Consider the following 241,492-nt stretch of genomic DNA (forward strand, 5'->3'; position numbering starts at 1 on the left):
TAGGAGGAGAGGAGCTGGGAGCTACGGCTGCTTCATCACTGCTAGCCCCTCTTCTCCACTCCACAGGGTCCATCCTTTTCTTTCTCTGCTTTTCCTTCCACCTTGAGAGTTGTCTTTGGGGAACCCCAGAAGGTGGAGAGGCATGGGGGTGCCTGTCTGACAGGGTCAGGTGTGCGGGCTGCTCTCTGGTCCCAGACCCTCGAGCCATCCGGCACCTGCATAAAGTGGTAACTGATTCTGTGCCGTCGAGAAGGGCCTAGACCGGACCCACCTGCCCCCGTGGGCAGCAGTGTTTGCGGCGGCCTCTGTCTACCTCTGGGGTTTCACAGAAGGCATCTGGGGTATCCAGGACTTATGATGAGACTTTAGTGCCGATCCAGGTTGGGACCTTTCCACTTCTACCGAAGGATGAGCCCTCTGGGGTCTTCCACCAGCAGAGCAGTCCCCCAGAACCACGCGGCAACACGCAGTCGGCTTACATGGATGAGTATGTTTATGTGAAGGAAACACCTACACTCGGAACCCCACAGGCAGTTACTTCCCTCAGGCTTTTCTGTGTTTTCTAAGATGAACATAAATATCCTTTTTAGCAGAAAAGAAATGTCCTTTTAGACCTTAAAAAAAATATGGTAATGCAGATAGGGAGACCTGAAGATGGGCAGCTGAGCGTGTGAGCCAGGGGCTGCATGCTGGAGGAGATGGGGGTGAGGGCAGTGCCCTGGAGGGGAGCAGGCTGAAAAATGGGTGCAGAGAGATGAGGGTGCAAAGCAGGAAGCTGAGGTCATTCACTTAGGAGGCAAGGTTCCTACAGGGACGGACAGCTGGGGGCAGGAGTGCGAGGTGGCTATTGGGGAAAACCAGCCACCGAAGAGAATGGAAGAAGGACCAAGGGGGGTGGGGGGGCAAGCCTGTGGCGTGGGCCGAGGGCCCTGCTGAGGCTGGGAACTGCGCCCTCGGAGGGATGGCCATTCTGCAGTGCCGGGTGATTTCTCCAGCGGCCCTGGGCAGAGGCCTCCCGAGTTGGGGCTTCGCCAGCCGGCACCCGGCCAAGCAGAGGTGCCCAGGGGTTCGGGTTTGAGCGAGATGGGGGTTCAGGTGAGTGACCCTACAGTAAGCTCAGAAAGAAAGGAGAAAGAGATGAACTCAAGTTTGAGTTTTCTGCCAAACTGAAATTCCTACTTACTCAACCTTCAGCTATTTTTTTAGTTTTAGATAAATCCTCCAGCCTGCAGCCGCACAGGGCTGCCTTCCTGCCGTGTCACTTGCCTTGCTCAGAAGCCACCCTCGGGTTTCCAGCCCTGGCATGCTCGGGGCCAGCCTGCAGCCTGACTGCTGCCAGAGAGCCGCATGTGACCTCAGGCTTGTGGGGCCTGGCCCCTGGATGTCAGGAGCAAGGGAAACTTCAGAGAGAGAGTTTGGAGACTCTTAAAAGGCTGCTGCCCTTTTTTTTGTTTTATCTTTTTTAATGGCAAGTAAAGAAAATATAAACTACCATCTTTGTTTCCTAGGGTAAGGGACATTTTAACACCAACAATGTAAGCAGGGTATAATCTCGGAATAAAGGATATTTTTTCCTACACAAGGACAATTGCCAGCCTTTTGCTAACAGGTTTTTTTTGTTGTTGTTGTTGTTTTAAAATAATGTATTCTGTATTTTAAGTGTTTTGAATATAGAAAATGACAACATAAAATTTTATTGTGTGTTTTTACCTTATATGTAAATGCATCTTTGGTATGAATCTGTAATTTTGGAGTATGGGTTCAACAGCCCATTCCAACACTTAGTGTCTTCCACACTTGCTTGTGAAAATCCGGCCTCCCATAGGTCTGATGATGAAAATGGGAGCAACACTGTACGTGCTAGCTGCTCTGCTTGGAACATTCTGGGAGAACACAGGCCTCATGCCTTTCCTCAAACTGCCTTCTGCCCAGGTGCCGGGAAGTCAGTTTGGGGAGCAGACCAGGTTTCAGGCTAGCAAAGGCTGGTGTCCACAGATGCCCAGGGTAGCGCCCAGAGTGTTGGAGGCCTGCCTGGTCACCTCGCGGGGAGCAGGGGCTGCATCTGAAGTTCCTGGGGGCCAGTGAGTCCTCTGTCCTCACACCCAGCTCATGTGCAGGTTATGGGGAACCCTGGTCTCAGACTCCAAGAGGAGAAATGGAGTGTCTTATCAGTGGCACGTTCACCGACCAGTGTCCCCCCACACTGGAATGACATATGAGACGTGCCACGCCACAGAGGGCCTGGAATGCCAGGCTGAGTGGTTGCACCTGACTGTGCGGGGGTGGTAGAGGGGTGGGAGTCAGTTGGTGGGGGGAATCCCGGAGGCCGTGGGAGGGGTAGGCCTGGAAGGAAGCAGGAGCTGGGCAGTACCAGGAGCACCAGGGAACCATCCTGGTGGGTCAGGTAAGGTCAGCGGGCACGCGAGACCCTCTCCAAGGGCAGGGCTGCTGACATTTCGTGCGCTGCACATGATGATTAACGGATTAAATAACGGGGAAAGAGGAGGATCATGAGGTTTCCTGGTATTTGGAGAGGAAACCACTCCTCTTTGGGAGCTTGCTGAATCTTTATATTTATGTATGTGATTGAATTATATTTGTTGCTACTTTGGTGAGACTCAAACTTAAACCTGACGGTAAATATCAATAATTAGAAGAAAGTTTCATCTCACCTAAGGACTAATACCTTCTTTTGCACAACGCACAACTGTGTAACAGTGCCGTAAGGTTTTTTTAAAGCACTGAAAATCCCCCCACTCCAGCACTTAACATCTCCATATTTTTGTCATTTTCACTTTCTTAGCTATGTCTCTATTGTTTGACATTAGAATATTTCCAGTTTTTGTTGTTTTCTTTGTGTTTAGCCACTAGATTTCCCATGAATACCTTTGTGTGTACAAAGTTTTTCTCTCCTTTTACAATTATTTTCTCAGAATAAGTTCCTAAGAGTGGGATTACTGAGTCAAAGGACACCAGTATTTTTCTGGCTTTGAAATTTCTAATGCTTTCCAAAAACGTACCAACTCTCCCTGCCGCCAGCCGCGTGTGAGCCCTCCTGTCTCCGAGCAGCTTTGCTGGCTTTCGGCACTGGTCTCATTTTAAACTTATTGATGTAATTCATTATAATGGTGGCTTTTTAAATGAATTTATGTGTCTCTGTCTGTCCACTCCATTTCTGTGCTCCAAGCCCGTGTACTTTCTGTCTGTGTCCCTGTGCCGACTATGACCTGACTGCTGTCCATCCCCAAACATGAACCCGAATAAATGAATGATTGTTGGGGTTGGGTTCTTCCTTGTTTGTGTGGGAGCTGCCTCAGTAGCTTTTCAGGGAAAGACAGTGTAAAGATGTTTAAACTATAAATAGATGTGGTGACACCTCTTATTTGGTCAAGGTGGTCCCAGTAATGAATGCAGACTCTGTGCTTCTGGGAGTATGTTTATGTCTCATTTGAATTCTAGAAGACATCAGAGTTACAACGTTAGTGCCTGATGTATAATTTAAGTCAGAGATGAAAGAGTCTCCATCAAAAACAACCCCTTCTTTCCAGGCGTCCCATAATTACCAAGGCAGAGAGGTCTCCAAGTAGGGGCAGTTGGAGAATGTCTGAGGGAAGCCTGAAGGCCAGCCCCTTTGTTCTTGCCTTGCCCTCCCTCCTGGTACCCGGAGAGTCGGCCTCAAGGGCGAAGAAGGGCAGGACAGCCTGGGACTAGACCCAGACCCCTCTAGGGGCCTCTATTCTTAAGTCGTTATTGTTGGCGGCCAAAGCCCCGGTCCCTCAACCTCATTCTCTCCATGCCGGCTCTCTCTCCCCTGCCCACGTTCCCATGATGACGTGGGCTGAGAGCTTACCCCGATGACGGACACTGCCTCTCTGACTCTGAGCCTTAACGGGCCCCTCCAACACTGCTTTCAACCCAGCAGCAACCCTAGCATCCAACCTGGCCTCCGCTCCGAGGACCCCGCCCCACAGCGGCCCGGTGCTGGCGGCCTCACAGACAGCCAACGCCGGAGTACACGAACCCTGAGTTTCCTAGAGTGTGGACGTGCACTACTCGTGGTCCTCCTGATTTTCCATGGCACGCAGAGAACCTCTCTTACTATAATAGCTAAGTATTTATCCTAATGTTATTAGCACATTAAATCCATGATTTCATTTAAAAAATTAAGTAAAAAATAATATAGTGAGCCAGGAGTTCTTCTGGGATATGCCCAAAGAATTGAAAATGGTGGACAAGCAAGAGCTTGTCCGTGAATGTTCACAGCAGCACCATCGTCGTAGCCAAAGGATGGAAACGACCCGAAGGTCTACCGGCTGACGGACAGATAAAGTGAAAAGTAGTACATGCATAAAAAGGATTTGGCATACTGACACATGCTACAGCACGGATGACCCTTGGAAACACTGTGCTTACCAGCCACAGAAGGCCACAGGCTATATGAAAAAAATGTCCCAAGTCTGTAAATCCATAGAGACAGAAACCAGATTAGTGGCTGCCTAGGCTGGAGGGAGGGGGAGACGGGGCAGATGGATGCAGGATGCCTTTTGGGTTGGTGAGAAGATAGCAGTGATGGTTGCACACAATCGTGAATGTTCCAAAGGTCACTAATGGTAAACTTTATGTTATATTAAAAAAAGATACAGGTGCTACGTTGGCTAAAATCATGAAGGTGATATGTAAATGAGTGAAGTTAAAATAACATTATTATAAGTAAAGCAAGCTAAGAAATAGAGCTATGGATATGTCAATTATATCTCAATTTTAAAAGGAGGGAAAGGAGAGAGAGAGAGAGAGAGAGAGAGAACAAGCAAGCTTGCTCCAGGGAGGTCCCGTCTCATTCCTGAAATCTGCTTTGCTGGAGGTCAGACCAGCGTGACCTTCAGTGTCTACATAAGGACAGCCACTGTGCCTGCTGGATCTCAAGGCAGCCTTGCAGGGAGTACTGTCACTCTGACCATTTTACCATGGAACTGGTCAGTGGCAGGGCCAGGCTGGCTGGGCTGCGGGTCTTGGTGGTTCATGGAGGGTCATAACCTGCTTTGCTGTCAGGCCTATCTCTGGTCCCGCCTTTGCTTGGAGCGGCTGCTCTTGGACTAGAGGAGGAGCCCTGAGCACTTGGGGCTCTCTGTGCATGATTTGGAACTGTCAGTGCTATTATAGGCAAAATGAGCCCCATTTAATGAGATCTGGGGTCTGGTTCTGCCTCTTACCCTGTTTGCAACCTCAGGCAACTTGCCTGACCTCTCTGACCCTTCGTTCCCTCCTTTAGAACACGTATGTGATGGCATTTACTCAGCCGGAGTGTTATCATTACAATTCCCATTCTCTAATAGTTTGTGCGGTCACTCACTCACGGCCTGACTCTCCCCTAGGCAGTAAGCTGCGCCGAAGCAGAGGCTGCATTGGTCCTGTTCCTTGCAGTATCCCTGGCACCTGGTATCTCGGTAAATGCTTGCTGGCTGGGAGAGTAGATTAGTGCCTGAAAAGCCTTTAGCACAACGCTTGGCACATGGTAGATGCCAGTGGATGTTAGCTGCTGTTGTTAGTGTGGCAGTGATCGTTGTTATCGTTCCAGATAACATGTTAAAGCCTTTCGCGCAATAGCTCTGATTCTCAGAACAGCCTCACAAGGTGGGAATTACGCTCATCTCACAAAAATGGAAACTGAGGCTCAGATAAATGTCAGCCCATAGAATTGCTGACAGCAAAGCTCACAACCTGCCACTGCTCTTAATTCCTCATCAGTAGCTATAAAACCCCGAGTCCCTTCATGCAGTGGGGGACAGGGAACGTGGTATAAAATATTGTATCTTTTTGAGCACCGGTGTCGTAGAAATAAAGCACATTTTGTGAGACGCGGTACAGTACTCACAGGCTGGGTGTATGAGAAGTTATGGTTGCCCCAGAGATAAGCAGCAGCTGGGACTCCCCAGCTGTGACCCGCCAACCTGGGGCTGTCCAGGCCCACCCAAGTAGTAAGGGGGTGGGGGGGGCGCGTGGAAGAGAGGGGGCCCCGGCTTGAGTGTCAGGCCCATGAGGGCAGGCGGGGGGCGCATCTGGTTTTTCTCACAACTCTGCTTTCAGAGCCCAGCACAGACCTTGGCCGAGGCCAGGCTCAGCCGCTCTTCGCTGAATGAACAAGCACACGCGGGCCTGAGCGAGTGAATGAGGCACTGAACGAACAAACCTGTTGTCCTCGAGGCGTGGCGCTGGCTTGCTTGTAATACCTCGTTTAGTGCTCAGGATGGACATGGGAGGTGGGAACAGACACGGAGATGAGGCCCCAGGAGGTGAGGCTGCTTCTCCAGGGTCACCTGGTGGAGTGGGTGTTCACGCCAAGTCCCCCAGCACTGTGTGCTGCTCTGAAGAGTCGAGAGCCTTCTGGTGGCCACTGGAATCCCCTTACCCTTAGCTCCGGCTGTGGCGGAGGCCGGAGAGCAGGACATGAGTTGCTCTAGAGGCGTTCCTATGCATGTTCAACCCTTGCTGTGGGTGGAAGAGGATGTGGGGGGCTGGAAGAGGGAGGGGACCGTGGGGTGGAGTGGAAGGTGCCATCTGGATCGTCATTTCTCACAGGACTGGGCCTGCCAAGACCCAGTTTTCTCTACTAATGTCATTACCATCACCCTGACCTTTCCTGAGTGACCTGATGCGGAGGGCTGTGCGCACCTCCACTCCTTCCATCTCCCCTCTGCATGAGGGAGGCACACCTCTACTCGCCCCTGCTGCAGAGGCTAAGACTGAGAATCAGATGGCAGAGGAACGTTCTGAGGCCACTGGGAGCAGGTTGGTGGCAGAGTTGGCCCTCCCCGGAGACTGGCTGGCTCCAGAGCTCTCCCCCCGCACCACGAGGCACCAATGGGACCCGCTTCCCAGGCTGGCCTCCGGAGGGCTGCTTAATCCCCGCAGCAGCTGCTCCTTCCCTTCCAGGCCCAGCCCGACTGCCGGTTCACGCTGGTGTCTTATTGTCATCTTCAAGCGCCAAAGCTGAGAAATCTCAGGGGCTGTGTCCTGAGGCCCCTGGCAGGGGCGGTACCAACACCAGAGTGGGCGCCTCTTACTCAAGAAGTTGGTTTTGGGGGCCTCAGCCCAGTGCCATGGCTGAGCCGGCACCCAAGAGCCAGTTGGAGTGAGGTGTGGTGGGCCATAAATCAGATCTTCTCTCTGAGCTCTTGGTAATCCACTTGGAACGACGTCCTGTTCTGGCCCAGACATGTTTCCACTCCGCAGAAGGACAGCTGTCCCCTCCGAGGTCAGGGTCTATGACTCAGACTTCCAGGCAAGGACAACAGGACTCAGCTCCTGGCGTGAAACAAAATGGAGCGACTGAAATGCCGTCCCCATGGTCCTCATTTTGAACAGAGCATGGATTGGGGCCAGCCAGACCTGGATTCAAATCTTGGCTTCTCCAGCTACTGGCCAGGAGACCTCTGGAAAGTCACCCTACTATTCTGAGTCTCAGTCTCCCCATCTGGATGACGGGGGAAGCGAAGCTTTCCTTGGGGCCTAGTGGGTAGGTGAGCTGAGGAGAGGGTCTAAGGCCCAGAGCACAAGGCCTGGCTCGGACTCAGCATGAAGTGGTGGTACCCCCTGCCCTGGCACCCCCTGCCCTTCACCCCCTGAAGTGGTGGCACCTCCTTACCCTGCTCTGCAGGCCTCGTGCATTCCTGCGACGTCCTGTGGGGCCAGGGTAAGGAGGGGCAAGGCCAGGCCACGTTGCAGGCCAGAGCCCAGAACTCAGGTGACCTGAGGTGCAATCTCAGCTCTGCCACACACTTGCTGTCTGACTTCGGACGCACAGCTTAGCCTCTCTGAGCCTCACTTCCTCTTCTGTAAAATGAGGACCCCAAGAGACTGTGCAGATGTGGCTCTCAGCCCAGAGCCTGGCGCACAGTAGGAACTCAATGACTGTGGTCGTTGTGCCAGCGCTGGCCTGCCTGAGGCTCCCGCTCCCCCCCCACCGCCCGGCTCTGAGGCAGCTGTCTTGTCCCAGGAGCCTCTCTGAGCCCCACCTCACCTGGGGTCCCGGTATATGGGCTCTGTGCCACCAGACTGGTTACTAGTCTTGCCTAGAGCAAGATCCAGGCCAGGTCACTGTCAGGTTGATAAAATACCTAGGAATAAACTTATCCGTAGAGGTTGTTGCACCGTACAGAGGACCTGTACTCCGGTCGGAGGGGAAGAGCAGGCCTTCGCCCAGAGCGGTGCCCACTACAGCCCAGGAAATCCGACATTTGCAAGTTATTTTCCTTCACCTTTGCCCTGAGGGGACACTCTTCCTCTGTAGCAGAGACAAAGTTTTTCAGCCTCCGAATAGACCTTTTTACTGTGTCCCTGGAGATACCTCACCTTCCCAGCCCACCCATACCATCGTCAGCTCCCCTCAGGGCGGCCCTCAGGGCAGCCCGCCGTGCATGGCCAAGTGCAGGCTCCTGCTTCCTGGGGGTTTGGTGCTCAGCGCTTAGGCAGCTGACAGGAAGCACCCTCCCCACAGCCCACACTGGACTTGACAGCAGTGCCCCTGTCTGTGTGGCTGATGACCTGGGGCTTCTCCACTGGGCCCCCAGAGAGGCACTCCTCCTCAGAGCTCACCTGCAGCATCCCGAACTGACCCGTCCACGGGGGCAGGGTGGGGGGGCGGCGCAACTGCAGGGGACGGTTCTGGGCTTTGCACGCTGCTGACTAGGGAGCGTGGCTAGAGCACGTGGATTCTGCTCGCAGCGCGCCCAGAAGTTGACGTCTGCTGCTGCCCTCAGTCTGCGATGGTGAAATGTGCTCATAAATTTGTGGAAAAAATGTGCATTGACCAACTTTTATGGCATCCAAAATCATATGTCGTCTCTTTGGGTCTTTACACTTAAGTACTATAATTACTAGGGGAAAGTATTTTTCTTCTTAAAAAAAAAAAAAAGCAATTGACAAATCACCAGATGTCCACTAACATTTCGCGAATAAACAGTCCTTCTGCCTTTGAGAAGCTCCCCCTCCCACAGGGAAGCAGCTGGGCAGGGAAGCTGCTGTCATCGGAGTCATTTGGGGGATCGTCAGGTTGCATGAGAGCAGAGCAAAAGGGGTCTCTACAACTCGCGGGGAGGGTCGGGCTTTTCAGGATTGCTGCTTTTGCTTTTTCCCTGGATCTTTGCAAGGCTTTTTTTCTTCTTCTTCTTCTTCTTCTTCTTCTTCTTCTTCTTCTTCTTCTTCTTCTTCTTTCTTTTCTTTTCTTTTCTTTTCTTTTCTTTTCTTTTCTTTTCTTTTCTTTTCTTTTCTAATTCAAACATTCATCCTGGATATGTCTAGGGTTGGGTCTCCTTCCCAGGCCCTGGCACACACTCCTTGGGAAGACCCCTGCCCTGGGTCAGCTGTCTGTTCTCAGGCCCCCACGTGCCCTTATATCCTTTCTTCCCGTATCCTTTCCCTTGGCATTTGACCTTGCCAAATTGGCCCTCCACATCAGTGATGCAAGCTTCCCAAGTGTCCATTTCGTTCCTCGCTGCCTCTGGTGTTAAATTTTTTTTTTTTTTAATTCTTCTGTTGTGTTTCTTAGTTTCCATTTCTACTTTTCTTATCTCAGGCATCTCTCTGTCTAGCTCATTCACATGTAGTTTCACCTCTGACAGTTCTCTCCTGTCACCAAAGCCTTGTCTTCTTATACTATATTGAAAAGAAGAAGTGTCTTGAACCTTCTTTTGGATCCTGGAGTAGACCATTTGAGGACCTATGTTCTCATGGTTCAGCCTGTTCTTTGTGCATTCCAGACTCCATGGTTTGGCAGTATTTTTCCAGGTGTTCTCTTGTTGGATTTTCTTTCCTCTGACCACATCCTGGAATAGAGTGACATCTATTCATCTTCAGCGTTTATCAACAGGCATTTGGGGTTCCCTCTGGATACACTCCAGCTCTTTTCTGGGGGTCACAATCTGTAAGTGGAGGTGAGTAGAGGAAGGGCAGAGAGCCAGCTGGCGTATTGAGGAGCCTCCAAATCAGCTTCTGCTGGGCAGCATACTGGTCATCAACCTGACTTTTCTAGTTTTTAGATCATGGGTCTATGAATCTGGGGTAGGTCCTAAGAGGAATAAATTGACAAGGTCTACACTTGCTCAGTTTCTGTCCTCCTCATCTGCCTATAGTATGTTTAGTTTCTTCCTGGGTCCTAGCAATAAGGCTGTCTGCCAGGCTTGGTGAGGTGGTTTTCATCTTTTTTTTTTCTTTCTTTCTTTTGTTTTATTTTATTTTTTATTTATTTGAGAGAGAGCATGAGCAGGGGGAAGGGCAGAGGGAGAGGGAGAAGCAAACTCCCCACTGAGCAGGGAGCCCGATGCAGGGCTCAGTCCTAGGCACCCGAGATCATGACCTGAGCCAAAGGCAGATGCTTAACCAACTGAGCCACCCAGGTGCCCCTTTTCTCTTTTTCTTTTTTTAAGCTTTCATTTTAAGTAATCTCTACACCCAACATGGGGCTTGAACTCACGACCCCGAGTTCAAGAGTCACACACTCCACTGACTGAGCCAGACAAGTGCCCCCATCTTTTTTTTTTTCCCCCACAAAACTTTTAGTGTTAAGTCAGGGGAGGCTCTGTGAGGAGCTGTCTAGTCTCATCTGGAAGGTTTCCAGAAACAGGTATGGTCCCTCATCACCCTTAAATTTGTTGGGGTTTTTTTACAAGTAACTTGAGCTACTGTGCTGGCCCCTTTCAAGTGCGTGAACTCCTGTAGACTTTACCACAGCCCCATGAGGAGGTTACAGATACCGTCTCCATTTCCCAGATGAAGAAGGAAGTCGAAGAACCCACCCAGGATCTCGCTGGACAAATTAGCGGCAGTGTCAGGATTTGAACGCTGAAGTCTGAGTTGTTTCTTTTTAAGATTCTATTTATTTGAGAGGGAGAGCGTGCACTCGTGGGCTGGGGGGAGGGGCAGAGGGAGGGGGAAGAGTCTCAAGCTGAGACTCTGAGCTGAGCCTGGAACCTGATGTGGGGCTCGATCTCACGACCCTGAGATGACCTGAGCTGAAACCAAGAGTCAGACACTTACCCGTGTCACCCAAGCACCCCAGATGTTTTGAGGGTTTTTTTTTTTTTAAGATTTTATTTGACAGCAAGAGACACACAGAGAGAGGGAGTACAAGCAGGGGGAATGGAAGAGGGGGAAGCAGGCTCCTGAGCAGAGAGCCCGATGCGGGGCTCAGTCCCAGCACCCTGGGATCATGACCTGAGCCGAAGGCAGAGGCTTTAACCCACTGAGCCACCCAGGCGCCCGATGTTTTGAGTTTTTAATTCATTTGTCTAGTGTATGCATTGAGCTACAATGATGTGTAGGTAAGGGTGTGGGTGCTAGAGCCCACTGACCTGGGCCCAGATCCCACTTCTGCCACGTATGTGCTGAGTGACCCCAGACAGTTTACTTAGTATCTCTGGAGTTGAGGAGGATGGCTAAGGCCAGGGAAAGCAGAATGAACTCCTTGAGTATTAAAGACATAATCAACCTATTTCTGTCTCTTATGCCACTGGTTCCTCCCAGGCCTCTCATTGACATCTGAGGCTAATTCCCCGAAGTAAGCCTATGCTAGAGTATTATTTTTTTTAGCTATACCCCACCCTTAATTATGTGTGTAATGAATGCCTCTGTTGAATGCCTCTACTGGCCTGTATACTTCATGGGGTTGGGGACCACACCTGTGTGGCTCTCCCCTATTCACCTGTGTCTAGAATGGGGGAGGCACTGAGCGAATATTTGGAACACAAGGAGGTGGTCCTCACTGCGTGGGCTTATCCCTAAGCATATAGCACCCTGTGCCCGTGGAGCCTCCTGTCCCCAGAGCCACCCACCACCTTCCCTTCTGCCCCCTCCTTCTTCAGCCTCCCTGCTGCTTGGTCTCTCTCTTCCCTGCAAAGGATCCTCTGATGGCTTAGCCAAGAGTGTTCTAATGGGACATTGGCCCAAAGCCTGTAGGAATGGCAGTGAGCTGTGGAGAAGAGGATGGGCCAGGACTGAGTGAGGTGGGTAGAAGCAACCAGAGTAGAAGTCAGAGTCTCAAGGAGGTGACCGAGAGCCCAGAGTCAAGGGGATCAGGTTTCTTGAATCATTTCCTGAGAGAATGGCATCTGGTGGGCAGGAGAAGGCAGCACAAGTAGAGTGAGTGTGGGTGGGCCTTCCAGTCTGCTGCAGGACCTCAGCCTCTCCCCTCCCATCCCACCAGGAGCACACCATTTCAGACCAGTCCGGGGCATGAGTACTACCAGTGCCCTCTGCTGGTGGGGCCCGTCTCGTGCCCTGGTGGCATCCCCAGCTTGGGTTTGGTGGGAGTAGCCCAGACTGCAGACTTAGACCCTGCATTGGGCTGGAGAAATCCAGGCTGTCCCCAGGCTGGAGGAATATGACTGGGCTGGGAGCCTCAGGTACACAGTGTGACATGGAAAAGGGCAAAACCCAGAGAGATGGCCCCCACCGTGGAGCAGAAGCCCCTGCTCCCTGAAAATGGGTTTTCTAGGACAGTCCTATGCGGACCCACAGCCTCTCATCTCTGTCAAGAAAGAGAGCGATCAAAACAGCTGGGCTTGAAAACCACAGATAAATTAGTAGTCAGATGTCTTCCTTCTTCCAAAGAGGCCAAGGAGTCTCTCAGTATCTGATTTCAGCAAAATCAGAAAAGAATTTGCTTTACAAAAGTGAAAACCAGTTTGGATCTAGCTGACCCTCTGCAAATCTGTTGCTTGTTTTCCAGAGAATGCAGAGATTGGTAACTGAGGTTTAGAATGTTGTGTTTTGTTACACAGTTTCCATTGAGTAAAGACTAAATCTGACAGTTTTACCTTTGCCTCAGTTATTTTTTGTTACACTTAAAGACTAGGTGAAGTGTGGTCACAGATCTCTGAGCACATTAGAGGAAATGGAAAGTACTTCAGTGGATGAGGCAGTCATCGTCTGTGAGCTCACTCTCTGGCTGGGATCCTGGTGGCCTTGGATGTCCAGGAAGCCTTTCTGTGCACAGTAGCGAATCTCTGAGCCAGGGCTGGAAAGACAAGCTCGGGAGTGTTTTCCTTGGCACGCGGGCAGCCTCGATTCTACCCAATATGAGGCAGGTTTCGGAGGCTTTCACTGGGGGAATCATCTTGCGTTTCCTTTTGGTGACATCAGCTGCTCTGGAAGCCCACTGTAACACTCAGAGAAACGTGGGTATTTAGCCTGGAGATACTGGAACACAGGGCCGACCCTCTCGGGGTGGCTGTGGAGTGGGGTGCCCGGTGGCCGCGGCCACCTCTACTGAGCAGTGGAATTTCAGTGCCAGACCAGAGAGTCAAGTAGTTTTACATAAAGACCCAATATCCGGTCCAGTTGTCCTCCAGACATCTTCTGAGCCCCTACTCTGTGCTGGGCTCAGTGCTGGCCCTTGAGCTTGCAGAGCTGGATAAGACAAGGAGTGTGTGATAAATGCTGTAACGGGAGGAAGGGCAGCGCGCTCCAGGAAGAGTCCCCTAACCGCTGGAGGAGAAGGCCGAGCGGGCAAGGGGACAACTTGGCTCTGCCAAGCTCAGAGGCTTGAGCAGAGAGCTTGTCCGGGGAACCACAGAGGCCCACACAGCTGGAGCATCACATGAGGAGGGGATGGGAGAAGAGACCAGAGGTGCAGGGCTGAGCAGAACCCACAAGGCCACAAACACTTGACTTCCCCCTGGGGATAGAAAGTCTTTGGGTAATTTTAAAGTTGGGGAAGGGCATGATCTGATTAGGTTTTAGAAAGATGATCAGGTGCAGGATAGATTGGAGGTGGAGGCCAAAAGCAGAGAGAGGAGTTGGGAGATAATGGAGGGTTAACAGTGGCCCAGAGACAACGTGAGAGGCAGCCTGTAAAGGTCAGTGGCCTTTAAATCAAAGCCTAAAGACCAAGTCTTCCCCAGTAGCTAAAAATGCTCAGAAAATCATTGTGTAAAATATTACCTCCTCCTCCCTACCCCCAAAGTGTTTGCTTTTCTGATGATTGAAAGGAAGAACAGAAAGAAGATAGACCTTGCTCTTTCATATTTCCAAAAGTAGTACATATTTATAGCTAAAGACCTAAAAAATATAAAATATATTTATATTATATAAATATAATATATTTATAGCTAAAGTCTTAAAAATATAAAATATAAAGCAGGAAATAACCCTAAAATTCCATCTCTAAAGATGGCTACTAGTAATAGCTGGGGCAATAATTCTCTCTCCCTGTCCCTACCCCCGTTTGCTTGTACCTGCATGTGTGAATCGGTACAGTCTACAAAATCATACCTGATTTTTTTCACTTAAAAACACATTATGGATATCTTTCCCTGTCAGCTCTTATAAATATATTTTATACTTTTAATTAGCTGCAGTGTATTCCACTGCTTGGATAAAAAAAATCTGGAAACCATGCAATTTTTCACAATTATAAATGACAAACAATGGTGTAATGACTATCCCTGCTCATTTTGGTAATTTGGAGGAATATTGCTATAGGATACATGACTAGAAGTGGAGCTGCTGGATCCTGGAAAACACATCTTTGAAAATTTTTTTTTTTAAAGATTTTATTTATTTATTTATTTGACAGACGAAGATCACAAGTAGGCAGAGAAGCAGGCAGAGAGAGAGGAGGAAGCAGGCTCTCCGCAGAGCGGAGATCCCGATGCGGGGCTCAATTCCAGGACCCTGGGATCATGACCTGAGCCGAAGGCAGAGGCCCCAACCCACTGAGCCACCCAGGTGCCCCGCATCTTTGAAATTTTTGATAGGTGCTACCAAATTCCTCTAGAAGTTTCTATCACTTTATACCACAGTCAGCCTTGTACAAGTGACTATTTCCATGCATTCTTGTCAGCACAAAGTATCATCAACCTTTTTGACCTTTGCTGGTATAAATAGCCAGAAAAAGAAAGTCTCGTTTTAATTTGTTGCTTCCTTGATCAGTACTGAACCTCAGCATCTTTGGCACCTTTATTGACCATCTTCTGTAATATTATTTGCCTTTATTGTAGGAGGTCTTTGTGGATCAGAACTAGTGATTGTCTTATAAATGCAAGTATCTTTCCCATTGCACATTTGTCTTTCACCTTCTAGCATGGCACTTTCTCTGATCATGCATCAGTGTTTCTGTTCAGATGGAGTCCAGAAGAGCAGCCTTTCCTGTCGTGGCTCGAGTTTTGGGTCACACTTGAGCCCTCGTATACCCCAAGGTTATAAGAAGATTCTCCTGTATTTTATTCTACTCTTCTTCCTATTTATATCTTGATCCCTAAATCATCTGGAATTTATTCTGTGTTAAGGAATGAATGTCCAGCTTTCTATTTTCTTAAATAGATAATCATTTGTCCCAATACCATTTATTGACGGGCGCTATTGATTTAAACTGTACCTTTATCCTTCACTAGCTTTCTGTGTCTGTGTGCATCCATTGCTGGTCTCCCTACTCCCCACCTTTGGTTTGTCTGATTCTGGAACGGTGCTACACCGCACGGTGACTGTAGGTTCATAGCACGTTTTATAACAAGCTTCTTTTCTCATTCTTCTTTTCAAAAATGTTCTGTTTTCATGTATTTACTCCTCTAGGTAAACTTCGGAATTAATTCTGGGATCACATGAAGTTAATATATTAATTAGGCAATAATCGACATTCTCATGATATTGATTCTTCCCATCTAAGAATATTATATATGTTCTCATGATTTGCATCTTCTTTCGTATCCTTAAGAGATTTTATTTCATTAGTTGTTTTTTTTTTTTTTTTTAGATTTTTATTTATTTATTTGACAGAGAGAGATCACAAGCAGGCAGAGAGAGAGGAGGAAGCAGGCTCCCTGCTGAGCAGAGAGCCCGATGCGGGGCTCGATCCCAGGACCCTGAGACCACGACCCGAGCCGAAGGCAGCGGCTTAACCCACTGAGCCACCCAGGCGCCCCTTCATTAGTTTTTATCTTAGTTACCAAAGTGTTACATTCTTATTGTGACAAGTACAATACAGAGCGTGATAGAGACAAAGTTCATATTGGTATGAATTGTGCTTTTATTTCAGTGAAGTAGATTTTTCAAAGGATTAATAAGCCCGAGAAATGTGCGCATTTATTTTAATTCATGTTATGTAATTTTTCTATCAAATTAGTTTTCTTTGTATAGATCTTACACATTTCTGTTTACATTAACTCCCAGGGGTTTTATACTTTTGTTTTTACTATACAGGATCTCTCTCTCTCTCTCTTTTTTCCGTTTTCTAGTTGATGATTTTTTTTAAAGACTTTATTTGGGAGAGAGGGAGCGAGCCTGCACATGCAAATGAACACGTTGGGGAGGGGCAGAGGGAGAGGAAGAAGCAGACTCTCTAGTGAGCAGGGAGCCCTAGCCCCATGGGACTCCATCACAGAACCCTGAGATCATGACCTGAGTCGAAGGCAGATGCTTGACCCACTGAGCCACCCAGGTGCTCTGAGCTGATGATTTCTAGTATATAAGAATGCTATTGACTTCTGTATAATTTCTTTGAACTTAGTTATATTATTTAGTACTAACAGTTTTTCAGTTGAATATCTTAGATTGTTTAATTATATCACCTGAAAATAATGGCAATATTATTGGTGTCTTTAATGTTTATAACACATTTCTGGTGCTCCTGGGTGTCTTAGTTGGTTGATCATCCGACTCTTGATTTCAGCTCGGGTCGTGGTATGAGGGTCCTGTTAGGCTCCATGCTCCGTGCTTGGCACAGTGTCTGCTTTTCCCTCTCCCTCTCCTCCTCCCCCAACTCACGTGTGCTCTCTCTGTCCCTCTCTCTCTCAAATGAATAAATAAAATCTTTTAAAAATATACTTATAACACATGTCTTTGTGTTGTCATATCTCATTGGCTCATATATCCAGAATAGTGGTAAATGATAGCAGGACAACTCATTCCTATTAACAGCATTTCATTTTAAGAACATTATTTAATATTTAATATTTTCATGTAAGAACATTGTTTTAATTTTTCTAACATGCATTCTTTATCACATTAAAGAAGTCTGTTCCTAGCTCAGTGCTTTACCAGGGATGTATATTAAAGTTATCAATGGCTTTTAGCATCTCTCCAGATCCTCTGTTAAGTATCATTGCACTCTTATAATAAACGTATTTCCTGTATTATTCTTTAATATACTACTAATTGCTAATATTATTGTAAAATACTGGTGAATTTTATTTGCTAGTGCTTTGTTTGGAATCTGTGGATCTTTATTTATTAATGAGATTGGTCTCTCTCTTTTTTAAAATCTTTTTAAAGGTTTATTTATTTAGGTAGAGTATGTGGGGGGAGGGCCAGAAAGAGAGGAAGAGAGAATCTCAAGCAGACTCCACACCCAGCATGGGGCCCAACTCGGGGCTTGATTTCATGACCCTGAGCTCATAACCTGAGCTGAAACCAAGATTCAGACGCTTAACCAACTGTGCCACCCAGGTGCCCCTGGTCTCTTTAATGCCATTTCTGTCAGGCTCTGGTATAATGGTTATGCTAGAGTCATAAGAACTCCAAATATTTCTGATTTTCTGTATGCTCTGGAACAGTTTAAATAACATCAGTTGTTCTTTTAAGGTTTTATAGATGGGCTCCACAAAGTAGTTGGATATTTAATATATTTACTTAGGGTACTTTTTCAATATTATTAATATTTTTTCTTTATTGATAGTTGAAAGTGTTTGCCTCTCCCCAAAACAGTTTTGGGAAGGTAGATTTTCCTGGGAAGCACCCATTTCATCTAGATTTTCAAATATGTTGCCATAAAAGTGACACATATTCCTATTTTAACATCTCCTCCATATTTGGAATCATATTCTCTCTCTCTCTCATCCCTAACATTATGCATCTGTGTTTTCTTTCTGTCTTTTGTTTTTTGTCCTTCATACATACCAAAGAATTGTCAACTTCGACTTTTTCAGAGAACCAACTTTGAGCTTTATTTATCATCCTACAGGCCTTACTTTTCTAAATCATTATTTCTGCTTTTGTATTTTTAATTGTCTTCTCCCACTTCCTTTTGCTTTGTTTTGTTCTTTTCCTAGTTCTATGTAATAAACACTAAATTCACTTCTTTTTTTTTTTAACTTTCTTCATTATTCATATAAGCATTTGTAGCTCTGGATTTTTCTCTGAATAGAATTTTGTATCTTTGTAGCCTGTGTGTAGACAGTTTGTGATTTTAGCTTCAATCTCTTCTTTCATCTCTGAATTATTTGTAGGTTTTTTTTTTCTTACCCAAATGATTCATTTTTAAAATTTGTTTTTACCTCCTGGGGCAGAGGAAGGAATGGAATTGCTCCAAATTTACCAGAACCACATGGATTATGAGTATGGGAGGTGCAGTTCCCCCAAAGGAGAAGTCAGGACTGTTTCCAAAAGACTTGGGATAGATATTAGGCAGCCACAGATGCCAGTTTCTTCTCCACTGCCAGTAGAATTGTTGAAGGATTCCATGAGATAGTACGTGTGATTTACTTTGCACCGTGTCCAGTACAAAACAATAATAATAATAACCAGATTAATACCTTCTCTTCACACCCCTTCTTAACTGCTCAGCAGAACACTGGCATTTGCTTTCCAGTCCCATAGCTCCCTAGAGAGCATGAGCAACCAGTAGGTTACCCCACTGCATCTGTGTGGATTACCAGGTAATCCCCGTGGCATGGGAGGATCTGTGATTGTGTCCTCATTTCACCTCAGGGAGCCAGGAGGAGAATTGGCTCCCCCGGACCCCAGGATTCTGTGCAGGCTGCAGAGCCTTGCCCACGTGCCCCTGTGATTCATTAGCCTCAACACCAAGAAATAAATGAGGCCATGTGCTCATCTCTGAAACATGGTCTCTGACCACCTGCCATGTGACTGCCTGGGTCTGCCCCCTTTCTGCAGACCTGGGAAACAATGCTCTCAGCGTCCGTGAGCTTCTAGCACATCTCACATAAGGACTCTTCTTTAAGGGAGGGTTTGCTACGAAGGCTGTGCTTTGTGTGATTGATACGAATCAGCGGGCGCTAAGTGAAAGTCACAGTCTTCCGCCTCTGACGGGGACCCTGAGCTGCTGCTGACGTCTCCTCCTGCAGAACGTGGAAGTGCTTTGTGCTCCCTTAGAAAAAAAAAAACAAAAACAAACAAACAAACAAAAAACAACAAAATCCTAATGAGCTGCTGCTTTGTTATTTCATTTGGAATTTATCAAGACAGTTTATGTGATCAAACCACACAAATATAGTTCTGGGTGCCAGCACTCCTTATTTCTGAAGTTTGAAAGTGATCGTTTCAAGGCAGAGCAGGAGAACATGGAAAAAAAGCTTTCATCTCAAGTTTTAAAGGCAAGGGAGAGAGAAAAAGGAAAGTGTCAGATGGAACTGTGGCATATTTTTTATGCTGTGGAGGGTTTTTTCCCCTCAACACAGCAGAATTTTCCTTATTAAATAGATAGCTGTGTGAGAAAAACCAAAACCAGCCTTGGGATGGAAGTGAGGCGGGCGGCGATGGGAGGAACAAGAGAGCAGTGAGTTGCTGGGCTGTGGCGGAGCCCAGGTGCCGGCCGCGGCTCTGGCTCCAGGAGGTGGAGGGCGCCCAGCTTCGGGCGGGCTCCACACCACGGACCATGGGTGTCCCTCAGCTTAAGAGAAGGTATCTGTTCAGGAGAGCACCTCCTTCATCAGCCTGGCGCTCCCTCCTGGAGGCGGGGCGCCTTGTGGACACCCCTGGTGGGGGGCCCACATTCACCGGCAGGAAGAAGGTTTGGCCCAATGCCCCTGAGGGCATCCAGAGCCGAGAGCCAGCTGAGGGCTAGCTGCACCCGGCCCCGGGGCTGTCTGCCCCTCTGTGGCAGTCTGGTTGTCCCTTGTGTCACAGCCACAGGGTGTCACCAAGCCCTGTGTGGGGTGCAGAAGGAGGGGGCAGAGCAGAAATATGTTCTGGGGAGCTGTCCATCTCAGAGTAGGTCAGTCTGCAGGTGGGCAAGCCACGGGGGCAGATGGCAGCTGCCAGAAGCATCCTCTGGGAATGGGGGCAGGACACAGTGTGGGCAGCTGGGACCCTCATCCCTGTGCCGGCCAAGGACTCCCAGTCCCCAGCCCTGAGCATGGCTCTCTGCCCCCAGGTTTTGGAGTTAGACGGGCCTGAATTTAAATCCTGATGGCGGGCTTGCAAGCTGTACGATCTTAGACAAGTCACTTTTCCTTTCTGAGCTTTCAACTGGGAAGCTGAGTACCTTCAATGCCGGTCGCCGTGAGGGTGCGGTGGTACGGGCAAGGCCGGCCTTTCCTGCCACAGAGCATGGCTGATATCAGTACAGCTGTTTCCCACCACACATCTGCACCTCTCAGCCTAGCCCTGGACTCTGGCGCGGCTCAGCCCTGTGGCAGCCAGGGCCGGTGGCTGGTCCGATTACTGTCCATCTTAACAAGGCCATTAACACAGCCTCGTCTGCTGCAGGAACTGTGTTAGTAGGATAGGAGCTGAGGCATCCCAGCTGTGCTGTCCCCGTCCAGACAGATTCTCCCAGCACTGGCCTGCTGAGGTGGGTGGCCGCCATGTGGTCGGCATCTGGGCGCCATCCACGGTTATGGCAAATCCAGACGGGTGCATCCCTCCCATGGGCGGCCCGACGTTCTTCCGAGTGGGGCCTGGCCGTGGAGGCAGTTTCAGGCTCCGCTTCTTGGGCACCTCAGTGGTCCAGGCCCCGGGCCAGGAGACTCCTCAGGACCTCCTTCAATACCCCCAGTCCCAGTCAAGAAACTGGGGCCCTGGGAGGTGAAAAGGACTTGCCTGAGGCCACCCAGCTGGTGAGTGGCAAGGCCAGGGTTCCAAGTCTCCCAGCTCCAAGCCCCACACTCTCCCACTGACGCCACTGCTGCTTGTCTTGTGGCAGAGCTGGCAGGGCCTTCAGGCCTGGGTGGGCCCAGTGACGATGGGACCGGGGACAGATAGGCCACGCTGAGTGCCAGAGAGGCAGAGGGGAGGAGATGGAAGATGTGGCCGGGAGGGGCAGTCACAGTGTGGTGGTGAGCCTTCACGGGGAGTGTTGATCCCACAGGGAGAGCCATAGCCTGGGTACCTCCGGGTCTAGCTGTGCCCCCTTCTTGCCTCACTGGCTGCCGGGCACCAGAAGATCTGACTGGGGTAAACGAAGGCCTGACAACACAGCGGGACAGACCTATGTTCAAATCCTGCCTCAGCCATTTCTCCCATTGCGTGGCCTCAGACAGGTTGAAGCAACTCTCTTGGCTTCAGTTTCTTCTTCTGTAAAAATAGAGGTAAAACCTCTCTGGTAGCTGTGTTACTGTTATTACTGTTATGATCCCATAATCTGGGCAGAGCTCTTAGTTTAGGACCTGGTACATAGTAAGTGCTTGGTTTTGTTGTTATTATTTACTTAAATACTAAATTAATTTTACTAAAAATTAAATTTTGGGGGGAAAGGGGTGGGAGATACAAGCATCAGGTTATGGAATGAATAAGTCACGGGAATAAAAGGCCCAGCATGAGGGATATAGTCGATGATACTGTGCTAGCGTCGTGTGGTGACAGATGGCAGCTACACGTGTGGTGAGCAGGGCATGACGTATAAACCTGGGAGTCACTGTGTTGTACACCTGAAACTAATGTAACATTGTGTGTCCGCTACACTTCACATTAAAAAAGTGATTAAAAAAATAAAATAAAAAAGTGATTAAAAAAATAAAATAAATACTAAATTCTATATACCTTTATGGAAATATTAGTTCTTTATTTTACTATTATCATCACTTGACTCTCAGTGTCTGTGTCTTCAGCTACAAAACAAGGGTAGTAATGCACTTGGGAAGTACTTACAAGAAGTTGTGGGGCTCACATAAAATCTGCCTTTTCCATGCATCCTTCATTCAGCTAATGTTTGCCAGACAGCTCCTGCGTGCTCTCTTCCAGCTGCCGGGGACTGAGCTCTGGAGCACGACCCACTTCCTGCTCTGATGAGTCTTAAGTCTGATGAGGGAATCAGACGTTAAATACATGAATGATACAATGAAGTATTGTGTTGCCCTTGTGGTGAGCACTAGCTGTACGAGGGGCTTGAGAACAGCGCTGGCACGGGACAAGTGGGAGGTGACTCTGCTTATGATTTCATTACAGTTTAGGCTTTTAAATACTTCCAGTTATGGGCTAATAACAGTGCTGAAAAGATTTCCCTGGATTTGCACAGTATTAACTGTAAAAGATTTGCTCCCTTTGGGGCGGTTTTTGTTGTGGGGCTGAAAGGATGTTTAGATGGAGTATCTGTCCAGGCATTACCAAGGCCCAGGTTGCTGGGAACAGGCCTTTCTGGGGAGGCCCCCCATCCCCCAGTGCTCAGTGTGTCACAGTGTACTCTCAGGGGAGTAGACAGGTGTTGGAGTCAGTGTATTTTGTGGAGGGGTAATGAACACTCTGACAGTGGAATTAGTTCTGCTGGCGTAGTGAGCTCCCTGTGCTCCCTGGGGTGCAAGTGAGCACCGGGGGATGGAAATGGTGTGCCACCCCTTAGAGGAGAGCCTCTCCTGGCCTCCCGTTGCATAACCAGGGACCTGAGAAGAAGCAAAGGGGCCAGCTTCAGTCCTCCCAGGGCAGCACAGAACAAGCCTTCCAGGCTGAGGGTGTCATTTGAGAAAAGCCAACTCCCCATGTGTTTCTGAGGGCCAGTGAGTGGGTCGGAACACAGGCGCTGGAGCCAGACAGACCTGGGCTCCAATCCCACGCACCCACTGTGAGGCCTAGATAGGTTTCTTAATCTCTCTGAGCTTTCATTTTCTCCTCCACACTCAGGGGTTGATGGCAGAGTCACATGGGTAAAGAGGGAAGTTCCCAGCTTGTGGAGCTTCCAGGAGCCCCCGTTCTCCAGCCCCCTTCCCTTATCCTGCTCCGCACATCTCTGCTTCTGGCTGAGCCTTCATTCTGCCGCTCTGTCGGCTCGGTTCCATTCTGCACGGGGTTTGCAGCTAGAACAGAGGTGCCACGTGTCCCCTGTCCCGGTCACCTCATGCTCAGCCCCAGAGGCTCCTTTTTGTTGTGGTTGAAGCAGTAATGGGATTTTCAGGATTGCCTTTGCTGAATCCTTGGAGAGGTAACTGAATTACATTTTTGAGAAGGGAGAGGAAAAACAAGATCCAAGGAGAGAATCCATTTGTGGATTTCAACCCACCAAACTTGGAGCTTCCACAAGGGAAATTATTTCTAATTATTAAAATTTTGGAAACATGGTGCCACTAGAAAGAAAGGAAGTAGAAATGGCTCCAATTAGAAGTGCTAGCATATGTTTCTGTGATTTAATGGTTTCCCGTAACAATGTGTAGTTATTTTTAAAGCAGACGAATGACTCACGGTATCCAGCACCAGCGGTCCCTGGTGATGGCAGGAAGTTTGTGCTCTGGGGAGGCAGGCTTGAGTTCGACTCCCACCTCCATCATTTACCAGCTGTGTGGCCTGGAACATGTTATGCATCCCCTCTGCATTTCCTCTTTCTCCTTTATAAAATGAGTTGTTGTAAGGATTAATAAGATAATGCATGTATGAGTCAGTGCAGTGATAGTCCATCCATGCAAAAAATCCCACAACTTTTATGTTAAATACCTGCTTAACAGTATTTGTCATAATTCTTAGTAGTTTAATAAACTTTTAAGGCTATCAATTTTCCTCTGAGTACCACTTTGGTCAAATCTCATACATTTGGATACATAGTGTTCTCACCGATGTTATCTTTAAATAGTTTTTTGTTTTACATTTTTTGCTTTTTCTTTGACCTAAGAGATGTTTGTGGGTGTATGTGTGTTTTCTTTTTTTTTAATTTTTTAAATTAACATATAATGTATTATTTGCACCAGGGGTACAAATCATCAGGCTTTGTAAATCGTCAGGCTTATACACTTCATAGCACTCACCATAGCACATACCTTCCCCAATGTCCATAACCCAACCACCGCATCCCTACCCCCTCTCCCCCCAGCAACCCTCAGTTTGTTTTGTGAGATTAAGAGTCTCTTATGGTTTGTCTCCCTCCCGATCCCATCTTGTTTCATTTTTTTCCTTTCCTACCTCCCAAACCCCCCACTTTGCCTCTCAAATTCCTCATATCAGGGAGATCATGTGATAATTGTCTTTCTCTGATTGTGTATGTGTGTTTTCTAATCAGTTAGAATTTTTTCTATATTTATTGCTAAATCCTAGGTGTAATATAGTAAGGTCAAAGAATGTGGGTAATACAGCATTTACTTTTTGGAACTTACTGAGCATTTCTTGATGGTCTAATATATAACCAGTTTTTGTAAGTATTCGATGGATATTTGAAAAGAGATATTTTCATTTATATAACACCAAGCTTGTTAGTTTCATTACTCAGTATTCATATATGCACAGGTATGTACATATATCTGTATATGCGTGTATTTTTTTGTAGGTAGACATGCACGCACACAGCTGCATACATGTGAGCATGCAGAAGTGTGTGCGCATGTGCGCGCGCACACACACACACACACACACACACACACATTCTGGAAGAGACATGCCAAAGGCTCCTTCTATGATTGTGGTTTCGTTGAACTCACTTCATTTCTGGCAGTTTTTTGCTTTGTGTATTTTGATGCAGTGTTGCTTTGCGTATTTTGATGCAGTGTTGCTTTGCGTGTAGCAATTTGATCCTCTTAATCAGCTGTGCTTTTCATTAGTATCAGTCCTCCTCTCTGCCTTGTGCAGTGTTTTCTGCCTTGAGTTCTGCTTTCTATTGTTCCTCCTGCTCAGCTCACCAGTATCATAGATGTAGTGGCAGTCCTCATGGAGGGCTGCTGGGACAGCATCCCATCTGGTGTCCATGCACACCTGTGGAGAGCCAGGGGTGTGGATCATGCTGCACACTCAGTCCTCCTCTCCCATCGCTGGCTGAGTCCCAGTTGGGCTGATGCCAGGAGGCTGTGCTGAGGTTCACCACTGGCAGGTCGTAACCATGTTTTCCTATCACGCGTTTCTTTCTTTTCTAAGCGCCCTCAAGAAAATTCTCTATCTAGCCTTAACTCTTTGTACCAAGGACTGTTGCTTTTAAAAAAAATTTTTTTTTGTCTCTTAGTTAATTTATTATTTTGGTGTGTGTGTGTGTGTGTAGATAGAAAAATAGACACATAGTTAAGTGAATAAGTAGAAAAGTGAATTCAGTCCAAAGGGGTATTGTCCTGAATATGACACCTTAGATCTATCCAATGCCATCGGTTGGTAAAAACCCTTGTAGCTGGAGAGTGTATTAACTAGAAATGCTAAAGTCTTGCCAGCATGCATTTTGGTTGTCACACAGATGCCTGGTTGCAGTGGAGCCGTCTATGTGAGAAATTAGTCGGGATTGGGAGTGAAGTCAGAATAGTATCTCGGTTTTCCATAAGTCACACTTTATACCTTCTAGTACAGTAGTGCTGTTTTGTGCTATCTTGTTCTGATTCAGGACGAATGCCCACCATTACTAAATACCTTCTTTAATTTCAGGGATCTATCTTCTGGATTTAATCTACATTGATTCTGCATATCCTGCCTCAGGCAGCATCATGGAAAACGAACAAAGATCCAATCAGATGAACAATATTCTCCGAATAATCGCTGATTTACAAGTTTCCTGCAGCTACGGTTAGTACCCTGCTTGCTGGAATTGTAAATCTTACATCACTGAAATTTGGATTTAGCATCTGATCAGTGAGAAAGCTCTAGAAAACTCTAGAAAGCTCTAGAAAACTCTAGTATCTTGAGCATCTAACATGCGCTAGACCCTTTTCCCACAGGCTTAATCCTCAAAGACTATGAAAACTAGTTGTTCCCATCTCTCTGTTACAGACAAAGAGACTGAGGCTCAAAATAGTTCAGTTGCTTGTCTGAGATCATCTGGGTAGTGGTAGGGCCCAGATCTTTCTGGCTCCCAGGTCATTCATCCATGAAGAGCTTTGTGGGCAGCCTCTGGGTATCTCTCCTCCGAGAGGATTCAGAGACCTGGGTCCCTCTGTGTTGTGGTTCCACCACGTCCAGTGGCCTCTGGGTCCTCTAGTGGACTCTACATCTGACTGGCAGATGCAAGAGGAGAAGAATCATACAAGAGTAGGGTTTATGGACCAGATTTGTACATGGTGCTCATCAGTTCTGCTGCAGCAGGGCAGGGCTAGGAAATATAATCCAGCTGTGGGCCTAGTGGAAAAAGGGAGATGACTTGGTACATTCTGGCCAGGCTCTGCTATACATGACTGGATCCAAAGTGTGACCAGTTGTCAGAGATGAAGCAGAGGAACAGAGAAGCCAGAACGCTGCGCTAGTTGGGCCGTCCATGCGGATGTCGATTACACCCAGGATGACAGTGGACTCGGGTGTGGGATGCACCTGTGAGCCAGGTGTCCAGGTCCCCCAGGAAGGGGCAAGAATGACCAGAGCGCCAGTCGGGAGGAGTCAGCCGTGAAGAGGGGTATTGGGTGGTAGAGCTGCAGGATTGTGCCTCTGCGGGGCAGGGTTTTCATAAGTGGGTAGAGGGATAAAAGTTTGGAAGCAGCCAAGGGGGACAGGAAGGAAACCAACCCCACCTACAGTACACAGGGCAGGAGAAAACTAAGAGCCTCCATTTGGGAAGGCCACAGGGAAGCCAGGGTGGGGTTCTGCGGGGCGGGCTTGCTGAAGCAAAAGGTCCCGTCCAAACCCCTCCACAGGCACTTCCAGATCAGCTGTCCTGGCTGGAGGAGCAGCGAGGGGTCCAGACTCCCCGTACAGTCCTCCCCCGCGTAGGCTCTCTCCGTTCACAAGTGCATCAGCACCGGCTGTCCCGCCGGCCTGCAGGCCGATTACACACACAGCTTTGGGGTCAGACGGACTCGGGCCCAAATCTCAGCTCTGCCACCTGAAAAGTCACTCCCTTCTCTCTAAGTGCGAGGTTTTCTCATCGGCGGAGTGGAGACATAAGGCGTGCAGAGCCCTCGGCACATTCCCACATTTCACTAGAGCTCAGGAACTCCTAGTACGACTGTCACCCTCATTGACCTACACCTTCTCAGACATCATCAACTTCGGGAAGCAATGTCATCAGCCCCAGGACAAGAGCACTGAGGCTCTAGAGAAGCAGAACGAACCTGTTCCAAACCTTGCAGCCAAGAGGCAGAGCCATCAGGGGCTCCTCACAGCAGCTGGACGCCCATCCCCAAGAGTGGGGGGCCCTCCCCACCCCCTTTCTCCTCCTTCACAGCCTCCTTTACTGCCTCCACCTCTTCCCTCAACCTGTTCTGTTCTGTCCCACCCCTGGAGGAATGGCAGAGAGGACCCTGGAGGATGTTCGAACCCCTTGGAGCGTGGTGACCATGAAGGACTGCAGAGGGCACCTGGGGAAAAGGGGGGTTGTGACGTGGCAGAGGCATCCGGTGACGGGGTCGAAACCTGGCTTGGCCCCATCTCGATGATCTGATCTTTGCCAGTTGCCACAGTTGCCATAGTTTCTTTCTCTGTGCAACAGACATAGTATTTCCCCCAAATGAGGCAGATGTGACAGTTAAAGCAGATGCCTTCTGGAAACCACCTGGTACCTAGCTTGGCACAAAACAGGTGCCCAGGTGTCTAGGCCCCAGGAGGGAGCAGCTCCAGACCACGGGCCAGACTCAAAAGCTGTGCTGGGACCAGGGTCGGACCTCTGCCCTGGGTTGATGGGGTTTGTCAGTTCATCTCGCATTCTTGTCATGCAGGGGGTTGGGAGGCTTCCCAGCTGCCCCAAGGCACACCTGTGTTAGGGGACAGACACCCGGCTCCGGTCTGTGATAGAGGCCTTTCTCTCCCAGCCAAGGACCGGTGGTGACTTCGGGGTATGTGGGGTCGGGGAGGGGGCAGCATGCACCAGCAATTCCTACACTTGCCCTGTGGGGTGGGGAGAGACTGACGCTGTGGGTTCTGTCGTGTCCTGCAGATCACCTCACCACCCTGCCCCACGTGCAGAAATACCTGAAGTCCGTGCGCTACATCGAGGAGCTCCAGAAGTTTGTGGAAGACGACAACTACAAGTGAGTGGCCGTCCTCGCGCAGCCCCTTGGGACCCGTGAGTGGCCGCCTGCAGGGCAGGTGACCCAGCGCGTGGGAGCACTGCGGCCCCAGCCGCCCAGGCCCCATAGATCTGAGGAAATTGTTCTGTCAGCTTCTCGGCCTGGCTTTCCCACGTTGCATGGGTAGCATGAACATGGACTCCACGGCTGTGTGTGACGCAGGCTTTGTGCCCGGGTCCTCACAAGTGACTACCCCTCCACCGCTGCTCATAGCGTTGAGCGGAAGGAAGGGCAGCTCTCTAGCCACGCTGCAGGCTGACAGCTCTCCGGGAGCCTGTTTCGGGGATGAGGCGGCTCCCTGTGGCCCCAGTGTTCTGCAGGACTGTCGCCGTCCGGCCCTGGCTGTGGCCTCATCTGCATCCCATGCAGCCCTTTGGAGTTGACTCTGTTCCCACGAAGACCCCTGTGGGCCCTTTGTCCTCATCTTCCCTTCACCCCGCTCTGGCTTTCAGCTGGTTCTTCATTTGTGACACCCGGGAATTTACCCAGTACTTCCGTGTGTTTAGAGGGAGAAGGAAGATTTTTCAGATCAACTCTGTCTGCCACATTGCTCGGACATCCTCTTGGCTCATTTTGAGCTTGAGGCCGCTAAGAGTCTCAGTACTTTTTGTATGACCTGCTATCGAGGCGGATCTCAGCCGTCTTGTAACTGATCATTTCCCCCTAAATGTCAACTTTATGTGTATTCTTTCAAATCTCGTCTTATTGGCTGCTTCCGGGGACCATGTTCCTTTGAGTCCCATTATCCAATATATATATATTTTTCATCTCTTCCAGCTTTGTATCGAAAATTTGACCAGTTTGATTACTTGGTCTTCGTCAAAACACTGAAAATTGTAGGGAACTGTGGCCACTAGTGACAGCCCCGGTCACTCCGGATGTGCTCCACATCTGGCCATGTCTGCAGTCGTGGTTCTCTGCCCTCGCGGTGAATCAGAGTCACCTGCGAAGCCTTATAACCATCTGTATGTTCATGGTAGAGCCTGGGCATTTGTATTTTTTCAAAGTTCCCTGGGTGGTTCTAATAATTAGCCATCTCTGGGAGCACAGACATAAAGTCTTTAGTTGTTATTATATAATATTTTGTTAGAGCAGAGTATCATATGAAATTGTGATCTATTGCATAACAATAACAACAACAGACGAAGGCCAGAGATTACCACTGAAATTATGTTTGCCACAAATTAAGCTCATTTTACTTACAAAGCATTTGCTGTTCCTGAAAAGAGTACCCCAGAGTGTGAAATTATTCCCTCTTAGGTTCTGGGATCATATTTTCCATTCATGTGCCTGTAGTACAATTAAAGAGACAGCAGTTTTTCATTAACACTAATATCCTTTAAGGAGAAAAATAGTCTATAAATATTTCTGACCGTGAGATAATCCTTGGACAAGCTGCAGGTCATGAGTAATTACTCCTTCCATCCTGAAGGGCATTGAACACCCCCTGTGCTTACTGCTAACCAGCCAGCCTGGATTTCACAAAAGCCCTTTGTTGTGGTCCAAGTGGGCAAACCAAGGGAAGAAGCCTGCACTCTTCCCTGGCAGGGGCTGGACCATGGACGGGGTCCCTCCCCAGGGAGGCCCCAGCTCTGAGTGACACAGGACATGCAGGGCTTGTGATTCTGCTTGAGGAACCCATGCTCCGTGGCCCAACTTATGTCCTGAGCCTTGTTCCCCACCCAGAAGGACGAGGTGGCTTCATTATCTCCTGATGATGGAGCATTTCTGACACCCTGCCCCCATCTGCTTGGGAGACCCTGTGCCACGCGGGGCCCAAACAGTGCTTCTTTTTCTCTACTCTTTGCCCATTTTATCTTAGTCAAGAAAAATTACCCAAATTACTACCACTTAGAAAGCATGACCTTTAGCATTAAGTGAACATAATTTGGGACATTTTTAATGCATAGGAAGTGTATAGAGACACAGAGAAGGATGGACAGATGGTCGGATGGAATGATAGAACTAATTAAAATTGGATCATGCAACACTTGCTATTTTTAATTGAAAGTATTTTAATTTAACCAGAAAAAGAAAGGGAAATAAAATGTAAAGAATTAGCTGCTCCTTAAATAAATATTTCTTCAGCACAATTACAATTACAATTTCCTAAGAGAGTCTCCTAAGATTACTAAGAGCGGTCGGGAAAAACACGAAGAGGTCTGAGCCGGTGAGTCCTGTTTTAACCGGGTCCCCACCGTGTGCAGGGTCGGTTGGCCAGTTGTGAAAGATGAGAACGTCAGCCGTCTTCCTCGCGTTCAACTCCCCTTCACCATCTTCCAGTCTTCTGTTAGTCGTGTTATTATTACTGCACAGTCCAAGTCATAACATACACATTATGTTCGGGAACCATAATTCCTACTGATTTAGTGTTTTTAAACAGATTCAATTCTTACCACCTGTGTTCCTCCACAGCTTTTCCATTCCTGGAGTCTTTATTTTAATGACTCTCTTACTTAGCTGGATTTCCCCGTGAGGCAGGTTTTCACAAGTCCTGCATGCTCTGATGTCCCTCGTGAAAACATCCACATGTGACGGGGCCTCGCCTCACAGGCCCGCACGCCTCTGGCCTCTCCCCCAGCACTTGCACTTGGAGGCCCGGCTCCCGTTGCCTTCGGACACTGGCTGCCGGTGTAGGGAAGTCTGAGCCAGTCTGATCCTTTCCTCTTGTCCGTGACTTGCTTTATCTGCCTGGTGGGTAAAGGATGCCTTGAAGTTCAAAGGCACAAGAGGAATGGTTCAGAGTGGAGTGTTCTGTACCAGATTTCCCTGGAACCTGGCATGCCCTTTCTTCATTTCGGAGGGATTCTTTGGGTGATCTTTGACTTCTTCTGTACCATTTCTTGGCTTTCCTCTTTCAGGGATTCCAGGCAGCCATATGTTGGGGGCTGTCTACCTTCCATGTCCCCTAGCTTTTCCTAGTGGCTATAATCTCTGTCTTTTCCTCACAGACACTGGGACCATCTGTCTTTACTTAGATACTCATCTGATCCTTGATTGGTCCCCTAGGACCCCAGTCTCCCTTTCCATCTTACTCCTTTGTGTCATCATCTCATTTTTCAGGTCTTGCTTTTATTCAACCCATGGGGGGGGGGGGTCACACTTGGGGAGATTTCCTTGTATCCCTTGGGGCTGCCTCCTGGGCTGAGTAATCTAGGCAATGCTTGATTCCTTTCTTTTTCCTTCTTTGTGTGAGAAGATGTTTGCTAGGTTGCCATACCATTTCTTTTTGTCTTGCTCCCATTTGAGAAGCTCCATCTGGATATTCCATGGCTCCAATGCAGGGAGGTGACATCTGACCCTGCTTCCATATGTGTGAGGTGGGCTGGCTTTTCCTCCTGCCATGCTGTGAGGTCAGGGTGCTTTGTCTCTCCCTTCTTCTCTAGCCTGGGGGAACACAGGGCTCGGGCTCCAAGGAGGCAGGGAGCAGTCGGTGTGTTTTAGATATGGGGGCTCTATTAAAAGGCCTGTATCAGGGTCTCCCCCACCTCGTTGGAGGCTGTATCCCATTCCAGAAAGGGGCACCTTTGGGAAAGATGATTTGGGTTTCAAATCACCCCCTCAGTGGAACCTTCATTTCTGCCAGAGTACCACCATGTTGTCCACTCCTTTCATGTGTTTCTTGCCAACATCTGGTGCCACTCTGAAGAGGGAGAGGTAGGGACTCCTGCTCAGATGTACCGAGACACCTCAGAGGGCAGGATACTGGAGCCCAGCTGTCACACCTCTTGGTCAGACTCCACAATCCTCTTTTTCTCTCCTTGGCTACAAGTTTCTGAAGTTCATGGCTTCAGCTCAGCCCCTTTTCTTATTGACTTGCAGCTGGTAAGTTCTATTCCTAAGGCTTTATAATTTGTTGGGAGAAGGGGAGTCTGCCATCTGGCTTCACTCCACCATTTTCATCCAGAGGTTCTTAATCAGTACTTAAAATAATAATAATGATAATACTTAGGTGCCAGTCCTCCTAACGAGTCCATGGTCTTGCCTCTCTGCGGCATCCGAGAAGGGGGTGCACTGTAACGATTGAAAACCCTGATTTCAGGTCAGACAGTCCTGGGTTGGATTGTGTGCCCTGCTACTTGCTAGCCCATGAATTTGGGGAGCTATTTAACGTTGCTACTGTTTCCTCATCTGGTAGGTAGGGACGATAAACGTACCGAGTCCCCAGGCTTGTCTTGAGATCTAGAACAGACCCCAAGGGGCTCCTGGGCTCCGAGGCTCTAGCTCTTAGCAGCAGTCCTGTCTCCCGACTCCAGACACACATGTGATCAGTCCCCTGTGATACACCAGAGCCCCTCTGATTGCATGAATATCTTTGTTTCCAGACTGTCACTCCGAATTGAACCCGGAAGCAGCTCTCCGAGACTGGTCTCTTCCAAGGAAGATCTCGCAGGTACTATAGCCACCTCGAGTGGGGACACACCCACTAATGGCCCGGGCCGGGGCTGGCCCTGACCGTGGCATCAAGGGCACAGTTGAGTGGCAGGCTGCCAGACTCCATGGACCTAGCAGCCCTTGCACACCAACCTTCCAGGCTCCTAATCCACGGGGCCCCTCTGGGCTACCTCTGGGCTGGGGTTCCCTCAAAGAGCCTGGGACCAAACAGCCCCAAGAGAAGCCAGGTCAGAACCGCAGGCTGGGAACATGCACAGGGCAGAGAAAACTTCTCCGAGTCACGTAGGCCCTTAGCATTGGTCCTGCTGCCTGGGCTCGGATTGATGTGACCTGGAGGCGAGCGGCACGGGATGCCTGGGGACGTGGTGCCTCCAGACATGGGCGGCTCACCCACCTGGAACATCAGCTTTACTCACACATTTGGGACACACAGAGTGTCCCTAGTGATTAAGGGGGCTGGGGACAGGGTTCCCATCAGAGGGACATAGGTAATAGCAGCAGGATTCTAAAGCAGCTGCTGTGGGCCAGAGAAGGAACGGTAGCAAACACTAACCATTCAGGACTTTCTTCAGCAGATTGATGCCAAAATTCTGGAGCAGAGTGGGCTCCGATCAAAAGCGTTCTGCCCTTGAGTCTCCTTCAAATTAGTTTGAGTAAGAGGCCTCTGCCGCCTTACCTGGCTAATGTGCCTTAGAGGGATAAGCCAAGTCTCTGGCCTTCCCCACGTGCCAAGAAGTCCCCACAGTCACTCTTTCTACCTTCCGGACGGTGCCAGAGGATGCATCTCCTAGTGCCCCTTCCTGCTGCGGGCTTCCATTACCTCTGCCCCTGCCGCGTCGGGCCGTTCCCACTTCCCTCTCCCCGCACGCAGGAGCCACTGAGCAGGGAGGGATGGGGGGTGCCGCTATGAGCCAGGCACTTACAGTGAGCCAGGGACCCAGGGGGACGAGGCAGAGACCTGTCCACGGGGAGCTTAGGCTTTAGCAGGGAGACAGGCAGCAAGGCCCTGAGGGGGCCAGCACGGCGCAGGAAGAGAGATGGCAGAGGGAAGGGCTTAGCCTTGGCTTTCGGGGCCAGCTCTGCCTCTCTCTAGTGACTCTCTCCATCCACAGGCCAAACTTAAGCCTCATCTCTGCCTGAGAGAAGCAGGGCCTCTGGAAAGTTCCTCAGCCAGGACCCTTGCATATGCCTTGAATGCCTTTCCCTCCTGTTTCCATGGTTGGCTCTTACTCATCATTCTCAACTCAGAGAGACTTTATTTCAGCTCTTTGTTTCGTTATGACACCCCCATTTGTAATTATTCTCTTTTTCTGGTCACTGGGCCTCACTTAGTTGAGGCCCTCATCCCAGCGGATGAGCCTCCAGCATCCGGCATAAGGCTTGTGCTCGATGGACGCTTGGGCCTCCCGGGGTTCATGGGCCAATGGGTGAAAGGAAGGACCGGGCTGAGGCTCCGGGTGGGCCTTTCGCGCACACTGGCCTGGAGCGCAAGCGGGGTGTGACGGCTGGAGCCTCATCGCAGAGCCCCAGAGAGCCTCCTCCTCCCTGCTGCCGTGCACACCGCCTGCAGCCCAGGCCCGCTCCTCTGCCGGCCTTGCCTCCCGAGTCTCAGCCATTCGGCAAGTCTGGGGGCTGCCTGTTACCAGGCCAGATGGCAGCAGAGGCCTCCCCCTCCCTCTAGGCATCTGTCTGACCCCGAAGGTCCCTTCACTTGACCAGCACCTGCCTCACTCCCTCCTTCCTGAGGAAGAGACCAGGGCCCCCCGCTGCCCCCAGGCCAGCTCTGCATTGAGCACCACCAGCTCCTCCTGCTAGGCTGGAGCCTGTGGGCCAGCAGCCAGGCTCGGGATACTAACCTCTGCTCATTGGGGGCCTCAGGAACTGACCCCCTCACTGAGCCCTGGGCAGGAAAGGAGGAGCTGTACTGACTTTTGACCCCTGCCTAGGATGGAAACGGGGCCTGGGAGCCAGGACCCAGCCCCTGGCCCAGCCTCCTCTGGGTCTGCCAGACTTTCCTGTTTTAGCCACTGTCCCCTCCATCGGCTCTGCCGTTTATTAGCCGTGGGAGGTCAGAACCCAGCAAGTTAACTAACTGCCAGCTTCGGTCAGAATCCCGGCAGCAAAGAGAATTCCTCCCCCACACTTGCCCCGGCTCACACGAAGAGACTTTAATGAAGCTGAAATGGGTAAAGCGTAGTGAGGCGCCGGCCCCCTCGGCTGAGGGACCTGGAAAGGAGAAAGTGTCACCAACTCCGTGATTCCTGAGCTGAGGAGGACTCGGCGACCGAGGGAGCAAACAGAACAGTCGATGTACCCGCCAGGCCTCAGTTTCTCCATTGGTAAAGTGCGCCTCATAATGCTTCCCTCCCACGGCTGTTGTGGGAATTTGTTCAGACCCCGTGTGTGAGACAGTCCAGTGCCGGACACACACAGCCTCTCACCGAGTGTGTCTTTGCTAGGATGCTGTCGTTGTCGTCAGTGTTGACTGTGCCTCCGTCACGGATCAGCCTTCAGCTGTTCGTGAAACGTCACCGCCTCAGGTGCTTTTCCTGCCACCAGACCCCCCTGCCCCGTCCCCGCCCAGGTCAGGCCCCCGCTGCACCAGGGTTGGCAGACTCTGGCCCACATCCAGCCCACCCCTGTTTTCGTGTTGGAGCACGCCACACCCATCCGTTGACATATTGTCTGTGTCTGCTTTCCGTGACAGTGGCAGAGTTGAGTGGTTGGGACAAAGACCCTATGGCCTCCAAAGCCTAAAATATTCACCATCTGGCTTTCTGCAGAAACTCTGCCAGCCCAGCGTTGTACACTCTTGTGGAGCTGGTCTTTCTCCGCAGCCCTTCCCCGTGGGGATCAGAGTGTTACCTGTGCACATTTGCCCCCGTCTGCCTTCCCCCCAGCGTAAGGACCCCGTCCGGCGTCCCCAGGGCCTGGCACATAGGGGCCCTGGGGAAATAGCCGCACCGGCCCGGCCTCTGAGCCCCTGGCCCGAGCCTTCAGGCACTGGGCTCTGGGAGGCAGCTCCAGGGCTGCGGACTGCTGACTCCACACTCCCGGGGAAGTGCTGAGGCAGCACTTTTCACACAGTGGTGCGAGCCCAGCTCACAGGAGTGTTTTCCACCAGTTTTCCAAAGCCCTGGCTCCCGCCCGGGAAGCAGGATGTTAAGGTTTTCATTGATCACCAGAGGGCCCGGGAGTGTCTGGAAGGCTTCCGACGTGCTCAGTGGTCCTGGCTTCCCACCCGCAGCCTCGAAGCGTCTCCAAGGACAGAGAGGCGGGCGCTGCTGCAGCGTGGGGCGGCCGAGGGGTCCTGTGGAGGGCGGGACCAGAGGGGCAGCTCCCGGGAGGCCTTCCCCCATCTGGCAATCAGACCGGGCTGCGTGGCAGGAGCCCGGCCGGGCCCAGGGACAGGAATGTGCCTCTTGCAGTCCCAGGAATGGGAAGAACGCAGCCTCCCTCAGCTCCTTGGGATGGGGGTTTAAGCTACAGCTCCAGGGTCTCTTTCCAGCAGTCAGGCACCCGCCCCCACACCTGCCAAGGAGAGGACCCGAGATGCCTTCATGAGTTCATGCACTCAGGACATCCGGGGCCTGCTGTGCCAGGCCCTCGCCCTGAGCCAGCTACCCAGGGAACAAGGCAGAGACCTGCCCACACGGAGCTTAGGCTTCAGCAGGGAGACAGGCAGCAAAAGCCAGGAGGCGTGGCACAGGAAGGAGCCAGAGGAGGCCAGTGTGAGCACGACCAAGATGGTCGGTGGGCTCCTTGACCCTTCCATGCGGCTGTGCCCACTTCTCTCACCAGCTCGCCTGCCTCAGGCGCTGAGACCTGCTGACCCAGCCCTGAGAGCAGCTGGGACTTGGGTCTCTCAGAGGCCTTGGTTAATGTCAATGTGGTCCCGGGCTGAGGCTGTGCCCTTCATGTCTGTGAGAGCCCCTGTGCCCCACAGAGAGCTGCCAACTCTCCACCCTGCGGAGTGACCGCGCCGGCAGCTCCGCACCAACAAATAGCCTGTGAGAACGGAAACGGAGAGACCTTCTCGGTTTCTGGGCTGTGGAGGCGAGAGGGCCAGGAATGCCACGTTTTCAACCCCCCCATATGTAATGTTTCGTTTATATAAATGAACTAATATTTTCCTGGAGAGCAAAAATCATAAAGAACGTTGACCCCCAGAGAGGGCAAGTCATGTTTGTGTGTGCCTTGGAACCGATGAAGACATTTCCAGATTCTGTTAGCCCGCCTCTGTGTGGCTGGACCAGCTGACAGGTTTTCTCTCAGAAGTCCTTGGCAGCAGAGCAAGGCCATGGAAAATCTCAGCTGGGCCTCAGGTTTCTGCGCTCGTACCTTCGGACCTGCTCTCCACATGCTTCTGTGTATTTCTGGTCTTACTACCTTTTGGGGGAAAGCCCTGCTTTGGAGTCAGACCTGAGTTCATGGCATGGCTCAGGCACTTCTTAGGTGTGGGGCCTGGGGCCATCAGCTTACTCCCTCCGAGCCTCGGTTTTCTTGTCGGTGACACGGCCATAGGACTAAATACTTCACGTGGTCTTACTTCCTGGGACTGCTGGCTCATGGCCCACATGGGGCAGTCTCTGGTGCTATCCTCATGGAGGGACAGCATGACACAGCTGACAGAGCAGGGGACAGGGAGCCGGAGGGCCCTGCCCTCAAGTCCGACTCACCATTCACCAGCTGAGCTGTGTACCACCGCTGATGGCCAGACACTTCAGAACTTAGTGGCCCAGAACCACCGTTTTCATTACAGGCACGGGCTCTGTGGCTCAGCAAATAGGACAGGACACAGCCAGGATGGCTTGTCTCTGCTTCACAGTATCTGGGGCCTCCGTCAGAAGGACTTGAAGATTGAGAGGGACTCAGTGACTAGGGGCTGGAATCCTCTGGATGCTTGTGGTGCTGGCTATTGGCAGGGCCACAGCTGGAGTAGAACGCACTTACGTGTGGCTCCCACATGGCCTGGGCGTCCTTACCGTGTGACAGCCTGAGTCCCCAGCTCCTGCGTGGCAGTGTTCCCCCAGAGCAAGTGTCCCAAGAGCAGGGTCGAAGCTGCGTCATGGCATCTGTGTGACGTACCCCACCCCCAGAAGTCACGTGGCCTTGCTTTTGCCACGCTCTGTTGGTCAGCGCGGTCACACAGGCTCACCCAGGTCCAAGGAGAGGGGACGCAGACCCAACTACTCAACACGGGCAGCGTGGAGAATTTGCGGGCGTGTGTTAAACCACCACACCAGCTGGTTCGTGCTGGTTCATGCTCGGGAAACAGAGGCTCAGAGGTGATGGAGATGGTGGTGGCAGCGGCAGCGGCAGTGGCTGTGGCTGGGACCCTTTGAGCTCGTACTCGCTGCCAGGCACTGTTGGAAGCATCCCCTGTGTGTTGACTCGGGACCCTCACACCTACCCTGTGCGGCGAGGGCCGAGAGCCTTGTTCTGTAGGAGGAGGTCGTGGGGCACTCACCCCCTCATCTCTCGGATGGAGGAGGGAGCAGAGCCCGCTGCTGAGCCTGGGGGTCTGGACTGGTCACCTGTATCCCCTGCATGGAACAAGCAGGATGCCCTTGAGGGTCCCAAGCACCTTGGGCTCTGCCCCCATTGCCCTTTGTGTCCGTGCAGTACGGTCAGAGACAGTACAGTGTCTGTGCCGTCATCGCTGCCTTGGGTGACAAAGCTGGCATATCCAGGCCTTTCCTAGAGGGACTTTTGAGTCACATACTGTCCCTGCGTGGCTCTCAGAAGGCCGGTTCTGTGTAAGAATCACAACTCCAAACCTGATTTGGCATTAAACCTTCTTCACTGCCCCTGGCTGGGGCCTGATCTCTTATGGTCAGGGTTGGGGGTGCTTGGCCCTTCTCCCTGCCAGGACTCTCTCTGTTTCCGTTGGCTTGCTAACCTCAGGGCGTGGGGCAAAGGACAAAGTCTTAGCAGTGGGCACTGCTGTCTTGGACCCTTCGGGTGACAAGTGCTATACGGATGTCCTCATATGAGCACTTTCATGGGTTTTTCAGAGATCCCATGGGTCCCTTGGCTGGGGCGTGCGCCCGTCCATTCTGGGACCACAGCAGTCCCTTCACAGTCTGTGCACCTGGCCGGCTCCTTGCGGCTTGGTTTCCTGCAAGCCCTTACCTCCAAGCCAGCACTCCTCACAGGGGCAGTGGGAGGCCACACCTCACCTTGCCCTGACAGACCTACCAGTGCAGCTAACCCTGGTGTGGCCACCGCTGTCCTCTGGCTGGGGCCGTGTGGGCTCCCATGCCTGAGGAAGGCACTAGGAGTCGCCTGGCTCTCCCACCTGCCAGGGACATATGTCGAGCTCCCCAGGTGGTCTGTGGAGTCCTCCCCCTCCACTGGAGAGTAGTGAGCAGAAGAAGAGAGTACCGCATGGGCGGGGGGTGGGGACTCCCCCTTGCATAGCCCCCCCCCCCGCCGTAGCTTTTTTCGATTCTCAGAATGGGTAAAGGGGCTTGGGGGAGGCGCCCGAGAGCCGAGAAGCCCGTGTCTGCCTCTCCACTCTGGGAGTTCACATCTGCTCTGTTCCTCGTCTCTCTTCTTAGTAGCCTGCTACATCAGGGTCAAGCAGAGGAACACAGACACCAGCCCACTTTGGTCCCACTCCTCTGCCCCGCTGTGGCCCAGCTCCACACTTTGCACCAGTGGCTTCCCGGGGCTGCTTGCTCTGACTCCAGGGAAAAAGCCTCTGGGCCTCACCACTGTTGAAGGGGGATCAGATGCCGTTTTTCAGGAAGAAATGAAGCGGGGCATTCTGAATGATGTGTGAGCCAGATCTTGGCTCACGGCGAGGACCCATGAGAGCTGCGTGTGTGAGAAACAAAGAATGTGTGTGAATGTAACAGTGACCGGCTTCCAGGCTCACCCGTGAAGCCTGGCCTGAGAGAACTTTCTGTGCACAGGGCCCCATGTCCCTGAGTGCCGGAGGGCAGCCCCAGGGAGGGCCCTGGTCTGGGCATGGGGCTCGCAGCACACACAGTAAAGAAGCCAGGAAACACACAACTCCCTTCACCTTGTGCGCCGTGTGCTCCCATGATTCCGTCGGGAGCCTCGGATCCGGCCATGGCCACTCCCCTTCTCCAACGCAGAGAGGCACTGGACTCCGAGCTCCCGGCAGCCCAGGCAGAGGCTGGACTGGAACTCGAGTCTTGTGACTCCGAGTCCCCTCTGCCACAGCTGCCTCCTATTAATTTCCAGTGTGTAAGACTTGGAAAGTAGCCCGTGAGCGGCCGCTGTCTGCCAGACTGCTTCAGTCGGGCAGTGCTGACCCAGGGCAGGGACATGGATGCTGCTGGAAACCCGTGGGAACTAGGCTCCCTGTCCTCCTCTGCAGAGCCTGCCCCTCTGTAGCCAGAACCCCACGCCTGGCGCACTCGGGCCTGGACAGCCCCCGCCTCCCTGAGCTGGTGCTGCTGGTAGGAGACTCTGGTCAACAGGAAATTGCATCTCGTTCCTTACTTACAAGTGCATGGGTGTTGTGAAGACAAGTGCAAGGCTGCCAGAGAGTGAGGGACTGGAGGGCCTGGCCCGAGGATGGGGGTCACTGGCTTCTCTGAGAACTCAGGACATGTGCACCAGCAGCACAGGGCCTGCCTCTCAACAGAAGCCCTTCCATCGCTAATCGAACCACTGGCAAAGGGGGCAGGTCAACAGTTCTTGCCTCTGTTTCTCCCTTCTCCCGAGAAAACCATCTGGTTGAGCGGAAAGTTGTTTCTGGAGCGTTTCAGTCTTGCCTGCTGTGGTCCACATGGGTGGGCAGAGGAGGACGCTGGCTCCTGGCGCTGGCCATCCGAGTCAGGTGGTAGGCTAGGCCCCTCCAGCTTGCTCCCTCTAGAGACCCGGACCCAAGGGAAGGAGAGCGTGTTGCAGCCCCAAAGATGGGTGCTACCTAGACAAGGTGCCTCTGAGGGAGAAGTGGTGACAGCCAAGGATGGGGCTGCTGCCCAGGAAATCAGTGCACTGCTTCTAACGCCTTCCATTAGACTTACAAGTGAAGCCCAAAGTCACTCTCTTCATGCATCGAAAATGACACTTGTCTCAGATATTTGTTCTGTTGACCCTGGATCTACACAGGGTCTTTTAGCCTGTCCCTTCTCATTCCACAGACACTGGTTCTGTCCCAGTTCTCACTGAGTTTACAACTCTGGATGATTTTGCCCTCTCCTGGGGCTCCACACACCCCTGTCTGCATGCATCTGTCCCCGGTGCCATCTGTCTCCTGAACGCCACACCCAGCAGCCTCCAGACATCAGTCCCAGTCTGAACTTCCCATCAGCCCCACAGGCCTGCTTCCTAAGTGAACAGCAGCAGCCTCCACCGAGGCTGTCCTGAGCCCCCCTCCCGCCGCACCCCTGCTGGTCCATCTCCTACCCACCTGTCATCCTCATCTCTCCTTCCCAGCCTGTCATTCTGGCCCCATCCATATGCTTTTTTAGCCAGAGTGTGCTTTGTAGGGTACAAATCTGAGCACATCACCCCTCCTCCTAAAAATCTCTCCACCTTTCTCTCAGTAAACTCCAGCCTCCTCCCGTGGCCCTGCCACTCTGGCCACCACCCCCCACCCTCCACCCCCACCCCAAGCATAGTCCCCACCCTCGGCTCTTCTGCCAGGCTGGCTTCCTGCAGTTTCTCTAGTAGCTTCTGTTTTCTGTCATCTTGGGGTCTTTTCTCTTTTGCTGCTGCGTCTGCATACGCCACGGCGTCGGCTTGGGCCAGCCTGGATATCAGACCCGCCAGCTCCTCTCCGACCTTCCAGTGTTCTCGGATGCACAGCTCACGGCTCTGCTGCTCACCAGCTGCTTGCCCAGGCAAGCTCCTTAATCCTTCTAACCTCAGGTCCCACATGGTGGCGTCGAGATTACAACCAGGCCTGGGAGGCCGTGTTATTGCACCCATGTGAAGCTTTTAGCACAGTTTCTGGCCCCCACAGATGTGCAAAGGTCAGCTGCTACCATTACCACCATCGTCATTGACATGGTCGTCATGCCACTGGTGTAGTGACTGCTGTGAACGGACCTGTTACCTTTCTTTTGATCCAGGCATGTGTCCTATTGGTGTAGTCACTGCTATTATCATATCTGTTTTCTTCTGTCCTCCTGTCAAAGCCTGTGTCCCTCCCGGGTATAATGACCTGCATACTTGTCTTTCTCGCCCACTTGACTGTAAACCCCATGAAAGCAGAACACGAGCTCCCTAATCCAATGTGGCTGACCAGCACGTGGCTCAGGGCTGGCTCCGGGTCAGAAAACACTTGCTGCAGAAAGAAGGGAAGGATGCTGTATCATTTCCTCTTCACAGGGAGCCTGCCAGGTTGGGCCACTGTTCCTGTTTTGCAGACGTAGAATGAGGCTCAGAGGTGCCAGGTGACTTGCCCAAGGTCACTCAGCCTGCAAGTGGCCGATAACACCGGAGCCCACGTCCGTCTGCCTCTGGATCCTGGGTTCTTAGGACCATTCATCACCCCGACTCCCGCCCACCGCAAAGCCGTTGTTAGAAGGCCTTGTGCTCTTTTCTCTTCCAATCAATGAGTGGTCTGTTGGGCAGCCTGTTGGTTTCTTGAGAGAAATGTAATGAAAACCAGATTTTTTTTTTCAACACGATATCTAGTTCCCCACAGAGACTGTCAGTTCTCATATGTTCCAATAAAACTGCTAAAGAAACAACCACTTAAAGAGCTTTAAAGATTATTCATGGAAAAATTATGCTGAGGAAAAAGAGAGCAATCCTCTGACATAGTCAAGCCACATGGTCAGTTTTTCCAGCTGTTCGTGCCATATCGGGCCGGGCAGCAGGGACCACACTCTGCAAAGCAAGGCCAGAACCCCAGCTCATTATCACTGCCCTTATCCCTGCCCTTGCCCCAGGGGACATGGAGAAACAAACTTGCCAGCCGCCCAGCTCAGAAACGGCCCCAGAAGACACGTGTCTCTGGTGCTGTCACGTGGTGGCCATCCCAGGCTTAGTGGGGCCGGAACATGAGGCCTTTCGGTAGCCGAGAGCGTCACTTACTGGCAGAGAAGCCACCCCCATCCTGAAGTCCCAACTGAATGGAAATTCTTCTGCTTCAGCGTCAGACCAGGCTATTGGTCAACAATGCAGGGGGTGGGAGTGGCCAAGACCCGGGGCACCCAGAGCAGCATCGGCTTGGACGCTGGACCCAGGCAGATCCAGCCTCTTCTGCCTGGGCCTCCCACCCTTCCCCTCGGCTGGGCTGAGGGCCATCTGAGGCCAGTCAGGCCTCCCAAGGCTGTGCAAAGCAGCGAGAAGAGGGAGGCGGATCTGGGCCTTGTCCTGGTGGGAGAATCAGGAGCCCAGCGGAAGAAACCAAGGGCATATCCGCAGGCCTAGGAGAGCAGCACACGCGAGTCAGAGCCAGGATGCGGGGAGCACCTGGAGGCAGGCGAGAAAGGAGTGAGTGGGACAGCCACCGAGGTTACCAGAAGAGCTTTGGGGGTCCAGCTCTCTAGGCTCAGCCCAGCACGCTCAGCCAGCTGAGGGAGCAAGGCCAGCACCCCTCCAGCGCGTGACCTCATGTGCCTCAGATGTCTCTTTAAAATGGCGACTGTAAAATTGCCAGCTACCTACGAGTTGATGTAATAGGATGTTGGAGTGTTGGGACAAGCCTGGCATGCAGCTGGTGCGCAGTAGATGTTTGTCCTCTCCACCTTAACCTGCAAGTGTAGCAGTTGGACCTTTTGCAACACACGCTTCCTTGAGGAAGTGCCACCTGCTTCTATCGGATCACCTCAAGTGTGACACTATTTTTTTCTGCCTCAGGTTTTCGGTAACGCCTGACCTTCGAACTGCTAGACCTGCCCCCCCACTCCCTGTCCCGCCCCCACTGGGAGAGCCGTGGACCCCTGGGCTCAAGTCCAGCACGTGGCTGCTGAATGGGCCCTGGCTTTCCCATCTATGAACCAGAGCTGCTGGGAGAAGCCCCGACGTGGAGGGCAGCACGCCCTGCACCTCGGTCCCCGGCACAGAACACTCGATCGTGATTATCACCGTCATTATTACTGTGACAGCACAGGGAGTCGAGTTCCAGTTCAAACCACAGGGGCCAGAGCAGTGCAAACTGACCTTTGCAAAACACTTTCTGAACCCATGGTGGGAGCCAGGGTGACTCAGTCAGTGTAATCCCGCGGCCATGCCACTGATAAACAAGGCGAATTCCGCCCTCCGCATGGATTCACTTATTGAGCAATAAGTGCAAAACAAAAACAAACCAGGACGGCCTCCATTCTTCCCTTTCTTCTCTGGGGCAGACACACGAGACATTTCCTCCAGGCCTGAGCTTGCTTTTGTCCCAGCTTTTGCACAGAATGTCTTCACTGGGGTGCGCATGCGGGCCACCTGGAGAGCAATGGCCAGACCCGCTTGAAGCCAATGAAATCAGAACCTCCAGGATGGGCCCAAGAAACCCCATTTCTCTCCAGATGCCTCTGCTCCATCCCCCGGTGAACTGGGCTGGTGATGGCATGGACCACCTTGCAGGGAAAGATGCCCGCAGACGCTCAGCTGAAGTACGTCTCAGTACCTGCACACGCTCCTCGAAGGCCTTCCATGGGCCGTGTCTTGTTGGTAAAGTCCAGGCCCCGCCTCTCAGGCGTCCTTGTCATGGATCCATCTGTCAGAGCCCGCTTCTGAGAGACCCCAGGCAGCCTGGAACTGGAACATGGTTTGCATGTTCTAAAATGTTTACACAAATGGCATCATGCCTCAATGTAAACACACTTTTGCACCTTACACTTTCCGCTTCTAGGTGCTTCTAGGATTTAATCTGTATTGATACCTATAAATCTGGTTTCTTCGCGGTTTTCCTGCTCTGTAGAATTTGCTGGATGCATAGACCACAGCTCATTCATCCATTTCCCTCCTGAGGGCCATGTGGACTGTTTCCCCTCTTCTGCTGTTGGACGCAGTGCTACGTAGCACATCCGTGTGCATGCGTCTCCTTGTGCACATCTGCAGGCGTTTGCTCAGGGCGGATTCCTCGAGTTGGAACCGCCTGCACAGAGCCCTGGCACCTTCACCTTCACTCGCCGTTGCCGCTTTCCAAGTATTGGGCACTCCTGTGAACCCCGAACTAGCATCCCCCTAGCCAGCACTGGACATCGTTAGGCTAATTAATTTTTACAATCTAATAAGGTAAGAGAGTTTTTTTCTCACTTTTACTATATAATTTGCATTCCCGTTATCCCCAGTGAGGTTAAGCACGTCTCTTTGTAGTAGTGATTGGTCACGTGGGGTTCCTCTTTTGTGAATTTCCCATTTGTGTCCTTTACCCATTTTCTCTGTATGGTTTGTCTCTCTTCACCGATATTTGAAGTTCTTCATGTATCTCAACACGAATCCTTTGCTAGTGATGTGGTGATAGATCTCTTCTCCCAGACTACAACTTGCCTTTTAACATCGTTTTTACGGTCTTTTATTTGTTTGTTTTGGAGAAGAAATGTTTCATTTTATTTTATTTTATTTCAAGATTTTATTTATTTATTTGACAGAGAGACAGAGAGCACAGTGGGCAGAGCGGCAGGCAGAGGGAGAGGGAGAAGCAGGCTCTCTGCTCAGCAGGGAGCCCGATGTGGGGCTTGATCCCGGGACCCTGGGATCATGACCTGAATCGAAGGCAGACGCTTAACTGACTGAGCCAGCCAGGTGCCCCTGTATTCAATTTTTTTTGTCCTTTAGGGTTTATGCTTTTCGTTTCTTCCTCCAAGGTCATAAAGATTGCCTTTTATTTTTTTCCCAGTAGTCTCACATTTTTGATTTTCACATTCATGACGTGAATCCGCTTGTGTAATATAAGGTGGGAGGACTCTAATTTCATCTTTCTCCAAATGGAGCCCAGTGCCATATACTAAACACACCCTCCCTTCCCCACTGATGTGTAATTCCACCACCATGAAGAAGCAAATCTGGGCTCTCCCTTCTGATTTACTGAACTGTTTCTCTATCCCTGCCCCAAGACCAAACTATGTGAATCACTGTTGTTTGTGTTTTGTTCTGATATCTGGTAGGGCGAGGCCTTTACTATTTTTAAGAACTGTTTTGGCTACTTTGTCCCTTTATTTTTCCAACAAGATTTTAAGATCAGCTTAAATAGCCCGGTTAGGCGGTGTGTGAACACCACGGCATCAGCAGTCGCAAGCAAGAAGATGGTGTGTCCGGCTTCTCATTTTTTCAGACACTCATGGAGCCGTATGGGGGTTGGATTTCAGAGGCAGAAGATAAAGTGTGGGGACTCAGACCATGCAGTGACATGAGTGATGGGTGCGAGGAGATGTGCAAAATCTGGGGGCCTTGACGATTGTGTATGGCAAGCAAAGAGGAGATAAGAAGAGAAGAGACAAGTCACAGTCTAGGAGAAGCCGAGATGACCCCACCTTCCAGGCCAGGTGGCAGAGTGTCCAGAGTTGGAAATAGAGGAGGAGGCTCCAGGTTCAGCCTTCACTGAGCTGAACTTGGGATACCTTACGGAAGTTCAGATGGAAACGTCCTGGGTCTATTGGTTTCAGGCTCAGAAAAGTGTCCATTTCAGACTCATCAGCATATCTGGTGAGATAAATTAAATCAAAATCAGGAGCCAAAGAGGGAAGCGTGTGTAGAAAACACAAGCGTGAGAGCTGGTTGGAGGATAAGCAGCCCACGGAGGAGCCAGAGCAACAGTGGCGAAGATGCACGGAGAGAGGCAGGAGAGTGAGACACACGGACACCCAGACACCCAGGACATACGGTGTTTCGAGAAGGACTGGTCACTGGCACCAGATGCCACAGGCTCTGGTGAGAAGGACAATGGTGTTCATTAGTTTCACAAAAAGGAGGTCAATGGAAATGTCACTGGGTGTGGAAACCAGATTTCAGTGACTTGAAGGCTGGGTGTGGAGGACAGAAGCAGAGCTGCGAGGACAACAGCCCTCTGACAGGGCGCGACTGGCTGGGAGGAAGACGGGGCCAAGGGACCTTACTTCACAGAGAAGGAGAGACAAGGGTGTGTTTAGAGGGCTGGGGAAGGGGCCTGGGGAGAGAATGGGAGGTGATGGCGTGAGTTCTCAGAGGGAGCAGGTAGAACCGGGAGGAGACAAGTTCCAAGCCCTGGGCCCAGCAGGGAGCCGCGTGTGGGTGCGGCCACCGGTGACAGTCGCAGGCTGGACCTGACAGCCACAGCTTCCTCATGGAAGGAGAGAGCAGCATTGCTTGAAAGGGAGAGGTCCACAAGCTGCACAAGGGGCTCAAGGACAGAGGGGTTGGTGGTGGGGCGCGGGGGTCTGAGGGAGGAGGTGTGTGTGCCCTGTGGGTTGTGGACGGGAGGCAGAGGTGAGCCAACGGCGGGGAGCGGGAAGTCTGCGCCCCGGACAGGGTGTGTTCGCCTGCCTCCCGAACCTTCCAGAGTACCAGGAGGGAGCTAGGCTTTCTTCAGTGACAGGCTGGGAACAGGGCTCAGTATTTAGGACATGAAAATGGGGATGAGTCAGGCGTGCTGGAGGACAGGGAGCCCTTAGGCCCCGTGTGGATCTGCGGCGTCTTGTGGTGGAGGGTCTGAAGCCCTGCGTGGACCTCACAGGCCCTGCAGGGAAGCTCGCCTGCGTGGCTGGGCAGCAGCCTGTCGGCTTGCTGTGTGTTGATGTGCTGTGCAGGGAGCCGCCAACTCCTTTGTGGAAGCGCTGGCTCTTAACTTCCAGCGTCTGTCCTGGGTAGCTAAGGCTAGACTAGCATCTGGGGTCCCCTCCCTTCAAGACTTCCCTTCCCACTACCACAGTAGTGGTCAGGACCTTGCCCCTCCAGCTGTATAGCCCAGGACGTGGCTGCACAAAGGGTTCTGCCTCAGTCTCCACACTCGGCACCCAGTGCAGTTTGTGGCCCCAGCAGCCCCCCCACCCCGCTCTCGTGACCTCCCACTGACCCCATGGCTAAGGCTGAGGAGGACATGGCAATAATTACCAGAATCAAACAAGTAGGAGCACTGTCTGTGAGACTCCACGTACGTGACCTCATGACCTCCCAACCGCCTGCAAGGTCAGCTGAGTTACTCCTGCTTTCCAGAAGAGGAACCTGAGGCTCAGGGATCAAGTGAAATAACCTGTCCGAGGTCATCAGCCAGTAATGGATAGGCCTGGCGTCTCAGCCCCTGCCTCCCTAGCCATGGCCTACCGCGGGAAAGCCACTGCCTCCCCGAGAAGCCCCCCATCCCCTCTGGCTGAATGAGCAGAGAACAGAAAGTGGCCACAGGGGCACAGGGCACGGACGCTGGACTTCGATTCAGAAGATACACTGTGAGCTCTCAGTTCTGCCACCCAGCTGGGTGCCTTGGAGAACTGTTGCCGTGGGGAGACCAAGCTAGGCTGCCAGTCCCCATGCCTGCCTCCCGCCTGCGCCCCACACCTCCATCCGCACATTCGCTGTATTAGCCAGTGGCACTGTCCGGTCCAGGGGCACCGTGTGCAGCAGGACACCAGCCATCTTGACAGTTCAGAGGCTAGTTATGCTGCCCGTGAGGGGTCCGTGTCTCATGAGTAGAAAGCCTCGAGGCTTCTGTGAACCTTGTCCTGCTTATGTCAGCCGGGCCTAGTGCCTTACCCCGCCGGGGCCACCACCTCTGAGCCTCCCCAGCCTGCCCTGACCATTGCTCTCTCTCTCTGTTCTGTTCACAGGCCCCTCCGCCGGCTCCAGCTCTGCGAGGTTCAGCCGACGGCCCACCTGTCCTGATGCGTCTGTTGCTGGCAGCCTCCCCACACCCCCTGTCCCGAGACACAGGAAGAGCCACAGCCTGGGAAACAAGTGGGTGACTGAGCATCTCCCCGCGCCCCCCAACACCTGCCGTGGGCTCCAGACTGGGCTGAGTGTGGGACATGGGCTCCAGGGCTGCTGGGAATGCTTGCCCACTGGGGGGCTCCCTTATCCGTCTGCTGAGTGCTCTCGGTATCCCTGGCAGGTGCCCTCTCCCCAGGATGACACGGGCTCAGAGGAGTTGGGAGGGCGGCTGGGGCAGCACAGCCTGTGTACCGGTGGCGAGCATCACTGGTTCAGGAGCTGATGGAGGAAGCACACGGGGAAGTGCAGGGAAGTGCAGGGAAACGATGGTGGGATTCCAGAAGCTTTACCCAAGCTCAGTTAGTGCCTCCCTTATGGAAACTCCAGAGTCCACTGGACATCATGACTGTCATCCAGGACATCACCAAATGTCTCGAGGCACAGGCACCTGCCAGTGTTGGGGCTCAGGGTCTCTTTTCGCCCGTTGTTTCAGAAAACCCGAAGGGCAGTGAGCCTGCCGCTGGTTTGCCCGGCCATATGGGACTGACACCCGGGGGTGGGGGTACCCAGGTCCCTTCTGGCCTCATCATGGCCGGGCCTGTGTCCCCAGGGTTTTGGGCACAGACTCTTGAACAGCTGGGTCCCTCCTCCCTCTGGTCTTCCCTCCTCTCCTTCCCTCCGTCCCTCTCTCCCTTCCTTTCTTCCTCCACTAAGACACAAGCCTCAGGCAGCTCAAGCTGGCCCTGGGGTCCCTCACAGGCCGGAGGGGGAGGGTCATCTCTGAGTGTTTCGGGCTTTGCCCTGGTTAGATGCTCCGCCATGTGCCTGCCGTGCCTTACATCCTTGAGCCCCTGCAGGCGTGAGAGGTGGGTGCTGTCTTCATACCTTGTGAGAAGCCGTCCTCTGAGACTCAGTTGGGTGGAGTACTTTGCAGCTGTGAGCAAGGTTGACACAAGGATCTGGACCAGACGTGTGGCTCCAGAGCCAGGCATGCTGGCCGCAGGTCACACCGCCCCTTCCCCTGTGTGGCTGCATCGTTCGCAAGCACTGTCCGCTCACTTGAGCCTTGTCGTCCTCCCGAGAGATGCAGGGCAAGTATCATTAGTCCCCATTTGACAGATGGAGAAACTGAGGCTCAGAGAAAGGAGGCGACTTGCCCAAGGTCACGCCATGAGCTAGGGCAGAGCCTGGACTTGCACCATGCTTCTGGGCGGAAGTCCTTTTCCTCCAGCTGCGCCGTCTGCTCAGGACCCCCGCGCACGTGCAGGTGTGCTCGCTGTTATGCCACAGATAAGGAGCTTTGCCTTCTTTCTTCCTTTCCATTTTCCAGTATGATGTGTCAGTTGAGTGTAGTTGAGAGTAAAAGTGCGACATTCCCATCGGAGAAAGCGAGGCACCTGCTGGACGACAGTGTCCTAGAGTCCCGCAGCCCCCGCAGGGCCCTCGCCCTCACCTCCTCCTCTGCCGTCACCAATGGACTCTCCCTAGGTAAGCGTCTCCGGCCTGCACACGACAGTGGGCGGGCCACAGTCCGGTGTGTGCTCCGTGTCTGTCTCTGTCACTGTGCAGCGCCCGGTGGCCCGCCACCCCCTGCAGAAAGGGCTCCCTACCGCAGTCGCCCAAGCCAGGGAGGCCTCTGCTTCCCGGTCTCCGGGGTTCCACTGGGTGCTCCGAGCACAGCAGGCGGGTGGAAGGAGCCGCCGGATGCACACCTGAGACCCGCTGTTACTGGTTGGCAGCTGCCAAAGCCTGGCTGTGCCCCAGGGGGCCTTCTGTCCTGGGGGCACCACAAGCCCCGGTGTGCAAAGCCAAGTAGGGGAAGCAGTAGGTGAAGCTGCCTGGGGACAGCAGCGGGGCGGGCCACCGGGTTCTTCTTGTATACTTGTCTTCACACTGAGAAGCCAGAGTTTCGGAGGATGAAAAATTGATCCTCAGGGATAAAATTGCGTGTTTGAGCTAGAGCCAGAAATGGTACTTGTGTCATGGAAGGAACACAAGCCGAATTGCTGAGGCCAGGATGGAGAGAGGCTGAGTCAGAGCTAGGACACTGTTGTGCTCTGGTCACAGGCCTGTCCCCCTGTAGTGCCCAGGTCACCTGTCATGACAACCATCAGACAAGTACACTGTCCACTGGCCGTGCCTGTGTTTCCATAGTCTGTGTGTCTGTGTGTCTGTCTGCTTCCCTTCAAAGGGAGCCCTCCCAGGGCTGGTGGCGGCTTAGGGAGTCGCCAGGGTAGGGGTTTGATCTCGTGAGGTCTGGTTGGGGGCCCATGAATCCTGGGAGGAAGTTGGGGGGAGGGCGGGGATCCCAGGTCCTGCATACCTGCGAAATGAGGGAGGTCTCTGAGTCACTATCACTGGGGGGGAGGGGACAGCTCTCTCCCACTGCCAGAAAGACTGTGACAAGCAAGGCCTATGTCTCCCTTCTGGCCTGGGAGGAAGTCATCCTCACTGGGCCCAGTCAGGGGTTTATGACAGCTCAGGACAGTGCAGCCCGTGGTTCATAGGTGTCAGTATGCTGGAGAGAATTCCGGGGTCAGTATGGTGGGGAAAGGCTGGGTTGAACCAGGTAAGCAGGTCTGTTCTCAGAGCCTTGAATGTGCCGATGGGCATTATGGATCACCAAAAAGGCGGTAGAGTCTGCAGGTTCTCCCAGTCTGGTCATGGGACCCTTTTCCTTGGAGTGTTCTGGAATGAGGTATGGATGGGGAGGAGGTTCCGAGGAACCAGTCTGGGAAACGCCAGCCCCAAAGCCTTCAGCGGGGCAGCAGGGCAGCTGTTTTACATCCCAGGAAACTTACTGAGCTGTGCCTGAGCCCCCAGCCTTGACTCAGAACACTGAGTCAGACACAATACTCTCCAGTATCCAGACAGGGATCAGCAGGCGGTTTGGTTCTCGGCTCCTCTTCTTGGAAAACTCAGACACTTTTCTGTATGGAGCCGAAAACCATGCGTGCGTGTGCCCTATTTGGAGCCCTCGCCACCCGGTGACTCCCGAGGGACCTGAGACCTCCTCCCTCCCCCTCTCCCCCTGCCCAGAGTCGGTGCCAGCAGGCGGCCCGCAGAGGGCCAAAGCGAGGCAGTGCCAAGGCCTGAGGGAGAGCACAAAGGACTGGGCAGTGTGCCGTGAGAGGTGTCCTTGCGGCCAGAGCCGGGCCTTGGCGAGCAGGTGTCCCAGTCCGCCCCAGAGGGCCAGCTGGGGGAGATGGACCCTCTCTCCTGTGTATGCTGGCCAGGAGGCAAGGGGCCACTTCCGCAAGGCTTCTGTCTTATGCCAGGCAGTTACTGTGACAGTCCTGGCCCTTGGGAAAAGAAGTGCTCATTTGGCCTGTGTCCTCACTTGGTGAGGCTTGTTCTAGCACTGGTTTCACTTGGTCCAGGAGGGAGGCCGTGGTAGGGCCAGGCCAGGCCGACATGGAGGCTGAGGGGCGCAGGGCCTGGCGGGCCAGTGCATAGCCAGGAGCAGCCTTGCGGGGTCAGGGGTGGGCAGGAGGCAGTGGGAAGGGTGGAGGACCTACCGGGAACAGTAGGGGAGACTTCTTTTGACCATCCCAAGAGAGCGAGTGAGAAGTGGCAGCAGCAAAACCCCCAGTCACACGGATCCCCCCGGGGTCAGAAAGCCGTGTCTCCCGCATGTCTGTGGAGCTCAGGGCCCTGGGCCTGCTGACCCAGGAGAACGGACTCCTGTGGGGTTGGCCGCTCTTCTGTGAGGCTGCCACGCTCATTGATCTGTGTTCCTTTTCCAGGCAGTAGTGAGAGCTCAGAGTTTAGTGAAGAGATGTCTTCAGGGCTGGAAAGGTGAGTGTGGCCTCAGCTCAGCCTCTCTCCCAGGGTGGCACTCAGGGCTCTGGGCAGGGACCAGCCCCACCCCCACTGCCCCTCACTGGCCCAGGCTGGGGAGGCCGCTCTGTGGCTCCTCAGGTCAGCTCGGCCCAGGGGCAGGGCCCGCTCAGACTGGAGGGTGGAAGAGCAGGATGGGCGTGGGGTGGGGGTCCCAGCCCCATGCTCTGAGCAGCCCAACTCATTGTCCAGCCCAGAGCTGGCCCAGGAGCCTGAGGCCGGCAGCTCTTCCTCAGGCTGAGCTGCCGAGGAGACCTGCGAGCAGATTTGGTCTGAAATGTGGCTTCTCAAAACCAGAAGCCTGAGATGGGCCTGGTGTGGAGATGGGCACGTGGCTCCGCCTGCTGGGGTCTCAGAGTGTTACACCCGCGTGGCCTCAGGTCTTGGGCACCGTGACCGTGAAGTGGATCCCAGCCCACGGTTTGGCTTCCTGTGGTGAGCACTTTTGCACCCGGAGTGGGGCCTCCTGCTCAGGAATCCACCCACTGCGTGTCCCCCACACACTCATGGGCTCCGAACGGGGAGCGCCCATATAGCTATGGTGCCCCCAAAGGTGAAGGGGCATCGTGGCGACTCAGGGTGTGAGGGACGCGGGGAGAAATCCACTGACTCGGAAAGCTGCAGAGGCGGATTTGCACTGTCCTTCGAAGTAGCCCCCCCAGCGGCGTGCAGGGGCATGTGTGCACACTCCCACAGTTACGTACACTCTACACACGCACACACAGACTTATACACACAGTCTCCCACGTGCGTGTGCACACGTTTCCTAAGAAATGCCCCGTGTGTGTACACATTCATACACACGTGCGCTCATGTACTCACACATATGTGGGTATACAGTCTCGCACGTACATTCACACACAGCTCACACATGTACACACCCACACATGTGCATGTGTGCTCACACTCACACGCACACATACTCTCTCTCTCCACACTCCTCACTTCTCCTCTAGTGCTGAAGCCTCCTGTCTTATCAGTCCCCATAATCATAAAATGTCCAGAGAGGAGATAAACCCACCCAGGACATCCTCACAGGACAGAGGGACGTAAACGATAGATCATAAGTGATCTTTGTCGAGCATCCCCTGTGCGCCAGACCCTGTCTTGGCCTCACCAAATCCTCAAGAACCCTACACAGCGGTGACTCACAGTGTCCGCAGGCTCTGAGAGGTGAGGTGACCTGTCCTGCTTCGCTCTCCTCTGATAGGGCAGGACTGACCCAAATCCACATCCTCCTGACCACTGAGTCCCCCTTTTTGTGCTCCTGGCTCCATCCAGAGGCCATGGTGACAGCTACAGGGACTGGTCCCACGTCCGTTGGTCAGTCTGTCTGTGAGAGCCTAGATGAAGGGCTGGAAAGGGGGAGGACAAACACTGTGAGCTCTTGGAACCTGCTCCCTCTGTCCCTGCTGTAGGACTCCCGGAGGGACGTTTGCTCTGTTCTTGTCTAGCTTGCTCGGGCCAGTGGGCCCCACTGCCTGCGCCCTGGGGCCAGCCCAGCTGTGGCAATGAGGGTGGACTCTAGGGTGGACTCCAGATCTGATGAGTAAAAGTCTGACTTGTGTCAGCATCCGTCAGGGGACTCCTAGGGAGATCGTGACAAACGGGGCTTATAGGCAAGCCAGTGTCCCCTGGCCCCAGGCCAGTGGGGGGACACTGAGTGGGAAACTTCTGCATGCTGCCAGGATCCAGACCAGAACTTACCCACTGGTTCGTTCGTTCCATCATTCATTTCAGTCCGTGGCTATGTAGGAAGCCACTGCGTCCTGCCAGACACCATGCTAGTCGCTGAGGGCAGCAAGTAGCTCCTGACGCGCTCCCGTGACCAGAGCAGAGCCACCAGGAAGGCAGACAGTGAGGGGCTTCCTGCCGCATAGAGGGTGCTCTGCTCAACCAGTAGCGAGCCCTGTGACATATAGCGTTTCTCTTTTCTCTTTCACTTAGAACTTGGCATTCGATTTACTATCCATTGAAATGTTCTAGTAAGTGCTTTTTGGGTGGGACCTCCCACAAGAACTGGTCTCCCAGCTGGCTTGCCCATGCAGATGCCCAGCCCCGTCTCCGGCAGCCGGCAGGGGGAACGTCATGTTTCTCATTCTCTGGGATCCTAGCCCGATGAGGGGAGCAGACCACCTGCTTTGGAAGATGCCCGTGGGGCTAGGATGAGCCCTCCAGTCCAAGACCCAAGCTGCCCACTTTGGCCTCTAACTCCTTTGGCCAGGCCTCCAGTCTGCATTTCCATCTTGCACTAGCCTCTCTCCGTGTCCACCAGAAAGAATCCACTCCCTCAAATGCACATGAGCGTTTGAGACTTTCCTGAAGAGCCCGTGGGAGAGCTGGAGGGGAGGGTGTGCCTCATGGCCATTGGAAACTTTTGCTAAATGCCACTCTTTCCCACACAACTCAGGGACCACAGTTCATAGGGCTTCCCTGCCTCACCTTCACCCACACAGTGCTCAGCCCCCCTAGGCCTCCCTTCACGCCCAGGCCACTTTGCTCTTGCTCTACAAAGGGGAACAGATTTCCTCTTCCAGAGCCTCCAAAACACTCAACAAAGCATAGCTTCCCTTCTCAGAGATGCCATCAACCGGTCCTGACCGAGCCTGTGGGAACACAGCCTTCTCTACCCCTTTACGCGTGCATGGGCAGACAGTGACCTCAGGACCACAGCCAGTGGCGCAGGAGAGCCCCTCCTCCCACCCCACCCCCCAGAGGAATGAGGTGTGATGAAGAGGTCCTGGCTTCTCTAGTCCCCAGAGGCCCGGCTAGGGCAGGGGCAGCCCCACAGCCCCGAAGCTTAGGGGTCACAACCCGCAACTGACTGGTCCACCAGGCCCCCGGCCCTGCTGACACTCTTGACCTAGGCCAGGAAGAGAAATGGAGCCAAATACCAGCATGAGGGACAGGGAGCTCCTAGGCCGGTGACACATGCCACCAGCACATGACCCTCCACTGGTCGGCAGGCCCAGCTCAGTCACCCTTTATGCCACTGTGACTGGGCGGGCAGGAGGGTTCCAGTTGTCTGACCGAGTGCAGGGTCATTTGGTCTCGTCTTGCAAGTTTGCCTTCTCTGAGATCATACCCACAGCCGTGTCACCCTGGGGCCTGAAGGCTTGAGCGACAGCCGGAACTCAGGCTGCACCCAGTACTTCGCTCGAGTGGCGACCTTAATGAGCTCCTGTGATGGAGCTCACAGGGCCTGGGGACAGTTTGTGCTGCTCTTCCTCAGAGTGGGCTTAGGGAGGGATGGCAGCCCCCCAATCCTGTTCTTGCTAGGACTGTGCTCGAGGGCTCATGGGGCGAAGGGGGCCTCCTGCTGCCACTCTCATCCTTCTGTCGCTTCATCTGTCTCAGCCCCAGCAAGGCCACAGGACCTGTGGGAACAGACCAGCCATGAGGTGGCCAGATCAGGGAGGGGTTGGTTTGGCTGCTGTAAAGACCCTCCCCTGTCTTTGGACAGAGTGGTGGTCCCGGGTCAGCGCCCTCAACAACCTGAGGCCAGAGTCACTGGGCCAGGGGTGGGGGGGTGAGGGCGGGCCCCCTCCTCTCTTAAGACTCTACCTCATGTCCCAACCTGCACCTTTCTCGCCTCAGTGTCCTGGGTTGAGGACAAAAGTGGAAGGAGGACCCCATATTGAACTGTGATTTCCCAAGGAGAGAAGGCAGGCGGCCGTGAAGAGGCATTTTCAGCATGTGCTTGATGAGCTGGAAAGTAGGGACTGTGGACACTGCCCTAGGCTAGCCTCGAGCAAACCTCAGGCTTCTCAGAAACTCAAGAGGGAAGAGAATATTTTAGGCCCATCAGCAAGAGCTAACAGGTGCTTCTTTTTATGCCTGATTTGGCACTGACATGAGAACAAAAATCTTAGCCTAAGAGTTCATTTTAAATGAAATATTTAAAAATAGGAACAAAACGGATGATAAGAGGTGAACACATATGTATGTACAAAAGCATGTCATGTCGCTCATCTCGGTTCTCTCTGAGTTCTAGGGCCACCGAATGAATGTTCTTCCTTATTTTTCTATATGCTCCACATCTGCCACAATGGGTACATGTTTCTTTTACACCCAGAAAAAAATTAACATTTCTTTTAAAAAAAAAAAAGAGTTCATCAGAAACATTTACTAATTGGTTTTTAAGAGGTGACATATGAAAGCATGTCACAGAGCTCATCCCGAAGCCCTCGGCCATCCGTCTTGTCTAGCCCGACATCAGTCGTGTGTGAGGAAGCGCCGCTCTCGCACGAGGGAGGGGCAGGCCGGAAACACAGGTGGCGCAAAGGCGAGGAGGAGGCAGAGGGATCCTTGGGGATGGGAGAGGCGCGAGTGACGGCCCCCTCTGAAGCAGAGCTGTTTCCCCTTCCGGCGGGGGGAGCGGGGCACAGGGGAGCTAGTCGCAGCTCCTGGTCGGGTTGGGAGACGGAACAAATCGATGATGCCAGGTCTGCAGAGGGTCCTGAAGCTGTGCCGCTCTCCATGGGAGTGTCCAGCACGGTCCCCGAGTCAGACTGCGGGGTCCGCGGTGGTTTCCGGTAGAGGCGAGGGTTAAGCAGCAGCCCAGGGACATTGGTGAAGAGGACCACCTTAGGCCCTCAAGAGGGGTCTCGGGGTCTGAAGAGGCTGCAAGGCCCTAATCGTGTGCCGGGATGGGAGGTGGCCCAGGGATGCTCAGTCCGGCTCTTCCGAGTCCCTGCAGGAGAGGCAATCACATCACTCGGTGATGTGCCCCGGTCTCCAAAGCTCTTCGTGAGCCTCTCCATCGAAACATTGCGGCCTGGCTTCCCGAAGCCGCCGGCAGCGCTGGGAGAGGCCTGGGGTCAGGACAGCCAGCTCTCTGTGACCTTGGGCCTATGTCTCAGCCTCTGAGCAGCAGGAGCCCCAGCTCTACGCTATGAGGCTCCCTGGATACACATAGCTCATAGGTGGAGCTTTGTGCTTGGGAACTTTGACTTTTTTGAGAGTTTCACTCGGTGGTAACTCCTGGCAGCCGGCAGGGGATGCAGGGGTGTGGGGGGTGGTGAAGAGGAAAGTCCCCAAATGGCAGTTCAGTCATCATGGGACAGAGGAGCCAGGCGTGGATGGCCTCCAGGGTGACAGGGAACTGTGGGAAGGACCCGTCTAAGAGGCTGCTGCAGACAGTCGGCCCCACAAGCGTCCCAGGGTGCCCAGGAGGGTGGGCGATGCAGTGCTTCCATGCGTGGGGTTTCCTTGTTCTTAGCCAGTGGAATCTTCCATCTTTAGGGAGACCCCAGGGAAGTAGAGTCATGGCGGCAGATTCCCCAGCCTGCTACCTCCAAATCAGAGCTTTTAAAGAGACCCTTTTCCTATTTTGAGACAATCAGAGGACTCTAGCAGATAGCCCAGGTTTGCCAGGGTACAGAGCCACCTTCTGAACCCCAAACTATGCAGCATTTCAAGAGATGGGGGGTGGTCTAGAGGCAGTCCTGGTGGTGAGGGGTCCCTTTAACCGAAGTGCAGTGTGAGAGTGGCTGTTTTCAGGGTGATTTTCTCGGAGGGTCTCGCTGCCTTCCTTCCACCCCTGTGGCCAAGGCCCAGGAATCTCCAGGTTCATGTCCCGCCCCCACCCACCCATTGGTCTGGTCTCCCCAGCTCCGGCTTGCTCTGCCTCCTGTGTCAGCCTAGTTGGACGATGTGCCGAGCTTCTGATGTGGGCTTGCCCCAAAGATGCTGTCTCTTGCCTTGCTCTCAGCGGCAGACACTGAAGTCTGGACAAGGAGGCTACCCAAGCTGCTCAGGCTCCTCTGAGAGAAAACAGTGGGCAGCAGTCCCTGGGCCTTTGGCTCAACCTTGTCCTCGGGCTGCTGTGGCTTCACAGGCAGCTGAGAAATCTCAGCCCGCCCTCTCCTCCCGTACCCACATCCCCTCCGAGTCGGGTCCTGGACAGCAGGCGGGATTTCTTTCCATCTCGAGTCAGTCCTTCTCCATATATATCTGCCACACCCCCCTCTCGCTCTCTGCAGACCAGATTTCTAGACTTCTCAGCTCACAGAGGGGAAGAGGAACACCTTGCAGCTCCCACATTTACATGTTACAGCTTCATCCAGCCACAGAGCCTGACTTTCCTTCTCTCTCTCACATCTGGTTCCTAATTGCCATGAGAGAACATCTGATTGACCTGGCTTGGATCAGGTGTTGTTCTGTCCACTCAGCTAAACATGCAGTTCGAATGTGGCTCCTAGAGACCCACTCAGCAGATCAGGGACATTGCCCAGAGAGAAGTGAGTGAGTGACTTAGAACAGTAAAAGTCCGTGGCAAGTACTGCTGGAAGGGACGTCCCAAGGTCCAGCAGAGCCTCAGGGTGGCAGCTTCCTGTCTACAGATGAGGTCAATCTTCCGAAGTGGCTGGGACCAAGCTCTGGCCTAATGGGACAGCTTCCCATTAAGGTTTGCTGGTACAGGTGGACACATGGTTGATGAACAGCATTTCCTGGGCCCTTCCACAGGCCCACTCCTACCTCAAGGGGCTCTGTGTACTTGACATAGAAGAATGGGGTGGAGGACCCTACTGCTAAGACAAGATTACTAAGACCCCAGTGTAATTATTATCCAAGACTTCTCCCTATTCTGCAGCTTCCTAAACCAGAACAGGGACGCGGGGCTTTCTGAAATTTAATCTCCGTGATGCTACCTAGCGTGTACCTAGAAAACTGCTGAGGGGGAGATGCCTTTCAGACCTGCCTTGGCTAGTCTGCGTTCTCCTGATGCTGTTGGCCCAGGCAGGACCCTGGCTGCTTCTGCCTCGACAGCTCTATCCACTCTTCCTCTTCCTAGTGTTGTGACCTTGGGCAAGTTACTCCACCTCTCCAAGCCTCAGATGCCTTATCTATAAGATGGGGTTCGGAGTAGAGCCTGCCTGGGGCGCCTGGGTGTCTCAGCCAGTTAAGCATCCAACTCGTGATCTCAGTTCAGTTCTCGATCTCAGGGTTGTGAGTTCAAGCCTTGCATTGGGTTCCCTGCTGGGCACAGAGCCTACTTAAACAAACAGAAAAATAGTGCCTGCCTAACAGTATTCCTTATTTTCAGGATAGAAAATCCCAGTGTGATTAGACAAGATAATAAACAAGTACTGCTTAGCACATTGTCTAGCACCCATCATCCCCATCACCCCCCCATCATCCCCATCGTTCCATCCTCATATCCCCATCATCACTGTCATTTCATCATTCCCATCAACCCCATAACCCCATCATCTCCGTCATCCCATCCTGATCATCCCCATCATCCCCATCATCTCCATCATCCCCATCATCCCATCCTGATCATCCCCATCCTCTCCACCACCCCATCATCATCACCATACCGTCATTCTCATCAGCCCACCCTTATCATTATCGCCACTTCCACCACAATCATCATTTTGTGCAGCATTTGGGACTGAAGTGTTCTACTTGGTTGCCAGCCTCCACCTTCCCCAAACCAGACTTCCCATGAGTAGGGTTGGCCTCTGCATCCTTCCTCCCCGCCACTGCCCAAGATCATCCTTGAGAGGAAACAGTAGAATGGCCTCCCTGGGGTACATTACGTTCAGCCACATTCTGCCCCAGTGTCATGCTGGGAAAGGTGTCTGTGATTCTGGAGTGGGAACCCCCATGTCAGTCCAAGAGATCCCCTGACTTCTGAGTTTACCAGATATGACTGCCCATTCATTTTTCATTTTTCTGGCCCTGAACATTCAAATAGCAAATCTCAAAGCAGGGCCATGATCAGATTGTTTCCAGTGGCTGAAGATCCTGGCTCCTCTGTGCTGATTCTAGCCTGCTTGGGCCCAGCCAGAGTCACCCCAACTGTCACAGCCTTCCTCCAGCCCTGCAGGGCTCCCCTGGGGGAGAAGGCTGCCACCACAACCCTGACTATTCTGAAAGTGGGCCTTGGGGAAAAGTCACCATTATGCTGACCTTCACAACCAGGGGCACTCACTCCTCCAGGGTCCAGGGAAGCAGGCTCTGACTTCCCTACTGGGAGCAGCTTGACAGACACAGGCCCTCTGCTCACACAGGAGAGCCGGCCTCCCTTTGTGAGTACTTGGTCTCCAACCCTACTGACAGGCCGGTGCGGTAGGCTCAGTGGCTTCACCTCCCTGAGCCTCTGTCTCCTCATCTAGGACAGGGCGGGAGCAGTGCCCCTCGCGGAGGCTGGAGGAATGGCGTGTCTCGTGGTCCCCAGTTGATAAATGGCAGCGGCTCTTAAGCGCCAGTCTCCAAAACCCCCCAAAGATTACTCTAGCACAGGGACAGAGGGCCGAGGGAGCTGTGGTCCCATCCCCAGAGATCCGGGGCCACGGCTGCTGGGGCCATCCAGTCTCACAGACGCGGACAAAGCCCAATCACTGCAAGCTGCTGCAGAGATCCACAAGAGTGGTGCCTCCGGGAGGAAAATGTCCCGACGCCACCCACAGGGTGGACCCAGTCCCCGTAATAGACTCCACCACATGAGACACCTCAGCCTCCCTGCGACCCTGAAAGGCGTGGGAGGAGCTTGGGCTGTAGAGTCCGAACAGGGTTCAGATCCTGGCTTACTGGGCTCGTGCCTTGGTCAAGTGTCTTCCCATCACTGAGCCTCAGTTTCCCTCTTTTGGGGAAGACAATGTGCTTAAATAAAGCTCCAGTGAGATGGTTGAGTGTCATGGCCTTGCACATGCGAGCCCCTACTCACCAGTGAGCTCTGCACCCCTGCATTCCTCCCACCAACCCAGAGCACTGGGGAGCACCCTACGCCTTTTGGAAGAACATGGAGAAAGGCTGCTTAAAAGGCTAGACAGGCTGGAAGATGCTGAGTTAAGGCTCCCCATTGACAAGTGTCAGTCAGGCAAACGTCTGCTGAGCGTGCAGCCGTGGACTATCTCAGGAAGAAGAGGACGGAAGGAAGGTAGCAGCGCCAACCACGTCCCCCCATTCGTGGAACCACTGGACATTGTGGACAGCCCACTGTCGCCGCACCTTATCCTTGGGCACCAGGGCAAGAAGACAAGAAGAAAGGTGGAGAAGAAGGGCCAGAGGACCCAGCTCTGGAAAGGGAGGCTCCATCTCCAACTCCAGACAGGTCGCAGCTCAGAGCAGGAATCCAGATCAAAGGGGGAGATGTCCCCTGGGCACGAGGAATGTCATCACAGAAAGGTTCGCTGTCAGATCCTGCCCCGACTCCTAGGACATCTCTGGTAGTGGCTGGGGAGGAAAGCACCTGGCGGCAGCCCATCTCGAGTCCTCGGAGCACCCTGCTTCAGCATGGGGTTATGCCATGTTGTGAGGGACTCGGCAGTGTTCCGGTAACAGTGAGAATCCTAGAGCTTTCCATAAATGAGAGCAGATTAGTCATGACCTGTGACATCCTGCTCACTCACTGCACTGCAAGCCTCTTTCTGAATTGGTGGGGGCTGGAGGGAGGCGATCTGGCCCGTGGGCTGGGCATTGGGCGAGCTGGGGCCTCATCTGCGCCAAGGCTCGTGGTGGGGCTGGGGTCAGCCTGGAACCATCATCTGTCACCCAGGTGTGCTGGGGAAAGGCTGAGATCTGTAACCTCTGAGGACTTGGGGGGCCAAGCAAATGCTGTGGCTTTTTACCTAAAGAGGAGGGGCTGACGGGCAGCTGGCCTAGACGGCCATAAGACTCCCACCTGCCCTGAACTTGAGCCTCTGTACAACAGGCACAAGGTGGTCATCAAGAACTGTTCCTTCTCAAGTGGAGGACTGAGGGGCAGGGAGCCACACGAGCCTGCCTCGGAGGCACCTGAGCTTACTTACGCTAGGACGGACCTGCTGCCGTGAATGAGTGCATCCCCCCCGCCGCCCCCCTCCAGGTGTCTGGTGCCATGGGGCCGTGTGCAGCGACCTAGGACTGGCAGCAGGGAACAGCAAAGGCGGTCCTAACCTTATCTGACCTTATAAATTGGGTTACATTCCTGTTTGGCCAATGGGCCAGGAAAGTGATGACCCAGAGAGACACCATGCTGCGGGGGTGAGCAGGTGTTTGAGGACCACGTGGACACAGGAAATCATCCTGGTGAAAGAGGAAAGGGTGAAAAGGAGAGACAGAAAGATGGAAGCCTCCCCCGCAAATAGGTTAAACTTCTCACTCTGGGAGCTGTACCTTCCCCTGCAAAGGCTCCCTTTGCAAAGGGACGCCAGGTGGGAGAGAAGGCAGAGGAGCAGCCCACAGGGAGATGGCAGGGGTCCAGTGGGGGCCAGCAGAGGAGGCATCCGGTGGAGAGGACACAGCAAACAGAGGAATTCAGCTGTGCCCTAGTGAATGAGAATGGTGCGCACGTCCCCCGCCCCCCGCAACAAACACCCCCCAGGCCCGACATGCAAGACTGCCCACAGTTCTGTGTGCCCTTGTAATTGGATTCACCATGGACTATTTGGGCTGGATGGCATTTTTTGTTAAACATGTTGGCTTCACATTGGGTAAGTGCGTGTGCCCTGGTTTTAGTCACCCCCTGACACTCACTGATGGAGGCTCTGGGGGCGTCGTGTTCATAGACCTGGCAGCTCCAGATATGCCCCAGATGTGTCTGCAGCTTGATGTAGGAGGTGTGGGAAGAGCTGGGATCGGAGCCTCCTGAGCCAATGCTCACAGAGTCCGAGATGCTCTTGCTTCCTCCGAGTGTCTGGTTGTTCGCAGCTGTTGCTAAATCTCACCCCTTTTCTTCTGAAGCAGGGGACGTCTGTATGCCACGCTGGGGCCCAACTGGCGGGTTCCGGTTCGGAATTCTCCCAGAACCCGGAGCTGCGTCTACAGGTATCCATTTGTTGTGTGCTCGTTTACTTGACAGCTAGCTCTAGGTTGCTCGGTGGACACTGAGCGCTGTGCTCGTGGCTGCTGGATAAGCCACAGTCCAAGAGGCTGCTGCCACGGGAGACAGAGACTGAACCGATAATCCCAGATCCCTGATGGTCCCAGAGAGGAGGTGGGCTGTTCTGCGAGGGGAGAGCAGGGAAGGCCTCTGTGGAGAAGTGACTGGAAGAGTGATAGGAATGATCCAAGTACAGGGAGGGGAGTGTAGGGATGAATGCACCCCAAGCCAAAGGGAGACAGGAAGAGCAGGATGGCTTGGGGAGTGAGAGAGGGGAGGGGTGGAGATGAGGCTGGGGAGATGCGACCCAGCCAGGGGGCAGGGGTGGGGGAGTGACAAACAGTGGCATAACCAGGTCATCATGGCCGTGGCAAGGAGAGCTGGAAAGCATGCAGGAGGAAGGCAAGGCTGGCCTGAGGGAGGCCAGGGAAGAGCACTGGGCAGTGGCTCAAAGGGAGAGCAAGTTCTGGCCTAAGGTGGGGGGAGTGAGATGGCAGAGAGGGGCAGTCAGGCATACGTAGGACTTGGGGTCGGTACATCCTTGGGATCGGGTAGGTTGCAGGGGTGGAGGGGAAAGAGGAGAAGCCCCCCCAGATCTCTGGTTCAGGCAGCCATGTGGATGGTGGTACCGTTTACCCACCTATGGAAGAAGAGCAGCTTGAGGAAGGGCACCCAGTTGAGGGAGGTGCCTGTGGGAGACACCTACCCAGTGACCGGAAGCCATCCAGAGCCTCGGGGCAGGTCCCAGCCGGTGCTGCACTTGGCTGTCTTTGCCTGTAGGTGGCGCCCGAAGCCCTGAGGCAAAGGCACTGGGCTTGGCGGCGCTCCCTGGTCCCGCTTCTCACTCCACCGCCACCTTCCCACACTTGCTCACTGCTCCTCCAGGCTCTGCCAACACAAGGAGGGGCTGCAGGGCCCCAGGCTCCCCAGGTGGAGAGGAAGGTAGAAGCTCGGGAGGGCCAGGAGGAAGCCACCACCGAGGTCAGGAGCAGGAGGCCGTGCTCCTGGGGTCTGGGTTACAAGAAGCTCTGCACCAAGCCTGGGGCCTGAGGCACTTAGAAAGGCAAGGGAGGTGAAAGTTTCCAGCTGTGGCCAGCGCAGGGCCACCTGCCCTGATCATGTTGAGTTCTCTGGCCTGGCACAGCATCATGAACTTGGCAGTGGGGAGCTGGGAGGGAGAGGTGCCTGAGCGCGGCTCCTCCAGGGCAGTGTCTGACTGGTGGTCTCCCCCCAGCCCCACGGGCCCGTGCATCTGTACGCTGGGGAGCTCGGCCACAGTGCCCACCATGGAGGGTCCTCTGAGGAGGAAAACTCTGCTCAAGGAAGGCCGGAGACCCGCGGTAAGTGCAGACCCACCTCTGTCCAGAGGCAGCAGGGCCCTTGGGGAGGGCCCTGGGCTCTGGCCCTGGCTATGCCACTGAGTGGGCAAGGGCCTCACTCCCCACATCTGTGAACTGGGATACAATAGTGCCTATGTCTCCGAGGACTCAGCAAGACTGTCACTTACGGCTGTGCACACAGCGAGCATGTGGTGACCCAGAGCTGTGACGAGGGCGAGTGGAAGCCCGCAGACCCCCGGGCGTTGGGTTGGAACTGCCCCTGAGAGGGCCTGCGCAGCCTGCGCCTGGTCCCCAGCTGCAGGTGCCCTCTCTCCCTGTGGCGGCAGCATCAGGAGGCCTTTGAGGCTCTACCACTTGTTCCTGGGTCACCTGTGCCAGACCCCCAAGTCACTGGCTCCATGACCTCCCCCCATGGCAGGGCCTCAGCCGCATGCAGGGACCCCTGAACTGTTACCACGGAGCATCCGTGCAAGGGTTTCCTACCAACAGACCGTGGGCTGCGTCTCCAGGAAGCATCCGCTACCATCTGCTCTGCCCTCCTGCTCCTGCTCTGGCCCTTGTCCGTGGAACCCCGTGAAACCACCCCCTCCTATCTGTGCCCACTGTGAAGGTGCCAGGGTGCCAGCCCAGCTGTCCCCTCCAGACACTGCTCTGTCTGCAGGTGCCAGGGGCTCATGGGTAAGGGGAGTCTTCAACCCCGGCCCTAGGCTGCCCTTCGTCCTTGGGCCCTGATTCTCACAGAGCATTCTGTGACATGGGGCCCTAGATCTGGCCTGTTGAACAGACCTGCCTGCTTCTCTCCCACACTCAGAGTTCAGGCCTCGGTCATTCTGAGTCAGGGCGAGACAGTGTCCTGCTAGCAGAGTTTTCCCAGATGTTGGTTGGCCCAGTAGTGAGTGATGAAGCCAGTCCAGTGGGTCATGGCCTGTATTTGTGAGCAAAATAGAGTAGAATGGAAAACAGTAGCATCCCATATGTATAATAAAGCTAAGTCCGTTTCAGGAAGCTTCTTTCAGTTGGACACGTACGTGCGTGTGTGTTATGCACATGTGTGGGTGTCGTCACACACGTCTGACAGCCCGTGCTGTCACGGTTGCCATCCCTGGAGCTGCATCCCGCGTGGAGAGGGGCTCTTGTGGGCTGTGATTCGGAACGGTTGGCCTCGCTCCTCTCAACCTTGTTCCTTGCAGGAGCCGGTACTTGCTTCAACTTTGTAAACCAAAAGGCTTGTTGAAGTGATTTTCCCTAAACCCAGGAGGAGAGCCCCCTGAAGAGGGAATCCCAGCCTTCCTGCCTAGAGAAACAGAAAGAATACCTGTAGCTCTGCCCTGTTGGCTTCTCCGCCTTTGAACCCTGCAGACTTCCCACCCGCCGCCATTCAGTCCCAGCCCGAGCACCCCAGTGTAGTTACTATGGTTCGACTAGGCTATGGTTTGGCATGTCCGTGTTTTGAAAATGTTTTTCCCCAGGACCTTCTTGGGCCCAAGTCACCTGAACACACAGAAATTAAGCCTTGGCACTGCCTTAAACAAGGTGAAAAAAATGCAAGGCTCTCGGAGTAAAGGAGCCAGAGAGGGGAGTCAGGGCTCAGAGCTCAGAGGCACTGATGAGGAGGCTCTCCCTCCCCCAGGCCCCGGCCGGAGGTGACACTGATGCCTGCGGGGCCAGGGGAAGAGATGAGGCCTGTGCTGGCACTGGTTGGCAGGAAGGGGACACCCTTCCACCCATGTGGCTGGGAATCAGGCGGGGAGGGGGGACTCCACCCCCCCCCCCCACCACATGCAGCGTTGCCACCCTGCCTCCCCTTCCTCCGTAGCTGTCCTCATGGACCAGGTACTGGGTCATACTCTCGGGATCCACCCTCCTGTACTACGGAGCCAAGTCCTTGAGGGGCACAGACAGAAAACACGTAAGTCCCAGAAGAGGACTCTCCATACTGGGACTTGAGGTGGTATGAGCTGGGGGGAAGGGGCAGGGGCGGGAAGGAACCTTTCCAGGCCCAGCTCGGCTTCCCCGGGGAGTGAGGGGTTATGGGCCTCCCGGTTATGCTGTTGTTCTTCCCCAGTATAAATCCACACCCGGCAAAAAAGTCTCCGTGGTGGGCTGGATGGTGCAGCTGCCTGACGACCCCGAGCACCCCGATATCTTCCAGCTGAATAACCCCGACAAAGGTAAGCAGCAGCCCCGGCGCTGGGTGCACACGACTTCCCTCCACCCTGTTTTCCTGGTCTGCTAAATGTGCATTTTGAAACAATAAGAACTTTGGGGGCTGCTGCTTTCCCTTTGCTTTAGGTTGTGATCAGAGGGCACCACACTAGTCCGTGAAAACTGCTTCGATCATGGTCAGTGTGACCACTGAGCCATGGGCATGGCACGTGGCTGCAGGAACCCTTTTGTGGCCTCACCTGTGGCTACTGGGGCTCATCACCTTTGAAGGTATAGCCTTAGGGTCTTGGAATAAATAATATAATGCTGCATAACGCAGGGACCATGTGGCTAGAAGGGTCTTGGGTCTTGGGAGACTTCAGAGACATCCCTGACATTACCTGTGCCATGAGACCCTCATGGTATCCCGGTCCAAGGCCAAATCAGAGAAGAGCCCTTTTACAAAAGCCCCAACTTTAACTTGTCTGGTCATCTCCCATATCTTCCTGGTTCCATCTCTCCCACGTGACCATGTTGCATGGAAGGAGAGGTTCTGGGCGCCATCTTGTTCAGAAGCCTCTTTGCATTGGCCTTGCTATCAAGGAAATGGCAATCAGAACCACAATGAGATATCACCTCACACCTATCAGAATGGCTAAAATCGGGGCGCCTGGGTGGCTCAGTGGGTTAAGCCGCTGCCTTCTGCTCAGGTCATGATCTCAGGGTCCTGGGATCGAGTCCCGCATCAGGCTCTCTGCTCAGCAGGGAGCCTGCTTCCCTCTGTCTCTCTCTCTGCCTGCCTCTCCGTCTACTTGTGATCTCTCTCTGTCAAATAAATAAATAAAATCTTAAAAAAAAAAAAAGAATGGCTAAAATCAGAAAGACAAGAAATAATGAGTGTTGGTGAGGATGTAGAGAAAAAGGAACCCTTGTGCATTGTTTGTGGGAATCTAAATTGGTGTAGCCACTGTGGAAAAGAATACGGAGGTCCTTCAGAAAATTAAAAATAGGAATACCATCTGATCCCATAATTCCACTACTGGGTAGTTACCTAAAGAAAATGAAAACACTAATCCAAAAAGATATTCACCCTTATGTTTATTGTATTATTGATAATGGAAGCAACCTAAGAGTCCTTTGATAGATGAATGGAGAAGGAAGATGTGATAACACACATACACATCACACACACACACACACACACACACACACACAGAGCCATAAAAAAGAATGAGATCATGCCCTTTGTGATAATGCAGATGGACTTAGAGGGTGTTATGCCAAGTGAATTAAGTCAGACTGAGAAAGACAAATGTGATATGATTTCCTTCATGTGGTGTCTAAAAACAGCAACAACAAAAAACCAAATGAATAAACAAAAAGCAGTATCAGATGTATAAATATAGAAGATAAACTGGTGATTTCTAGAGGGGAGGGGATGGGGAGATGGACAAAATGGGTGAAGGGGGATAGGAGATACAGGCTTCCAGTTATGGAATGAATATGTCATAGGAATATAGTCAATGATATTTTAATAGAATTGTATGGTGATCATAGTAACTGCGCTTGTGGTGAGCATAGCATAATGTATAAACTTGTTGAATCACTGCATCGTACACCAGAAACTAATGTAACATTTTGTGTCAACTATACTAAAAAGAAAGAAAGAAAGAAAGAAAGAAAAGGAATAGCTCATGCTTGTCTTCTTGGAAGCCCATGTCACATGACAAAACTCCAAAATACCGGGGTCTTGGGTTCTAGCCAGGCGAAGTCACTGGGACTGTCAGGCCTCCAAGCATCTTTACATCTTCTCAGGAATGTTCTAGTGCAAGGTTCACGTACATACAAATCACCTGTGGAGTTAGTAAAAATTCGGGTTTGGATTCAGTGGATCTGGGCTAGAGCCCAAGCTCCTGCATTTCTAACAAGCTCCCGGGTAATGCCGGTGATGCAGCCGTAGAGAGACCGCAGGGTTCCAGCGTTGTTAGCTGGGAAGTCAGAAAACAGGAAACCTCCAGTGGCCCAGGGACTGGAGAGGAGGGGAGTCAAGGTCTCTGCTCCACGTCTGAATGGTTGAATGCACGCACAGCTACACACACGTCATAGCGCGTCCCGGTCTGGTCACCCCTGGAATTTCTTCCTCAAGCTTCCAGGCTTGGGTTAGAAGTCCTCTTTCTTGAGGAAGTAAATGTTGGGCCCACAGGAAAGCACTGTCCCCAAGCAGAGGAATATACGATACAGAGGGTGGCCAGAGTCTGTGGATAGAATTCAAGGGGTTTGTGAACTTGAGTGCTGAAAAAAAAAAATCACATCTTTCTTTTCCTATGGACTCTCATGCCTTTATTTATGAGTATAGAACTACTAGAATGTTCACAACACCCATGATTTTATGTCCAAGAAAAACCACAGATATTTTCTTATCACATACAGTTGTAGATTTCTGAGTGGCTCACCTCTCTGGAATTAACAGAACAGTGTCAGACCTGCCCCTAGATCTCGGTACTTGTGCATTAATAGAGGAGCACATCTAGAACTGTATCACTCAAGTGTTTTTTAGTAGTTTGATAACTGCATTTCAGTGGTATTGATCTCTCTCTCTCTCTCTCTTTTTTTAAAATGCATTTGAAAATGTTATTCTGAGGAGGGTCCACAGGCCTCACCAGAGTCCAATGCACCGTGGCCCAGCAGTGGCTAAGAGCCCCGGTCCACAGAGACACCCCAGAGGCACCCAGGGTTCTGCCTCTGCAAGCCCCAAGCTTACACTGGGCAGCTCCTGACCTCCCTTGGTTTGGTTAACCTAAGTTCACGTTTATCTTCAGGCTCCCGTCACAGGCAGACCCTCCCATGAGACCCTCCCTCTTCCTAACCAATGGTTTCCTTTGCCCATCAGGCAATGTTTACAAGTTCCAGACTGGTTCCCGGTTTCACGCAATACTGTGGCACAAGCATTTGGATGATGCATGTAAAAGCAACAGGCCTCAGGTAAAGTCACCGAAACCCTGCTTGTCTCTGGAAACATCCTCTCCCACCCTTAGGACTAAGAGTCCATAGAAAACAGGGCTCCTTCCTTCCCTCAGAGCCTCTCAGCTATGTCCCCGGGCACTGTCTTTTGAGCAGCCTTTTTCCATGAGACAGGGCACCCTCTGCTCAGCTTAGAGCTAAGTCCGGCTCCAGACCAGAACTGTGAATCTGGTCCCATGTCTTTCCCACTAAGGGAAACAGCACCAAAACATCAGTCGGGCACAGTTGGGTGACAGATGCGATATGGCCCCAAGGCTGAGGATACAGCACCCAGTTAGACCATGTCCCCCAAAAGCTGATTTGTGGGCGTACTCCCCACTGACAAAAGGGCCTCCCTGCCACACAACCCTTAGGAATAATACTATCAGCTAATGCTGGGAGCCAGCCACGGCTGCTCCTCGGGGTATCTGCGCCAGCGGGACCGCTGGTCTGCACCTCCTCCAGGCCCGGGCACTGCGGGCAGTGTTTTACCTGCGGGAATCCAGCGCCCCGTGAGGCACGTTTCTCTAATTGTCTCCATTCTGTGCTGAGGACTCTGAGGCTTAGAGAGTGGCAGACACTCATCCAGGGTCCCAAGGTGAATGAGATCTAACCCCAGTCTGCCGGCCACCAAAGTCTGGACTTGCTGCCCCGAGCTCCCTACCCTCGCACTTCCCAGAGGGCCCCCAGCTTGCTCAGCCTCCCGCGGTTGAGCTGAAGGCCCGGGAGCACAGCCTCACTGTCGGGCTTCTGAGAGGCTTGGCTGCTCCAGCCCTCAGCACCCAGCGGGGCAGGCTGGACGTTTCTGCCCCTGGGAGTCAGGGCGGGGGGCAGCGTTTGGCTGCTGGTGCCAGGATGGGTGTTCCTGTCCCTCAGCTTCCCTGTCCGTGTTCCCCAGGGACCAGCCAGAAGAGGGCGCTGTGGAATGGGTCCCTCTCAGTCTGGGGACAAGGCAAGCCCCAGAACTTTGGAATAGGCTCCGCCAGCTTCAGGGGGTGCCATCTGGGAGGCACCAGCTCTGAGATGTGAGGGGGGCCTCAGCAAAGGCTGGTTCACACCAGGCATTGGGGTCTGGGAGGCTGCTGGCGACAGCACAGTCGCGGACTTCTGGGTCCCTCCGAGTGGTTCTCGGAAATCAGAGGGAAGTCTCGGTTTGGTCCTACTCAGGATTTTCATCTGTAACGTCACATGAGAACATACGTGACAAGCTGTTCAGATTACAGATGATGGGAAGCTAGAAAGCAGAAGTAGTAGAAAGTTATCGACAAAATAAAACAGTAGGAAAGACTGAAAGAGGGAAAAGGCAAGGTAGCACAGAGCAGCTTGAGGTAAACTGCATTTGAGTCCCCTTACTCACCTATCTGCCTGCGGGAATTTGTCCCGGTGATAGACTCACACGTGTCCACAAAGGTCTGTGTTCACTGCAGGGACACCTGGCTGGTTCAGTCTTGTAGGCGTCCAACTCTTCTTTCAGCGCAGGTCTTGCTCTCAGGGTCTTGAGTTCAAGCCCCACTTCGGCGTGAAGGCTACTTTAAAAAAAATATGTTCACTGCAGCACTGTCCTTGATAGAAAAAAACTGGAAACCTCTGTGACTGTCAGTAAATCCATATTGTGTGATATCTGGTAGCGATTAGAAAGACAGAAGCAGATCTGTGGGTGGTATCCTGAAAGGGGCCCTAAGATATAAGTAAAAAGCAAAGTCTAGGGGCACCGGGCTGGCTCAGCCAGTAGAGCCATGAGTCTGAGCCCCACGTTGGGCACAGAGATTACTTAAAAAATAAAAAAAATTAAAAAGCAGGGGCGCCTGGGTGACTCAGTGGGTTAAAGCCTCTGCCTTCGGCTCAGGTCATGATCTCGGGCTCTCTGCTCGGCGGGGAGCCTGCTTCCCTTCCTCTCTCTCTGCCTGCCTCTCTGCCTACTTGTGATCTCTGTCTGTCAAATAAATAATAAATAAAATCTTTTAAAAAAAATGTTTTAAAGCAAAAATTTAAAAAGCAAAAAGCAAAAATAAAATCTTAAATTTAAAAAGCAAATCTCATTTGTATTAAAATACATAAGCTTATTTATAATATATATGTTTGTCTCTGTATATGAGATTTCTAAAGCGATGTGCAGGAAGCTATCGTTCGTGGTGTCTAGAGTGCTTATGTATATTTTTTTACATTAAACAAACGTAACTACTCGTCTCCACAACAGGAAGGCCAGGGGTTTCAGCCGACAGTCACCTCAAGGTGATGCAAAGTAAACAAGGCCCCAGGTCACATTAAGAGAAGAGGAGTACCCTGACCTTTCCCAAACTAGTCACATTGGGTGTGTCTGAGGCTGCAGCAGGGAGCAGGAAACTGGGTCAAAAACCACTTGGCAGAGCAGGTGTTTGGTCAGAAGGACAAATGGATTGAACTTCTTTATGGCAAATGTGGTGTGCTGTGGCAAAGTTCTGCAACTTTTAAGTATTTTTGACCTAGCCAAGAGGAACCTTTTATTTTTTTCTACCTTTTTCCCCTTTTTATTTCAAATTTACTTCCCACCACATATTCCTACCCTGTGCTGCATGTGATCATAAAAAGCTAGCAGCAGCTAACGCTCCCACCCTGTGATGGCGTGCGGGGCCTGTGAGGAAAGAAAGCACAGAAACTCGTCTATACCCATGGAAAATCTCAGTGACTGGGACCAGTTTTCTTTTTGGTGGACTTGCATTTCTTAAAATTGTTTGTACTAACACTGAATATGCTTAAACCTTATTTATAACCTGTGTAAGGTGTAAACCACAGCTAGAAAAACACACTGCTCGCTGCCCGCCCAGCCTAAGGGCAGGACCTCCCTCCCCCAGGGACCTCTTCCTAACTCTGTGTGCCCCCCCATCTGCCTGCACCCCCTAACCACACTCCTGATTGATTTACTGTTTTTTTTTACAGTGTTAGCACACATATTTGATTCCTTCATGTATTGTCTGGAGTACATTTTTTAAAACATTTTTAAAAATAGAACCATAACGGGATATTTTCTTCTGTGACTTACTTTTCTCCTACAGTGTGTTCCTGAAATTCATCTGTGTCCATGTGTGTAGCTGTCATTCATTTATTTTTACTGATATTTTGTTTTATTAATTCTTCTGGCAGTGATCCCAGGAACGATTTCCTGCTTTTTGCTATTTTGAACAGTGCTGCTGGGACCATCCGTATAGCTATCTCCTGGTGCAAGGAGATGCATTTTTTTTTTCCCATTCATCACTTTGACCAAATTGACACCAAGATGGATTTGTTTTTGATGAAATTGCTTCTCATCAAATCTCCCGGAACCCTACAGCTGAGCCGGGTGGGGGAGCCTGGGGCAGGGGGCAGCTTGGAAGGGAGAGGGAAGCACACTGACCTTGGGCTGGTGGTCTGCCAGCAAAGGGAGCTGGGATTGTGTCCCGGGGACGAAGCTATGGGAAGATCTTGGGGATCCTAGCGCCCTGATCTCTCCTCCTGGTGCTCCAGCTTTCAGTTCCCACCACCCTCTCACCACCTACCCCTGCCCGCTGGTTTCCCGTCCAGAGGCTTAGGCCCATCCCTGCAGAACAGGCCTCCTCTCCGCTCCAAGGGCAGTTTTGTTCCGCACCAGGCTGGTAAACGAGAGCATGGGCTCTGGGCCATGGCCTGCCATTTGCTTGAGGTGGGCTTCCCCTCTCTAAGCCTCAGGGTCCTCATCTTTGTCATGGGGACACTTCCAGAACCTGCCTCCTGGGGTGTCATGAAGACTGGAGGACATGATGATGTCAAGTGCCTGGCACACAGTGGCTACTTGACAGACAGTGGCCGTGGTTCTGGCCAGGCCCTCTTTCCTACCTGCCCCACTCATTCACAGACTCGCTGGGAAGGCCCGATCCCTTCCCTTAGGGGCACCCCTTGTCCCATTCCCAAAGGTTGGAACTTTGACAAGAGGCTGAGCTTTCTCTTCCAGGTACCTGCAAACCTTATGTCATTTGAATAAGTCTCTGCAGGACTTGGCGTGACTTCAGAGGCTCCTGGGAGCCCAGCCTTGGACTGGTGGCGAAGCGCACGTCCTGGGCACAGGCTCTCGGCCAGCGCGCTGGGTGACTCACGGCCGGACTCGAGGGGCCTTGGCCGGCGGCCTCACGGCCCTGAGGGCTCTGCCAGCGCAGGGCCCACCTGCCAATCCCCAGCGACTCTCACGCTACTCATTCTTCAGCACCACCCCGCGAAGCCGCGGTTGGGCCCCAGACTCTGCACCCCACCCTCCCTCTCTGGGCCCTCGTCCGTCCACCAGCTGCTGCTTCGACTAGAGAGCATCCGGCCCACGTTGGGTCCCCCATGCTTTCTCCTGCACAAGAGTGGACAGTGTTAACCTGCATGAGGGGCCAGAGAGAAGGAACAGGCTATGGAGGAACAGGCTTTTTATACCCCAAGTGCACGGGGTCGCTCGCCCACAGGGCTGCCTCAGATTTTGTACAACCCCCAAAGCATCCTCTGCGTGTGCGTGCCATATACGTGTGCGTGCGAGCGAGTGTGAACTCTTCAAGAAACATGCATTTTGGCACAAGACTTGTGACATCACACCCTCCATTCGCTTTGAGGCCCTGCTTTAACCTGACGTGACAGCCTTGTCCACTGAGGAAGGTCAGAGTGAGAGCCCAGATTCCTCCTGTGTTAAGGGTTCCTTGCATTCTTTTACTGTAAACAAACAATGCCTTAAATTGTGTCTTGTTTTCTGTTCCAATGGGTGCTATTCATCTGGAAGGTCTGCTCTCTGGGCCCCCCGGGTCCCTTCCAGGCCTTGTTGCTGTTGGCTCTTCTGAGACAGGACCCGGCTTCACTGTGGACTGGGCTGGTCTGCTTGCTCCCTCCCGCCCCTCTCCTGCAGGGGCTGAAAGCCCTTGTCCTCTTCCCCCAGACCATGCCAGAGTGGGAAGTTGTGACGGTTTCTCCCGGCTTCCTAGGAAGCCCTCGCAGGCTGCCGCGCTCACACACACAGAAGCGCTGTGCACAGCCTGTCCCGCAGGCCGAGGTTTGCTCCCATCATCTACTGCCAGGGCGGGGCCCACCGGCATTCCTGGTTCCACTGGGGAGCTGAGTGACACTGAGGCCTTAAGCTCCCCCAGTCTTGCCCCCAAACGCAGTCACCAGCAAGTTCTCCACATCCAAGTCCAAGGGCACAATTGTTGATGACCATGGTGACAAGAGAGCAAAGCCCCGGGGAGTGAACGGTCCCAGCTCTGCATTCAGTTAAGCGCTCTTCTCATGGACAATGTCCTTTATCTGTCACTGTCTGTCTTATTTTTAAGTGACTTTTATTTTGCACAAATACATCTTTATTCAAAACAATGAAAACTTAGCTTTATTTATGGTAGCTTTACCACCATAGCTTCTTTCCCTCCCTCCCTCTCTAATCTGGGTGCCCGAATTCTGAGAAGGAGACCCTGAAATGGTTTTCTGAATTCCTGGGTCCTTGTTGCTGTCATGGTTTCCGAGCTCACACCGATCAGACATCCAACCATCCCTAAGAGTTTCTGGGCAAGATGCTTCAAAACAACATCTTCACCAGTAAACTGTGATAGGTGAATTTTAAAACTACCAAAGGACCCACCACTGTATTTTGATCAAACGGTGACAACTTTCCTGAAAATTCCAATGAATTGAATCTTATTTTATGGTTGAGGCTTAGTGTGTCCAGCAACTAACCCTCCTTTGGAGCAAAGTCTAGAATATTTTTGTGCCAGGAGAAGCTCCAGGTGGTAAAGCTGGTGCCATCCCACCTTGGCCGTGAGTGCTCTGCATGCCTGCGAACAGCCGGGGGACGGCTGCGCGCCCCCAGTTCACGCCAGTGACTGCTCAAACGGGCATCCGGAGGCCAAATGACAACACCAAACACTCCAGCAGCTCTCACCAGAACCATGCAGTGTTAACGCCGCTTTAACCTACACTGATCTGATTCTGCCTGCTAATATCTTTTGAAGTCTTAAGTTTGGAGGAAAGCACCAGAATGGAAAATCAGCCACTTATTTTCCCTGGATTTCTCCACTCCTCAACTCTCCTGGCTCCTCTCGTATGAAATACTATAGAGGCCAAACCAAGGACCTCAGAATTTCAGGCTCCCTTCAGTCAGTGCATTTTCTGCCTTTACACACTTTTCTTATCTTTTGCAAAAATTTTCTTCTGAGCTGAATTTGAAATAGCACCATTGCAATTCTTTCCAAAATGTTTAGTCTTCTCACTGATTGAGACTGATCCCACATCCCCTCCTAGAAACATTTGTAGCTTGGACTCTTGAAGAATCTGCATAGACCTTGTTGGCACAGGCCTTTAAAGCTGGTAAGAACCTCAAACGTACGGGAAGAGTCCCAGAGACAGGCCAAAAGATACTGGCTTCTCCCAGGCCGGACGTGGGGCCAAGCATGTAAGTGCTGATTTATCTTCCCAGCATTGGTTTGTCCCTCAGGCAGCGGGTGAGGAGGCCCTGAGGCTGGCACAGAGGAAGCCAGGTACAAATCCCAAAAGGGAAAAGTCCATGGCTGTATTCTCACCCCGTAGGGAAGCATTTCTGGTTTATGTTCTTTGACTGTCCATAATGCATCAATGTTTGTGAAACCATCGAAGGTGATCAGTGTCTTGCATGCGTATGCTGGTTGTTGGTTGTTTTGTTTTGTTTTTTGTTTTTGAGCAAACAGATCATGGTGCCCCAAAATGAAAACTGTAGAATTCTGTCTAGAAATCGTAGAATAGGTAGTTGGTATCATTATGATTCCCCAAGAACCTCATGCACCTCTCCCTGGGAATAATTTCTGGCCCTCTCAGTTGGAACATGTTTTATAACTCAAGGTCAACCAAGTGCATTCTGACAACTGAAATGCTTCATGGAGGATTGATTCAGTGGGGAGCAGTAGAAATAGTGTTCTGAGTGTGCCCAGTGAGAGAGTGCGGCCTCCCTTTCCTTCCTGAAGAAGCCCATTCATCACCCTGTCTTGCCGTGGAATCTAAAGAGGAAGATACTCAAAGGCATTCTGTTTAGGAAAGAACCCACTCTCTCTTGCCAATGAGTTAATAAAGCTTTTGATTTTCCTTACCAAGATTTCCTTTCATCTTCTTCCTCTCCCACCTCCCGAGCCCAAGACGTGTATCTTTTAGGATGCCATTTTACAAGTGGAAAACGATCCATGAAAATGGGAAACCTTTCACAAGTGCGGTCTGATTTCATTCCGCAGGTGGGGTCTACAGCTCAGCACCCCCATCGCTAATGCTTATAACAAGGTGAACATTGCTAAAAACACAACCTAACTTACTTTGCGTGACTTCATAAATGGCTTTACCCAGCCTCACATCATACTGATATGTTGTGTGATGTCATTTTTTACAGAGAAAAAAAAAAGTTACAAGAGTCCCTTGGAAATAACATTCTCTGCACAAAACCACCTATTCGTGCATTCATTCATTCATTCATTCATGACTCTAGTGAGTGCTTCCTGTGTGCCAGGCTGTGGCTGGGATATGCCGTCAGTGGCTGAGAACAAGCAGAGCTGGTCCTTGCCCTCCTGGAGCTGACCACACTCCACAAGCAAACAGTCCTCACCATGGCATCTCCTCCGGCAAGACCCTGCCTCTCTCCTAACACTGGGTAGAGACCCTGTGCACATTCCTCCAGGAAGGGTTCAAAACACTCATCAGACTGAATGGCCTCTCGATCTGTGAGTTCACCTGCAAGGAGAACTAGACGGAGTTGCTGTCCTAGAGGCTGGTTGTCGCAGAACACCCAGTCACAGAGCTATGGCCGGGCGCGCTGCGGAGGACTCTGAGATGGAATGAGAAAGCAGGGTCAGAACGTTCACAGTATTTACTCCAGAGGCTTTTCAGTTTTAATTTCAGTGTTAAATGCAAATACAGCATAAGCGAGAGCTGCAATTCCTTGGGTGTTGGGAACTTGTACTGTGGACCACCTTGGAGTCCTGAGCTGCACAAGGGTGGGTATGCTGGGGGCAGCCCCAAAATCCCCGTTTGCAGCAGCGTGAAGAATCATCTGTCCGTTCTATAATCATTCATCTCTTTACCCATTTCTGAATGACTGTGACCATTCGGTAATGAAATATTAGTCATTAATTTATTAGTATGGTATAATCTTTAATAAATTTCGTGCCAAAATGCATGGTTTTTCACTTAGCATTCAAAATGTTGCGTAGAGAGTAGTTTTCAATTTATTATGTATTCCTCAAAGTAAGTTGAAAAATCAGTTTCTACATTTTAATTTGTTTCTTGTTAAATCTGTTGCACTCTCCCGGGCTTTTTTTTTTTTTTTTTCCCCAGCAGACGCCCCCCTGCATGCAGTTGTGTAAGGACTTTCTCTAATTCTTGTGAATTGTCTCACCCGCAGTAACCACTGAACATCAGCCCTCTGTGGGATTCTTTAGATTTTTGGTGAAGTATTTTGTTACCTCAGTCTTGTATCAAGTTGCTGTATTTTTCAGCTTGTTACACTGATAATTGTTTCACTAATTAAATACTTTAATGTACAAACATCTTTGTTTACTTTGAAATTAAATGTGTTTTCCAATGAACATTGCTCAACTTATTATTCACGTGCATTTGCTTAGTAAACTGTTGCTGTGCCAGATCCAGAGATCAAGGAGGTCTGGGGCGCTCAGAGCCCGGCTCAGATGTTACTAGAACATAAATGACAAATGGGAGCAATGCCCTCGGGAAGGGACAGAGTCAGTGCTTTGGGCACTCAGAGAGGGAGATGGAGGATCTGGGGAGGGGACAGGGGCATTTGGAGATTCATGTCAGAGATTGCTGAACACATGGAGGACGGGGGAGGCAGGAAGACAGAAAGGAGAAGGAGCGGGACGAAGTTAGGAAAAGCAGCCAACCCAGTCTCACTGAATAGAGGATTTGGGGGAGTAATGGGATCCAGGTCTGAAAAGATATGTTGGGGGAGTTCAAGATGTAAGGCAAAAACCAGAAACCCACTCTAGTTTGCTTAAGGGGGGACTTTCTTACAAGGCTGTCTCATGGAAACGTCTGGGAGGACCAAGGTGGAGTCTCACCCGGCTGGAAGGAGAAGTGGGAAGCCTCCTACCTCTTTCTCTCTCCCCTTCATTCTCTATCCAGACTGGCTTCTCTGCTGGAATGTGCAGCAGCCAGGAGCCCAGGCGTTACAGCGAAAGCGTTGGGAAAGTCATCAAGGGGTGTGTGCCAGTGACCGGATCCAAACTGATCACGGGAGCCCTGGCCCTGCCTGCCTCAGTTTCCAAAGCTACAGTGGCTGATTCTCCAGCACAGGCTCCCACACACACTCCTCAGGCTCTCCTCCAGCTCCCCAGCCTAAGCCACTACAAGCCCTGCTTGCTGAGGCGCCCTAACTTACCTCCTCCTCACGATTTGGATGGCACAGTGACCCCTCGGCTTGACCCAGGTAGGGACGCTGCCCTCAGCCCCAGTGCAGTGCTCAAGGGCTCTGAGACGGATGCGTCTGACTTGGGGAGGAGGTGAGGACGGTGGGGTGCAGCGGCCGTCACACCGGTGGAAAGAGTACATCACATCCAGTCGAGTCTCGAACCCACGACTGGTCACCTGCAGAACACCAGCCCCTCATTCTCACTGCGTCAGGCGCCACGAACGGCCACCAGGAGACAGCAGTACTTCCATTTAATGGGTGTAGAGATCCGCGAGCGAACGCAGACTGCCGGAAAACGTCTATTTAGCCTTGAGGGCAGGTATCCTACCCCTGCGCGTCGCCCGCCGGGGCCTGCAGCCCGCGCAGGTGAGACGGTGTGGGCCGGGCCGTGTCGTGGGCGGGGCTTGGGGAAAGCGGGCTGTGGGCGGAGCCCTGTCCAAGCTGGGTTGAAGGCAGCAGGAGTGAGCGAACCCTTGTCCTGGGGGTTTTAGAGAAAAAGGGGCTCCGTGCCCGCGGACGGGACACAGGGAGGGGCGGCCCCCAGAGGGACGCTGCGACGTGAGAAACGGCCAGGAGGCACTGAGGTGTGGAGGGACGACGCTCTCGGGAGCTGACCCTTTGGGTGAGGGCAGGGGCTGCGCGGAAGCTCAGTAGTGGAGGAGTAGATGGGCGGGGCCTGGGCCGGGGCTGAGGGGCTAGGAGCGGGAGGGGCGCGGCTTCAGGTCCGACGCGCTGAGGACAGGGTGGGCGTTTTGGGTGTCTGGGCCCAACCGAGGTGAGGAGAGCCCACCCGGGACCCAGTGGGGCCGGCGTGGGGAGGGCGTGCCTGGACCTAGGGGCTGGGGCGGGACCTAGACCCGGCTGAGGAGCGAGGGGAGGGCTGGGCTGAGGTTCGGGGCGGGGGCGGGGCGGGGCCTAGGCCTGGCCGAGGAGCCCGGGTGGGCGGGGCTGAAGTTCGGGGCGGGGGAGGGGCGGGGTCTGGACCCAGTTGCGGGGCAAAGAGCAGGCTGGGCTGAAGTTCGGGGTGGGGCTGGGGCGGGGCCTGGGGCCGGCGGTGGCGCGCGGGGCGGGGCATGGGCTGCGGCGTGCGAGCCGAGCGGCCGGCCGAGCCCCGCCGAGGCCCGAGCCCACCCGAGTGCGCCCGAGCCAGCGGCCCCCGCCCGGGGCGATGGAGCCGGAGCCCGGCGGGGCGGCCGCTGCGCTTCTGCGGCAGAAGAGGGCGGCGCTGCGGCGCAGGGGGTGCAGCTTCGAGAGCCCCAGGTACCGCGGCCGGGGAGGGGTGCGGCCGGGAGGGGCGGAAGCGGGGAGCCGGCCACGTGGTGGGTGGGGGACGTTCTGGGGGGCACCGAGGGCTGTGAGGCCGCGGCGCGGTAAGGGGTCTCTTCGGGGTCTGAGGGGATCCGGCGAGGAACCTGGGCCGAGCGGCCGGGGGTCGAGGGAGGGCTGGGCCGTCCGCGCGTCAGGTGCGGGAGGGGGTCGCCCCAGAGAAGAACCAGCGAGTGTCGGGAACCCAGACCCGACGAGACGCCCCCAAAGCGTCGGTGCTGAGGCAGGCCCCGAGCAGAGCCGGGCTCCAGGCGGGTTTCGGACTCTAGGGAATGTGCCGTGCCGCCTTGAGCATCTTCTAAATGCTCAAGGACAAGGTCGGGAAATAGCCCCCTGAAGTCCCAGGGAGGTCTCCCTCCTGCGGGAGCCTCTCTGCGCTGCCCCCAGGACCCAGGCCGGCGCCAGCCTCCCCAGCCTGGCTCCGCAGGTAACGCACACCTGCTGCCTCGCAGCCCCGCCCATCCTGACACCTTGTGGCCCCCCAACACGCCGGGTCCCCGGGGCCCCTCCGACCCGTGGACGCCTTTCTTCTGCCGGGGGAGCCCATGCTCACCCCGGTCCCCCTCGTTTGGCCGGGGGGAACTCTCCTGAAACTGTTCTGTTGGGTTCCTTCTCCGTGGAACCTTGCTCCACGGACACGCCTTCCACCCGCCCCGCTCTGCCAGACCCATTCTCTCAGCGGGCATTTTCTTAACTCCGTGTGCCTGCTCGGGCTCCAGCCTCCCGGGAGCCGGCCCTGCCCTTTTCCAGCCCCCGCCCCCCTTCCAGACGACTCCAGGAGCCTCCCCACCAGACTTTCTGTCTTTATTCTTCCACCTCTAAAGACCACAACCTCACTGGCCGCTGGAGGGGTCTTAGCACGACCCCCCTCTCCAGGAGTTCTCCATGTCCCACGGCTGCGATGGGGACGGGTGGGGACAAAGAGAAAGATAGGGGCCCTCACTGAGGCCGCTTAAAGACTCTGGCCCTCACTGAGGCCGCTTAAAGAGAATCAACAGCTAGGCTGACAAACCTGGATGCTTAATATGAGGTGGCAGGCCCTTGCCCTGCTCCCCTCACCCTTAGTGACCTGCTCCCAGCGGTACTGATGAGAGTGTAAGCCTCATCCCCGCCGGGACCATCCGGGCCTGTTCACTACTCTGTCCCCAGAGCCTGCCTCAGGCCTGGCTAGCACGGACGTTTACTACCTATTGAATGAATAAATGCCTGACCAGCTGGTAATTCTTTCCCTGTGCTGTGCTTTTTCTCACCTGTGCCTTTACTCCTGTCATGCTCTTTGCTCTACTTAGGAGAGTGTTTTTGGCTAAGACCTGCTCCCTCTTCCTCTGGGAGGTCTTCCCTGAACCCCGGGCTGAGCTCTGTGCTGTGTCAGGAATCTCTGTATGTATCTGCTATTTCATGTCCCACTGTGTGGAACTACCTGGATAATAGTCTCCCCCACTAGACGGGGAGAACAGGGCAAATAAGTTCTCTGTCCTTCTGTTGCTTATGCTTGCTGCTGGCGCACAGCGGATGGGAAAAAATGTACCGAGGGATGAGGCTGAAGAGATGAGCCAAAAGCTGAATCCAGGCCTGAGGTAGAACATTTAGGTCAGAGCTGTCCAACAGAACTTGCCACAATGACGGAAACATTCTATTATTTGTGCAGTCGGATACCGCAGCCACCGGCCACCTGTGGCTCTCAAGCCCTGTTGAAATATGGCTGGTGCAACTAAGGAACTGAATTTTAGACTTTGTTGGCCTTTAAATTAAATAGCCACGTGTGACCAATGTTTATGATTTTGGATAGCGCCAGTTTAGGAAACTTTGCTCTTCCTCCAGCTTCTCACTTTTACCACCCCACCCTTTGTCTCCATGACCTCATACCTGAAAGACAAAATGACTTTTAGAGGTTTTCTTCTCTATTTAGAAGTCCGTGGACATATCGTATAAACCTTAGAAATAATCTTTGCCAGTTTTCTGATTATAAAAATAACTTCTTTATTTACAATTTATAATTTATTTAACCCATTTTTTAAAAGAGTTTATTTATTTGACAGAGAGTGCACAAGCATGGGGAGCGGCAGGCAGAGGGAGAGGGAGAAGCAGGCTCCTCACTGAGCAAGGAGCCCAACACGGGGTTCGATCCCAGGACCCTGGGATCATGACCTGAGCCGAAGGCAGACGCTTAACTGACTGAGACATCCAGGCGCCCCATTAACCCATTTTTTGTTATTGTACCTGCTGTGTATGACCAGTTTTCACTCTTACTAAGTCACATCAAATCTGTGTGCATTCGTCTGTGTATAAAGAGGTAACTTCCTTAAGATAAGTTTATGGGGGCGCCTGGGTGGCTCAGTGGGTTAAAGCCTCTGCCTTCGGCTCAGGTCATGATCCCGGGGTCCTGGGATCGAGCCCCGCATCGGGCTCTCTGCTCAGCAGGGAGCCTGCTTCCCCCTCTCTCTCTGCCTGCCTCTCTGCCTACTTGTGATCTCTCTCTCTCTGTCAAATAAATAAATAAAATCTTTAAAAAAAAAAAAAGATAAGTTTATGGAAGTGATGGAAATAATTGGATCTAAGAAAAGGGACATTTTAAAGGCTTCCGAAGCATAATGCCAAATTACCCACCAGAAGGTCATACCGGTTAACAGTTCTCCCGAGAGCATATAACTTGTGCCTGTTTTTCCCAGCCACAGTGCAATGCAATATCGTTTATACATATGTGCTACAATGGTCCATTTCTTTGGGAATGAGGTGAAACTTTTTTCGCATATTTATTTATAATTTCTTTTTCTTTGAATTTTTTGCATGCACTTTATCCATTTTCCCTTTGGAATGTTTATCTTTTCCTTATTGAATGGAAGCACTTTTTATTTATTGAGGAAATTAATTTTGGGGGTGCCTGGGTGGCTCAGTGGGTTAAGCCTCTGCCTTCAGTTCAGGTCATGATCCCAGGGTCCTGGGATCAAGCCCCACGTCGGGCTCTCTGCTCAGCAGGGAGCCTGCTTCCCCCTCTCTCTCTCTGCCTGCCTCTCTGCCTACTTGTGATCTCTGTCTGTCAAATAAATAAAATTTTTTTTAAAAAAGGAAACTAGGGACGCCTGGGTGTCTCAGTTGGTGGGCGGCTGCCTTCGGCTCGGGTCGTGATCCCAGTGTTCTGGGATCGAGTCCCACATCGGGCTCCTTGCTCAGCGGGGAGCCTGCTTCTCCCTCTGCCTGCCTCTCTGTCTGCCTGTGCTTGCTCTCTCTCTCTCTCTCTCTCTCTCTGACGGATAGATAAATAAAATCTTTAAAAAAAAAAAAAGAAAAAAGGAAACTAATTTTTTGTGGCCAAATATGTAGTGTATTTCTTACAGTCCACTATTTGCCTTTCAACTTTCTTTACGGTGTTTTTTGATAAAGTTTTTATTGTTATTTCTTAAAAGTTAGTCAAATCTATTTATTCCTGCTATTGATGCTTAATTAGAAAGTAATTTCCTAATGTGAAACAGATCAGTGTTCATCTCCAATTTCTCTTATGTTTGTTGCTTTAAAAACAATTCCTCTTTGGGGCGCCTGGGTGGCTCAGTGGGTAAAAGCCTCTGCCTTCGGCTCAGGTCGTGATCCCGGGGTCCTGGGATCGAGCCCCGCATCGGGCTCTCTGCTTGGCGGGGAGCCTGCTTCCTCCTCCCTCTCTGCCTGCCCCTCTGCCTACTTGTGATCTCTGTCAAGTAAATAAATAGAATCTTAAAAAAAAACAAAACAACAACAACAAATTCCTCTTTAATCTATTAATCCAAATTACCTCACTTAATCCAGTTTACCTCACCTGTTTAAAGGGAACCTATTAACAGCTCTCTTGTATTGGGTCGGCATAATGGACAAGTACAGCCAGGAGAAGAAAAACCATCTGTGAACGATCTCAACCATACAGTGTATGGGTCCCCACAGCTGATCTCTTGTTCCAGAAAGTTCGGGGTGGGAATTGGGCGTGTGTGGATGCTCAGGAAAGCTCTGCAGGTGGTTCTGACAGACAACCAGGGACGAGAGCCTCCGCCTCACCTGGGGGCGCGCTGCCAGCTCAGCCTCCCCTACTCCAAAGTCCTCAGTGACTTTGTGTCAAGTTTATTGACTTGTGTTTGTGTCAAGTTTAAATTTCCTGTTGTGTCTAGTTTAAATGCCACTGCCTCGTGTGTGGGGCCTTTCAGAATCTGGTTTAACCATATTTACTCAATCATGTTGACAGCAGGAAAAAAATGGCATGACTTTCAGAATGGCAACTGTCTTTGCTAAATGTCCTGTGTCCGTTTTATGGTAGCGGGCGGCAGACACAGCCCGTGATGAGTGTAAAGGAACAAGGTGGGGCGCGGCCCAGACTTTAGGCTTCTAGGCAGGCGGCGCTGAGAGTCGAGCTGGGAAATCTGGGGGCCAGAGGGCAAGACACTGATGTTGTGAAATCACTTGCCCTAGGTGTGTTTGTCCTCATTTTGTAGGAAGTCATATCAGATAGTGTTCGGAGGAGGACTTTGGAGGGAGCCCTATCCAGGTTCAGGTTTCTTTTTACTTGTCACGTGTGTGGCCTTGGTCGAGTTGCTTAACCCTCTGACCCTTGATAAACTCGTTTGTAGAATGACATAACACCTAACTCACAGGACTGATGTCAGCTTTAAAGCAACTAATTTATGCAAAGTGCTAAAAAGAGCTTCTGGCACAGAGCTTTACCAAATGGCAACTTTTCCGGACAAAAGTGATTCACGTTTATGCGCAAGTTCTCAACCTTTCCCTTGTCTTGCCTCATTAAAATTCTAGCTTTACCCATTCAATTTTTCCTCCTCTCCTACTACCTTCCCAGCAAGGTCCTGCCTTGCTTTTTTGCATTTTTGAGCTGCAGATTTAGGAAGAGAGACACTGAAGAGAACAGTAGGTACACAGGGCGCTGGTTAGAACCGGCTGATAAAAAATTTTAAGGGACTGCTTACAGAGACACCTACTTTGGATGAGGGAGGCTAATAGGTATCCCTGTTGTTTTTGTTGCTCAGTGATATATTTTAAGAAATATACCTGTTACCTTTTGTGACTCTGTGGTGACCAAGAAATACAGTTAATGAACTTGAGCTATTTTAAATCACCGTTGCTGCGCTAGGTCATTTTGGCTGCAGCCTTTCATAGAGCCGAACCACAGACGAGCTACGGTATTGGCAGGGTTACACAGTTGGACTGAATTTGAAAGGCAAATTCCAAAGATCGAAGATGGTCAACGTTGAAGGGAACCATAGACATCATGTAGGTTTGCCTCCCAGAGCGCGGGGCTTCAAGTGTGGCCCCTGGACCAGCAGCATCCGCTAGCTCAAGATGCAAATTCTCGAGCCCAGCCCCAAGTGTCCTGAATCAGAATCTCTGGGGATGGGGCTCAGGAAACTGTGTTTGGAAACCAGGGCGCTCTCATCTCATACAGTGGTCCTCAGTCCTCACATAGAGAATCACCAGGAGGGCTTCTTGGAAAAGGTCCTCGGACCTCACCCCCACAGATTCTGCCTCACTAGGTGGCGGCGGGTCTATGAATTGTATTTCTAACAAGCTTACAGTACTGCCGGCCCAGGGACAGACTTTGAAAACCACCCCACTAGGGCAACGCAGGCATCTTTCCTATAACAGCCCTCCCAGCTGGTCACCTTCCGCTTTCTTTTTACGTCTAGGGCCAAGGAGCCCATACTGTAAGCCTCTTTGTTATCGGGCAACTCTGTTGCCTTTCCCTAACAGCACGGTCAAAGCCTGCCTGGTCGTGCTGACCACCCATCATTCATGATTCCGCTTTGGCAGCCGCTTGCGGCAACAGTGCCTGAGGTCGTGACGCCAGGTGAAAAGCGGGGGCTCGGACTGTGGGGCACAGACTCGGTGGTCAGGCGGTTCTTATTCCTGGCACCCGGTTGTGATCACCGAGCAGTTCTTGAGCTGTGAGCCGGACGCGTAAGCCTCACGTCTTTTCTGATTGGTGCCTGACCAGTTGTTAATACCCTTTAAGATTATCAAGGTCGGTGAATGACAAGCAGAGAAAAAGGATTGGTTCACGGAATTTGCAAAATCGTGGAGTAGACCAAGCAAGCTCTGGGAGGGGGTAAATCCAGGTGTTCCGATTACGTCATCCGGAGGCTTTCTTCGTCTTCTGGGTGGACTTTGCTTTCAAGGTCTTTCCTCCTGGAGGCAAAGAAAGTTAACTGTTTCAGGCTTACTTTGTTCCAGCGTACAATCCCGGCAGAAAGACCCTGCCTCTCTCTCAATATTTCTAGAGCGTGTTTCCCATGCTTGACATTCATTGGCTCTCTTGGATTGTGTGCTCATCCCTGAACGAGTCTTTTCGGCTAGAAGGGGGTAAAACATACTCCTTTGGCTGAGCTGTAGGGTCAAGTGCCCAACGGGGAACGGGGAGATTGGATCACTTCCATCTGTAGACACCAAGAGGCAGTGACAGCCCAAAGGAAAAACCGCAGTGCTATTACCAGAAGAAGTGGAATGGATACTGGGTTAGGCACCCCCCCACCCCAGAAAAGTGCCATTACATCTGGGAAGCTTTCCAAACTACATACCCAGATGCCACCCCAGAGTTCCAACACTAGGTTTTCTGTATTTTTTTTTTTTTTTTTTTTTTAGTTCTCATTGTAAAAGGCTACCGTAGTTGAGCGTTTAAAGTATGCTTACTGGGGCACCTGGGTGGCTCAGTGGGTTAAGCCTCTGCCTTCAGCTCAGGTCATGATCCCAGGGTCCTGGGATCGAGCCCCGCATCAGGCTCTCTGCTCGGCAGGAGGCCTGCTTCCCCCTCCCTCTCTGCCTGCCTCTCTGCTTACTTGTGATCTCTGTCTGTCAAATGGATAAATAAAAAATCTTAAAAAAAAAAATAATAAAGTATGCTTACTAAGTTTAGCCACAGTGGGTTGCAGAGCCCCACAGAGACGAGATTTTGAATCACAAATAGAAAACATATTTTCTGCTTTCTAAAATACTGCTTCCTACATAGTGGCTTCCTTGTTAGTAATGCATATAACCTACACCTTGTGAGAACAAATTTGGTGCCAAGACAAATGCTTGCTTGTTCCTGAACATGACTTTTGAGGCCAAGATGGGATCCGAAAAGAACAATTATCCATTATGCATTGCGTTGCCTTCTTCTTCCTTATGTTTGTCCTGACTTTCAGATTCTTGGATTTTTTTTTTCCTTTTTCTCCAGGAGACTCTTGTCCCCCCCCAGGTAGTTTTGTAAACAATTATTTTAATGTGGGCTGTTTTCATGTTCTTCATTTCTCTATATTATATAGTTACTCTTCTTGTCTGTGCTGGGCCCTTAAGTATTTAATCACAAATAAATCTGCTGCTGTCAGTTTTCTTTTGGAAAAACAGCAGTCTTCCTGGGAAGGATTATTAAGAGCTGTCTTGTATTAGGCTGACATAATGGGCTCTTAGGGCCAACAGAAGAAAATTAATTTTCATATTATGTCTGTTCTCCTAAGAGAAGGGAAAAAACAACTTTTATTATTCACCAAGAGTTTAAGTTAATACAAATCAGCTTCCCTTCTCGGAGGAAGACAATAGTCAAATTCGTTTTGCTTTAGGAGGTTAATATGAGAAATTATGTTTGGTTGTCTGGTTTCCAGAGCTGAAGATCTGAACAGAGATGGAGGCCAACAAAAAATGCTGTTAGAAAATGATAAGAAATTTGGCCTGGACAGTGAGACTCACTGCTGGTTTTCCTGTGGGGGGAAAAAAATTCTAAAGCAGCATATGCAAGCATAGAGGTGTGGGAAAATAGGAGCCACGCATCTGCTTGTGTCTAGAACTAGGGTCTTAGAGGACAGGAAGCGAATGGGAGCCAGCAACGAGGTGCCGCTGCCCAAGGAGGTTTGGGTTAAAGACTGCTCCTGTAGGATTGCTTGTAAAAGTAAAAAAAAAAAAAAAAAAGTCCATTGGGAGCATATCAATACAATACTAGTAATTTGATGCCAAAAAGGTTAAAAAGATAGATACCGGGGCGCCTGGGTGGCTCAGTGGGTTAAAGCCTCTGCCGTCGGCTCAGGTCATGATCTCAGGGTACTGGGATCGAGCCCCGCATCGGGCTCTCTGCTCCGCAGGGAGCCTGCTTCCCCTCTCTCTCTGCCTGCCTCTCTGCCTACTTGTGATCTCTCTCTCTCTGTTCAAATAAATCAATAAAATCTTAAAAAAAAAAAAAAAGATAGATACCAGTCTCTGTTCTCTGACTTGAAAAGATATTTAGGACGCTCATATGTGTTAAATGAAAAGGACCAGGTGGCTTCTGGTGATAACAAGTGTGTAGAATTACAAATAGAATTTAAAATTTTTCTAGTAGCCATACCTTTTTTTTTTTTTTTTTTAAGTAAGCTCCACTCCCAACGTGGGGCTTGAACCCACGACCCAGAAATCCAGAGTCGCATATTCTACCGACTGAGCCAGCCCGGCACCCCCTCTATGAGCCATAACTTAAAAAGTAAAAAGAAACCGGTGAAATTAGTTTTAATAGTTTATTTTGTTTAACTCAATATATCTAAAATGTGACCATTTTAACAGGTAATCAGTTTTAAAAATAAGGAAGATAATTTACTTCTTCTTTCGGTACTTTCTTTGAATTCTGGCTGGTGCATATTTTACACTCGCAGCACCTCAGTCCAGACTAGCCATATGTTAAGTCCTCAGTAGCCACGTGTGGTCTGTGACTCCCGCAGCAGACCGTGCAGAGACGGAGTTCAGGTAGGAAGTTTTTGAAAGAGCTCATCAGAGTTTTTGTTTGTCCCATAGTGTGACTGTGAATCATAGTGAAATAGGGAAAGGAAAAAAATGTGGGGAAGAAAAAGATACCAGGAGACTTTAGGAAAAAGAAATCACTTAGGTTTATTAGGAAGGACGACTATGATTTGATGGACTTTTATTAACTGTTCACATAAACCCCAAGTAAGATTTAGACTTTGAGGGGTGCCTGGGTGGCTCAGTGGGTTTAAGCCTCTGCCTTTGGCTCAGGTCATGACCCCGGGGTCCTGGGATCGAGCCCACATCGAGCCCCTCATCGGGCTCTCTGCTCAGCAGGGAGCCTGCTTCCCCCTCCCTCTCAGCCTGACTCTCTGCCTACTTGTGATCTCTGTCTGTCAAATAAATAAATAGAATCTTTAAAAAAAAATAAATTAATAATAAAAAATAAAAAAAAGATTTAGACTTTGAGACTTAAATGTGAAAACATTGTGTCATGGATACATGATGTAATTAATTTTTTTTTTTTATTTTGGGGAAATCAAGATAAATTAACAGTTTGAAAAAAAAAACAGTGAGGCCTGGTTTTCTGTGTCAAATTCTACTGATAGGTCAAACAAGAAGAACTTAAACTTGACCACTGGGTTTAGCATCATGGGGTCCTCGGTGGCCTTTTGACAAGAGCTATTTCTTTGGAACAGTGAGGGGGAAAGTCTCACTGGCCAGGCTTCAGGAGATAAAGGAAAGGGAACTGGGAACAGTCTAGTCAGCTCTTCTTAGGAGCGGAGGGGCTGTGAGTCGAAAAATTGTTGGTTTTATTTGGTTTTGATTCGGGGTTTTCCACTTTTGTTTCCTAAAGATGTTTATATCCAATGGGAATGATTGAGTAAAGAGGAAAGATTTCAGCAGGGGAAGGAGAGGTATTACTTGAAAAAGAGAAAAATCACAGAGGATATAATAGCTGTCTGCCCACATTTGAAAGCGTGTCAGGTGAAAAAGGAATCTGGCCCACTCCACTCTGCGTATGGCCCTGGGCTCGACCTGAAATCACGGTGGGTATGAAGGATAATCAGACAGATTGGGCTCAGCACATGAAAGTGCATTCCGGCAGTCAGCTCAGCGCGTGCCAGCATGGCTTCCTTCGAGACTCAGTAACATTTCTATTCCCGGAGATGTGAAAGCATCTCTAGGTTAGACCAGTACTTCTCCACTCTTTTGTGTTTCGCGCACACTTCTGGAGACAAGAGCTTTTGGCGGCACACTTGAAAAGGTGCAAAGCTGCGTTAAGCTGGGCAGTGCCGGCCAGAGCATAATGGTCCCCTGCTCCTGCGGTGACCCGAGAAGCATCCCCAATTAGCGCCCATTCTTTGGGTTGTCCTTTGGCACGTCTTTGCTGTTTGAGCAGAAACGCTTAGTGCCCCAAGCAAGCTCGCTTTTGTATTCAAAAGGCAAGATTTCCACATATTCCAGAAAAGTACGTAGCCTCTGGTTCTTGCCCCTGGAGGATGTGCCCACCATTGCACACCCACCAGAACAAAATCCCGCCCCACTGTGTGCTCCGCACAGGGTCCCATGAGCTGTTAAGCTCAAAATCCAGTCTGGCAAAGATCACTCTAAGACTACCGGTCAGGAATCGGTTGCTCACCACAGAACCACTCTACCTAGTATAAGCAGAATGCAGTTTAGTAGTGACATAGGGAATTAAGTGCTTATAAAGCAGACTCTAGTCTGAGCCTCCCAGGAATGACTCCTAGGCCCCAGAAACCACCATGGTCTGCCATGACCGAGAAGGCTGCCATTTCTACCAGAAGCTGATGGGGCAAGAAGCTCCCAGCCCCTGAGTTGACCGCAGAGCCATGCTACCAACTCTGCCTTGATCCCAAAGCTGCCATTGCGGCTCCGGAAAGCCATGGAATCAAGAAGTCACTGACTCCGGAACCACCACAGCTCCGTCACGACCTACAGGAGCAAGATGGCGCCCTGCATCCTCTTCGTGAATCCGCCAGGCTTCGTTCTGAGTGAGAGGCTCTCGTGGGCGCATCTGATGTGTGGAGTCTTAATTCATCTCCAGAACCCTAAGCTGCAAAGAAGGGTAGAGCCTTGACGTTCTAGCTTTCTAACTTTTGTGCCCTGGAATGGGGCTGAAAAGGCCTTCCGCAGTGTCTGCCGCAGACAGCACCTTTCCCCAATCACAGGAAAAATAAATTAGACACATTGATCAAAAGTCAGTAGCATGCTGGTGAAGGTTCCCGTACGGAGGTAAAAACGAGAAATCAGGCCACAGCTCGGTGCTTGAAGCACACTGTACGTATCAGCGAGTCTATAGTGAGCACAGACGGGACTTAGGACATTCGAATATTTGATGACGGGGAAGAAAAGTGTCTTTAGAAGGCCCGCTAGCCGGTAAGTATTTTCCCGTGTCAGGGCCGTAGCTCAGCCTGGATTGATGTTTTGCAGATGGACTGTCTTTGCTCCGTGCACTTGTCACAGTCCTCACGAAGTAGCTGCCTGTCAGTGACGGGCAAAGAAATAGAGCAGGTCCCGCCGCGGTCTGACTCAAGCCACCAGTGACCTCATTCAAGAGCCACCAAAACAGTCTGACATCGTCTCCCTTTTCCAAATGACTGTTTCCCTCCCGGTTTGGCGCTCACACAGTCACTCATTCGGCAGCCATCAGGCACTCCTGTGTGCCAGGCGCTGGGGATACACCGTGACTAGGACAAGTAGGGTTCCTGCTCTCCTGGAGCGAACATTCTAGTGGAGGGAGGAGACAAGGTACCGGCAAACAAATGCATAACATTTGGGGACAGAGCGAATCTGCCTGCCGGTGCCCCAAGCTCTGCTCCCGTGGCCGCGGAGCTGGTTTGAAGAAAGGCGAGAATGATGATTTGCACTTGGTTTAAGGTCGCTTTCAGCCAACAGTCAGAGCATGGACCAACGCACAAGGTCAAGAATGCAGGGGAGTGGGTGTGGCTCCCAGAAGGTGTCTGGGTTCCTCAGGGCATTTCAGCAGAAGCTCTGCAGCAGAAGGCGCTTGTACCAAGGGGCCTATTGGCCACTTGGAAGGAGCCAGACCTGAGACCTTGTAGCCTTTCCTTTCTAATACGTGTCAAAAATCTTCTGGTCTGTCCTCTTCATCTGCCTTTTGCAAACCTTTTTTCATAGTCCTGTGCTAGTTTATTCCCGCATGTTCCTTCTGGAATTAAAGCAGTTCTTGTCTAGGTCTGGGTTTCTCCATTAACGACAGGGGCAGATTTACCTTGACCCCCCCCCCCCCCATCCCTGGTCATCTGAGCAATGGGGAAGCTTCTCTTTCGGAGCTGGAGCTAGAGGCCGGTCCGGACGCTCCTCGGGAAGCGGGAAGCGTCCAGAGGCAAGTGGGAATGTGCCATCTGTTCTCCCTCTCTCCTCAGGCTTTCCCTCCCATCTGCCAGGCTCCTGTGCCTGTGGGGCTTGCGGGCCCATGGCAGGACTCACATCGAATTTCCAACCCCCGCTCCTACCCTCCACTTCAGAGCAAACAGGCCCCTCCAAAAACAGCCTGGGTCAGAGTGATTTCCGAAGCATCTTCTTCTGGTGGACTCAAATGTCCCTTTGGCTAATATCTTTCAAGAGAGTCAAATGATTCCCAGGGTTCACTTTTTCCTCTCGCCTTCACCTTCTTATTAGCACATGGGGCAGTGGGAATAAAAAAGAGAGAGAGAGAAGAAGAAACAGCTTCTTCCCAGTCTTGCTCCTGCTTCCAGCCCTCATTCCTCCAAATCAGGTATTGTCAGGCCTTTCGAGCATTCTTGCCCGTGTCCCTCGCCGGATGCCAGGGTGCCTGGGACTCGGAGGTCGCTTTCATTTTGTCCTACACGGATTGTACACAGCAGACCCTCAGAGCGTGGAGTTGAGCCATTCTCTTCTTTCAGCAAGTTTCTTCTATATATTGAGCCATTTTTGCTCATCTCCACGGGTTCCAAGGAGTTTTGCCAATGAACACGTGCTCTGCCATCCTTCCAAGAAGTTTCTCAGCTGCTAGATATATCCTGCAGTGAGACCGCAAAGCTAAAATGTCAGGAGATGAAGAGGCACATACGTTTTTGAAAATTGGGAAGGTAAGACTAAGAAAACCTAACAAGTGAATAAAAAGATTAAAACTCACAGTGATGGGACAGAATCAGAAGAGCTAGAAAACGAAGTTCAAGAATTAGCCGAAAGGATGGAAAAGAATGAAACTCCACGAGTAAAGTTATGGCAAAAGGACAGAAGTAAATGGTAGCAAAGTCTGAAAGAACTAGCATTTAGGTATGTTTAAGTAGACTTTTAAAAAATTTTTATTTATTTTTTTAAATTTTATTTATTTTTTTTAAAGATTTTATTTATTTATTTGACAGATAGAGATCACAAGTAGGCAGAGAGGCAGGCAGAGAGGGAGAAGGAAGCAGGCTCCCTGCTGAGCAGAGAACCCAACGCAGGACTCGATCATGACCTGAGCCGAAGGCAGAGGCTTAACCCACTGAGCCACCCAGGCGCCCCAGACTTTTTTTTTTTTTTTAAAGATTTTATTTATTTATTTGACAGAGATCACAAGTAGGCAGAGAGGCAGGCTCCCCACTGAGCAAGGAGCCGGATGCAGGGCTCGATCCCAGGACCCCGGGATCATGACCTGAACCTAAGGCGGTAGCCTAGCCCACTGAGCCACCCAGGCGCCCCTGTTTAAACAGACTTTTAAAGATTCAAGGGTTGGAGAATCACGTGCTAAGACAATGAAATAACCTAAGTATTTAAAACAAGTGAAAAGGTGGAATGTAAGCAATACATAATGTTCTCTCGTTCTAGAGTTGTACCTGTAGGGGCACCCAGCAGGCTCAGTCGGAGGAGCATGCGACTCAATCTCGGGGTCGTGAGTTCCAGTCCCAGGTGGGGTGTAGAGATTACTTAAATAAAACTTAAAAAAAAAAAAAAAAGATGTACCTGTAGTGACTGATGTACAGAGATGTTTTAAGACTATGTTTAGGTAGGAAAGCAGGTCACGGAACATCGCGCCGTCTCCAGACATAGGTCACACAGAGCATCACAGATAGGTAGAGACTGGAGCGCTAGGGAGTGCACCGCTATGTTAACGGGAGGTGGGAAGGGAGTGGAGGTAGGGATGCTCTGGGCACTGTCAGATCCCCCCAGGTGCTCTCACCTTTACTAGCTGCTTCTCCCCTCCACTCTTCGGTGCCTGCGCTTTGGCTCAGGCACCCACACCAGCCCTCACTCCCCTGCAGTTGCCCTGGGTATATGCGTACTTGGGGGTTCGTTCTCCCCGCCCCCGCCCCACTGTGACACTCTGCGCCTTGTCTCAGGCTGTGTGCCTGGAGGGACACTGTCCAAAATGTAAAGCGAGCTACGTAGGTGATTTTACATATCCTAGTAGCCGCATTAAAATTAATTCTAATATTCTTAGAATTTTATCTTCAACATGTAATCGATACAGAAATTCTGAATGAGATGTTCCAAATCTTTTTTCACGTGTATTAAGTCTTGGAAATCAGCGTGTATTTTCATGTATCCACACCTCTCTCTGCCCACGTATCCGTTGCTTATTTTCATAGGTGGCCACTCAGGACAGCCCAGCTCACCCAAACCGGAGCTGTCCCCACAGAGGACTCTGCCTGCAAAGAAACCATACGTCCCCACCCTGCTTCCCCCACTTCCTTATGGCTTTTTTTTTTTTAGGAGCACTTTCTTAATAATTTTTTTGCATGTATTATTATTATTGTTGTTGTTAGGAGTAGTAGTAATTTTTAAAAAATCTAGAAGGTTAAAAGGAAACAAAAAGTTATCCCTAACCCAGAAGCCCTGCTTTGTGGTTGGTTTGTTGATTGCCAGGGCAGCCGCAAACTCTAGGGAGCCTGGATTTCACAACACTTGGGGGGTGGGGCAGACGGGGTGTCCCACGAAGTAGAGAATGACTGATAACACCCCAGGAACCTGGCTTCTTGCCGTCGTCGGTCAGGCATGGAAAGCTTGAACCTTTGTTGTCTGTCCAGTTGCTGCTGAGATCAGTAGCCTCAAGCCATCTTAGGGTGAGATGATCTGGAAGTCTGGCTCAGGTATGCAGCACGGGGGCTTCCCGGGCCCACAGCAGGCCCTGGGGGAAGTTGGGTCAGGCTCAAAGAGGAACGGCAGACGGGCCTGGCAACAGAGAACTTTTTTCATTTGGAACATGCCCGCAGCCTAGCTGGGAGGACGGTAGCAGCTGGGGGGTGGGCGGAGACTCCCTTCCCTTGGCACCCAGCTCCGAGGCGGGATGGTGGTTCCCTCAGCAGGTGCCTCCTCCTCGGGGATCACACCGCTTGAGCTGGTCCTTCTGAAGAAGGCATTCTAACCTTTTGACCAAAGTGCCTTCAAAGATGGCTTTTGATTTCTGTTTTTGCATTTCCAAGGAACTGGATTTAGTTTGTTCATTGTCTGGCACTGGAGGCGGGGTGGGGGGGGGTGGTGAGGGAAGAAGGGGAGGCTGCTTATTGGCTGAGAAAATAATTCCAGTCCAGAGCTGAGATGCCTGCATTTTCCTAACGAAGCAGCCCCTTCATCCCAGAACCACCTCTGCCACCTTCCTCACTGTGTCCTCAGAGAAAGGAGCAGGCAGGTTGCCAGAACACATTTCTCAGTTTATTCTCACAGACAGTTCATTTACTTATCCTCCAGGCCTTTGCTGCTCGCATACTGTATGTGCCATTGGTCTCGAAGGGTCGGTTTGGTCCTTTCTGTCTACAGTGTCGTTGCCAGTGTAGGCCCTCTTGACAGCTTTTCTTGCATATTTTAATTGGAAATAAGGAGAGAAATCCACGCACCCTTGCACTCACATAGTGATGGAGGTCCCCCCTCTAGCTCATCTCCAAAAGCACTCCCGAGAGAACTGTCTCTTACTGAATGAGTGTTGCCATCCTGAATGAGTCTGTGATGGCTTGAGTGCTCACTGGTCCTCCTTTTACCTTGGACCCCACTCACTTGACTTTGTGGATGACGTCGCTCAGTACCGAGGGAGGGGACAGGATGACTTGGGCCCCGGGGACACATGCCTTCCTTCCCCACAGCATGCGCGGGTATCGCTCTGCGCAGTCTCAGGGGCGGTGGGGGGGCATCCAGGTCTTGGAAGGGCCTTGGCTTTGCTCCTCCCGACTTCCTCATAGGGCTGGCCTCGAGGTAGGAGTGCCAGCATCGGCCCGTGACTGGCCGGCCATCCGTCTTCTCTGCTCTCAGTGCCTCTCCCACCTCCTTCTGCTGCAGCTCGGCGCCTCAGCCTCCAGGCCCACCGATGGATCCGCTGAGCAAGGGGTCCTGTCGGAGTCAGATGGCGCAAACCCTTCTGTGGAAAGCCAAGTCGTCTCTGTCCTTCGGCATCCAGCCTCTGCAGTCATGGCCAACAGAAGACCCTGAAGTAGAGTCCCAGGTCAACCTGTAAGTAAGTAGAAGAAACATCATCTTTTGGGGCCCATGTTCACTCTATCCTGAAATCCCTTCGTGCTCAGGAAGAAAATACTTTTTACCTTTTCGGGGAGAATGGGGAGGGGAGAGGGCAGTGGATGTTTGGTTCAGAGATTTCCTTTCTGTTCTCCATGATGCCTTCCTCGTGTATTTCTTTATTTGCTTGGCAGTAGTCACGGAGCACCACTCTGGCCAGGCCCTGTGTCAGGCATGGTGAGCACAGTAGATTCATTTCCTGTCTTCAGGGCATTTGCAGCTCATGGGACAGATAGCCCTTCATCAAAGAATCACGCAAATGCATACTAACAAGTCGTGACGAGTGCTATGAAATGTGTTACCTTGATTCAATAAACATTTAGAGAATGCCTTCTGTGTTCCAGCAGCATCTTGGGGATATAAGAGAATAAGGCAGTGTCCTTACCCTCGAATAACAAATCCTATCTACAAGGGGAAAAAAATCCAATATTATTTAGAGGAAGTGATAATAATAAGGATAGTATAACTAATAGGGACTCAAGTCCCGTAGGGTGGTAAACGCTTTTCCTGTTTACTCCTGACTCCTCGGGCCTTTGTTATGATGTACAAAAATATCTGCTGGATGAATGAATAAATGAATGAAGACAATACGAAACCGGGAGCTTAGTTCCCCAGGGAAGCAAGTAGGTGCAAAAATATGATTGACTTATGAACAAATGAGATGCCTCATCGATTCAGCGTGACAAATATTGCTGTACCCAGTGCTTCTGTGAAACTAGTTCATAGCTGGGGGCAGGGATCACGATCACCTGACAGCCCCCCGCATTCCGATTCAGTGGCTCTGGAGGTGGTAAAAGGATTCTTTCGTGTGTTTGCCTTCACGGAACTTATGGCCTATCCAGGGAGACACACACAGGTCACCAGATAACTCCAGACCTGCTTGAAAAGAACCCAGTATAAAGTGCTTCAGCAGTAAGTTCTCTGCTGGAGCTCAGGAAAGGAAAGGGGTAACGGCAGAGATCAGCCTGGTAGGATAAGCTGTAGCCAGGACAGGAACAGGGGAAGAGACCGCTTGGAACAGGGAACTACAGAGCTAAGGCTAAGATCCATGAAATGTATGTTTCAGCAGCGCTGACAGGTGCAAACCAGTGGTTCTCAACGCTGACTGCATGTGAGGATCAACCCCAGGAGCTTTAAGAACAAGGGAGCTGCGTCATTTCTCCAAGATTCCAGTTTCTGGGGTGAGACACAAATACCAGGCCTTTATAAAGCTCCCCGGGTGATTCTCACAAGCCGCAAAGCTGAGAAACGCTGCTTTTGTGAAGGTGACCCAAGGTAAATAAATACAGAAGTTAGAAGCAGCTCGTATGCCTCACCAAGGGGGTCTGAACTTTCCAACTCAGGCAGTGGAAGGCTTTGATGCAGTTTAAAAAAGTACAAGGTTCATGGGCGCCTGGGTGGCTCGGTGGCTCGGTGGGTTGAGCCCTGCCTTGGGCTCGGGTCATGATCTCAGGGTCCTGGTATGGAGTCCCACATAGGGCTCTCTGCTCAGCAGGGAGCCTGCTTCCCTCTCCCTCTCTGTCCGCCTCTCTGTCTACTTGTGATCTCTGTCAAATAAATAAATTTTAAAAATCTAAAAAAAAAAAAAAAGTACAAGGTTCAAATCGTTTCGAAAAATTCATGATTGCCAGTTCCGTCGTGGATTCTTCGAGGGCTTTTCGGAATGACCACCGCACCTTCTATAAATGGCCCTTTAATGAGAATAGGAGATTTAATCTGAAACTGAAACCTAAAATTTCAGTAAATACTGAGTTATCTGGGCAGAATGATCCTGTCTCTGGCCAAGAAGGGCAGTGAGACAGGGACGCCATCCACCGAGGGTGAGAGGACGGCCCTCTGCAGTCCTCCCAAGCTCCTAGCGGGAGCTGGTCCACAGGCGGCACTTCTGGTGCCGCCTCTTTTCTAGACTACAAGTCCCACAGTACTCTGCGCGCATGGCGCAGTCTGCGAGAGAGCCTATGAGATGCAGGGGAAGCAACCAAATTGGCATCTGGAGGGCCCTATTGGTAAGTTGTCTGGTTAAGGGTGGGCCCAGGCTGTGGTGATTGGCGGCCGCCCGTCTGCCTGGGCTGCAGGGAGAAGGGGTTAGTGAACCGAGTCCGGATCGAGGTCTGGACCCCAGCCAGACTCAGGGGCCGGACTTGAAACTGATTTACCAGGAGTCTGATGTTGGATTCCCTCTGGAAAACGGGCTAGAAAGATGTGTCTGCAAGAACCGCTGCCGTTCTGTGGGCCGCTCATTCATTCATTAACTCATTCATTCAGCAATATTTATTGATCCCCCATGTCCCAGGCACGTGTGCAAAAATTCTAAATGCGTTTTCTCATTTGGTCTTCATGAAAAACCCGATGAGGTGGCTACTGTTAGCTCCATTTTACAGATAAGGGAACTGAAGTCCAGAAGAGTTGAGACACGTCCAAGACACAGCCTGTAAGTGACAGAGCAGGGATTTTGAACCTAGATTTGTCTAGCTCCAGTGCAGATCTGCTAACCTCAGGGTGCTCAGCCATGCAATCAAGAGCAAAGTGTTTATGCAATGTAGGCGTCCACAAGGCATCTTGGTATAAATGTGTGTGTGTGTATATGCACACTTGTTCAAGTGAAGAATATAACAACAGTATCTTGCGGGACACCAATCTGGACAGATTCTGATATCAGACAATTCACTGAGCATCTGTGTGCTCTGCTGAACCCTGTGCTAGGCACTGGGGATGCCGAGAAAGTCTCTCCTTCGAGATGAAGGGGGCTGAGGAAAGTGCTATTCCCTAGGGCAGTGCAAGGAGATTTCCCAGTGGAGGGAATACCTAAGGAATAGAGCTTTACCAGGCAGCGGTGGGAGAGGACTTCCCAGACAGAGGTGACCGTATATGCAAAGGCCAGCAGCATCAAAGCACTCTGTTTAGAGAACTGTGAACAGTCTCCAGTGCTGCTTGAGGAGGGGTGGGTGGTGAGCCTGGGAAGGTAGACAGAAGCCTACTTAACCACTGGGGAGTGGGAGGCCTTAACCACCCACTAAGAAGTTTGCTTTTGAGTGTGTAGGCTGGGCCATAGCATGATCAGATTTGCTAATTGGAAAAATAACTGGTGTCAGTGGGGAGCTAAGTTGCAGCAGGATAAGGCTAGTGGCAGGGGACCCTATTAGAGTGGCCAGCAAAGAGATATAAGCGTTCTAATGAGTGGCAGGAACCATGGGGATTGATTCAAGAAACATTAGCGAGGAAGATTAGAGTGGAACATGTGTGGGCGGTGGGGTGAGTAAGTGACCCTCGGAGTTTTGACGTGGGCAACTGAGTGGTTGGTCTTGCCATTAATGAGAGGGCCCTGAGATGAGGCAGTGCAAAATCCAAGATAGAATAAGACAAAGATCATTAGATAAATGCCATCAGTACTAAAAAAGGGTACAGTTACATCTCTGGGGGCAAAAGATGCTTAGGAAAGTCTTTTCAGAGATGGTAACATGGAGTGGACCTTGAAAAAGGAATATCTCCCTTCCTTCTTTTCATTTTTGGGACTACCTTTTAACAGGCAGAGATGGGAGGAGGATGTTCTAGATGGCCAGATTTTGGTTTGCCTCTCGTGCAGGGCAGTAGTAGGAAGTCTGGAAGCCAGATTGAGGAGCATGTTGTAAAAGATGTTGTACTTGATCCCTGGGCTATGGGGACACTCCGAGTGTTGTTTGAGATGCCCAAGTGTTGGTTTGAGCCCTGCTTTGGCAAAGTTAACTTCACAGCTACATACAGCAACGAGGCTAGGAGCCAGGTAAGAGATGGACCAGTCTGCGTCTTCTTGGTTGTAAGTTAAATAAATCCAACTCAAAGTAGTTCAGGCCAAAAAAAGGAGACGGCCTGGGTTCACGTAACCGAACTAAGGAAAGGGAAGGATCTGGCTTCAGGGATGGTTGGATCCGAGGACGCGAGGCTGCCAGGCCAGTCCATTTCTCTCTCACTCCTACGTCCTCCTAATCCTTAGCCCTGCTTCTCTGCTGGCCTTCTTGTCTCCTACCGTCCATGAGTTGTCACCATGTAACGAGTGACATCTCAGGGAGCACGAAACTTGAGAGGAAAAATCTTTCCCATTCATTAGAAGAACCATGGGGGACGTCTGGGCCACGCGTCCACGCCTGGTTTTGTGGGCGAGTATGTTACGAGGGGCAGAAGTGCTGGTTCTTGTTTGCCCTGGTGAGCAGAGCAGCCTTGGAGAAGAAAAGGTGTCGGGAGGTAGGAGAACAGGATTCAGATGGGTCATGGAAGCCCCTGGAGGGATTTCAAGATGTGGAGTGTTCTGTTACTGATCACAAAAATAACTTAGGAAGTTTTTTTTTTTAAAAAAATAGGGCTCATGGAACCTATTTGTTTGGAATCCCTTGTGGTGGGATGCAGGTGGTTGCATGGTGTCTGGCGTAACCAGAGCTCTGCAGAGGGAGCCGCAGTCCCACAGCCGGATGTGCTGATCAGACAGGTGTAGAGCACCTGTGACAATAAGGCCATTTCCCTTGGGAGGGGCGGGCGGGAGGCCGAGCTCCAGACTCTGCAGTCCTCACTTCTCCCAACTCATAACCTTGTTTCGGGACCATTACCAACCGGGAATGTGGTAACATTTCTTCCGAGATGTGTTCAGTACATTAGGGGAGAACTCAGAAACGCTCTTAGAAAGATGGTTTTCAAGGCCGTTCTGCCTTAGATGGACGTCAGGTGGAAGGGGAAGGAAGAAAGTTTGAAGTTTTTAATCCCCTCTGAATTATCTGCTAATTCTCTTTTACTCTGATTCGTGACAATATACTAGCAAAAAGTTGGATTTCTTACAACGGGTAATTCAGACTTATTTCCCTCACGAGGCTGAATTCGCAGTGGTTTACTTTTTGATCTTTTGAGGAAAGCTGGCGTGTATTTGGAAGAGTTTGTCTTCAAGGGATCATACAAATATCAGGCAGTTTTGTACTTGGACATTTTTTTTTTTTTTTAGATTTTTATTTATTTATCTGACAGACAGAGATCACAAGTAGGCAGAGAGGCAGAGAGAGAGAGGAGGAGGCAGGCTCCCCGCTGAGCAGAGAGCCCGATGCGGGGCTCGATCCCAGGACACTGGGACCATGACCCGAGCCAAAGGCAGAGGCTTTAACCCACTGAGCCACCCAGGTGCCCCTGTACTTGGACATTTTTAAAACAGCTTCCAAAGTCCTTGAAAGACCTAGTTTGTTCCTGAATGAAGGGCCACTTAAACTTAAAACACAGGGCTAGAAAGTAAGCTTTTTGGTCTCCAGCTGGGGGAAATTCTGTTCCCCTGTCCTCTTGCTCCGCTTGCATGGAGGAAAGGGGTTGGACTACTGACTTGTCCCTCTCTCCTGTCCCCTCTCACCCTTGGGATGTGGTTGTGCGCAGAGCTTGGGTCTTATCTCCCTTCTTGTTTCCATCGGGAAGAACACACCCGAGTCCTCTGGAGACAGGTGTAGAGGCCCGCCTGCCTCGGTCTCCCCTGTTGGAGCTCGATGGTCCTGAGACAGCAGTTCCCCTGACAGCCATCCAGGCAAGTAGCCCCCAAGTGGCCTCTTCCACAGTCTGACCAGGAGGGATGGGGGACTGACACGAAGCCCCTTTGGCCGTCAGGCTCAGCCACATTTGCCAGGGAGCTTCTGACAGGGAGGTAGTTGATACTTGATTTCCATTTGCCTGACTCCTATCCCTAAGTCTTAACCGATTCCAAACAAGGAGAAGAGAGTGTTCTGGTTTACGGATAAGCTCCCACAGCTCCCACGATGGTGAGACAGGCAAGGATCAGTGAGGGTCTGGTTTGGTTTGCTTTTCTCATTCTTCCCGGTCTTAACGGAGCATCGGGCACATAGAAAATGCTCACGAAATACTTGTTGGGTGTCAAGTTGAAGGGTGATAGAGCAGAGGTGCCGGCTAGGAGGCTTCTGTCTGCAGTGACGAGGGTCTGACGAACTCAGAGAACATGGAAGCGGAGAAGAGAGGAGCCTCGAGGGACTGGTTGACACTGGAATTCTGCACGCGCCCATGGGTGCAAACTGGCGGACAAGCCTGGGCGTTGCGGTGGTATTGGCAGGAGCAGAAGCCTGAAAACCATTACCTAAGGGGAGTCAGTTAAATAAAATATGATGTATCCACTCAGCGGAGTACTTTGTGGCCATAAGAAAGAATACTGGAGCTTTTTGGGTACTGATCTGGAAAGATCTCCAAGATACACTAAATGAAAAAAATAACAAAAACAAGGAGTAGGATTGTGTATCGCATGCTACCATTTGTTTGGGGAAAAGGGAAAAGGAAACTTGCATTTTTCTTTGTCAGTGGCTCAGCATCTCTCGGAGAATATAAGAGGAAACAGGGACCTGAGGGGGCAAGAGAAAGGGAGGCTTTCCCTGTACAACTTTCTAGGCTCTGTGGGTTTTGAACCAAGGGAGTGTGTTCTCTCTTCAAAGAACAAAATGCAAGTGCACGGATACAGACACACAACTTTGAGAAGCAACACTGTGCAGGCAGCAGGAAAGGCACCGGGCGACCCTCCCGATGCTGGATGTGAGGGCAGACCCGGGTGATCGCCTTGAACCTTGTACCTGGAGGGACTGACCGAGGAAAAGAGGACAGTGGGCTGAGCTGCACGCAGGAGTCGGTGTGAGTGTGGTCCGGGGCTGCGCGGCTGTCCGTGGAGCTAGAGCCCACCCTTAGTCCAAGTGTGCGGTTGGAGAGAAGGATCCAAACTGGAGCTTGGGTTTGGTGGGTGGATTATTAGCTCAGAGGTGGTATTTGAAGGCACAGGAGCAGGGCGGTCCCTAGGGAGGGCGGTGGCCTGAATCAAAAGGAGATCAAGCATCAAGTTGAAAATTGTATCGCTGCTTTGTGTGATCTGAGAACCAGGAGGAGTATGGTCTCACTCTGCCAGGACATCCTGGCCCTTTCCCAGGAGCTGAACCTGCCCATGGTGTGCCGTGGTCACCATGGGAGCTCAACAGCCCCCGGAGAAGAACAGCTAAAAGCCATCAGGTTTCCTAAGGAGGTTATGCCACTGCCAAGAATTGTATTCCTCTGACTATTCGGGTTTTCTATTCTTTCAAATTTTATAGTCCTCAAGGGCCAGCAACCCATTTTTGGTGCTCACCTCGTCTCAAAGTACAGCGCAGAACACTATAAGGACACACTATAAATAGTGACTCGATAGTATTATTCTTTTTAATCGTTGCTCTTACGGAGCAAAAAGAAATAGTTTCGGCTGCCCTGCCCTAAATTCGCCCAGCTAACACTCATTTTTACAAGTCCCATTTTGGCGTTGGAAGCAGACTCGTTTTCTTGTCATCTCCTATAGTGATAAATGTTCTTATTAAAATATTTTGCCTCCTACATTTCTGTAAGTTTGGGTTATCTGTTTCTTCACTTTCTTTAAAGCTCTTTCTTATCCTTGGCTTCACAGTCTCATTTTCGTAGACTATCTCAGAATCAGAGCAGCTTAGTGAAGTCAACATTTTCAAAAGCCTTTCAGAAAATAGTTTGACCTTAAAAGCACAAAGTAAGCTGCTTTTCTTCCGCTATGTGGTCTGAACGTGCCTGCAGGAAAACTGCACCCAGATAAGCGTGGAGTAGACCCAAATTGGTCCAGAAAATTAGAAGGAGAAAACAGAGATCATTTAAAATGTAGCCTGGGCCTCCCCGCTCCCCTCTCCTAGGTCACCTCAAGGTAAAATTCAGTCAGTTCCAGTATTTATTTCTATGCTTGAGACTAAGAGTTTTTCACATATTGGCATGGACTATGAAGGGGACCAGAATGTGCCACCCCAAAATATGCTACTTTGGCACAAAGATTAGTTTGAGCTGAAGGCAATGCGGAAAAAACACAGGAAGGACTCTCTGCCCGCCCCCATCTGCTTAAAAGCAGGTCATAAATTTCCTTTTGTAAAGGTTCCCCCTCTCTTCTCCTGTACCTAGAGGAGAACAACAACCCTTATCCCCAGAGACAGAGAAGGCACCAAGATGAGTTTGCATAAATAAGCCTTACTCAAGAACTTGTATCTACCGTTAGTTTTGCCCATGTACTTATCGTACCATGATTTGCACTCCTAGAAGCCTCAAATCCTTCTTTTGTTTAGTCAATTCTCCCAATTTGTTGCCCTTTGTTAAAAGGGTATATAAACCCCCGAGTCTAACTGCTTTTTGGGGATTTTCTCCTCCGTGGTGCCCTTGTGCATGTAAAATTAAAAATTAAACTTGTATGCCTTGACTTCTGTTGATCTAGCTTCGTTAAACTAGATGTTTGGTTAATTCACAGGCCTCTGGTGAAGAACCTGAGAGAATACAGGGACAAAATTTTTCCTCCCTGACAGCTATGCTCCTAAAGTGTGAAAATTTTATTTATTTATTTATTTATTCATTCATTCATTCATTCATTCAACAGTGAGAGACACAGCGAGAGAGAGAGCACAAGCAGGGGGAGCAGCAGAGGGAGAGGGAGAAGCAGGCCTCCTGCTGAGCAGGACCCCCCCCCCCATTGTGGGGCTCGATCCCAGGACCCTGGTGTCACGACCTGAGCCAAAGGCAGACTTTTAATGACTGAGCCACCCAGGCACCCAGTATGAAAATTTTAGATTACAACAAATTCTAGGTTGTCACAAAGAGATTTTTTTTTCTTTGTGTTGTTCTTCCCATGTTCCTACCAAGCATACATACACATCTTCTTAATGAGAGGCGTGGAACACAACTTCTGTTTATTCCTTTTTTTTTTTAAAGACTTTATTTGTTTGACAGACAGAGGTCACAAGTAGGCAGAAAAGCAGGCAGAGAGGCGGGGGGGAAGCAGGGCCCCTGCTAAGCAGAGAGCCCGATGTGGGGCTCGATCCTAGGACCCTGGGATCAAGACCTGAGCAGAAGGCAGAGGCTTAACCCACTGAGCCACCCAGGCGCCCAACTTCTGTTTATTCCAATAGTTACTGGGCTTAACCTAGAAATCGTGCTCAGGGCTTCTTCATATGTGTTTCCTCCTTAAACCCAACAGCCCTATGAGGAAGGTACCGTGGTCATCGGTATCTGTTGAATTGATTCCTTATTCAAGCCCCATTTTACAGTCGTAGAACTGAGGATTCACGAAGGAGTTATCAAGCAGTGGATTAACGGTGGGCTTCACAGGGCTAAGTAAATATAGGCAGCACTTCCGCATGCGTAATTTCTCTATTCCTACAAATATTTATGTAAGTTTAAGGTCAGGGTTCTGTGTTTTCTCTGTATGACATTTTTAAAGAATTTTTTCGTGCTGTAATTTACATGCAATGAACTGTACGGATCTTACTTGGCACTTACACTTGATGCACTTGTTTTTTTGCACCTGATCCACTTTTTAACGTTACGGGGCCGGTCACCTGCACTGAATCGTATCACCTGCTTATTGAAAGACGCCAACTGCCAGGTACAGGAGATGTGAACTTGATGAACTGACGGCGAGTGAATGAGGTCGCAGTTCTTCCATTGTGTGGGCTCGCGGAGCATTTGCTTTGTTTGCTCCTATTACTGGCATCGTATTAATCTCTGAAATGAGTTTTCTGATATTGACCTGAGGCAAACATTTACAATATTCTTATGTCTGACTCAAAATACATTTCATGAATATGCCATCTCATGGAGCTCGCTTCCAACAGCAGCTGACGGTGAAGTTGAGAGCACATGGGGGTGGTCTCAGGCCTGGTCCTAGAAAAAGTTCTGAAGCAGCCTCTGTGTTCTCCCTACACGGTCTCACTCACCCTACCCTCCTGCGTAACTGAGCCCCTTGTAAAGAAGGAAATCCCTAGGAGGCATGACGGTTCTCGTCAGATCTTTGAAGGGCTCTCCTATAGAAGTGGACGTAACTTGTTTTACTTGGCCCCAAAGAGTGAGCTGGCTTGTTTTCATTCATTCGTTCATTTATTATTGTACAACCCCACTAAGAGCTGACTCTGTGCCAGGTATTATGTTAGGTGCATGGAGCAAAACCAAGGGAGAGCCTGCCCCTGTGAAGTTTATACTCTAGTGGGAGAGGCAGGTGTTAATCCAACGCCTTCTTTAGAATTTCTAGTCTGGGGGCGCCTGGGTGGCTCAGTGGGTTAAAGCCTCTGCCTTCAGCTCGGGTCACGATCTCAGGGTCCTGGGATCAAGCCCCGCATTGGGCTCTCTGCTCCGCAGGGAGCCTGCTTCCTCCCCCCTCTCTCTGCCTGCCTCTATGCCTACTTGTGATATCTCTCTCTCTCTCTGTCAAATAAATAAAATCTTAAAAAAAAAAAAAAAGAATTTCTAGTCTGGGGCAGGGGATGGGCCAGGAAGAAGAAGGACTTTGGAGAGCGCAGTCCAGGTCCTAAGATGAGAAGCCCAGAAGCTGCTCATGAGCCAAAGGAAGAAAGGCAGAGTGGCTGAAGTGCTCAGGGGGAAGGGAGCATGCCCCACAGTGGTGGGGGTTGGGGGTGGTATTGGATGTTAAAGAAATTGAAGAAGAAGGAGAGGGTGAAGATGTAGGACCAGCTGGTAGAAATCCAGGTGTGATGGACTTTAATTCACTCCTGGAGCCTGAATGGAGGGCCTTGGGGCATACTGTGTTTGTGATCACTGATGGTGTGTAAGGACAGACTGGGTAGCTCTTTTTCAAGTATCAATCGCAGGTAACGGGTTAGACCCCAGGTGGTCTGTAAGTCTGTGGAGATGGAAGTCTCTTCCACCTTGAGATTGGATGATGAGGAGACAGGAAGACTGATGAGGCCGTTGTTGGCATCTGGGATTCAGACCATGAGGACCTGTCAGATGGACGGACCGGGCTGGCTGAGGATGGGGGCCGATCACCGGCAATGGACGAGGACTGTTCATAGAGCTCTGAAGGGAGAAGTCAACGGTGATTCATTCCATAGCCTGGAGACTGTGAAAATAATTGAGTGCTGACAGAAGCTAGAAACCACGTTGTTGGATCAGTTTCGGAAAAACCACACTCACCTCCTGACACTTCTGGGAGAAGCAAGAAAGGTAACTGAGCATATGGCAAGCCCAAAAGTGTAAATTTGGGATTTGTCAGTAATACTGATACCATAAAAGTGCACAAGTCCTTCAAAAGATGGACTGCAGGGAGCGCTTCACGTTTGGGAACAAAAAGAGAAAGAATGAGCCAGTGAAAGAGGCAGAAGCGACTGTTTCTATGGGGTTCTGTAGAAGAGACGCCTTCCCTAGGCATCCCGTGGATAGGAAATGCGTCTGCCAGCATTTCTCAAGTCACCTTTGGAATTTATTTTGGTTAAAAATACAGGTGCTGGGGTGCCTGGGTGGCTCAGTGGATTAAGCCTCTGCCTTCGGCTCAGGTCATGATCTCAGGGTCCTGGGATCGAGCCCCGCATTGGGTCTCTGCTCAGCAGGGAGCCTGCTTCCCCCTTCTCTCTCTCTGCCTGCCTCTCTGCCTACTTGTGATCTCTGTCAAACAAATAAATAAAATATTAAAAAAAAAAAACACAGGTCCTTAGGGGTGCCTAGGTGGCTCAGTCAGTTAAGCATCTGCCTTCGGCTCGGGTCATGATCCCAGGGTCCTGGGATTGAGCCCACATCGGGCTCCCTCCTGAGCCTGCTTCTCCCTCTCCCTCTGCCTGCTGCTCTGCCTACTTGTGCTCTATCTCTCTGTCAAATAAATAAATAAATAATCTTAAAGGAAAAAAAAAAACAACAACAAAAACTACAGGTGCTTAGATCCCACTCCTGAAGATTCTGATGGAGAAGGTTTGGGGTGGGGACTGGGCATCCATATATTTAGATGAAATTTTTTTAAGCAAACTAAAACTTCTGCAGGGGACAACAGGAGGCAGATGTTGTGTTGGGGAAGGATTTCTTAAGTCAGAAGAACAAGGATCAGAAAGGAAAAGATTGAAAATGTTTATATTCGAATTTTTAAATTCCTGCATGATCAAAGATACTGGGAGCAGATTTTTAAAAGAAAAACCGCTTTTTCGAAGAAGCCATCTGTGATTTGTTAACCAGAAAGAGCTGGTATTCAGAACATCCCAATAATTCTTATAAATCAATTAAGAAAAGACCAGCAGCCTACAGAAAGGGAGTGGGTGAAGAAGCAGGAAGAGGTAAATCCCAGAACAGCTAGCCCTTGTGTCCAATAAGCAAAAGGAGAGATGTCCCAGCTCTTGTGTTATCAGGAGAGGGCAGATGGAAGCCACACCTCAGTGAGACACTATTTCCTGTCCTTCAGACTGGCCAAAACCAGCTCCTGTCAACAGCAAGTGTTAACGACGAAACGGAGCCCCCATGACTCCCGGGCTGCAGTTGGGAGAATAAATGGCTCCACTCACTTTGGAAAGCAAATCTGCAGTGTGTAGAAAAAATAAAGATGCACCTATGACCCAGCAGTTCCACTCCTGGGTGTGTCATCTGGGGACATGACTGCCACTGTACCAGAGGAGAGATGTAAAAGGATGTTGGTTACAGCGCCATTTAAAAACTGGAAACAGGGACACCTGGGTGGCTCAGTTAGTTAAGCATCTGCCTTCGGTTCGGGTCATGATCCCAGGGTCCTGGGATGGGGTCCCGCATCAGGCTTCTTGCTCGGCAGGGAGCCTGCCTCTGTCTCCGCCTCTGCCTGCTTGTGTGCTTTCTCTCTCTCTCTTTCTGACAAATAAATAAATAAAATCTTTAAAAATAAATAAATAAAAAATAAAAACTGGAAGCAATCGAAATGTCCAACAGTAGGAGATTGGAAGAACAGTGGCTCAGTAATCCAGAAGGCTACTCAACGGCAGTATATGTGAATGATTCAGAGCTCACGGGTTATCAACGTGTGCAAATCCCAACAACAAATTGTTCATCCAGAGAAACGAGCTGCCGGAAGACATGTGTAGTAATGGTATTTGTATCAAATTTTAAAGCATGCTAAATAATATTCCATATTGTTTATGAATAAGCACACAGCACAAATACAAAAATATGAGCAGGAAGTATAAACCCAATTATTTAGTGATTATTTCAGGGGAGGGAGAAATGATGGTGGGGTCAAAGCGAGGTACCCGGGGGTTTCAAGTCTGTCTATAATGTTCCTTATGTTGTTTCTCTCTGTCTTGAGATAGTTCATCATAAAATAGATTAGAGAAAAAAATCCAGATGATTCTGATTATAGCTAGGTTTGAGAACCAGGATCTAGAATCAGTGCTTCCCCAAGTTCAACGTGCATGTGAATCCTTAGCGGCTCATGCTATGCTGTTGCATTAGGTCTGGGGTAGGGCCTGAGAGTCTGCATTTCTCACTGGCTCAGGTCCAAGGACCACACTATTCTGAGTTGCAAGCGTGAGAATGACCTGGGTGTTCTCTAGGGTGCTTGGCAGCGAGGGACTGTTTCAAAGTGCCCGCTCTGGATAGCATGCCTCCCTTTAGGGCCTGGGTACAGCCGGAGGCAGATTTTGCACACCTGACTGGAAAAACCCTAAGGACCTGGGGAGACAGACCTTGGAGGGCTTTCCCCAAAGCAGCAAAATCTGCAGGTAATCAAGGGAGGTATGCAGCAACATGTGTTATCTGTTGATTTTTTTTCCCTTGAACCATTTTCTGTGTTAACACTTGGTGGTCATGTCTGTAAGGGCCTCCTAGGGGCAAATTATCCTCAGAGCTGGAAAGTTCTCGGGTCTTGACCTCATAGGAAAAGGGAAGCTCAGGTCACTGAATAGTGGGGAAGGGGAAGAGCAGATGCACAGACCTTACATTGGCAGGAATCCTCTCGTAGGTCACGGTTCTCCGCTTTCCGGGTGATGGATCTTGAGCTGTGAAAAGCAGGACAGACCCCCGCCCCCTGCCCAGGCTTCTGCTCTGGGAACCCACACCTGAAGATCGCATATGCTACTCCTGAGGGGATAAAAGAGGCTGTTGTATGATTTACAGTCTTTGCCCTACACAGGTGTGCTTTGCTCGCACCATATTTTGGTTCCCATGAAGTCCTGTGTCCTTGATGTTTTCCCCCAAACTGTAAGCACCGTGAGAGCAGGAACCACACATCTCAGGTTTAGTACCTGAGCCCAGTACCTGGTACCTCACACGTGCTCAGGAATGATTTATTCAATGAGTGAAAGATAGAATTTTTTTTAATGAAACTTTTTATTTTGAGAATTGTAAATTCATATGAAGTTGGAAGAAGATGGAGAGAGGGGTGCCTGGCTGACTCAGTCAGAAGAACATGCAACTCTTAATCTCAGGGCCGTGAGTTCAAGCCCCACGTTGGACGTAGAGCTTACTTTAAAAAAAAGAAAGAGGGGCGCCTGGGTGGTTCAGTGGGTTAAAGCCTCTGCCTTCAGCTCAGGTCATGATCCCAGGGTCCTGGGATCGAGTCCTGCATCAGGCTCTCTGCTCAGCAGGGAGCCTGCTTCTCTGTCTCTCTCTGCCTACTTGTGATCTCTGTCTGTCAAATAAATAAATAAAAAATCTTAAAAAAAAAAAAAAAAAGAAAGAAAGAAAGAACACAGAGAGATCCCCGGTGCCCTCTACCCAGTTTCCCCCACAGTAGCATCTTGCATCCGTGGTGTGCGGTATTGCAGCCAGAAAGTTGTTGTCGATACAGCCTACTGGTCCTCGGTTCCCATTTTACAGTCAGTCCCATCAGACCTATGGGTTTGTTCAGCCACCACCATAGGCCAGGCAGGGAATGACTTCCTCACCACAGGCTCCCTGAGCAGCCCTTCATGGCCACACCCACCTCCCTACCATCTTGTCATTTCAAGAATGTGAGATAAATGGAGTCGCACAATCTGTAACCTTCTAGGATTGGCTTTTCTTCACGCACCATAATTCCCTGGAAATTTATGTTAGTTTATCAGCTGTTTGTTCTTTTAATTACTGAGCAATACCCCATGAGCTGGATATGCCGTGGTTTGTTTAACCAGTTGCCTCCTGCCCTTTTAAAAAAGATTTATTTATTTAATTTAGAGAAAGTGTGAACCGGGATAGAGGCAGAGGGAGAGGGATAGGAGAGATGCAGATTTCCCCCTGAGTGCAGAGCCTGATGCAGGGATCGATCCCACACGACCCTAAGATCATGACCCTGAGATCATGACCAGAATCAAGAGTTGGATGCTTGACCAACTGAACCACTCAGGTGCCCCCTAACCATTTGCCCTTTCAAGGACTTCTAGGGTTTTTTCCAGCCTGGGGGTATTCTGAAGAAAGCTGCTACAAAGCATTTGTGTACAGAATTTTGTGACTATCCATTTTCATTTCTCTGGGATAAATGCCCAAGAGTGTGATTACTGGGTCATATGGGTAACTGCATGTTTAATTTTCTAAGTCACTGCCAAACTGTTTTCCAAAGAGGCTTAGCTTCTCATTTTCCATTCCCACCGAGATGTGTGAAGGGTCTGGCTGCTCCGATCCTCACCAGTGTTTGGTAGGGTTGCTGTGTTTTATGTAGAGAGAGAATTTCAGAGGCACTGGTAGGGATCGTTATCGAGAGGAACTTTGCAGGGAATTACCAGAAGGCTTGAATTATAGTAGAGAACCAGGTCTTTGTCGGAAACTTAGTGGGTACATAAATACTGTCAGAGGAAGATGTTCCAGAATGTTGGAGAAAGAGGATTCAGGTGAAAAAGGTGTCTTAGTGAATAACATCAGATGCATCCAGAGGTTGTCAGAAAATCTAACGGCAGGTGGGGGGGTGAGGAAGGGGAATGAGGAGGAGGCAGGAGCCCACCTGAGTGTAAGCAGAGCAAAAGTGAACAGACGTTGTCACTTAACGATTCATTTATCCAATCAGCATTTACTGAGCAGCTGGCTATGAGCCACTCTGTAAGACACACAAGGCATAGTGATGACCATGACAGATAAGGTCCCTGGACGTTGGAATAACCAACATTTATTTAGTGGCTACTATGTGTCTGGTGCCGTACTGAGCACGTTATGGTGTCTTTCTATCTTCCCATGGAGATGGATATTATTTCAGTCCATGTTACAGGCGAGGAAGAGGCTCAGAGAGGGGAAGTAACTTGACTGAGGTCACAGAGCTGGTGTGCCAGAGAGCTGAGCTCCAAGTCCTGTCTCACCGCCTGATGGCTGGGGGAACATGCTAAGGGTATGCTGAAGACCCTGGTCCAAGGAACACATGACAGCCCAACCCCAGACGCGGGATAGGGGACAGAAAGCTGTCTGAAGCAAGAACCAAGGGGTTCTGATTTCCAGGGCTCCTTACGCTCTACAAATCTGCCTGCTGACTTCTTCCTTCCTTGTATCTGAACTGTCTTCAGAAGAGGACAAAATTCTTCCATTTCACCTTTGGAAATCACTGTATGATCACATCTCTGCTTTTCAGGTGTCCCTTACCTTCGGGCAAGACAGCTGGTCCGAGCTGTTCTGGTTCCTGGTGTTCAGAGGCTCAGGCTCCGTCCAGGATGAAATCTGTAGTCTGGTTCATTGTTTAGCCTCTCTGCTCCTCAGATAGGGGGATATCTCCCTTCTGTCTCTTACCCTCTGCTGATCAAGAGGGCTGAGGCCTCTTGACATTGAACTCTGCTATTCAGTGGGCTTCTGAAAATCTGCCTGTCGCTTTTCACAAATGCTGTCAGCTGACCCAGGAAGAGTCCCCACACTCGCTGTCGCCGTTAACTGTTCCAGCAGGGCTGGAAGTGACAGGGGCCTGGATTAGTGGGGTCTGGCTGGTCGTCAGGGGGAATCACTAATCTCCAGGTCAGCCGAGTAAAGGACCCGTATCCCAGAGTGTCAGCTTCCTTTCTTTCCTTATTTAGTTTGACTCTCTGGAGGGGGTTGTCCTGCTTTCCGGGAACCTGATTTATATAATGGTAATTTTTTTCTAGCCTCTTTGCGGGGCTGGAAATCTTTGCTCTCCTCCCAGGCCTTACTTGGAGACGTAACACGAAAGCCCTCAGCTCTGTGCCTACTTGCAAGGCCTGACCCAGCATCCTCACACATTAATTTGCTAAAACACAGTTTATATTTAAAGCCCAGAACACATTGCATGGGCGTGAGGAACTCGAACTCTCTGGTTCCTTTTTGCACCTGCCTTGTGCTGGTGACATGCTCTTGGGTCCCAAGTACTCTCTAGGTGGGGTCACACTGCGAGGGCAGCCCTGTGAGGGAGGAGACGTGATGCTGAGCTGCGAGGCTGCACTTGGCCCCAAACCTCCTCTTCTTCAGTGGGGGTGTGATGTCTTATTTAAAACTCTCTACAGAGTGGATAATCGTTTATGTCGAATGTCCCTTCCCAGGGCTCTAACAACCTGAGAACTCATCCCACTAATAAGAGCCATAATACAACAGCTAACACGCACTGAGGAGTTTTTATGGGACAGAACTTGCGCTTAAAATAAACTTTTATTTGTTCTAATTTATCCTTTCTAACCCTGGTAAGTAGGCGATACTTTGAGCCACATTTCATACAGGAGGGAACCACTGCCCAGAGAGGTTAACAACTTATGCATCCGTGCATGAGTCACATGCCCATAAGGACCATATCACACGTCCTCCCCTGAAAACAAACACGGCCTTGTCCCTCCTGATGAAAGTGCTGCAGCATGGCTGACGGGTTTTCCCAGGGATTCCAGAATCATCTGGAAGGGCAGTATTTTTCACAACACTGTCTGTGGACCACCTGCATCCGAATCCCCGCTGTTTGTTAAAGTTGCAGCCATGCTGAGTCACAGCCTCTGGGAATGGGGCCAGGGAATCTGCATTTTTAGAAACCTTCCCCCAGGGATGCTGAGGGACTCGAGTATTTCCATTGCCTTATTAACCCCAGTCTACCGGGAGGCCTGAAACCAGCAACAGGGATTTTCGAGGTTATGCAACAACGGCAGGCAAACTTTTTTTTCTGTAAAGGGCCAGACAGTTGATCGCTTCAGCTTTGTGGGCCATAACGTCTCTGTCTCTGTCACAGCTGCTGGGCTCTGCCCCGTCGTGATGCAGACGCCTTCACAGACACCCTCACAGACGCCCTCACAGACTCCCTGTAACCAAAGGGTATGGCCGTGTGCCAATAAAACTTTGTTTGCCGTAACAGGTATCTGGGGGCGCCCGCAATCTGCTGAACCCTGAGAGTCATCCCGGCCCGTCAGCCCTCTGACCACCCCTTTCCGTGGGAGTTACTCTTCTCCTCTCTGTTAACGACAGAGAACTGTATCCATTAAGATAAAATCACCTATTGTCATAAACCCTGAATCTTAGTGACATAAAATAAAAGTTACTTTTCACTCATGTCCCTGGGGATCTTCTCTGTGGTCACTCAGGGACCAAGCCCGCTTCTTGTTGGGGCTTTACCCCTGTTGGTCCTCACAGCCCTCTCCAGTCAGCCAGTGGGTGAGGAAAGACAGCAAGGATTATGCATGGGAAATTTGTACGGGCTGGGTCTGGAAGAGGTACCCCTCATTTCTGCCCACAACAGAACTCTTCCTGTTTGGAGTCCAGAAACAGTCCAGAAACAGTGATTTCTCAAGCCTGTGGGGCCCTCAGTCTCTAGACCCTCTCTGTTCCCTGCTTCCTTTGCGTGAAACCCATCCGGTTCTTGCCTGGGCTCCTCTCTTCTTCTTCTTTTTTTTTTTTTTTTAAGATTTTATTTATTTATTTGACAGAGAGAGAGGTCACAGGTAGGCAGAGAGGCAGGCAGAGAGAGAGAGGGAAGCAGGCTCCCTGCCAAGCAGAGAGCCTGACGCGGGGCTCGGTCCCAGGACCCTGAGATCATGACCTGAGCCGAAGGCAGAGGCTTAACCCACTGAGCCACCCAGGCGCCCCTGCTCTCTTCTTTATCAAACAAACAAACAAAAAACCAAAAAACAACTTTGCTGAGGTCAACGAGGAGCAGCAGCCCCACTGCAGTGTCCGGCCACTTTCCCTCGGGCTGCAGGCTCGGAAGGCACAAGGCCCCCTTCCACGTAACCGTAGGGCTACGTTTTATCGCCTATTCTGCCCGTGTTCCCTAGATCTGCATCCTCCCAGCCGCCAAGATCAATTTCCTCCCTGGCAGCTGCCTGCCTCCCAAGCAGGTGCCATGTATTTTAGGCCGTTGCTATGGTAGCACCCCGACTGCAGGGTACCCACTTCCGTATTAGTTCGGGTGACACGGCAGCTTTAACAGGTAAACCGAAATGCTATGGGACTGACACAACTCAGCGTCGATTTCTTGCTCGTGGCGTATTCTAGTACAGATGTTCCCGGAGGTGAGGCCTTGGTCTCCTGGAGACCAGGTCTTTTCCGTCCTGAAGCTCTGGCCTCCTGCAGGTCCTTGTGGTCCCCTCCACCCTGCCGGCCAAGGGGCTCCTGGATGCAGCGTTAGCGCTTCCACCCGTGTTCTCTTGGCCAGAGCTCAGTCATGGGGTCGCACCACAAGAAGGGCTAGGAGACGTCATCCAGTGGCAAGCCCGAGAGGAAAAGAGACTAGGTTTTGGCAGGCATATCGCAGTGTCTGCTCCTTGGGCCAGGACTGTCTGACGGACTAGTGACCACTGGCTGAGGATGGAAACTGTCAACAGGCAGCCTGCCTTGGTGCTCACCAGGGGTGCTCTCACACTGGCGAGTAAGACCCAGACGATCGGCAGATACCTTCATCGATACAACACACGTTTCCTGCGTGTCCGCGCTGTGCTGAGCCGTAGGCCGGACCCTGGGACCCGCAGGAGAACGAAACTCTCTAGGAGCTCTGGGGAACTCTTAATCGTATCTCCTGTGCTGGGTGCCAAGGGGCCAGGGAGCCTGGGGAGGGAGCCGGGCAGGCCGGAGTGTTTGGTAACATGGGGGTCGAGTGCCTCCTGCGTCCGCAGAAAGGCTCCCCGTGTCGCTGAGCCTGCTCTCGCCACTAGCAAGCGCTGTCTCTGCAACCAAGTGCACGAAATGTAATTAGAGGGAAAAGGGCAGCTGATCGCAGAGGTTCTGTTTCTGTCTCTCGGGGTTGTTTTCATAGGACCCTGCTTTCCCGCTAGGCAGCTTCGAAGGATGTGGTTGCCCCAGGATGCAGGGCTGTCATCTCTTTTTGTGTTAGTTTCTGGCTGTTGGCAAAGTTAGGGAGCAGGCAGTGTGTCTGAGAACACCCTCGGTGGTGCTTAGGGCGGTCCACAGAGGGGCCCAGAGCCCGGCATCCTTTCCTCTTCTCACGATGTTGGTCATTTGTGTTAGAAGCTGCTGCGGCCGTTGGTGGTGGGGCGGTGCCCGCCCCCAAACCGAAGCAGTGAGCTGAGCTGGGCAGACAGAGCTTTCAATCACCAGCCGTTGGGCATTCGCTCTGTGCCCCATCTCTGACCTGGTGCAGAGACGCTCCTGTCACTAGACCCCGCTCTCTCGGTAACCCAGGGCCGCGGGGAAGGATCTGGAAACTGTTATGTAGGGCACTGGCGGTATTCTCCGGGAGGGTTTTCAGAACAGGCTAAGAAAATGGGCCTAGAGGACATATTTAATACAGACCGGAATAGGCCATGGAGAGGTTTTAAATCTCTTTCAGAGACTTTTCTGAGGGGTAGAAAAACCCAGTCTCTGGAAGCCGGACGGTAGCCCGGGAAGTATCTGGGGCACCCTTCCAAGCTGCGTTCGTTAATTTGTTGCACATTTTCTGCTAGGGAAGTGAGGACTACAAAAGGTTAAATTTCTTGTATAAGATTAATTCAGCCATCTCTGTGAAATGGTGGAAGCAGAATACCAATAGACCCTCGTTTCTCTCGTGCTGTCTTGCTTGGAGCCTATCAAAGAGTGTCCTGGCAAAGAGTCAGGTCTGTGGCTGCTAACCAGTGCAGTCAGTCTCTCTCTGAGCCTGCCAAGAAGGCTGTAATTTAGAAAATGTAGCTACCTTTTAAGGGAGGATGAAAAGGTACAAAATGCACCTTTCTTTGCATGTTAGATCCCAAATATTTTGGAGCGATGGAACGCGTAGCTCTGGTGCAATTTGGTTTGCTAGGGTTGGGGAGAGTTATTTGCATGACATCTACAAGAAAAAAAACTTGTTAAAGCTGCTGGCTTGTTCCGCGGAGCTCCGGTGGTTTCAGGAGCACTGGCTTGGGGGCACCGCTCGGGGGTCCTACGCAGACCAACTCCTCGATAAGATGTGTGTCTTTCGAGTATGGAACTCTGCATTCAAGATGTAAATGCAGTAAGAGTTTTGCCCTGATTTTAATTGCTCTTCAGAATGCGTGTGATTTTTCTTATCTGACTTAAGCCTTGGTGGGGGTGGGGGGAGGCCTGGGGCTGGGGGAAGTATTAGCTATTGTTACATAAAAACTAAAGATCCTTGAAGTTAGATCTTTAGGTTTTCTGTCAGTACTACTCTTTTTTTTTTTTCTCTTCATATTGTCATGTTGTCGTAAATGAAAAGGGGTGGGGTGGGGCCTGCCAGGATTTGGAAGTTTCTTCCTCCTATTTAAAGTTTCATTTCTGCTCTATAGCCTCAAATAATGCTGGTTATTTTTACGGTGAATATTTGGGACAAAGAGGCTCTCTTAAACGAAAGATAATTGCAAGCTTTGTCCCTGGCCTCAAGTTTACTGCAAGGCTTCTCATCCCCTTTGGTTATACAGAAATGAAATTATAAACCACCAGTAGCCTTGGAAATCTCAATCGATTGCAAACGACTAAATATTTAATTCAATCATTGCCTATACTTCCAGGGATGACTCGGGTGTTTTTCTTTTTACCGAGGGCTCCGTGAACGCGGGCTCTGCAATGGCTGCTGGGGACTGTGTCTGTTACGAGGAGGCTCCCCTGCAGTGAGGAGCTGGGGCAAAGCCTGTTCCATAGCAGCCCTTTTTTGCAAATGGTAGTCGATTTTGGCAGGTTTGTGGCCAGATCGCTATGTATAATACTGATGAAGCATTTTTGTTCCAGCTCTGTCTCGGAAGACCTAGGCTGTAGACGTGGGGATTTCAGTAGGAAACATTATGGATCTGTGGAGCTGGTAAGTTTACACTGTCTGTTCAGTGGTAGTACATTGATTTAGAATTAGAGCATTGCCAAACTCATCAGATCTTTTGTTGTATATTTACTGTCAGACCATGTGGGTACCATGTAAGGCTGGGATGGGAGAAAAATGCCTATTGAAAGGCCATAATAATTTGATCATCTTTATTTGTTTTTATTGTTACGTACTCTTAATCTGTGCCTTCCAGTTTGTTAAAAATATGTTGTGGCTGGGTATTTTTCTCTGGTTGCATATCATCGGGGTATGTAATCAAATGATTTATGAATTAAGAGAGGTGGCATTTGGTTTTTATATTATCTTATTCCTAAAAGTTGATAAACCTAGTTTTTGAGGTTTAAAGATGATTGAAATACATGTTCTGATTTTCTGTACCTTTGCTTTCTGGGTATGTGGTAGGAGTGAGAATATTGATGAGATTTTTTTTTTCTTCCTGTTAAAAGTATATTTGTTGGGCTAGAATATACTGTAATAGATGATCGATACCTGGAATGAAAATATCCACATTTTCCTTATGAGAGACATTAGGGTTTGTGTTATGATCTTTTAAAATAGTATGCTTTCATTTTAAAAGAGGAATAATGAAGGCATATTTTGCTTCAGTCTTTTAAAGGACAGAACTGTGACTCCCCCCCACCCAGTTGCATGGAAATTTGAACAAATTTTCAGGAAAATGTGCTCATAGAATTCTCTTGTTATTATTTAATACTATTAAAAACATTGAATTTATTATTTCTATCTATTTACAGAAAATGAGTTGCTTGGATCCATTTCTGTAGTACCCAATTTTCCTCCATTAATATATGCTGTATTCTTGCAGGGTTTAAGTAGTAGGAAAAATTATACGAGAGTTGTGTACCAGTAGCATTTGATTAGAATTCACTCATGTATTAGAGACTTGGCTGTGCAACTGGCCCAGGGCTGAGTGAGTATTCTTGAAAACATAAAATAAGTAAAAGATTTGGTCCTTGTTCTTAAGGAGCTTAGTGTCTTGAGCTGGGCAGATAAGATACATAAAATATCTAGAAAATGAGTTGAATCACATAAAAGACACATTGATCGACTCCACCAATGCGCGTTCTGTGTCGCTGGTGGCACCGGGCCAACTCAGACCACCACCTCCCCTGAAGGAGCAAGTGTAGAACTATACAATTCAGGGCGGGGAATGGGTAAATATCGGGAGAGGGATACAGATAGGGCCCGTCGGGGTGAAGAGAGGGGAGGAAGTGACCCATCCCAGCCAGGGATCTTGGGGAAGCAGCCGGGAAGGCCTCACAGAGGCAGTAGGACGGACGGACGTGGGTTGGTGGTAGAGAAGACAGACAGTGGATATTTGCAAACAATGTGATTCTTGGCAGTGATGTATGCCAGGGCCAGTGAGCAAATGGCCCTGCCTCGCAGAGTGTGTGAGGCAGCAGGGCTGACTGGCCACAAAGCAGGCAGGCTTGGAAATCAGGCCTGGCTTCACCTACCAACTCTAGCACCCACCACCGTCTGTGCATTTCTCTGAACCTCAGTGGCGCTGAAGAAGTTGTGCCATGAAGTCGTTTTTTTCCCATCATTTCCTAGTTGTCCGATCTTGGGACTTCTTTTGGCCTTCTTTCTCTCATCTGTGGGGATAATACATTATTATACATTATTATATATTATTATATATTATATAACCAGGGATATTAATATTACCTACCGTATAGGGTTGTCAGGAGATTAAGTGAGATGATACTCATAAGCACAGGCCACGGTAGGTAGCTAGCCGTGGTGGTAAAGATGAAATTTGGTGGCCAAAGGGGAGGACCTGGCTTGCAGGTGGACTTTGGACCTGATCCAGAAAGTCCCATGAAGTTCTCATAAACCGTGAGAGTGGTGTTTGGGGAGAGCTCAAAGGTGTGAAAGATGGACCCTTTATAGACTCGGGGAAACCACGGACGGTCGGACAGGGGAGGTAGTTGAGAGCAGTGGTTCTCAAACCTAAGCACGTATCTGAGCACGTCGAGCATTTCTTAGAACAGACTGCTGGGCCCCCATCCCCAGACTTTCCAATCTGGTAGGTCTGGGGTTGACCCAGAATTTTCATTTCTGGCAAGTTCCCCGGGGATGGTGATGTCACTGATCCCAGGATCACACTTGAAGAAACCCTGCCTTAGAGAAAGAACTCCAGGCTTGTCCTCAGTCATCTTCAACCTCATGAGGCAGCTCAGTGACCAGAATTCTTCCTTCCATTTGTTCAGATTTTTGCTCTGGAGCCATGGGTGTGTGTGTGTATGTGTGTGTGTGTGTCTTTCTAGCTGACTTTCAAAATAATATAAACTAAATTTTTAAAATAGATTTAAAAACCCTACATATAATTTCCCTGCCCCATTGCCACTTTTTTCATCTCATTTTGGTACCTTCCAATCTTTATAACGACTAACCTCAGTTCCACCTAGCTGTAATCAAATTACACATATAATTTTGTCTTCCTCTTTCTTTATCCAGCTCTGTTTTGTGAATGTCTTCTCATCATATAGTCCTCATGTTACCATTTTAACTGTGTGATAGCCCAACATCGTTATAAACAATTCTCTAGGTAACAGTTCCCCTCCTTTTGTAAAATTAGGCTGTGTCAACTTTTCCCTTATTAGTAATGGCACGCCCTCGTGGTTGGAGTGATTGAGAAAAATCAAATGAGCCAAGTTCCATTTTTGCCATCTAAAGATCTCTTGAAATTCTGACTCCTGTGTTTTAAGGAAGGAGACATTTTCTCTCATCTATGACCACCAGCAAATTATTAAAAACTGTTTCTATGGGGGTGCCTGGGTGGCTCAGTGGTTAAGCATCTGTCTTCAGCTCGTGTCATGATCCTAGGGTTCTGGGATCGAGCCCGATGCTTGGCCTGGAGGCTGCTTCTCCTTCTCCCACTCTCCCTGCTTGTGTTCTCTCTCTCATTGTCTCTCTCTATCAAATAAATAAATAAATCTTTAAAAAAAAAAAAGCTTGTTTTTGTGTTTTTTATGTGCATGAGAAAATAAATTTAACTTTTTTTTACATACCTGGTTTGATGAAATTGTTAGAAACCCAATAAATCTTGAGCATCCTGAAACTCAACATTTGTAGAAGGGTGCAAAATTTGAAATTTTGCAATCGACTTCTTTTGACCTTGAACAGATGAGGTAGAAGTCCTTGTGAAGAACCAAGCTTGGCTGTTAACATCAGTAATGAGGACAGATTTGGGGGCTCAGTTGCCTTGTTTTTGGACTGGGTATGACTTGTGAGTGAGCATGTGGAAGCTCAGACCTTTATAGACCCATGGGGGAGGGCTCTATAAACGGGTCAGCGCTCATCCAATACCCATGTATTGAAGGCCGGCCCCTGCCCCCTCGCACCCGGCACAGTGCTAGGCACTGAGCAGAGGGAAAAGCAGGTTTTCTGCCCTCCTGGAGCTGTGGTCCGGCTTTAGGAACCAGCCCGATCCTGGCTGTTCCCTGCCTCCATCAGGAATTGTTTCCTTGCAAGGAACAAAGACCCACTCAGTCCAGCTCAAGTCCAAAGCAGTTCTCTGAGCGCGTGTAGGTGAGGCTCACCGAAATGAAGTCAAATGAAGTGCGGGGAAAAGCCCGGCTGGGCCTTCTGGGTCCCGGAAGCCGCCAGACTATCGCTCATCTCGCCCGTTCTCTCTCTCTCTGAGCGCCGATGCCATCCCCTCCACCAGCCAGCTCCCCAGACTGCACGGGCATCTCTCTCCCGACTGCTCTCCCAGTGGTGGCGGGGGTTTTTAACACTTCTTTTCATTATGGTCAAATATACACAACAGGAAATTTACCTTTTTTTTTTTTTTAAGATTTTATTTATTTATTTGACAGAGAGAGACCCAGCGAGAGAGGGAACACAAGCAGGGGGAGTGGGAGAGGGAGAAGCAGGCTCCCCGCTGAGCAGGCAGCCCGATGTAGGGCTCGATCCCAGGACCCTGGGATCATGACCCGAGCTGAAGGCAGGCACTTAACGACTGAGCCACCCAGGCGCCCCAAACTTACCATTTTTAAAGGATCATTTCAGAGGGCAGGAAGTACATTCACATCGTTATGCCACCGTCACCATCGTCCACTATCAGAGTATTTGCCATCAGCCCAAACAGTGACTATGCCCATTAGACAGCAAGTCCGCATTCGCCCTTCCGCCCCAGGCCCTTGTCACCTCTATTCTGCCTCTGAATCTATGAACTTGTCTCCTGTGGGACCTCCTGTAAGTACAGTTCTGCAATATTTGTCCATCGTGTCTGGTCTGTTTTACTCAGCGTGAGATTTTGAACGTTCATCCACGTTATAGCACGTATCAGAATTTCATTCCCTTTCGTGGATGCATTCTGTCCTTTGGACGCACCACATTTGGCTTATCCATTGATCTATCTCAGTACACACTTGGCTTGCTTGTCCTTTTTCACTATTGTCAATAATGTTGCTGTAAGCGCTGGCCTGCCAGTCTGGTTCGAGTCCCTGCTTTCTTCAGCTCTGTTGGGTCTGTTGACTGGGAGTGGAATTACTGGATCATAGGATAATTCTATTTTTCACTTTTGAAGGACTCCCAAGCATGTTTCCATAGTGGCCACACTGTTTTAGGTCTCCACCAGCAATGCACAAGGGTTCCAGTTTCTCCACAATCTCACTGATATTTGTTCCATTTTGTTTAAAAATTTTTAAAGATTTTATTATTATTTTTTGACAGAGAGAGACACAGCAAGAGAGGGAACTCAAGCAGGAAGCGTGGGAGAGGGAGAACGTGCTTCCCACGGAGCAGGGAGCCCGACACAGGGCTGGAACCCAGGACCCTGCGATCATGATCTGAGCTGATGGCAGACGCCCAATGACTCAGCCGCGCAGGCGCCCCTCCATTTTGTTTAATAGCCATTCTAGTGCGTTGTAAAGGGGTGCCTCATTGTGATTTACCTTTCACCCATAACCAGTGATATTGAACATCTTTTCATGTGTTTATTGGTCATTCGTATTTCTCCTTTGGAAAAATGGTATATAAGTTTTTTTGCCTTCTTTGCCCATTTTTTAATCAAGTTGTTTGTTTTGTTGTTACTGAGTTACTGTTGTTGTTCCAAGAGTTCCTAATATATTCTGAATATTAATTCCCTTATCAGAAATATGATCTGCAAATCTTTTTTCTTGTTATGTGGGTTGTCCTTTTACTCTGTTGACAATATCCTTTGATGCATGAAAGTCTATAGTTTCCTTGAAGTACGATTCATCCTTTTGTTTGTTTGTTTTGCCATTTGTGCTTCTGGTGTTATATTCAGGGAGTCATTACCAAAGCCAGTGTCAGGAAGATCTGCCCCTGTGTTTTCTCCTAAGAATTTGATACTTTTAGCTTTTACTTTTTTTCCTTGATCCATATTGAGTTGTTCTATGTGGCCTATGGAGTAAGGTAGGGGTCCAAGTTCATTCGATAGGTTTATGATTTATTGGGAGCTATTTTGTGTGTGTATGGAATGACATAGGGGTCCAGCTTCGTTATTGTACATGTCAATATCCTGTTTTCCCAGTTCCATTTGTTGAAGAGACTGTCCTTTCCTCATTGAATGGTCTTGGCACCCTTGTCTGAAATCAGTTGATCACGCATGCAAGGGTTGGTTTCTGGGTTTTCTCTTCTGTCCCATTTGTCTAGATGTATGTCCTCACATCAGAGTGATGTTTCAAAATGTTGACAATATAATGTCTCTTCTTTCTGAAAACCCTTCATTGGCTGCCCATCCAAGTCCAGACCCTTTACAAAGCCCTGTAAGAACCTGAGTGATCCCGGTTCTGCCTGCCTTTTCCACCCGCCCTCATGCCACTCTCACTGTGCTTCACACGTTTGGCCTTGTTTTGGTCCCAAGAACACAAGAGTTCTTCCCTGTCCCAGAGCCTTTGCACTTACTCTTCTGCCTGGAACAGTCTTCCCCTCACTTTTCATGGCTGGTCTCAGCTTAAATGTTACCTTCTCAGAGAGGTCTCCCCAACCCACCTACCTCAAGTGGTCCTTCTCTCCATGCTGTTCTATACTCAGCCTCCTATTTCTTTTCTTTTTTTTTTTTTTTTTTTTTTTTTAAAGATTTTATTTATTTATTTGACAGAGAGAGATCACAGTAGACAGAGGCAGGCAGAGAGAGAGAGAGAGGGAAGCAGGCTCCCCGCTGAGCAGAGAGCCCGATGCGGGACTCGATCCCAGGACCCTGGGATCATGACCTGAGCCGAAGGCAGTGGCTCAACCCACTGAGCCACCCAGGCGCCCCTCCTATTTCTTTTCTTAACAGTATTTAGCACGCTCTATTTATTTCATGTATTTGTTTATTAACTACTCTCATCCACCAGAGATGAGGGTGGAACCACGTTTGTCTTGTTCATATTTGTATGTCTAGGACCTGGCACGGGGCCTGGCACATTCTGATTTCTTATTAAATGTTGTTTATCACTAAAATGACTTCCAGTCCCCCCAGTTCCCTTTGTCTTACAGCTCCACTACCCACCACAGTCTGTTCACTCTTGGGTCCAATTTCAAATTCCAAGTAGAATGTCAAGGATAGCTTCCTCTAGCTCATGTGTTTATCCTTGATTCACACTGTTGTATTCAGGGAGTGGGATCATGTGGTATAACCTAGACCCATCTCCTCAGCACAGTTTGGGGATGGGGCAGCCCCTCTCAAAAGGTTATAGACAAAATTCAGTTTCAAATAATATGACACCTCAAATGCTTCTCTACATTGCCTTGTATGGTAGATATTAAAAGCTCAAACTAAAAGCACCTGGTGAGAATATCTTCTTCTGCCAGTGGACCATTGTTCTGGACACCTTTTTCAATCCCATAAACAAGGGTGCAGATTATAAACCCCCTAAAAATAGGAGTCATGGCTCTTTAGTTACCACTGTGTCCCTAGCACCAAGTACAATGCTTAGTGTTCATTACTTAGTGAATATCGATCAAATGAATGAATGGTTCGATTTGGTTGAAATTAGGAAGTAGCCTAACCTATCAACTAGAAATACAAGAAAGGAATAACGAGCCTCTTGGACCCCCTCCCCCAGTATAATTGGCCTCATTACCTTGCAGTGCATTCCATCCAAAACACAGGCCATTTTTCTTCTTGAGAAATGGAAGTCTGGTCTTTCGCGGCAGGATTCTCGGCAAGGCATAGCCGTTACACCATTGCCCATTCTTCATCACTTCATATGGAAATCTGTCAGGAAAACCAAAGATTGTTTGTAGCTTTTATTGATCTTTTCTTGGCCTTTGACTCAATGGATACGAATCTGGTATGTTATGAATGATGAATGATGTGGGCACAGCTCTCTCCCTCCCAGCCCCGCTGCCGATTGTCCTATAACCCGCCATCTTGATACTTCTGGGGGGTGCCACAGTCTGGAAGGCAGTGTCAAGTCCAGATAAACATTGTCCAATCCTTTTTAAGCCTGTACCTTCATCCCTCAAGCCCGCATTTAGATGATTTGCATGCTCCCCTGCTGTATAGGAAAGGAACATAAAAATGCTTCCCTGTAAGGAAGGCATGGTTTTGCTGTGATGAACTCATGGTGGCCTCAAAGGCTATCTGTGCTACCTAATTACCCTCAAAAGAACGGTTCGTGGTGAACTTGGTGCCATCCGCAGATTTTCACATGTGAGGTTTCGACTGTTGAGGACTCCTGCCGCCCGATACGTAGTGATTGGTATTTTTGCTCCGGCAGGAATTTGAATGATGCCTGTGGGACTGTTGTACAGAAAGATGATTCTTGGCTAATGAGTGATTTAGCGGCCCGTCCAACGTCCCTGACACAGTGCAGCTTTGTTCTCTATTCAGGGTTGAGGAGGCTTTTTGTTTTCATAGGCATTTTATGGGAAAAATTATATTCCATGTAGTATTTCCAAATTGAGACATTAGTGAAGGTACCAGCAGATTTCCCTCAGGAACATCCGAACATCAGGACTGCGACATTCTACAGCTAAAATCATCATTTCAGCAGATGTTTATTCAAAATGGACCTGGCTCGTATCTGAGTCTTAAATAGCAGCTTGACTCAGAGAGGTACCTCCAGACATGTTTATCTCAGAGCATTTACCAGTAAGTTAATGCGGTTTAAAAGTGTGGGGGCTTTTGTGGATATTTTTGGTATCTTTGTGGGTGACTTTGAACCTTTCCCAGGCTAAAATTTAAAAAAATTCTTGCCACTATCTTCTATGATGTAGAATCTGAGACCTTCCTCCTGAAATTATTTATGTATCATAATGGAGCCAGAAATCTTTGACTGTGATCATTATTTTGTTACTGCTGTCACTAGTTTTAATGTTTACTGAATGTAGGCTACATGCCGGTCCCTGAGCTAAATGCTTTAGGAGAATTTACTTGTCCGACCTTCCCAAACCCCTGTGCAGCAGGTATTATCTGATTATGCTGACGTTGTGGGGGTTCAGGAGACATTTGTGGGGATTGAATGGCTCCCCATTTAACCGATGATCTCAGAGAGATCCCATAGCCAGTGAGGGATGAAAGTGACATTCCAACCCAGGTCTCCCGTGGGCTCCAGGAGCCCCAGGGCCTCATCTCTCAGTCTCTGAGCCCAAACTCTTACAGCCCCCGCTGCTGAAAGGCTGGGTTTCTAAAGAAATGAAGTTGATTGTCAGAGCAAACTCTTCTGCCCTTAATCAGTAGCACAGAGAAGCTCTGTCTTAGGTTTCAGCTCAAACGTCTAATTTCAAACTCTCTTCTGGCCACATCTTCACAAGCTTGATTTTGAGAAAAATGTTGATAAAGAATTATCCAAAGAGGGGCGCCTGGGTGGCTCAGTGGGTTAAAGCCTCTGCCTTCGGCTCAGGTCATGATCCCAGGGTCCTGGGATCGAGCCCCGCATCGGGCTCTCTGCTGAGCAGAGAGTCTGCTTCCTCCTCTCTCTCTCTGCCTGCTTCTCTGCCTACTTGTGATCTCTGTCAAATAAATAAATAAAATCTTTAAAAAAAAAAAAAAAAGAATTATCCAAAGAGACATCCATGCCATAAGTGGTCTAAATTTAATTCCTGGATTAATCTCAACCGTAAGATAGCTACAAACACTTGGCCTGCTGTCTTTGGCCTCTCTTAGACTTGCTTCTCTTGGTCTGTGCCTTGATCTTACGCCTTCAGCTTGCCCTGATGGACAGCGTGGAAGAGGACCATACGGAGCTAGATGGTGTGTCTCTTATAGAATGCTCTTGAGGATTTTTCTCAGTGGGCCACAAAGTCTCACTTTTAAGAGGACCTATGAGGAAAGTTTTGCTCAGGACCAAAAAGTACGATGCTTCCCCCGTGAAGCTGGTTTGTTGTTAATCTTACAGGTAGTAGGGAGCCTATAAAGGACTTGGATTTTTTCCTCTTTGCATTGTCCTCCAGGAAGCTCGGAGCCCTGTTTTTGGCCTTGCCTCTAATTACCTTAAAGGACTTTCTAGCATACATCCTAATCTGATTCTCTTATTTTCACTTGATTTACCCACACCTAATCTGCCCTTATTCTGAACTTGCTCTATATCTAATTTTCTCCTTTGAATAAAATATATTTCAGAAAGGGGCACCTGTGTGGCTCAATCAGTTAAGTGTCCGACTCTTGATTTCCACTCAAGTCATGATCTCAGGGTCATGGGACCAAGCCCGCCCCCAACCCCGCACCCCCGGGCTCCACGCTGGACTCTGGAGCCTGCTTGGGATTCTCTCCCTCCTCCTCTGCCCACCCCCCCTCACATGAGCGCACACACATACACTCTCTCTCAAAAAAAAAAAAAGATATTTTGGTAAGGTGCTTTAAACATTTCTTAAAAATAAGGTAGACATAAACTGTAATAAGAATACAAAAAAGTTCTCTAAATTTTTCCACACAAGAGTCTTGGGAACAGCTACTTCCTTAGCACCAGCATGATCTCTAGTTTCAAAACTAGAACAGAGGGGGTGCCCTGCTGGCTCAATCAGTAGAGCATGCAACTCTTGATCTTGGGGTCATGAGTTCAAGCCCCACACTGGGTGTGGAGTTTAGAACAACAACAACAATTAGAACTGGAGACACTCTACTCCCAACCTTCTGCGGGTCCAGGGTTGCTCATGCTCTTCCTGGTGGCCTCCCGTCCCTGTGCTGCCATGTCCCTCCCCACAGGATGTGTGATCTCCTACTGCCGCAGGGACCCCAGCTCAGCTGCACATCTCTGGCTCCTACTCCTTCTACCGGTCTCCCGGGTCTTTGTTCATGGACTCCAATGGTCTTCAAGTAGTGGCGTGTAGTAGTACTCTGGTGTACTATAAAAATACTTTCAAATTCTGGCCAGTGTGTAACTGTTTATTTTTTATATAACCAGAGACACAAATTGTTAGCAGATTGTTTACTTGGTAAATTCTTCACAGGAAATCAAGTTTTCTGCCTTGATTGTGGTTTTTCATATGCCCAGGAGGGACATTTCTCATATGTGTCTCACACACACACTCTCTTGGTGCCTCTTGGGTAATGTCCTTTGCCTCTCCCATCTTGTGCCAGAGCGACCCCTGCCCTGCACCCACCCCCTCAGCTTCCAGTCAGACCGGGCTCAGCAGTGTGTACTATCCATTGTTGCAAAAGTACATCTTTAACTTGCTCAAAAGTATATCATGTTAGGGGCGCCTAGGTGGCTCAGTGGGTTAAAGCCTCTGCCTTCGGCTCAGGTCATGATCCCAGGGTCCTGGGACCGAGTCCCGCATCGGGCTCTCTGCTCAGCAGGGAGCCTGCTTCTCTTCCTTTCACTCTCTGCCTACTTGTGATCTCTGTCTGTCAAATAAATAAATAAAATCTTTAAAAAAAAAAAAAGTATATCACATTATATACCTTTGTATGCTGTTCTCCTGAAGAGCAAATATTTTCATTGTTTTGAAAAGGCTTTTTAAGAACCCGGGCTTACTTCTGAATTTAGGCCAGTCCACCATCAGAACTGCGGGATCCAACAACCACAAACACACACTCTCTCTCTCATTTGAAAACCACTCTTTTACTTCTCTTGGTGCTGTTAATGCTGAAAAGGAATCTGGTCTGTTTCCCAGCATTTCACCATGGGGGCTCTGAACATTCAGAGCTCTTTTTTAGGCCCTCAGAAGCCACTCTGGCCCTTTTAACCCACTAACTGCCCCCTGCGGGTTGGGAGACCTCCCCCAGGGCGGCAGGAGGGAGAGTGTTTGAAGTGTCACCGAGGGCACCTCCCAGTGCCCCTCCGCTGAGGCCCTGGCCTTCCAGCCCCGCCCTGTCTCAGGTCAAGTCCCTGCTTTCTTTGGAACGTCCCCATCTCACTGGCAGGAGCGTCCATGGTGGGTTCCACAGCGGGCTTCCCTGCTTTCCCCACCAGGTGAGGGTAGGGCAAGTCACACCCTGGGTCCAGCATGGTCGCCATGGCTGACGGACCTCTGAGGGCTTCCGGTTTCACGCCCCACTGTTATGCGTGAGCCCCAGCTAACAATCTCATTTTTATACGGAACTATCTTACCCATTTAATTAAAGCAGTGACTTTGGTTTCCTTTATGTGTAAGAAAAGGATTGTATGCTTTTTGGCCTCAGCTTTTTAATCGGTCTACTGTAGTTATCGCTGCGGCGCAGTCTTTCAAAATATAATCTCAAACCGCATTTGCTCAAGAGATGTGAAGACTTTTTAATTACTCTGGGAGCACCTTTCAGCCACTGTCTGAAGTCTGTGTTTGATCCCTGGGATAGTTCCACAATTTCCCTTCTGAATTCCTCCTCTTCTACATTCAGTAGGATGCTTCCTCTTCTTCTTCACTGAGCCTGCTCTTGCCAAGGTCACAAAGACGTTATCGCTACCAAATCCGCTCCTAATCATCACCTTCCAGGCCCAGTGTGCAGCATGGGCCCAGTGAACGCCTTCTCTGGGGTTTGTGCCTCGGCTCCCTTACTCTACCCCCTCAGCTTCTTTACGGATTCCCTCTCTTCTGCCCAGTCCTCACATTTTGAGGCTCCTCAGGGTTCCGTCTCAGACACTCTGTTCATGCTACACACTCCTTCTTGGTGATCTCTCCTACCCTGTGGCTTCAGTTACTGCCTTCAGACGGTGACTCACGCGTCCTTGTATTCTTCCCAGATCTCTAGAACCATCTGCCTGGGTGCCCACTGGATGTCTCTCCTGGGAAAACCTGTGGGCGGCTGAACCTCAGCGTGCCCCGAACTGAACTCAGGTCGTCCCTCCTCCCAACCCCAAACCACTGAGGGAATGGCGCTACCTTCTTTTCAGTTGCGAATTCCAGAAACCAGGAAATCTCCCATACCCCACATCCAGTCTCCTAGCAAACCCTGTTGGATTTATGCCCTAGACAGCTTTCATGGCTAGATTGCTCTCTATTCACAGGGTTGGGCACATACAATGCCAAACAGCCTTTTGAGTGGTGGGGAGATAGATACACGCGTACGCATGTGTGCATATGTGTATATGTGTATGTATGTTCATGGTAATATATATGTGTACATGTGTGTATACTAACTCAAATTCCACACCCACCTGATGAGGTATTACTACCCCCATTTTACTAGAGAGATAACTAAAGTTCAGAGAGATTAGTAACTTGTTCAGGGTAGAACTTGTCCCCCCAGCTTATCCCAGTAGGTTCTGTTTACCAAGAAGTTCTGTTATCTTGCTGTGTGATGGCCTCTTCCAATGCCTTTCAAACTTTATTGTTCATAAAAGTCACTTGAGGAGTTTGTTTAAACTTCAGGCCCTGACTCATTATGTCTGGGTAGGCTGAATGGTATACAGTTTTTACAAGCTTCCATAATGGAAGTGACTTTAAAGTCTTTACATGGTTTACATTTGATCTGTTAAGGAGACAGGAAAAAGAAAAGAGCAGGAATGTTTGCTTCTGTGTACTGCCTTCTTAGTGTGACATTTATGTCATTTCCTCCTTCCCTGAGCTTCTGGCACTTCGTCTCGTCTCCCTGACATCTCGAAGCTTCCGTTCCACCAGTTTTGATAAGATTACATCCAGGTTGTCAGAATGCTCAGCTGTAATTAACCTGAGTCTGGGGGCTTTGATTTCCTTAATGCCATGAAGAGTTCTTTCCCAAATACTCAGCTCTGTCAACATCATCTTGAGGCTTTCAAACAAACAACCTTCAGCATCTCTCCCTTGTTTATGGAATAAAGAAAGAAACTGTTTAGCCTGACATTTAAGGCTTTCACACAGCCTCTCTCCAGCCTGTCTTTGGAACCTTTGCTTATATGGCCCGTGATCCATCCCAACATGCCTTTACCCACCATTACCCAGGCCCTTGGGGCCTCTTTATGGCTCTCTTTCCTTCTGAAATACCTTCTTGAAATAGGTGTCTCTTTTCCAAGCAGCCTTACCTGATCCCCCAATGGGAAAGTCATCTTTTAACTGTTAGAACCCTCCATTTCTTGGGGCACCTGGGTGGCTCAGTCAGTTAAGTGACTCTTGATTTCGGCTCAGGTCATGATCTCAGGGTCATGAGAGCCCTGTGTGGAGCCTGCCTAGGATTCTCCCTCTCCCCTCTCCATCTCCCCTCTGCCTCTGCCTTTCGCCCCCCCTGCCCACCTCCACCTCTCGCTCTCTCACAAAATTTTTAAAAAGAACCCCAATTCCCTTGCCTTTCTCTGTGGCACCTGTTGTATTTTACACTGTGATTAGTTGTGGGCATTTCACCTTTTCTAGACAGCAGGGCTCATGCTTCTTTCATTGTGGTTGTGTCTCCAATGGAATTAACTCACAGCCAGAGGTCCACGTACTAGCTTAAAGATCAGTTTTGCTAAAAATCTAGTGTCTGATAAATTTTTTCTTCTTAGATTTTTTTATATTGCTTCCCAGTCTTTGTGTGTGTGTGTGTGCATGCCAGCACACTTCTAAATATACTCCTCTGATTATAAAGGGAATGCATGTTCATCATAGAAAATTTGAAATATACTGAAAAGCACAGGAAAATTAAATTAATCTGTAATCCTACCACCTAGAGGTAATCACTGTTAAGATTTACTGTATGTCCCCTTAGAAATTAAATTTATATACAAAGTGGGTTTGTATATTTTATTGGTATCTTTACTTTAAAACAAAGTTTAATCTTTCTGAAGATGTAGATGCTCTTCCACAAACAACTTTTTACTCCTCCCATCCAAATGCCTTTCTCCCTTGTATCTGATGCCATTGGCTGTGACCTCCAGAACCAATACCACAGGGTCCTTGTCCTGGAGTTCCGGGGAAGTGAAGGTATCTCTTCTCAGTCATTACAGATCTGAGACTCCGGAGTAATGGCTTCCGCAAGAATAACTTGGCTGGTTTTAAAGCTTCCAAATGATCACCTTTTTCTCTTAAAACTGTACAAATTCTGATCCGATACTATATTCATTTCATAGGCCCGCAGTCACAAATGGCAACAAACTGGATAGCTTAGAACAACAGAAATGGATTCTTTCTCAGTTCTGGAGGCTGGAAGTCCAAAATCAACATGACCACAGGCCATGCTCCTTCTCAGAAGGTTCTAGGGAAAAATCATTCCTTGTTTCTTCCTGCTGCCTGCAATCTTGGCCATCCTTCAGGCTTGTAGCCAGCTCATTCTGGGCTCATTCCAAGGCCTTCTTCCCTGCATCTCGGGGTCTGCAACCCCCTCTCGTCTCTTGTGAAGACACCAGCCATTGGATTTCAGTCCCACCCAAATCCAGTATGACCTCATCTTAACTTATTCAATCATATCATATGACATGAATCATATCTTACCCTCTTTGCAAATAAGGGCAGGTTCTGAGATTCCGGATGGACGTAAATTTGTGGGGATACCATTCAACCCAGTGTGGTTAGCTTGAAGCCCTGGGGAATTTATTTTCTTTCTTGATGACCTTTCCTGCCTGGATTTTTCTCAGATCTTCTTCTTCTTCTTTTTTTTTTTACTATTTTATTTATTTATTTGACAGACAGAGATCACAAGTAGGCAGAGAAGCAGACAGGGAGAGAGGAGGAAGCAGGCTCCCTGATGAGTAGAGAGCCCGATGCGGGGCTCCATCCCAGGACCCTGGGATCATGACCCAAGCCGAAGGTAGAGGCTTTAACCCACTGAGCCACGCAGGCGCCCCTCTCAGGTCTTCTTCTTCATTCTTTTATTTTAAAGTTTCCTGTAACTTCTCCATGTGTTTCTTTTTTCATTAATTTTGCCTAAAACATTGCATTTCTTTGATTCTTAGTCTCTGGTCTTTTTTTTTTTTTTAATTTTTATTTATTTATTTGTCAGAGAGAGTAAGAGAGCATGCACAAGCAGGGGGAGAGGCAGACAGAGGGAGAAGCAGGCTCCCCACCAAGCAAGGAGCCCATGCGGGACTCGATCCCATGATCCTGGGATCTTGACCTGAGCCAAAGGCAGCTGCTTAACCAACTGAGCCACCCAGGCACCCCTTAGTCTCTGTCTTATGTCAGGGATGAATATTGTCTTCTGCTGTGTCTTTGATTATTGTTCATTTCCCCCTACACACACAAACAGTAAGAAAGGTCTTTTTCTGTCCTTTATAACTGTCTTTTCTCTCTCATTGTTTTCGTTTCATTTAGTTCCTTTTCATTGTGGGGAAGCCTCTTAAATAAAGAGTTTATTTACTGTTGCTGTTTTCTACAATGAACATTTTGCTTCCCATCAACAGGGATGTTGATCCTGCATTTGCGTTTTTTGGTCCTCTTTTTTTTAACCCTTTCCCCAAATTTTATATACCTGATGCAAAGCTCATGTCTTCTGTTTTACTGAGGACAACAACTACTTTTCTGAAATTTTATTTTGGTTTAGAGTAAAAACATGGTGTGCTTTCCTTTCTAGTTTCCAAGACCATCTGTGGCAATTTTTTTTCATAGCTCCCATGTTGGATTGTTTTGCTTTGTTTCGTTTTTAATAAAATCTTCAAATAAAAACAAAGAGCTGTTTGGACCTTGTATTTTTCAACAGACAGAATATATGACTGGCCATCAGCTCTCATTGTCCTTTTGGGTGCCGTAGCTTCTCTGAGCTGACGAGCTGAATGGCCAGTGGTTGTGCAGAGCTCCCTGATCAATGTCGAGTGTCTAGCTGGTGTTTATCTTGTAAGCTCTGCTGGAGGGAGATAGGATGTTCTCCACACTTGGCTTTGGCTGCTCTGAACCAGTGGTGGCTCCAGAATTTATATGTACAGCAGGGGCTGGGGTGGGGAGAGGGGGACAGATAGCAGTCTGGTTGGAAGAGGAGTATGGAAGTAATGTATGCTCAACTCTTTACCTAAGCTTGAGAAAATGGTATCTGTGTGGATTAAAGAATACAATGGAGATGATCATGAGACTGAATTTTTCCCCGCCCCAGTCGCCCTTGGGCATCATGGCAAAACTGTATGTGCTCCCCAGGAAGCCCTGTTCCAGGACTCCTCTTGTCTTTCTCCCTACCTGGAGTGCCAATATGGCGGCAGCTACCTCAAAATGCAGCACCCGCGCCGTGTGAGGATGACTCCCGGTATCTTATTGTCATTCTTCATATAGATCCAATGTCTCTCAGCCAAGATGAAACCACGGTGGGACAGATAAAATGCCCTCCAGCTTCCTGTGCTGACCGCAGAATTGTTCTGTGTCAGGCAACAATGTCAGTGACCAAATGTGTTTCTCCATTCTTCTCCATCGGCCCTAGAATAAGTAGAAAATGTCCTGAAATCTTGGCCAGAGGATGGGCAGTCTTCCTTTGGACTCATGAGTTGTCTTCTTTTGTGCTGAATCCTCACAGGTATTTTATGGGGAAGCTGAGCATCAGGGACTGACAGTGAGATATTATTTTAATGAGGAAACCAAGACAGGTTTTGAGGTGGAGGGTCAAAGGACGGCACTCATCCCGACGGGTCTCGGTGAAACAGGTAGAGAGGCCGTCATCTCTCTGAAGAAAGGGTGTATCTGCGTGACTGACAAGCCAGGGCCAAGGTGGGAGACTTAATGGAACGTGAGAAAGGAATTCAGGAGAAAGGACCCAGTCTAGCCAGGGTCAAGTAGCCTGAGTCTGCTGCCGGCCTAGCCTCGTCTTTGAACACAGAAGGAAAAGAGAGGGAATGTCTTTGGTAGCAAGCAGGTGGTTGAGGCTGGGGCTTGAGGCAGGGGGCACAGGGACAGGTTGGCAGGACAGGAGACCTGTGTGTTGGGGAATGCAGCATTGACGTAACCCACCACAGGCCCCAGCCCGAACCAAGCCCTAAAACGCCAAAGTGGGTCACAAGCCAGTTCTGTGACAACCGAGCTCTGCCGGTGCAGGGGAGCGCGCGTGGGCGACAAAGCCATGAAGTAAGTGAGGTCATCGGATTTGAGAAAGCAGAGCACGTGTGCTCAAGACAGCAGGTGAATCGCTGTGACAGACGCTGCGTTTACCGAGGATGGTCGCCAAGGAGGATGATGGCACTAAAGAGTCTGAGCCCGGATCTGAGGCCTCGGTGGTTTTCCTTCAGTCAACATCCGCCATCCCGGCTGGACCAACCCGGATGCTCCAGTGCCCCAGCCCACGAGGCTTTTCCCTGGCCCTTGGCACAGGCAGAGCAGGATCAGGGGAAGAGAGGGAGGAAGAGAGCGTCTCCAGCGCCCACCCCACTCCTTGCCTCTCCTGCAGGCAGCGGCAGTGCACCAGGAGGGACCAGGACACGGGCCCAGGAGCCGCATCTCCAGGCAAAGGATGCCTCATTCTGCCCAGCTTTAGGCCCATCGACCCCAGCTCCACGCCATTTTTTTTTCCTTTCTTTTTACTGAAACTTGGTTAACACGCAGTGTTATATTCATTTCAGGCGCACAAAATACCGATTCTGCAATTGTTTTGAATGGAAACATTTATACTTTCTTTCATCCCGTCTGAGCAGTGCCTTCGAAGTCAGGTGTGTGTGTCTGGGTGGGTGTATGTGTGTCCGTGATTTGCATAGACAGTCTCAGATGGGTCTTCTGGACTCGTATTTGTGGTTTAAAAAAAAAAAAAAAAATCTTCTGTTGGAAATCATTTCTCAAAGGCCCTGTACACCTTCCAGAATAAATTTCATTACAGCAATGGAAGCTTCTCCACGTCGCCCCCCCGACCCCCCGGCAGAGTTTGTCTCTTCAGCCTCTGACCTCCCCCAGCACCCGGTTCTTGCTACTGTTACGACGTTTAACCAGATTGTGCGATGATTTATCTGTTTATATGTTTGTTTCTCTCCCACCAGGCTCCGGCTCCTCCAGGGCAACGATCAAGCTGCATTTGTCTTTCTAAGTCCAGCAGTTAGTATGGGCCCTGAAAAATAGGTTCTCGTGAACGTTTGCTAGAGAGACAAATGTTTAAGCAGAGCTTCCAAGCATTTAAATTCAGCATTAAAAGGTTCAATCAGGGGCGCCTGGGTGGCTCAGTGGGTTAAAGCCTCTGCCTTTGGCTCAGGTCATGGTCTCAGGGTCCTGGGATCGAGCCCTGCATTGGGCTCTCTGCTCAGTGGGGAGCTTGCTTCCTCCTCTCTCCCTGCCTGCCTCTTTGACTACTTGTAATCTCTGTCTATCAAATAAATAAATAAAATCTTTTTTAAAAAAGTTCAATCATACTAAGTCTAATAATCAGAGCATTTTATAATCATCATTTGTTTCTAATATTCATATATGTTGTCATGATATTTATTGAGTATTCCCTATGTCCAGGCACTGTTCTGGGCTCATTACATATTTTATATTATTGAATGTTCTCCACGAGCCTGGAAGTGGCTACAATCATTGTCCCTATTTTAGAGACAAAAAAAGGCATCGTTAAAAAAAAAAAAAAAGGCATCATTTAGGAGGAAAAATTAAGTGATTTGCCCAAGGTTACATGACTACTAAGTATAGAACTGAAATCTGAACCTAAGCAATTGGGTGCCAAAATCCACACTCAGAACCACTTGTTGTAAAGAAAGGAGATGGGGAAGGGAGGGTGTAGAAATTTGAAATATTATTTTTCTAAGATGTACCTTATATTAACTTTTTGAGATTTTTTTTTCCCAGGTTAAACTACTATTTCTGTGATTTATGTACCTGACTGTGACCTCTGTAGAGTGCCTGGTAACAGAGGTCACAGGGAATCCTAGCACTACTTTAGAAAGGAAACAGACACCAGCCCAAAGAAACAAAGCAATTAAGTAGAAAGAGAAAAAACCTTTTTTTAAAAAAAAATTATGTATTCATATTAACTTAGGAAATATTCTTACTTAATTGCCAATAATATTAAATGAATAATACTCTTATTTACAGTAGTTAATGAATAACATTTTATGCTTCCTGTTTCTTCTTTTAAATTAATTTGTTAAATCATACAACTGAATATAATTGGTTGGATAGTACTTTTTCCAGAAATAAAACATCTGATGCATTGAACACAGCTTAGTGTTAAATGAATCCATTTACACTTTGGCTGAGTTTGGACCAACACCTCTACTCAAGATGTGAAATTACCATGAATTTCCACTGTTTATAGTGTATTTAACTAACTCTCAGCAGAAACCAGTTTGATCACGGTCGCCCAGCACCGCCTCCACGTCCAGCCTCTCTCAGTTCCACCCGACTGCGCTTTCTGTGACTATGGAAATTTGGGATTTGTACTGTCCTGCCGAGTAGCCACATGACAGCGTTGAGCACCTGCATGTCAGTAGTGCTACCGAGGAACTGAGTGGGGTTTTTTTATTTTATTGTAAGTAATGTAAAATTTATTTATTTATTTATTTATTTATTGACAGAGAGATAGAGATCACAAGTAGGCAGAGAGACAGGCGTGGGGGGGGTGGGGAGCAGCCTTCCTGCCGAGCAGAGAGCCCTATGTGTGGGGCTCGATCCCAGGTCTCTGAGATCATGATCTGAGCCGAAGGCAGAGGCTTAACCCACTGAGCCACCCAGGTGCCCCAGTAACGTAAAATTTAAATGGGCCTCATGGCCACGGCCCCCAACAGTGGGGGAACTCTGAAGGAATCCCTCACGGGTCAAATGATCATTTGTTTCGCCTCTTCTCTTCTTTCTCTTTCTCTCCAACCATCTTCCTCAGCACCGCCCTTCCTTTGGTGTGTGACTGAATCAGAGAGGTCAGACAAAAGGAAGGAAAAGAAAAGAAAAACCCTGCCCTCTTTTCTTAGTATTACTGATGTGATGCTTATGTGAACACCCTGTCTGTGCACTTCTGCATCAAAACAAGTGCCAAAGGATTCTGCTGCTCTCTTCTTAGAGGGAACGCTCCTCGGCTGCCTCCCTGTGAGTGAGCGGGCTGTCCTGTGGGGATGGGGCCCTTGCCTCCTCGGGAGCGCCCCCCCCACCTCACCAGCCCAGCCAGGGCCCCCTCTGTGTTCTAACTACCGCCCCAGTTCTACAAGCAGGTACTTTAGGTTTCTTTCTCTTCGGAAGCCAGTTTTCATTATGTATATTTCCTGGAAAATGTCCATTTTGTGGAAGGTTCTGATAACGCTTGCACTATCTCAAGAAGCATTGTCATGCTTTAAAAAAATCACTTCTTCGTAGGTATGTTTTCCTTATTATCACTCTGTGTTTATGTTTGACCTTTGCTTTTTAAAATCAGACTTGCTGGTGATTTCTTGAAAGTGTTTATTGATTGTACTGTCTTTTTGAATCTATAATTTCTGCTCTGATCTTTTATTGATTACTTGCCCTTCCTTTCCTTGGGAGTTGTGCACTGCATTTTTGGTATCTCCTAGAGGAAAAGTTGAGGCACCTTCCCCATCTAAAGGGCCTCGCTCGCCACATGCCACCCAGGATTTGGACCCACCTTCAAGGGGAGAGAATTAAGTCAAACAGCCACCTTAAGGGAAACGGGTCTGGCCATGTGTACAGGGCATTCCGTCCCTATAGAACACGGGGTCCATACCACACTGGCAGGGCTGGGCCACGGGGCTTCTAGATTATGTGGTATTAGACGTTCAGATAGGTGCTAGTAGACATTATTTTATTCCTGAGTCAAATCTTCCAACAAAGGGGAGAGTTTCGATTTTCTGTAGCTGTAATTGACCAGATCACAGGTATGAGGAATAATAGAAAATTACCGACAGAAACAGCTTCTCTTCTGCATTAAAAGGATTTTTTTCCTGTGTTGTTATTCTTCTCATCCCCAAGTTCACCGGAGCACTGTCTCCTCTCACATCGGCTGGTGTGCTGGTCCTCTGCAGGCCACAGCCAGCATGGTGTCTGGTGCTTTACATAGCCAGCTGCCCGAACCGGCTGTGAGGGGGAGCCCTGGGACTGCCATTCGGTCAGCCAGTACCAGGTCACTCATGACTGGCGAGTCCCCTGCCCAGCTCCGGCCCTAACCCCCATGCTCACCTCAGGCAGGCCCTGTTGGCAGTCGCTCATGGTATTAGCCGGATGTGCTGGGTCTGATTCTGTTACCAGCAGCCCGACTTGCCCTTGCACGTGGTGATTCGCTGATCGTTCCTGCACGGTAGACCCGGCAGGATGTCCTTGAAATTTCTTGCGTGAGTCATGAACCTCTGGTTTCCAGGGCTGTGTAGATCTTACCCCCAGTTTCATATTCCTTTGGTCATTTCGGTAGGAATTAGGCCTTGATTTAGTCACAGATTTCTTATTCGGTAAGCATGTAGTGGACATCTATACCGTGTCGGACAGGGTCCTTCATTCTGGGAGTGCGGTGGTGAGAAAAACAAGCCATCAGGGTCTCCGTGGGGCTTATCATTGGGGCACAGGGGAGCACAGAAGGAGAAGCGGCATGAGTCCCGTAGTAACACAAAGAAACGTAAATCACAGCTCCCAGGAGCCCTGAGGTCGGCAAAGTCCCCTGCAGTAGAGAGGGCAGTGAACGTGGAGGAGGAGTTCTTTAGGGGAAGATGGGAGAGGGCCTTCTGAGCAAGGGAGTCCCCTGCACTCTGGGCCCCTGGTGGAAAGGAGCAGGGTGCTGGGACAGATGTGGGTCTGTGGGACACTCAAATTTGTAGTTTGCCGAAATTGCCCGGCGGTGTACGGATCGGGTCGGAGATGGTGGATGGGTGCTTGCTCAGCCTGGTGTAGGAGGCAGGTGCGTCCATCTGGGTGAAAGACGACAGTGACATGGGTGCAGACGGTGGTGGCGGAGATGGTAAAGGTGTGAGGGTCAAACATGTCAGCCTGAAGCCCAAGTTCCGTGCCTGTGGGCTTAAGATCAGAGGGAGCCAAATTCCTTCCAGCCATCAGATCATTAAATGTGTTCTTCCTTTCTGCTTCTTGAACCTTTGAAGCAAAAGAAGCAATTAACTTCTTGTTCTAATCTCACCACAGGAAAGGGCTTTATTGCCTCTGCCTGGCTGTGTCTGGAATGTAGTGGTGGAGATTTTATTTTTGTTCGGTGAAAGAATGAGTGAATCGGTGAATGACTGTCAGCTCTCCTCCCAGGCCTTTGAGTCCTGGTTGAAATTAGCTATAATGAATCCACCAACCTCTAATTCAGGCAAGCACGTGTCCCCCTGTCTCTTTATACACCTGTGTCAGGTGTATAATTGATGGCAGGTCTCTTTTCTCTCTAGATGGGATCTCAGAACACTTCTCCCAAAGCCCTTGAGGCAGCCTACGCCAAGAACACTTGACTTGAAACCTATTTGCTATAACCTGTATTTTAATATTTTAACAGACAATGAGTAGAAGCTCACAAGCAAAGAGGAAACTGACACTGAGTCCTCTGTGCTTCCCCCATGATAACGGCAATGACCCCAGGAGACCTTCATTCATCTTGTTCTTGTACTTGAGAATTGGCCTCTCTAAACTAGGAAACAGTCCACCAGACCTCACTTCTGACATTGACTGCAGAGTACGGGGTTCCCCGGGGCCGCTCTCAGGTTCAATAATTTGCTAGAAGGAGACTCACAGATTATAGTGAAAGCTGTTAGGCTCACTTACGCTTTATTACAGCAAAAGGATACAGATTAAGATCAGCCAAGGGAACGGACGCATAGAACAGAGGCCAGGAGAGTTCCAAATGCAGAGCTTCCCAGCTGTCCTCTCCCAGTGGGCTCACGGACAGAACTAAACCCTCCTGTCAGTGACGTGTGACGGTATATGGACTGGGACAGCTCACCTGAGCCTTCGTATCCAGATCTGATACCGTGTAACCCAGAGTACCCCTTGCCCACAGGTCAGGTGTTTCTCCTGTGTGGCTCAAAGACCCCAGTAAACAGACACTCCTGCAGGACATTCCCAGGGCTTGGAGGTGACTTCTCAGGAGCCAAGGGCAAAGGCCAGAGCTCTCCGGGACGGGGCTAAATTCTTTACCACACAGCCTCTGTTGCTCATCTTTGGTTTACGAACTATGTAATAATCTGATGCCATAAACAGCTAAACATATACGTAACAATATTTTTATTTGTTTTTAGAAATGATTTTGCAGGATAAAATTTAGGTTGAAAACCTGGGCCTTTTCATGGACATTCCACAGAGGACCGTTAGGTGGGGCAGTGGTTAGGTGAGGGTGATGGGTTTCTGAAGTCCGGCTGCCTGTGTTCACATCCCAGGCCTCCCAGGTACTAACTAGGATATGACCATGGCTGATTATTTTACCTTCCTCTGCCTCAGTTTCCTTATTGGTAGATGAGAACAATGATGGTATCCACCCATGTTGCTATTTTGTGAGTTAAATGAGAGAATGTTTGTGAAGACCAGAACGGTGCATGGCTTCTAGAAGCGCTCAGTAAAAATTACACACTATTATTTCTATATTTATCGTGAAAAAGATTTATCTGCCTTTTGCAAATAATTTTCCTTGGGAAGGTTTGTAGAGTTTCCCCGTGGTTTTTCCATTTTCACACTTCCATATCTCTGACCACGAGTGAAAATAGGAGATAATCATCTTTCTTAAGAAATCGTGTTATCGGATGCCTGGGTGGCTCAGTGGGTTAAGCCTCTGCCTTCGGCTCAGGTCATGATCTCAGGGTTCTGGGATCGAGTCCCGCATCGGGCTCTCTGCTCAGCAGGGAGCCTGTTTCCCTTCCTCTCTCTCTGCCTGCCTCTCTGCCTACTTGTGATCTCTGTCTGTCAAATAAATAAATAAAATCTTTAAAAAAAAAAAAAAAGAAAGAAAGAAATCGTGTTATCTTTTTTACCAGGTAACTTTTCAGTTAGAAAGGTAGGAAATGTCTTCTCCCAGGGCAAGCGCATTCGAATGAGTCTGGGAAATGGAAATGCTTGGCAGATCTTGGCTACAAATTGTGGGCAGATTTAAAGGTTAAAAAAAGACATGTCATTTTCCCAAGTTGCTACTGAGAAATCTAGGAGATTTGGGAGAAAATAAGTTAAATCTCGAGTCAGTAATTTTAGGACTGATGCGCGAGTCCCGCTCTCCCTCATCTCGTCCTACCAGTGAGCTCCTTGAAGACTGTCTATTTGCAAGCATCGTGTTGCCAGAGCTCAGATAGAGCCTGCCTGCCTTGGAAGGGGCTAATTGGCCTTTTGGAGACCATTTAAAACTGAATGAAGCACAAGAGCTTTCTGTGACGTTAGCAGAGCCTTGAGCTCGTGCCAGCCATTAATTGTTTTTCAGGCTTTCCTGTGAAGACGGCCGAACTTGAGACTTGGCTTTCGGTTTTGCCATCTGTGAGCTGCCCTTGTCCACGTGTGACGCGTATTAAGATTGTTTTTCCAGGGAGCATTGCTTTGTCATTTCTCGGGATTGGAATAGGTTCACATTTAGATTTTATTGAAAACGTTCACATGCAGATTTGTTGCTCTTGGTTTCCTACTCTCGCGGGTTAGGGGGCCGTCACTCCGCAACTTCCTGAAGACTGTGGAGACCAACCGTGTGAGGCCTTGGTGGACAGAGCTTCAGAAAGACCCATTAGCTTCTGGGCTGGGCCCTCCAGCTGTCGTTCCTTGGATTTGGCTGACGTAGGACAGATACAGACAGACAGAAGAGGCTTTGCGGCCCAGCTCCCTAACTGATTGCTCTCTTGTCCCCTAGCTTATTTCCAGTGATGCTGATGGCGCCATCCAAAGGGCCGGAAGATTCAGAGTGGAAAATGGCTCTTCAGATGAGGTAAGGGAGCCCCCCACCAGCCTCCACCCCACCCCCCTCTATTGTCACCAAGCACATGATTATAGCACCTGGGTTACAGCACTGAACAGTTGGTGATGCTCGTTACTGCACAAGACTTGCCTCAGTGCAGATTGGGAAGGGCTCAGTGGAACTCTTCAGAGCCTCACCGGAAGAAGACATGAAGGGAAAATGCCATTGTTCTCTGTATGGAAGGTGCTATTAATAGGGTGAGGGGGTGTACTCTTTCAAAGATCTATAGTAAAGCCCGGGACATTAAGGTGGTCTGCCAGCCATGGGACCAAAGAAGAATTCACAGCCGGGTCACCCTTTGTGGGGGGTCCCAGAAGCCCAGCTCTCCCCCTCTGCTAAGCTGCTCAGCTCAGCATCGCCCTACAAGCAACACAGCGTCCAGGAGAGAGATGCAAAAGTTACTATAATTACCAAATGTCATCTTTATCCAGGGAAGACACCAGGAAAGGTGTCTGCCCACCATCCTTGGGCCCAAGCCCTCTTTCAGGGGTCTCTCGGTCTTCCCTGCTGCTGGCCGCAGGGACTCAACTTGCTTGTGTTTCTTCTTCAGACTTCCACTGCCCATCCTGCCCCTTGAGGTCTACCCCCCAAATTGCAGAGTGTGGTGTGAGCCCTGGTGTTTTCCATCTCTGTTACCTACCTCCCTGAGAGGTAGGCTGTCAGAGTGCTTTAGCACCCCTGCCCCAACTTTGGAATCAAACAGGTCTGGGCTCAAGTTTTCACTCCCCCATCTCCTAGCTATATGATCCTGGGCAAGTAATAGCCCAGCTTTTCTGAGCCTTGGTTTCTTCATCTATAAGATGGATAGTGTCTCAGGATTATTAGAAGGAATCAGCGAATCAAGCTTGTAAAGCGTTCAGCACTGTGCCTGCCATATTGTTAGCAGTCAGGAAGTGACAACAGGAAGTGACGATGGTGGGTTTGTTAACATAACTACTGCCATATTGCCAGCCTTGCTTTCCCGACCACCTCCTTGATCAGATTCCTGAGGAAGGGCTATGGGTTTAACTTGAAAGTCCACAGCATTTGGAAGTCATTTCTCATCTTCAGCTTTGGCCTTCACTTCCCATACCCAGACATGGGACCTTTGCCATTGCTCTGTGAGGTGCAAGGAGGCCGTCCCATCTTAGGCTGGACTCCTGAAGAAGTGCCCATGTACTTCTCATCCACAGTGATGTCAACTGAGCCACACAGAAGAAGGATGTCCCTGGGGAATTTGTTTCTGAATCTTGGAAACAGCCCTCCCCAAATGGCCCAGCTCCTGAAATGAGATGGTCTTAGCACCACAGACTCGGGCAGCCCGCTGTGTGCCAGGAGCTAAGCCAGGAGCAGAAACAGAGGCCTCATTTTCCACTGCTCAGGAAGGTAGTAGCCACCGTGCTGAGTTTCTACTTTGAGAACCTTAAGTGCCAGGGGCCCCAGAGGTTGCCCTGCCTCCAGATGTCTTTGTGCTCCCCAAATTTTTGTAAACCTTTAGCCCAGCCTGAACCAAGCAAAGTGTGCTAGACTTCCCCAATGCCATGTAAGCAAAGCTCTGCCCCCTGCTGGAACCGGCGCCAGGAGGAGAGCCACCCTTCCTAAGAAAGACCTAAATGTGGTCCTAGGATCCCTGAACTCCCCTCACCCGGCTGTGTCCCCTGGCCCTGCCCCATCCCAAAGGACATGTTCTGGACCCATTCAGGGATTAGAACTCGCCTCTGGACGATCATGGGCAGGCGTGGCTCTAGAGTCAGACGACCTGGGTTCAGATGGCGAGTCCACAACGCACCAGCACGGTGACCGTGGGCAGCACTTAACATCTCTGAAACCATTCAGTGGAGTTATTGATTTCACAAATCACTGTGGTCTGTTGTGTCCAAAACCCAGTCCTGTCTCAGATTGCCTCTCTGGGAAAGACGATACCGAGGCTCAAACGCTGTTTTCAATTTTGTTTCTACCAGAGCCACTGAGCGTGCGTGCTTGGCTGGAGCTCGGTGGCTGTGTTTTATATCAATGGTCTTCCACTAAAAGCCTGCGGCCAGTGTTAATGTACACCCTGATAAAAGACCCGAGTGCACGTGAGACTCAGAGGGAAACCAACCCAGCTTTCTCGGAGTCCGATAAAGCCATCCGTGCACTAGAAGGCACCGTATTTGTAGCTGCTTAAAATTTTCAGGCACATGAAGAGACAGATTGCGAAGTAATTTCATTACTGGGTTGTTTCTCCTTTTGTTATTGCATTTTAACTCTGTTCTTTATACAGTACGGATCCTAGACCCTCATCAGATCCATGATTTGCAAAAATTCTCCCCCATTCTGCAGATCGCTTTTTCACTTCCTTGATTGTGTCCTTTGAAGCACAGACGTTTTAAAATGTAATGATGTCTCATCTACCTCGCTTTTCTTTTCTCTGCTCATGCTTTTCGTGTCATTTCTAAGAAGCATTGCCTAGTTCAAGGTGGCTCAGTCACTTCTTACACTTACTGTTCCATGGAAGACGGTGTCGGATTTGCCTTGCTTTCTTTCGATACAGTCAGGATAATGGTGTTACCATCTGTGGTAGATCATTTCACTGTGTGACATAGCGGGGGGCTCTGCCGTGTGATTTCACCGGGTAGCAACCTACTGTGTGTCCCTCTGTGCGTGGCCACCGAACAGTTGCAGGTATTGTTCTTGAAAATGAATTTTTAGGATTAATAGGAGGCCCAGGTTGAGTCTCCTTTTGGTAGGGCGTGTTAGATCATGAGTTAAAATAAATGCCTATTGGGTCTTTTTCTCAGTTCCTGACACTGAGCGGCCCAAACCTGTGAATTTCCTAAGTGCAGAGAGTGATCTGTGTGTCTTTTGTCATGTTAATGAAGTGACTTTTGGGAAACCCCTCAGGATGGGGGCTGGTCACCAGAGAAACCTCCCATACAGTTGTAGGGTTTGAACTTCCTTTTCCACCCCTGACCTCCAACCCTGGGGAGAAGAGAAGAGCCGAAGATTGAGTTCAGTTGTCAGTGGCCAATGAGTTAATAAAACACAATTTCATCTATGATTTAATCAATCAAAGCCTCCATAAAAATCCACAGGATGGGGGATCAGAGAGCTTCTGGTTTGGGGAGCACGGGGAGATTTGGGGAGCCCCACACCCTTCCCCATGCTTTGCCCTGTGCCTCCTCTCCTGAGTTATATCCTTTTATAATAAATCTAGTTAATAGTTAATCCAAGTTAGTAAAATGTTCCTCTTGAGTCGTGTAAGACACTCTAGCGAATTAATTGAAACCAAGGAGGGGGTCATTGGAGCCTCTGATCTATAGCTGGTTGTTCAGAAGCACAGGTGGGATGAGGCCTTCACCTGTGGGACCCGAGGCTGTCTTCAGGTAGATGGTGTCAGAACGGATTTGAATTTCAGAACCCCCAGCTGCTGAGAAATGCTTGTTGATGTGGGGAGAAAACACATATTGGAATTGATGTCAGAATCGGAGGGAGGGCTTGCACATTCTCTTGCCAGACACAGTAAACTAAATTCCCAGCGTGAGACTTTTCAAACTGCCCTGGTGATGTGGAACAGAGCTGCGTGTTTATGTGAAGGCTGGCTTGCGGGCACAACACCTCAGAGACACTCCTCGCTCAGCTCTCCTGGGCACTGACAACCTTCCCTGTAGCCTCTGAGGTGCAGGGGGTCTCTTTGGGTTCCCCTTTTCCTTGAATGTGTTTCCTTGAACGTGGGGCCCTTTTGGAGCTCCGGCATAATGGGGGGGGTCTCCTATTACACTGACCTGCTTCAGCGGATCTGGGGCTTTGATGCTTTGCCCTCTGGCCCCAGGAAGCCACCAAAACTCAAGTTTAGTTTTACCCAGACTGACAAATATCCTCAAGCTGAAAAAGATGGCTATGGTCCCCCTACCCCTCTGGGTTCCCACTTGCCTCTGTTTGGGCTGCCATTTCTGGACTACCTCGTGAGCACAGCAAGGGCTTTTAAGGAGATGATTTGAATATTTTTCGAGCAGTTTGAGTTTTTGCCACGGGAAGGTTAGTTGAATAACCTAGCCCACCATTACCAAAAACAAAAGTTGTATCAGGAGTGTCTTATCCCGTAACGTGTCATGTCATTCATTCAGCTCTCATTCATTGGATCCTTCCTCGGTGCCAACTAGTCTGTGCACTGGTGATGTAGGGGGTGGGTAGGATTGCTGAGCTTCCCGCCTGGTGCCCTTGCAGACCAGCGGGCGGAGGAGTCAGTGAACAGGTGCACAATAGCTAGGCAGAAAGCAAGTGTTGGCAAGTACTATGGGAAACCAGATCGGGGTGTGGCACCAAGTGAGAGGGAGAGCCCCACTTCGCTGCGATGGTCAAACAGGGCCTCCCCCGGGATGCCACAGTGAGCCCGAGGCCTCTGAGCTGTGCTTCTCAGACCACCAGGGATAAAGGACCCACTTTTTAATTTCTGATCTGTTGCAGAACTCAGTGTGGTCCTACTGTGCGCCCCAGCCCGCAGCACCCCCTTCACGGAACGCCCCTTCAAACTGAGTAACACCCTGATAGGTCTGGACTCTGTTTAAAGAAATGAACGCCCTGAGCATGACTTCGGTCACACGGTCATGTCAAAATGCTTGTAAAGCGTCCTCAATGCTTCTCTGTTGTTGTCCACATCATCACTGAGCGGGAAGAAGCCTGCAGATGAGTGCCCGTCCGTCCGCATTTCTCACTGCCTCGGAGGTCATCTAGGCCAGTCCCCCACCCAAGGCAAGAGCCCCTGCACCAGCTTCGCCCCAGTCAGCTCATCAGTCCCTGCTCGAATGTTTCGGCAGGAATGGGGAATTGCTCCCTACTTGATAGGTCGCTTCCCTCCGGACAGTGGCCAAGTGTCCTACGATTCAGTTAGGACATAACTACCCGAGTTAGCCCCGTAAGACGACCCTCACTTCAGACACCAGTTGCAAGTATCAGGTCGCCAGGTCACCCACACTTCTGTCCCACTTGGTTGTAAGGTCAGGCTTTCCCACAGCCCCCCCCACCCCAGGTTTAATAATTGGCTAAAATGACTCATAGAATTTAGGAAAGCCCTTCACTTGCTCTCCCGTTTACTACAAAGGATACAACTCAGGAACAGCCAGATGGGAGAGATGCCCAGAGCAAGGTTTTGGGGGGCGAGGGCAGACACGGAGCTCCCATGCACCTGCTGGGGGGACCACCCTCCCAGCACCTTCTTGTGTTCACCAAAGCATGATGGAGCAAATCATTGGCCATTAACGAATAAATCGGTCTGCAGTCCCTCCTCTCCCACAGGGTTCACCGTGGGGCTGAAAGGTACAAGCTTCTGATCAAGGCTTGGGCTTACTAGCAAGCGGCCCCTTCCTGAAGCTCTGGAGAGACCCAACAAGGGCCCCTCGTTAGAACAAAAGGCACTCCTGTCACCCTCATCACTCAGGACATCCCCAGGGTTCTTTTTATTGGGCAGAATTCATCTGTCTCTATTTTCCACTCAGAGTTGCTATTTACATTTTCTGTAAGGCTTTGCCCTCCTCGCCATGGTGGGCCTCCAGCGTTCCAGGACATCTGCTGCTTTCTTCCTAAGATGTGGACTCCGTTCCACTCATCGTCGTCCTCACTGCTGCTCCTGGGCCACATGGGAGGTTGTTGATGTTAGGCTGCAGTGGTCAGAACTACATTCGGGGCTCCAGGTACACCCCACACAGGGACAGCAGGGAGTAGGCTCATCCCTTTTCTTGCCAGGCACACTCTCTTTTTACAAAGCCAGTAATTCATTACGGACCTTAGATGATGCTGCCCCTTGCCCTAGTCTTCTTCACGATGTAGTGGAGACAATTTTGGAGTTCGGGCCTCACTCTATCACTTCCCAGTTTATGACTCAACTTCTCAGAGCCTCAGTCTCCAGACAGGTGAAATGGGTGCGGATTCCTGCTTTGTAGCACCTGGCCTTCTCCTTCCTGTACTTAGGCACTTTGAATTCATCTCCAAATGTAGGATTTTCCGTTGTCCGTACAAAATTTAATCTCATCAGTGTGTCCCTGATAGCTAATTGTCAAGAGGTTTTTTTTTTTGTGACATCTTGATTCTGTCACCTGTCCTATTAGCTAACCCACTGAGAAGCTTTACATTACCTTCCAATGTGCTTCCCCTGCCATCTGTGTGCTCACTGAGATTATTAATTAAAATGAGTGTGACCCCCGGGTGGATCACTGGAGACCTCCCTTACAGCTCACTTGTATGTACCAATTAGTATATTGTGGAGCAGAGGGACAATCTTTCAGCTTTTTATAAATCAATCTTCCTTCGTGTGGGAGGATTCTCTTATACACTGTTGGGGGATATGCAAACGAGGACAATCTTTTGGAAGGACAATTAGCAATAATTAAAAATGCGCACACCATTTGGCCAGTAGTTCTACTGCTAGAATGCGTATTGTAACGTTATTTTAAATAGGAAAAAAAAAAAAAAAACCCACCTGGAAACAATTTCAGTTTCTATCAGTAAAGGAGTAATTACATAAATTACATAAATTATGATACATTTATACAATAAAATGCTTAGTAGCTATCAGAAAGAATGAGGCAGTAGTATATGTAATACCACAGAAAAATGTTTGGGGTCCAGTTAGACCTAAAAGCAAGTTCCAGAATGATTAGGATATATCATGCATTTCCTTAACAGACAAAAAGGTAAATAAGTTTGTCAGTATGCAAGAAAGTTTCCAAAAGGATACATAAGAATTAAGCAGTAATTGCTTCTAGAGAAGGGAAATGGCAGGTCAGGAAAGACGTCAGAGAACCTTGACTTGCCATAGCAGGTCCTTCTATGCCATTTACAGATGTTACATATCTCTACTCAACTGTAGTATTTAATTTTTCTAAAAACCTGCATAGTCACTAAAAAGAACAAGGTAAATCTAAATGTACTGACATAGAAATATTTCCAAGATAATTTCTATTTTTTAAAATGTTACTTATTTAATCTCTACATCCACCATGGGGTTCGAACTCACGACCCCGAGATCAAGAGTTGTGTGCTCTTCTGACTGAGCCAGCCAGGCACCCCCTAAGATATTTTCTTTAGTGGAAAAAAATCAAGTTTCAGTGTAATAGCTCCACTAGCCTCCCATTTATGAAAATAAATTCTATGTGGATACACATACATGTTTGTTACATATGTATATGTACATGTGGACATGGATGTGAACTTAATGTTGTATGCACAAATGTAGACAGCAAACACACCTTTGTAAATGCATACAAAGGTCTGAGACTATCCACACCAACCTGGTAGAATGGTTATCAAAGGCAAAGGATGTGGACAGGGACATGGAGGACGGAAAGAGACAGATTTTACTTTGTGTGTGGTTTCACTTTTTCAACCAGCTTATATTTATTTGCATTTGCAATTCAGAAGTCTTTAGTGTGTTTTTTTAAAAAATCCATCTTCTTTATTGCCAGCATTCTTTTAGCAATTTAAACCTAGAAACTGAAGTAAAGTCCATTTAAATGCGTTCTCTCATTAATTGGACTCACTCTGGAACAGACTCTGAGAACTCCCAGGTGTTATATAAAACTAGGGATCTCATCTGCAGTTCAAGTTCATGGTGCAGATTCCCTGCTTCAAGTCCAACACTAGCAAACATTCAGATAAAATGAGGGTGTTATATGTAGATTTTGATTACATTCTCCTCAAAATATCCTGGCCAGATTCGTTCAGTCCTCCCCTTCACATCCCACGAGTATAAATGGAGTAACAAGATAAAATAAGATCAGATAAGATAGGATAAAATAAAATAAAATAAAATAAGATAAAATAAAATAAAAAGACAGTGGCTCAGTCGCTTAAGCATCCCACTCTTGGCTTGGGCTCAGGTCATGATCTCAGGCTTCATGCTTAGCAGGAAGTCTGTTTCTCCCTCTGCTCCTCCCCACGCTCACTCTCCCTCTCAAATAAATCTTTTTTTAAATACCATTTTATTCATTTATTTGTCAGAGAGAAAGTACACAAGCAGGGGGAGCAGCAGGCAGTGGAAGAAGCAGGCTCCCTGCTGAGCAAGGAGCCCCAGGTGGGACTCAATCCCAGGGCTCTGGGATCCTGATCTGACCTGAAGGCAGATGCTTAACCGACTGAGCCACACAGGCGCCCCTCAAATAAATAAAATCTTAAAAAAGAAAAAAAAAAAAGACAATGAAGGCAACAAGGAGCTTTTGTGGGCTTTGGAATTTGATGTCGGAATGATTCAGGATTTCTTAGTCTCGGGCCTCATTTAACACTGTGGCATGTTCAGGCATATCTGCAGCATGGAAAAATTTGAGTTTATTACTCTTCATAATATCTTTTAGCAAATGTTTATCTAAAAGGGCATAAAACACCTATGAGCATTCGCAGCATTAATCTTTAGTTGTTTGGCAGATGTGTCCATCAGGGTATTTCCTCCAAACTTGCTTGTTGATGTCAAATAAAGTGTTCCTGGTGTTATCGTCACCTTAAATGTTGTAGACAAAGTTTTTATATCCCTGAAACCCTCTGTAAAATAGATCTTACTTAAAAGACTTAAGGTTGGGGCACCTGGGTGGCTCAGTCGGTTGAGCGACTGCCTTCGGCTCAGGTCATGATCCCAGGCAGGGTCTTGGGATCAAGGCCTACATCGGGCTTCCTGCTCAGTGGGGAGCCTGCTTCTCCCTCTCCCTCTTCTGCTCCCCCTGCTTGTACTCTCCCTCTCTGTCAAATAACTAAATAAAATCTTTTAAAAAAAAAGACTTAAGGTTTATTCCAAAATTAAAGCCACAGTTAGGCACTACTATGCCCACTCCAGAACCACTAAAAGGAAAATTCCTGAAACACTAAGAGCTGGTCAGAGGACAGGAAATCACTAGAACTCTGCACATCTTGCTAATAGTGTAAGCTGGTGCATCGTGTTTGGAAGGTTCGCAATATCTACTAGAACTGAAGTCTGCCTCCTCTGGTCCCAGGCAGCAGCAATGAGTGCTCATGGCCACCAAAAGACAGATACAAGACTGTTCACGTGACTTTATTCTTAACGACCCCAAACTGAAGACAACCCGTATGTCCATCAGCCAGAGGATGCATACATACACCGGGGACTAGCCACACGGCAGTGGGAGAGAGTGAGCTTGTTACATCCCCAACATGGATGAACATCACAGACATGGTGCCAAAGGACAGATCAGACTCAAACAAATACACACGCTGGGATTTCATTTCTTTGAAGTTCAAGAGCAAGTAAAATGAATTGTGGTGATAGAAGTCAGGGCAATGGTTACTTTTCACAGTATGACTGGGTACCTTCAGGGCATTGAAGATATTTTCTATCTTGATCCAGGGAGTGGTTCCACGGGTGTCTACATATTTTAAAAATCATTTACTATTCACTCAAGATTTGGGCCCTTTTCTGTCCGCTTCTGGTACTTACCATCAGAAACCAGAGATCATCTTTGGACTTGCTCTGGCCCGTGCGGTCTTGGGCAGAGGGTGCTTTTGTTGTTTTTTGCTTTAGTCTCCTTTCTTTGTCTGTTCCTGCATATGTTCGTGTCTTTACACCTCATCGTATGTGATTTTAACAAGGGACATGAAGTGTCTCACTCTGCGAGACTAACAACTTTTTTGGTGTTGGGGTCCCCCCCCCATTTTAATTAAGGATTCAGTGAAGACAAAAGTTAAGTAGTTAGCTTTTTGATCATTAAAAAAAAACACAAACACCTCATAATTGACACTTTATACTTGATAGAGATTTGGGGCATGCCACCGGCCAGAGTCCTGTCTGTGACTCTGAGACGCTCCTCCCATGTTACTCCATCCTGCGGTTGCTAGTGTTCAGAGCTCTGGGAGGGGAGAAGGCAGATTGGGTGCTTCAGAAGATCTAGAATGTGGGCGCCAGCTTTTACATCCGTTGACCCCCTTGGCAATCTCTGAAGCCTGTAGACCCCTTCTCAGAATGTTTTTGAATGCGTAAAACAGAATACACGGGATTACAAAGGAAAACAGTATGTTGAAATATATCAGAGGGGTGGCTAAGCTAGTTAAAGCATCCGACTCTTGATTTCAGCTCAGGTCATGATCTCAGGGTCACGAGATCAAGTCCTGCATCAGGCTCACGCTCAGCTCGGAGCCTGCTTAAGATTATCTCCCTCCCTCCCCCACCCCTCCATGCTCTAAAAAACAGAAAAGAAATAGTTATCAGAGACTTAACCCACTGAGCCACCCAGGCGCCCCAGATGGATTTTTTTAAACCTGACTTATGATACAGTAATATATATCCTTTTTTATCAGTATATTAAATAACAAATCCAGCAGCAGGACTTACAACTATTACAGTTTTGAACCAGGAAGATTGTAAACAGTGTTCAAGATATCTGCAGCCACTACAGTGAGTTCTGAAAATATCTGTGATTTGTGCATGTGTGCATGCGTGTGTGTGTGTGTGTGCGTGTGTGCGTGCACATGTGTACGTGTGTGTGACATGGTTATCAGGGCTGTTTGTTTTACTGTAGTTCTGTTTTGTTGCTGTTGTTGTTTTGACCGACATTTGTGGTTGAAAGAAACATTTTTTTAAAGATTTTATTTATTTATTTTTTAAGATTTTATTTATTTATTTGACAGAGACACAGCGAGAGAGGGAACACAAGCAGGGGGAGTGGGAGAGGGAGAGGGAGAAGCAGGCTCCCCCGGAACAGGAAGCCCAGTGTGGGGCTCGATCCCAGGAATCTGGGATCATGACCTGAGCCGAAGGCAGACGCTTAACAACTGAATCACTCAGACGCCCCGAGATTTTTTTTTTTAAAGATTTTATTTATTTATTTGACAGACAGAGATCCAAGTAGGCAGAGAGGCAGGCAGAGAGAGAGGAGGAAGCAGGCTCCCCACTGAGCAGAGAGCCCGATGCGGGGCTCGATCCCAGGACCCTGAGATCATGACCCAAGCTGAAGGCAGAGGCATTAACCCACTGAGCCACCCAGGCGCCCCCCCGCCCGCCCCGAGATTTTATTTTTAAGTCATCTCTGCAATCAGCATAGGGCTCAAACTTAGAACCCTGAGATCAGGAGTCTCATGCTCTACTGACTGAGACAAGAGGTGACCCAAGAAACACTACATTTTTGTTAGAAGTTAGGGAAATCAAGTTTTGTTTTTTTTTTTTTCTTTACCCACATTCATGCCCTCCCTGCCTTCTTTTAGAACCCCTGGCATAGAGGTGCCTGGGTGGCTCAGTCATTAATCGTCTGCCTTTGGCTCTGGTCCTGATCACAGGGTCCTGGGATCAAGCCCCACATCAGGCTCCCTGCTGAGCGGGAAGCCTGCTTCTCCTACTCCCATTCCCCCTGCTTGTGTTCTCTCTCTTGCTGTGTCTCTCTCTCTCTGTCAAATAAATAAAATCTTTTTTTTTTTAAAGATTTTATCTATTTATTTGACAGAGATCACAAGTAGGCAGAGAGGCAGGCAGAGGGAGGGGGGAAGCAGGCTCCCCACTGAGCAGAGAGCCTGATGCGGGGCTCAATCCCAGAACCCTGGGATCATGACCTGAGCCAAAGGCAGAGGCTTTAACCCACTGAGCCACCCAGGCGCCCAAATAATAAAATCTTTAAAAAAAAAAAAAAAAGAAAAGAAAAAAAGAACAGCTGGCATAGAGCATTGCTTCTCAAAGTTTAGTGTTCTTCCTAGTCACCTGGGATGCTTGTGAAACTACAGATTCTTGGGCCACGCCCACAGATCCTGAAGAATCTGAAATCGTCCCAGGGTAATATTTTAACAAATCTAGAAGCACAGAGCCAAGACCTGGTGCTGTGCCATCAAGTCTGGGAAGCTCCAGAGGCCCAAGTTCCTGGTTCCTTTAGAGTCTCCTCTCCAGGCTCTGCTGATGGTGTCTAGGATCTCAGGCCTTGGGACAATCGCACCAACCACAGTGACATCTGCTGGTAAAGGCCAGGTGCCTGAGCCGGACACCCCCTGTGTCTGGTCAGCTGATGCCTGAGGCTGGCTGGTGGGCCCCGAGGTCATGCCACAGCTACACGCAGCCCCGTGGCGTAGTGGACTGTGGATGGGCATTGCCAGTGGTTTGTGATTATAAAGTGAATACCATTGACAATGAATCATCCAGAAACTCTACCGGAAGCAAAATCCAATTATTATGTGCTCTTCTTGAGTCACACCAAAAGGTCAAAACTGAGAGGCAACATCTTGAACAGGGGATCAACATTAACGTCCCCAGTGAGGAGCAGATAGATATCTTGAAGTACAGTAAGCTGGGAAGGACAAGCCCCCCCTTGTGTAGCCTTCTGACCAGGCACGCGTGCCCTGCCCCTCATCGTGGGGCAACATCAGACAAACCCAGGAGTCATGCTAGATTTTAAAAAAGAAGAGGGGAGGTGTGTGCCGTATTCTTTAAAAACGTCAGTGTTGTAAAAGGCAGAGTCTGTGGAATGTTGCGGAAGAAGGGAATTTAGAGACCCGACAACCCCATCATCCTGCGCTCAAAAGGGAAAATACTTTAAATGACGTTTTAAAGTCAATTCACAAGATTGGTATGCAGATGGTAGATTAGAGGTACCCTATCGTGTTAAATTCGTATAAGTTGGTAAAGCTATATTGTGGTTATGTAAGAAGATCTATTCTTGGGAAATACACACTGAGGCACTTAGAGATAAAGTGTTGTTATTTGTGCATCTTAGTCTTAAACGGTTCAGAAAAAATTATGTGTGTGTGTGTGTGTGTGTGTGTGTGAGCAAAGGAATAAATGGGATAAAATATTCGCAGTAGGTAAATCTGTTAAAGGGTATACAGATGCTCTGTGCAGTCCCATTCCCACAACTTTTATGTAAGCTCAAAATTATTTCCAAATTAAAAAATATGTACATGAGGGCACCTGGGTGGCTCAGTGGGTTAAGCCTCTGCCTTCAGCTTGGGTCATGGTCTTAGAGTCCTGGGATCGAGCCCCGGCTTCGGGCTCTCTGCTCAGCGGGGAGCCTGCTTCCCTTCCTCTCTCTCTCTGCCTGCCTCTCTGCCTGTCAAATAAATAAAATCTTTAAAAAAAAAATGTACATATATGTACATAGACTCAGTAGCTGATTTTTTAAAACTCAAGAAAATTCCATAAAAGCACAATACTAAGAAATGTTACCTACCTTTTTTACTCCTTGAATAGTTTTTTAAATTGTATTTTTATTTAAATTAAATTTTTAAAAAAGGAAAAAAAACAACCCTCCAAGATTGGCCCTGACTTAGTTCGAGCTCCACTGCTTAGGAGCTCAGCGACCTTAGGCAGCGTCGCTGAAGTGTCCGAGCCACACTTTCTTCATCTGAAAGTAGGGGATAAAATAAAATCTGTGTCACAAAGTTGGTGGAGATGCTATGGAGCTAATGCATATAAAGTACCCTTAAAGCTCTCTCAATGATGTCAGTATTTCCGGACCATGAAAAAGACAGAAAGCATCCTAATTCACTTTTTAAGTTATATAATTCTGGAAGCATGACAGCACTTTGTACAGAAAAGAAACCTACAAGCTCCATCTCACTAACAAATATGTTACATAATTCATATTTTTTAAAACTCCAGCAGTGTATTGAAAGAATACTACACACCATGACTTAGTCGGATGTATTCCAGAAATTTCAGAAACATTCAGCATCGGAAGAGCCAGTAGTATAATTCATTACATTAGTCTGACTTTTCCGCCATTTAACCTATTCTCTTAAGAGTTGCCAAAAAAAACTGTCAGTGCAATTTGGTATTGATTCCTGAGAATGGCCTCTACGTAAGCTTGGAATGGAAGGAAACCCCCTTCGACACGATAAAGTGACCACAAACGTCTGGGAAATCACCAGAAGCATATTAGAATCAGAAAAGTACATTCCAGTCGTCTGCTGTATACACACGGCGCAAAGTAGAGGCCAAAGGAGGTTCAGTATGATTGCATTTTGGTAAGAAAAATGCGAATGTCTGTCCATGTAAGAAAAGAAGGAGAGGAAGCCATACCAAATCATGTCATGGTGACTATCTTTGGAGAGAAGATTCACATCATTCATTATGTTTACCCATAATTTCCCCCATTAACTGTGTGACCTCATGACACATTTTTACAATTCTACAACAAAAATATGAACTCGAGAGGCCGCAGAGATACTATTCCAGGTGAAATGGACCTGTCACAGGGGTACCAAATGGAAGGGCGTGCCTCTAGGGGGCGCCAAATCAAATATTTGGAAGCTTTGGGCCAGAAAGGAGAGAAAGCTCAAGTTTACACTCAAGTTGGAAATAGTGGAGTCTGCTGGTTCCCTCGGTTCTTTCTCCTCTACCCAGAGGACCTTCCAAATGCTGCTGTGATGTGGCCGCGGGAACATGTGCTCACAGCCCTGTTCGTACGCTTTTGACAATGACTTCTCTGGTTCTTAGGCCCCAGGTTCACCGCCTGCTTCTTGTTTACTTTCTGAATAAGCCTCTTAATGGAACGACTTTGTTCGATTACAGAATGCAACGGCTCTGCCTGGGACGTGGCGAAGAACAGACGTGCACTTAGAGAACCCAGAATACCACACCAGATGGTATTTCAAGTATTTTTTAGGACAAGGTAACTATGCCATTACGGTGGTTGGGAGGAAAGGATATTCAAGATGCAAATTAAGTGTTGGTGTAATTTTTTTCTGGTGCCCCTAAAAGTGTGAAACTAACCAGTTTAGGGACATTAATATCAGCTTAATAGCTTTGTCAATGGAAAGATTCAATTCAGTGTCAGTCCTAGGATTTTTCATATATATTCATATATGAAACTATAGATATATAGTTATATATAGAAGCTACATGTAGATATAGAGATGGAGATAGATATGGGTTTTTTGGTTAGTTATTTTTGTCCCTTGCGAGTTAAAGGGAGCTCCGATTGTCTAAATAGTTTTTGGAGACCTAAGAAGAAATTGCAGGGTGGAAAACATCTTTAGACCTAACAAGGCAAGTGCCCTGTCTATAGTGAGTTTTGAACACTTAGTTCAAGACAATGAGGGGAAAAAAAAGGACCCCTGAGCTCCAGGACCACCATAGAACTAGAGAGGCATTGTCCCGTGGGCTCTGGTAATGGGCGTTTATCACCTACCATGTGCCAGGCAATAACCCTGGCAAAGGCAGTCATTCTCCCAACCTTCATGGAGACTCTAAAATGGATCTGAATCCTGTTCTGCCATTCTTAACCACAGAATCTTACGCTGGTCGCTCTCCGCTTCTCTGAGACTTAATTTCTTTATCTGTAAAATGGAGGTGTTACTATTACATACCGAGTAGGCTTGAACAGGAGTTTCAGTGAGATACGCTGGAGAAAGAGCCAAGCCCCATGCCTGGCACAAAGCGACAGCTCGGTCATTAACAGCGGCGTACATTTTAAGTGAAGGGCTCGGGTGAACATATGTGGGAAGGCGGAAAACGGGAGTGTGGCTAACAATAGGAGAGACTGGGAAGGGAAGAATGATCACTGTTTCAGGATTCGAGAGGAGGTAGATAAATTGCTTGTCAGGCTAATGCCTCTGTTTCTAGAAGATGTGATGCGGGGACTATATCATGAGAGTGATCAGACCCAAACGATGTCTTTTTAAAAATCTGATACTGTTTTATTCTAAGAAGTTCACTTACTGGACAAGGCATATTTCTTTATAAAGATAGAAATCAGTGGGAAAGTCGTCACCCTCCTAAATGGTTGAAAGCATAGTGCCCAGAGCAGCGGTGACTTTGGAGAAAACTGGTGCCGTCAGTTCAGATACCGAGAAACTCAGAGGTAAGGTAGGCTCTGGAATTGGTGAACTCAGGGGCTCGGTGCTGTCATCAAGGCTGGCCCTCCTCAGGGTCACAAGGTGGTTGCAGCACTTCCAGGCATCACTTCTAGATACCGCCCATGTCCAGAGGAAGGAGCAGGCCATCTTCAAGAATAAGGAAGCCTTTCCAGAAACTGCCTGACCCATTTCTCCTCCTGTCTCGTTGGCCAGAATTGGTCACGTGTCCTTTTCTGAACCAGTCGCTGTCAAGGAGAATGTCAATGTGATCAGGTTCTTTCCGGAGCGGGGCTTGGGATTCTTGTTCCACGCTTATGTGGGAAGGAAAAATTGTCTGCTCCCATCAGGGCCTGGAGGAACCAGTGGGTCTTCACTGTTCTAAACCTGTCTCTTTTCCAGTCCATCAGAATTATATTGGAAATGATGCTGAGAAGAGCCCCTTCTTCCTGTCCGTGACCCTCTCTGACCAAAACAATCAGCGTGTCCCTCAATACCGAGCGATTCTTTGGAGGAAAACAGTAAGTACCTGGCTTACACCTGAGTATCACCACCACCCCGAGTTTGATGAATGTCTTTGTCACAGTGGTTCAGGGGAGTCTTTTTCTATGAGGTTCTTTGAGTTTGGATATTCAGGATTATATGATTCAGAGATGGGGCCTTCAAGCTCTGAGTGTAGCCACAACTTGCCTCATACGAGCCACTACCTGGACATGTCCATTCCCTCTGTCTCGTGGGTGGACGACGAAGTGTATTGTACAGAGTATTAACCTTAACCTTGGCTGTTACTAACACTGAAACTGACCAGCCGGCTCAGCTTCAACTAAAAGAAACAAAATGTACTGGAGGAATATAATGTTGTTACTGGGATACATCCCACAGCCTGCTCCTGTTTCCCTGGGTCGTTCAGTCCAGCACTGAATCCGCTGTGCTTCTAGAATTTCTTTGAGGCTTAGCCCCCTTCATCAATTTCCTGAGGTAGAAAGATGGCTCAAGTCTTAACAAGACAAGTACCCCATCCGTGGTGGCTCCTGGGGACAGTGACCTGAATAAAGGCAAGTCCCTTCAACTCAGGAATTCAGGCCTCTAGGTAGCTCAGGAAGATTCTCTTATGTTCACTATCACGGCTTTCCCTTCTCTTTTCTGATTTCTTCAGTAATTCTTCGAGTTGATATCTTTTCTTATTATTTTCTTCCCTTGGGCTTTTTTTTTTTTCCTTCGCTTCTCTGAGAGGCATTAATAGGCATTAAGGACACTGGAAAGAACAGAGGGTTTGGAATTAAGCAAACCAGTGTCAAATGACATCAGTAGCAAATTCATTCGTTTCAATTTGCGAAAATTTGCTGATGCTCTCCATTTTCTTCTTTGTAAACTGGGGAAAACTCTTGGCTGTGGCTCACAGGGGGCCGAGGACTGTATTAAGTGAGGTCTTGTTTAAAAATCCACATTTACATGGTGTCCTAAATCCCCAAATCTTAAACTGCTTAGACACCTGAAGGATGGAACATTTTACTTGTGAATCAGTGAGTACAATGGATAATTAAGAAGCAATAAAATAAATCACACTCAGAAAACCTTATTCCTCTTATGTGGTGGTCTCACTTTATAGACATGTTTGTTGAAAGTCATTACCGAGGAGTGCTGGGTGGCTTCACTGGTTGGGCATCTGACTTCAGCTCAGGTCATGATCTCGGGGCTCCCTGCTCAGTGGGGAGTCTGCTTGTCTCTCTGCCCCAGCCCCCAGTTGCACACGGTCTCTCTCCCTCTCAAATAAATAAATAAAATCTTAAAAAAGAAAGAAAGAAAGAAAGAAAGCCATTACCTAATTATTGTATGTGAATTTTTCTCTCAGCAACATAGTATTTCAAAAATTGCTATGTCTATCTTTTTGGGAAAGAACGAATACAGGAACTTAAAGAAACAGTAATTTTTGTATATACACACACTCAAAAAAACTAATTTTTTTACACACACACTTTGAAAAAAATTGTAATTTTTATACATACATACACACACACACACACACACACACACACACACACACGTATATAAACACATTTGCATGCACGCATACAGATACAGCAACTTCAGAAAGCCCAGAAAGAATTTCTAGGAACCATTACAGAATAGACTGTGGTTAGAAACTTTTTGTGATGATTAAAACTAGTGACTGTGCTAACAGGAAAATCTAACATTTATTGAGCAGTTACTATATGCCACATATTATATACTAAGCTTTCCCAATGCCTTATCTCAAGAGGTATTATTGCAAGTTAGGGAGATTAAATGATGTGGCTGAGGCCACATGCCCGAAATTGGCAGGCCAGGCAGAACTCTGGACTGCACACCGAGCTGTGAACGCTGCACATAATTAATTCTGCGTGTAGCTCTTTGACTCATGCTGTCTCTCTCCCTAGACCGTGAGCTCCATGAAGGTAGGAGACATATCTGCTTTGTTCTCACCCAGCCTGCTTCGTGGCACATAGAAGTAGCTCAGGAAGTATTTACTGAAGGAATTAATGAATGACACCAAAGTCCCGCCTGACCGGTGTCCTCTGCTGCCTCCGTTTATATAAATGTCCATGTTATGTTGCAGAAATTTTTCTCCTTTTAAGCAGGTTTAAGGTAAAAACCTAATGTAAACCCCAGTTCACTTTTACTTGTGAATGATTTCCTGGAGAGGGGTTTTGGTTCTTGGCTCTCTCCCCGTGTCACTGAAGTGGGGGGTGTCAGTCTTGCCCTTGTCGGGGCTGTCCTGGAGGAGAGGTGACACGCTGGTGTTGCAGGGCTACGTGCCCGTTGTTCTCAAGTTCCCCCATGACAGTCTTTTCCCATTATTCACCTAATGAGAAGTGATTGTGCCCTTGTCCGAAGCCTCTTATCTTCTGCACCAGGAAGACTGTTTTCTGGTCTGATTAGATTTTTAAAGATTTTATTTATTTATTTGAGAGAGAGAGAGAGAGAGAAAGAGCAGGGAGGGGAGATGAACAGAGGCAGAGGGAGAAGTGGACTCCCCACTGAACAGGGAGCCCGACAACATGGGACTTGATCCCAGGACCCTGGGATCATGACCTGAGCTGAAGGCAGATGTTTAACTGACTGAGCCACCCATGCCCTCTAGCCTGGTTTTTTTTTTTTTAAGATTTTATTTATTTATTTGACAGATCACAAGTAGGCCGAGAGGCAGGCAGAGAGAGGAGGGAAGCATGCTCCCCCTGAGCAGAGAGCCCGATGCGGGGCTCGATCCCAGGACCCCGAGATCATGGCCTGAGCCAAAGGCAGAGGCTTTAGCCCACTGAGCCACCCAGCCGCCACTTGTTTTTGTTTTAACTTATTTATTTAATGTTTGCTAATTACGCTATTCCAGTCTGTCTGGCTGAAATATTCTCTTTGGATGACCCTGCCCCTTTTGGACAGTCTTTCCGATTTCTTTCCCCTCCCCTGCTCCTCTCGAAGTTGCTGTTTGGGTGCACCAGGAGAGGGCTTATGGGATCTCATGGTGGCAGGACAAGAGGGCCTTGAGTCCATGTGGGGCCCTCTGGGTTCTTTCTGGGTTCTGTTGTCAATCTGGTCTCTGAACTGGCAACCATCGAGAGGTAACTGGTCGCCTCTGGCCTTTTTGGGTCACTGGAAAGTACCGCCACTGAAATCCACGGTCACAGCCATTTGCCCCTTGCGGTGAAATCACTGCACGCCATGACCTCTGTGACCCAATCCCAGGTATCCACTAGTCACTTAGCCTCTCAGTTCCGTCCTCACCCGCATCCCCTGCAAGGCCCTGGGTAGGTAGGGAGGAGCAGAAACCTTGCTTTAGGCTCACATGTCGCTCACATGTCTAATCTTGCTGACTGTCTATGCCTGAGGCTGCCGAGTTAACCACCGCTCATCAGGTTCAAACAGGTTCTACCTGGACTTCAAGATTCCTGCAGAAGGGCTATGCCTAGGAAGCGACCCCCTAGTCCAGATGTTCTTAGGTGTCTCCAGGTCCTATCTTGACATATGGGCAGCGTCCCTCACCCTCTTCGAGGCCTGCCCTCTGAAGGGCAGAATTAAGGGCCCCGCATCTAGCCCCTTAGCTTTCCTCCCTTCTTTCTTCCTTCCTTCCACCAAAACAAGAAAGGGCAGTTTCATACTTCCGCCACCTTTCTGGAATGGATTTTCTCAATGTCCTGCCTTCTTCCTCCGGGCAGAGACAGCCACTCTACCTCCTCACCTGGGGAGGCTGCTAGGTACTGGAGGAGGGAGGCTGGGGCAGATACAGGGGGGAGTTTTGCTTTTTTACTATCTGAAGATGTTGTCTCTGTTACCTGATAAATTGTGATGAATATTCTGAAGGAAACAGAGGCAGAATGATATGGGAGACTGACTTCAGATCAGATAGCACAGGGAAAGGTTTTTGAGGAGGTGACATTTAAAGAGACCTGCAGGAAGAAGGGGAACTAGCCACATAAAGATTGAGGGAGGGCACCTGGGTGGCTCAGTCGGTTAAGTGTCTCCCTTCGGCTCAGGTGGTAATCGTGGGGTCCTGGGATGGAGCCCCATGTTGGGCTCCCTGCTCAGTGGGGAGTCTGCTTCTCCCTCTGCCTCTGCCCTTCCCATTTGTGCTTTCTCTCTCGCTTACTATCTCTCTTTCAAATAATAAATAAAATCTTAAAAAAAAAAAAAAATATATATATATATATATATGGCAGGGGACAGGCAGGGAACATTCCAGAAAGAAGGAACAAGGAAGACAAGACAAATGAGGAGCTCTGGAACTCCTCTTGCTGGCCCTTGGAGAAGTCAGTAAGGAGCGAGTTGGACCGCCGGTCCCCCGTGAAGGCACCAGGGCTGGCCTAATGAGTCTGTCCTCCTCTACCAAGAAGTGCGGGGCCTTCTCCAGAGCTTTGGACCCAGACCATGCATCTCAAAGCAGGGCAGGCCAAGCATCTGCCACCAGCGACAAGTGGTGGTATTGAAGGGGTGGGAGGGACTGAAAAATCAAAGCAGAGCTTGGCAGGAGGGGTCCATTGTGAAGCCCCTTTGGGTCCAAAACTAGTGCCGGAGGCTGCAGGAAATGCAAAGAAGCCATGTGCCTCCGGCGTGAGCTTACAGTTCATTCTAAAACAGACAAATAGCTAAATGTGTGAACCCTGATTTAAACAGTCTTGTCTCTCTGTGCTGTGTTTCTTCTAAACACAAAGAAAAGACTTAAAAAAAAAAAAAAACCCTCATCCTTCCTGTAAATTCCACCCAGACAAGGAAGCTAGTAAAAAGAAGAGGCTCAAAGTCCAAGCTGCTCAGGGATAATCACTGCAGGAGCCTTACAGACACCGGCTCACCTGTGCGTATGCGCACACACCTGCGCGTGCACAGACACACACACCCGCCATGTTAAGGGGGTGATGTCCCACATGTACTTCCATATCCCTGTAATGCTCACCTGGTGTTGCCTGGTAGGTACTCGTGCTCGACTCTGAGGAGGCCTCTGTTTATCCCACTGGAAAACAGAACTGAAATTTGTTTTTTGTTGGAGAGCAACTCTGCAAAGCTACGAAAGGAAGAAGATGGGGAGGAAGAGCTTTGCCAGCTTGTGAAGAAAAGTACAAATCATGGTCCCCTGAGCCTGGGGTCTCACATCGGTGTAGGCAGCTCATAAAGATGTCACCATCAGCCAGGCAGGGGCTGGGTCCTCTCCTGCTCCATTCGTTCCCCTCTCGGGCTGCCCTTGGCTTCTCTTAAAACCGCATTTATTGTGCTTGGTGAGAAGACAAAGTAGCCAAGGTAGGGGCTGAGTGGGAAGGTCAGATTCAAGACCCTCTTCTAGAAGGGTTGGCATCCCATACAGCTGAGCACAGTGGAAGGTAGGCCAGGGCCAATAAAAAGAGCAAGGCCAGGGGCGCCTGGGTGGCTCAGTGAGTTAAGCCTTTGCCTTCAGCTCAGGTTATGATCTCAGGGTCCTGGGATCCAGCCCCGCATCAGGCTCTCTGCTCAGCGGGGAGCCTGCTTCCCCCTCTCTCTCTGCCTTCCTCTCTGCCTACTTGTGATCTCTCTCTGTCAAATAAATAAATAATTAAAAAAAAAAAGGAGCAAGGCCACCGAAATAACTCGGGTTTCAATGGGTGGTTTATGTGGAACTTGAAAATGGCTATTCCCATCATAATATTCCTCTGTATTGGAAATCTCCTGAAGTCTCTGTACCATAAACTACATTGGCTAATAGAGAACCCATGAGAAGGGCTCTGTCTAGAGGGACTTCTGATGGTTTGCTGGGTACCCTGGTACTGCTCCCCAGCCTGGAGTGGGGGTGAGGTTACCAGTTCTCCAGGGGCATGGGTGTGAATGTTTAATTTGCCAAAAGATCACAGATCACGGACTTGACAAAGTTGAAGAACTCTACTCCAACACCAGTGTTCGGGGCTTGGACAGATGAGTTGACAGGTGTATCTCGAAAATACGAGGAAAATCCTATATCCTTCCTTGCCCATTTCCTGTAAGAAATGCCCTGCGTCTTTCTCTAGCTGTTTGTGCGGCCAATTTTATTATTAGTCAAAGCTAGAAAGTTTTAAATGTGTACTACATCGTAATCCCTTTTGCTAAATGTGCAGTGTAAATTCTTTGTGGACGACAAATCTGTATTGTATTTTTTTTAGAGATTATAAAGAAAGTAGCACTCATCTCTGCTGGGTGTTTGGGTGTGGGCCTGAACCGTTTGGGCAACCTTTCATTCTTTCCCTTTCACACAGCAAATATCCATTGAGTGCTTTCCATGAGTTAGTCACAGTGAGTGCTCATTTCGAGAGGAAGAAACAGAGTTTAAATAGTAAACACAGAGGGGCACCTGGCTGGCTCAGTCTGTAGAGCATGTGACCCTTGATCTCAGAGTTGTGAGCTCAAGCCCCTGGTTAGTTACGGAGACTACTTAAAAAAAGAAAAAATATATAGTAAACACAGAAAAATATAAAAGTACATGTTATGAAAACCTCTCTGAAAGATTCAAGTGAGTTCTAGTTCAGAAAGCCTTCGGCTTGGAGATACCACATGTAGGTCCCGTTGAACTTGCAAAGACTGCTTTCTTCTTGTTGTCTTTGAGGCTGATCTGACTCTTGGCTCAGAGACCAAAGCCCTTCTCATCTCAGCCAGATGGCTTATCTGCTCACCACACCTCGGACCCCAAGGGCCCCCAGTATACAAGTCTGTATATTGAGGAGTAATGCTTAAATCCATAATGTTGGTTTTGGGGGATAGGGAAAGATGCTGTTGAGCCTAAGCAAGATTCTCCCACCATAGAATGTGTATCTTCATGTATAGATTCATGGCCAGTGAAAGCTCTTTCAGAGATGGAAGTCACCAAACTTCTCACTGATCCGGTGTTTTGACTTTCCAGGGTACCCAGAAAATATGCCTTCCGTACAGTCCCACAAAAACTCTCTCTGTGAAGTCCATCTTAAGGTGAGTACTCAAGAAGAGGGACCCAACACCAGGAGCCTTATTAGTATTTTTCTCCTGCGATCATTCTGATGTCACTTTTCTACTTTCTGGAGCCCTGACTGCATCCCAGGCGTTTTGCTAAGCCTCGGACACGCAGTGCCCCCCTGCCGTCTTCCCAGCAGCTCTGCAGGACCGGGCAGTGCTGTCACCCTGCTCTGGAAAGGCGGAGGGGGAAGCACAGAGAGAGGAAGATCACACAGCCAGCTCCGCTCTCACGCATCTCCCAGCTGCCGACGTGGCCTGCTCCTTTCTTCTTGCATGCCGGCAGATACTTTGGTTTCCTAAAGAAAATCAAGAAATATTTTTCCTCTCATTTTCCTGCTTTGAAATAGAAATGTATACGTCAGCAAGTGTGTCTTAGAGAAGAATGTGCTTATTCTTTGCAAAGAGAGTTAAATGAATGGAGAGTCTAGCTGCTCTGTGCTCAGCTGCCTCTCCTGCCCCCACCTTTCCGTCCCCCTCCTGGCTCTCCCGTGCTGGCTGGCAGACCTGCCCCCCCTCCCCAGGGAATGCCGCCATTCAAGCGCACCTGTTGCTGCGTCCGGTCCAGCTGAGAGGTGGCTTCATAGTGACAGCAGCTTCTGTTTGTTGGGCACCGTGCTAAATGCCCTGTGGTCATTCTCTTAGTAAAATCTTAAACCAGCTCCGCAAAGTAGACCCATTATTACGTGCCCTCCACCAAGGAGGAATCAGAGCCTCAGAGAAGTGAAGGGATTTGACAAAGATCTCACAGCTGGTATACTACAGAGCTGGGATTTGAACCCAGGCCCCTAGCATCCCTGCGTTTGGGCCATTAGCCACCAAGGCCCACATCGTGGGAGCAGGAACGCTTATCCCAGGGCCCTGGTGCCTTACTCTATTCGTCTGCAACTAGGTGTTGGGGGAAGGGATGGTGTTTTCTGTGTCCCCGCTGTAATACACACTTGCCGGAACATCTCTTCAAGTGACAATCGTGACTCCATCTGCCAGGGGCTGCATCTGGCTGATGAAAGGGGCACAGAGAGTTGGAAGAAAAAATTTTTAGATCTCCTCTTCAAGCTTGATGTGGTCTCCAAATTGCAGACCTTCTCCTTTCTGCTCTCAGCCGTCTGATTTTTCTCCTGGGCAGTCCGAAACTGGAGCTATGAAAGCCTCCGTGAAGCGGTTAACGTCTTTATTGAGCACAGAAAAATCTTGCAGCTTCTAAGGAGCTGTAAATCCTAACTGGCTTTGAGAGGAATACTTAGAATTATACTGGCTTAAGATTTCTGTGGTTTTTCTTTTTCCTAAAAAGAAGTTTCTCCAGTTCCTTTCTTCTTTATATTTGAAGACATTTCATTTCGTTAGGATTTCAATTTAGTTTTGTGAGTAGGACCTGTGCTTCTCAGTCCCCCACTCATGGAGCAGAGCATGTTTCAGCCAGAAAACATTTTTTTTTTAAAGATTTTATTTATTTGAGAGCGAGAGCATGAGAGGGGAGAGGTCAGTGGGGGAAGCAGACTCCCTGCTGAGCAGGGAGCTGGATGCGGGACTGGATCCCGAGACTCCAGCATCATGACCTGAGCCGAAGGCAGTTGCCCAACCATCTGAGCCACCCAGGCGCCCCTGCAAACATATTTTTAAAGATGCAGAAGATCAAAAGTTCTGCAGTTGCTGCCAATAGAAAAAATTTTATCTTTATTTGTTAGAATCTTAAACTTGAAAACATAAAAGGAGATGAAAATATGGATACTATGGAGTCAGGTAAGTCTGGGTTCAAATCTCTGCTCTACTGCTTCCCAACTTTGTTATTCTAGTTCAGTGTCCTCACCTTTAAAATGGGAATAAAGTTTTTTAAATAAACAGTTTAACGGGGTAAAAGAGCACTGCCTCACGGCGACTAAATGAGGTCATCCATGGAAAGCATTGAGCAGGCTGCCCGACATTATAATATTATAAGTACTCTGTAAGTTCTCTGTAAGTATTAGCTATTATTATGTTTACCTTACAAATTCAGGACTGCTAGATGAAAGGCGCCTTAGGGAGCGTGCGTTTCAACTCCTTATTTTACCTCTAGAAGAACTCAGGCTCAAGGAGGTTGACGTTCTAACGTGAAAGGACCATCTTGTTAAGGAGGGCCTTTTGCCCTAAGTGGCAGAGGAATTGCCAAAGGAAGAAAGAAATACCAGGTAGCGTTACTTACGTTTCATTTGATCATTAATTGCTACGTAAATATCAATGAACCACTTTCTCGATAAATAAAAGTAAGAATCTTGGAGGCTAGTCAGGCTGCCTGAAACCTGCTCCTGATCATCCCTTCCTCTCCTATTAGACGAATGTCATCAAGGGCCAGTTATATAAGTAAAGTATGTGTGGTGTTTGGTTACTCTCATGTATTCATTCATTAAGCACCCTATGTGATCACTGATCTCCTGAATGCCCAGCCCTGCAGGGAATCCAGCTGTGATTTTTCTAGGAGATATTATTTCATTTCTCTGAAGCACGGAGACTCTCTCCGAGTTAAGTTTCCACCACCCTGTGGCTCATTCTGTCCTTTCTATTTCAGTGCCATGAACCTGGACAAATTTGAGAAAGGCCCCAGAGAAATTTTTCATCCTGAGATCCAAAAGGTAACAGAATTCTGTGTCTCCTAATGGTAGACATCGGATCACAGTGTTAGATGGGAATGGACAGAGCATTGGTGATTTCTCAGCCTTGGATCTAAGCCTAATCAGAACCACCTGTGGGGCTTTGAAAACAATCATCATAAAGAACCTTACAGTTGAGATTCTGAATTGTCAAGGGGGGGGGAGATATGCATTTTTCAGGAGTTTCGTGGGTGATTCTGAGGCGCAGCTGCATCTGAGAACCACAGAACTCTGTGGTCCTTGATCCAGGAGCCAAAACGGTGTATGTTCAGAAAGACCTTATTAGCTTAAAAGCCAGTCTTTTTATGGAGTGATGTAGAATTGTGTGGAGGGTGAGGGTTTTTCTTTTTTTAAATACTAAAGCACAAACTATTTATTGAGTTCAGACTCACATAGAACACTGTGCAGGATACCATAGGGAATAGAAGGTATCCAGAATCCATCCTGTTTTCTCAAGCCCTACTGCTAGGGAAAAGCAATCTGCCTTGGGAGGAAAAAGTTTAGAGTCTTAATCTAGGTAAAAGGCCATCAGAAAAACGTCAGCCAAAATTTGTCTTGTTTCAATTGATAGAGCTTTGAAATTCCCCCCTTGAAACTTAGACGCGCCGCCATCACCTAGCGCCAGCCGTGTATCAGAGCTAAGCTTCGGGGAGGCCAAGGCCAGGTGATCAGGAAGAGGCCGGAGAGGCAGGTGGGAATTCCGTCCAGGAGACAGCAGGGAGCTCTGGAGTCTTGAAGTGGAGGAGCATCGTGCTTAAGTCTGCTTTTCGAGGAAATAACCCAGAGGGTACGAGGAAGATAGGTGGGAGCGTGAGCAGCCTTTGCTTGCATACCTTTAAAATAGTTAGCTTTTAAAATAAAGTTAGCGCTTTTCGGCTTACCCCCCAAATACAGAGTGTTGTGAATCCCCGTATCTTCTGTTTTCATGTAATGTTTAAAATAGTATTTGTGTCCTGACTCAACCCCAGAAGGAATGGAGGCCAACATAGGTGCGTTCGGTTAAACTGCACGCAACATGAAACCGTGCGATGCTTAAAAACTAATTCTTGATGCTGAATTTTAAAACGACTTAGAATTATAAATATGCCTCTCTCCATGTGCCTTTTTTACTTCATCTGTACAGGCTCTCGTATTTTTAATCCTTCCCTTCTTGGAGTCTTGGCGGGTCCCCCAGACAGGGGCCCGAAACCCCGCGGAGCCCCTGTGGGATGCTTCTTTCTGCCTCCTGAGTGTGGGCCTCTCTGCTTTCCCTCTTCCACGAAGTCAAAGAGGACAAGAAACAGGATATGGCAACCTTCTGCCTCTTTATATCATAACTCTGCCTGTTTCTCACCAAACAAAAGACACCTTCCACTTTCCCGACATCTGTGTTTTGACTCTCTTTCCCTTCACGAGGGGCTGCCCACGCGCTTTCCCGCCATCCCGGGTGTGTGAGCGTGCATGTGTGTGTGCCCCTCCATGGTGGTGTTTTCACTGCTGCCGCCAGCTTTCTGTCGCCGTGCCCGAGGAAGCTCTGAGCCGCAGGTGCTGGGGAGAAGAGGAAGGGAAAAGGTCTCAGATCCAAAAAGTAAACAGAAAATAAACCACATTATAAAGAAGGCATCTTTCCACCAAGCAGGAAGATGGCTGGTGCTATTTAAAAATGTCATTCGTCTGCTTCTGGCTGCTATACCATAGTTAGATTTTTCCTGGCCAAAATCTTTCCAGAAGCAACCTGTGAGAAGCTAGCTTTAAATAGATTGGGAAATCTGGGTGTCTGTGGGTTTCTTCTGGTTGCTATAGTTCGTCTTTGTTTTTCCAAGAGTTGTGCTCTAACGTGACTCTCCCAGATGACCAGGTAGTTGACAAAAATCCGTACAACTAAACTGGAATATTTTACGCACCTCTGGGGGGTGGGGGTGGGGAACGGTATCCACGGGAGCTTGGCTTTCACAGAAAGTCAAAATAAAATCGTCACTGTTAAGCATGGACGTAACTTTCAAAATTTGGTTTGACAGGACTTGCTGGTCCTTGAAGAACAAGAGGTAAGAAATTTTATGAGAAATTTTACATTCCTGCTACCTTCTGCCTCTGTGTTTGTAAATGTGCTTCTCCCTTCACCCCGACCGTGACCTTTTCTTTCAGTCAAACCTCTACATGGATTTGCTCACTGAGCTTACTGTCACTGAAAGACTTTGTCGACATGTTTTCTCAAGGTATATTTCAGGACCTCCTATGCAGCCAGCTATAAAGATATAAAAACAAGCTACTTAAATCTGCTTGGAAATAATCAGAGTTTAGCCTCACGATCAGGGCAAGTAACGGGGTTTTCATTTTCATGAAGTCAAATCGAGAGGGCATTTGTGCTTTATTAGCACATCCGATTTATGGACGCCATATTTATTTACACGTCTCCATCCCTTGTTGCTCCACTATTGGGTTTTCTGAGGACATAACAAACATAGGGAAATAATTTTTTTAAAATGCTATCAAAGGCAATTGAGTAAATTACAGTTTTTGCGTATCATGCCTCTCCGGTACCTAGTCGTACCATCCGTCCAGTTGCTCCGGCCAAACTTGGAAAAATCCTTAACACCTCTCTTTCTCTCACACCTAATCCTTCAGCACATCCTGTGATGACTTCTTCAAAATATACTCCTAATTCAGATGTTTCTCGAGGTTTCCACCACGACTGCTCTTATCCCTTGACGCCGCCCCATCGTCTCTGGCCTGCACCACACAATCTCCAGCTTTCTGCTTCCACTCTGTTCTGTTTCTCATGTAACAGCCCAAGGGTCCTTTCAGATGTCAAGTCAGGTCACCCCTATGGTGCAGGCTGTCATGGCTTCCCAACGCACTCCAAGTAGAGCCCCGAGTCCTGACTGGGGCCCCCCCGGGGGCCTGTAGGACACCACTGTGCTGCCTCTCCTGTCTTCTCCACACGAACCACGAACCACGTTGACGTGCTCATTCCTTCACCTGCTCGGGAAGAGCCCCCTGTTCCCACGCCCTAAGGATGTCCCTCCCCAGACCTCCTCAGGGTCGTACCTTTTCCTTGATATCAGGGTCTCTGCTTGGAGAGGCTGTCCTTGACCACTCTGTCTAGGGTAGCACACCCCGCCTCTCCCGCTCTGCCCTGCACACCGTTTTGTGTTTCTTTTTGACACGTGTTTTCATTAGCTAGCTGTGTATCTGGTGCCCGCTACCCCAAGAATATGAGTAGCATGAGAGCGGGGTTGGGGGGGGCTTATTCAGTTTCCTCCTGGCGGTATCCCTAGATCCAGTCAGTATTCGGTGGTTGAATAAGTGGATTATGTATTGATTGAGTAAAGTATGAAAAATAATGATGCCATTGTAAAGAATGAGGTGAACCTTTATTTACTGGCACAGAAAGTTTCCCACAGCAATAGTTACGGGGGCAGTGGGCAGGTAGCAATTCCCAGGGCAGTACCCACAGTATATCCCCAGTTGTTTTTATAAACAAACGTGTAGGTATATTCAGTCATTTGCTCATTCTTTCATTGATTCAACAAATATTTCCCAAGCTCCTACCATGTGTGCCCCATGTGCTGTTCGCGCCATTGGGAATACACTGACGAGTGAGACAAGGTCCCTTCATGGACCTTCCAGTCCAGTGGGGTAAGACCAATGACACAACTGAGCAGATGTGAACACAGTAACGTGATGGCCCCAAGAGCTGTGAGGAAAAAAAACCAAAGTAGGCGATACAGGGGAAGGAGTAGGTTTTTGATATGGAACAGAGTAGGTTTGTCTGAGGCAGTGACATCACAGCTGATTCCTGAACGCATCGATAGACATGCAGAGGAGCCAAAATAATGTGCCCCAGGTTGTTGGCAGGGGTTACTTTGTGCAAGGCAGTGGGGGTGTAGGGTGGGCTGCCACCAAGCGCCAACAAACAGAGACGTCCCCACTTTTATCCATATATTATCCACATATGAATCACACTTGTGATGACAGTATTCATGAACTCCATGTATGATTTGTAGAAGGCAAAAAATGAAAGTAAGACACATTTCTGGCAAACATTTGAAAAATACAGAAACACTCTGGGGCACCTGGGTGGCTCAGTCGGTTAAGTGTCCCAACTCTGTTTCAGCTCAGGTCATGGTCTCAGGGTCCTGGGATCGAGCTCTGCATCACGCTCCACGCTGAATGCAGAACCTGCTTGAGATTCTCTCTCCCTCTGCTTCCCACTCCCAATTCTGCTCACTTTCTCTCTCTCTAAAATTAAATAAATTTTTTTTTTAAAAAGAGCCCTTGTTATAGTGCGTTCAAGGAGGTGTGAGCAGTGGTCATCTCTCAGCGTTTCCCTGAGGATGTGGCCAAGGCTCTTCTGCTGGCTTCTCAGCTCAGAGCATTCATCCTCATCCCACCCAATTATACTAATAAACTACCAGCTGCAAAGATGAGCAGAGAAACAAAATTAATAAGCAGCACCAGTGATGTCCCTGAAGGGGTGGCGTTTTGGTAAAGTGTGGTCAGTGTCCTGAAACCCACGTTCTGGGTGCCCACTACAGAGAGAGGCCCCACAGCAGAGAGCATTGTGCCCCAGGTCACACCAGTGAGAGAAGCGCAGGAACATGTGAATAAGAAAAATACCAAGGCATTGCCGGAAAAAGAGTAACGAGGAACCTGGGGTGTCCACTTTTGAATCAGGCCATCATTTCTCAGTCCCTCTGGAATTACTGGAACTTAGTGTCCCCACATACTTCACTTTCTTCCAAAGAAATGTAATTCCTAGCTTCCTATTAATTCCCAAGGATATGACTGCACTTTGGTTTGTTTTTTGTCTCAGACCATTTAGAACTTAAAAATCAAAAGTCCCACCCAAGCAGGAATTACAAAATGACCTTATCTCTATGATGAGTGTCTGGGCAGGGTATTAAGTCCTGAGAAAACCAGTTTGCATGGATCCCCCCCTACCAGTCACCTCCTTCCACAGGCCCAGATCTGGGCTTGGGATCTTGAAAGCTCCCTCCCAACCCCCAAGATCTAGTGCTGGAAGAAGCAGCCCACCTCTTGAGGTGCTAATGCTGTTAGGTTCAGTTGTTTGTTCAGATCGGCTCTGTGGTGGTCAGGTAGCCCCAAACCAAACTATTCCCTCCCAAAGACTATCTCTGCCAAAAATACAAAATCTACTGCATTCCATAACACCTTGATTTCTGGAGATAGGCGAATATTCCAAGTTCACCAATGACGAAACTTGGAAAGCCCTAGAAACAAAATTAGCTGGAGACCCTGTAGGTGATTTCAGGTCCCTAACAAGGCCTTGCAACAATGGTGTTTGTGGAGTCTCCACCTGAAGCAGGAGGAGTCCTCAGCCAGGGTCCTGGTCGCAGGGTGCCAGTGGCAGAGCCATAAAAATTCTTGAATGCTTGGCCCCCATGATCAGGTGGCAATGGGCCCCATTTCTGGGTGTAGCTCTCCACTTCCCTCAAACCAATACCGTGCTGAGAAGACCAGGCTGCAGGCTTGGGAAGAGCACTGGGTCAGAAGTCCAGAGACCTAACTTATGGCTCCCATTCCACTGTCCACTTAGTGCCAGGCACGGGCAGGCTAGCCTTCCCTGGTCTTCACGTGTCCTGTCTGTAAGATGACAGTGTGTACTCAGTGGGCCGTGGGGCCCCTTCTGGTTCAAACAGGCTGCTAGACCCTGGTTCATGACTCTGGCCATTGACCCAGTCCTTCTGCCCTTGGCTTCCTAGCACTCAGCTTGGCTGGACCCAATGTCATGCCTCCTCACAGTCTGCTGATTTGTTCCTCTAATCCAGTGGTTCTCCACGCAGGGTCCTTGAACCAGCAGCATCAGCCTCACCTGGGAACTTGTCAGAAGTACAAATTCTTGGGCTCCCTGGGTGGCTCAGTTGGTTGAGTGTCCCAACTCTTGATCTTGGCTCAGGTCTTAATCTCAGGTCCTACTCTCTAACCCCCTTGATGGGCTCCATGCTGGGGGTGGAGCCTACTTTTAAAAAACCAAATAAATAGAAAGAAAAAGAAATACAAATTCTTGGGCCCTACCCCGGAACTGCTGAATTGGAAACTCTGGAAGTGGAGCTTAGCAATCTATTTTAAGAAGGCTACCAGGTGATTCTGACACCCGGTCAGGTTTGAGACCCACGGCCTTGGGCTCTGCACTGTTATCCTAAGAGGACCATCTGTGAGAGCCCACACTACTGTGTGCTATTTAAGGGATGCACCGGAGTCTTGGAGGCAAGTGATTGCTGTCATCATTTCCAGAACAGAGAAGGAAAAGCTGGCAAGTTTAGGATCCTCAAGTGGATAGAGACCCCTGACAAAATTCTAAGAAATTGCCAAAAACAAGTCTGTGAGGAAGGAGGTGATCATTTGGCGGCAGCTTGTGAAAAATAAGTAGGATCTGACCAGTTCTGCTTCTTCTCTCGGGTATCATGCATGCAATCATTCCGTGAATATTTACGAATCCTCTCCAGTATACCCAGCACTGTGTGGTGGGCACCAGAGATCCAGTGAGAAGTAAGAGGTATATGATCCCTCCTTCACAGGATATATGTTCTCGTGCTAGAGACAGACACATTGCACATTTAATAAAGGAACTACAGAGTATGGGGCACCTGGGTGGCACAGTCCGTTAAGCATCTGACTCTTGGCTTCAGTTCAGGTCTTGAACTCAGGGTCCTGGAATCAAGCCCAGCGACCTGCTCCAGGCTCAGCGGGAATCTGCTTGTCCCTTTCCCTCCCCCTCTGCCCTTCCTCCCACCACCCCAGCCCCCACACACATACACTCTCGAATCAATAATTAAAATCTTAAAAAAAAAAAAAAAGTTACAGAGTATGGATAGTGCCAAGAAAATTTAAAAAGTGCTGTGGCAGAGAGTCATAGTGGGGGGTGGGGATGACTTTCTATGGGAAGTCAGGGGAGACCCCTCTGGAAATGGGCATTTGAGCGAGGCCTGCGTGATTGGAAAGAACAGCTGTGGAGCGGGTCCAGGTGAGGACTCCCCTTGGGCCTGTCCTCCCTCTTCCGCACTCTAGAGAGGAAACCGCTCGCTGGTGCATGTGCGTCTGTCCCTCAGCTGTGTTGGGGACAGAAAAATGCTGAGAAGCACAGCCTTGGACCCCAGGATTTTCAGTCTTAATTCTCCCAGACCCCGCTGTCCTGAATCCCCGCGTTCTGCCTTGATTCCCCCCGCCCAACCTATGACACAATGGCCAACGCTTCAAACACCTTTGTTCCTAGCCTACCCCTTAAGCGACCACCAAGAATTCCCCCATCTAGTGCTGCATCAAATGGCCTTGTAAAAGTTGATTCTCTCCAGCCTCAGATATTATTTTATTATAAAATACTTCAGATATACAAAAAAAAAAAAGAGAGAGAGAGAGAGAGAGAGAGAGAGAATAATATTATGAAGATCTGTAAACCAGTTATCCAGTTTAAGGAAAAAAAATATTGAAAGTACCGTTGGGCTACCTGACTCCTTTGTCTCTCTTCCTACAGAACCTATCATCTTACGTTTGGTATTTATTATCCCCAGGGGGTCAGATTTTAATCTTATGTTTAAAGTCGAGGTAGTAGACTGGACATTTGTAATAGCTGTTTCTTGATTTCTGTCCCCCTCCCCCACATATCTGTTTTGTGACTTCTTTAAGAACTAGGGAAAACAAGCTTTTAGAATAAATTGACTCCATTTTCCATGTCTGTTCCCAAGAGCCCACAAGATAGCAGCCTAAGATCGTTGTGTTTGGTTTTGAATTACACCGAGCTCTCCTGTGTTAACTGATCAGAACATGGCACCAGGCCTGTGAGCTCCTGCTGGCTCCCTGACTGGAGGTTTGCCCCAGAATGGACCTAGCATCCTACAGAAGCCATTAGTAATGAAGTTACCGATGAATTAACTCACATCAAAACAGAGAGTTTCAACCGTAAGCTCTCAAAACCTGCAGAAATAATGATCTTGTTAATATCGATCAGCTAACTGTATGCTCTGATGATAAAGCTTACATCCAACACCTTTTGTTGTCTCCTTGTAAGGGCTCTGTGAATTTCAAGTTTGGGGTTCTCTTTGCCAGAGACGGGCAGCTCACAGACGACGACATGCTCAGCAATGGTAAGTGTCCCCTAATTTGAGCCACTGTTCTGCCTTGTTGCGGTTTTGACAATCCAGACTGAACTTACCTGTTGAGTTGGAGTCCTTAATACAAAGAAAAAGCCAGTTGTTTCGTGAGATTTTAGGGTTAATTTCCAAGTAAACTTTATAAGGCAGGGGTTGCCCAGTTTCACTCCTTTGACAAATATTTATTGGTCACCAGACTTGTACTGGGCACTGGCACCCAAGAGGGAGTCTAAGTGGAAAATGACACAGGATGTGAAGAATTTGGTTCTATGTCAAAGTTCCAGTAGCAAAGGAAGGTCTCCAATTTTTATGATTGGGAGAATGATAAAATGGTGCCATTTTCCATTTTTCTTCAGAACCTTTCACGTTAGATACTTATTCATTATTAAAAGAAGCAGTTCCAGTGTTTTCCTTCTGCAGTACTAACCTCTGGTGATCCCCGTGTGGCAGCGGGACGGTGGGTCAGTCTGATTCGTGGTTGTCCTTTCCTTGGAATCCTGGGAACTGTGCCATCTCCTGTGTGGTCTCTGGGAAGGAAGTGTGACCTCTCTGTTCTGTTCGTCTGCTGCCCACATCTTTAGAGCCTCTGGGTTCAAGTGATTTCAGTGCATGTTTAGAAAACGAAGATGTGCTGATTCTGTATTTCTTCCCACTTTACCTCTCCCTACAGAAATTGGAAGTGACGCTTTTCAAAAATTTTTAAATCTTCTGGGTGACAAAATCACCCTAAAGGGCTGGACAGGCTACCGCGGCGGTCTGGACACCAAAAGTAAGCTCACCTCCTGATCTCTTCTGTGGTCATTTGTGTAACTTCTAACAGCCAGCCTGATCTGTGTTTGGACTTATACCCAAGCCGGGGGAAGGGATGGACAGGGAAGGGTAAGAAGACCGTCACACCCAGTCTGACACAGGGTGGCTGGACACTTTTAGGGGCTCCACTGAGTTTTGTAAAACCAAGTCAGCCCTCCCATTCCTTCGGTGTGTCAGACCATGGTCTGCCTGTGAATGCTTACTGTTGAGTGCCTCTGCATGCCAGGGCTATGCAAGGCACTGGGACGTAGCAATGGATAAACCACCACGGTCCCTCCCTTTCTGAGATCTTATAGTCCAGGGGATAGCACAGACATCGAACAGATAATTATGAAATGCCTTAGCAGAGTACTTGGAGGAACAAAGAAGAAAAAGTACAGAGTGCCATGGGGACATTTTGTCTAATCTAGGGGATGGGAGAAGGCTTCCCTGAGAGAAGATGAGAAGGAGTGATTTGAGTCCTGAGGGGAGAAAGGAATTCTAAGCCAGAGAACATTTATGAAGTCCCTGAGTCAGGAAAAAGCCTGATATGTTCTAGAAACTAAGAGGACATCTTTATGGCAGAGGGACTAGAGAAGAGGAGGGAGTGATCCCACAAGGTGTTGGAGATCACATGTATAATTTTGGATTTTATGGTAAATGGAATTGGATGGCACGAACGGATTTTAAGTAGACGCGTGGTGGGATGAGGTTGTACTTTGGAGCCAAACTTGCTAGCCAAAGCGTAGGCAGCGGTCCAGCAAGGTGCATGAGCACATGGTGAACAGGTGCAAGGCTCGTGAGGTCACCAGCCCCGGGGCCAGTACTCAACCTCTCTGTCACAGTCACGACTACCATCTGCTGACGGTCTCTATGGCCAGGCACCCTGCCAAGCACTTTACAAGTAGAATCTTGGACACATCCCTAAGCGTTAGATACTGATTTTATCTCCATTCTCAAATTAAGAAACTGAGGCTGCAAGAAGGTGAGGTGACGTGGTCAAAAGGAACATAGCTGAGAACTTGAACCCGGGTCTGCCCCCCTCTAGAGCCCATGCTTTCAGCCACCATACCATCTGCCAGTGAGCATACTTGCTTTGTTTTATGACAGTATAATTATTTGTACATCATCTTGTGTTAATCTGGCCCTGTACACCGGGAATAACTGGGCGGCAAGGAATTATAGCACGTTCTTTTTTAGCCCAGCCTTGTACGTGAATCAGATAGCAACTGAGCTTAGAGTGGGAAGGAAGAGGACTCTCCACATGGGCAGGATCCTTGTATCAGTTGGAGAGTGAGCCATATGTTGCTTTTGCTCAGGCGGATAATCCACAATGATCTTAGCGAATGCACTCACTGTATGCTGTATTCCCCTAACCGGCAAATAAAGACCATTTCCTCAGGGTCTCAGAATTCTCTGTGCCTACTAAATGCGTGTTTGTGTCTTACAGACGACACCACAGGGGTCCATTCAGTTTATACTGTGTACCAAGGGCACGAGATCATGTTTCACGTCTCCACCATGTTGCCATATTCCAAAGAGAACAAACAGCAGGTACGTGTGAACACAGGCTCTTTGAGAACACGCAAAGCATCGAATAGTGTCTGAAACGTGGAGGAAGCATCATCGCTCTGATTTCATAGCATTAGAAACTGTGTGTGTTAGTATGTGAACTGAACCTCAGGCACCAATGTAGGGATATTCTTTACAAAATCTGTATATTTGGACTCTCAGTGAGCCTTGGGAAGAACTGTCCTCACTGATGTTGTCCCCTTAAAGGAGCAGCGATAACGTTGCGCACACGTGTCCGTGTGTGAACATGTGTGTGTGTTTGCCTGCGTGAGTGTGGTTTTATAGACTCAAAGTGTTTTGCCTTTGCTCTGTGACTTCTCATGTGCCTGGTGTTCCGTCAGAGACTCCCCAGGACATAAAATAAGCGGACCCTGAGCGATGGCTGGCAGCACGTTTCAGGTTAACGCAGGAGGTTGACGCAGGAGTTTAACGCCAGGTGTCTACACACGCTGGGCCAGGTTGGGGGGAATCTACCTGAGACACTCCTCATGAACCCCAGAGATGGGCCATTTCCAGGAGAAAATTTTCCAATGTGTAGGGGAATTCAGATCTAACAAAGATACATGCTGCTGGTTTTTGAAGGATTTTGGGGGGTGGATTGCCATGCCACTTAACTTTTGATTAGCTTCCTCTCCCCTTTTTAAACATTGAAGGCATCTGTACAAATAAATATCACCAATATGAGTGGACAGCTGGCCAGCAAAGATCTGTGAGAAGTAAGAACCTAGAGAGGGGTTGTGATGGGCCAAGAAGGCCTATTTTTCTGAGCACCTGTAATTCTTAATTTCAGTAAGACTTTAGCAAGGGGGAAAAGACACAGCACAGACCAGAGCACTAAAATGCAGTGTTCCAGTCATGAGAGATCAAGGTGCTTTGGGGACATGGCAGGGAGGGGCAGGGAGAGCTGACCCTATTGGATGGTCTGGGGCCTGGCCCTATTGGATGGTTGGTGGATTTGTCCCACAGGCGCTGGAGACCCACTGGAGGTTGTAAGCTTGTTCTGGTTTTAGAGGACTCCCTCTGGGAAAAATCAGGTGGAAACAGGAAGTACACCGGCCCAGGAAGACTGCTTCACGGCTGAGGTCACTTCCTGTAAGGCATCCTCGTTTGCGTGGTTGAGGCTGCCTAAGTTCCTGCAGGAGCTGAATCTCTTAGGATTCTAGGATCACATGCAGAAGAGTTGCTGAGCTGACCTTCCCAGTCATCATGAGTTATATTGACCTGTTACAGTTCCACAGTGATATCACAGAACTTCCACACAAGTGTTTTGTAATCCTCCTCCTCCTCCTTCCATTCTGACCTTTTCGGCCTTGTGCAATCACCAAAATTGCCCACATCTCGTGACAGATGGGGCATTAGCCAGAGAGACAGGAGGAAAGAATGTGACAGCTCAACCTTTGCCCAACTCTGAAGACTTTAACCTTATCTCTTTGAGGGGCTGTCCGTATGTGAAGGTCAGCCGTGAAACATCTCCATGTGGACCATGGTCTCCGTGGGTAGCGCCTGGGTCCTCCACTGGCCCAGCATCGGTAGACGTGAGGAAAATGAAAACTTTGAAACTTGTCTCTATCACCGGGAAGATCACGCAGGTGGGCAGAGACACGCGCAGGACGCTAGAACCTCTAGTGTGCCCCGTCAGGGCAGAGCAGAAAAGAACCCTTGACCATGAGCCTCTCTCTCTACCTCAGGGGCTCAGTGCAATAGACAAAAAGACAAGGGGCAGCCTGGCTCATAAAATCTTGGTGCTTATTGACCTCCTAACATCTAGAACACGAGTGGAACCGTCTGAGCCGTATCCCAAATCTGACATAAAGAAGCCAGTTCTCACAGTCTGTAAACTCTGGTATCCCCGTGACATCCGCCCCTCTTCTCTGGTGCTGAACCAAACCTTAATGGGGAGTGGAAAGGTTGATATGTGCCTCTCTGGGACCTTACCTTCCTCCTAATGTGTCCTGATGTCCCCCACCACCACCATCTCCTGGTCTCCCAGCTCCAGGGCCCGCAGGTAGCATCTAGTACTGGAAGAAAGCCCAGGCTCAGGGGCCCATCTGGGCCCAGTTCTAGGCCCACCAGAGCTAGCTCTGTGAACTTGGGCACATGGAGACCCTTGCCTGGCCCAGGGCACTGTTCTTGGCCCTCTTGTCTCCTCCTCCTAACTCTCATTCACCCCTACCCCATGATCTCCCCTGGTCTCAGGACTTTAAAGAGCTTTTATTAGCTAGTGACACCCAAATGTACATGTCCTGCCAGAACTCCCTCCGGAAGTCCAGACTCAGGTGCGCAGCCTTCTTCTCAACGGCCCCCTGGGCTGGACGCCTCAAAGCTCACGGGTCCAATACTGAACTCTGGCCTCCCACGGCCTTTCTTATGTCAGAGGAATTGCTGGGTCATGTGGTAATCCTGTGTTTGGGAGTCAGCCTATACCATTCTCCCCAGCAGCCGCCTCATTCTGCATTCCCACCAGCAGTGCATGACAGTTCCACTTTCTCCACATCCTTGACAGCACCTGTTATTCCCAGGCTTTTTGTTTTTTCTTTGGTTTTGTTTTATTTTGGAATAGCTCTCCTAACGGGTGTGACATGGCAGCTTGCTGCGGTTTTGCTCGTATATATGGAGCATCTTTTCCTGGGTTTATCACATGATCTCTCGAGAAACATTTATTCAACTCCTTTCCCCATTTTTTAATCAAGTTATCAATCAAATTATTAATCAAGTTATCTGACTTGTTGTTGAGTTACAGGAGTTCTTTATGCATTCAGGATAGAACCCCTTATCAGATACGTGGTTTGTAAATATTTTCCCCTGTTCTGTGGGCTGCCTTTCCACTCCGTTGGTGTGGAAAATGCACAAAAGCTTTCCGTCCGATGTGGTCCAGTTTATCTCATTTTTCCTTTTGTTGGGTGTGCTTGTGGTGTCAAGGCCAAGAAGCCAGTGCCAAAAATAATGACTTTCTGAGTTAAATTGAATTGAAATGATTAGAACATCTCTAAACCTTCACTTCTCACTTGCAAAAAGAGAGTAATGTCGAACACGGATCAACGGGGTCCTGTTCTCCAGGAGCTTACGGTGTTTAACAGGGCACATGCTGGGAAGCCACAAACAGTGAATCACTCCGTTCGGCCGATTAAGCAAAGGTCTAGGACAGGGGTTGGCAAACCACAGAGCATGAGCTAAATCTCACATACTGCCTATTTTGTTAAATAAAGTTGTTGGAACACAGCCACGCCTACCCAGCTGCTTTTGTACTACGACAGCAGAGCTCCTGGTTGTAAACTGACGATATGACCTGCAAAACAGAAAATATTTACGATCTGGCCCTTTACAGAAAAATTGGCTGACAACAGATCTAGGAGATCATTTTTGAAAGGTCAACTGAGGTCAGATTAGGTAAGCCCATTGTCCTCACCAAGCACATTTTGCAGAACTAGCTTAAGGCCTTTATAAACGTGTACATGTTGAAGCCCCCTCCCCAGGGAATTCTGACGCAGAGCCTCTTGTCTGGGGCCCTTGAACGTCAGGCTAAGGAGATGAAGCAGGAGTGAAGGTGGACACAATCAGAGCAGCAAAACGGGAGAGAATGGAGGCAAGGAAGCTAGTCAGGAGGCTGCCGCAGAAGGGAAGACAAGAGGAAATGCAGATCAGCATTGGGCAGGGAACAGAGGAGTTAGATAGGAGAACCTGGATGCCGGGTTGGTAAAACATGAGAGGCAAGAAGTTAAAGATGGCGGAAGTGTAGGGCTATGTGATCTTTGCAGTTTGCCATAGTGCGTTAGTGTTTTAACCCTGTGAATCTATCACATTTGAGCGACCTCCTTGATGACGTTACTTATGCTTACATCTAGGTGGAGAGGAAGCGCCACATTGGAAATGACATCGTCACCATTGTGTTCCAGGAGGGAGAGGAGCCTTCTCCTGCCTTTAAGCCTTCCATGATCCGCTCCCACTTTACACGTATCCTGGACCTGTGTGAATGAGTTTAGTGAGCTGTTGGTTGGCCTCATGGGACTAAAATGACCCTCAAAACTAGTCTGACAGTTGACTTGCTTGTCGTGGTTGTTTTGCATCGCTAGATTTTTGGAGCCGCTATTCTGGACTTTTCCCTTGGGGTTATATTCTGCCCTCCTCTTCCCCCGTCCACTGGTATAATGGATGGATTCATTCTCAGAGAATTCTAGGCTTCTAGAATCTCTTTCCTTTCCTCAGGTAGTCTATGAAGTAAGGGAAACCACCTACCATCCATCAGTAGTAAATGACCTAGAATCATAGGTAGTGAACCCTCTGGAGAAATCTGCTTTAAATAAAAATTTGAATGGAACTGAAGTTATTAGAATTCAGCTAAATTTAGTTAAGTAAAAATTTGCAAGTTAAAATAAAAAGCCAAAATAATGTTTCTTTGTTGATTCTAAATCCTGGAGATAGCTACTGCATTACCTCTTGAAATTTAAGGAATGATGGAATTAATCATATTTTCACTCGCTCTTCCCTCTGCTTCCTTAAACCCTGCTTGGCTCGTCCCACTGGCAGAGTCCTGCTGACCTTCTCTGTAATGTCCAGGCTCAGCTTGGTCAAACAGACATAGGACATGAGCTTGGCAAGCCTGATGGAGGCCATCATGGCCTTGTTGCTTTGGGTCACAGGCCACAACAGTGAGACCCAATCCCGGTGTCTCCATAGGTTATACACAATGGATAAAAGGCAGCTATCAGGCATTTTCAGGATAAATTCTGGTCTAGATATTCATGTTCCCTGGAAACTCCAGTAAAAATGTTGGGAGACAGGACCATTGTCACCTATCATGTCTGGAAATGGATTGCTCTGCCTGCTTTGAATTATTCATTGTAACCTAACAATATAGCATGTAAGTTCTTTAAAAGTGGAGAATGGCCAAATTTCTTCCAGGAGAGCAGGGGAAAAAAAAAGTATAAGCACCTACACTTCAATAATAATGGTTTTTGCTCCTGTCCCTGCTCATCGTGTGATATCTTCCTCCATTCCCTGGGATTTAGGGCCCCCGTTTCCCCTTTCCTGCAGCAGTTCTTGTAAAACAGAAGTTTTCTCCAAGTACCATGCAGGGGGTGCGAGGGAGGTGGCTCTTTAAGTGACCGAGAGGTGATCATTGTGTTTAGAAATTCCTTTAGTTGTAACTTTTAGATTTGGGGCTTGACACATTTGTTTCTGGAAAGGGACAGGCAGAGAGTTCATGCACATTCTTTCCTCTGAGTGCAGGAATGGAAACACTTTGAGGGACTGATGGCCTTTCAGCCCTGGTAAAGGAAAGCTGAGGGTGGGAGCTGGCAGGGGAGAAGGAAGAATAGGAGAAAGAAAGCTGGACAAGGTATTTTAGGCTCCACGCAGCTGACACAAGACAAGTAGTTTGAGCTGAGAGGCTGCCATCAACTGCACTGTCAAAGCCAGAAGGAGAGGGAAGGTGTGCGGCGGAAATATTTAAATTGTTTTTATTTTTAAAATGGGTGAGAGGAAATCTATGTCTGATTTCATAGTGGGATGTTTTGTATTTCCAAGCAAAGGAATTGCTTTTTTTGCCTGGTTGCCTGCTTAGCTGAATAGTAGCTGTATGTACATTGCTTTCCTGACAGATTGGGAGACTAAGCTCTTTCCCCAGAGGATGAGCTCACAGAGGTCGAACTTATGTCTTCCTGAGCTGTCTCTTAAAGAAGTCAAGGCTCCATTTCCACCAAAGAGTGACAGATGCCTTGAGCACAAAAGTGCAGGTCTAGGATGATTCTGCACAAGGGATTTCAAGACACAAGCCATCGACAGTGAGTTTTGGTGTTGTTGATTAATTTCCTTAACCACCACCACAGATATTTTTGCCTTAGTGAGGTATGATCAACAAAATGACAATTACAGGTAGGTGATGACTTTCTCTCAGTTGCTTCTTCTCATTCTCATGTTTACTTGTTAATTTAGCATCTATTCGGTGACTCTTGATATAATGTATTTGTTGATTGATTTGATGTGAGTGTCCTCACCTAACAGAACTTTCTTCAAGGCCATCATCTCTTTGGGAAAAACTTGTTCCATATAGTATTGCCCTGTGCAGTAGACCCAAGGGTCAGGGTCAGTTTGGAATTTTATTGTACCCTAAAACGGGCACAAATTTGTCATGTTTGATCTTGACCAGAGCACCCCCTTTCCTAGGCCACGTCCTAGCCCATGTATCCCTCTGTTCCCAAAAATTAATCTGTTAAAAGGGAATCGTGATGTGAAAAGAACGTGAACTTTGAGCCAAATAGATTTAGGTTGGAATCCCGGCTCTGTCCCTTATTAACTTCCTGAATTTGAAAGAAGTGTTTATCTTCTCAAGAGTCGCAGGCCTCATCCATAGGACAGAATAAAAGTAATGCTACTCCCTTGGCAGGTTGATGAGAATCGGTTGATGCTATATATTAAAATACCAAGTATGCTGCCTGGTGTTTAAGGAGTGCTCAATGGTGGCCTTCTCTATTATTCCTGGTGTTCCTGACCTTGCCAACAGCTTGGTAGGTTGGACCATGAAGGATGCAGGAAGACTTGGCCTCTACCCTCCTCTCCCTCCTGGGAGAGCCTCACAGTGGCTGAGCCTCTGACAGCCCAGAGACGGCACTTCTCTTATGGAATGAATATTCTTGACATATCACATAGGCAACTGAATAAATGTAAGGTCTGAATATTGCTGATCTTTGAAGAAAAACCAAATAATTCTGAAATGTTCTCCACATAGGCTGAAAATATTTTCAGAAGAAAGTGTACCACTCTTTGGCCCCCCCTTGCCATCCCCACCGGTGTTTACAGACCACCAGGAATTCAGGGACTTTTTGCTAGTGAAACGTAAGTTTCTATTTTGAAATTTTTTTGCAACTTGTTCTATATCAGAACACATGTCTTCAGATCCTCCAAGGACGCTGTCTAAGAAAAATCTCGTTGTTTAAACGTTGATCCCCTTCCACATTCTGTTAATTCTTCATGAGAAACATTCGGTTTTCTGGTAGTGTTATGTAGGTCTTCTCCTGTGTCCCAGTCTGTATCGACCATGCTGCTCACCCGCCTTGAAGATTATCTACACTCACCTGCTCACGATACAGGGGCCTCAAATTTGCTTTGCTGCCCAGGCTTCTGATATGGCCATTTCTGAATCTCTAGCTACGTGTGTATCTGAGTCTTTGTTGGAGAGCGGGAAGCAGGTGGGACAAAAAGGGTGGTTATGTGGGTGTGTACTTAGGGAAAGGGGAGTTGTTAGCAAGTTAGGGGGGGGTGCATGGGGAAGGGAGAAGACAGACGGACAGAGAGAATATGGATAGGATCATACAGAACCTGACCATCCAGGCTTCACTAGCTGGTGAGCATACATTTTAGCTCCACTGATAATACCCTACCTGGCCCCATGCCCCCCATCTTCTGAACCACAAGAGCTCAGCTACATCCCTCCCCAGAATAGCCCTTAGTTATGACAGCTGGAAGTTCAGCTTGCAAACCCCATTCAGGGGCATGTTCCCAGTGCTGCCAGATAGTCCAAGTTTTCCAAACGAGACAGAGATCCAAAATTGTATGTGAAATTGTCTGTGTCTTAAAATGGGGGTCCATGTGTTTCACGTCCAGAGGATGGATCTGGTGGAGAGCAAGGAACAGACCTGAAACAAAGAGTCAGCAACAGAGAGCTTTAGCAGCTAGAAATGGGGAGGGTCTTGGAAGGGGTGTGGGCTTAGGAAGTAAGCAGTCTTTGCAGAATGCCCCTAGCAAGGGAAGGGGCTGCTGCAGGCCTGGAGCCATTGAATCCTGGTTAAAGATGACTTAGCAACCTAAGAACCCAGCTGATGAGTGTTATCTGCTGATTTAAACGGAGTCAGTCAACAGAGTGATTTTGAGGAGCCCCCTCGGGGCTGGGTGGACACTTGGGTGGAATGAAGCAAAGGCTTGATCTACGGTTGAAAACCTGCACAGGTCAATAACGTGGAAGAGCCCAGGCTGTGGGCTGTGAAGAAGGGTGTTAAAGGGTTGGAGCATGGGGCCAGGATGGACCAGGAGGGGTTGATGGACTGAGAGAAAAGGTAGAAGCCAGGTCTCTTTGAATTCAAAGTTGAGGCAGCAGGAGGGAGGAAGAGGGCCAGGCAGGAAACTCCAAGATAACAGGAAATGGGTTTTCAACAAAACTTTTGAACTTCCCCCCCCTTATTTGGCCCAATGGGTCATTTTAAAAGCCCCTCCCCCCACCGGGGTACTAAGGAGAAAATATCCTCAAACAAAAAATTCGCAATCACAGAATTAGAGAAAATAGTAGGCATGCCTTAAGTGCATGCAGTTTACATTCCTCGAGAGATGTCTTGCCACAGACGAGCCCAGCTTGCCCCCACCTCTCAGATCCTTTCTAGGAAATGTCTGAGCCCAAGAAGTTCATTTTTCAGTCAGTGAACACTGTCCTTCCTTTGGTCCTTCCTATGAGAAAAATAAGAGTTCATATTTATTCAGTTTGGTGCTAATTCCTTATATGTATTATATCACTTAAATTCTTACAGTGACCTTATAAGGAAACAAGGTGACATCCATTTTACGGGGTTAAAAATGAGGCCCCAAGAAGCCAAATACTTTACTTAAGAGTGTGGCAGCACTGCTGGGATTCAAACCCATAACTGCCTTGACTTCAAGCTCCAGACCCCGTCGTGTGCACTTTCTGTTCTGTGCTTGAACGTGGACTTGGACATTTCACTTTACTGCTTCTTAGTATCTGTAGTCCACTAACCACCAGCTTTCTTTCCCAGAAGAAACTTCCACTAGGGTAAGAATCCCGGTACTCTGTTAGGCAATTGTTACTTCTCTTAACAGAATGTAGCGAATATATATTTAATCCTGTGGAATGGCATCCTGGTGGTTGGGCCCATGTGTTGGAGGAGTGTGTTTAGATGGTTGGGTAAATGGGTAGATGGATGGATGGGAGGAAGAATTGGTGGACGGGGATGGGTTCAGTGTGTACGCAATCTTCTAATTAGATACATACCGTCTGCTCAGGAAGCTTACAGTCTAACAGGAAAAGTAAGACAGACATACCTATGGACTACGGGTTTGTACAGAGAAATTGAGAGAGTTTTTAAGCATTCTTCCATGAAGGAAGGGTCGCACCAGTGGTAACACCAGTATTAGGGAAGTGGGTGGTGTTCACTGAGGAGTTTCCTTGAGAAGAACATTCTTTGATAGCCAGTCAATTTTTGTAACTCCCTTTATAACTTGATTTATTTTAGTAATTAATGGTGAAAAAGCCACTTTGGAAACCCCAACATTTGCCCAGAAACGTCGACGTACTCTGGATATGTTGATTCGATCTTTATACCAGGATTTGATGCCAGATTTGCATAAGGTAACCCTGGGTCTGTGGTCTTCTTTCCTCCTCATGGGTTGGAGCTGAGAACACAAGTCCTAGTGATGAGTCCTGGTTAGGAGAGCCGAAGAGTCGCCTTGGTCTCTGAGGCTGTGGCCACAGGACTGACGGCCATGATTTCATTTTTGCCATAAGAGAGGGCTGAATGTCCAGATGCAGGAAAGTGATTTGCAGAAATCACAGGCCTGTGGAAATGGAGGTGCAGGGGGGCGTGAGTATCAATCCACCATCCCCAGAGCACTGGAGAGTGCTTTTTTGGAGTGGCTGTCCTTGGTGTCACTACTCAACGCTACTGGTGCCATAGAGCTGAGGGACAACCGAGAGTGGGGATTTTGGAGAGACACTGGGAGCTTTTCGAGTGTTTCTGGAGCTTTACTGGCTAGCCCCATGTTCAGGCACCTGAAACGACCTTTACATTTACTGCAGATTTGCTTTGTGCCAGACGCTTCCTAGGCTGGAGGTATCTCCGCACGGAGGGGACCCAGTGCCACCTCAGTACCTGGAGGGGCACCCGGGCTCCTTGGAGGCCTCCAGACTCAGTGAGAGATCACTGGATTCCCTGGGCTCATTGATGCAGAGTGATAGCATTCTGTTCGGAAGCGGTTGCTGCCTGCCACAGGGAAGCACAGAACAAACAGGGAGACTCCCCTAGGCCCCTTGCATTCATAACCTCCAGCAAAAGGCCCTGCCAGCGAGGCTTGTAAATAAATGGCGTGCGGGGTTCAGGTGCTCAGGTGCGGAGATGAAATTATCCTTAATGAGCGGGTGCTCATATGGTCCTTTCCCTTGGGCACCGTGAGCATCACCATTTTATAGGGTACCCCTTGACCTCCAGCTGGCCGGTTCACCCTATCTGCTCTCAGGGATTCGGCCAGACTAACTCCAGGGCGCTAAAGAGCCAGACATAATCACTCACCTGTCAATTCTTTTATTCCCCTAAAGTCAGGGAGGGGTGCCGAGAGGGTGTCGAAATGAGGACACAGTGCCCCTCGGGTCTGAGCTGAAGCATGGATGCCTGACGCAGGCCTTCCCCAGCCCCCTGTTGAAGCCAAGCCCCCCCAGTAGATGCTCTCAGATACCGTCTGTGTGTCCCCTTCGCAGACGTTCTCCCATGTGCCAACCACGTAATCAGCTCCTCGCTCTGTCTCTGCCATTACGCTGTGCTGTCCAAGGACAAGGACTTTGTTCCCCACCCCCGACGTGTGCCAGAGGAGCAGGCACCCAGTCAGGGCTTGCTGATGAAGGAGCATGCCCATTCTCTGACTACACCCCAGAAGAGAACTGTCGTTTACTGAGCGTGTGCCCAAGCCCTGTGCCCAGCCCCTTGCACGCACCTGCCTGCGTGATCTTCATCACACGCCTGGGAGACGGGTATCAGCCACGCAAAGACGCTGCGACTCCAAAATTAACTCACTTGCCCAACGTTACTGCGAAGGCCACGGCGTTGCACAGCCCCAGGGGTACCGTTCACCTTGAATTCTGGACGCCTTGTTCCGGCGGGGAGGGGGTTGCTCTATGTGAACAGTGTCCTAGAGCTGTGCCCGGCGGTGACTCCATCATCACACCCCAGAAGCTAGCAAGCCCCGGAGCTGCTGCGTGCTTGACTCCAAAGCCAGTGCTCTCGGTCAAGGTGCGACCCTCACTCTCCACCCGCTGGCCTTCTACCCCCGGCGTCTAGCACCAGCCCTGGCCCGTGAGGGATGCTCCATGCAGGCTTGAGGAGTGAATGGGCACAGAGAGTTGAAACAGCATTTGGACAGATAGGTCTGTGCATTAAGAGAAGCCAGGGGATGAGACTCGACAACCGTTTCTGGAATTCATAACTTGTTTCTCTTTCCTAGAACATGCTCAATAGACGGTCTTTTAGTGATGTCTTACCAGAGTCACCCAAGTCCGCACGGAAGAAAGAGGAGGCCCGCCAGGCGGAGTTTGTCAGAATAGGGCAGGTGGGTTTTATTCTGAAGCCTCTTCAGTGAGATGTGCAGCCGGGAGCCCCATCCGCACCAGATGGTCTGCCTGTGAAGAGTTGGTCTATGTACTCCCGCAGGAGCTCTGTAGTTTCTCTCAGGATAACTGTGGAAACCAGGAGTGAGATTTTTTATAATCACGTAGGCAGGGTTCTCTGCAGGTGGGAGTGGGAGCAAAGCCTTCTGCTGAAGAAGGGATGCCGCTGCCTCCAGGCAGGAGGCCATAAGGCCCAGATGGGGCTCCCTCTTGTCAAGGGAGCATATACCATTTGCCTCCCTCCTGAGGAATTTCTGAAGAGCAAGGAGTCCGTGTAGGGAAAGCACCTTGAACTCCCCTGGCAGGAGTAGGCACACCCGAGCTCCCGCTCTGCTACTTGGAAGCAATCCTCAGAGTTAGGTGGCTCCCACGTAGCATCTTCTTCCAGATCCTGGAGGAAATCACTCCTGCTTTGCCTCACTCCCATATGATGTTCAGATGTCTCCATTCTGGGAGGTGACCCAGCTTTCTGTCTTAATCCCTTGTCCCAGCACGAAGGAGGAGAGCTGCCAGCTGCGGCCAGGGTTCTGACCCAAAGGGAAGAACCAAGCAGCATGACCCAGGAAAGCTTAGGGGCAAAAGTAACTTAGCCCCAAACAGGTGCACTGTGACAGGGGCTCTCCGACGCAGGTCCTTGTTTAAAGGCACTCTGACTCTGCTTTCTGAGATTCTGAGTCATGAAGTTTAGGAGGGACCTGGGCGTGTTTTCAGTCTCCCGGTGTAGGAATCACTGCCCTGAGATACCCATGAGTTGAAATGACAGGACGGGGTCCTTCAGGCTGGGACATTGCCATTAAGCTGCATTTCTTAGCTTCAGTGAGAGGGCAGTGTGCGAACCCTAAACTATAATCTAAAATGGCTCCTATTTGATTAAAAGAATTTTTTTCAAATCACATTTGTTGGGCCTGCGGTTCTTTTACTGCCTCATAACGAACTTTAAAAGAGATCTCTGTTCTCTAAGGCACTGAAACTGAAGTCCATCGTGAGAGGGGACGCTCCGTCAAGTTTGGTGGCTTCGGGGATCTGTAAAAAAGAGGTGAGTCGATGCTACTCTCAAGTTCACCTGTGAAGGTCCTTTGTCATGAGTGAAGTCACTGCGCTTCTTAGAGATTTGTGGGACAGGCGGGAGAGATGAGCTTGTCTGTTGCAGAGTCCCCAGGGAAAGCCCCAGATAAAGTCGAGTAGCATTTAGGGAGAACCGCCCCCCCCGTTTCCATAGTGTGTGTTGCTTTTGCTCGCTTAACGGGAGCAGAGCTGCTGGAGCAGGCCTGGTGAGGCGGACGGGGCTGGGCAGTGCTCAAGCCTCATGTGCATCCAGAGCGCCCGTACATCTCGACCACATGCGTGTTCTGATGCTGCTGCTCCGCAGAAGGCTCAAGATTGTGCATTTCTCACAAGCTCTCCTGTGGTGCCTGGACACACTCCACAAAGCTCTAGCGCTGTGTGTCTCCAGGTTTTGTGTGTACTACAATCATCCCCTTTTTAATGTCTGATTCAGTAGGTCTGGGGTGAGCCCTGAGACTCTGCATTTCTAACGAGCTCCCAGGAGATGCTGATGTTGCTGGTCAGAGGACCACAGCCGAGAAACCACTGCTTCCTCTATCGTTCATTCAGTCACCCCAGAAATGATGTGGTCCGTGTATCTACTTCTCACCTCCACTTTCCTTGGGGGAAAAAACGAGGTGGTGATCAGGAGGAGAAGAGCAGACGATAAACTGGCCACCCAGAAACGTACCGTGCACGTGATTTTGTATTGTAAACAAATCTCTATGTCCCTAGCTATGTCTGTGTTCCAAGTATGACAAAGTTCGCTACGTGGAACAAACCCGCAGACAGTGCATGACTAGAGAAGTGTCTGTTATAAAAGCAAAAGAGTTGTGATTGCTTTTACTTTAATGATAAAGGTAGAAATGCTTTGTATCTGACTTACACTCTCTTTAAAGCCTGGTTTCCGGGAAATGATGAGCCCAAAATACAACTGATGCTAGAAAACCACAACCAGTTTAAGAGCAGACTGATGGCAAAGCATCTTTTCCAAAGGTTGCATAAATTCCCACTATCGGCTCTTTGTGTGAACGGTAGAAACCACAGTGTATCCAAGAGCTCTATAAATACCAGATTCCAGCAGGATTTAGTAACCTTGAAAAGAAGTTCTTAGACATCCATAAAAATGAAAGTCTGTGGAAATGTAACTTGTTTGCTGGTAAAGAGCAAAGCAAGAACTTTGATTTTTTTTCTATCCATTCAGAACCTACCAGTGTGCCCCAGGCCTGCCTTGGAGAAACACTGACCTAGAGGCCCTCACGGACTTCTGTGCAGCTGCCTCCAAGCAGACCAGAGTCCCACATGCTGCTCCCAAGAGTGTCTTATTTCCAAAGAAGAGGCTTTGTCAACCTCTTAGGCACCCATCAGTCCATGTGCTGTATTAATGTTCTTAGAGGGTCCCATGCTCTAAGGCCCCATCCTTGCCCTACAGACTCTACACCAAGCCCCTCACTTGGCAGAAGGGAGTCCAGTGCAGTGGCAAATGCCATCAGTCTTCAGAGTGGAGCCTCTGTGGGACCAGCTCTGGGTTCCTGTCACTAATACTTCATACATGGTGTCCTTGGGCAACCTGGAGTCCCCGGCCCCTTTGAGAACCCAGGAAAGCAGTGGTCACCCTCCACACACACATACACTAGCCCATTAAAATGTATGGATAACACATGTACACAACATTTTTAATACAATTTCAGGGCTTCCCACACCTCCTCAAGCTCTGTCTGGATCCTCTAGGACCCTCTTTGAACCCCTGTCTGCCTAAGTGTTCTAAATTTGTGTTCTCTGCTCAGAGAACATTTTGTTATTAACAGTTGGTTTTTATGTCTTGGTGTTACCTAATGCTCAGACGTCTGGGTCTGTCTCCCAGTTGGCCTTTACAGTGGCTTTGCTTTTCTTCATGTCCACCTGCTATAAGTCACAAAGTCAGAATTTCCAGACATCTTCTTAGGGAAATGCCATTCTAATTAATGGCCTGCGCTTGTGTCACCCTTTCCAGGTTGTAAAATGTCTCCACTTTCTTTGTGTGATCTTTCCAGAATGGCCCAGCCTTATCTTAGCAATTAGAAGATTTCTTTGGAGGCTTGTGAGTTTCTTAAAGTGACAGCATACTTTTCTAAGACAGCGGTAGTGCACACGTATTTACCCTCATCCCAAATGACACCCTGGAAGGTGATCTCACTGCCACCACTTCTACTTTCAGTATGCAAACATGGACTCTCCCAGTGCACGCACACACCCCCATGTGCTCACACACACACACGCCCATGTGCATACACACATGTGCATACACAGGGTCTTGTACCACCCCCAGGGAGCATGTCTGACTGAGAGTAAATCTGCAAATGTGAATCTTTGACTTGTCCCTGATAAGCTCCCAAAACATCTCTGTCCTTCGAGACCAAGCCTCCTGGCTCCGGGCATTCCCACGCAGCTCTGGGGCAGCCCTAAGGGAGGGCTAACCCTGATGCCTGAACCAGGTATGAGACGAAGGGCAAGAGCACACACGATATGACTACATTGTGTGGGCTCCTGAGCCCGTTTCAGGCAGCCCCTCCCTTATTCTAACAAACATTTTATTTTTTTTTTTCTTCAAGCTTTTGTAGCCTTAAGTGGGTCAGTAAGCATTTTCGTGTTAAGGCAATATCAACTTCTTGTCTTGTGTACGCCTTCGTAATTTTACTGAGTCAGCAGCACAGATCTGATTTTTTTTAGAGTTACATGGGTCTTCCTTGAGTGATGAGCTCCTGTGAAGTTTTCAAAAAATAGGCCGCAATTGGTCCAATTTCAGGTATTAAGGAAAAATGTTTGCTTGGAAGACATTACCAATGTTTTGGCGGCTTGTAAGGAGGATTATTACATATGGAGACACGTCATTGTGCCTACAGCCTGTGCCTTCCCTCTTTTCCTGCTGCATATGTATTTGAAAGACTTTTCTTCTTAAGAAAGTTTACTGAGGGGCACCTGGCTGTCTCAGTCGGTGGAGCGTGCGACTTGATCTTCAATTCATGAGTTCGAACCCCATGTCGGGTATAGAGATTACTTAAAAATAAAATATTTTTTAAAAAGATAAAAAAAAAGCCAAAAACAAAGAAAGAAAGGTAACTGAGGTTAGGGCCTGTTTAGCTTCCCGAGCTGCGGTCTCAGGCGGCGTACCATACGTTTCTCTCCAAGGGACCACAGGATGTCCTTCCTGGTGCACTTACTTTCTGATGCTTTTGTTGCCTTGCAGCCTTGGGAGCCCCAGTGTTTCTGCAGTAATTTCCCTCATGAAGCCGTGTGTGCGGATCCCTGGGGCCAGGCCCTGCTGGTTTCCACGGATGCTGGTGTCTTGCTAGTGGACGGTTAGTGAGTAGCTGCTCCTTCAAATGTCTTCATTTGTGTAACTTGTAGGGCTTCTGAGACGTGTGACAGCCAGTCAACTCCCTATAGATAAATGTGTCACCAGCAGTGAGGTTAGCGAAGTTTTCCTTTCCTTACAAAATTAACCCCTTCTTTTCAGGACAAGCAGAGGGGATATATGCTGAACGAGCAAGCCACAGGGTGAGTCGTGCATGACAGGTTCATGCCTGCCCCGAATCTGATTAGTCCATGGACATATAATGACCCGCAGAAAGAATCTCCTTTTTGGCCAATACCTATCATGATTCTAACATTTTACCTTAAATCAACATCTCCTATCTCAGGGACATCCTCTCTCTCTCTCTCTCTCTCTCTTTAATGTTTCTGATTCAAAAAGTATCTTGTGTCCAAAACAAGTAAGAAGAATCTTAGATAACCCAGTTTTGTTGCATATAGAAACAGAAAGATTTGACAGGAAGAGAGATTCCAACTTAACATAAAATCAAACTTTTTGACAATCAAGTGGATCGTTGTGCCTGGGGACGTGGTCAGTTCCCTGTCACCACAGATCAGCCATCAAAAGGACATGACCGGGGCGCCTGGGTGGCTCAGTGGGTTAAAGCCTCTGCCTTCCGCTCAGGTCATGATCCCAGGGTCCTAGGATCAAGCCCTGCCATTGGGCTCTCTGCTCAGCAGGGAGCCTGCTTCCTCCTCTCTCACTGCCTGCCTCTCTGCATACTTGTGATCTCTGTCTGTCAAATAAATAAATAAAATATTTTAAAAAAAGACATGACCTTGGCAAGGATGCTGGAGAAAGAGTTCAACTTCAGATGGGGATTTCATTTAGACTCGAGGACTGTGTGGTCCCTTCCAGCAGGAGGCCCCTTTGGATCTTTCCAGACTATCGATGAAGGTTAAAGGGTCTCCTGGGGCTTCTGAGGGAGCCCTGGGCCTAGAGACAGTGTCTTCCAAGGGTACATCTTACATAGCACACAGCAGGCTGCCCAGTCTCGGTTACCATCCTGATGTTTTACGAGATTCCTAATCACCACTGAGAGGGACATGATGGCCTAGAACGGCAACATCTTCCCATTCTTGGCCATCGCCTTTAATTCCTCCTCTGACCCTGTCAGCCTATTTCCTGAGTGCCTGCTATGCACTGTGCCCTTGGGAAGTGGAAGTAGATGCCTTCTATGGGAAAACAAGACAAGCAGACCAGGCTTTATAATGGACTTATTTCTGACTTCCTCTGTTACTTCATCTGTTTTATACACACACACACACACACACACGTGTGTGTGTGTATGTGTGTGTATGTATACATATATATGTAATATATATGTAAATATATATATGTAAATATATATATGTAAATATATGTGTGTATGCATATATACACACATATAACTATATATATAATTTACTTATTTACTGAAAGACAGATAATCTAAAATTTATAAGCTGAGCATTTAAATATTTAATTTTAAAAATTACAAAACAATTAGAGCATCTTTGTGATCTTAAAGAAAACTGAGCCTCTGCGAGTTTCAGGTTCCTCTGAGGGTGGGGAGGGTTTTTTAAGCAGCTGCAAGCTGGTTCACGATAATGAAAACAGAAAAAATAAACAAACTGGGACTGGTGATCGTAACTCCAAGAAGGGATTGTGGAGATTATGAATACCTATGCTAAGTGCTTGGGTCAGTGTCGGGCACATAGTCGTAGTAGTAACTTAGTAAACAACAGTTACCGTATTTATGATATCCCTGTGGATGTGTTAAAAAGGGAACAAAGTCTAAAGATTTGCCAAAGGCGCAACCAAATAAAATAATTTATTAAAAAAAACAACAACCACGGGGTGCCTGGGTGGCTCAGTGGGTTAAGCCTTTCTGCCTTCAGCTCAGGTCATGATCCCAGAGTCCTGGGATCAAGCCCTGCATCGGGCTCTCTGCTCAGCAAGGAGCCTGCTTCCCCCTCTCTCTCTCTGGCTACTTGTGATCTCTCTGTCAAAAAAATAAATAAAATCTTAAAAACAAACAAACAAACACAGCCAGGCTTTAGATGTATAGTCTTGTTTCTTCATCTCTTCGTTTTATGGATGAAGAAACAAAAGAAACTGTGTGTCTTGCCCAAGATCACACAGCTGGTTAGTAGCACATCTGCACTGGAACCCAGAGGTGATTTTTATCCTGCACTCTGTCCACTAAACCAACTACATTTTATGAAAATCAAATTAAACTCTACCCATGTTACTGTCTTTACCTTAACACAGGTTTCCAAAAATACAGTCCTGGGCAAATAATTATGAGACATGTTTTGATCAAAAGGGAGTTATATTCTAACTGTTTGTTGTTTTTAGGATCGAGAAAATATGCTTTATAATGGCTCTTTGTGAGGCTTGTCTAAAAAACAACGTAATTCTCTTTGAGTCAGCTCCTGGTTTTTAAATGTAAAATCCAAACCAACATTACCAAATCCCTTTCTGAAATTTTCATTTTCTGAATCCAAAATTTAATGGAGATGTTAAATTTAAGGATTCCCGTGATGTGCCAGGAAGCTCTTTTCTTCCAACTTGGGGGAAGTGGTGGAACACAGATGGTAGCCGTATACACCCCCCACGAGCTTGGGTTTATTTCTCAGATTATTGTTTTCATTCCCTGGGTGTGCAGCTCTGCTACCCCGTTTGCTTTTCTAAGAAGAGAATAGCCCTTCAGGCTTTCTTTGTATTCCTCATTGCGCTTTGAAGCCCCAATGCGCTTGTTACTTCTTTGTTTACCTTTTTCTTGTCGATACTTAATCACATTATGAATCTTTTCCATGAGTGAATCCCTCCATTTCCTTTCGGGCCACGTTCCACTCTATCCCATTAGCGTCTGCCTAATTTCATTAGACCTACCCCCTTGAGAGTCTGCTCCTGTCAAGGTCATCATTAAAACTCAAGGTCCTTTGTATTCTAAGTGTAGCAAAAGCTACTTTGAAGGGAGACACACCGATGGAAGATGCCATGACCATTTGTTTTGGGTTTGCAGTAATAGAAAAATGGGCTCTAAAAGATCACTGCTTCATAAAGAGATGACAAGAAGGAAAACATTGCTACAGAAGAGTCATTAAAGTCACCTGTCACTTTCTCAGATCCTTGCTTCCTCTCCGTTCCTGGCTATGTATAAACTTGTTCAGCCGCCTGAGAAAGATTTGACGGAGAATAAATGCTGATTTATTCTGTACACAGGTGTGCTGCTATACAGTATCCCTCTGTCTTCAATGTCAAACGAAGTGCTTCTGTCATTTATGAATTCTATCCAGTACTGTTGCTCGTGCGGTGGCCCCATCATCCACGGGGCTGCCGTGCTGTCTTTAGGCTAAGAGTATAGGCTTTGTCCCCGCACGGACCTGGGTCCCCGCACGGACCTGGGTCTAGACGTGACTCTAGACGAGTTATTAGCATGTCTGAGCCTCAGGTCCTTGTCTGTTAGGTGGGAGTATTAGTAGTTCCTACCTAAGCGGGTTCTTGGGACATTTCAGTTAATAACATGCGAAGCACTCAGCCCTGAGACCTGACACGCAGGATGCCCTCTGTGTATGTGAGCTGCTGCTCACAAAATGAAATAACCAGGATGCCTGGGTGCTCAGTCAGTTAAGCATCTGACCCTTGGTTCTGGCTCAGGTCATGATCTCAGGGTGGTGAGATCGAGCCTGGAGTCGGACTGCCTGTTCAGCGTGGAGTCTGCGTCCCCCTCCCTCTCCTGGGCCCCTTGTCCCACTTGCATTCTCTCTCTCAAATAAATAAATATTTTTAAAAATGAAATAACCATAGTTATTTAGTCAGGTATGATGATTGGTATCGGAGTGATCATCCCATGTTTTGAAAATTCATGTCTGTCCCCAACAGAAGCACAAAGCCTGAGCATAGAATAGAATTTACATTTGCAGAAAGAATGTAGGGGAGCCAGAGCAAGGCCCTCTGTCTAACAAGAGCTTGGCAGGCTCTGTGCTTGGACAAATCCAGAGCCCACACAGGCCGGCAAGGAGCAGGAGAATCTTCCCTTTGGAAGCAGTTAGGAACCCCGTCCCAACAACACAAGCTCTTCTCTCTCCCCGGCACCATCCAGGGAGAAATAAACTCCCAGCCAGGCTGATTTCTAGAAGAGCCAAGACCTTCAGGGCCCCATGTACCTAAACGGTAACCAGAGAACCAAACTGAGACTCACAACAGAGTACTTGAAGACCTACATGTCAGACAAAGCACCGATAAAGAAAAAGCCACTTATCCAGCCTGAAATGTCTACACCATCCCATGTCCTCTTTGTCTTGCACTGGTTCTACCTCCTGCTCAGAACAGAACCTTTGTTTACGAAAGAGCCTTAGTATTTCTTTTGGCCCTCTCTGTCCTGGGGGCCCCCAGGAACAAGGTGTTTGCTAGCAATGTAAGTTCCCAGTAAGTAAACTTAACAACAAATCCTACATATCATTACGATGTCTTCGATCATCCCTTCACCAGAACTTTTCCTGATCGTTCCCATTACAATTAGTTTTTTTTTCCTGTTATTTGGGTAACTTAGTCAACATTTCTCTCTTATTTTTGTCTAAAAAGGAGATTTCCTATTTCTCTATAGAGAAATACTGGAAATGTGTAGGTAAACTCTTGTTGATACAGAGATAGACATGAAATAGGGTGGGTTTTTATTTTGTTTTAAATTCAACAGGAAATTTTTATTTTGCTTTCTCGAGAGATATCCAAAATAACCTGAGAAGTGATGTGATTTCAAAATTACATAAAAATAAAATACTTAAGAGAAATGACTGAGCTTTTTTCCCCTTTTTTTGTAATTTGCTGTTCAGTCGTTTGGTACAAGGCCAAGTAAAAACTGGGGTGGAGAGATGATGTGTTTTCTTTGGTGAATATTAAAGAGAAGAATATAGTTTCTAGGCCCTGCTGCTCTGTTTCCAGTAGAGAGGAAGGAATGTCAGTCCTTCTCCCTGAGCTGAGAGAATAGTGTTTGACCTTACGAATGTTCTAGAAGCTGATGTTCCTTGCCTAGAAAGAACTCGGGTCCAGGACCACTGACAGGCATGTTTTATAGCTTCTGAAAGTGTGGGCTGGGTCCAGTTCTGGGAACCATGTCTCCTCTTCCAGATGACCTCCCGTCAGTGCCCGTGTTTGACAAAACCCTGCCGGTGAAGCAGATGCATGTGCTCGAGACTCTGGACCTCCTGATCCTCAGAGCAGACAAAGGTGATACTTCCCTGCGCCGCAGTGTCCTCTGGGAGCAGGGAAGCAGGTAGCCTTCTGTGGCCACCACGGGGCTCGCGGTGGTCGGACCCCATGGATCATGCCAACTACTGCCTTGTGGGTGGCCGGTGCTCAGGGTCCCCGGATGGGCCTTTGTTCTCTTGGGTGGGGGCGTCAGAAGGGAGGGAGCGAGAAGGGTCGGGGGGCACAGTGTTCAATGCACTGTTGGGTAGAGGCAGTGTGGGGTTTCTTCTCAGTTCTAGAACGCCTCAGCTCCTACTTCTGTAGCAGTTGCTTTCCTGCACAATCCTGCTCTTCCGGTCTTCCCCGCCCATCTCCTCCTGCGCCTTCTTTATCTCCCCAGGGAAAGACGCCCGCCTCTTCGTCTTCAGGCTCAGCGCTGTGCACAAGGCCATCGAGGGCAAACAGCCCGTGAAGAGCAGGTGTGACTGCAGGGACAACAAGCTGGAGAAGACAAAAGGTGACCACAGTCTTCGTTATCTTGGTGGTTTTTGGTCAATTCTTTTTCTCCCTCAGACTGATCAGATCTCACTGGAATTTGATTTTATTGGTTTGGTTTTTACTTGGAAACACCACTAAGATAGCATGACTCTTTCCCTAAGAGAAGCCCGAGAGGTAGCCCAACATGCGGAGGGCCAGAGGAAAGTCTAGGCCTGGAGTGACAAGCTTTGAAGGTAAGTTGAGTTCTGTTCACAGATCTGTGAAGAGAGACTTTTAGCCTCTGGTTCCCGGAGCTCCGCTCACCTGTCGCTTTAAGTCATAGGGTGTCATGAGTGTGACGCTAAAACCACAAACTCTAGAATACAGGGACTATGACTTCCTTCATTTTCCTGAAACTCAGCCTAACTTGTATTTCCCAGCTCTGTTTGCCCGGTGGCCGGAGCATTGTCAAGCACCCCCTGGGTCATGCTCAGTGTCCAGGGTCCTTAGGCGTCCCCACATTGTCAAGGCCTGGGCACTGCCAGGGTCCTGTCACGTGTTCAGCATCCTTTCTCTCTCTCCCCAGGCTGCCACCTCTACGCCATTAACACTCACCATAGCAGAGAGCTGAGGATAGTCGTCGCCATCCGGAACAAACTGCTCCTGATCACGAGGAAACACAACAAGCCGGGCGGGCTGGCCGGCATCTCCCTGCTGTCCCCCTTGTCGGAGTCGCCTGTGGAGGAATTCCAGTACATACGGGTAGGTCCGCCCTTCAGATCCCTTCTCTGCTGGCCAAGGTGTTAGGAGGCCGACCCTCTCGTTCCACCCAGGGTCTGTCACCCACGGGGGTTGTCTCACAGGTCAGTACTCAGTGGGGAAAACCCTGCCTGCTGCCCTGGTTTCCCCAGAGGACTGAGGCTTTGGGGCTTTTTCCCTACTCCATCCAGCTCATTCATGCCAGGGGCCACCTACCGGTGCTGTTCTAGGCACTAGGGGGATAGCCGTGAGCAGTCTCCCTTCTCATGGAGATGACTTTCTAGTTGTAGATGACACAAAAGAGAAACTAATTCTCTGTGTCCCGAGGATAACAGTAAAGCAAATTGAGGGAGGAGAAGACAAGGAGTGGGGACAGGGGGATCTGTTCTAGAAAGGGTGTCCCAGAAGCCCTCTCTGAAGAGGTTGCTTTGAGCAGAGATCCAAGGGAAATATGGGGTAGATGAGGAGAACATCTGGGGAAAGGAGGAAGCAGTCAATTAAGGACCCAAGGCCCTTCTGGGGCAGAAGGAACAACCAATTAAGGACCCAAGGCCCTGTTCAAGGCACGATCTGGAGGCCACAGTGGCTGGAGCTCACGGAACAAGGCAGGAAGGGCAGAGAGCCCTGAAGGCCATCGCTGAGATTTTGGCTTTGACTCTGAGTGAGAGGAGGCAGCCAGTGGAAGGTTTTAAAAATACCTTTCTGGCCCCGACAGAGAAGAGCATAGCGGGGAGGGCCAAGTGGAAAGAAGGAGACATTAAGAGGTTAACGCAGGATCTTAGCAATAGATGACAGTGGCTTTGGTGGCCAGAGAAGGGGAAGGAGCTACCCCGGCCTTCCCGAGCTGGTAGGATTGGCAGATCTACTAAGGGTGGGACCTTGGAGGGAAGCCTCCTTGAGGGTCCCTTTCCTGCTCTTACCATCTCTTACCTTCTTAAAAACGTGGGCTTAGTAGGTATGAACCATGTCAGACATTGGCTCCCAGGGCTGACTGCCTGTAGGTGAGCCGAGCAATTATTTTTGCCAGAGTGAAAGCTTCCTGAATTATGCACATCCATCTCTGCTAATAGTCAATTTAGGCAGATAGAACTGCCATCACAGTGACGTTAAAACAAGTTAAAATCTTGCTCTATTTAGGTCTTAGTCCTCTTAATATAGTAATTAGCGATCTTAATGACTATTTCTGTAGAGCACGTGCATTTCTGTGGCATATCAGCTCTGAAATCGGATTTCCTGAGCTCCAATTTTGGCTGCCCCCCTCCTGTAGACTATGCGAATGTGGCCAAGCCTTGTGACCTCTGAGCCTCAGTCTCCTTATCTGTAAAATAGAATAATAAATAGCCTTACCTACTTCATAAGGTCGTTCTGAGGATCCAGTGAGAACCGTCCCGGGCACTGTGTTAAGTGCTCAGCAGGGTTAGCAATTATAATTCCATTATGACTGAGTCACAGGACAGGGCCGAACTCTCTGGGGGCTAATGAGGGTCACGCTGTTGATTTGGTTTTGTCAGGTATCTTGAGGACAGGTCGTGGGAGAGGGGATTCTGGCACAATCTCTGCCCCTCCTTCTCTGTCCCCACCTTCCCTGCCAGTAAAGGGCTCAGCAGGAGCCTAGGGAGGGAACCCGCTACTAGATGGGGGGGGACTGGGGGGGTAGCAGGTAGGGGGGAGGGTGGTTGCTGTGAAAATGGCTGCTCCGTGTCCTGACCCCCTTCTCCCCACATCATCATCAACCACACAGGAGATCTGTCTGTCCGACTCTCCCGCGGTGATGACCTTAGTAGATGGGCCAACCGAGGAGAGTGACAACCTCATCTGTGTGGCTTACCGACATCAGTTTGATGTGGTGAACGAGAGCACGGGGGAGGCCTTCCGGCTGCACCACGTGGAGGCCAACAGGGTGAGTCGACAGGTGGAGGGCAAGTGGGAAGCCGAGAAGACGAGGAGCCCGTCTTCTAACCTCCCGAGGCCGCAATTAGGATTTCTTTAAAATCACGTACAACTGAACGCAGTGGTAGTCTGTGATACACTGTTTGGGCTGCACCCTGGGAAATCACCTTCTTGTGGCTCAGACCCGTTCAGTCTAATGGAATCGCCCCATTGCCCTACTCAGCTTTTCTAGATCTCCCCCTGCCCGTCTGTCCTTCCTCATAAAGGAGAAGTGAAGGGTCAAAAAGCTCAACCTGAGTAACTAAAGAAATGAGAACATTTGTTTGGTCATTCACTCCGGAAGGGCCTTATCCTCTCTCCGTGGTCCAGGCAGGCTCTCAGCTTGGGGCTCAGGTGGTTGAGGCGGGCTCAGCCCCTGGGTCCATCCGCCAAAATCTCCTTAGGAAAGGAGGAAGGGAAGGGACACCACGAGGAGAGAGAAAGAGTATCTCCTTCTAGCCTAGGCTACACAGAATGCAAGGCTGTCCGGGGTTTGGAGGAGATCCGGGGCCCACCTGTAGCTGTACTTGATGCCAAAGATGACTGGGTAGGGTTTGAACATCCATGCCCCTGGGGGGCAGGGAGCGCTCACCAGCCTAAGACCCGGTAACCTATCTGTCCCTGGAACTGCTCCGTGCTGACACAGCAGATGGGAGAGTTCCTGGGCCCCTTATCACTGGGGAGTAGCGCAAGGCTCAGTAACACTGGGGCCCCTTGAGGTTTGCCTAGTGCGGACCCAGCCCCCCAGCTTGGGTACCAAGGACACCGCAGAATGGGGACATTGCCTCCACAGAGAACATAGTTTCTGGTGAAGACTTCCAAACCTACAGACGTACTCTAGTCCTGTCCAGCTAGGTCCGAGAGACTACAGAATTTCTTCTAATTATGCTTTACAAGACATACTAAAAAATACAACTTACATGAGGGCACGGCCAACCCAAATAGTCATTAAAAAATTGCTCATTACTGTATTAAGAAGACTTAACACCAAATGAGAACAAGATTTTAAGAAGTAGAAAAATCAGGGGTGCCTGGGTGGCTCAGTGGGTTAAAGCCTCTGCCTTCGGCTCAGGTCATGATCCCACGGTCCTGGGATGGAGCCCCACGTTGGGCTGTCTGCTCAGCGGGGAGCCTGCTACCTCCTCTCTCTCTGCCTGCCTCTCTGCCTACTTCTGATCTCTCTCTGTCAAATAAATAAATAAAATCTTAAAAAAAAAAGAAGTAGAAAAATCAGAAAAAGAAAAATCTAGATATAACTAGGGGACCTTCTTGCCTTCCACAGTTATCAAGTACAGATCATCGGTTCCTTCTCATATATTGTATGTATATTTGGTGATGTCCGAACTTGTCTGCAAATGGGGTCCTGCAGCTGGGATGGCTTTAAAAGCCACCGTTGCCCGTGTCCCACCCCCAGAGATCTTGCTGGTCTTACAGGTGGGTATGGGCTTTGGAATTTTTTAAAGGATCCTCAGGTGATTCTTAAGTTCAGACAAGTCTGGGAACTGCCTGTGTACATTGCTTCTCATCCTGGCTTTAAAAAGATGAGTGCACTGGCCCCACCCCAGGTCAATTACATTGGAATTTCTGGGTGTGTGGGAATCAATATGCTTGTGTCTTGCAAGGCGATGCAGATACAGACCTAGTAGAATAAGTCTGCCCTGAAACTCTTCCTAATTTAAAGCCGGAGGTTTTAAAGCCCTCCATCCCAGCAACAGGGAACCTATAACCTCTTCCAGGCTCCCAGCTTCTGAGGAGGAAGGGCCCAATTTGGCTTTAAAAATCCTTGCCCTTCTTGGGGGCACCTAGCTGGCTCAGTCAGAAGAGCATACTCCTCTTGATCTTGGGGTTGTAAGTTCGAGCCCCACGTTGGGTATAGAGATTATTTAAAAATAAAATCTTTAAAAAAAAAAAAAAAGTTCTTGCCCTTCTCACTTTTCAAAACTGTGTGACCAGCCAAAAGAGGTAGCAAAATCATGGCCCAGCAAGCAGGTCTTTGTTCCATCAGTCCCTTCCCTGGCAACTAGTTTCCTAAAACTTCACATGCTTTTTCTGCTGATTGTTATTATGTACTTATATTTAACACCCTAATAATTTACTAGAGTGTAGTTTTTTTTTCCTCGTAAGATTCATGAAGGCCCAGGAAAAATCGGATGGAAGATGGTTTTCTTGGGTGACTCCTTCGTTTTGTTTTTCTGAAGGTGATCAGGAATAATTCGAAAATGTTCTGTCTTTTCTTCAACATGCTTTTTAAAATTAAGTCACTAAGTCTTTCCCTAAAAGAAAACCTTTACAAAAGTGTTTTTAAGCCCTTCCCTAGATCTAAGTGGGTGAGTGTGTGTATTCTGACCTCGGTACATCTGCAGTCGCTGAGTGTTTGCTGAGCGGGTATGGATGCTTGGACACAGCCACTCATCTTTGCAAGGAACTTATTGTCTAATTGGAAAGATAAGCCCTAGAGAAATGAAAAAGGTAATGAACATAGTGTTTTCTAATAGCCAGTTCCTGCAGGAACTGGACTAGCTTTTTTTTCTTTCCTAAGATTTTATTTATTTATTTAAGAGAAAGACCGTGAGAGAGTGAGAGAGAGAAGGAGCAAGGAGAGGGGCGGAGGGAGAGGGAGAAGCAGACTCCCCGCTGAGCAGGGAGCCCCATGTGAGGCTCAATCCCTGGACTCTGGGATCAGGACCCGAACTGAAGGCAGACTCTTAACTGACTGAGCCACCCAGGTGCCCACAAGGCTAGCTTTTTACTAAGGCGTTCCTGCAGCCCAGGTCCGGGTGCGATGGAGGCAGGAGAGAGAGAGGCCGACCTCCCCTCCCCCTAAGTCATTGGGCATTTCAGGATGGTTCAAGTTACTCTATGCACGGCACCAGTATGGATTTCCTGGCCTAGTTTCTCACCTCCATTCCTCCTCTCTTCTCAGCCAAGCCCATTCAATTTCCATGTCCGCCCTCAACCCCACCTGAGGGTCTAAGAAAACCCTAGGTCAAGAGAGGACTTGTTTAAGAAGCGTCAGAATAGCAAACTGAAAGTCAGCATCAAGTTCATTATGCCAACAGGCCTTTCGTGACCTGCTGCCCCAGCTCCAACAGCCAGCATTGGCTTCCTTCCCAAAACAAAGGTCTCCTCTGGAACCGCAGACCTGGTGATGAGGTCTAGATCTCTGGCGTAGATGCCGGACCTAAGTCCCCATTCTGACCATCTACCTGCCTAGGACCCAGTGAGTCTCAGTGGGAAGCTCACCCCAAAATCACATGGCAAGTTTGGACACTGACCTAGCAGTGGCTCCCACTTTCAGCGGGGGCTGGGGAAGGTGGGGTGCAGACTTGGCTTGTTACAAACCAGAGCTTTGCCATTGCCTGCAACACAGCCTGAATCTCTGCACACAGCCATACTCGCCCACCAGTCGGCACGGTCCTGGGACCCCCTCATAGACCCCCGCATGCCAGCAGCTCCCCTGGTGTCTGCTGCCGCTGTGTGCAGACTTTGGTCCACTTCTGCCTGAACTTGCTCTACTCCCGGGATGGCTGCACGTCTCTCCCTCCCCCACCCCAAGCACCTATACAGGCTCTACCTCTAAATGCACAGGCCGTCCCATTCTGGCTTTCCCACTCCAGTGACCCTCCCAAAGTGAGAAGAAACAGGGCCACTGCTGAAAGATCACTTCTATGTCTGGCCCCATGCCAGGGCACCTCATAAGCACTACCTCACGGCATCTGCCCAGCAACTGTGGGACATGCACTGTTCACTTCCCGGTTTTGCAGAAAAAGAAACTGAGACTCAGAAAGGAGCAGTCGCTTATTTTACCCAAAACCATACAGCTAGTAAGGAGCAGAGACAAGACTTGAACGCAGGCTCTCCAACTCAGGAGGCATACTGTGGCCTCCAGAGCCACGTCCCAAGGCATGATGGGGGCCAGGCCACAAAGCCGGGAGCACTCAGCCCCTCCTGTTCTCCCTCTGGCTGGAGTGTCATCCAACCGACAAGTACGGGGACACCTAAGGAGGAGCTGATTCTGAGGCAAAGCTGTGGGGACAGGAAGGTTCCCTCTGGGACCCGAGAGTTCAAAGGCTGCTCCCTCACGTCACATACTCCGTTGTTGCCCGTCCCACAGCCAGGTCGTGGTGTCACTGACATTTACTGAGCGTTCTCCAAGTAGCAGACCCTGCGCTAGGCACTTCTGTAAGCGGCCTCATGGAACCCTCAGCTGCCGTAGGGGCGGATGTCCTTCCTGTCTCTCCTACAGATGGAGAAACTGACACTCTGCGAGGCTGAACAGGTGGCCTAAGGGCACACACCTCCAAAGTGACAGAGCTAGGATTTCCTTTATTCGTTCATGCATTCACTGAGGATTCATTCTGCTCCCGCCACATGCCAGGCCCAGGGAAGATGCTGAGCGGGTGATGGCAAACAGCACGGGCAAGGCCGCCATTCACGAAGCTTATGTTCTACTGGGGGGGCGGGGGGAGGGGGCACTGATAAACAGACAAGTAAGTCAACATCAGACAGCGACACATGCTATGCAGATCATTAAAATAGAGGGGTACCATATAGAGCAGAGGAGGAGTTATCTGGAATTTTATCCCCAAGTCTTTATGCTCCCAGAGTTGACAACTGAACTCTGAGCCTCGTAGTCAGTCTGTCAGCACCCCCCCCAAAGCACCCACAGCTTTCGCTTGTGGCATGTACCTTGTTTTATGTATTTATATGCTTTTCTGGTTTTTTCTTGAGGGGCAGAACCCTTCCTTATTCATTTCTGTGTGCTGAATGGTGCCTAGGACAGTGCCAGATGATGAGGGAAGGGAGGGGACAGGGGTTCCATCGGAGGGAAGCTGGAGCCAAGGCAGAGGCCCCATGCTAGGTGAAGTAGGAGGAATGCCCCGTACAGAGGGTGGCCGGCCCAGGTGGACCTGGGCAGCATCAGCTCTGGAAAGGGCTAGAGAGGTGAGCTGAGGGGCACAGGCCCATGCTCCTGCCTGGGAAGGTCAGTCCTTGGCTGGGGTGGCCGCAGGCCCCCACAAGACACCCGAGAGCCCCTGAAGAGGAGACTGCTGGGCTTGGGGGAGTGGATGGAGGAGCCCTCAGACATCAGGACTAGCCCTGCTCACAAAAAGGAAGAGGATTAGGAGGAAATTAATCACGTGCGAGAGGAAGATGATCATAGTGCTGACTGGGCAGCGTCAGGCCCTCCTCGAAACCCTTGGCCTCTTCTGTGGAGTTCCCATTACAGTCCGGCCAAGTTACTGTCCTTACACCGGTTTTACAGGCAAAGACCCGGGCCCAGAGGTTGCGCTCATTTGCCATGAGCTACAGAGGCAGACAGTGGTGTAGACAGGCTGTTCACTCAGGTCTGCCTGCCCTGAGTCCATGCTCCTTCGCGCTGCCCTGTTCCGCCTCCTGCCTCTCAGGAACTGGGGTGTAGAATCTGTTGGGTTGAGAACTTGGAAACGAGAGCAGTAGCTCTGAGGAGAGCGTGTGCCTGAGCGGGGAGAGGGAGGGATTTTGAGCTCAGAATAAAGTGTGGAGCTGGAAAGATGAGTGTTTTCCTGAACGAGGGACGAGCCAAGATGTGGAAGCATAACCCGAAGTGGGCGACCGGCAGGAGGGAGGAGATGCTGCATGTCAGGGCTCGCGGAGAGCTGGGCAGAGGTGAACCTTGGCCAGAGGTCTCCAGTTTGGGGCAGAAGGAAATCTTCGAGCCCAAGCAGGGCAGAGCCCCAGTCATGGGGGGCGGGGCAGACTACGGGTGGAGGCCCACGAGGGAGTGAGGCTGTGTAGAGACCGGGGGTTTGAAACTCCAGAGACCTAAGCACCCCCAGGCTGAGCACTGTCTTCTCAAACCATTCACCGCAGCCCAGGGTGGCAAGTTTGCCCGGAACTGGGAACAGAAGATGGAACTAGGTCTTCTGATGCCCTTTCTAGGGTGTCCTGCTGCCTCCCGCCAGGTGCAGGAGAGCGGGAGAATAGAAGCGGAGACCTGGCCCCGGGACTCTGAGATTGTGCGGCTGCCTGCCCACTCGCTGAGGTGTGAGAGCGGGTAAGGCAGTGAAGAGGCGGAGGCCTGGCTCAAGTCTGAGCAGGGGCACGGACTCACAAGTCTCACTTCCCTCATCTGTGAAGCGGGAGAAATGCCACACACTCCCCAGGGTCGAACTCCCCCTGCAAGGAAGCTTTGGGAACCGGAGCGCATTACCCAAATGGGAGTCCCCATAACAGAGAAAGTGGAGAAGCCCATCTCCCGAGAGCTCCTCGATGGGTAGAAAAGATAGTGAAAAAGTCCCAGTGGGGAAAGGCAGGGGAGATGGTTCTGTGCATCATAATCATGGCCACCTGAGGTGGCAGTGACCCCACAGCACCTGAGAGCCGAGGCCTGCCCTGCCAAAGCCTTGAACTTGAGAAAGACTTTCAGCAGTGGCCTCCAGCCCGCCCGCCACCGCCGCCTGTATCGTTGCAGGTTAGTTTCGTCGCAGCTATTGATGTGTACGAAGACGGAGAAGCCGGGCTGCTCTTGTGCTACAACTGTAAGTCGCTAAGTCCGCTCCTTCCCCGGTAATTTAAAGGAAGCCAGACCTAGATTTACCTGGAGCATTGCTCCTGTGACCTTAACTACACTCCAGGGAGCGTCTAAAAATGGCCTTCTGGCCTGGCTCGCCCAGCCCTCCTGAGACGGGCCTGCCTGTGGTACCATCTCCAGGTTACAGGGTGTGGCGGTCACTTCCATTTAGGGAGCCCTTACCGCGTGCCAGGCGCTGACCGTTTCACTGAATTCTCATCCTGTTACTACCTGAGCTTCGGAGATAAGATCCCTGAGGCCTGGAGAGGTGAACTGCCTTTCTCGGGACTGTGCGGCTACAAAACAGCAGAGCCAGGGTTCACGTTTGAGGCCGTCTTGGCCCCAGCACCCCAATTTTAACCACGGTAACTCTTCTACTCTTGGCTGCTTCCAGGCTGGTAATGAAATCAGGCCCAGCCTGGCGTATCCAGCCTCACCTGTTCTGGCCTGGGGCCCGCGGCAGGATGGGTTCCAGGCAAACCAGATCAGACGCATCAGAGAGAGTCAAGGATTTTCAGCATTTCCAAAGCTAATATGATACTACAATAAAAGGGATCCTTTTAAGGCTAAAAGCAGTGAGATATTTTCCTGGCTAAGCCTGCCCAGTGTAACCAAAGCAATAAAATATTCTTTCCAACCTAGAATTGTATCAATTTCCATACACATGGGGCTGATATTTTGATTAATCTTTGATTAATAGGTATGGGAGAGCTAATTACCAGCTGAGGAATTTGTTTGGTAAAAATCATCTTTTTTTTTTTTTAAGTTTTTTTTAAATTTATTTGACAGAAGTCACAAGTGGCAGAGAGGCAGGCAGCGAGGGGAGGGGGGAAGCAGGCTCTCTGCTGAGCAGGGAGCCCCATGTAGGGCTCAATCCCAGGACCTGAGATCATGACCTGAGCCGAAGGCAGAGGCTTAACCCTCTGAGCCACCCAGGTGCCCCTAAAAATCATCTTTTGAGATTTGAGATTTGATAGCCCAGTGGTGAGGAGGCCGATGGGCAAAGCGCCAGGAACAGAGCTCACTGCCCACGCTCCAGTGGGGTTCCTGGGCCCCACGGCTCCTGCCGTCCCGGCTCCCAGGTTACAGTGTCCAGTGAAGCAGGGAGGTCACTTCTGTAAGATCTCTTTATGTCTTTCTTTCATCTCTTTCACATGTTGTCTTTCCCCTTTATTGAAAACTCCGGAAGGAAAAGCTTGCAGTGGGACGCTATACAGATTGATGTCGATTTTTTTCTTTTTCCTTTTAATCACTTGAAAGGATGAGAGGGATTTTAGGTGGGAGAGAAGATCAGAACAGAAAGATAGAGCAGGTTATCACAATGGGATGATTAGTCTGAAACCAGAAAGGGAAGGAACACGGAAGCAAACATGGACGATATCCTCTCGGTACCAAACTGGAAGCTCACGGACCCAAGCAGGCAGCGATCCTGTGGGCAGCAGGGGCCTAGCGCCATGGCAGATGTTGTTCAAGAGACCTTTCTGGCTCGAGGAGCCCAGGGACTTCCACTTCCCTGGGCTTTGCTGGTCTCCTGCTTCAGGCTCTGGTTTCATCTCAGATGGGATTGGGGGTGCTGTGTGTGTGTGTGTGTGTCTGTGTGTCTATTTTCCTAGACTCACCAATGCATCAGAAGGTAATAAGCTCTGTGTTTTGTTTTTTAAGATTTTTTTTATTTATTTGTCAGAGAGAGACAGTGAGAGAGGGAACACAAGCAGGGGGAGTGGGAGAGGGAGGAGTGGGAGATACAGGCTCGGTCCCAGGACCGTGGGATCATGACCTGAGCTGAAGGCAGACACTTAACAGCTAAGCCACCCAGGCGCCCCAGCTCTGTGTGTTTAGATGCTACTTGGGTCAAGACCTTGGGAATCCCAGAGATTCCCAATCCTGCCTCCATCTTCCCCAAACTGTGCCACTTGCTTCTGTTTCTCTGGGTCAGGAATCTGGTTTTTCTTTTCCATCTCCCTCCTTCCCCCAGCAGGTGGGCAGGTCCCCAGTGAACAAGCCCAGAGAACCAGCTGGTTTTCCCCAGTCACCCAGGCCACTTCTGTAAGCCATCCCCCTGCCACACAGTGAACGCTGGGCTTGCCCACTTCTGTCCACACGCCTGTGCCCTGAAGGCCATTGTCAGGAAGGTGCTACAGAATGATCTTGCTTCCACCCCCGCCAAGGTTTGCAGCTGATTTTCATCAGTTTCTTTTCCATTTTCATTTAAAAAAAACAGTAAAAAAGCAACTTTTATACACTCAGAGTTTCATATAAAGGGACTTTTCTCTCAGACATGTTAAAGATGAAAATATTTTATAATAGGAATTATAACTTCCAGTTATATGTTCTTAGAGAAAAGTATATTTGCAAGATCAATTTCAGGCGGGAAAAGTGTAAGTAGTTCAATATAGCAAGAATTTTATTTCCTTGTAATTAATCTCTATCTTGAATATCGGAGTCAGTCTTTATTTAAAAAAAGAAAGAAAATTATGGCCATGATCTTAGCATGCAATAATGATTCACTTTAATGCAAATAATACATTTCAGTACTAAGGTGAACTCTGTTTTCCGATGGTATTTTAAAGTTAATTACACAAGGAAACTAGAAACGCTCACATGAGAATCAATGGTACTTATTGGTATAAGTACTTATTTTTAAGTACCATTAATTCTCCGTGTGACCACATTTAACCTAAGTCTTAACTTCCAGATGGATAACGTGAAGAAAACAGAACCTACCTCTCACGTCTGCTGTGAAGGTTAGACAGGATTCTACATGTAAAGCCCATGACACATTGTCCGGCACAGCGAAACTGTTATTTCCTCCTTTAATCCCAGATTCATCAGAGCATCAGTCAGCATCCAGTTTGATTCGTAACCTCCATAGAGGTTTCTACGTGCAGAAAGGGGACTTTTCTTGTAAAATTTGTTTTAAATTTTGTTTTAAAATTAGAAGTAGTATCTGTCACCCTGCTGGATGGGGAAGGTCCAAGGAGTCAAGGTCACGGCCTCCTAGCTCCCTCCTATGCCCCAACATTTTAGACTCCTGCCCCTCACCCCAGGTCCCCCATTCAGGCTGCCCTTTTCAAACCCCAACAGACGACCTTCTCTGTGTCGGGCACATGCTAGATTCTGGAGACACAACCGTGCAAGGCACTGCCAGGGACTGCAGTGAGCTCACGGCTTAGGGGACGGCCAGGCACGGACTCCAGCACTTCTGGGGGTGAATGTGCTTTACAGCTCTGAGGCCCAAGAAACATGCTTTGCTTACTTTTCTAAACCAGTTTGGTCTGATTTAGAGCCCCTGTCCTTGGGTGCAGAAACCACCAATATTAGTTATTGGGAGGGAGACCCCTCTACTTCTCTGGGGTCTTATCGGAGTCCCTGGGGCTAATTCACTTGGAAAGGGGAACAGGGGGGCCTCTGAAGTACGGTCTGGGTCACCTCATCCATGCCCAGGTGACTGTTTCTCATTGGCAGCTCCATTTCTGGGACAGGCTGAGCTCCCAAGGCACGTACGCAGCGTCCCCTGCTATCCGGTGTGCTCTGTTCTCCACAAGCTCAGATCTCCTCCTGCCCAGACCCCCTCAAATCTGCCAGCAGTCTGCTGTCCCCTGGCGGGAGCTGGGGTACCAAAAGGGGATAGAGAGGAGATGTGTGTAAGGGACCCGGGCCTTGAGGAACATAACCCTGCTGTGTCCTTCCTGAGCGGGGACAGCAAGGGAAGAGTAGTTCACTCATTCTACAAGTATTTGCTGAGCACCTCATGTTTCCGCAGTGACTAAAAGATAACACACATCCCTCCCTCTCAGAGTGTACATTTTTCAACGGGGCAGATAGCCAGTTAACAGGATAAATAAGAAAAGTTTCTAGTATGTTGAATGGCAGTACATGCTGTGGACATAAAGCAGGGAGAGGGCGCAGAGGCAGGCAGGAGTGGGGGGTGTGGGTCTCCATTTAGGGAAGGTGGAGAAGGAAGGCCTCCTTGGATGGGGCACTCAGAGAGAAGACAGAGGGAGTCAAGAAGGGGTATGTAAAGACCTTGAGGAGAGAACATTCTCATATTTCAAGGTGACCCCAAGATGACCTGTGTGGCCACAGCAGCGTGAGTGTGGGCGAGTGGATGGAAATGCTCTCATAAGAGGATGGGATTTCAGGGAGAGCCTGGGAGGTGAAGGACCGCTTAGCCGGTGAGCTGCTGGAAGCTTTTGAGCAAAGCGGCGACAGGATGGGACCTAGGTATGAGAGGGGCCACGGGCCAGTCGGGTGGCGGTGTGGAGAACTTCACGGAAGTGGGTAAGGCCGTTCACTTACCAGGTGACTGCACCCGTGCGATGAGAGATGACGGTGACTTGCACCAGCACCCGGCAGTGGAGGTGCAGAGACGGGGTCAGACCTAGACATATGTGAAATTTGAGGACCAAGGTCATCGGTTCATGAATCCAGCATGACATGCCAGGAGGAGAGAAGGGAGGCTGCGGTTTGGGACTTGAGCAATGGGACAAATGGGGAATACCATTTGCTAAGATATGGGAAACCAGGACAAGCAAGTTTGGGGGAGGGAAGATCAAGAGTTGAGTCTGGACAGGTCAGTGCCTCCCCGTGGAGACTGGGGGCCCAGGGGAGAGTGCCCGTGGGAGATCCACATTCGGGAACCATTAGCACCTGAGTGACACGGAGTCACTGGAAGCTGGGAAGTCGGAGAGGGATGGGAGGAACCAGCAGACTGAGGAGCCGTCCGAGGTTAGGAAATCTCCCGAAAGACAGCAGTTTAAGTAGGGAATGTGGGTGGGAGGGAGGTGGAGGTCCTCAGAAAACCTTGATGAGAGAGTAGGTGTGCCTGGGAAGCAATGGAGCAAAGCCCACCGCATAGGATGAGAGGGACTGTACGAGCAAGTAGAGACAGGAGTCCAGAAGAGCCTTCCAGAGAATTTCCCTTAGGGGGGAAGAGAAGGGAGGGTATAGGAAAGAAGGAAGAGAGGTCACAGAGGAGGAAGAATAGTTGCTTTCTAGAAGGTGGAAGAAGGCACCGTGCTTGCGGGCTGTGGGGATAGACCCGACGGAGAAGGGCAAACAAGGGTGGAGCCCTGAGATCAAGAGCAGATGGGCCCAAGGGGAAAGGGGGGGACCAGCCGCACCTGTACCTCAGAGTGGCCGGAGCCTCGGCACAGCCGTGAGGGGCCACCCTTCCTGTGCGGCTGTCCGCTCTGGGAGCAAGGGCTTCGGCTGAGACTAGAGGTACCTTTCTCTCCCCTAGTGAATCCATTGTAGCAAAAATAAGACAGCACTGACTTTGGCTCATTTTTCCTCTCCTAAGGACTCAGTCTCCTAGTTAAACTATGTAAGGCTATTGCTTTGTAAGCCTAGTGGTCACTTGAAAGGAGTCCCTAAACCCGGATGGGGCAGGACTCTCCCTACAGATTTGACAGGGCGGGCGCCTCAGCTGGGCCGTCGCAGCTGCTTGGCCCCAGGCAGACCCTGACCAGCAGCTGGGCTGCTCCAGCCCCGCCTCCCGCAGCGGGCCTCGCAGCATTCTGTTCTGAGCAGGGAAGGGAGTGAGTGCTTACCTGGCCTGAGGTTTCTTTTTAGGGTCATGAAAAGATGATAAAATTAGATTGTGACATTGTGCAACTCTGCAAATTTACTCAACTACATTGAATTGTACACTTAAAGGGGATGAATTTTATATGTGAGTTATACCTCCATAGAACTGTTTTTAAAAATAATTAAAAATAAAACCGTATGGCTAAAACATGATGGGCTTCTGGAATAACAGGACCCTTTGCTTCTAGACGGACCTTCTCACTCGGAGAGGATCCGAACCACCTGGGCTTAGGATGAGAGCTCAGAGCAGGCCAGGAACAGAGCAGCTGTTCAACCTGGCCCTGATCTCATTCTGGCTTGTGTTGCCCAACGTGACACAAGCATATGGCTTGGAGTTTTCCTAAAAAAAAAAATGTGGCAGGGGTGGGGGTGGCAGGGAGTTAAGGTTGCCCACCACGCTCATCCTGCGGAGTGAGGCTCAGAACACGATCTGCCTCACAGGAGGGCCTCCTCCATCCGGCGGGGCGGGGGGGTCTATCAACGGTCCCTTCTCTGCAGTCAAGCACACCTGTGTCCAAACCCTGCTTTCCCCCATGTGGTACTTACGGTACTTGGCACACGCTGGCTGGGTCACCTATCCCGGCCTCTGTTTTCTCATCTGTAAATTGAGCGTCATAGTGGCACCCCTCCTGAAGCTTGTTCAGATGGAAGAAGCCGACACGTTGAAAGCTCAGTGCCTGGTGCGCGGTAATACACCCTCCCGGGCGGCAGCCGCGGTCCCACCCACCTCCTGGCTGTGAACGTGGTCGCGCCCTCGAGGCGGTGCTGGGACCAGCTCCGTGCGCAGACCTAGCCGCCGGGACCCTCTGCGGGTTGCCCGTGTCTTTGTTTAGCTGATGACCGGCTCTCTGCATTGTCTCTCACAAAAAATGAGTCGCTGTTGTTTTGTTGCAGACAGTTGCGTCTATAAGAAGGTTTGCCCGTTTAATGGGGGCTCTTTTTTGGTTCAACCCTCTGCGTCAGATTTCCAGTTCTGTTGGAACCAGGCTCCCTACGCGATTGGTAAGAAAAACCTTGATCGTTTTGCGCTTCCCCTCCTTAGACCCGTCTAACCTGTTCGGTCCCATGTAAGCGGACTCGCTGGCTGACTGCTAGATGGCCATGAGTAACTCGAGTCTGATGAGAGCTGAGTGTTCTTTTTCCTTTTTAATTCTTTGCCCGTTTGTTCCCCTTTGTGGGGACTGTTGCTGTCCCCTGTGCCTCCCAGTTGTGAGCAAGTGAGCATCTGAGAGCCATGAAATCCCAGTTTTTAGGACTTGGGGTCTTCCAGTTATCATTTCATTCCCGGGCTTTGCTTCCCTTTTTTTACAATCCGAGAGCAAGACCTCCAGCCCTAAAATACCAGCTGACTTGGTGGAGAAGTACAATGCATTCTGCATCCTTCTTACATGTTTTAAAGCTTGAAATTCTAGAATCACAGAAAGACAGGTACTTTGCCTGTCACTGAAATATTAGGGAGTGAGTGGTGGTGCTTCCCTTCTGGGGTTCGGGATTCACAGCTGGGCATCTGCCTGGTGAGAGTCAGCTCAGAACCAGGAATGTTCGAGTTAGTACTCTTTTCCCCCAAGAACAAGTATGTCCTGATAGGTGAACATTCGAGAGTCTTGAGATGAGAACAGATGATCCAATCCAGATAATGGAGGGACCAGACCAGTCAGGCTTCGGTGACAGATAAGATGTGGCCCCCCCCCCAAAAAAAAACAGAGGGAAGGGGTGAAAATTGCTTTCAGGTTTTGAGCCCCAGTGCCGGAGGTCCCTTGAGAGAACAAGGCTAGAGGCATGGGTAAAGCCAAGGGAGTGGAGAGTTCCCCAAGGACAGAGCAAGCAGAGATTAAGCTCATGTGAAGGAGCATGGAGTAGCCTGGGGAGAGGCCACAGGTGACGTCCCAGAGTAACCAGGGTGGTTGTGGGGCCTGAAAGTCAGTGTCATAAAAACAATTTCAAGAAGAGGGGCTGACCTTTAACAAATAAACCTATTGACACCACAGCCCCCTGTGAGGGACAGCGAGGAAGGAGACACAGCCCCGGCCCAGGCATACATGGCAGGAGGAGCACAGGGGAGAAGGGACCAAGGGACGGGGCATGAAGACCCGGGAAAGGCAGAGGGTCGGGCCATGGTGGCATCTGCCAGAGGGGAGTGTGTGGCAAGCCACAGTCTGGACGAGAAGGGGGAGTGTCTCTCGGGACTTGGGCGGGTGAGCCTCCAGGAGACCAGGTTTTGAGACCCCAGTGGAAAGGGGACAAGGAGAAACAGAGGCAGCACTCACCAGTTTGAAGCAGAAGCTTGGCAACTAAGAAGAGGCTGTCTCAGGAGTGAGGCTTTCTTAGAATCGGGGGACATGCCAGAGGAGGAAGGAGAGAAGCAGCCAGAGGAGGAGGGGAGATGGAAGTCTCCAGAGCAGTGAGGGCGACTATGGGCCACCTCCAGGGTCTCAAGCCAGTGGGTCTCAAGCCAGCTGACGCGCCCCGTCGTTACCTTACAGTATGTGCTTTCCCGTACCTCCTGGCCTTCACCACTGACTCCATGGAGATCCGCCTGGTGGTCAATGGGAACCTGGTCCACACGGCAGTCGTGCCACAGCTGCAGCTCGTGGCCTCCAGGGTGAGTAGCACATTTGAGGGTCTCTGGGAGCCTGGAGCCCCTAAGCTCCGGGAGAGCGCGGACACTGTCTCATCAGGTCAGTCCCCTTGTGTACTGGAGTGAGAATGTCCACAGCAGACCCCTGCTGGGTTTTTGTGCGTGGCCCCCTCGGGCTTCCAAATGGTTTTGTTAGAGTGTCACTCGGTGCTGGTAGTAGTTGCGAAGCTCTGGGCTGAAGAGAGGAATGTGCCAGCAGCCTGGGTTAGGTCAAGGGTCCCCACTGCCCCGAGGGACCGCCCGAGTCCAGAAAAGGGACAGTTCTTCCTTTGCCACTTTCCATGATCAGCTTGAGTTTTGTGGCCCGTGAAATATGGCTAACCAACGAATCCATGTCTAGAAAAAGAGTTTGAGCAAAACCAAGGGACATAGGAACGGAGATGACTTCCCAAGGTGCCCTTGTCACTGGCACACAAGCCAGGAGGTCTTGTCCTAGTCCCTCCCACGTCAGCCCTACACAGTCTGCCCTGTCCCTGACAGACCCGGGTGGCCCCCCTGCTCAGCCCCTGTGGTGCCTTCTCCATCCATCTGACATGCGTCCTTTTTGGGGGTGGGCGACTGCCTATCTGTCTGCCTCCCCTACTATGCTGACAGTTGCGGGACTTGAGGACTAACACAGCGCCAGTGGCGTGCTGGTGAAGATTGAACCACCAGCCCTCTGGGGCCTGGAAGTCAGAGTGTGTGTGTGTGTGTGTGTGTGTGTGTGTGTCTAGACACACATATGTATACCTCAGTTGGTTATAAATATCGCTAATAGAAAAATTAAAATAGCTTATGATTTACAAATAATAAAATATACAGTGTTTTTTAACCTCGAAATCTGTTAGGCCAGTTGGTTCTCACAAAATACTTTTCATTAATTTTTTTTGCTAACTGTGGATACGGGTCTACCCAGATTTTACAGCTGGGAGTTATAGCTCAGTACATTAATTCTCTTTCCAATAAGCTCGCTCTCATGAAATCTGATACATGATCTACTGTTAAACTATTTCTCACTCTCCTACCAACCGATCATTAAACCAAAATGTCTTTCAATTTTGACACTAGCCTCAACACACTTTTGCTTTCAGTCTTCACTATTAGAAATTGTCTCCATCCCATTAAGCTCAGCCGCTCAACAAAACAACAAACCAAGCTCTGGTCTGTAGCATCTGCCAATGTCCATGGTGTAAATAGTTCTGCCATTAGGACATCCAGCTCCCAGTGTGAAAGGTGATGTAAATCAAGAGCGTGGATCATGGTAAACATAGTCAAAGAATGAGGAATGGTCGAATTCTGACATTTAGTACCCTTGTTTTTACTGTTATTTATTTAAGTTTAATAATGGCTGTGTTTCACTTGCAAAATCCCTGAAAGTCGGCGCTCATGGATTTCTACAGTTACAAGGCGGCTCCAGTAACTTTTGTCAGTTACAAGGTGGCTCCAGCCCCACCCCCTGCTGTTCCCACCAGAGCCAGCACAGGGCCCGTGTGCATGAGTGTTTGCTGAACCAGTGGATGAAAGGTCCGTGCCCCCATCTGTAAGTGGACCCGACTGAACCCCAGATAGTTTCCAGGTCTGACACTGCGGCGGGCCTGACATTCCTGTTAGGCAGGTGTGCACTGGCTTGGGAAATGGACTCTTTTCTGTTGTGAATCAACAAGCAAATAAGGGAAAGTGTGGGGGACTGGATACCTAGGCAAGGTCTGGGGTGACAGTACAGGACTTTTGCTCTGGAAGCCCCGTGCCCAGGTGCGTTACCACACTGCACACCCCAAGGACAGAGCAGCTGAGCCAAGAAAGGTTGCAGGCTTTGTAGTGATGACAGGAGGGCCGTGGGTACGGGGCCTCCAAGCCACGCAGCTCCCTAATGCTTTCTCTTTCATTCTAGTCGGATATTTACTTCACAGCAACCACTGCTGTGAACGAGGTCTCGTCCGGAGGTAGCTCCAAGGGGGCCAGTGCCCATAATTCTCCGCAGACACCCCCAGGCCGAGATACTCCAGTGTTTCCTTCTTCCCTGGGGGAAGGTGAAGTGCAATTTTTACTGTCTTATTAATAGATATTTCCAATCTATTCTGGTTTCTTTTTTTTTTTTTTAAGATTTTTATTTATTTGAGAGAGAGAGAGAGAGAGCATGCGCACATGCACAAGCAGGCAGAAGGTCAGAGGAAGAGGGAGAAAGACTTACTGCTGAGCAGGAAGCCCACCGCGGGACTCCATCCCAGGACCCTGGAATCATGACCTGGGCCAAAGGCAGATGCTGAATGGACTGAGCCACCCAGGCGTCCCTCCATTCTGATTTCTCTAGTTCATTCTCAAATACCAACATGTGATTACTGCCTAACGAAGTCACTATTTAAAGATATATATATATATATAAAGCCTTGCATTCTGAATGCATTGGTTGCATTCTTAAGAAATTCGTGATAACAACAACAACAAAAATCCCATTATGAAAAGAATTATTTCCATGGGGAGAAGGGAGTTGAGGACTAGAAATTCCAACTTGCCACAGCAAAGGTGTTTTTCCTTCAGGGATGTCAATGATCTGGTAGGTTTTTATAGCCAAAAGGATAGAGTCCTAAATCCTACGGAGCGCACTCAGCTTTCATTCCATCTGCCTCTGCTCACGAATCCCAAAGACCTTTGCTGTGGTTACCACTTGGCTCTGAGCACCGCGCTTTTCCTGGCCGCTCATCACATCAGCCAGTACTCCTCCTGTCCCTGGAAGCACCGGGAGTCCCAAGCAGGCAGGGTCCTTCTGGGTGTGCTGCCGCTGTCTGTCCTCCTGGCAGCTGGGCACGTGGAGACAGTAGCAGGGGCATTTTTTCACCATGTACCTGTGAAAACAGTGCCCTTAAAACCAAAGCCATCAGGCATCATCCCTCTGTTGCCCCTAACGGGGTCTGAGAGGTCAGCATGCAGCATAATTCTTCTTTCCTGCTCCCTGGGTTGAGGAACCAGAAGTCACCTTTGTAAATAGTACAGACCTGGCTCAGAGTTCTCATGTTCTTCTCTCAATCATATTTCAGGTGAAACTCCGTCCAAAAATCTGTACAAGATTCCGCTCAGAAACCTTGTGGGCAGAAGCATCGAACGACCTCTGAAGTCGCCTCTGGTCTCCAAGGCCGTCACCCCTCCCACGGCCATCGGCCTGGGCATCGCCGCCATTCCCGTCACTCACTCCCTGTCCCTGTCCCGCATGGAGATCAAAGAAATAGCCAGCAGGACACGCAGGGAATTGCTGGGTAATGGCGGGCCGTTTTTGTGTTTCTACTGCTTATACATAGGCCAGCTGGTTTCATCTTTGGATGTTAATCATCCTCGAAAACAATGAGTTAAAAAAGAAACTTCCCCTTTAACAAGGGATTTATAAACCCATTATAGTGCAGCTACACCTAGGAATAGTATACAGTCTACCCCTAACAATGATGTGTCAGTCTGTATTTATTGGTGTGGAAGGCTGCCCATATCAGGTTAAGAGTGGAAAAGGCAGTTTTCAACACAGTAGATCTAGTCTGATGCAATTTCTTAAAATGTAAGTATCTGTATATGTAGGATTTCCTCGAAAGTGTCTAGAAGGGTTAACAACATGCAGTTCTCAGATAACGTGTGATATTTGAAAGTTTAAATTCACCATGTTTTTGGTACTCATGGTGCAGTTCAGTTAAGACTTCTCAAAGCCCAGAGATGTGGGGGCAGGTCTGTAGGCATGGTGCAGACGTGAAATATTTGGTAGAACTTTCTCTCTCCATAACACTGATGGGAGATCAGACCAGAAAAGCACGAAGCACGTGATAGTTGTGCGGAGGCGAGACCGCTAGGAAGACTATTGTTCCGAATGTTGAAAATAAACTGAAGAAAAAGGAAGTGATGTGCTAAACCAGTAAGAACTGGTTTGAAACCTAATTGGGACCTGCACGGCCTAAACTGTAAGGACAGATCACCTTAGGGCACCCCTGGCCTGCAGTCACGTTTCCTGACCCCTGGGGAAGGGAGGCCGGCCACCTGAGGGGCAGGCTTTGACTCCGCCAAAGTGGGTCAGTCTTAGAAGTCAGTGCCTTCCATTGTGCTTTCAAAGTATGCATGTTGCTATTTTAACCCACTATTCCCTATGAAAGCGTGATCTGTAGGCTTCTGTTTTACAAACCACTGTGCTTTTCTGAAATTGAGCCTCGGAGTTGGAGAATTATTGTCTCCAGTGGTAGGATCATAGATTTTCTCTCCTCCTCTAGACCGTTCTGAGTTTCCTTCCTCCCTCCCTTCCTTCCTATGAATATATTCTTTAGGATCAGAAAACAAAACAAAACAAAACAAAACAAAACACCCTTCTGCCTACAAGAAAACCAATTACTTTAAAATATGTACTTTATCAACACTTCCTGACTCTAACCCAATAATGCACCAGTAGCCAACCAAGAAAAAAATAAAAGGACATTTTCTATCTCCAAGGCAGCCCAGTGTTAGGTAATAACCTCCTGACCTGTGCTTCTCCCCTCTAATCCAGGCCTCTCTGATGAAGCTGGACCCAGGTCAGAAGGAGCACCAAAGCCCAAATCAAAAGCCCGGAAGCAATTAGAAGAAAGCCAAGGAGGCCCGAAGCCAGGGACAGTGAGATCAACTAGCAGTGACAGGTATAGCAGGCCGTCCCCAGCTGTCCCTGCTCAGGGTGGTGGCCCTTTGGGTCACAGCACTGCCATGAGGCCCTTTCTGCTGACTGATGATGCCATGGCCAGAGAGTCAGCACCCAGGCCCTCTCTGAGGACCCCAAGGCTGGCCCCGGGGGGAAGGGGCGCACCAGGCAAGGGGGCAACCTCACAACTCAGTGAAGCTCTTAAAAATACATTAAGAGATTTTTTTTTCTTTCTTTTCTTTTTTTTCCCCTCACCAGATTGACACATTTTTTTTAGAGATTTATTTATTAATTTGAGAGAGAGAGAGCAAGCATGAGCGGGAGGGGCAGAGGGAGATGGAAATTGACTCTCAAGCAGACTCCATGCTAAGAATGGAGCCCAGTGTGGGGCTCGTTCTCACAACCTGAGCCAAAACCAAGAGTCAGATGCTTACCTGACGATACCACCCAGGCTCCCCGACAGAGATATTTTTAAATGACAATGCTCAGTAGGAGGACAGGTAATAGGCCCTCTCTAATGCTTCTGGTGGGAATAGAAACAGGGATAGCCTTTTTGGACGTTCACATCAATGAACGGCATGTCAATATCTCATGTCCGTGAACGTTTGTTAAATCACACTGATTTGTCCGCTAAGAGCCTCCCTGTCCCTCAAGCTCCTGAATGGAGGATAAGGGGGCAACGTGTCCAGACTCTAGTAATTCACTCAACACCCATTCTCAGAGCACCAGGCCCTGAGCTGGGTGTTGGGGATATGCAGATCACTCTCGGGGGTCCACAGGCCAGGGGGAAGGCCAACAAAACCACTCTAGGAATTGCAGCATTCCTGGATGGCAGGTGACATGAGGAATGAGGAGTGCGGGCCACCCTCCACCTAGAGCAGGGACGGTCTCAAACACCAGTAGAGGCCGAGCCAGGTCTCATAGATCCAATTAGCATTAGTCTGGCCCAGAGGGAGTTGGTATTCACAGAAGCTCTAATCCCACAAACTGAGCCCTATTTTGTGGCAAGTCCTGCCCTCCTGGACTTTACATTCTAGTATAGAGACACAGACCATAAACCTGTAAACAATTAAGCAAATTAAGTCATTTCCAATAGTGACAAGTGCTGTAAGGAAATTTTTAAAAAGTGATGGGGGAGTGGGTAGAAATTCTGCTTTGGGAGGGGGATGTCAAAAGGGCTTCTCAGAGGAAGTGGCATTGAGCCAAGCTTTGACTGAATTAGAAGGAATGAGGGGAACAGCAGGGGCTCTGAAAGGCATGGCCTGTTGAGCGGCCAAAGGCTGGGCCTGGGGGGCTTTCACAGGCCAAATGAGTACTTGTTGAATGAATGAACCCCCTGAACTTGGTCACATTGGTTTTGCAGCTATCAAGAAAGTGTCCTGAGTACAAGAGAAAATCAAGGGGGTGAGGTGGGCTGGGAGGAGGCAGAAGGGTCCTCAGGGGCAGATCCTGTGGTCTGTGGCCCTGCGGGTTGGAGTGTCAGCCTTATCCTCAGGCCACAGGGAGCCCCAGCCCAGGAGGGTTTTAGACAGAGAGTGACATTATCCTGACTTGCCCTTTAGAAAGGCAAAAAACTCCCCAGACACCTCCTATGTGTCACTTCTGGCCTTTAAAACTCCCAATAGCCCATGAGGTAGGGCTGGCTGACTGCAGACCCCACACCTGTGGGGATGACTCCTGCATGTACCTACCTTTCCCCACTAATGGGTGGGTTGTGAGAGGGGAGATGGGCTTTATGAGCTCAAATAAGCAGGAAACTGCCTGACAGAAGGGGCCCAGGTCGCTAGTGCTCTCCAGGGATCAGTTATGTGACTTTTCTCTTCTAGGATCACCACGGGCTCCTTGGAAAGTCCTTCTGCTCCAGAAGCCAACCCCGAGGGGCACTACCACTCAACAGGCTCTGACCAGGACCCTGTGGCGGACAGAGAAGGCAGCCCTGTGTGGGGCAGCAGCCCCTTTCAGCTCACAGCCTCCTCGGATGAAGACATTATTGACCTGAAATAAACAGGGTCCGGATTGAGTTTGCCATCTTTAATTTTTCTTATGGAGGTTTATACTCTTTAACCAATTCTGACAGCATTTCTCAACAAAATGTGGCTTTTAGCCCACCCGTGATCTACTGGACCAAACCTTCTGCACACCTGGACGGTTTGGGTCTCTCCAATGTCCGGTGCCATCTTCCTTGACCTTAGTTTCTTTCTGTTCAGGAACCATCCGTCCCCTTGTAATAAAGGTGGTAGATTTCATTGCAGTTTTAGATTGAAACTTTGAATAAATCAAAAATGTTCATTCTTATTTACTGCAACCTTCTCTTATATTTTATATACTTAGATGGAAAAATTATTTTTTCATTACGGTTTTGATTTATGTCACATAATGTGTTTCTTTTATAAAGAAAAGCCATTGCTTTTTAAATTTATTATAAATAAGTTTTCTTTCTGCACCTTTGGCCCCTGTTGCTGTTTCAGTTCACTGAGTTTGAAACCAGCTGTGTCCCTGCCTGTTGACTTTTGAGAAAAGCTGAATGGTTCATTCTTAGAAGCTCCTGCTCCCTCCTTGTGCCTCACAAAGAATAAGAAAGGGGTAGGATCCTGTTAAGAGTCTTAAGATTATTTTGTTTGGTTTCGTTGTTACTCTGCAATCATACAGCCAGCAATAGTCGCTCCTTGCCACCAAAATCACCATCCTCAAGCCCCCTTCCCATGTTCAGGTCTGCTTTGCTTTCTCATGTGAACCAAGTGATTGTGCTTCTCCTGTCATCACCTGCCTTCTGTTGCTCCCCCCTCAAAGTGAGAAGAAAATGTGGGCTTGACCAAGTGCAAATGAAACCGTGAAATGTCAGCCTCTAGCCACGGGAGATCAAAGGGGAAACCTAGTTTCACTGACACTGTAAAAATGTTAATCTGTGTGAAGAAGGTAATTTACCTTTGGCTTTACTCTAATGGATTCCATTTTATTAGCTCTCTTCTCGCCCAAATTACCCACCAAAAAAAACTTTAAATCATTCCCCCATGAAAGCATCCCTGAGGGTTCTTCTGTAAGCCTTCTCTGGGAATGCAGAGAGCTGTGTTTGACATGACCTTGATCTGACAGATATTACAGAAGTTTGGGTCCTACCTCCTCGTGGGCCTTGCACACTGTGGGGAGAGCTTCTTTGTCTCTGAAGACAGCGCTTTCTAAGTATAGCCGGGTAGACCCTCGCTGTGCTCAGCATTGCCGTTCCTCCTCTGTGTTTCCTTCTACCCTTTTCATATCTGGGGAAAACACAAGACCCATCACATGCTGTATCTCAACCTCATGAAAAGTTTTGGGAGTTAGATTTTATTATTATTGCTTTTCAAATAAGTAAACTGAGGCTCAGAAAGGGACAGTGATTTGAAACTGTGAGTTGTCTGACCCCAGAGCTCTGCTCTCTCCCTTGTCCGCCATACAGAGTCAGGCTGAGTGCCTTGTGTCAGTTGGATCTGACTGGTGTTTTTCATGTTAAACTAATTTGTAAGCTTTATGAGTTTGTCTGTGTGTTCTTTCTGTCCTTTTTTTTCCCCCTGGAGTTTCTTGCTTCTCAGCCTGGAATAAAAGAAAACCAAGGGTGATTTAGAACATTATTCCAAGAGATTGGAAGCATCAGAACGACCCCATGATTGGACAAGAGTCACAGATCTGAGGAGTGAATGTAGAAAGGGCAAGAAATGGCACTACTAATCAGATTGATGGTGATTAGCTTATAAAAGGGGGATCGGAGGTGGTCTGGCAGCAAGATCTGCTTACAAGGTCCAAGAGGTGAATGCTGCACCCTTGGGAAGGGAGACCACCATCCAGAGGGCAGAAGCAGGTTTGTAAGGGCCTGTGGCTCGGAGGGCTGGTGCTAGCTGGGCTCACTGGAACACCCCGTCCACCTAAGCCCTTCTGCCTACCCCAGGCAGCAATATGCCCGTGGAGTTGGAGGCATTCGTCCACTCTGCAAACACCAGGGGCCCACTGTGTGGAGGAAGAGGTCACATCCATTAATGGAGGGAGGGAAGTAAACAAGTGATCACACAGCAGTGATAAGTGCTGAGATAAGAATTTATAACTCGAGCACAAGCTGCTGTGGAAGCATAGAGGGGCAGTTGCCTGTCTTTAAAGATAGTACAATCAGGAGGTTGCACCAGGCCAAACGACTTTCATAATCAAATGGGCTAGCATTTGAGGGCCTCACATGTGCTTGGTCTTTCGTGGATATTGCCTCTGCTTAAAACCATCCCGGAAGGTAGATATTGTCATCCCCACTTAGAGATGAGGAAATAGAGGCCCAGAGAGGGATTAGAAGCCAAACCTCTTACTCTCATAGTCCTGGTTCTTTCAAGAATTACTCAGCACCCCAACTCAGCTGCCTCACCCAGAGAAGGGTTGGGTACAAACGGCCGAGCCCTAACATCAGAGCTCTAACATCATCCTACCTCCGGCAGTCACTTGGGTGCTCAAGTGAAGAAGTTGGCTATTAATAGCCGCAGGAGATTCCAAGACAGCAGGTGTTAAGATGAAGATTCCAGAGTCAGGATGGCCTATGAAGTGAGTGGAACTTAACAGGGAACCTGGGGTTCATCATTTAAACCCCGATCAGTCACACATATGAGGACCCTGCCCAAAACAGCTCCGCAGCACCTCGAGGTCCTGGTGGCTGTCGGCTCGTAGCCGTCAGCAGTCTGCGGGCTCCGAGTCATGACCCGCACCGAGGTCGGCTGCAGCGCGCAGGGCCATGCCTCTGCCCCCAGCAGCCCAGGTTGAGAGAGGAAAGAGAGCGGCCCAGGACATTCCTCCTTGCGGGTGTCAGTGGGCTGAGCTTGGCCAGGCGCGTTGAACCCTGGCCCCAGGGTACCAGTTAACGCAGAGCAGGAACCGCACAGCCGACCAGGTAGCACAGCCGCCGCTGCCCTGAGTCTGTGCGGGAAGTCCCGTGCGCTGTGCAGCGGCTCCACCTTCGTCTTGCTGCTAGCCTCATTGGTTGAAGCTAGACAGAGAGGCGGATCCAGGAGCAGATGAAATCCCGCTTTACACCTTCATTGGCTGGTTCCGCTTCGCTTTCTGATCCCGCCTCTGGGTTCGCACCACACTCTTATTGGACGGTTCTACTCCAGGCCCACATACAAACTCCGCCCCCCTAAGCACTGGCTAGGCAGGTCCTAGGGGCGTTTCCAGTGGGCGGTGCCAACCGGCTCTTTTCTCCTATTGGTCGGCTTTTATTTGGAGGGTGGTGCCTAGCGGCGAGGCTACCACCGCCTGGCGTTCCCATTGGCCGTCCCCATCCCAACCCAGAGCCTCCCCTCCCCGCCTATTGGCTGGCTCTGCCCAGAGAGACGGGTGCCGGCTGCACTCGCGGGACCCGTGGCAGTTCAGGCAACAGAGCTGACCAGGCAGGCGTTGGCTGCGGACATGACGCCGGAGGACCCGGAGGAGACACAGCCGCTCCTGGGGCCGCCCGGCGGCAGGTGAGCGGGTGGGGGAGACCCGGGCCCGGGACGCAGCCTCGCCCCTCCTGCTGCGCCCAGGCCGGCGCCGCTCACCGGCCGCCCTGTCCCCGCAGCGCTCCCCTCAGCCGCCGGGTCTTCCTCGCCGCCTTCGCCGCCGCCCTGGGCCCGCTCAGCTTCGGCTTCGCGCTCGGCTACAGCTCCCCGGCCATCCCGAGCCTGCGCCGCGCCGCGTCCCCAGCCCTGCGCCTCGATGACGCCGCCGCCTCCTGGTTCGGGGTGAGGCCTCGGGCTCACCCTCCAGCCCGCCTGGGCTCCTCGTCCTCCACCCCACGCGCGAAGGGCCCCCGCGCTTACCTGGCTTCGGGCGGGCACTGAGACCCTCTGCCCGGTGCGTCCCGGCTCTCCTGCCGGGGGTCACCCGCTCCCTACCCCCGACCGCCAGCCTGGGACCTCCATCCCCTCTTCCCGGAGGCTGCTGGGGCTGGAGTTGAGGGCGAGGTTGGGCTGCGGCGCGGTGGCGTCCCCTCTCCATCGTGCGGTCGCCCCGCCCCCAGGCCATCGTGACCCTGGGAGCCGCGGCGGGGGGGCGTGCTGGGAGGCTGGCTCGTGGACCGCGCCGGGCGCAAGCTGAGCTTGCTGCTCTGCACCGTGCCCTTCGTGGTGGGCTTTGCCGTCATCACCGCGGCCCAGAACGTGTGGATGCTGCTCGGGGGCCGCCTCCTGACCGGCCTGGCCTGCGGTATTGCCTCGCTCGTAGCCCCGGTGAGTGCCCCCCAGCCTCGCGCCCTGGGACGGGGAAGGACTGGGGGCGTGGTACTCCCTGGCTGCGGCGTCCTGGATGCCTGGCACCGCGCCCCTCGCCGTCTTTATCTTCCTTCCCGGCACCCTCCCCCCCCCCCCCCCCCCCCCCCGCCCCGCGACGGGCCTTGGAAGGAGCCTCCGTTATCCTCGTTGACAGATGAAGTGAGCTTCAGAAACTGAAGCCCTTTGTCGAGCCACAACTAGGCAGTGGCGAAGCTATTACTCGAACTCAGGACTGTGCCACTTAACCAGGCCTCTCTTTTGCTCTACAAATAAGATACCACCTGTGGATGGTCACAGAAGCCTAGAGTAAGGCTTAGCTCTCCCGCTGTCATTCGGACCACTGACTACAGTGTAGCGGGAAAATCCTGTTCTTGTTTGTCCTGGCAGCAAAGGCTGCTGGGCTCTGCTGTTCCCCTTCACTACTCAGGAACTCGTCCTCCAGCTGCTTCCCATCTTCCAATGCACCACTGTCCAGGCTGACTTGGGAGCCGTCTACCCAGGTGAAATCCAGGGATCTTCACTTGCTGGGGCAGAGTATACCTCTCTGTGCCTCACTTTCCTCTCCTGTAAAATGGGAATAATGGCCTTACCTCATGCAGTGGTTGTAGGGATTAAGCAAAGCTGCACATAGAGCCCTGGTGTGGCTTGTGGAGGGCTTGGACCCTGGCGGCGGAAGTTGCAGGGTGACCAGTAAACCGTTCTGCTGGCCACGAGGCTTGGATGGTCCACCAGCCACACGCCAACCTGGTCAAGATTAAAAGTAGTGGCTCAGAGTCCTCCCTGGTCATTCTTTTGCTCCCACGACTCATTTTACCCGCATTTGCTGGGCAGCAGGTAGCAGCTGAGTCGGATTTTATGTTTTGGGTTTTGTTACTGGGCAAAAACACACCCATCTAACTCGTGGGCATAAGGTACAGAATAACCTAGAAGTATGGGTAAGACCTTTCTGGCCCCGGATCCCAGAGAAAGCAGTGGCAGTCACTGGTAGCAACTGAGGCAAAGAGTTGGCTTTCACTCACTCTCACTGAGTGTGTGATTCTGGGACCAGCAGCCCGGGTGTCACCTGGAGGTAGTCAGAAAGGCAGAATCTTGGAGGGGGGGGGGCCAGGTGGTTCAGGTGGTTAAGCATCTGCCTTCAGCTCAGGTCGTGATCTCAGGGTCCTGGGATGGAGCCCCACTTCAGGCTCCCTGCTCAGCAAGGAGTCTGCTTCTCCCTCTCTCTCTGCCCCTCCCTCCGCTCCCTTGCTCCCTGCTCTTTCTCAAATAAGTGAATTAAATAAGAAAAGAAAGGCAGAATCTTAGGCCCCACCCTAGACCTACTGCATCAGAACCTGCGTTTTATCAAGGGTAGTCATACAATGTGATCGAAGTTTGAAAGGCTTTGTGGCCTTCTCTCTCTCTCTCTCTCACACACACACACACACAGCAAGCCATGTATCTATATCCTTACTCCCCTTTAAAACACCTGCTGCTGATCCTTGGGGAGGTGTGGGGAGGGCTTTGCCGACTTGGGGCCTGCTTGCTTACCTGGCTTGCGGCAGCCCCCGCCAAGGCTCTCCTCAACTCTGAAGGGCTGAGGCTTTTCAGTTTTAAAAAGAACTCTCAGCCCGAGTAAAGTTTCTTCTTCACTGTCCACAGGTGTATATTTCTGAAATCTCCTACCCCGCAGTGAGGGGGCTGCTGGGCTCCTGTGTACAACTGATGGTCGTCACAGGCATCCTCCTGGCCTACCTGGCAGGTAGTTTCACAGCCTCTCTTTTGATCCCGGTTCATGGTTGTGTGGCCTTTTCACAGCTGTAGACACTGAAGTTCAGAGAGGTCAAGGGACTTGCCCAAGGTCACACAGCCTGTCCTATAGACCAGCTCCCTGAGCCCCTGGGACATCTCTCTGCGTCTTGTCCAGGGAGAGCTGGAGAAGGGGATGTCCTCATCTTCCCAGGGCAGAAGCCCATTGCAACAGGGGTGGGGACTGACCGGTTAGGTCAGTACCTCACTGTGCAGTGACAAACTGAGGACTCGAGGGGGTGGCCGGGACACCCCTAAAACTCTTCAGCCCAGGGGCATGGAGGGCCCAAGCATGTCTCTCAGAAATACCAGTACTGAATTTGCAGTGTGAAAGAGGAGGGTTCCAGGGGACCCAAGGGTCAGAGCTGGGGTCAGCATGAGGAAGCTTCTAGAGGCAGACATGTTTTCACCAGAACTGGGGTGGAGAGAGTCTTCACATCAGACAGTACAATGTCAGGGGACACTTACTGTGTGACCTTGGGCCAGTCACACTGCCCCAATGAGCCTTACTTCTTCTGTCTTTAAGTGACAAGAACCCCACCTAGTCCAAAGCTGTCAATGAGAATTATAAAGGGATGTCCTGAGACCCAGAGGGACCAGAGTATGTGCCGTCTGGTTCTTCAGAGTGGGCGACATCCTGGTTGGGCTCTTTGATTTTTGCCCACTTACCATCCAGCAGCCTGGCTGCTTTGGGGGCCCCTCGGGGTGCCAAACCCCCTGCCAAATGCAGACATTGACATTTGGGACAGACACGCGGGGGTCAGTATGCCTACAGAATTCCCTCCAGCTCATCCTAACCAGCACGTTCCTTAATCAGCTTCTGTGACAGTTGATCCACTGGTGTTCCATGAAGCGTCTCTCCCACGCTGTCTCCCTTCCCGTCCAGAGGAGCCAGCCTCGCCCGCTGCTTGGTGGCCTTCCAGAGTCTGTGCATATTCATTCTCCCTCCCCTACCTTTTAGACAAAGAGCAAATGCCTCATTCTGTCTTTAATTGCCGCATAAATATTTACTGAGCCGATGTAGCATCATGACGTACCCACCAGCATTTCTACAATACTTATCAGCCCCAGTTGGTGACAACAATATTGGTGACAAACACGAGCATAGCCACACAGAGGTAGTGAGGCCCCCCACACTTGAAGCTGAGTCCTTGGGTTGGCGAGAGGGTGGGCACGCCCTGATAAGATCCAGCCTGGCCCACTCCCGCTCTGACATCTGCCCCCCTGCCCCCCCCACCAGGCTGGGTCCTAGAGTGGCGCTGGCTGGCTGTTCTGGGCTGTGTACCCGCGTCCTTCATGCTGCTGCTCATGTGCTACATGCCCGAAACCCCCCGCTTCCTGCTGACCCGGCAGAGGCACCAGGAAGCCATGGCCGCCATGCACTTCCTGTGGGGCTCTGAGCAGGTCCGGGCGGAGGCCCCTGCTGGGGCTGAGCACCAGGTAAGGGGCTGGAGCCAGAGCCGGGGTGGGATGGGACAGAGGGTGGGGGGTGGGTAGGAAACGGGGAGGTACAGCCCTTCTGCAGCCAGGGGAGGCCCACACAGCCCATCCCCAAGGCTTCGCATACACACGTGGGGAATGGAGGCACAAGTGGGGGCGTCGTCCGCTGTGTGAGCAAGCAGGGGCCTGCTGGAGCCCCACTAACTACCTGGGCCCTAGCCTTGACCTTACCACTCCAGGAAGAGAAAAGGCCGGCTGGGTCAAGGGGAAACACAGGCATGCAGACTTGAGGAATTGGAGTTTTAGGCGGGGCGTTGTATGGCAGGAGACTCTGTCTCTGCCACTTGCCTGCTGTGTGACCCTCACATCCCTAAGCCTGCCTTTCTGCACCTGTAAGATGGGACTCCCAGCACGTGCCTGCTGGTGACAGGGATTCAGCAGCTGCAAGAGCTCGGCCCAGGCCTAGCCCAGGGCTGGTGGGATTCTGGAACTCCTGGCTTTGTGTCCATGTAATCTTTTCGTGGTACCCCCCAACAAATCAGAAAAGGGCATGGGGAGGTGAGGATCTTGTCACCTTGCAAATGGTAAGGCTAAAGTGATGCGGTGACCTGTCCCTGATGGGAGGCCCGGGTGACAAGGAGCTGATGCTCAGGGTTTAGGACAGTGGTCCCTCAGGAGCGGGGAGGGAGGAGCACTGACACCGGCCTCTGTCTGAGCAGGGCTTCCATCTGGCCCAGCTGAGGCGTCCTGGCATCTACAAGCCCTTCATCATTGGCGTTTCGCTGATGGCCTTCCAGCAGCTGTCAGGGATCAATGCTGTCATGTTCTATGCAGAGACCATCTTTGAGAAGGCCAAGTTCAAGGTAAAGAGGCCTCTGCCCCAGCCTGCCTCATCTGGATGCCCAGTCCCGGGGTCTTTGGCTGACCCACCTCGGCCCATCTCCCCAGGACAGCAGCCTCGCCTCGGTCATCGTGGGCATCATCCAGGTGCTGGTCACGGCCTTGGCGGCCCTCATCATGGACAGAGCTGGGCGGAGACTGCTCCTGACCTTGTCAGGTGAGGCCCGAGGTCCAGGACTTGGCCCTGTGAAAGCAGGGTGGCATAGGCCGGGTTCCCAACCACAGGCTGGAGGGTCTGTTCTGAGGCCACCGCAGGGCAGCAGGAAAAGGCCCGCCGAGCACCCATGAGAACAAGGCGGAGATTCACGGGGGCGCTCCCCCAACACCAGGCCCGCGCTCCCAGGGTCACTGAAGCTTCCCGCACCCCTCGCGTTGAGCCTCCAGGCAGGTGCCATCAGGGCCCCGTTTACAACGTGGAAACTGAGGACCCGGGAGGAGAAGTGACTTGGAAGCTTGGGGTCTTTTAGGGCAAGTGACTTCACCTTTCTGAACCTCAGTTTCCCCGGTATGAAATGGTGGCCAAGGAGGGCCATGGTGAGGACCCAGAGACAATCCACCGCATGGGGGTTAAATCCCTGCTGCTGCTCAGGCCAGGGAGGCTCTGCCTCGGATTTTCTCGGAGTCTGCTATGGTTCAAGGTCTGAGCCAGGGCTGGTGGGATGGGGCTGGGGGCCGCCAGTCTGGGCACCAGTGCTCACAACCCTCCCAGAGAAACCCAGGCCGCATTGCTGTGGCCACACCACCCCGAGACTCCAGACCCAAGTGCCAGCCACAGGCCCAGGCTGCAGCCCCTTGTCCCAGGGCCCCGCCCACCACCACCCTCCGCTCGCAGGTGTGGTCATGGTGTTCAGCACCAGTGCCTTCGGTGCCTACTTCAGGCTGACGCAGGGCGGCCCCGGCAACTCCTCACACGTGGAGCTCCTCTCGCCTCTCTCCATGGAGCCCGCCAGTGCCAGTGTGGGGCTGGCCTGGCTGGCGGTGGGCAGCGTGTGCCTCTTCATCGCTGGTGAGAAGGGGGTCCGTGGGGAGGTTGGGGGTGCTATGGGGACCTCCCATCACCACCAGCTTCCTGAAGCTCCCAGCAAGCCAGGCCTACCAAGCCTTGCCTCTCTAGCCCATGGGTCCCCACCTCTGCGTTTATGGCTCTGACCCTGTCCCAGGCCCTGAGCTAAGCCCTTCTCTACCCCTTTCACTTAATACCCCCCCCCAAAACAGCCCTCCAAGCAGGCCCCATCATGACCCCATTCTGGAGAGAAAAGCCTGATGTGTAAGCAGTGGCGGGACTGGCCCAAGACATTGCTGAAGGAAGGCGCAGAGCCTTCTGGAAACCACGAGGCTTTGGCACGAGGGTGCTGTGGCAAGCCCGAGGGTCCGTCCGCATGGGCTCTGATGCCTCTCTTGCTCCCACAGGCTTCGCTGTGGGCTGGGGGCCTATCCCCTGGCTCCTCATGTCGGAGATCTTTCCTCTGCACGTCAAAGGCGTGGCCACTGGTGTGTGCGTCCTCACTAACTGGTTCATGGCCTTCCTGGTGACGAAAGAGTTCAGCAGTGTTATGGTGAGTACAGGCCCAGAGGGCCCCCTCATAGTCGGTGGGGAGCACTATTCAGAATTATGCTTAACTGCGGGAGACTCAGGGTCAGTGGCTTCGCATGAAGGCTAAAGCCACCCTCCTGGGACACCAGCCATCCTGGTCAGGGCTGAGGGGAAGCCTGACAGGCCAGGAAAGGTGAGGAACCCAGGCTATGACCATCTGGGAGACTTCAGGCTCTCCTGGCCAGCAGGACTGGCCTCTGCCACTGGACGCTGGGAACATGGGCCAGGGTATAGGGCTGTGTGGGAAGAACCCTGGCTTTGGAGTTGACAGGCCTGGGCTCTAAGCCCGCCTTGATCACTTCCCACTGTGCAATCTTGGGTGTGCTGCTCACCCTCTCTGAACCAGCTTCCTTGGCTGAAAATGGAGGAGGATGACGGCACCTTCCCCTTAAGCTTGTGGGGGCATCCGTTCATTTTAACATCCTGCTTTTTCGCACACATGAACTGACACAGACTTGGATCCTGCCCCAAGGGCTCCCCAGCTGATAGGGGAGGATGGTTCTGGAGCACACAGGCCATCTGGTCAGGCATTCATTCCCCTCACGCCTCCTGGGACATACTAGGTCCAGGCCTGTTCAAGGAGCCAGGGGCAGCAGTGAGGTAGACAGGGTGCCCTTTCCCACTGGACTGGGATGGCAGTGGACAGTGGAGAGAGAACGAACCACCAGGAGGCTGGGCTAGAGCAAGGAGGGGCAGGCCATGAGAGGCGTGGATGCCTGGGACTGGCCTGGGCCCGCTCAGATGGGCTGCCCTGGGGAACATGTTGGGAAGACCAGGGCAGAGAAGTAGAGGTGAAAATGGCTTGCTGGGAGCTGTGGGGAGACGAACAACAAAGGAGGGAGGAGATGGCAAAGGACCTGACAGTGACTCAGGAGTGCAGAGTGTCCAAAAGGCTGAGAGAAGAACTTCCAAGGGGGTGTGGGGGTGGCAAGTCCCAGAGGAGGAGGAGCTGACAAGGGAGGGGGCTTTGGTTCTGGCACGTGGGAGGTCGCCTGCGCTGGGAGGGTGGCCAGGCTCTGACCGGAGGGAACTGCTCTCTCCTCCCTCCATTGCTGGTGAGCCCCAAGTGCCCTGTGAGCTCACATGCCCCATCTCAAGCTGCTGAGAGCCCACCCGTTCCTGCTGGCAGCAAGAAGAGACTCCTCTAGAGGCAAGGACCTCAACCCAGGGCCAAAGCAGAGCATGGAGCATGGGTCTGGGGGCCCTGGAAGCCGACCCCAGCGCGGGGGCAGCCCCACTGTCACTTGGTAGGAGGTGTGACAGTGAGCATCAGCTTCCTCAGGCAGACGACATCCACACCCCATATGGGGCTTGGCCCAGGCTTCCAGATGGCCGGGCCAGACCCTCTCTCACTCCCCGGAGCCTGGGCAAGGCAGGCCGGGGGCCTCAGCTTGGAATCGCACGAGGGCCCCTGATCTGCTATGTCCACAAGGCCTTCCCCTCTCTTTCCAGGAGGTGCTCAGGCCCTACGGTGCCTTCTGGCTTGCCTCCGCCTTCTGCATCCTCAGTGTCCTTTTCACTTTGTCCTGTGTCCCGGAAACCAAAGGAAAGACTTTGGAGGAAATCACAGCCCATTTTGAGGGGCGATGACAACCCCTTCTTGTGAGTGGCTGCCTCTCCTCTCAGGGCCAGCTTTGGGATTCAGCGGGGGATGGAGCCTGCCTGTGACTCCAAGCGGGGCCTCAGCCAGAGCCTGGAGCCCCTGTCTGTTCCCAGAGAGCTGGAATCCAGGACTGCAGTCCCTTGGAGCCTTCTCCTCCAGGGCGCTTCCTTCCTACCCAGCTCTCCACAGCCCAGCAGACCATGGGCATGAGGTTTCCTGGCCCCTGGGTCCAATTCCCGCCACCCCTCTGCGTCTCCAGGGAAGGGAGCATCTTGGAAGGGCCTTGTTGCCCTGCAGTCCATTATCCACAGACCACATCCATCGTGTCACGAAAGCAACAGCAGAGGATGGGGGACTCTTGACTCCTCATTTTCTGGAGGACATGCTTCTGAGGGGCGGTCCCTGACTTCTCCCCTCATGTGGCTGCACTGTCAGGAAGGAGCTTCGTTTGCCAAATAAAGATTTGACTCAGAAAATCAGGTCATGGCCTCTTTGTGTGTTTGAGAAGGGCATTTTCCTATCCCTTCCCTAAAGTAGGCCTCCCACAGACTGGGCCTTGCCAAGAACATCTATTGATTTCCTTTTTCTCATGGTCCACCAGGCTTCCCTTTGGCACTTGAAGGTCATTTCTGACTCCTTCCTTGGGCTCAGTGCCCTGGATCATTAGTCACCAAATCTCATTAACAACAAAAAAGCATCTCTTTTCCGATTGACTTTAATGGAGTCAGAAGTCTTTTACAGATTACTTTTATTACCCATTATATGTAATACATGTTTATGGTAGGAAAGTTGAAAAACCTAGATTTATTTAGTATAATTATTTTTATAGCAGTTAACTGACTGCTAGGTGTTGCCCTAAGCACTTTACAGATACTAACTCACTTGGATAAATGATACAATAATTATTCACAGGTGTACCTTTCCAGAGTTAACTTCTTTTAAGAATTCGGGTCTATCCCGAAAGAGCTTCCTCCCAACACATATCCTTTCTAGCATCACTACACACAAGTAGGACATCACACTTCCCACTCCATGATCTGCTTTTTTAACTTCCGGGTTGTGCAGTCCCACCACGTGCCCACCTCGGCTTTTTCTGTTAAGCTTTGTAATGAGACTGAGGAGTAGGGGAGTGGAAGTGCAGTGGGGTCCAGGGCAGAGCAGTGGGGAGAGTTTCTGGAAGATTCTGCAACAGCTGCTCTGATTTTAATAAAATGTGCTACATAATATACAGGACAGCGTTCAGCCTCAGTGAAGTCCAAATTCCTTCAGGCCCTCCAGAAGCAAGGTCACGTCCACATGCAGCCACATCTTCCATGGTAATAACTGTATCTACACTCTCGTTCTTAGCACCTGCCCAGACGCCCACTGATGGGGTTGAGAATTCACGGTGTGCCACAAATGTCCATTAGGTCAGTTGCAAATGGAGTGGCTCAGGTCTACCACATCCTTGCCAACTTTCTGTCCACTTGTTTCATCAATTATTGAGAGAGAAGTGCGGAAATCTTCCCCTGTGAATGTGGATTGTTTCTCCTTGCACTTCTGCTGGGTTTGGCTTCCTGCACCTTGGAGCTCATTGCTCAGGTGAGAACACATTTGGGACTGTTAATATTGATTGCTTTTGTCCTTCAGCATTATGAAATGACCTACTTTGTCCTGGGGAATAGCTCTTGTTCTGAGGTCTCCTTTGATAACAGTATCACCACCCCAGCCTTCTTTGGATTGGTACTTCGACAATGATTTTCGATTACATCTTATTATATATTCCTTTTTTCAAAGCATCCTCTACTTTTCTTTGTGATGGAAATGGCTTTGGGCTTTCCCTGAGGATACATACTTTCACTTTTAAAAATGAGCTTTATTATGGGCGTTATTTACATGCCATGAAATTCAACAACGGCAGGCATAAAAACTTGATAACTTCAGTTGAATGTACACACAGCTCTGTACCCAGCACCACAGTCAAGATATAGGACATTTTCCTCACCCCAAAATGCTCCTTCATGTCCATTTGCAGTCAGTCTTGTCTCTGTAGCTTTGCATATTCTAGACTTTTACAAAATGGAATCACATAATTTGTAGTATTTTGTGTCTGGTTTCTATAACTTAGCGGAGTGCTTTTAAGATGCATCTGTGCTGCGTGCCCCAGCGGTTCATTTCTTTTAATTGCTGAGTAGCGTTCCATTGGACATTTGGGAGAGTTTCAGTTTGGGGCTATCATCACTAAAGCTGCTGTAAACACCTACAAGTCTATATGTGGAACGGAACTACCAGGTCCTGTAGTAAGTTTACCCTTAACTACACTGTAAGAACCTGCCAAATGGTTTTCCGAAATGGCTGTAACCATTCTGCTTTCCCATCGCCAGCGCACAAGAGTTCCAGGGGCTCCACATTCTCAAAAACACTTGGTAGCCACTGTGAGGAATGAAACCATTTGTAGATTTTCATTTTTTGAAAGTTGTTTCCTAGTCTCTGATTTCCTCTGGAATCAATTAATCAGGTTATCTTGGTCCTTCTATGCAGCTGGTTTATCTCAAGTATCTGGGGAGCTCTGGTAGTCCATATTTAGGAATGAAGAACTAGGGGGTTTTAATTACCCCCCTAGTTCATATACAGTGGCTGGTATATGCCCCCTACCTCTGAACCTGTTCTCAATTCTGTTATGGTTTTTGTTCCCTTTACATATCTTCACTGTCATTTCAGTGGGAACTAGAGGAAGAGAAAGGGGAAATGTGTAAGTTCGGTCCACCAGCTTGAAATGGAAGCTCTCAGCACTCTTTTAACAATTTGTTTGCCACGGGAGTCCTAGTGTGTGGCAAAGAGCAGGTGGTTAAATATTTGTGAAATTCAACAGAGAGGATTCTGTCGTATAAATATGTCAGAACTTAACCTCACATTGTTCCATATTCACACTGTTTCTGGTTTTCTGCTTATTGATAATTCTGCTACTACATCTCGAGTTAGAGAGGGCGATGAGAGATGGAACAGAGGAGAGATGAGAGACAGAGGTGATAGAGAGATGAGAGAATGAGATGAGAGAGATGAGAGAGACAGAAGTGATGCTGACAGAGACGGAGACAGAAAACAGAGACGGAGGTGATGTGGAAGAGACAGATGTAAGCTGGGTAGAGATGGAGATGATGCTGCTGATGAAAGTAGAGAGATTAAACTTGTGGGCAAGGAAAACATCATTGTGGCTTCAATTCCACCGTGGGCTCTTTCCTCCATACCCCAGGGTCCAGGAGCCAGTGTAGCACAGTGGTTAAGAGCAGTGGGCTTGGGCGCCTGGGTGGCTCAGTGGGTTGGGCCGCTGCCTTCGGCTCGGGTCATGATCTCGGGGTCCTGGGATCGAGTCCCACGTCGGGTTCTCTGCTTGGCGGAGATCCTGCTTCCCTCTCTCTCTCTCTCTCTGCCTGCCTCTCCATCTACTTGTGATCTCTCTGTCAAATAAATAAAATAAAAAATCTTTAAAAAAAAAAAAAAGAGCAGTGGGCTTAGTTCAAATTCTGGTTATACTACTCACTGCCTGCGTGACCGGGACAAGTCATTTAACTTCTCAAAGCCTCAGTTTATTCACCTGTAAAGCATAATGACCCTATCTCTCTCATGAGGTTGTTGTGAAGATGAACGGAGAGATATAAAGCACTCAGAACTAAGGATGGCACAGAGTGCCTCAATGGGACATGGGAAATCTATACACATTTTTCTCTTCGTATTCTATTTCCAACCCTGAGTCCTCAGCAACTCCTACTCACACCATCTCCGATTGCTACCAGCATCCACTTATAGGTACTGATGACTGTGGACACACAGAGATTCCACACAGAAAACTGTGTGGACACACAGTCTTCAGGACTTCCTGGGGGTGGGGGGAGGGGGCCTCCTCATCAGGCCAGAAGATGCCACAGGGACCAGAGCCAGCCCTAGCTAATAGTCTTCAATCTGCCCCAGAAGCTTGGCACAGGACCACGGAAGGCAGATGGAACATCCCCAAAGGACAGGTGCAGCTGCAGAAGCTGTGCTTTACCCCTCCCAAGGTGGAAATCTGCACCGCCCCCCGCAACACCCCATGTCCCATCCCTCTGCCCCCAGAACTTCCAGGAGAATCCTAGCTTCTGCATTCTTGAGGCAATGAAGAACGCCACCCAGTGGCCATAGGCAGAATTGCGCCCGTTGGGGAGTGAAGCACTCGGCTACCTCCCAGGGGCCCTGGTTGGGATCCCAGCACCAAGGAAAACCACTACTGCCCACTAGCCATTATAGGGTTCGCGTCTGCTAGGCCTTGTGGCCATGCGCAGAACAGCACCAACTGTAGGGGGCTCGGAGCCAAGGAAGGCAGGCAGTCTCTGGGAGCTGTAAAAGGTAAGGAACACGATCCTCTCCTAGAGTCTCCAGAAGAAACATAGCCCTTCCCCACCTTGATTTTAGCCCAAGGAGATCCATCTCAGACTTCTGGCCTCCCAAGTAGTAACCCCAAAATTGCAGCAGTCCAAGGTAGAGAAAAGCTTATCTCAAAGAGATCTGTGGGGTGGCTTGTCTAATGCAGTGAATCCCAACAACATTCATTTAAGGCCCACGAGATAATTCTACTGGCAAAAAAACACTACCAGCTGTGGCTGAAAAGGACCCGCAGTACAAAATGAAAAGAGGCCTTAGGACCCCCAAACTCTTTTCTGTTTCCCAGGTAAAACATTCCCATCTTTTAATGTCAAAATGCCTCAAAACTGAATTAGTGATCAGAAAATTGCTGGAGTAGTGGGTAATTTTCAACAGGCAAGGGGGGAGGGAACATGTCATCGGTGCTCTGAGGAAGCCCATTGAAATATCCTCTGGCACAGCACAGAAGCCTCCAAGGGACAGAATACTTAGGAATCGCCTGTGCAGCAGTGCTGATGGAACACTATTAACACGATTCAGGGCTTCTGCCCCTGAAATTACTGAAGAAGCTCCCTCCTGCTGATCAGATTTTTATATTCTGAGAGTTCCAGGGCACCAGCCTGTGGCTGCCTGTTCACACAGA

General features: G+C 49.6%; 3 protein-coding genes across 16 annotated transcripts in view; all 3 read left to right on the top strand.

Annotated features, from left to right (window-relative positions):
- The window catches only part of LOC111146150 (Ral GEF with PH domain and SH3 binding motif 1), a 275,084-nt gene extending 197,437 nt beyond the window's left edge, over positions 1 to 77,647 (top strand). For 3 of the 13 annotated variants that reach the window (XM_022501573.1, XM_022501572.1, XM_022501578.1), the window contains 11 exons: positions 25,483 to 25,620; positions 27,917 to 28,010; positions 32,375 to 32,442; positions 48,113 to 48,239; positions 49,543 to 49,700; positions 51,959 to 52,010; positions 62,727 to 62,810; positions 64,100 to 64,205; positions 66,022 to 66,114; positions 66,271 to 66,376; positions 69,241 to 70,825. In XM_022501573.1, coding sequence (XP_022357281.1) covers positions 25,483 to 25,620; positions 27,917 to 28,010; positions 32,375 to 32,442; positions 48,113 to 48,239; positions 49,543 to 49,700; positions 51,959 to 52,010; positions 62,727 to 62,810; positions 64,100 to 64,205; positions 66,022 to 66,114; positions 66,271 to 66,376; positions 69,241 to 69,401 — 1,187 coding nt within the window. In that variant the 3' untranslated portion in view covers positions 69,402 to 70,825. Of the gene's footprint in view, positions 1 to 25,482; positions 25,621 to 27,916; positions 28,011 to 32,374; positions 32,443 to 48,112; positions 48,240 to 49,542; positions 49,701 to 51,958; positions 52,011 to 62,726; positions 62,811 to 64,099; positions 64,206 to 66,021; positions 66,115 to 66,270; positions 66,377 to 69,240; positions 70,826 to 72,470 lie in introns of those variants that run through there. The other 10 variants (XM_022501579.1, XM_022501583.1, XM_022501576.1 and 7 more) reach the window with 9 other exon arrangements.
- Positions 77,648 to 96,061: 18,414 nt separating this feature from the next.
- On the top strand, positions 96,062 to 225,335 carry LOC111146148 (GTPase activating Rap/RanGAP domain like 3). 2 transcript variants are annotated; one of them, XM_022501568.1, is made up of 29 exons: positions 96,062 to 96,204; positions 118,057 to 118,126; positions 143,040 to 143,114; positions 157,585 to 157,684; positions 159,270 to 159,388; positions 166,234 to 166,298; positions 168,862 to 168,925; positions 170,941 to 170,967; positions 176,952 to 177,027; positions 177,704 to 177,802; positions 179,273 to 179,376; positions 183,237 to 183,345; positions 185,220 to 185,265; positions 186,119 to 186,225; positions 188,628 to 188,743; positions 190,606 to 190,710; positions 191,730 to 191,804; positions 195,039 to 195,150; positions 200,280 to 200,378; positions 200,740 to 200,856; positions 201,403 to 201,578; positions 203,317 to 203,475; positions 209,959 to 210,025; positions 216,541 to 216,648; positions 218,130 to 218,248; positions 220,155 to 220,293; positions 221,299 to 221,514; positions 222,774 to 222,900; positions 224,726 to 225,335. In XM_022501568.1, exons 1-29 carry the CDS (start codon positions 96,062 to 96,064, stop codon positions 224,901 to 224,903), a joined length of 3,117 nt encoding a protein of 1,038 aa, XP_022357276.1. In that variant the 3' UTR covers positions 224,904 to 225,335. The 2 variants fall into 2 exon arrangements, with proteins under 2 accessions (XP_022357276.1, XP_022357277.1); XM_022501569.1 differs by lacking the exon at positions 96,062 to 96,204 and having other exon boundaries at positions 117,885 to 118,126; positions 224,726 to 225,145.
- Positions 225,336 to 228,311: 2,976 nt separating this feature from the next.
- On the top strand, positions 228,312 to 236,951 carry LOC111146156 (solute carrier family 2 member 8). Its single transcript, XM_022501589.1, is given in 11 exon segments — positions 228,312 to 228,367; positions 228,463 to 228,625; positions 228,904 to 228,930; positions 228,932 to 229,111; positions 230,792 to 230,891; positions 232,179 to 232,378; positions 233,098 to 233,241; positions 233,327 to 233,435; positions 234,111 to 234,284; positions 234,689 to 234,834; positions 236,325 to 236,951. Coding segments are annotated over 11 exon segments (1,437 nt in total). The 3' UTR covers positions 236,463 to 236,951.
- The last annotated feature ends 4,541 nt before the right edge of the window (positions 236,952 to 241,492 follow it).

The sequence above is a fragment of the Enhydra lutris genome, unplaced genomic scaffold (assembly GCF_002288905.1).
Source record: "Enhydra lutris kenyoni isolate GAN:26980312 unplaced genomic scaffold, ASM228890v2 scaffoldscaffold13, whole genome shotgun sequence".
In the NCBI taxonomy this organism is placed as follows: domain Eukaryota; kingdom Metazoa; phylum Chordata; class Mammalia; order Carnivora; family Mustelidae; genus Enhydra; species Enhydra lutris.

Excerpts from the sequence above, each read along its gene's own strand:
- LOC111146148 (XM_022501568.1), top strand. The coding sequence starts at position 96,062 with ATGGATCCGCTGAGCAAGGGGTCCTGTCGGAGTCAGATGGCGCAAACC. Across the intron at positions 143,115-157,584 it reads AAAATGGCTCTTCAGATGAG|AATGCAACGGCTCTGCCTGG; the intron begins GTAAGGGAGCCC and ends GTTCGATTACAG. Across the intron at positions 216,649-218,129 it reads CCAGGCTCCCTACGCGATTG|TATGTGCTTTCCCGTACCTC; the intron begins GTAAGAAAAACC and ends GTTACCTTACAG.